Raw genomic sequence first — 288358 nt, 5'->3', positions numbered from 1 at the left:
AGGATGCTCTGCAAGAAACATGTTGGATCTGTGTTTCTGCCCAGTGCAAGGATGCAGGCTCCAATCAGGGAGCTCTCTCTCCCGCCAAAAAAAAAGTAGAAGACAAACCTTCCCAATACTGCAGGACAACAGAGAACACAGAAATAAAACACCCAAACAGTTGGCCAAAATACAGAATACTTAAACTGGAGTAAGGCCCAAAACCTAATGTGGACTTCACATGAGTGGAGAAGCATCCTATAGAGGAAAAGGCAGGTGTTCCAGTATCAAAATCAGAATTGCAACTCCGCTTTTTAGCAGTGATCTGATCTGAACATTAGCTCCATTTTCTGTCTAAAAAGCAAGAAGGAATAATAACTTGCAGCATACACAGGAATAATCCATATGAAAATATTTCATAAAATACAATGACATACCAGCTAGTGACATCTTCCAAATATTCCCTCACCTGTGCCCAAGTAGCCAGAGATACTTGTTATCATCTTGTCTGTAGGACACTTCATTCAGGCACTTCACACCTGCAGTCTGGTTCATCCTGTAACAGAGGACGAGGCTAGGCAAAATCATCCCCACTTTACAGATGGGGAAAGCGGGGCAAAGCAGAGAAGTACGTAAGAGACACATTGATATAAGTATAGTTGAAGACACTTGACAAAGAAAACCAGAGTGCCACCAGCTGCCAGCTCAGGGCTCCTCCTAGCTATTGACAAGCTTGTTTTTAAGCTGCTGTGGGCATCAGCACATTAATATAAGGCTATGTTCTATCATCCCTAGTCTGAACTAAAAGATGTAGCAAAATCAACCATCATTATCATTATCATGCACCCATTATTTGTGAATTTATTTTTCCTTTTTCCTCTGGTGGCTGAATTCCCCTGGAAGCACCGTTTTCATGCCACTACCATTTGCTGTGGGCGCAGGGTCCATAGACGGTGGAGTCACAGTCGAGCAGCCTGATTGACAATGGTCCTATGTTCTTGCCTCTCCTGGCCAGGGTAGCTCATGGCTTGCTGGGAACCACGCCCTGAAGCAGGGGGCTCCACATCAGAACAAATGAAGCCCCATCTCCACAATGCAGGGCATGACCAAAGGATGTCATGTGTTAATATGCTGGATCCCTCTCTGGAGAGGATGAAGACCAGGGTCAGGAGGTGAAAGGATTAATAATGCTGGATGTTTCCCAGGCACTTAGGAAGATGATGCATCAGCCTCATAAAGCACTTTGCAGGCCCCTTGCAGTGTGACTACACACATTTTCAATGCAACAGCAAGAGCACAGACTCAGATTTCCAAGAGCAGCTTTCTAGTCTAAGTCCTGCAACCTTATAGCTGTGAGACCTCAGGCAAGTCTCTTCACCTCTCTGGGCCACAGTTTGCTTATCTGCAAAATGGGGGGAAAGATGTCTGACTTGCCTCGAAGGCTGTTGAGAGAATGAAACAAGATCACTCACCTGACAGTGTTTTGTGGACTCTGAGGTGGGCCATCCAGGTGGTTTCAGGGAGACGATGATAGTGACAATTGGTTGATTGATGGTGTCTTTCCCAGACAGAGCATAATTCTCATGATCATATTCATTGTCAGTGAACAGGTTAACCATGATGAGAACTTTGTGAAACAGATTTACTCTTCACCGGACTTTCTTTTCTGAAGATGAGACTGTGGTCATAAGCCTACAGTACATTTTCGTAGTGGGAAGAGACAGAAGTCCAGAATTCCCCACTTTTTCAAGGCCCTGTCAAGAAGCAATGAGGAGTCTGATGCCACATCCACTTGGCTAAAAGTTTATGTCCATGAACAACTAGTAAGTTTAGGCACTTGTCTGCATACTTTTCCCAAGCCAAATTTTCAGACCAGATCAGGCACATTAAGGGTGACATGGCCTTAGACTCAAGCCAAATTTTCAATTAAAAGAACTTGTCATTAGAACTGTTAGCTTTGAGGGACGCCTGGGTGGCTCAGTCAGTTAAGTGTCTGCCTTTAGCTCAGGTCATGATCCCAGGGTCCTGGGATGGAGTCCGACAGCGGGCTCCCTGCTCAGCGGAGAGCCTGCTTCTCCCTCTGCCGGCCACTCCCCTGCTTGTGCTCTCTCTCTGTCAAATAAATAAATAAAGTCTTTCAAAAAAGTACATTTCAAAATATGTCTCTGAAAAATAAACTGGCCAAAATTTACAAGGCAATCAGATAAAGAAAGAAATAAAATCTTGGGAAAAAAAAAAAAAAGAACTGTTAGCTTTGAGGGGTACCTGGGTGGCTCAGTCAGTTAAGCATCTGCCTTCAGCTCAGGTCATGATCTCAGGGTCCTGGGATGGAGCCCTGCACCAGGCTCCCTGCTCAGTGGGGAGCCTGCTTTTCCCTCTCCCTCTCCCTGCCCCTCTCCCTCTGCTGCTCCCCCTGCTTGTGCTCTCACTCTCTCTCTGTCAAATAAATAAATAAAATCTTAAAAAAAAAAAAAAAGTTAGCTTTGAAAGGAGGTTTGTGCAGTCTAACTCCCTGGCTTGATATGCAAAATTTTGCAAATTTTAATTAAACTTGCAAAATTGCAAGTACACTTTTATTTCCTGAAGTCTATAAAGAAGATGAATACCCTTGGTTTGGGAAACAGCTATAGGCACTATGAATTTTCTGATTGTTCTTCCCTTAACAGAGATAGTAACCCCAAGGCATTAATGCAACTTTCTCTCCTCTGTCAGAGTAGAGCTTTGGGGGACAAGGAACCAGCTGGTCCTAATTGTTCAGTTCCTTGGGCCCAGGGTGGAGCCCACGGAGAGCAGGAGAGAGTCACGGTGGTGAGGTGAGTGAGTAAATTCATATGCCGCATCCTGTGGGGGAGCCCAGGGCCGGGTTGGAAAGGGATGTCAAACCAGGCTGTCAATCCTGATGCTTCGGCCAGGAAAGGAATAAGGGCAATGGGCCAGAAAGGGAGGTCAGTCACTGAGGATAAATCCCAGTGTCCATACCTGTGGGAGTGTCTTAACAGTTGCCAGCATACATTTGCCAAAATGATCCAGGCTCGCTTAAGTGAATTCAGACAATGGAATACTTTGCTAGTTGCATAGCTCCAGAAATATGCTCATCTAAATATTTTTAGGGGTGCCTGGGTGGCTCAGATGGTTTAGCGTCTTGCCTTCAGCTCAGGTCATGATCCCGGAGTCCTGGGATCGAGCCCCACATCAGGCTCCCTGCTCAGTGGGGAGCCTGTTTCTTCCTCTGACTGCAGCTGCCCCTGCTTGTGAGCTCCCTCTTTCTCTCTCAAATAAATAAATAAAATCTATAAATAAATAAATAAATAAATAAATTTATTTTTAAATGCTTTGTTTAAAATGTGCAGCTCTACTCTTGAATATAGAATCAAAATGTACAGATGTGGGTCTAGCAATTATCTAATCAATCTCTCTGCCTATAGCCCAACTTCCTTCCCCCTTTCCAAGCAGATGAAGGTGAAGCCTCAGGTATTCCGAGGAAGGAAAACCCACAGCTTTACCAGGTAACTTTCCTAGAAATTTAACTGTGTTTACTGAAAGAAACTCCCCCTCCTGGTGTCACGATTCTCTATTCTAAAATCACCAAGCCAATGTTCGCTTTACCTCCTACATTTTGCCTTGATCCCTGCTGTATTTTCCTAATGACCATTTTTCATGTAGCTTTTCTTTTTTTTTTTTAATTTTATTATGTTAGGTCAATCACCATACATTACATCATTAGTTATTGATGTAGAGTTCCATGATTCATTGTTTGTGCATAACACCCAGTGCTCCATTCAGTACCTGCCCTCCTTAATACCCATCACCAGGCTAACCCATCCCCCTACCCCCCTCCCCTCTAGAACCCTCGGTTTGTTTCTCAGAGTTATGTAGCTTTTCTAATACACCAAGTTTGCTCTCTTATTCCCAGGGGTGTCAAAAAAGAGTTTATACACTTAGAAAATGTATTTGCCAGGAGCTTTGTAAATGGTCAAGTCTAAACTTGACTTAATTTATTTATCAGGCAGGAAGACAGCAGCTCCCTGGCACCTTGCTCAGGACAGGTGCACCATTAAAACAGAAAGGTGCACTGTCCTTGGTCCAGCTGGACATGAGCCATGGCATAAGCCAGGAAGGTGAACAATGGAGCCTTCAAGACCTGTAACACATGCATCTTACAAAGAGGCTCAGCACTGAATCTCCCCTTCCACCGGGTCATACTTCTTATGCCAACCACTTAGATGATGCTCCTTCTAGGTGTCCTGCTCAAAGAAGGAGCTGGGGATGTTGCCAAGAGAGTCACAATCTTCCCTCTGAAAAGTGGATCACAGCAGCATTCGTACACTGCTACGAGGATTGGGTTCTTTCTCTAAGTCAGCTCAAGAAAACCCCTACGGGGGCGCCTGGGTGGCTCAGCTGGTTCAGTGTCTGCCTTCGTCTCAGGGTCTCAGGTCGTGATCCCAGGATCCTGGGATCGAGCCCCGCGTCGCGCTCCCTGCTCAGCGGGAAGCCTGCTTCTCCTTCTCCCACTCCCCCTGCTTGTGTTCCCTCTCTCGCTGTGTCTCTGTCAAATAAATAAATAAAATCTTTAAAAAAAAAAATTCCTCCGGTGCTAGAATACTTCTAGACTGTGTATTTAGAGGAAGGAAGCTGCTTCCAGCCTCCCAACTGCTTTCACATCTCCCTGACATCCCTTCCCCACAAACGCATACACAAATAGAAGGTTTCTGACAAATGTCTATTGGCCTCTGGAGGAACTATGACCCTGTCTGCAGCAGGGCAGAGGTACCATTTGCATTTTGAATTATTTCATCAGGGCAAGATTTTTTGAGTGTGGTGGGTGGCATACCCATATAAAATATCCCTTGCAAGCATTACCTCTATTGTACAGACCGTGCAGACTCATTTATGGAGGAGAGCACTAACAGAAGTAGTAATATCAGGAGTACTTCTAGCTAAAAGCTACCACTTATTGGCTGCCTCCTACGTCTTAGATACTGTTCTGAGCACTTCACCTACATAACTCCCAATCCTCACATCCATCCTTCGGCCTAAGTTTTTGCTGCTTCTTCCACTGATGCAGAAATGACAGCTCAGAGAAGCTTGGGCACACCCACCAGCGGGGCGACAGAGCCAGGACGCAGGCCCAGCTCCATTTTGGTCCAAAGCCTGGGCTCTTCACACTGTGCCACATCCAACCCCTTCTCACAGTCAGAACAAGGTGGAAAAAGGAACGTGGATTCCAAGTCCAACGTGTCAGTTAGCTAAATCTCCTTGGATATAATTTATGACCCAACGTACTTGGTTGAAATAGAGTTGGCTTCTTTTCTGACTTTTTTTTCCTTGCAGACCTTTTGGCTCTCTTCTCTGAGTGCTTTTACCTGTTCTTAATCCACATTTAGCATGTGAGCATTTGCACAGAGTAATAATGCCCCTCATATGCATATTACCAAGGCACAAGTCAAAACGCTCTTGGGTATATTATCTGTCTTCCGTTGCTTGCTCTCTGCTTTGCCACTTCCATGTCTTTCTTTCCCTTCTTCTTTTCCCAATTCAGTCATGTAGAATAAATCGTGCACTTGTTCTGTAATTGAATATTAATCCACAGACAGAGGGTTAAGTCATACCGAATGTCAGGAGAACGGGTCCTCAGGAACCCTTCATCTCCTTCTATTCACAGTATGTTATGCACGTGAAGGTGTGAAATGTAGCCCCCAGAAGTCTGAGTTTAAAACTTTTTTTAATTAAAAATAACAACATAAGGGCTACTGGAAGTGGAGATTACCAAGCTATACACTATGCTATTTAATAATAGGCTCTGCATCTCCAGATTATCTTTCATTTTACGAAGCGACACACTTTATAAAATATTGATCTATTTATCATCCTACTTCCCTCTACCTGGAGCAATCCTACCCTTTTCCCTGCCTTAATTTCCCCTCCTTTGGCTAACCTCACTCATTCTGGGGGGCTCATGTTAGCTATCACTTCTCCCAGAAGTCTGTCAGCTTCCCAGGGCTGGGTTAGGAGACCCTCCTATGAGTCCCCAAAGCACTGTGTGCTCCTCCCATCATGGCTCTTTGAGGCCTCATTCATGGTCCTTCCCATCTCTACTCCCACCCAAATCCCAGGGGATATGCATGTCCGTGAAGATAAACCACCCATCTGATAATCCCAACAATGTGATCTTGAAATTCATGGATCTCCCTAACTCTACTCAGTTACTGCCCTGCATTTGGACCACCCATCCTCGTAACACTCTCGGTTCTGTCACCACCCAGAAAGCCTAAACTCCAATATTCTAGTCTCTGGCCATATTCGCCTACCCTCTGAGTTTTCCCACTTACCTGTTCCTCCCATTTCACTTGCTTTCTGGCCTCACAGAGTGTTCCAGTTTCTTGGCTTCCCCATTTTTCGCCCAGCAATGCTTTCCCTTCCCTGCTGATCCTACATGCCCAAGTGGGTTGTCTGAACTCTCCTCTGTCTGCAACCTTGATTACCTTGCATCTCTCTGTCTCTACCACATTGCTCAGGAAAATCCCAACCCTGAATCAACTCTCCAACCCCCCTTCTCCATCCCTATAGCCACCCAACAGCTGCATACTGCTGACAAAAGCCAGGATGTTCTCAGAGTTGGCTCCGCTACATATCCACAGCTTCAAATTTCATCTGAGCCTCTAGCACGACCCACTAACGCTTTGACTTGTTCTTGGCTCCCTCTTCCCTTCCCCACAACAGTCATTCCAAATGGTTACTCTTCTACTTGTAGCCTCAAATTTCTCTCTTTCAGTGAATGATCTTTCCTCATCTTTCGTCAGTGAAACTGAAATTATAAAATGGAATCTCCCTCATCTTTTTGCATGCCTATCTATTAATTCATTTACAACCGTATCAGTTTCGATACATTCCTCCAACCTCAGAAGATGTGGTATCGTTCCTCTCATTAATGGTCAATCTTCGACCCTGGACCTTGCTCCTATCTCCCTGGACACTGTCTCCTCCAGAACCCTTCCCCATAAGATATCCCCATGTTCTATCTCTCTTCCATTGGGGAAAATGAAAGAAACACAAGGCATCATCCAAGCCTCCAAATAATTTAAAATCTGCTTAGAGAGACGAGATTAAGAGACTTTGGGCCAAATAATAAAGCAGATGGATAAAATCCTGAACCTAATATAGTCTCATGAATCTACCCAATCATAAAAAGCCAATACTGGAAGGGATCACAGGTCATCTGATACACCTGTCCGAGGCAGGCATCCAGCTAAATGAACCAAGAAAGATAACTGTCTCACTCCCATTAAAAACCTCCAGGGACAGAAACTCCAAGTTTCCATCCCAAATTGGCAGTTGCAGTGCCCTTAAGAGCATTCAGAAGGGATATATTTTGATGGTGAGCCAACCCTTTCAACTTTCTCCTTTTTCATAAAATGCCTCATTCAAAAAGACCACAAGGCAATCAACTAAAATTACTTTCTGGAAATGAATAATGTGAAACTCTGGGAAAGTACAGTCAGCCTCAAAACTATCAGAGTTATAATAGATCAATTTCTTCTTGGAGGATTTAACGGCCTTTGCGAGATAACCTAAAAGAGTAGGGTGACCTTTGCCTGGTAGCTGAGGGTAACCTGAGCATTTCTAGAAACACACACACACACGCACACACATACACACAAGATTATTGCCCCAACCAGAATCTCTGATGTCCCTCCCTCCCTCTGCTTTTTCATTTCTCCTGTGGAAGCTCAGCCTGAAGCCTTGAAATTTGCCTGCTTGGTGGAAGTCATCCAAACCTATCCAGTGACTGACAGAGGCTTTGCATCAAGGTCTTTAACCCTGGACGGTCAGCCAAACCCAGTGTAGGAATCACTAGGCTGATGCTTTCCATTGGCTATGAAGCAACTCCCTTTTCTTCTAGCCTCCAGCATCACAAATATCCACAGATACACCCTGGAGCTGCAGAGTGAGGACCACTGCACAGAGGCAGCCAGAATCCCCCAAAGGAGAATCCTTCCAACGAATGTGAGGCCTTCTGTAATAGTCATTAGCAGAATAGAGCCATGTTCTAGAGTTCCTACTTATAAATATTCTCCTATAATACAGCCAAACTTTATGTCCAAGATATATATCACCCAAATTTTCCCCTCCAAGATATACAACCTCCAGATTTTTCTTCTTGGAAGGATTTTAGTCACTGAATGTATGAAGGGTTTAAGCTATTGGAAAACAGTGCAGTGCTGTATTTTAAAGAGCAGGGAACCAAATTAAGAACAGGACTGAGAATCTAGACCTATCTCTACCACTAATGGTATGACAATAAGTAAGTCCGAGTCATCTGTACCCATGACTACAAAATAGAGAAAAATTAAAGAAGAACTAGGGACATGGTGTGGGAAATTAGAAATAAAGATTACATACATATATATGACATTATTACTGATGCATATTTATAAAATGGACTTTATTTTTAATGACAATTTATTCATTCCAAATCATTAGCTCCCCTCATCAACCTGAGAAACATCATGGCCTGGAAGAAAAGGTACACTATCATCTCATTTCAGCAAGAAATGCAAGGCCCAGAAAAGCTAAGTGTCTTATCTAAAATCTCATAGCTTTTAAGTGGCTGGGTCCAAATCCCAAACCAGGTCTTCTGATTCAAATAAGGTTCATTCTCTATAAAAGGAAAATGTTACAGGTTCTGCATACTTATCAGTCAGTCTCTCCAACTATTGTCCTCCTAGAATATTCTTCCAAATTACAATACCACATGCATCTCATTAGCAAACTCTACCTCAAATTTAAAGCCTCCCTAAAACCTTCCAAGCTCTACCTGCTCTATCGGGTCCAGTGCTGAATATATGTAATTCTATAAAATTATCTGCATATATCATAGCTACTCAAGGAGAATGGAACAGGCACACTTGCTGGTATAACAGGTGTAGTTTGGTGATTTTGCTGGTAGCTCAGTATCCTATTAGAAATCCATACTTTGCATTAGGTATGACAGCTTCAGCGTGGTCTTCAAGAAAAATGGCCACTTTTCTAGACTATAATGGTTAGTTCTCCATGGAAAGAGTTTCAGACAAAATACTTTCACACAGAGGGACACCTGGGTGGCTCAGTCGGTTGTGTCCAACTCTTGATTTGGGCTCAGGTCTTGATCTTGGGGTCATGGGATCAAGCCCTGGGTCACTGGGCTCCCACTCAGTGAGGAGTCGGCTTCTCTCTCCCCTCTCCCATGGCCCCTCCCCCCCACTCACACACTCTCTCTCTCTAAAATAAATAAATAAATCTTTTTAAAAAATACTTTCATACAGACAGAGATTACCAACTTACTAAAGCTTACGTGAAGTTCTTTGGAATATAATTACCTATTGAAAAAATGGGTTAGAGCAGTGTTGTCCAGTACAAACATAACACAAGTAATTTTAAATTTTCTGGTAGCCACAATTTTTTTTAATTTTTTATTGTTATGTTAATCACCATACATTACATCATTAGTTTTTGATGTAGTGTTCCATGATTCATTGTTTGTGCATAACACCCAGTGCTCCATGCAGAACGTGCCCTCTTTAATACCCATCACCAGGCAACCCGTTTCCGTAGTGTAGCGGTTATCACGTTCGCCTCACACCCATCACCAGGCTAATCCATCCTTCCACCCCCCTCCCCTCTAGAACTCTCAGTTTGTTTTTCAGAGTCCATCGTCTCTCATGGTTCATCACCCCTCTGATTTCCCCCCCCTCTTCATTCTTCCCCTTCTGCTATCTTCTTTTTTTTTTCTCTTGACATATATTGCATTATTTGTTTCAGAGGTACAGATCTGTGATTCAACAGTCTTGCACAATTTACAGCGCTCACCATAGTACATACCCTCCCCAATGTCTATCACCCAGCCACCCCATCCCTCCCATTCCCCTCCCCACTCCAGCAGCCCTCAGTTTGTTTCCTGAGATTAAGAATTCCTCATATCAGTGAGGTCGTATGATACATGTCTTTCTCTGATTGACTTATTTCGCTCAGCATAACACCCTCCAGTTCCATCCATGTCGTTGCAAATGGCAAGATCTCATTCCTTTTGATGGCTGCATAATATTCCATTGTGTATGTGTATATATATATATATATATATATATATATATATATATATATATATATACCACCTCTTCTTTATCCATTCATCTGTCGATGGACATCTTGGCTCTTTCCACAGTTTGGCTATTGTGGACATTGCTGCTATAAACATTGGGGTGCACGTACCCCTTCGGATCCCTGCATTTGTATCTTTGGGGTAAATACCCAGTAGTGCAATTGCTGGATCGTATGGTAGCTCTATTTTCAACTTTTTGAGGAATCTCCATACTGTTTTCCAGAGTGGCTGCACCAGCTTGCATTCCCACCAACAGTGTAGGAGGGTTCCCCTTTCTCCGCATCCCTGCCAACAACTGTCGTTTCCTGACTTGTTAATTTTAGCCATTCTGACTGGTGTGAGGTGGTATCTCGTTGAGGTTTTGATTTGGATTTCCCTATGCCGAGCGATGTTGAGCACTTTTTCCTGTGTCTTTTGGACATCTGGATGTCTTCTTTGGAAAAATGTCTGTTCATGTCTTCTGCCCATTTCTTGATTGGATTATTTGTTCTCTGGGTGTTGAGTTTGATAAGTTCTTTATAGATTTTGGATACTAGCCCTTTATCTGATATGTCATTTGCAAATATCTTCTCCCACTCTGTCAGTTGTCTTTTGGTTTTGTTGACTGTTTCTTTTGCTGTGCAAAAGCTTTTTATCTTGAAGTGCCAATAGTTCATTTTTGTCCTTGCTTCCCTTGCCTTTGGTGATGTTTCTAGGAAGAAGTTGCTGTGGCTGAGGTCGAAGAGGTTCCTGCCTGTGTTCTCCTTTAGGATTTTGATGGACTCTTGTCTCACATTTAGGTCTTTCAACCATTTTGAGTCTATTTTTGTGTGTGGTGTAAGGAAATGGTCCAGTTTCATTCTTCTGCATGTGGCTATCCAATTTTCCCAACACCATTTGTTGAAGAGACTGTCTTTTTTCCATTGGACATTCTTTCCTGCTTTGTCAAAGAGTAGTTGCTCATAGAGTTGAGGGTCCATTTCTGGGCTCTCTATTCTCTTCCATTGATCGATGTGTCTGTTTTTGTGCCAGTACCACACTGTCTTGATGATGACAGCTTTGTAATAGAGCTTGAAGTCTAGAATTGTGATGCCGCCAGCTTTGCTTTTCTTTTTCAACATTCCTCTGGCTATTCAAGGTCTTTTCTGGTTCCATACAAATTTTAGGATTATTTGTTCCATTTCTTTGAAAAAAGTGGATGGTATTTTGATAGGGATTGCATTGAATGTGTAGATTGCTCTAGGTAGCATTGACATCTTCACAATATTTGTTCTTCCAATCCATGAGCATGGAACGTTTTTCCATTTCTTTGTGTCTTCCTCAATTTCTTTCATGAGTATTTTATAGTTTTCTGAGTATAGATCCTTTGCCTCTTTTGTTATATTTATTCCTAGGTATTTTATGGTTTTGGGTGCAATTGTAAATGGGATCAACTCCTTAATTTCTCTTTCTTCTGTCTTGTTGTTGGTGTATAGGAATGCCACTGATTTCTGTGCATTGATTTCATATCCTGCCACTTGACTGAATTCCTGTATGAGTTCTAGCAGTTTTGGGGTGGAGTTTTTGGGTTTTCTACATAAAGTATCATATCATCTGCAAACAGTGAGAGTTTGACTTCTTCTTTGCTGATTTGGAGGCCTTTTATTTCTTTTTGTTGTCTGATTGCTGTGGCTAGGACTTCCAATACTATATTGAATAGCAGTGGTGATAGTGGACATCCCTGCCACGTTCCTGATCTTAGGGGGAAAGCTCTCAGTTTTTCCCCATTGAGAATGATATTCACTGTGGGTTTTTCATAGATGGCTTTTATGATATTGAGGTATGTAGCCTCTATCCCTGTACTCTGAAGAGTTTTGATCAAGAAAGGATGCTGTACTTTGTCAAATGCTTTTTCTGCATCTATTGAGAGGATCATATGATTCTTGTTCTTTCTTTTGTCAATGTATTGTATCACATTGATTGATTTGCAGATGTTGAACCAACCTTGCAGCCCAGGGATAAATCCCACTTGGTCATGGTGAATAATCCTTTTAATGTACTGTTGGATCCTGTTGGCTAGTATTTTGGTGAGAATTTTTGCATCCATGTTCATCAGGGATATTGGTCTGTAATTCTCCTTTTTGATGGGGTCTTTGTCTGGTTTGGGGATCAAGGTAATGGTGGCCTCATAAAACGAGTTTGGAAGTTTTCCTTCCATTTCTATTTTTTGGAACAGTTGCAGAAGAATAAGTATTAATTCTTCTTTAAATGTTTGGTAGAATTCCCCTGGGAAGCCATCTGGCCCTGGGCTTTTGTTTATTGGGAGATTTTTGATGACTGGTTCAATTTCCTTAGTGGTTATAGGTCTGTTCAAGGTTTTCTATTTCTTCCTGGTTCAGTTTTGGTAGTTGATACATCTCTAGGAATGCATCCATTTCTTCCAGATTATCTAATTTGTTGGCATATAGTTGCTTATAATATGTTCCTATAATTTTTTGTATTTCTTTGTTGTTGGTTGTGATCTCTCCTCTTTCATTCATGATTTTGCTGATTTGGGTCATTTCTCTTTTCTTTTTGGTAAGTGTGGCCAGGGGTTTATCAATCTTGTTAATTCAAAGAACCAGCTCCTAGTTTCGTTGATCTGTTCTACTGTTCTTTTGGTTTCTATTTCATTGATTTCTGCTCTGATCTTTATTATTTCTCTTCTCCTGCTGGGTTTAGGCTTTATTTGCTGTTTTTTCTCCAGCTCCTTTAGGTGTAGTATTTGAGACCTTTCTTGTTTCTTGAGAATGGCTTGTATTGCTATATACTTTCTTCTTAGGACTGCCTTTGCTGCATCCCTAAGATTTTGAACAGTTGGGTTTTCATTTTCATTGGTTTCCATGAATTTTTTGAATTCTTCTTTAATTTCCTGGTTGACTCATTCATTCTTTAGTAGGATGCTCTTTAGCTTTCATGTATTTGAGTTCTTTCAGACTTTCCTCTTGTGATTGAGTTCTAGTTTCAAAGCACTGTGGTCTGAAAATATGCAGGGAATGATCCCAGTCTTTTGGTACTGGTTGAGACCTGAATTGTGACCTAGGATGTGATCTATTCTGGAGAATGTTCTGTGGGCACTAGAGAAGAATGTGTATTCTGTTGCTTTGGGATGGAATGTTCTGAACATGTAGTGAAGTCCGTTTGGTCCAGTGTGTCATTTAAAGTCTTTATTTCCTTGTTGATCTTTTGCTTAGATGATCTGTCCATTTCAGTGAGGGGGGTGTTAAAGTCCCCCACTATTATTGTATTGTTGTCAATGTGTTTCTTTGCTTTTGTTATTATTTGGCTTATATAATTGGCTGCTCCCATGTTAGGGGCATAGATATTTACAATTGTTAGATCTTCTTGTTGGATAGACCCTTTAAGGGATATAGTGTCCTTTCTCATCTCTTATTACAGTCTTTCGATTAAAATCTAATTTGTCTGATCGAAGGATTGCCACCCCAGCTTTCTTTTGGTATCCATTAGCATGGTAAATGGTTTTCCACCCCCTCACTTTCAATCTGGGGCGTGTTTGAGTCTAAAATGAGTCTCTTGCAGACAGCATATCAATGGGTCTTGTTTTTTAATCCTATCTGATAGCCTGTGTCTTTTGATTGGGGCATTTAGCCCATTTACATTCAGGGTAACTATTGAAAGATAGGAATTTAGTGCCATTGTATTGCCTGTCAGATGACTGTTATTGTATATTGTCTGTGTTCCTTTCTGATCTATGTTGCTTTTAGGGTCTCTCTTTGCTTAGAGGACCCCTTTCAATATTTCTTGTAGGGCTGGTTTCGTGTTTGCAAATTCCTTTAGTTTTTGTTTGTCCTGGAAGCTTTTTATCTCTCCTTCTATTTTCAATGACAGCCTAGCTGGATATAGTATTCTTGGCTGCATATTTTTCTCATTTAGTGCTCTGAATATATCATGCCAGTCCTTTCTGGCCTGCCAGATCTCTGTGGATAGGTCTGTTGCCAATCTAATGTTTCTCCCATTGTAGGTTACAGATCTCTTCTGCTGAGCTGCTTTCAGGATTTTCTCTTTGTCTCTGAGACTCGTAAGTTTTACTATTAGATGTTGGGGTGTTGACCTATTTTTATTGATTTTGAGAGGGGTTCTCTGTGCCTCCTGGATTTTGATGCCTGTTTCCTTCCCCAAATTAGGGAAGTTCTCTGCTATAATTTGCTCCAATATACCTTCTGCCCCTCTCTCTCTTTCTTCTTCTTCTTCTGGGATCCCAATTATTCTAATGTTGTTTCATCTTATGGTATTGCTTATCTCTCTAATTCTGCCCTCATGATCCAGTAGTTGTTTATCTCTCTTTTTCTCAGCTTCTTTATTTTCCATCATTTGGTCTTCTATATCACTGATTCTCTTTTCTGCCTCATTTATCCTAGCAGTTAGAGCCACCATTTTTTTTTTTTTTTTAAAGATTTTATTTATTTATTTGACAGAGAGAGACACAGCGAGAGAGGGAACACAAGTAGGGGGAGTGGGAGAGGGAGAAGCAGGCTTCCCGCGGAGCAGGGAGCCCGATGCGGGGCTCGATCCCAGGACCCTGGGATCATGACCTGAGCCGAAGGCAGACGCTTAACCGACTGAGCCACCCAGGCGCCCCAGAGCCACCATTTTTTATTGCACCTCATTAATAGCCTTTTTGATTTTGGCTTGGTTAGATTTTAGTTATTTCTCCAGAAAGGGTTTCTCTAATAACCTCCATGCTTTTTTCAAGCCCAGCTAGTATCTTTAAAATCATGATTCTGAACTCTAGGTCCAACATCGTACTAATGTCCGTATTGAGTATGTCCCTGGCCGTTGGTACTACCTCTTGTTCTTTTTGTTGAGGTGATTTTTTCCACCTTGTCATTTTGTCCAGAGGAGAATAGGTGAATGAGAGGACAAAATGCTAACAGGGTAACAACATCCCCAGAAAATATACTCTAAACAAATCAGAAAAGACCTGAAACTGGGGGAAAAGAAAGGGAAAGAAAGAAAAAAGAAAAAGATAAAAACAAACAAAAACAGAACAAAACAAAAACAGAATATGATCAAATATGATCAGGCTGGTGCATAGATCAGTGCTACACACTAGATTTTGGGTGTATTTTGGTCTGTTAGAAGAAAGTGTCTCCCAAAATTTTAAAGAAAGAAAAACTTATATATGTACAAAAATAAGGGTTGATACAATGAAGGGATGGAATATGACTGTAAAGATGAAAATTATAAAAAAATTTATAAAAGGGGGCACCTGGGTGGCTCAGATGGTTAAGCATCTGCCTTCGGCTCAGGTCATGATCCCAGGGTCCTGGGATCGAGTCCCGCATCAGGCTCCCTGCTAGGCGGGGAGCCTGCTTCTCACTCTGCCTCTGCCTCTCTCTCTCTCTCTCTCTCTCTCTGACTCTCATGAATAAATAAATAAAACATTTAAAAAAATTTATAAAAGGAATTGATAAGAAGTTTGAAAAAAGAAAGAAGAGGATTTTTTTTAAAAAGGGGAGAGAATGTGATCAGGCAGGAGACTAGAACAAAGCCATACACTAGAGATTTAGGGTATATTTTGATCTGTTAGAAGAAACTGTATCTCAAAATTTTAAAGAGAGAACAACTTATATATATATGCCAAAAATAAAGGTAACTACTATGAAGGGATAGAATATGACTCTAAAAATGAAAAATAAAAATGTTTTTTAAAAAAGGGATTGATAAGATACTGGTTGAAAAAGGGAAAAAGAAAAATTCAAAGAAAAAAAAAAGACCGTTAAAAAAAATTAATTTTGAAAGACTAAAGAATCATGGTAAAAGAGCCATGGATTCTATGTGCAGTATTCCCCTAGCGCTGGCGTTCTGCCGTTCTCATTGATCAGTAAACTCGGTCTTGGCCGGCTGTTCTCGCTGATCTTCTGGGGAGGGGCCTGTTGCCGTGGTTTCCAGATGTCTCTGCCGGAGGCGGAAGTGCCCCGCCCTTGCCCGGTTCGGGCTAAGTCATCTGCTCGGGTTTGCTCTCCGGGGCTTTTGTTCCCTGCGAGCTTTCCGTACAGTTTTGGAGGCGGAGAGTGAAAATGGCGGCCTCCCAATCTCCGGCCCGGAGGAGCCGAGAACTCGGGGCCCCGCTCCTCAGTGAGCCCCCAGAGAAAAGCCGTCCGTCACTCCCGTCTCCCCGGTCTCCGGCCGCACCCCGTGCTCACCCGGCCTGTGACCGCGCGTTTGTATCTCTGGCCCCCGACCCCGGGTGGAGTCTCCAAACCCAGCAGATCCCTGCGGTGCGCTCCCGCGCGGCTCCTCCCGGGGGAGGAAGGTGAGTCTCCCCGGATCGGCCGCTTGTTGGGTCCCTGCTGGAGGAGCAGGGGCCCGACTGGGCCGCGGATCACGGTTTATGGCGACCCCGAGCTGAGGGCCCGCGCCTGGGCTCCGCCTCTGCAGCTGGCTTCCCGGCTCCGATACCTGGGAGCTCTGCCGCACTCAGGCACCCCCGATCTTTCTGTGACCCCGAGGGTCCTGAGACCACACTGTCCCGGAGGGTTCCACCCCCCGCTTAGCCCCCAGAGTGACGTCCCTCGGCGGAGCAGACTTTTAAAAGTTCCGATTTTGTGCTCCGCGGCTCTATCACTTGCCAGAAGCGGCCGACGGAGGCCCCTCCCCCGCCATCTATCCTCCCAAATATCGCCTTGATTTCACTTCTCCGCACGTCCTACCTTCCAGAAAGTGGTCGCTTTTCTGATGAGAGAGTTGTTGCTCTTCTTTTCTTCGATCTCTTGTTGAGTTCGTAGGTGTTCAGAATGGTTTGATCCCTATCCAGCTGAATTCCTGGGACCAGGCGAAATCCAGGTCTCCTGCTCCTCCGCCATCTTGCTCCGCCGGCCACAATTTTTTTTAAAGTATAAGGAAATAGACATGTCTGGCTGGCTCAGTCAGTAGAGCATAAGACTCGTGATCTCAGGGCTGTGAGTTTAAGCCCCATATTGGAGGGAGAGTTTACTTTAAAAGAAAATAAAAGGAAATAGGTGAAGTTAATTTTAGTAATATATGTTATTTAATTCAACATATCCAAAATATTGTCATTTCAAAATGTAATCAACATAAAAACTATTAACAAGATAGTTCACATTCTTTTTATTTTCATACTAAGCCCTAGAAATCTGGACTAGCCACATTTAAAGTGCTCAATAGGGGCACCTGGGTGGCTCGGTCATTAAGCATCTGCCTTCAGCTCAGCTCTGGATCCCAGGGTCCTGGGATCGAGCCCTGCATCAGACTCCCTGCTCCGTGGGAAGCCTGCTTCTTCCTCTCCCACTCCCCCTGCTGTGTTCCCTCCCTTGCTGTGTCTCTCTCTGTCAAATAAATAAATAAAATCTTTTAAAAAAATAAATAAAGTGCTCAAAAGTCACACATTGCCAGTGGCTACTATACTAAACAGAGCAAGGTTAAAGATATCTACTCATCCAGAGGGATACTCATGGTGTGTTTTTAGGGGGGAAATGCAAGGAAGAGGATATTAGATAGTAAGAGCTCATGTTTGGGGGAAAAAAACCTATGCATGTCAGGTATGTTTGTGGTGGCTTGTAGGAGCATGAGTTCATACAACAGGTTTTTAACACTGGTTATTTCAAAAGGATAGGATTTAAGGCAGCTGTGTTATAGACCAGCTGTTACTAGCCATTTTATATACATCTTTGTATTGTTTCACTATTACAATGATCCTATATTAATTTTGTGGTTTTTCCTTAATCTACTAAATAAATTAACAAAAGTTGGGGGGAGTATTTAAGAAGAGGAGAATCTTAGTTGATACAGCAATCAGATGGGAGACAAGCTTTCAGGTAAAAAGAAAATTAAAGAAAATTTATATTTGGGCGCCTGGGTGGCTCAGTTGGTTAAGTGACTGCCTTCGGCTCAGGTCATGATCCTGGAGTCCCGGGATCGAGTCCCGCATCGGGCTCCCTGCTCAGCAAGGATCCTGCTTCTCCCTCTGACCTTCCCCCCTCTCATGTACTCTCTCTCATTCTCGCTCTCTCAAATAAATAAATAAATCTTTAAAAAAAAAAAAAGAAAGAAAATTTATATTTTACTCAACACACATAATGACAAAAACAAATCTGTTTGGAGATTGTGTAGAAAAATAGTAAGTTGTCATTTAAATCTTAGAATCAAAGAATATTAGGGAAGCAGAAGCCACCTCCTCCTCCTGCTGCATCAGAGGAACTCTCTTACCACACCCTGATAGGCGGACACTTGGTGTCTTTTGCCAGGAATCCCATTCCATCCCAACTGCCTACGCTCCTGACCAAGGTTCCACTCCACATTCAAATGAAAGCTCCAGAACTTAAAGAGTGAATTAATAACAGGGCAGAAGTAATAAGACAAAGTTCCAGTTAGACCAAGGCCACGGGATACTTTGAGGAATGGGAGGCAGACAGTAGGGTATCAGTATAGTTCTGAAGGTAGATGAGGATCACCAAGCCCAAGCCCATCCCAGTGGAGAGGGGCCAGGAACAGGCTAGAGAAAGGAGTTCAAGGAAGCCTCAGGATAGATCCTCAAGAATACCTTCACCACCACTCCTTGATAATTCTGCTGCCTTTTCCTGTAATTCACCAAATTATGGCATAATCTTTGCACAGTGTGAAGTGATGTGGAAAACTGTGTCAGGAATCCTGAAAATGCTGAGAAAAATGTACCCTAAACACACAAATGATGACTCAGATGGTTCATGGAAACTAACTGGAAACAAGAATTGTCTAAATAACTGGTTCTTGATTCTACTTGTTTAGGAAAGCAGGCCCTTTAAAAACAGGATAGGATGTGAACCCTAAACTGCTCTAAAACAAATCTTAATTTAAAAAAAAAAAAAAAAGATAGCATGACAGCCCTTTTCTCACTCTGCTGAAATTCTTTTCCAAAGTCCTTTCTAGAGGATTATTCTCCATGTCCTGCTGTAATCAACCAAAGAGACTTCCACTTACAAATCAATTCATCCAGGGGCCATATCAAATGATGAGTTAATGTCTTTCACTTTGGCTGACTCTCGTACTAACATATGTAAAAGAAACTCCCCCCATGGTGAACTTGAGACTCAGTTTCAGAGTTCTGAAGGAAATAAATCAGCAGACACTGGTGATTTGTTTAAAATGTCAGCTGTATGGAATCAAGGTCTAAGGAAAAGAAGCATGGAGAGAGAAGCCCAACAGAAGATATGGATGAAGTATGACAGGTGGAAATGGGTAATGAGACATGTGACAGACATGTAGTTTGTTGTTTGAAATTAGTCAGAGCTCTCAGTGGCTATGTCTGTCTTCCAGAAAAAAAGAAAGAGAAATTGTACAAATAAAAACATTACTCAATATATATTATTTAAGACACCCACTTAGGGAAGAGCATTACTGTCATTGAGGTTTCATGACCCATGTCTTCCAGTATCCCCTTCTGGTAGTGTTATTGAGGCAATTTAAATCTTCCATGATGTCAAAACTTGATGGTAGCGTGATTAATTCCAAATAGCTCTTGATTCCCTTAGCAGCCCATTATGAATCCATCATATGTTAATCCATCCAAGGTCTTGAACATTTCTATAATCTCAGTCTGTGCTACATTTTAGAGAATAAAAACTCTAGAAAACAAACTCTATAAAGGCTTTGCTTGCATTTATCCTTAAACTGTCTATCTCAGGTTTTAAGGGTTGCCTCTAAATTCTGTTATTGTGAGACTTGTTATCAACTCCATGTTTGTTCCCTTTATAATTACTTTAACTTCTAGTGTACCGCCCTCAATCTGGATGTACAGGACAGCCAGAAAACCAGCCATACTGGACTGTTCTTCTGCCTAGAAGGTTTGCACAGTGGATGATTTTCTGTTAGAAAAGACTTCAAGAGTCTTAGCCTCAAGTTTCCATTTCATGTCAAGGTATGATGTCCATATGGAACTTCCAAGCAAGAATCAAAATAGAAGAGTGGTTACAAGAAACATAGCACCTATTCAACAAATTGCTTGCCAGACTAAGAGTATTAATCACCTGTCTCTAGCTCTTTATCTTCTTACCTCTCGGGTGGGGGGAGGGATTTTTTTCTCTATCCTTCTAGGTTCTGTTGGCTGGTCTATTAATTAAATTGGCATAAGACAGATTAATAGGAGAAAAACAAGTTTGATTATATATGTACAGGAGCCCCAAAAATATGAGACCCAAGGACAAGTCAGTCAGTTGAGAGTTATATGCCATCCTGAGCTAAGGAATGGGATAAGCACCTGGGTCTACAAAAGGAAGGAGAGTAATTCACAGGACAATAAGAAGATCAGATGTTTGCAGGGAAATCCAAATCAAAACCTCAATGAGATACCACCTCACACCAGTCAGAATGGCTAAAATTAACAAGTCAGGAAACGACAGATATTGGCGGGGATGCGGAGAAAGGGGAACCCTCCTACACTGTTGGTGGGAATGCAAGCTGGTGCAGCCACTCTGGAAAATAGTATGGAGATTCCTCAAAAAGTTGAAAATAGAGCTACCATACGATCCAGCAATTGCACTACTGGGTATTTACCCCAAAGATACAAAAGTAGGGATCCGAAAGGGTACGTGCCCCCCAATGTTTATAGCAGCAATGTCCACAATAGCCAAACTGTGGAAAGAGCCAAGATGTCCATCGACAGATGAATGGATAAAGAAGAGGTGGTATATATATACAATGGAATATTATGCAGCCATCAAAAGGAATGAGATCTTGCCATTTGCAATGACGTGGATGGAACTGCAGGGTATTATGCTGAGCAAAATAAGTCAATCAGAGAAAGACGTGTATCATATGACCTCACTGATACGAGGAATTCTTAATCTCAGGAAACAAACAGAGGGTTGCTGGAGTGGTGGGGGGTGGGAGGGATGGGATGGCTGGGTGATGGACACTGGGGAGGGTATGTGCTATGGTGAGCGCTGTGAATTGTGTAAGACTGTTGAATCACAGACCTGTACCTCTGAAACAAATAATACATTATATGTTAAAAAAAAAAAAAAGAAGAAGAAGAAGATAGCAGGAGAGGGGGTGGCGCCTGGGTGGCTCAGTTGGTTAAGGAACTGCCTTCAGCTCAGGTCATGATCCTGGAGTCCAAAAATCGAGTCCCGCATTGGGCTCCCTGCTCAGCAGGGAGTCTGCTTCTCCCTCTGACCCTCCCCCCTCTCATGTGCTCTCTCTCTCTCATTCTCTCTCTCAAATAAATAAATAAAATCTTTAAAAAAAAAAAAAAAGCATGAGGGGAAGAGTGAAGGGGGGGAAATCGGAGGGGGAGACAAACCATGAGAGACTATGGACTCTGAGAAACAAACAGGGTTCTAGAGGGGAGAGGGGTGGGGGGATGGGTTAGCCTGGTGATGGGTATTAAAGAGGGCATGTTCTGCATGGAGCACTGGGTGTTATACGCAAACAATGAATCATGGAACACATCAAAAACTAATGATGTAATGTATGGTGATCAACATAACATAATAATTAAAAAAAAAAAAAAAAAAGATCAGACGTTTGGCAATTAGCTGTTTGCCCTGCCATACAGAGAGGTCTTTCAGATAAAAAGTTATCTTTGGTAATACTTCTCTTTCTGAGCCAAGCCTCTATATAATTTTTTTTTAGGTAGTTAAGGCAGTTAAAAGTTTTTCTTGAGTCTACCAGGTCTTGATTGCCTTCAGCTCAAAATAATCCATATGCCAAAGTGGCATATTTTGGGGTCATATTTTGCTCCCCCCACCTCCTACCCACCGTCTGGTTTAAGATGAGGTGTCACTTCCCCTAGAAAGCCCCATGAGCTCCCAGGTTTAGGTTTTATGCTCACATGGACCCCCCTAGCAACTTCTCACTTGCTTTTTCATCACACCACATTATATTATAATTGCCTTTTGTTTATCTGTAGCATGTCCCCCAACCCAGATCAAAGTCCATGGCAGTCTTGTTCTTAGACATATGCCTGGTACCTAGCACAGTACCCCAGACAGACAGTGCAATAAATATATGAAGAATGCATGGATGAGCCACTTTATCATAAATAACAAACTTTTTACTTGCTGTAACAAAACTAGAAAATGTGCATCCTTTGTGGTTCTCTAAGCCATACGTGGCCACATCCCACGTGAACCTCCATTACAACTTCCACCCTTGCAGCACTTTAATACATCCCAGAAATTGATCAAATTTCAAAATGCATTAATGCAAATGAATACTTCACTGAAGATTTCATGGGAAGGCAGGGAAGAAAGTCTACATTTTCACAGCATAAGCAAAACTTTCTTTAAAATCCCCTGGATAGGGGCGCCGGACTGGCTCAGTTGAAAAAGCATGCGACTCTTAATCTTTGGGTGGTGAGTTCAAGCCCAATGCCGGGTGTAGAGATTACTTAAAAAAAAAAAAAAAAAAAAAAAAAAAAAAAAAAACTTTAAAAAGTAAAATAACATCCCCTGGATACTTTTCTATTCTTTCCTATGAAATTCTCCTAGCACAGCCACTCTGCCCCCTTCTCTCCTCTCAGGCCACCTCTGCAGCTTCGGCAGCTCCACAGACAAGCCCGTCTCCTCGCCCAGCCCTTCCTCAGTGTCCCTCCATCTCCATTTTTTAGGTGGAAAAGATTCGCTGTAATTTGCTTCTACTCCATCATCACCCAGCCCAACACAAAAACACTTCACCTTGGGATCCACCCTCATTAGAAAGCTGAACTAACTATACATAAAAATAAGTTATTTTTCCCTAAATCCTATTTTTTTTAAGATTATTTATTTGAGAGAGAGAGGGCAGGGGGAGGGGCAGAAGGAGAGGGAGAGAAGCAAACTCCCCACTGAGCACAGAGCCCAACACAGAACTTGATCTCAGGACCCTGAGATCATGACCTGAGCTGAAATCAAGAGTGGGACGCTCAACCAACTAAGCCACCCAGATGCCCCCCTAAATCCTATTTTTAGATTACAAGCTTATACAGGGTTAGAGATCGTGTCCACTTAACCAGCCAGACCAATTCCATATCCAATCTACCTGATGCTGTCATCCAAGGGAAGGGTTCCTGCCTTCCCCTGGGGAAGCCTCAGCCCTCCTTTTAATGCCTTTCACCTGATTCAGTCAGACTCACCCAAGTGATCCAGCATAATCTTCCTTACTTAAAGTCACCTGACTAGGGTCATTAACTATGTCTGCAAAATACCTAGATCAGTGTTTGTTTTTTAAGTAATATCTACACCCAACATGGGACTCGAACTCACAACCCTAAAATCAAGCGTCACTCGTTCTACTGACTAAGCCAGCCAGGCCCCCCCCAGAAACACCTAGATCAGTGTCTGTTTGATTGCATGACTGGGGCCTAGAGCCTAGCCAAGCTGACACATCAGAGAAGCCGTCAGGCCATAATAAAAATGAGATGGCAGCAGCTCTGTTGGCGTATTCCATGCTAAACACATATATTATCTCCTCTAACTTGTCCCCACCACCCAAAGGGATATTATCATCTTCATTTTACACACACTCTTCAAGGGATTATTGTTAAAATGCCATTGTAAGGCCGTGGCATGTAGTTTGATTCATTTTACAGTTATTAGCTAACTGTTTTTATATCAGTACAGAGAGGAACGCGAATGACAGAGAGGAATCCCTCCGCCCGCATCTAGCGGGGGTGGACCTGGGAAAAGGCTCTCAGCGGGTACCTCAATATCCCTCCACCAGCAGCCAGGGGGCGCACCTCCCACCTCCCTATAAAAGCGCTCTTGCAGGGAGCTCAGAGGCAGAGAATTAGTGCAGAGACTTAGACTACCATTTCTTAGGAGCGGCAGTATTGACATTTGGGACCTGAGACCCTTGGTTGGGAGACTGTCCTGTGCACGAATAGGTTGTTTAGCAGTATCTCTGGCCTGTACCCTCTAAATGCCAGTAGCACCCCACCCCTCCAGTTGTGACAACCCAAAAATGTTTCCAGATGTTGCCAAATGTCTGGAATTGGGGGGGGGGGACAGCAAAATCCAGTTGAGAACCACTGGTGTAGACCAGCAGTTCACACAGATGATGACTCCTATAAAGAAAGAGGCCAACTCAAAATAGAAGGCAGTAGTCTCTCTCTGGGAGAGCAGTCACCCTTTTGGAATACAGTGCTCTCTCTAGCATCCTTGGGCACCCTTCCCCTTTGCTGAGATAATATCCATTTATCCCTCAGACTCCCTGAGCCCGTGAAGTGTGGGAAGCCCTTCCACATGTCCCCTTTCTGAGGCATTCACTGCTTGGTTTCCTGGCCTGTGTCCCCACCTGACATATGTTCCACTCCAGCACTAGCTGTGTCTTACCCAGGACTCTAGATCTTCTCTGCCCATCATGGTGCCTAAGACTTGTGCTCAACTAATGCTCTTTTTCACATAAAACTAACTTCTAAATTTTATTGATTGTTTTTGCCCCGAGCCAGGCACAGGGTAAGTCTTTCTTAAGAAAGAATGAAAGGGGAATGACTGGGTGACTCATTCGGTTAAGTGTCTGCCTTGGCTCAGGTCATGATCCCAGGATCCTGGGATCGAGTCCTGCATCAGTCTCCTTGCTCAGCAGGGAGCCTGCTTCTCCCTCTACCTGAGACTCCCTCTGCTTGTGCTCTCTCTTTCTCGCTCTCTCTCTCTCTGACAAATAAATAAATAAAATCTTTAAAAAAAAAAAAGAATGAATGAAAGAGTTAATTATAAATGAGGAATGAATGAGTGAATGTTGAATGGGAAATATAGAAGCTACACATTGTCAATCATGGTCAGAATTGTACTAATTATCTTAATACTGAGAGTATTCCTAAATACAATGTAAAGCCTAATAATTTTCAAAGAATTTGTACCCTAGTGTGATATTGTGACTTATAATAAATATATATTTTGGTCTTTGTCTATATAATAAGTATAAATTTGGTTCCTTGTTCATAGATCCCAAAACACTTGGAATTTCCTGAGAAGAGCAATGGGAACATCTTTTTTTTAGAGAGAGAGAGAGCATGAGAGCATGGGGAGAGAGGGATGGGGTAAGGGCACAGCTAGAGAAAGAGAGAGAGAGAGAATCCCAAGCAGGCTCCACATCCAGCAGGAGCCTGTCGCAGGGCTTAATCTCACAACCCTGAGATTGTGACCTGAGCTGAAACCAAGAGTCGTATGCTTAACTGACTGAGACACTCAAGCACCAGAAGAGCATCTTTTGTTATATTCGGTCTTTTATCCTCAGTTCTTGAAATCCCTTCAGAGCCATAAAGGTAAAATGGGTGTCTTATTATTCACAACGAACCCCTTTCCACCATGACTGGGTTTATGTTAGTGAGGTGATTTTTGTTTTGGGTTTTTTTTTCTTTCAAATATTTATTTAAATTCTAGTTAGTTAACATACAGTGTAATAGGAATGTTGAAAAAGAAAACCAAAGCTGGTGGCATCACAATTCCAGACTTCACAAAAACAGACACAAAGATCAATGGAACAGAACAGAGAAGCAGAAATGGAGCCTCAACTCTATGGTCTTTATCTTCGACAAAGCAGGAAAGAATATCCAAGGGAAAAAAGTCTCTTCAACAAATGGTGTTGGGAAAATTGAACAGCCACATGCAGAAGAATGAACCTGGGCCATTTTCTTATATCATACACAAAAATAGACTCAAAATGGATGAAAGAACTAAAGGTGAGACAGGAATCCATCAAAATCCTAGAGGAGAACACAGGCAGCAACCACTGTGACCTCAGCCACAGCAACTTCTCGCTAGACACGTCTCCAAAAGCAAGGGAAGCAAAGGCAAAAATGAATTACTGGGACTTCATCAAGATAAAAAGCTTTTGCACAGCAAAGGAAACAGTCGACAAAACCAAAAGAAAACCCACAGAATGGGAGAAGATATTTGCAAATGACAAATCAGATAAAGGGCTAGTATCCAAAATCTATAAAGAATTTATCAAACTCAACACCCAAAGAACAAATAATCCAATCAAGAAATGGGCAGAAGACATGAACAGACATTTCTTCAAAGAAGACACACAAATGGCCAACAGACCCATGAAAAAATGCTCAACATCACTTGGCATAGGGAAATACAAATCAAAACCACAAAGACATACCACCTCACACCAGTCAGAATGGCTAAAATTAACAAGTCAGGAAACAACAGATGTTGGCAGGGATGCGGAGAAAGGGGAACCCTCCTACACTGTTGGTGGGAATGCAAGCTGGTGCAGCCGCTCTGGAAAACAGTATGGGGGTTCCTCAAAAAGTTGAAAATAGAGCTACCTTACAATGTAGAGATTGCACTACTAGGTATTTATTCAAAGGATACAAACGTAGTGATCCGAAGGGGCACCTGCACCCCAGTGTTTATAGCAGCAATGTCCACAATAGCCAAACTGTGGAAAGAGTCCAGATGTCCACTGACAGGTGAATGGATAAAGAAGATGTGATAGGGTGCCTGGGTGGCTCAGTCGTTAAGTGTCTGCCTTCGGCTCAGGTCATGATCCCAGGGTCCTGGGATCAAGTCCCACATCGAGCTTCCTGCTCAGTGGGAAGCCTGCTTTTCCCTCTCCCACTCCCCCTGCTTGTGTTCCCGCTCTCGCTGTCTCTCTCTGTGTCAAATAAATAAATAAAATCTTTAAAAAAAAAAAAAAAAGAAGATGTGATATATATATATATATATATATATATATATATCACTACCTCTGAAACTAATAATACATTATATGTTAATTAATTGAATTTAAATAAATTTTTAAAATCATACAGTGTAATATTGGTCTGAGGGGTAGAATTCAGTTATATACAACACCCAGTGCTCATGATAACAAGTGCCCTACTGAATACCCATCACTCATCTAGCCCATCCCCCACCCGCCTCCCTCCATCAACCCTCAATTTGTTCTCTATCCTTAAGAGTCTCTTATGGTCTCTCTCTCTCTCCCTCTCTCTCTCTTAATGAAGTGACTTTTGGAACTAAGGATGGAGGCTGGTTGCCTGGGGAGCCAACCTGAGTAGAAGTTAGAACTTCCATTCTCACCTGCTGATTTCTGGGGAGGAGAGAGGGGCTGGAGGTTGAATCAATCATCAAAGACCAGTGACTTGCCTGTGTAACAAAGCCTCCATAAAACCCCCCAAAAAAGGCCAGGATCCGAAGAGCTTCCAGGTTGGTGAATCAGAATGCTTCCATGTGCCATCATGCTGGGCCCAAATTCCGAAGGACAGAGGGTCATCCTGTCCTATGGATCTCTTCACCTGGCTGTTCATTCATATTTATGTCCTTTGTAATAAACTGCTAATCTAACGAGTACACTAGTGTCCTACGTCCCACGAGCTACTCTAGCAAAATAATCGGACCCATAGAGGGGGTCAGATGTACAGGTGACACCCCGGACCTGAGATGGTACCTGGAGTGGACGACTGAGCCTTTAACCTGTGGGATCTGACAGTATCTCCGGACAGATAGTTCCAGAATTGAGCTGAGCTGTAGGACACCCAGCTGGTGTCCCAGAGTTGCTTGGTGGTGTGGGGAAAGAACTCACACATTGCAATTGTCCCCAGAATTGGAACAACGAAATGCATCTCACATTAAAACTTCAGTGAACAAGATCTGTCCATCTGTAATGATACAAGGGGCCACTTCACGTATTTCATCTTGAGAAGTCATTATTAGGAATATCAATTACCACATTTCATTGATGGGGGAAGAGTCACTCAATATTCAGTCCTTGTTGATGGGATATCAGGTAAACAGCCTCTTCTTAGGCAAAGACATGGGTTCGACGCAAATTCAGTCACTTTTGAACACTTGAACCATAGCAAGAGGGTCACTGAATTTTCCCTCCCCCAAGAGTCAGTTCCTGTGGGCCCAAAGAGACCTTTTTATTTGGTACTTAGCCTGGCTTTTACACAAGGGACTAAAATGTTATATTATTTGGGCCAGATCCATCAAAACTAATGAGGCCTCTGAACTTTATGGCTCTTCTTCTCCATCATAGACTAGTATCGGTGACCTGTGAGTTCTCCCCTTCTGAGAGCTGCCCGGGGGCTCAGCCACGTAACTCGGGCATAACTGCCTCCCGGTCCCAAAACCAGCCCTGCCTTTCTGTGCAGATGGCCATGCTGAGAATCGATTCATCAGAAGGCTCCAAAGAGCTCAATACAATTAAGAATATGCAATCTGGAAAAGCCCCAAGCCCAGACAATGCACCCAGCGCTCTCTGTTCTGGCCTTCCAAAAGTAACTGGCTCAGCCCTGTCCCTCCAGTGGTACGAGGAGTGACCTAGAAGGAGAGGGACAAGCAGGCTCCTGTTCAGTACTCAGTGGCCATTTTGAAATTGCAGAAGGAGAGCAGATGGAGAAGTAACCTCAAATGAATATTCATAAGAAGAAAATCAATTATCCACCTTATGTGCCACCTGCCCTCTCAACCCAACTTAGCGCACAGCTGTGAGAGGCAGGGGGGCATATATGCAAATCACAGGCTCCACCTCGAAGGCATTCACAGAGTCCAAGGGTCCAATGCCAAACCTGGAATTTTGGCACATCTGACCTGAAAAGATGGAATATGCTGAGTTTGTGACCTTTAAAACAGGAACCAAAGCCATAGAAAGATGGCAGGGTATAATGGAAAGAACAAAGCTTTCCAAGTCAGACTAGCCTGGGCTCAAATCCCAGCGTTGACCCTTCTTAACTCCTGCCCTTCCGTTCTGACTCTACTGGACAGATTACCCAGACTCAGCCTCCCTGTCCTCACCTGCACAACAGGGAGAGACACCAACTCGTGTCGAGGGTGGCGAGACAGGGCAGAGGGACCTTGTGAGATGACAGATGCAAAGCACCCATGCGTGGCAGGACTGAGTAACTCATAGGTCCTCCTGCCCCAAGGACACCATGACATAGGAGATAGACTGGCTCCACAAACATCAAAACCATGAAAACAGATTGTCTAGTGATGGATGAAGATGTGTGATCCCTAGAAGTTCACGACTCCAACATAGGACTTTTTAGGGACCCAATACCTATTTAAAGGATTTGATATGAATATAAAATTCTTGACTATTTTCAGTTGTTATTTTAAATAACATAGCTCCCTTGCATAGATCCTTTATTCCTGCATCCAGAGCTATTATAAGGACAAGGCCACCGGGGTTTACCCAGCATTAAAAAATGTAAAGGACCTCAAAATCATAAACCATGCTTTCAAAAGCATTTTACAAAGTAGCAGAAATGAAGGGAACCAGAGAGCCGAGGTCAAGGGCAGGGACCCCCATTTGCCCCAGGGCCCCTTTCTGAGGTCAGGGTCTACAGCCCCACACTCGCACCCCTGCCTCTGCCCACTCTCCGAGTGGGAGGCAAAGAATGGCCTCCATCAGCCCCAAGCAGCTGTTCCCTGGCAATACCCTATTCCTAACTCTCTCATGAAGCCATCACAAAGCCGACTCAGGCTTCCTACAATGAAAACTCCAGCTTTCAATATAATTCCCTTATTGTGGAAAGTGGGAGGTGGGGGGTGGCAGTTAAAAGAGGGTCTTATGAAGACAATTTCTATTCTTGAGTGCTTATGACTTGCCTCTAGGCTGGTTTTTTTTTTCCTTGTTTTTTGTTTTCCCAGTTTGCTGATCTGAGTGTGTGTTTGAAAAAAGCAGAAGATGGAAGGAAGAAGAGAAAGGATTTGTGTGATTGATCACCCCACCAGATAAACACCCTGACCTCGTGATTCAGTAATGCCAAGAGAGAACTGAATCACTCTAATTCAGGACTACGGAGCAGCTTCCCTTCCCAAACCATAATAGGAAGCGAGTCATTGGAGGCACCTGGGTCCCTTCCTGCCTCTTAGACAGCCAGGTGGCCACTGCCTTGCTCCCTCTCCAGGTGGGAACAGATCGCCGACAACCCAGAGCCTTCCATCACCTAGAATTCTGCCAGGACCTCAGAATGTCTCACCCTCTTCGCAGGAAGTGGGACAAAGCCTAACTCAGTGTCCCACATAGGCATCACCCTCTCCCAGCTTGTGCGTGATAGTCACATACCCCCCTCCGACGGCTGTGGCAGCCCCTCAGCTCCCCCCAGACAGAGGTGGACAGCTTGGAGGTGAAAAGGCAGCAAACAGGAGACCCCTCATCCATTCTCACCGCCTCGCCCACCTAACCAGAGGCGAGGAAGCGCACACACAGTCCAGCCCACACGTCAGAAGCTTTGCCCTGTACCTCGGCCCCAAACTCACGCAACCCCATGCTTGAGGCCGAGACAAAACGCAGAGTGCCCCTCCAATGGGAGTAGTGTGGGACTGCCAGAAAGGGCGGGGGACGCCTGGAAGGAGGGGGAAGGAAACAGGAGGAAAAGAAAAGGGTGGTTCATAAAACCCTGCTGTTTCAGGTCAAGCCCCCAGGCAGGCCTTTCCACAAGTTCATCCTCCTCCTCCATAGCCTGACTTCTAAGGGCTTTGAGAAGGGCCTAGAAGGAAAAGTGTAACTCCTTTCCTGCACTTGGCTCTCTAGAAGCCCTCTCTTCATCTCGCCGCCCTGAGACCACACAGCCTGGCCTCTGGGCCTCGCCCATGATGTACATGTCCCCCTCCTCCCTGCTCCTCTCCCTGAGCTTCTTGGCACCCAGGACCCTGCCTCTCTCCTGGCTTTTGTTTCTAGGTCCATATGTTTGTTGCGTCTGCTCACCCGGTCTGTCTCTCAACCTGTCTCACTCCCCAGTCCCGTGCACCAGAAACACCTGCAGAGTCTTGGTGAAGGGCCTCTATCCAGAGCATGAGAAGGAACCCAATAGGCCACTGAGCCAGCATGGGTCACCATCATTCCCCTGGTTCTCTTCCATGACATTCCCCGATGCTATTATTCCCTAGAAATCCTAAAGAAGGTCATTGGGGGTGATTAAGACAAAGAGGAAAAAAAGCAAGCAAAGTCCTCGTGCATCCTGTTCCAGGGAGGGCCTCGTGTGGCAGGCCGAGCTTCTCAGTGACCTGCAGGCTCAGCCCGGTGTTCATCAGCAGAGCCTGGCTCAGCTGCAGTGTCAATGGGAGACTGGAGAATTACATCAGGGAAGACGAATGTGTCCCCTGTGAGCAGGATGGAGGTCAGCAAGTCACTTCGTCCAGCTTTAAATCTCTGAGGTGTGACATCTTGGTGGACATGGAGATCTCCTTTATTTTCTTTTTGATGGCAACTCTGGACATATTGCAGCCCGGGTCGCTGTATATATTCAGGCCCTGACAGCCCTGCAGAAGGCCTTTCCCCGCACAATGGGGGCATTCTCCGTGGCAGCCTGCACCCGAGGCTGGGACAGATCTGCCATTCAGGCCCCAACAAGAAGGCCCTCCCACCACAGCCGGGAAAAGGGCCCGCTTGTCTGCCCCAAAGGTTTGGGAAGAAGGAAGGGTCCCGCCCTCACCTCCGTGCTGCGCGGGCGGGAGGTTGTTGAGGTGAAGGATCGGCTTCAGAAGCTGGCACTGGCTTTGTGAAAGGCTGGACAAGGACCTCATCATCTCTTCCCCGACGGTCTCTCCTGAAGACGAGATAGAGGAGATGTTAAGTCCTGTGCCCCACACACGAAACCAAGCCAGCGATTCTCTTGCAAACATAATGTGATTGTCCATACAATGACTCGGCAGAGCATCTACTGCACTGAAAGTACTGGAACACGATCTTCTACCCCGCACCCTTGAACTGTGGTCTTTCTTTCTCCTCTTTCCCTCCCCTCCACACCTGGATCCAGAGCTAGTGCTTTCTACCCAGGGGAAGTTCATCCCCCACCTTCACTGCTTGTGGAAACCTCTTTTTTTTTTTTTTTTTAATTTATTTGACAGAGAGAGAGCGCACACATGTGCGTGCACGCAAGCAGGGGGAGCAGCAGAGGGAGAAGCAGACTTCCCACCGAGCAAGGAGCCCAATGCAGGACTCGATCCCAGGACCCTGGGATCATGACCAGAGCCAAAGGCAGACACTAACCTACTGAGCCACCCAGGCACCCTTTGTGGAAACCTCTTATTCTCTTGCCCACGCTGTAACCTCTGCCTGGAATGCCCTCCCTTCCCTCCCTGCCCTTTTGTCCAAGAAGAAATTCTCACTTCCAAGCTGAGCTTCTCAGACCTCCAGTCCCGGGCTCGCTGACCACTCCCTGCCCCCACGGTGTAAGTCCCTCTCCTAACGGGCTATTTTTTTTTTGCCATTCCTTGTTTACCTGTGTCCTCCCAGGGGTGGTTTATTTTCGTTCATCTTTACTGTCTTCATCTCTATGCCCCAGTCAGCACAATAAGCGTTTTATTTTTTTTTTTGAAGATTTTTTTTATTTATTTGAGAGAGAGCACAAGCAGTGTGGAGGGCTTCATCCAACATCTTTTCCCTCCTTCCCTTCTGTTGGCACACTGTCACAGAACTGGGGGCACATTTCGCAGCCCACAGAGTTTCAGCAGGTGGGAAAGGAAAGCAGCTTGGCGAAAGAATGACTTGAAATGGGAGGATCCTTATAAAGGCTTCGGTTGGTCCGTCTGCACTCCCAGCCCAAGGGTAGCTGTCTCTTCTTCCCAGTGATCCCTCGGTCTGTGGGACCTGGCCACCCCTCAACCATTGCTCGTGGCGGAAAGAGATTCCTACAAGGTGGAAGATCCTAAATGTATCCACAAGGAAGACAAAACAAGCCAAACCTGGACCTGACTGACCCCTAAGTCCTTTACTGTTTCCATCTACCTCTTTCTGCCTCCTTGGTTAGAAAGGCGAGAGGCGTTATAAAGAGTTACCAGGTTAAAAAAAAAAAAAAAATGTCATCTGGAGTGACATGGCTCAGGGTTCAAATCTCAGCTCCACTGTTCCCTAGCTGTGTCACTGTGAGCAAGCTCCTTGCCTTGCTAAACCTCGGTTTCTTCATCTGTAAAATGGAAATGAAAATATGCAGCTCAGAAGGCTAATAGGCGACATAAGACAATGTCTATGAAACATCTGACATGTTTCCTGAGAAAGAAAAACTCAGGAAATGCTACTCCCTTCACTTTAATCCCAGTTCCCAAAGTGTAGGTGTTACACATGTAAAATAGATTTCGTACTCAAATAAGTTTGTGAAGTGCTTGGTGAAACAAATTAACACTCTTTTCTTCTCTGCGGGACTTCTCAGATCCTTTAACCTGCCAACATGAGCTGTGAATTTCCAAGAGGCACTGTAGTCTGCAGGCTTCCCTGGGCCCCTGTGACCACAAAGCCCTCTTCCTGGAACATCACTCCTAGGCTTGCTATTTAGGAAACAATACTTTAAAGAAAATACAGCAATTAAAGGTCACACGGTACAGATTACACCTTCTTCTGGAATCTGTAAATGGCCTCCATTTCCCTTCAGGGAAGCCATCACCAAAGAAGAGAACCCAAACTAGGCTTTCTTCCCCCACACTGCTGCATAAAATGACTGTTCCTAACTTTTTCCTAGACGCGGTACCCACTGTCTCAGCCTTCACTACTCATGTCTCTGCTGATGTTCCTAGCACTTACGTCTCAGGAAGGAATTGGGGCCAAAAGGGAAAGGAGAGGGGTGAACGGTTAAGCATATTTTTCAGGTTTTTGTCTCATTTTATGCCTTACATACCAATTTACTCTTCATAGAGATTTTTGAGCCCATTTGTAGCTGCAGAGAAATTTCCAGGCCATTTCTCCACTTCACACACCTCTGTAGAGGCAGCAGGGGAAGGACTCCCATGGCCACCTGGCAGAGTTAGAAACAGCCACCGAGAGCAGTTCAGCCAGAGAGCAAACCACCCTGCGAAGAGGGCACGGCCTCCCCAAGGCCATAGGGGAGCCCGAAAAGCGTATTCTGTGATCACAATCGCTTCCACGCACCAGCGATAGACGCTGGCATGTTGCGAAACCAGCCGGTACTGCTCAAAAGTGGATTTCATTTTGCAGAGACAGGGAATTAATATGCACGCTCAGTCTTTCCACGCTGTCTTTCAGGTATGGAGCCACTCTAGACACTTCGGTCCAATAAAGCTCTGCCTAGAGACCTGCCTGATAGCTTTACACTTTAGTTTATGGATTAGATTCAAGGACAGTTTATCCCGTCATGCAGATGAGAATGTCACACGGCTCACCTTCACCGCTGTCCCCTGAATCTGGTGGCACACTTAATCCCGCCAAGTCAAACGCAAAGTACAGTCGTATCAGCTGGGGGGACATAGATGAATTGGAGAAAAGAGCTTTGAAAATAAGGATTAATGCTACCAAGTTTCAGTCTCAAAATCCTCATCCCCCCACACTCCACCCCCAGCTGCGTTCCTCCAAGCTTAGTAATATCCCCACGTGTAGGGCAATGCCTGGCTCCAGGGAAGCACACACTCATCTCTGCAGAATGAAGACCCATCTGTTGAGCACTTAGGCTGAGAAGCCCCGTGTGGGGATCTCATCCTCATGCTAGCTTGGCAAAATAGACAACTCTTCCCATTTAACAGATGGTAACACCAAGACTCACAAAGGTTCAGGACGCCTGGATGGCTCAGTTGGTTAAGCGTCTGCCTTCCGCTCAGGTCATGATCCCAGGGTTCTGGGATCGAGCCCCGCATTGGGCTCCCTGCTCAGCAGGGAGCCTGCTTCTCCCTCTCCCTCTGCCGCTGCCCCCTGCCTGTGTTCTCCTGCTCTCTCTCTGTCAAATAAATAAATAAAATCTTAAAAAAAAAAAAAAAAAGACTCACAAAGGTTCAAAACATACCCAGGGAGGCTCTCACAGCATCTAAATCACAGACAAGGCTAGCGATGATGAAGGGAATGGACCGCCAAACTCCCTACATCTGAAATGCAGGGAGTCCGCCTCCCTCATTGTTGGGCTGCCATTTCAGAGTCTTTGAATATCATTGAAAATGGGAAATGTCGTACTGGTTCCTGTTGTTCTCTCCCAACAATAATTACTCTCCTGCATCTAGGGCTTTCTCTTTTCCAGGAATTATTCTACATAATTTATTTATGTTACCTACCTCATCCTCACGACAACCCAGTCGACCAGGTCTGAGTCTTGTCCCCCATTTTACAGAGAAGGAAACCAAGGTCCCTCAAGGTCAAATGCCTTTTCAAAAGTTTAAGAGCCAGAATTCAAATCCAGACAAGACGGGCTGGCTGCAGAGCCCACACAAACTCTAAGCCGTCAGTTTTTACCACCTGCCCTGCTGTGCTTTCCCAAAAGGTGGACTTTTTCCCCATTAGACTGATAGTTCCTCCAGTGTGGTAACCAAATTCCATTCATCTTGTATATATATGTGTGGGTATAAACACACACACACACACACACACACATACCCTAAGCACTATGCATGGCACATAAAAAGTACTTAATAAATTTTTAATTTCTTCCATCAATTAACCCCACTCATTTTGCTCTTGTAATGTCTCATCTTATAGGTGAGAAGTTATGTATTATTTTGGTCCCATTGTATAGGAAAGAGGTTACCTCATCTCTGCAAAGAGCTTCCAGAACTCATTAAAAAATAAAAAGCATGTTCACTTGGAAAAAGATGTCAGAAGTTGTATCTGAGAAGAAGATCTTCTGAACCCAACACTTCAAACCCTCAGGAGGAAGTCTGGGGAAAAAATTGGGGAAATCTATTTAAGACCATCTCCCCAATGATCACCCACAAACTGCCTGCTGAAAGCCCAAGTCTAGGGAGATTCTCTCTTGCGAGGTTTTGACAAGAACTTCTTTCAATCCTAATGCCACTAGAACCACCTGGGAAACATTAAAAATACACGATGCCCAGGCCCCATTCCTGACACTGATCCTGTCGGTCCAGGGAGGGCTCCAGCTCATCAGCATCTTTTCAAAGCTCCCAGGTGGTTCTAACACATAACCAGACCTGAGCCCCAATAAACTGCCCTCAAATCAGGAAGGATTTGTCAGTAGAGAGACTAAAAGAACATTCCCAATCCACAGCCCAAAAGACTGAGCCTCACCTGGGAATGGGGTGTCGTGTTCTTATTAAGGCTCTCAGAGCGCCTTCACAAACAGAAGGTGTATTGGTGGGTGGCTGATGTCTGAGCCCTGAGAAGGCAGAGAGGTAAGTCCATGGCAGAGAGAAGCAGCCGCAGGTGAAGACCCCCCAGAAAATCACAGTTCACCAGCTGAGAGGTCATCCTGGCAGTCACCGGCCGCCCCATGGAAAGGGCTTCTGCTCCCAGTCCCTCTCTAGAGCACCTGGGAACAGCCCACAGCGGGAAGCGCAGGGCACACTCACAAGACAGCAACAATGTCTGCATCATCCATCACTGGACACCCAGTGCCTCCCTGGCACGTTATAGGCTCTCGACGAACATTTGTCATTCGAGTAAAGACACTGGAAAGCCTACAGGCAAAGATGGTCATTGTAAAGCCAATAGGAGGAGAATAACTCAGATGCTGAGGCCGTGGATACTCTGAAAGCACTTGTACTTGTTTCAAACAGCAAGCATTTCATGAGAGCAACCAAGAGCTAACCGAGCTATGCATTTTACTCATGCGGACCAGGACTGTATAAAATGGTTTTAGGCGCAACCCAACCTAAGCTTCAGAGTAACCCTAAAAAGCAGAAACTGGTATTAATTTGAATTTTACAGATAAGGAGACTGCAGTTTATAGAGCAATTCGGCCAAGGTCAAACAGCAAGTAAATGATACGGCTGCTTGATACAGAGTCTGTGCACCCCCACTCCACTGCCCCCTGGGTTCGCTGTAAGAGACACAAGCCACAGGGAGAATTGGGAGAAAGAGAGCACAGACGTCCACAGACTAGACCCTCTGCCCCCAGGTACGGGGAGTTGCAGGCAACAACATGACCTTTCCGTGGTTTGAGGGAGAGACTTGTAAATCCTACCAGTCCTCCTAGATGGGGTCATCGAGGTCATCCAGTTGATTCTCCTTCTCTAGGGAACCCCCAGCCATTCTGGGGATGTGGGAACCAAGCTCTAAACAAGGCTCTAGGGAGAAGGGTCTCAGCCACCTCTCCATCAGAGGAATCCACACCGCTGAGACCACTGAACACTGGGTCCGTGGAACACACCCTGTGAACTCCACTTGGAATCGGCCCAATCTGGCTCCACCCAAATCTTATGCAAATTTCAAGAAGGAACACATTTCCCACTTTCTTCATGAACTTTCACTGACCACCCACGTGTCTCTCCCTTGAGTGAACATTTCATCTCTTCTTACTGGGTATTTGTGATACTTGATATTACTCATTAACCTCTGTCCGTGTAAGTCTTCCTCCCACGCTGTGCTGTAATTCTCCGAGGGCAGGAACTGGCCCACATGTCTTTGCATTGCTCAAGGTTACCTAGAACAGTATTTCCTGCAGAAAAGATACTTAAATAAATATGTGTTGGTTAAGGCATAAACTTCAATACACTGCACTGGAAGGAACTCAGATCTGAGCTTTAAATCCAAGTACATTTGCAAGCTGCCTACTTAGAAACAAGGTCATCTTTAAAGACATTTCTAAATCATGGCTAATTGCAGTGATACTATTTATATACATAAATCAATGTATATAAAACACCCAATAAGTACCTGAAACATAGAGTTCCCTCAATAAATGTTAGTTCCCTTTCCGAAAGCACCCTACCTGAAACTGATGATACCGAATGTACCAGCATATAAGGCAAAGTTGGCCAATGTACTTCACACTGCAAAGCCCAGAGATCCTGGTCCCAGCGGCTCAACTCTTAGACAAAGTATGAAAGACCAGGTGATCTTTGGCTCTAAAGGGACCTGAAATGAAGTTTGGGAGACGGTGAGATGCTAACCACCTGGAAATCAGACTTATCTCAAGAATCACTTCCAACCCAAAGGTTTGACCTCAGAAGGGTGCTGGAGACAGCTATCACTTCGTCACTGCTGGAAGGTGAGTGTTCAACGCTGAGGCATCACTGGCCCACACGGCCCTGGTTTAACATCCCAGGGCTAGGGGTCTGGCCTGTTCTAAACCAAATGGGAGCGGAAAGGGGCCACTCTGTCGGGCCTGGACCAGCCGGCTCACGTGCCCTTTACATGTTGGCGAATTTCTTAACTGGCCATGAGGACAGCTACCCTGCAGGACACCCAGTTGAGTCCATGGCTGTTTATAACACAATGAATGCGTGCGACTTGGAATAAAAATGAAGCTCTGCATCTATGGGAAAGAGGGTATGTGCGTGTGTATGTCCTTTGAAGTATCATTAATGACTGAACAAGAACTCACAGCATATTCTTTCCAGAGCAGCTTCGAGACACTTTATAATCTGAGGGAAAAGGCAGAACCTCTGCTTCTCATATGCGGCAGCTGAGTTTTGTGCCCACCTGCTTTCTCCGACGGACCGGAATTAGCCTCCAGACTCTCCTGCCCACCAGTCAGGGGACTGTCCACAGGACTCACTGGCATCTCCTCGGGTGTTGACACTTGCTTTGCAGGTACGTGCGCACCTTGAACTGAGGGGGTAACTGTTCCTAAAGTCCTCACATGCTATGCCCGCCGCTCCGACCGTGACAGCTACGGTTCCCTTATTAGAGGTCAAGAAACCCAAGAACGGGAGAATAAACTAACAATTTATTAAGCATGGGTAGGGACCAAGGCTAGGCAGCCACAAGCAAAAATGAAGAGCTAAAAGTGTCGAAAAGGGCATTTGCCCATGTCCGTTCGAGGTCCCTCCTCTGGGAGTAACACTTCTTCCAGTGACACATGGGGCTCTCTGGCCCCTTTATTTGCAAGTCTTCCCAGTTTCCGACTGCTGTGAGCTCATCTGGAGCAGTTCTTGCAAGCTTCCTGCCCATTTATCCACCTTTTACAGATTACCTTTTCACCAAGGCTTGAGTGAAATGACATTTCCTAGGTCAAAGAGCTAGTTGGTGGCGGAGTTGGAATGCAGGACTATTGGGCCCCAAACCACCCTCTCGGGCCTGTTGCTCCGACCCTCCCTAAAGCACAGCCAACCTGAGACTCCACGGAGAGGGCTACAAGAGTGTGGGCAGGTCAAGATGATTGTGAACTTGCCTCGGATCCAGGGAGTCCGAATCCCCCCACAGTGGAGTTAGACTGCCCGAGGAGACCACTCTGGCCCCCCTGAGCAGGTGGATGGCCCGTCACCATGACAACACTCAGACTGCGCCTCCCCCTTCTCACGGCCACCCACCGCCTCCTGTGATCTTCACTTGGCTTACCTTCTAACATAGGTAACGAACGTGATCCCCGTCCCAACCGGTGAACACGAAGGCCGGCAAAGGTGGCACCTAAGCGAGGGGCCAGCCCTCTCCTCGTTGGGGAAGAGCCAACCAGACAATGAAAAGAGTCTCCACGTGACAATGCGCATTTACACAACGGTCATTAGGGAGGAACGTCGGTGCCAGATCCCAGACCTATCGGTCCTCATTCCCTTCTGAGGCCGGGCCTGCTGCGTGGTTTCATTTAATTGTGTATTTTTATCGTTTGATATCTGTAGCCAGATGCCTGTAGGCAGTTAATGCCCTTTTCCACCAGTTCAAGCAAGAAAATGTACCTGCCATGCAGTATTTGCTTCACTGGGCTGCTGACTTATTTTAAGAACTAGATCTTTCCCGTTACTGTATTTTTCACTCTGGGGTGTACGCGCTCCATCACCGACATTCATACCGTGCGTCCAGGGGAGAGCTCGCCTCTGCCGTGAGAGCGTAGCGCCACCTAGTGCCCGCGCTCTCCACTGCAGCCGAAGTCAATCACCGCGATAACCTTGACCGTTTCGTGCTCTTCGGGAGAATTTTTACACGCGTTCTTCCCTCCTCACGTAACAGAGCTGGCCTGGCAGTGTTCTGCTTATCTTCTCTTTAAGATAAATAAGTTAAGGCACAAGGCTCCGGCGAGAAAGCTGAGTAAATTTTCCACTTGCCAACTCGGTGTCATACTTTCCAAGTTTGGTGGCTGTCATTTATAAATGATGAGCTCATGAGAGAGGGGAGACCTCATCCAAGTCCCAGGTGCCCAGAACACAACCGTGGAGAAAGACAGCCCTCCCGTGGGACCTGATGCAATCGTCTTGGCGTTATTTAAGCCTTTCGTACCAGCATCCCCAAGCTCTAGGTGCAGGATTATCCTCACAGCACCTCTCAGGGGTCTAAACACCAGTGTCATTACCGCCAGCAGGTTACTACAGGGACTCATATGCCAAGAAGTAGAAAGTCCATCCTCCGTGGGGACTGAAAGTAGAGATGGAGCTGCTCACTGTCCCCTAAACTCGCCGTCCCCCCGCCTCCTCATCAGCGCAAGAACCAAGAACTGTCAAATAAATAAATAATCTTTAAAAAAAAGAAAGTAAATAAATAAATAAATAAATAAATAAATAAATAAATAAAGTAAAGTAAATTAAAAAAAAAAAAAAAGAACCAAGAACTGTCATCCTAATACCACCCAATAGCTCTGGCCTTCAAAATCCCAACTCTTTTCAGATACCTACAGCAGGGTTTTTTGGGGTTTTTTTAAGATTTTTTTTATTTATTTATTTGACAGAGAGAGAGATAGCGAGAGCAGGAACACAAGCAGGGGGGGTGGGAGAGGGAGAAGCAGGCTTCCCGCCGAGCAGGGAGCCCGATGTGGGGCTCGATCCCAGGACCCTGGGATCATGACCTGAGCCAAAGGCAGATGCTTAACGACTGAGCCACCCAGGTGACCTACAGCAGGGTTTTTTATCCTTGGTACCACTAGGTTAGACAACTCTGGGGGGAGGGGAGGGGAGGACCTGTCCTACACACTGGAAATGTTTATAGCATCTCTGACCAGTACCCACTAAATGTCAGTAGCATCCCTCTCCCCACCCATTATGACAATCAACCTATCTCTAGATGTTGCCCAGTGCTCCCTGGGGATGCAAAATCACCCTGCTTGAGAGTCACTGTTCTAGAAGGCAAGTACACCGGAATAACAATAATACTAATAACAACAACTGCTATGACTGCTACCACTTAAAAGGCACAAATTGTATGCTAACGGCCTTATGACAATATTCTATCTAATCTTTGCGGTCAAGAAACCAATCGGTGTTGACTCTCTAAGGAAATATTTACATTGCAGATAAGGAAACTGAAGCTCAGAGAGGTTAAGTAAAGTGGCCAAGGTCACACAGATGGTAGTGGAAGAGTTACCGTTTAAAACCAGGCTTTTGTGACTCCGAAACCTGAGCCTGTCACCATCTCCAGATCCTGGGACCACAGATCACAGATGTTTCCGGAACAGTCTCCATTCTCAACAGTCCTCCTAGAGTATGCTAACACTGTTCGAATACTAGGTCCGGATTCATATTTGCAGCCATAAATATTGTAGCTATTCTCTCTAGGAACACCAATCCTGAGTGTTGGTGCTGAGGAGATGTTGCTATAGGCTAATGGAGAGAGCCCTGGGTCTGAGTTCAGACCCTGGGGCCAATAACTGACTGTAAGGTCTTTATTTGGGGTCAATTATTTAAGCTCTCAAAGTCCCCATTTGTTCATCTACAAGACAAAAAGGATTGGTTCGATCAGGTTCTCAGCTGTGGCTACACACTGAAATCACGTGGAGAGCATTGAACAAGGAATGCCTAGGCCTCACCCCAAGCCAATTAAACCAGAATTTCTGGGGCTTGGGTAATGACATTTTTTTAAGCCCCAAGATAACTAATGTGCAGCCAGAATTGAGACCCATGGGGCTGGATGAACTCTAAGACTCTCAAGTTCTGTCTTTCTGCCTTTGGGCCCAACTCCCCTTAGGCTGGATGCTTTCTTTTCTCCCTTCCCACCAGGATCATAGGACATATAAGAGCTCTTTGGGGGAGTTTCCTGGTCTCATAAGACTGCCCCAAAAGCCTTGAACAATTTCCTGAGAGGCTCTCAGTGTCTCAACTGCCATCCAGTCCCTGAATTAACCATCTCCAGTATCATTCTGCCCACCAAAACTATGGACCCCCACCCCACTGTCCTGTGGTAGCTGGGGGTTGGAAACTCCTCCAAAGGACTGCAGGGGGCAGGGAAAATGACAGAAGACGCTGCGTCATCTGAAAGACTATCCTCTTCCTGGCCTCGTTGAGTGCTTGCCCTGTCTGACTTGAATAAGGTTAATTCTAATCCGCGGTCTTTCAAGAGGTGAGAGAATCTCCCCTTTCTGGGCATGACTCACCAACTCCTATGTCAGCTCCCAAAGGAGAGTGACAACGTCTCACTCAGCAGGTGCCCGAGAAGAGCTCTGGCTACAGAACAGGGGCTTTGGGCCCTCTGAGCCCCATGCTCTTCATCCCCTCCTCCACCTCCTGCCACCCAGCCTTCTGTGAGTGACCCTCTCACAACAGGGGGGTTTCACACACTACTTCTAGGTACAACTGGTAATAAAAGCAATGTGTATCCATGAAGTACTCCCCAGATGCCAAGTTCATCTATTTTCATCTACTTTCATCTATTTTTCCCAAGTACCCACATGAGAGGCTATTAATGTTCACATTATTTTTGTAATCATCATCATCATCATCACCATCATCATCATCCCGTTTTACATGTGAGGAAACCGAGCTGTCTGTATTCACTGTTCACTGTTCCCGTTCCCCCGCGGTGGTCTCTGTGATTGCACCAGTTATCCGAATGACGGTGGCTTCCCCGGTTGGCGCATGAGCTCTGCAAGGGCAGAGACCACCTCTGGGTTGGCTCACCACTGCCTCCCAAACGGGCGGAGACGCACCACAACTCCCATGCAGGAGGCTGGCCCCTGCGCACCCTTCCCCTTGCCCCAGGGAAGGGAGGGCTGCAAAGACGGCTGACAAGCAGCTTCCTGGGAAGTGGGCGGACTCAGGAGTGTGGGCCCTAAGGGACACAGAAAAGAGTCTTTAGGGAGGAGAAAGTGGACAGTGGGAACAAACGCCGCCAAAACACCAAGGTTCATCCACGCAGACCTGGGGGTGGGGGTGGGCGAGGTATAGAAGACAGAGGACAAGTGGAGTGGGTGGGAGGTGAGGAACGAGGGAACCCGTGCAGACAACTCATTGGAGTGGAGGGTTTTATGTCCTTTTCTTTCATCTGATACTTTCTGATGCTTTTCTTTCATCTGATGCTTTCCCAGGGCTCTCTCCATAAAGCTGATGGGAAGGGTCCTGTGCAGAGTGAGAGGCCGGATGTTTCAGGGATCAAGGGCAGAGCGGGGATGGCGGGGTTGCCGAAGAGCACAGAAGGGAGGGGAGGACGGCTTTCTCCGGGGCCAGGGAGAGCTCGTCCGTCGCAACCGGAGGGAAGGCAAGAAAGCGGACGGGGCCGCGCACGTCCAGGTGGGCAGTACCTGGAGGGGAGGCGGGGCCGCCCCGCTGACCGCCTTACAGCCGCGTCCACCCTGGGCAGCACCACCCTTCAGCCCCTCGGCACCCGCGAAGAACCCGAGCCTTGAGAGTACGGTGACTCCGGTGCCGCCAGCAGGGGGCAGAACTGGGCCAGGAACCAGGTCCCTCTGCCGCTCCTGCCCGAGCTCACCCCAGGGGCAGCCTGTCACCCTCTGCAATTCAGCGGAAGGTGGCCGGGACCCGGTGTCTCCGCGAGTCCCCGGATTCGAACTGACCCCAAAGCCCAAGATCTTTCCCCTGCCCGCCGGCCCCCTGCGTTTGATCTGGAAGGGAAGAGACGCAAGGCTGGCGGGGAGCCCACTAAACGGGACTTTGTCTGAGCTAGTAAATTCGTCCTGCAAACCAGGTATCTTGGTGGTGGGGTTAGGATGCATTTTCTTCATCCTTCTCTTCAGTCCTCACCCCACCAGACTCCTCCATCCCAGAACAACCTAAACACCACCGGTAGCCCCCGTCGTATTGCCAGGTGGCCGAGCACCTGACCCAATGCCATCTCTGCACGGCTGGTGCACATTATCTCCAGACTCAAAATTGCAGTCCTTCCATGGAGTCCACCCAAAAGCCCAGCAATCTAATTAAAAACCTACCCAAGAGAAGGCTACTTGGTGTGGGATAGGATCAATATCCAGGAGATGAATTTGTTACAATGATTTTAATAAGTGAGTGCATTCCATTGGGCCCGCAGAAGTCTGGCAGGCATTCACTACTGAGCTGCCCACCCACTTTCTGAGCTGTCTACCCTAAGACTTTTCCATCTAGGATGGTGAGAAGGGTTGTGTGTCCTCAGTTATTGTGGAGGATGGTACAGCCCCTCCCACCAAGGATCCAGGCAAATGGGAGGAGAGGGTCAGCTGGGACCAGAGCCCCTGACCCCAGCATCCCAGGTTTACTAAAGCCCTCCTGTCTGTGCCCTGGGTTCCTGCTGGCCTCCCCATTCAACTGGGGGAAAGGGGCTTGGCGGGGAGTGGGGTAGAAGAGCTCAGACGCCTGGGCCAGGTGGCCAGCTTCATGTAAATCTGTGTTGGGTTTATAAAGCAACAAGAACAGCATCCTGCTTCCTTCCCCCTCTCCTTCTTTAGCTTTGTTCTTCCCTCCCTCTGGGTTTCTGCTGGCCCTGGGGATCCTATCCCCCACCTTCCACCTCTAGCTGGGTTGTGGGTGGGTATAAGGAAGGACCAGATCAGAGGGAGGACCCTCCACCTTCTTCCCTCCTTCCCTGTCCTGACCCACCACCACCACCACCACCCCTGGGGTCTGCACTAAAGAGCCTACTTTATCTTGGACAAATTCAGAAAGCCGCTTTGCCCTCTGTTTTGGGTGGTGGGTTGGTTGGCTAGGTTACATACGTGTTTGCGCTTAGTTTGCTTTGTCTTTTGTTTTGTTTTTTAACTTTCTTTGACCAGCCTTCACAGTAGGAAACAAAAACCATGGGGAGTCTCAAACCCCACAACTGCAGTGTGCCTTCTGCCAACCATTGTACTACACGATGTGGCAAGCCCCTCCCCCTCCTGGGCCAATGCTTCCCTGTCTTCAAAATGAACCGGGGCTAGATGAGCTTGGAAGTCCCTCCTAGCCCTGGCACCCTCATACCCTCTGACCTTGAGTTTGACTTTGGGGACATAGATGGCCTCCTCCCAGGAGGAGAGGATGTGGGACAGTGATCCCAAGGAGAGGGAGAGAGAGGGTGGGAGCCCCTGCCCCAAGCCAATGGGAGGAGCTATCCCTCCTGCTTACTCCAGCCCTAGACTCATCTGGAGAGAATGAGGGCAGGGGTGAGCAAAGGAAACTGTCACCTTAAAACAAAAAGAACATAGAACAGCCAAGGGATGCTGCTGAGACTTCTATTTTCCATCTCATCCTCTCCCTCCACCCAAACTGGACCCTAGGATGCCTTCCCTCCCTATCATGTTTGTTTCTGGCACTTCACAATTTCCTAGCACTTTCAAGTTCATTGTTGGGTTGAATCCCCCAAACTGCTCTGAGATAGAGCCAAAATGATCACCTCCATTTCACAGGTGGTGAATGCGTACGTGGGCTATAAAGCCCCATCAGGAGGGATGGGGAGGAGGAGGGGGCATAAGATTTGGTGGAAAGGCCTCCCAGACTTTTTCTTCTAAGACCATGCTACACAAAAGCAGACTGAAGTCTTTATAGGATGTCCACCCTCCTTAGCTTTCCTTCACCTTGTCCTTTATCTTTATAGCCTTTATCCTACAGATCACAAGTTAGAACTGAGATAAGGAGAGGCTCTATTTTTCTATCACATCTCTCCTCCTGCTGAGACGTGCTGGGGATTCATCATTTGGTCTGGGGAAGAGGTGGGGGGAAAGCAAGTGAAAATCGCTGGTGCGGTCTGCTAACCAGAGGCAGACAGGGTCAAGGGAATGAAGGAGGCCTTGCTTCTGCCTTAACTGAAAGCCTGACTGCATTTGTTACTGAGAAATTGTGTCCCCTCAAAATTCTTGGGTGCAAGCCCTAGCCCCCAGTACCTCGGAGTGTGACCGATGTGAAGACAGAGTCTTCCCAGAGGTGATCAAGTTAAAGCGAGGTGGGCCCTAATCCAATAGGACTGGTGTCCTTATAAAGAGGGGGAATTTGAAATGACACGCACAGAGGGAAGAGGATGTTGAGAAACACAGGGAGAAGCCGGCCATCTACAAGTGCCAAGGAGAGAGGCTGGGGTGGGTCCTTCCCTCAGAGCCCTCCAAAAGGAAACAACCCTGCCCATGTCTTGAACTGGACTTGTAGCCTCCAGAACCATGAGACAATGCAAAGGGTGTAAACAAAATTCCAGCTTGGATGGAGAGGCAGTGGAAGTGGAATTGAGATGAGAAACCTTCTCCCCAAGCACCTCCCCGATTTCTCCTGGCTTACAGAATGAACACAGATGTCAGTCATTCCGCATTACTGAGCACCTACTGTGTGTTACACACAAAACCCTTAGGGCTCAAAGAGCTGACACTCTTAACAGGGAGAGACCAAAAAAAGACCAATAAAGCACATTAATAGGAAAGAAGGTTCACATAGTACGGGGTAAAAGGGACGGGGTAAGGACTACAGTGCATTCAAATAGAGGGTCAGGAAAGGTTCTGTTGAGCAAGTGAACGTGAGCAGACAGTGGTAGGAGGTAAGGGAGAGAGGCCCGCAGACCACTGGGCAGCATGACCTTCATTCTGTCCTTTCTGCGGGAATGGGTCATGCTGTGACCATAACTTCATTCCCTCAATAAACAGTTCTTTAAGCAAAAAAGAATGAGGCATAGTTCGTGATCCCAGACAGAGCGTTACTTATCCACCCTATCTCCAAAGTCTAGAGCAATGCAAGTACTCAATAAATACTGTTAAATCAATTAACTCATCCATAATCAATAACTTATTTAATGTATGAGAAGCAGAGACACCCCCTCATAACTTCCCAGTAAGTACTAAACTTGATACAATGTGTCCTATAAACAATGGCTCGGAGGCTTTTTTCACATGTAAAAGAACCACTCAGAATACGATCAGAACACGATTTCAGTTTTGCGTTTTCCCTTCCAGCCCCATCTGTACACATAACTTACGCAGGTAAGATTTAGTGTTTTGTAATCATAAACATAGGAGTTTGACATAAGGGGGCCTTTTTTAATGCTTGTCATATTGTAGGCATTTTTCTCTAACATTTCATAGTCTTTCCGATTATAACTGATAATGGATGCATGAGGTCAGCTTTCAGACTGCCAGCCAAAGCAATATTGCTTCCAATGTCCCTGAATTAAGACAAGCCAGGTAACGGGTAGGCTCCATAGCTCAGTGGTTAGAGCACTGGTCTTGTAAACCAGGGGTCGCGAGTTCGATCCTCGCTGGGGCCTCTTGCTCGCTCGCCTCTGCCTTTTTTTTCTTCTTTAATTCCTCCCTTCACGGAACAGAAATTCCAAAATAGAAAAGCGATTTCTGAAAACGCTAGTTCTGGCAGGAGTAAAAATTACTCCTCCTGAAATGCAAATGATGGGCGTCCTTCTAGTGAGTTAGAGGTGACCCGGAAGAGAAAATCCTGGACCGACACAAAGAGCAGGAAAAAGAAGGAAAGCCGTCCTCGGCGACCCCAGCGCTACCGGGACGTGGGACGCGGTCCTCGACAAAGGAGACGCAGGGCTCGTTTTCAACGCCCTGCAAGTCGAGCCCCAAGCCCGCAGTAGGAGAAGCTCGGGGGCGTCGGCGGCGGGTTCCCGGGGCGGCGGGCGGGGCGGGCCTAGGGCGCTGCCGGGGGGCGGGGCCGGCGCTGCGCCTGCAGTGACGCCGCGCGGCCGGCGGGCGGCGCTGTCGCGCCGGCTCCCACTCGCCTCCCGGGAGGCCGGCGAGCGCGCGTCCCGCCGCCCGCCCTGCCCGGGCCCGAGCGCGGCCAGCGTGGCGGGGGCGGAAGCCGCGCGGTGGCCGCCACGTGGCAGCCGCGCCCCCGCGCCCAGCCCCGCTCGGAGCGCCTGCCCCTGCAGAGGGAGGAGGAGCGGCTCCCGAAAGTAAACAGCCCCCGGCTGCTGGGAAGCCAGTGTGTGCAGCCGCTCCCCTTCCTCCGTGGTTCCCTGGATTCCAGAACGCCCGGGACTGCCGCCACCAGTCTTTTTCAGACTAGGCGGATTTTCCCCACCCTGGATTTCTTTTCCCGTATTTCAGGGCCAGGGGCTGATAGCGGGCTATCTGCAAAGTAGCCGCTAGCCTCCGCGCCACTGAGGGTCTGAAATGGGGCTAATCTGGGTTGGGCTGTGTGCAAGAGTTACAACACATCGGATCTAGAAAATACAGTACCAAAAAGAGAACGTAAACTCTCCCCCATTAGTAATTTTTAATTGACCACGTGCTGAAATAGTGTTGTAGATACAGTGGATTAAATAAAATATGTAGTTACATTAATCTTACCTATTTTTTTAATGTGGCTACTGGAAAACTTAACATCACATCCATGGCTCCCCTTTGCAACACTCCTATTTCCGTGGGATAGTGTAGCTTTAGAGAGCCTGAGTCCTGTGACCTTGAGTTCAAGTTAATTCTTAACCTGTGCTCACATCAAGTAAACCGGTGGGCAGTCTCCTTCATGCGTGGGTTTCCCAGAGTCAGTACTGTATTTGCAGATAAGTATGGCATTGGTTGAAGTGAAATTAAGTATCTTCCCAACATAATCTTAAATTCCACAGGAGAAGGCAAGGTCTTCCTTCCTTACCTTTTTCTTTCTCTTTTGCTTTCTTTCTTCCTTTCTCTCTCTTTTCTTTTTTCTTTCTTTCTTTTAATTCTGCTCTGAGTATAGCTGACAGTTGCATTCACGTGTACAACATAGTGATTCACCTTCTCTATGCTGTGCTCAGCACAAGTGTATCTACCACCTGTCACCATACAACCCTATTACAACATCATTGACTATATTCCCTAAGCTGTGTCTTTTAGTCCCGTCATTTATTCAATAACTGGAAACCCGTACCTCCCACCCATCTTCACCCATTTTGCCCCTGCCCCCTCCCCCCCTTCTGGCCACCACCACTTTGTTCTCTGTATTTATAGGTCTGATTCTGCTTTTTGTTTATTCATTTGTTTTTTAGATCCCACATCTGAGTGAAATCATATGGTATTTGTCTTAAGAGAATGTATTTCTTAAGCTGAGTTAGCTTTGGGAAGGATGGAACTGTCAGACGTTCTATCTTGGCTTGTAAGATGCTGGCTCTGGAAACACACACTCCTACTTTTGTTGGTTACTAGCCCTTCTGTGGTCAGGATAGCTGCTGCTAGGGATGCTGTGGAGGTGAAATGCTCAGAGTGCCCCGACGAAATAGGCCCCACTGGTGCAAAAACAAGATCCATAGTGATCACAGAAGGGTCAGCACTTCACGGACCCTGAATGCCTTTTTGCAAAACCATTTCGGATCCTCAAATAACGTAATACCGAGACTGCTTGCTTTGAGTTACTTGGTCATCAAGTAACAGAGTTAGTAGGAAAAAGATGCCTTTGAAGCATCCCAGTTCTCTCCCTCTGGCAGGACCTGTTCCTTGCAGCCCCTCCCCTAGCCCTCTCCCCCAGCAGGCCTCTAAAAAGAGCAAGCACAAGCGTGTGCGCCTTTTTCTGGACTTCTCAACACCTTCGCCTCTGAGGAAGCCAAAAACATCTAGGCTATGACCTAAATGATTGTTCTTTCAGTACTGGCCCCTTCGTGACAGCTCACGGGCCTTGCCAGCCAATTTCCAGAAAAGAAAGCCACTTTGCCAGAGGGGAATACGCCGCCTCTCCCCCCCCCCCCCCCCCCCGCCCCAGCTTCCTGGCATTTCAGGGAGACCTGTTCATTTCCCTTCCCTAGACCCGCCACCCTCCTATTCAAAACCTGTGTGCGGAAGCCTAGAACCTGAAGGACACGGTCCTTTGATGCACGAATTCTGAGCACCTTCCCCCCAGGGCTCAAAACACTTCCAGGCCAGACCCTATTTGTGCCACATGTCTTAGAAGAAAGATTGTACAGGGGGCGCCTGGGTGGCTCAGTCGGTTAAGCGGCTGCCTTTGGCTCAGGTCATGATCCCAGGGTTCTGGGATCAAGCCCCACATTGGGGTCTTTCCTCAGCTAGGAGCCTGCTTCTCCCTCTCCCACTGTTTGCCACTCCACCTGCTTGTGCTCTCCCTCTCTCTATCTCTATCAAATAAATAAAATCTTAAAAAAAAAAACAAAGGAAGATTGTACAGAAAAAAATGAGACAAGTGAGTTCAAATACTTGTTCAAGAGGTCAGTCCAATCTCTCCAAACTGACCTGGATGTCCAGCCATCTTTTGACAATGGATCCAGGGTAGAATTCCTCCCGCCTTTATGTTGGTGTCTTCATCTGAGAAGACGCTACAAGTGTAAAAGATCAGGGCTGGTTCGATCCTGAAGTTCATGCCTATCCTAGAGAGTGTTCATACGCCTTACAAAGGTAGGCAAAAAGTAAAGAAAAACAAAAGCCATGAGATAGGGCAAAGGAAGCAGCTAAAAAATTTATCTAAAAATGATCTGCAGACAATGATGACTAGTGTTTTTTGCAGCACTCTTAAAGGCAGAACAAGAGAAAAGAATCAAAAAGAGGCCTGATGTATTTAGGTTAAGTTAGGTTAGCCTGCAAATGAAGATTGCTAAAGAAAAAAACAGAATCTGCTTCTTCGGAAAACTAAAAAAAAAATCTGTGCAGGGTTTGGCCACCGTATGGAAAGCAGGGATCACATGACCTCTGAAGGTCCTCAACAACCCTGGCATTTCATGTTTTTGTTCTTAAACCAAATTGCCTACACCATTCTGGATGATTTGCAGGATTTGGAGAACTTCCTAAAGACGGGGATCACTTCCTCTCTTAGCTCTTTTATTCCTCAAATACCTGGTTAAAAGCCACCGACCCTCACCGAGGGCCCTGCAGGGGGGCAGGTGCACGGGACATCGACGGGGGCGTTGGTTCAAGTCCAGCTGTCCCCTCCCTGCTGCAGTCTAGGGCGTGAAGACTCATTTGCCTTCTCTTCAACAGAGGTTACTTGGCAACACATATAAGCAGCAAGGTTGTGAGGTTGCAGGTAATTTATACAATCTTGGCACATAAGAAGTACTCAAAATGTAGTTACGTCCATTATGCTACTGGCCAAGGCAAGGTAGTGGGCACTGGAGTTACAGACCAGGACCTGCCCCTAGTCAGTGAGCTACAGCCTGGGGCAAAGGAGAGAACCATTTTTAGAGGGGCTTGCCTGGAAACATGTCCCTATGGGCCTCCTCCTGGACCTGGGATGAGGCAGGAGAGGGAAGTAGGGTTCTTAGGCAAATGGATGAAGCACACCAGATTTCTGAATGCCAGACAAACATCCCAGAGATCAAAGGGTACAGGCCTGATTGAGCAAGTACTGATTTATTACCTTAGGTTGGAGGCACTTATGAAACAAGAGAGATGCGCAGTGGGATTCCAAGGCTTACCACCGCACAAGGTTAGCCGGGGCCCTGGCCACGTGGGCTCTGGTGTCTCCACGGAAGCAGAGAACGAGCATCCGTCCATTCAGAGGGCAAAATTCCTGCGGAGAGGACAACCGCGCTGGCCCTAAGTCAGGTTCCCTCTGCCCACCCCCACCTCCAGCCCCGGCTCCCATACAGCTAAAGCCCACATTCGGCAGCGGCATGAGCAGCTTCCCGGCGGCAAGGTGGTTCTCCCCTGGCACGTCCCCTGGTCAGCCACCTTGACAGAAGAGGCCGAGGGAGACTTTGGCCAGCTCACCTCGGCTGTGCTGACTGCCGGTCCCTGCCCCTGGGGGGTTTCGGGCTCAGCTTCCTCTTGCCCTGGAGGCCTGGGGACAACACTCTGGCTCTCTTCTTCACACCAGGCCTTTGAAATGCCTTCCTGCTGCTTGTGGGAAAAGCTGGCTTCTTGGAGGGGCCTTTCTGAGATGAGGTCCGGTCGGGGCTGGAGGCTAAAGTTGCACTGGGTAATTTTCTAGCAGCTTTCTCCGACTGCTTCTTCAGCAGGTCCAAAACTGTCTCTGGGAAACAAATATTTATTTAGTGAGAAACAGAAATCCTGGAAAAGTAACCCTAAGGGAAACACCACCCAGGATACCTATGACTACAGGAGGGTTAATATAAATTCTTTTCAGGGGCGCCTGGCTGGCTCAGTGGTAGAGTATGGGACTCTTGATCTTGGGGTTATAAGCTCAAGCCTCGTGACTGGCCTTGATCTAAATATATTACTTTTTTGGGGCGCCGGGGTGGCTCAGTTGTTAAGCGTCTGCCTTCGGCTCAGGTCATGATCCCAGGGTCCTGGGATCGAGCCCCGCATCGGGCTCCCTGCTCGGCGGGAAGCCTGCTTCTCCTTCTCCCACTCCCCCTGCTTGTGTTCCCTCTCTCGCTGTGTCTCTCTGTCAAATAAATAAATAAAATCTTTAAAATAAATAAATAAATAAATTACTTTTTTAAGAGGGTCACTCCAGTGATCCATGGCTCTGGAACAGTTAGTTTCCCTCCTCAATCAGCCCTTCCTGAATCCCCACCCTGCCTCTGCTCACTCTAGAGGCCCCTCGGTCCCCTGGGCATCCTTCTCTCCCAGAGCCTTGGTGCTGTATTTATTTCTTCATTTGCCTGCACTACATGTGACTCTGAGCTCCTACAGGTCAGGTTCACTGCTATAGCCCCAGGGATTAGCACAGTGGCCACTGCAATCTCAGGGCTAAATGAACAGTGCCCAGTGAAGAACTGATGGACGGACAGAGGACAACGGGTCTCTGCAGAAGCACATGTGCATACTCCAGTATACGGAGATGTACAGACCGAGCCACAGTTACTACAGTCCTCATCCAGAGCATAGGCCTTCGGCGAGAAACAGAGCTCCCACCATGGGAGGACTGGAGCACGTCTGCAGTGGGCGCCGTGCCAGTGCCTCGATGCCAGGGCCTGAGCCTGAGCCTGAGACAGAGACGGACTCACGGGCGAGCGGCCTGAACTGGACCCGCTTGCTCTTGGTTTTCACCGGCACTGGCTTGTACTTGCACTTGCCGGGGGGTGCTCGCCTAAAAATAGAGAGAAAAAGTGAGGACGCAAGATTCTGAGGATGGGACCAGGAAGTCAAGGTCACCCATTTGCAAGAATTGGATTCAGCTCTCCTTTATCCATGGGGATGAGAGAGATGGGAGTAGGAAATAGGAGAAAGAACAGGGAAACTACAAGCTCTTGGGACAGACTGTAGTGAGGGGGTGAGGGGCACGGGCGTGGTGACAGAATTGGGTTCAAACTCTGGGGACCAGGGGCAACTAAACCTTGCTAAGCATCAATTTCCACATCGATAAAATAGAAAAAGTAATTGTACCCATCCTCGCAGGAATAAATAAGAGCTGTGAGGGGCGCCTGGCTGGCTCATTCGGTTGAGTGGCCAACTCTTGATTTCAGCTCAGGTCATGATCTCAGGGTCTTAGGATCAAGCCCCGAGTCAGGCTCACTGCTCAGCAGGGAGTCTGCTCCAGGATTTTCTCGCTCCCTCTCCCTCTGCCCCTCCCCCCACACGCATGCATGAGCACCCTCTCTCTCTCTCAAATAAATGAATCTTTTAAAAAAATTAAAATAAAAATAAGAGCTGTGTACTTCACATACCATAAGTGACTGATAAGTCACTTCTAAAATTATTTTTTAAGGAGATTTAAAAAACAACACTTGGAACAGCACCCAACACATAACAACTGCCCCACAGATGAAGATGATGATGATGATGATGACAATGATGGAGGTGATTCCCTTTAAAGAGAATCCCGTCAAGAACTCATGGCACAGCCCCTGAAGGATTGCCAGTCTCTCTGCCTATCAGAATAAGAATTCCATAACTGCTGTCTCCTGGGTGCATCTTCTGAAATAAAAGGGACCCTGGAGACAAGGAGCACTCGTTACTCAGAGCAGACGTGGAATTTTCCAGCGAGTCCCTGCTGCCTCCTCCTCTGCCTTCCTCGCTCCAGCTCTGTCTCTCCTTCCTATCGCCCTCATTCCAGGTGGGAAAAAAAGTAATTTTCTTTATTTAACAGACACCTCGTGCTTAGGCGCTGCACAAATCCTTCATAAATATAACTCAATGAAACCTCCTAATAACCCTACGATCCCCATTTTACAGAGGGGAAACTGAGGCACCCAAAGATTAAGACACAGATGCAAGATCACACAGCTAGTCGGTAGCAAAGTCAAGTTTCAAACCCAGGCTCCAGGGTCTATAACTCTCAAGGAAGGGCAAGAAGAAAAGATGGAAGGAAAGAAAAAAAGAAAAAAATCACACGGAAATAAATCTTTTGCTCCTCAGAAAGCTGTCATAGGTGCATTCAGTGCAAGACAGGCTGACTAGGTAAGCAGAGCAGAATCTGGATCCACTGCTGGAGAAGCTTTGAAAGTCTGTCCAACTCCACATGATGATGGCCGAAGTGAATGAGAGATGCTAAAATGACTCTGACCCTCGGTGTCCCTATCCTGGGCCCCCTCTTGCTAGCTGTCCCTCGGGCAAGTAAGTTCACTTGGCCAAGCTCAGCTAGCTTCCTTGTAGAGTGACGGGTGTGAGCCTGTCTCCCTGGGATTCCGTCCGCACTAAATGACAGCCCACCTGCTCAGCACCCAGCACAGTGCCTGGCAGACAGCGACAACCAGTGAGTGTCAACCTGAGAGACAGGTGAGCCCGGAGGGATGTCTTCCGTGTGGACAGGCTTTACGGTTGTTTTATGGCTGCTCTTAGGAGAGTGGGGAGCTTGATTACCCCTAGCCAAACGAGGACACTGTCAAAGGAAAGACCAAGTGATTCACACAGGAAACCTCTGAGTGGAAAGAGCAGAACTCCGACCCAGCTATTATCTGCCACCTGAGGCACTCGAACTGGGTGCTGGGTTTGCTCCCCACAAGCACAGGAAATACGAAGCCAGCCCTGTACCTAATTCGGCCCTTAGCAACCCCACAGGTGCCATTCGGAGAGCACCCCAGGCACAGCCTCAGGGACTGAGCTTCTTCCAGGAACTCCCGAGAACACAGAGACTGAGACCCTGCTGCCAAATGGAGCTGCGCGGGGCCTGGCTCCTGATCCTGAGCCCCAATCTACACGCAGCTGCCGAATGTCGTCTGAGCACCACCCCACAGAGGAGCAATGTAGCCTCACAGAGAAGTTTTCCTCTGCGGGTCTGTCTTCAAGCTGATTTGTGGGGGAGACTAGCTTGCTTTGGGGCAGAATCCTGTGATAAATCCATGCACTGCCCCAGGCCCTCAGGCTGGATACGTTGCATCACCTCCCAGGAGGGTACAAACCACACGCTTGACACCCTCAGATGGGACGCTGTCCTGTGGCCTTTGGGCAGTTGCTTAGCCTCTGAGAGAGGTCGGCAAAAGAGCAGAAGTAAACAGTACGGAATCCACCAAGTGAATAAATATTGCCACTGAATTCCAGAAAGGGTCAGGTGGAGACACTAAGAAATCAGTTTAAGGGGCGCCTGGGTGTAAGACTGATGAATCACTGAACTCCACCTCTGAAACTAATAATATACTATGTGTTAATTAATTGAATTTAAATTAAAAATATTTTAAAAATTAAAAAATAAATAAACTGTCCCAGATTTGGCCAGTAGGAGCCCTTCAAAAGTAGCTCCTGCAGAAAATAATAATAATAATATAGATAAATAAATATTTGCCTAGGATCTTGAGACCTCAACCAAACCCAGGGGAGAGGGCAACAGTACTTACTCAGGTGGTCAGAACTATACACCCATTGTCAGATGATCCCAGACAGAAGTTTCCAGAAGCATAATTAAAAAAAAATAAAACAGGAGCCACAAGTCTAGACTAATCATCCAAGAAAGGCTCAAGATCCTCATTTCCCACCACAAAGAGACCAGTTCCTGAATATTTCATAATTCCTAGACACATTGCCCTACATTTATTTGCCCCATCTGCTTTTTATCTAAAGCAAAGATTTGCTTCATTGATAATTTCTGGTAACTTCTGGGGAGTCAGGACTGTTTTTATGATCTGCCATGAAGATAAGGGCTGATAGGGATGCACCTAAGAAGAAAATGAGACCAAAACTCACCTTGATGGGTCAACAAATTTGTAAATTGATCCGTGTGGTGCATAGGCGCTGGGGTAGGCGGTGGCCAGGAAATAGAGCTCCCCTGAGGAAACAGGGACAGGTGATCGATAGCATGGCTGAGACAGAGCTGGATGCACAGAAAACCCTTGACCTGGGGTTAGAACCCTGAAATGCAGTGAGCCCCAGGAAGGGAACCCCGGAGCCCTGGCCGACAGCTTGGCATTCACTGGACTGTGAGCTCATCAAGAAGAAAGCCCTTCTCTGACCCCCAAAGAATAGCTCAGAGTGCACCCCAACAGACGTGCGTTTCTATTTACGTTCAATGAACAAACCAGCTTCATCTCTCTGCTCTCAGAAACTTCGCCTTAACGATTCACCATGTCCTTTCCCACCTCTTTACTACTACTAAGAATTCTCTGAGAAACCCTGAAATAGCCATTTACCGGTTAAGGACCATTTATCCATCACTTTTTTTTTTTTTTAAAGATTTTATTTAATTATTTGAGAGAGAGAGAGAGAGAGCTCTCGCACTCAAGAGGAGGGAGAAGCGGAGGGAGAGGGAGAAGCACACTCCCCTGCTGAGCATGGAGCCCGGCGTGAGGCTCGATCCCAGGACCCTGGGATCATGACTTGAGCTGAAGGCAGACGCTTAACTGACTGAGCCTCCCAGGCGCCCTATCCGTCACCTTCTGTTGCCCCTTCTTGAGTCCACTGGCACCAATCCCCACTGCCCCCGCCTCACTTCTCCCTCCATTTGTACCTTCCTTCCTTGGTCCTTGGGTCCCTTGTTTTCCCTGGCCCTCCCACTCTTCAGGCTCTCCTGGCCTTCTCCACATCTCCCAGAAATCACCTCTACCCACAGTCTCCTTCACCTCCTTGAGGAGCCCCTGCTCCTACCACTTCCCTCTGTTTGAATACTCTCTGCTCATGGTCACTACCTCATTCCACCTCTTCTCACGGTTACCTGTGAGGGACAGGATAGGATGGGTTGACGAGTCCGACTTCGGAGCTGGATCAGCTGACTTGGAATCCTGACAACACCAGTTGCTGTGTTATCTCGGGCAACCTCTCACCCTGTGTAACCCTAACGTTATTTGTTAATCATTTGTCAAATGGGACTGATAATACTTCACACGATTATTAGGGATTAAATTAGAAAGTGATGGGGCACCTGGGTGGCTCAGTCAGTTAGTTAAGTGTCCAACTTGGTTTCGGTTCAGGTCATGATCTCAGGGTCCTGAGATCGAGCCCCACGTCAGGCTCCGCACTCAGCGGCGAGTCTAATTAAGGATTCTCTCCCTCTGCTCCTCCCCCACATCTCTCAAATAAATAAATGTTTTGTTTTAAGATTTTATTTATTTATTTGACAGAGAGAGAGCAGGAGAGCACAAGCAGGGGGAGCGGCCAACAGAGAGGGAGAAGCAGGCTCCCTGCCGAGCAGGGAGCCCAACGCGGGGCTCAATCCCAGGACCCTGGGATCATGACCAACTGAGCCACCCAGGTGCACCTAAATAGATGTTTTAAAAAATTAGAAAGTGATGATCAGCCGTTACTCTTACCTTCTTATCTCTTTACACCTTCTAACATTTGTGCCACTGCACTGACCTGAGCTCGCTTGTTGTATGCTCTCTCTCAACCTCATGGAAGTAAATGTCTACTAAACTGCTAATCGGAAAAGCCTAGAACTTCAGACAGCTCTGAGTTATTTCCACAACCTTCTTCCTTGAATTTGTGGAGGACATGGACCAACGTTTGTCCCGTGCCGAATGTGAGGCCTCCGGTCTTCATGGAGCCCCCACGCACAGCTGCCTAATAAACTCTGGACTTTGTGTACTCACAAACTATATTGTCATCTTGCCCTGTAAGGGGTCTGAGACATTAGGACGCACCCCACCCTAGAGCCAGTTTGCCTCCTCTGACTGGAAAGCCCAGGCACTGTCCGTTAGATAAAACAAGGGGTCTACGAAGTGTCTGCACGTACCCGGGGTGCCATCACGCAGGAGCCCCCCTAGACCATGAAAATAATTCCCGCTCTAATTGAAAACCCCACATTGTGGCACAGTCCCTACACAACACCAGTTTATGTATATTATATGTCTTAAACATGCCATAGACTTCCCACTGTATTTTTAGGGGAAAACGATGCTAGAAGCAAATTTCCTCTGTCATGCCCAACTGACAATTTTAAAAATACATTTTAGGACCAAAAAAGACTACCTAAAAAACTGTAACATGCCATGTAAAACAAAACACATGAGATGTAAATTTAGTGCAAACATTAGTACTTTGACCAGCCCTCTAGAGAATGTGCCTGATTCAGAAATCCAACCCATCGGGACCCACCCAGCAATGGCCAGCCCCACGCCCACCCCTCCCTCCAAAGTCACTTATTTATGGCAGCTCTCAGCTAGAAAAACCTGGAAATACACCGCAGCAGTACTGGAGGTTCAACCAAAAATGAGATGTCTACGGCTGATGATGGATAATAAAATAATGAAATACTCAGATCTAAAAATATGTCCATATTTTTGGCTAGGATGTGAGCAGAAAATCCGAATCACTCCATGCCAACACACAAGAGCAAGCACCTCGGGAAGAAAATAACTTGCCCTGGGACGCCTGGGTGGCTCAGTCAGTTGAGCTTCTGCTTCAGCTCAGGTCATGATCCCGGGGTCCTGGGATGGAGCTTCTCCCTCTCCCACTCTCTCCCACTCCCCCTGCTTGTGCTCTCTGTCGCTATCTGTCTCTCTCAAATAAATAAACAAAATCTTTAAAAAAGCAAGGAAGGAAGAAAATAACTTGCCTCGAAACAGCTTTCCTGGCTTTAGGGCCATTTTGGGCAAAGTCTGGCTTGGGAACACCCTGGCAAGTCCACTCGATAAAATTCAGCCAAGGACACTTAGTTTTGTTGGCCAGATGTACTGACTGGTATTTAAAAGCTGCCTGTTTTCTCCTCCAAGTGGCCTCACAGGCACGGCAAACCAAACCACCCAAGCCAGGGTTTCGGAGGCCTTCTGAGGAGCAAGCTGCAGAAGACAGAGCAGCCCAGGATCCCAGGGCAGACCCGCCTCCGGGGCCCCAGCCTCCGGGGAAAGCGAGCTCCAGCCTTGAGGACTCCAGCCTCCCTGGGGCACCAGCCTAGAGGGGCTCCGCCAGGGCAGAGACCCCACCAGGCCTGTGGCTTCCACATCATCCTCCTTCCATGGAGCATCATCCTGCCAGCCTGTGGTTTCTCTCCTTTTTTTATATGTTTGGACTTCCAGTTTGGAACGCACTTAGACTTTCTCTATTAAGAATGCTTGAATTCTCAAAAAAAAAAAAAAAAAAAAAAGAATGCTTGAATTCTCTAAAATAGCCTCTGCTCCTCTAAAATATTCATCTCAAACTATAAGCTAGGAAAAGGTCCAGGAGCTGACTCGATTTCCGTACGCCTTGTTCAAGTGAAGGTCTGGCACGGCCACCCCATGACTCAGAGCGGAAAGAAACCCAGTTTGAGGAAACCTTCAAGGCTCTGGTTCACACTCACAGAGAAGCCCAGGTCTGGAAGGGGCCCTGAGAGGCCATTTTATTCCCTTCTGAGACTCCAAGCATGGCTAGATGCAGTGCCACATACCAAAGAGATCACAGGCCCTGTCCTCCTCACAAAATAAAATTTTATCTTTCAAATGTAACATAACTTACGTAAAGCTGAAATTAAAACTCCATTTTCTGATTACAGAATTTGAGGCAATTTAGTAGAGTGGAGTCTCTGTCTCTCTACGTGCACACATGCTTTGCTTTGCTGATGCCCTTAATAACTACCTCATCTGTCTAGCGAATAGCCTCCTAACGAGCTGTCTACCCTTTTACCAAGATCTCTCAGGAAGGAAATTCTCCCTGGATCACTCACAGCCTCACAGACTCCTGGTAGGGTCAGGAAGGAGAACAGCCCAGTCAGGGGCTGATCAGGGGCTCTCCCTCCCAGGCAGCACCAGGAGGATAAACACCAGTGTCCACCCACCACGTCTGCCCCCCTACTGGCCCTGTCCACCTTCCTGTGATTGCAGATTAGAATCAAATCAGGTAGGAGAACATGAATCTCCTCCATGGTCAAAAGACCAAAAGACCAAAGTGTAAACCCTGACTTGCCCCACACAGTGAGGTGTGGGCCTCACCCAAGAAGACGTAGGTTGGCATATTCGATCTGTTGCCTCACTGGCAAAATAAGCATAATCATTACATCATGGGGGTGTTGTAATTATTAAATAACATAAAAAAATGTAAAGCGCTTAGAATAGTATCCAGTACATTATAAAAGTTGACTATGGGGCGCCTGGGTGGCTTAGTCACTTAGGCATCCGACTCTTGATTTTGGCTCAGGTCATGATCTCAGGGTCATGGGACTGGACCCCGACTTGGACTCCATGCTGAGCACGGAGCCTGCTTAAGATTGTCTCTCTCTCTCTCCCCTCTCCCTCTACCCCTCCCGCCACCGCACATTTTCCCTCTCTCTCTAAAAAAAAACAGTTGACGGGCGCCTGGGTGGCTCAGTTGGTTAAGCGACTGCCTTCGGCTCAGGTCATGATCCTAGAGTCCCGGGATCGAGTCCCGCATCGGGCTCTCTGCTCGGCAGGGAGTCTGCTTCTCCCTCTGACCCTCCCCCCTCTCACGCTCTCTCTCTCATTCTCTCTCTCAAATAAATAAATAAAATCTTTAAAAAAAAAAAAAGTTGACTAAATGGTAGTGAAAACAGAAGTGTAGTTGCTCTTTAAATAATAATAATAATAACAGTAATAACAATGATTATAACAAATGTTTAGTTCACGATGCCTGTGATGATTTAAGTTCCAATAAACAGAAACAGAATAACCCTATATATCTGTCACCTGCTTCATCTTCAGCAAAAGAGATGATAAATTTGCTGTAGGTGCTGATCAGCCCTGGGAAGGCACAGAACGCAGCGTTGCCCAGGCAAATGTCCCGTTTCTTCCATTTCTTGGTTTTTCTATCTTCCTGCAAAGCCATAAGTCGACTAGAGGAAAAAGAAAACCTTTATTATAGGAATCCATATTTTCACCCTGCAGGATATTCTTCCTCCTCCCTTAGGAAATCAACACCTAGCCTCTCCCAGGAATCAAAAAGCTGCTTCAGAGATACCTCAGTCGGGGCGCCTGGGTGGCTCAGTTGGTTAAGCGACTGCCTTCGGCTCAGGTCATGATCCTGGAGTCCCAGGATCGAGTCCCGCATCGGGCTCCCTGCTCAGCAGGGAGTCTGCTTCTCCCTCTGACCCTCCCCCCTCTCATGCTCTCTCTATCTCATTCTCTCTCTCAAATAAATAAATAAAATCTTTAAAAAAAAAAAGAGATACCTCAGTCAGCTGCTGGCCCTAGACGGAGAAGCTCATCTTCCATTATAGGAGGAGTCTGGTGCCCTCTGAAGGTTGCACCACTACAGAAGACTAATCTAGTTTCTGTTGGTTTGTGCCCTTTGGCTCGGTGCTCAACTGGCTACACCTCAGTTCTCTCATCTGTAAAATGAATTTCCCACGGACAAAAGTCGCAAAGGTTAAGTAAGGTAATATACATGAATAGCTCCCCGGCGTGCCTGGCACAAATAGTAAGGGCTCAAAAACTGGTAGCTATTTGTGTCATTATTATGTCTATGTAGTAGCAGGTCGATGCTTCACATCCCTTCGTCTTCTATCTGACCTCAAAGCAGGTTTTTAGAATAAAAAGAAAAGGAAGGGGCGCCTGGGTGGCTCAGTCGGTTAAGCGACTGCCTTCGGCTCAGGTCATGATCCTGGAGTCCCGGGATCGAGTCCCGCATCGGGCTCCCTGCTTGGCAGGGAGTCTGCTTCTCCCTCTGACCCTCCTCCCTCTCGTGCTCTCTCTATCTCATTCTCTCTGTCTCAAATAAATAAATAAAATCTTTAAAAAAAAAAAAAAAAGAAAAGGAAGATGGGTCAACTCATGTGTCATATGAAATCTTTTTTTCACATGAAACATTTCATAGAAATAGAGATGCTCAATCCCAGTGATTTTGGTGCATGTGCTTTGACTAAGAATCACTGAATATCAACCAAGTGATATGTAAGGAGATGGAATTGTGGGAAAAACAAAGAACAACTAAATCCCAAAGATCTAACGAGTGATGATAAAGGAACTGACCAATTACTAGCTCTACCCTGTCTCTGAAACCAAGAATTGCAGTATGAAAATATTACTAACTTTTTTAACAAAAATGGGGTAACGGGAGCCAGATTTACCCTCATACCTTAAACAGTCAAAAACCTAGACAAAATAGAATGATAATTTTTAAAAGACAACTGGAAATCAGACAATGAAGGACTACATTCCCTAAGAGATGGGAAACAAACAAGGTAAGCCCTAAAATTGTCCCAGCTTACTACCTTGATAAAGTTTCTAGCACGAGGAAGGAAAACACAGGCAGAGCCAGCAGACTCCTTAAGTTGAAAAGACAGAGATGAGAGTCAGAAAGACCTATGCAGAACAATCTACAGGACAGATATTGGAGAGAAGAGGGGGGTACAGAGAATAGGCCCCAGAGATCTGCGAAGTGTCTCCTTTGAATATCCATCACTATACTTAACAGCACATACATGTGAGGAAAACTTCTAAATCAGAGGAAAGAATTAGAAAGAAAAGTTCTTGGCACTTACTCAGGGTCAGGCATAGTGTAAGTATAATTCACAGAGCATTAGGAAGAGTTTCTAGCAAAGTCCCTCCTCAATATTGAGGAATCGATAGTTCTAGAATAAGCACCACATTGGTCCTACATGACAAATATTAACAGCAAGACCTGAAAGGATCAAACTATTTCCAAGTAACTTATTTAGAGAGATACAACAATATTCAGCACCCACAGTGTTAAATTTACAATGTCTGGCATCCAGTAAAAAATTATAAGGCAGTAAAGAAGAAGGAAAATACAAACGAATATAAAGAGAAACAATAATAAAGAGAAAAATCAATCAAAACTGACAAAGAAATGACAGATGTTCACTTCAGCAGAGAAGAACATTAAAACGGTGACTTTTTACTCTGATTCCATATGTTCAAAAAGCTAAGTAGACACATGGGAAATATACAAAAGACCCCAATCAGGTTTCTAGAGATGAAATATACAGTGCTTGAGATTTAGAAACAAACACTGGATGGAACGAATGGCACATTAGACACTGCAGAAGAAAAGATTCATGAACTGAAGACATAGCAATAGGAACTACCCCAAATTAAACACAGAGAAATAAAACTTAAACACAAATAGATCATCAGCGAGCTGCAGGAAACTTTAAGTAGCCTAATATACACATAATTCAAGTATCCAAACGAGAAGGAAAGAGAGGGTGGGGCAACAAAAACTATTTGAAATAAATTACAGCCAAAATTTTTCCAGATTTGACGTAAGCTATAAACTCACAAATCCAATTAGTGCAACCAAATCCAAGCACAAGAAATATGAATAAAACTACACCAATATATATCATAATGAAATTGCACAAAACCAATGATAAAATCTCAAAAGCTGCCAGAGAAAACATGACATGTTAAATATGGAGGAACAAGTATAAGGATGACAGCAGATTTCTCATTGGAATTAAGGCCAAGCAGAAGATAATGGACAACATTTTTAAAGAATTAAAGAAAGAATATGTTGTCATAGATTTCTATATTTAGCGAAAATATTTTTCAAAAAGGAAGGGGGAAAAAAGATAGCAAAAGCAGAAAGAATTCATCACCAATGGGCCCATTTTTCAAAAAATGTTAAAGGAACTTCTTCAAGCATTAAAAAAAATGACATCCCCAGAAGGAAATACGCACAAATTAATGAGGAGTATTGAAAATGGTAACTATATTTGTTTCCTACCACCACTGTAATACATCATCACAACCTGGTGGCTTGAAACAACCCACACTTATTCTCTTACAGTTTCGGAGGAATGGTGCTGAAATGGATTCCACTGGGCCAGAATCAAGGTGTTGGCAGGGCTGTGCTCCCTTCAGAGGCTCTAGAGGAGAATCAATTTCCTTGCCTTTTCCAGCTTCCAATGGTTGTCCTCAAGTCTTGACTCATGGGCTCATCACACTGCTTCTGTTGTTACACTGACTTCTATCTCTTCTGTCTTCAAATTTCCCTTTACCTCCTTCTTCCAATGATACATTTAGGACCCACCTAGATAATCCAGGGTAATCTTCCAAATCAAATACAGTCTCTTTGTGACCACAATCAAACTAAATTATAAATCAATAGCACAAAGACCTCAGGAAAACTTCAGATATTTGGAAATTAACGCACTTCAAACTAACTTGTGAGAAGATGAGTCAAAGGGAAATCAGAAAATATATATATATATTTTTTTAAAGATTTTATTTATTTATTTGAGAGAGAGAGGATGAGAGACAGAGAGCACGAGAGGGAAGAGGATCAGAGGGAGAAGCAGACCCCCCCCCCCCCCCCGCCAAGCAGGGAGCCCGACGCGGGACTCGATCCCAGGACTCCAGGATTGACCCGAGCCGAAAATATTTTTAACTGAATGAAAATGAAAACACAATGTATCAAAATTGATGGGATACCATTAAAGCAGGACTTGAGGGGAAGTTTAGAGCACTAAACATATGTATTAGAAAAAATGATAGTCTCAAGGCACCTGGATCGCTCAGTTGGTTGGGCATCCAACTCTTGCTTTCAGCTCAGGTCATGATCTTCTAAGTTGTGGGATCAAGGTTGGGCTCCGCAGGGAGTCTGCTTAAAAGATTCTCTTCCTCTGCCCCTCCCCCAACTCCCACTTGCTCGCTCTCTCTAAAATAAATAAATAAATCTTTTTTTTAAAAAGTAAAGAAAAAATGACAGTCTCAACTCAGTGACCTCAGTTTCTATCCTGAAGTGGCATAATGTTACTTGAATGTGGACTCATTAGTTGTAAATGTATATTGCAAACTCTAGGCAACCACTGAAAAAGAAAAAAAAAGTATAATTGATGTGCTAAGAAAGGGGAGAAAATGGAACTCTATAGAATGCTCAGTTAAATCCACAAAAGGCAGAAAAAGAGTCAAAGACAAAAACAGAACAAAGAGGGCGCCTGGGTGGCTCAGTTGGTTAAGCGACTGCCTTCGGCTCAGGTCATGATCCTGGAGTCCCGGGATCGAGTCCCGCATCTGGCTCCCTGCTCGGCAGGGAGTCTGCTTCTCCCTCTGATCCTCCCCCATCTCATGCTCTCTCTCTCTGTCTCATTCTCTCTCTCAAATAAATAAATAAAATCTTTAAAAAAAAAAAAAAACAGAACAAAGAACAAGAGCAACAAATAGAAAGCAATAATAAATATGGTAGATATTAATCCAACTGTGTCCATAACCACTTTGATTGTTAATGGTCTAAATGCACCAATTAGAAGACAGAAGAAATAACGGGGGTGCCAGAGTGGCTCATTTGGTTAAGCCTCGACTGATTTTGTCTCAGGTCATGATCTCAGGGTCCTGAGATCAAGCCCCACATCGGCCTAAACACAGCATCGAGTCTGCTTGTCCCTCTCCCTCTTCTCCTTCCCCTGCTTTCTCTCTCTCACTCTCTCCCTCTCTCTCTAATAAATGAATAAATAAAATCTTTAACAAAAAAAGACAGAAAAAATCGCCAGACAAGACACAACTATACGTTGTCTACAAGAAAACTTTAAACCTGGATGGCTTCACCTGGAAGAAACATATAAAGAAATAATACCTATTTTATACAAACTCTTTCAGACAATTGAAGAAAAGGAGATACTCTCCCAACTCATTCTATTAAAGCCTGCATTATCCTAGGGGCGCCTGGGTGGCTCATCTGAGCGTTAAGGTTAAGCGTCTGCCTTCCGCTCAGGTCATGATCCCAGGGTCCTGGGATCTAGCCCCACATCAGGCTCCCTACTCAGCGGGAAGTCTGCTTTTCCCTCTCCCTCTACTGTTCCCCTACTTGTGCTCTCTTGCTCTGTCAAATAAATAAATAAAATCTTAAAAAAATAAAATAAAGCCTGCATTATCCTGATGCCAAAATCTGGCAAAGATATTCCAAGAAAGAAATCCCTTTCATGAACACAGATGCAAAATTTTCCAACATGTTAGCAAATCCAATCCAACAATGTATTAAAAGGAAAATACATCATGACCAAGTGGTGTTTATTCCAGAAATGCAAGATTGCTTCAATGATAAAAGAAAATCAATATAATTCACTATATTAAAAACTAAAAATGAGAAAACCACATGATTCTCTCACTAGATGCACAGATGCATTTGACAAAACATAACATCCATACTCAATACAAACTCTCGGTGAACTAGGAATGGAAGGAAAACTTCACCTGGTAGAGGGCATGTACAAATATCTACAACTGACATCATACTCATTGGTGAAAATGGAAGCCTTCTATCCAACATTGTACGGACGTTTAAGATGAAGCAGTAAGTCAAGAGAATAACAATAAAAGCTTTGCAATTCAGGAAAAGAAAAAGTAAATGTATCTATATTCACAGACAAAATGGTCTTCTACACAGAAAATCCAACAGAATCTACACACACATACACACACGCCAATAGAGTTAATAAGAGTTAGACAAGGTTGCTGGATATAAGCTCAATACACACACACACACACACACTGAAATATACGTAACAAATATATAATAAATATGTAGTAAAAAACTGGAAATAGGGCGCCTGGGTGGCTCAGTCGTTAAGCGTCTGCCTTCGGCTCAGGTCATGATCCCAGGCTCCTGGGATCGAGTCCCACATCGGACTCCCTGCTCCGCGGGAAGCCTGCTTCTCCCTCTCCCACTCCCCCTGCTTGTGTTCCTGCTCTCGCTATCTCTGTCTCTGTCAAATAAATAAATAAATAAAATCTTAAAAAAAAAAAAAAAAAAACTGGAAATAGCCAAAACAGGAGAATACATGAATAACTGGTGTTATATTCATGCACTTGAATATTACAAAGCAGTAAAAGAGAAAAACTGACATGTGACAACAGTGATGAATTTCACTGATGTTATTGAATGAAGAAGCCATATATGTACAAAAAAATACATATGTATGATTCCATTTATATTAAGTTCCAGAAACAAAATTAATGTGATGGGAGTGGTTACCTCTGGCTGATGTGCTGGTGTGTTGAGTGTGAGAAAGAAAGGGGTGGTACTGACAGGCTAATAGGCAAGAAGGAACCTTCCAGAGTGATGGAAATGTTCTGCATCTTAACATAGTTCCAAGTGTATATATTGTAAAACTTTATCCAACTGTGCTCTTAGAGACTGTATCTCACCACATGTAATTTATATCTCCATAAAAATGCTGAAATAAAAAAAAAGGAGACATCAATCCTTTCTTACCCACTCATGAAATCCCCAAAGATGTAGAGGCCATTGAGATTTGGGGATTCACACCCACGGTAGACATATCCTCCAGTGACTGACTTCCCCACTGCATGGCCATAAGCATAGATTGGTAGAGTGTCACCTGTCCAGGAACAAAAAGTGTCATAGCTGAAAACTGCGACCTTCAGGTGCCTGGGTGGCTCAGTTGGTTAAGCATCTGACTCTTGATTTCGGCTTAGGTTATGATCTCGGGGTTGTGAGATCGAGCCCCCTGTCAGACTACACTGAGCCCGGAGCCTATTTGGGATTCCTTCTCCCTCTCCTGCTGCCCTCCACACACACACCCCCACCCCCACCCCGCAACACTGCTCATGCATGCACACACACTTTCTCTCTCTCTTAAAAAAAAAAAATTGAGCTTCAAGGAGGAAGACGGGGACTTTCAAATGTAGTTGCCTGATTGGGTGGAGAACGGTTTCTCTCTTGATCTTTGGTAGCACAGGCAGCCAAAAGAATCAGGTTTATTTTTCTCAACAGACCAGCCACAATATTTGTGAGCTTCCCATCTGCCTGGTCTCTGCAGGCAGAAAGGGAGCCAAAAACTCCCCCACCTGTGAGGCAGTGACCTGGGAATCCACACACCTACGTTTATCCCCTAGGCTGACATGGCAGATACTCAGGCTTAAGGATTTTAAAAACTTGTGAGGGTCTCTAAGACTCCTTTGTAACTTAGAGAACCCAAAAAGATGAAGCACCTGTGATAAAATATGCCTGAAAAGCACATCTTTTTTTTTTTTAAGATTTTATTTATTTATTGACAGAGAGAGACACAGCAAGAGAGGGAGCACAAGCAGGGGGAGTGGGAGAGGGAGAAGCAGGCTTCCTGCTGAGCGGGGAGCCCGATGTGGGGCTCCATCCCAGGACCCTGGGACCATGACCCGAGCCGAAGGCAGACGCTTAACGACTGAGCCACCTAGGTACCCCAGAAAAGCACATCTTGATTACTGACATTTAGGGTTTGTATATGGAATATGTCACCTGACTGCATACGGGATGTCGTTTCAGTGGGCTGTGCCAAATAGGAATAAATTAAAAACACAGAGCCACCAATTCTCCTCTACTAGTGGTTCTCGAAATAGCATGCCTAAAAATCATGTGGGTAATTTATCTAAAATATAGATTCCTCGGCCAATCCCAGTTCCTGAATCCACCCAAGATTCAAATGCATCAGGTCAACAAGCACTACCCAGCGTGTTTCTGGTCCAGCGGCTGGAGCGCCAACCTGAGAACACAATCCCACAGGACATAAAGGAAGACCCCCGAGCCATCTGCAGGGCACAACACTCTCAGGTCGTATCCCCCCACCTCCACGTCCGCCCCCTCAATTCACTCAAGAAATCACCCGGAGAACTTCTGACTTACCCAAAGAGGCATTGTGACAAAGCTTTCTGTCGTAACATTCAAACCCTTCCTTGGCCCTCCAGCCATAGTTCCCGCCTTTCACAATGATGTCGACTTCTTCAAACCTATTTTGTCCCACGTCCCCACAGAATATCCGGCCTCGGCCCCGGCGCGTGACAGGGTCCCCTCGGTCCACGGCACAGCGCCACATGTTTCTGACCCCATAGGCATAGACCGCAGGATGGGCCCCTGGTTCAGCCACAAACGGATTGTCCGGGGGCACTCGGTACCGCTTGCCGTCTGAGCCTGCCCTGTTCACATCGATCCTTAACACTTTCCCCAGCAGGGAACTTCTGAAAGAAAGGGGGCCGGGAAACAGGCGCAGGATAAGTACCCCGAAATGGGATTGCCGGCTCATTGGCTAGTTTTATATGTTTTTAATGTTTTCGCAGCCTCTCCATACTGTTTTCCAGAGCGGCTGCACTATTTTGCATTCCCACCAACAGTGTACAAAGTTCTCCGCATCTTCAGCAACACTTGCTGTCTTTTGTGTTTGGTTCCTTTGAGGGTTGGGGGGAGGTAGAGAGCCATCCTAATAGATAGGAGGTGGTATCTCATTGCGGTTTTGATTTGCATTTCCCTGATGATGAGTGACACTGAGCATCATTTCATACACCTGTTGGACATTTGTTTACAAGATGAGTAAGTTCTAGAGATCTGCTGTACGTTTGTCCCTATCATTAACAATACTGTATTTACACTTACAATTTTTTTTACACTTAAATTTTTTTAAGAGGGTAGATTTGGTGTTAAGTATTCAAAATTTAAAACTAAATAAAATAAAAACTAACTAAAACTAAATAGAAGATAAAATAAAATGGCACCAGACCAGAGACTGCCCAGGAGGACCTACTGATGGTCAATGACAAAACAACTACTAAGAATCACATGGGAAGACATGATTTTTTACAGATATATACAAGATATATACATAAAGTCATGTCTATATGATATATATAGATAGATAGGTTAGATAGGTATATAGATCTATGCAAAATGTTAAGACTTGCCAAGTTTTGGCTCAAGGAGAACTAGTAGGCAAAAGTTTGATGGGGTCCTGGCCCATAAGACCCTGAGCAAGCCAGCTACAGCTTCAATTTTTAAAAATGTTTTTGATGAGGTGGTTTCTCTCAGGTTTGGTTTAACACTATGAATTTTTTTTTTAGTATGAAACTTTTCATGAATGTGTGCATCACTCTTGCAGAGAGACCATGCTAACCTTCTCTGTAGTGTTCTGATTTTAGTGATATTTGCTGCTGATGGCCACTAATACTATGCATTTTAAAAGGAGTTGGCTTCTTCTTCCTCATAGAGCACTGTGGTCATAGAAAAAGATCAGAGCTTTTCGCGAGGCTCTGCCAGTGACTGTGGCCTCTGGGTCTCAGTTTCCTCATTTGTAAAGCAGGAGAGAGAAACATTACCTCGAAGTGTGGTTGTGGTTGTAAGGGTTAAGTGAGTTACCTTCCGTGTAGCAGGTGAAACAATTCACAACAGTAGGCATTTGACAAATGTTAGCTCTTGATTATTTTTTTTAAAGATTTATTTATTTATGGGCCCCTGGGTGGCTCAGTTGGTTAAGCGTCTGCCTTCGGCTCAGGTCATAACCCCAGGGTCCTGGGATCGAGTCCCACATTGGGCTCCTTGCTCGGCGGGGGGAGTCTGCTTCTCCCTCTACCCTTTCCCCCCTGCTCGTGATCTCTCTCACACACTCTCTCTCTCTCAAATAAATAAATAAAATCTTTAAAAAAAAAAAAAGATTTATTTGAGAGAGAGAGAGAGTGGAGGAAGGGGCAGAGGGAGAGAGGCAAGCAGACTCCCCACCTGAGCCAAAATCAGGAGTCGGCCACTTAACCTACTGAGCCACCCAGGCACCCCTGTTAGCTCTTGATTATTATAACTTCAATATTTTAATACCAGGGATAATGGCATTCAAGTGCTTGCTGGTACAAAGGGCGGAAGGATCATGTGACTTTTATGTCAGTCCGGCCCTCACTGAGCTCTTGCACCAGCTTGCTCCAAGTTTGAATTTTGGTTCTGCCACTTACTTGCTGTATGGCCTTAAACAAGTTACTTTACTTCTCTGCCTCTATTTTCCCATCGGTGAAATAACTATCATAATACCTACACTTCATAGGAGACGTCCATTCCATAAGTATTTCTGAAGTGACTCCCATGCCAGGCACTATTCGAGGTGTTAGGGATACATCAATTAACAAATGGATAAAAATTCCTGCCCTTGTGCGATGTTAGGGTACCTGGGTGGCCCAGTCAGTTAAGTGTCCAACTCTTGGTTTAAGCTCAGATAGTGAGACTGAGCCCCACATCAGGCTCCATGCTCAGCACAGAGTCTGCTGGAGTTTCTCTCTCCCTCTGCCCCTCCCGCTTTTGCTCTCTCTCTCTCCCTCTCTCTCAAATAAATAAATAAATAGAATTGCATTCTTAAAGACACACAAGGTATTCAGAACAATACCTGATACACAGTAAGCATTCAATACATACCGCTTATTAACTAGCCTTCTCACATGTCTCCAGGGTCTAGCACAGTGCCTGAACCACAGTGTTCAATAATATCGCTGAGTTGAACTGAAATGGGTAAAATCTTGGTGTGGTAAATAAAGTCCCCCTAATATACATTGAACACTCTGAATTCGTGTCTCCGTAGCACTGAGAGTTACACTGAGCATCCATAGTATTACTTACTAAAATACACTGTGCCTAAAATTTATAGGACAGAAAACCAAATGTTCCTCCCACTTGCCTCAACAGAGGGGGCTACATCTTGAAGTAAGTGGTTTGGGTTTCACCCTCCGTAGACTCCATCTCAGCAAAAACATACCAAGGGCTCACCCTAAAGGGACAGGGGCCCAGATCCACCCTGCTTACTTGTTCTGAGCATTTCCAAACTTGCCGAAGGGATCCCCAGCCTGTCCTCCATCCCCAGTGAATATGTACATGTAGCCATCCACACCAAAAAGAAGTTGTCCGCCATTATGATTTGAGGCTGGTTCTTCTATCTCCAAGATGACTCTGGAAGGAAAAGAAACCATGCATTAGGCTTTGATATAAGCTAAAACTGCATCCTCTTCAGACACCCAGAGATGACTGGTCCAAGCCAGCCAAGACCTGCTTCGGAGTTTCCAAGAATCACAAAGCTTGGAGTGCTAAGACACCCCTTATTTCCCAGTATGACTCCTTCATGGATCATTTTTCTTTCCTACCATGATTTCATGAGCCGTAGACAGAGCCAGGGTAACAATCACTCTTTTCTGGGCCTTACTTTCTGCTCTACCAGAATTCTTAATCCCTTCCTTTGGGCAAACCAGCAGGGGTAAATCTATCAGTTAGTTCTCCATGATCTTTTCAATCCCCCAACCTGGCTATTTGGGAAAAGAGAGACAAGGCAGAAAGAACAAGAAGGAAAAAAGACAGAATGGTGGAGTGGAAAGACCATGAGCTTGGAGGGACAGAATTAAGTCCTTCATCAGACCATGCATCCACAGCTCTATGGCCTTGGGTCACAGCCTCCTGTGAGGATGATTCCCTTGTTCAAGGCCAAAGGCCTGGAATCCAATGGCCACATAATAATCAGAGGGCACTATTATATTTAATATATTGATATTATCTACAATCATTTCTCAAACCTTTGTGGCTGCTGGCCATTGCTTACATTCCATAAAAACAAGCAAGTATGGCTCTGATTAGGTAACTATAGGGTGATGGCTACACCCCATGAAGAACCCCGACTCAAAAGTCTAACTTGTCTGTCCTCATTATTCAACGATGACTCCTTGGTCAGCGTTATAAGCTAGGGGCTCTAAAACCAGAAACATTTCCCTTTATCATCTTAGAGGATGGACTGACACTATTCTGGAGCATAGTACAGAGTTGAGCATGTCTCACCTTTCTGATTTGGGGTCAGCTTTGTTGGGATCAGCCCGAGAAACCTTCATCTCACTAATCCGGATCTTTTCTACCTTCTTCTTGCCCAGACATGAATAATAAATATAGAACTTGCGGTTGCGGTGGAATCTGGGATGAAAAGCCAACCCCAAGAAGCCTCTCTCATCCCCTACCCAGGGAGTAGTCAACACGATATTCTTGAGGTCCAAAAAGGGTTGTTCCAGGCGACTCCCATCAGGTAGATAGACCCACACCACCCCCACCTGCTCGGCCACAAAGAAGCGATGGGTGCCGTCCCCAGCGTGGACCATGGAGACAGGGTTCCTCAACCCATTGGCCACCTCAGTCAGGCAGAGCTGCAGACAGCCCTGGTGGTCCTCGGCCACCACACCCAGGTTGCGGTTGAGATGGTCATTCCTCAGGACATTGGGGAAGCAATAGTCCTTGTCGGGAAGGTTGAGGAGGTGGCAGAAATGGGCGCCATCCTTTTCATGTGACCCCTGGAGGCGAAGGTCATTGGTCAGTAGGGAGATGGCAGAGTGGCATTTAGAATGGAATGCAGAGCAGTAGTCAGAGCAGAGGCCAGGAAGGTTCCGGAGGGGTGTCTGAGGGTTCTCAGCATCGTAGAGATGAGCTGCATAGGGCGAGCACTCCTAGGAAAGAAAGGGAAGCTTGATTGGTAGTCAGACTGGCCACAGTGAGGCTGGTCCCAATTTTTGAGCACGCAGAAGGAAAAATGGTCTAGGAAAGAATCAGAATCTGGAGTTTCTATGACCAACTACTGGTAAAGCTCTTTTCTGGGACCCCAATTTTCTAGCCAGTTAGTGCTCTTGGAAGGCAAAAAGGAGAAATCTTTCATGTTCACTATACCTTCTTTAGCATTTTAACTTAGTTCTTAACACTTAAAAGTTTTAATAAGCGAATTTTTTTTAAAGGGTACTAATTTCGGGGCGGCTGGGGGGCTCAGCTGGTTAAGCATCTGCCTTGGGCTCAGGTCATGATTCCAGGGTCCTGGGATCGAGCCCCACATTGGGCTCCTTGCTCAGCGGGGAGCCTGCTTCTCCCTCTCCCCCTGCCCCCACCGCCCCCCACTCAGGCACTCGCTCTCTTTCATATAAATAAATAAAATCTTTAAAAAAAAAAAAAAGGACTAATTTCTCCACCTTTCCCTTTATTATAAATGCTGTATCTATAAGATTTTATTTCTTTATCCAAATCTGAAGCAAAGTGGCAAAAGTTTCACATTTGTTAAATCTGGGTATTGGATACATGGTGTTAATTATTGAATTTTCTGTGCTTTTTGTATGTTTGAAATAGTTTATGATTAAAAAATAAAATTACCAAACTGGACATGCAATGTATCACTCCCAGAGATTAGGCATCTAGTCATTTCTTCACTTACTTATTAAAAATATTAAAGTGCTAGGCGCCTGGGTGGCTCAGTTGGTTAAGCAACTGCCTTCGGCTCAGGTCATGATCCTGGAGTCCCGGGATCGAGTCCCACATCGGGCTCCCTGCTCAGAAGGGGGTCTGCTTCTCCCTCTGACCCTCCCCCTCTCATGCTCTCTCTCTCCCATTCTCTCTCTCAGATAAATAAATAAAATCTTTAAAAAAAATATTTAAGTGCTTCATATATACAAAGCACCACGCTGGGAGTTACACAAATCTGAACTGTGGCTATGGGGCCACACTGCTCTTTACACAAACACACAAGACCTGCGTGCCAAGTACCTGCTACTCGGGGCTCCGTAAACTGTAGCATTTTTTTAGGAGGAAAACAGAATATTGTGGGCAGACAACCAGCTCCCAAAAGTAATGAAAAACGGGTAACTGGGAGTTAAGTAAGAAAGGCCAGTTTTTGGGCGCCTGGGTGGCTCAGTTGGTTAAGCGACTGCCTTCGGCTCAGGTCATGATCCTGGAGTCCCAGGATCAAGTCCCACATCAGGCTCCCTGCTCGACAGGGAGTCTGCTTCTCCCTCTGACCCTCCCCCCTCTCATGTACTCGCTCTCTCTCATTCTCTCTCTCTCAAATAAATAAATAAAATCTTAAAAAAAAAAAAAAAAGGCCAGTTTAAAGGGTGCACTTCGGGGCCTTGCACAGAGCCCACTGGCCCAAGAACACCTTCTGATCACTGACCGCTCGCTCTCCCAGCAGCCGCCGGGGCCAGACCATCCAAGTTCACCTGTGTTCCCCGCCATCTAATGAAGGGACAGCATCATTTCTCAGATGTGCTTGACTTCTCCGTTCACTCTTTTTTTTTTAATTTTATTATGTTAGTCACCATATATTACATCATTAGTTTTTGACGTAGTGTTCCATGATTCATTGTTTGCGTATAACACCCAGTGCTCCTTGCAGAACATGCCCTCTTTAATACCCATCACCAGACTGACCAATCCCCCACCCCCCTCCCCTCTAGAACCCTCAGTTTGTTTCTCAGAGTCCATCATCTCTCATGGTTCGTCTCCCCCTCCGATTTCCCCCCTTCACTTTTCCCCTCCTGCTTTTTTTTTTTTTAACATATAATGTATTGTTTCAGAGATACAGATCTGTGATTCATCAGTCTTACACAATTCACAGTGCTCACCACAGCACATACCTTCCCCAATGTCTATCACCCAGCCACCCATGCCTCCCACCCCCCACCACTCCAGCAACCCCCAGTTTGTTTCCTGAGATTAAGAATTCCTCATATCAGTGAGATCATATGATAATTATCTTTCTCTGATTGACTTATTTCGCTCAGCATAATACCCTCTAGTTCCATCCACGTCGTTGCAAATGGCAAGATCTCATTCCTTTTGGTGGCTGCATAATATTCCATTGTATATATATACCACATCTTCTTTATCCATTCATCTGTTGATGGACATCTAGGCTCTTTCCACAGTTTGGCTATTGTGGACATTGCTGCTATAAACATCGGGGTGCACGTTCCCCCTCGGATCACTACATTTGTATCTTTGGGGTAAATACCCAGTAGTGTAATTGCTGGGTCGTAGGGTAGCTCTATTTTCAGCTTTTTGAGGAACCTCCATACTGTTTTCCAGAGTGGCTGCACCAGCTTGCATTCCCACCAACAGTGTAGGAGGGTTCCCCTTTCTCCGCATCCCCGTCAACATCTGTCGTTTCCTGACTTGTTAATTTTAACCGTTCTGACTGGTGTGAGGTGGTATCTCATTGAGTTCCCCGTTCACTCTTATTTCAACCCTGATGGCAGGTTGCAGAGCAAGCTCCTGGCTATTGGAAAGAGGAGAAGAAAGAGTCCTTCTAGAAGATTCAGTGTCTCTCCTTGGGTGGTAAGTTTCAGTTCAGGAAACCTGTCAGAGCTGCCGACAAGAAGCAAAAGGAACTGCTCTGAGTCTGACCCACTGGCCTGTCCACTCTGGAGGAGTGGTAAGAAGCGGGGAGACGGAAATAAGGATGAGCTACCAGGGAACAGAGGGGGCCATGGAAATATAACCATCATGGCACAGTCTTAGGCAGAAACTTAGAGTCTGCACAGTTGCTTCGACTCAGTTATCTCAGAATATCATTTCTCTATCTAAGGAAAGTAAGGCCCAGGAAGAGTCTCCCCTGTGGTGTCAGACTCTGTTCTTTGCACCGAGGACAGGGAGCAAGATGCACCAGGGCTCTGTTCTAATGGGACGTACACTTCGCCCAGGTCAGAAAACCACGAAGTAAATGGGTTGGTGCTGCTGGGACTCAGTCTTGGCGAGGTATGATCCAAAGGGCAGAAGACTTGGAGGTAAGCCTCTAGATTTGTGCCCCGGCACCATCTGATCTTAGACAAGTTCTTTAAAGCTCCTGACTCCTAATCAGTAAAATCAGGATCCTAATAACTTCCTGCACAATCACTGCTGGGAATACACTACGTGTGTGTGGAAAGAGAGAGGAGGGACTTGAGAGTTTTAATAAATAGACTCATGTAGGTTATTCTGATTCCTCAAATCCCTAAAACAGGACAGCTGCCTAATTTGGCTTTCAGAAACTTCTCCCAACAGGGAAAGTGGGAGGGAGGGCAGAGGGAGGGTGGAGACATTTTTACCAGGGGGCATCTCGGAAATTCAGTCTTAGTGTTGCTCAGAAGAGCGCAGCTTCCGCCCTACGGGGTTATCCCATAGTTAATTCTCCTGTTAACAGCTGAGGGGTGGTGCCTGAGGTAGGCGAGTACAGCCCCGGGGAGATGGCACCCAGGTGGCTGCTGCTGTGTGGGGATCTGCGGTGTGCCCTGCAGGCGGGGAGATGGGGCGCCTAGTGAGCTCGGGAACGGCGGCAGCCCGAGAGCCCGGGAGCTGCGCTGACATGCCCAGGAGGGTCTCAGATCACAGGTCTGCCTGGACCTCCTGCCTCCTCGCCCCCAACACCTCATTAGCGCACCCCTCCCCTTGGCAGCCTCTCTCAGCGGCTCTCCTCCAATGCGACTCTCCTCTGCACCCTGAACACCTCTTCCCGGAGTCGGTGATGGGGGATGCCTGCCAGGGATGTGGATTTTGGCCCTTGGAGAGCCAGGAGAAGCAGAACCTCTGTAAGTCATTGCCACCCAGCGGCTTGAAGCCCTTTCAGCCCAGCTCCAGAATGCTGGGGAGAGCCCCCCCACCGCCGCCACCACCGTCATCACACCAGAGACTCCCCCGGCACCAAGGACCCAGACGAGGATGGGCCCCAGCAGGTGCCGCCACTCCCCCCAAGCCCTCGGTAACCACCACAGCTGTGCACTGCAGGGGGACCCCCACAGCGCTGCTCTGAGAGCTCCGTGGAGGACACCCATCTCCGCCTTCTGCCTGAGAAAGCACAAGGACCAGCAGACCCCAGGGCGAGACCTTTGGGTCTCTCAGTGGAAAGCAAACGCAGCACCCGCTCGCCTCCGTGTGCCCATCCAGGGACCAGAGCTCTAAGGTGAGGCAGCTGCCAGGGGAGCTTCTAAAGGGCCGGGTGCCCAAGGAGCCCTCCCGCCCCCCGCCCCAGGACCCACGCCACCAAGCCCAGCACCCCGCACTCTGCTAAGCTGGGTCCCTCGCTGCCCTGCAGGGTTACGCTCAAGCCTACCTGGCAGAGGATGTCCTTAATGTAGCCCCCACACAGCTCATGGCCCCCGAGGTCAAAGTAATCCATGATGTCCCTGTACCGAGCAGCGAGGCGGCGGTCCCTGTGCTGGTCACAGCAGCCGAAGGACTCATAGGCTGAGCAAAACTCGAGGTGCAGCGGGGGCTGGAAGGGGGGCCCGTAATCCAGGCACTGGGGGTGTCCCTGCAGCAAGCCCACCTGGCCCAACCAGAATGTGAGGCAGAGGTGGAAAATGCCAGAAGAGGTAGGGAGTCTGGGGGCCCAGCAGCTGAGACCACCCCCGGGAATGGATGTCCTCAGCATTTTGGGCTCGGAAAGACTCCGGCCGCTGTGTTTGCTCAGGTTGGCTCCCCTGCTGTGCATTAGGTCCCTCCCCGCCCCCACCCCACGCTCTCTACCCCCAGGGTGTTTTCTTCCTTCCCTCTGTCCCCGCCCCCACCAAGTTCCCTGAGGTGGTTTCTGAGCAGTGTCCCTTCTGCGGTCTGGGTAGTTAAGTGTCTCATATGGAAACAATGAGAGATGTCCCTGTCCCCTCCAATCCCGTCTAAACGTGAAGCTGGTGCAAGTTCTGACCCCTACTGCTGAGTTATTGGGGTGCATGGCTGCTTAGGAAAAGGTACAATGGTGTCAATGGCAGGCCTGCTGTGATTCATTAAAACTGCCAAGAATTCCTGGGGGTGAGGGGCAGGAAATTCACACTTTGTTTACCGTTTCTTCACAAGCCTGAGCTGCCCAGAGTCCCCCGCAGAGAAGTCTCCGGGAGAGAAGACCGCGTATTACGTAGTCCCAGACATTGGAGTGTGCAAGGGCAAGATGCGGGCGTTCCTGTGGTGCTGAATGGCACCAACGGGACTCCAGGGTGGGGGCGGGGAGACAGGGGGAGGCAGGGGGCGCTGTATGGTCCCTGTGATCTGGAAGGTCTATCCTTGCAGTGGTAGGAAGAGAAGACAGGCCATGAATCTTGCATCCACAGCAGGAGGAAGAAGAAAGGAGGGAGTGTGGCCTGGTGGAAACAAGGAGTCAGCAAAGGGCTATTGGAACAGGGTCATCAGGAAGCACCGAACATCTGGGGTCTTTGTTGTTGTTTTTTTTTAAGATTTTATTTATTTATTTGAGAGAGAGAGAAGGAGAGAGCACATGAGAGGGGTTAGGGTCAGAGGGAGAAGCAGACTCTCTGCCGAGCAGAGAGCCCGATGCGGGACTCGATCCAGGGACTCCAGGATCACGACCTGAGCCGAAGGCAGTCGCTTAACCAACTGAGCCACTCAGGCGCCCCTGGGGTCTTTGTTTTTGCCAAATCTGCACTTGCTCTCAGGGCACACCTCCTCACTTTGTGTATATTTCAACATTAGCATTTAAGAATGCGTTTCACTTTATACAGGTTCCTTGCACATAACAGGGCTTTGATAAATATTTCTTAAAAAAGGAGCGCCTGGGTGACTCAGTGGCTTAAGTGTCGACTCCTGATTTTGGCCCAGGTCATGATCTCAGGGTTGTGAGATTCAGCCAGGCTTGGTGCTGGGCGTGGAGTCTGTGTGAGATTCTCCCTCTGCCCCTCCCCCTCCCCCAAGTGTGCTCCCTCTCTTTCTCTCTCTCTCAAAAAATAAATTTTAAAAATGTATATATATATTTCTTGGATAAGTGGATGAAGGACATGGGGGTCCCAAACTCACGCAACCCCAAACCCAGACAGAGGCATGAACCTGGGCACAAGTCTGCAGAGGCATCAGGTACCTGAGTTCACTTTCCTTCTGGTACATTCCATGGTTCTACTCCACCCCGAAATTTCCTTACGGGCAAAAAGTGCCCTTTGAAATGCAGATGAAATCAAAGATTCTTCTCAGCCTGGAGGGGCTTCTATGGAGGGCTCCCGTTCACCACCCCAAATAGCCTTTCCAGGGTGTCATCAAGAGGGCACAAGGAGCCTCAGTCTAGTCAAGTGTGTGCTCACAATGCTGTGGATGATGAAGGCCCCAGATGGCACTTGAAATACAAACAAACAACATTTTTATAACTAAGGGAAAAGTCAGGAGGAGGGAGTAGTTAAGAATAATCGACAACGCATCCCTACTTTCCCGTTTGTACTGTTCAATATCAGCCCTAGTTGAATATTGCTTTTTTTTTCTTTTTCTTTTTTTTAAGATTTTATTTATTCATTTGAGACACAGAGATACAGAGAGCATGAGCAGGGAGAGAGGCAGAGGGAGAGGGAGAAGCAGGCTCCCCACTGAGCCAGGAGTCCGATGTGGGGCTTGATCCCAGGACCCTGGGATCATGACCTGAGCCGAAGGCAGACGCTTAACCATCTGAGCCACCCAGGCGCCCCGAATATTGCTTTTTAAAACATAGTACAGCACCATGATTCACTGGTGACTGTGCTGTTTCCATGGGGTTGTTTGCTGAAAAGTTAGATAATGTCATCGCTCTGGAAGCCTTGTGCGGGTGGAATGAGAAACACGTGGACCAACTTCAGCCCCCAGATTCACGCACCACGGCCTTCTCAGAAATGGGAGGTAACAGTCTGACCCCATGAGGCGTAAGAATGAGTGCATTCTCTCATTCCATGTGGGACCTGAAACTGCTTTTAGATCTTTGACATTTATGTCTCAGTTTTCCCTTTGCCACGAAAAATACTGAGTTCAAAAGGAATGCCTCCTTCTTGGAAAATAATTCTTAATGACTGTATTTAAAGAATTATAGCACAGGGGTGCCTGGGTGGCTCAGTCGGTTGAGCACCCGACTCACGGTTTCAGCTCATGTCATGATCTCCTGGGTCGTGGGATTGAGCCCCGAGTTCCACGAGTCCTGTTCCCAGCTCCACGGGGAATCTGCTTGTCTTCCTTTCTCCCTCTGCCCCTACCCCCACTCGTGCGCTCCCTCTCTCTCTCTCAAATAAATAAATTAAATTAAAAAAAAAAAAACGGATCCTTTAAAAAAAATTATAGCACAGTGCTAAAAAAAAAAAAAAGAAAAACAACAAAAACCTTGGACATAATAATTCCTGTCCACCCAGGACATGTAAATTCAAATCAGACCTAACTGTTTTAGGCAGAGGGATTTCAAAATTAGTGGGAACAGATCAGCTAGCAGGTCCCATCAGACATAGTTACAGCATAAATTTCTGATTATTAAAAGATGCAATATTTCAGGGGCGCCTGGGTGGCTCAGTTGTTAAGCGTCTGCCTTCAGTTCAGGTCATGATCCCAGGGTTCTGGGATGGAGCTACATAGGGTTCCTGCTCAGTGGGAAGTCTGCTTCTCCCTCTCCCACTCCCCCTGCTTATGTTCCCTCTCTCCCTGTGTCTCTCTGTCAAATAAAATCTTAAAAAAAAAAAAAATGCAATATTTCAGATGGGACTACATAATATTTTCGATGTAATTACACAATACATGTGATTATATAATAATTATGCAGTTACTATTTTATCATTATGCTATTATCATGCACAAAACATTATGCTGAAAGAGGAATGTTTAACAGAAAACGGATGCACAAAGGAGGGTTTTTTTTTCCCAAGGAGTTTATGCTCTGAGAAGAAAGGTTAAAATAAGAGTCCAAATAATACTAGGCAGATGATATTAAGGTATCAATGAGGAACAAACTTGCCACTAGGAATCCCCAGGAGGGAGAGAGGGCATCAGGCTAGGGTGGCTAAGAAAATCCTCATGAGGGTTGACCAGGGTGTTCAGACGAGGTAGAGGTGGAGAAGACCAGGAAACAAGTTTGACTGTTAGGTGAGCTTAGGAGGTAAGTTTGAATACAAGCTGGGACCAACTGGGTATCTGAAATCACCTGAGCTCCAACCTTTGAAGCAAACAGAGCATTTTTAAAAATATTCTATTAGTTTGCTAACAGAGCATTTTTAAAAATATTGTATTAGTTTGCTAGGGCTGCTGTAACAAAGTATCACAAACTACGCTGCTTAAACAGCAGGTGTCTCACACTCTGAAGGCTAGAAGACAGAGTGATGTCAAGGTGTCAGCAGGGTTGGTTCCTCTCAGGGCCAGGAAGAATCTGTTTACCGGCAAACTTGTACATTCCTCAGCCAGAGGATACATCACCCCAACTTCTGTCTTTGTGTTCACATGGACTTCTCCGTGTGCATGTCTGTGTCCAAACTTTCCCTTTTATGAGGACACTGGTCATTTTGGATTAGGCCCATCCTAATGACCTTACTTTGACTTATCTCTGTAAAGACCCTATTTCCAAACAAGGTCACTATTATGAAAGACTGGGGCTTAGGACTTCACCATATCTTTTTGGGGATACACAATTCAACCCATAGCAGACACACACACACACACACACACACACACTCTTTCTCTCTCATACAGCAAGGGCCCTTTTTTTTTTAGTAAGCTCTACACCCAACGTGGGGCTCAAACTCACGACCCTGAGATCAAGAGTTGCATGCTCTTCCAACTGAGCCAGCCAGGTGCCCGTGGCAAGTGCCTTTCAAAAATAATGTTGAAGAGGTTCAGGTCTGGTGTTTATTCTAGCATCATGTCATGGAATAGAACAGAAAAAATAGAAAAAGAAATGTTCTAGCTCAGTCCCTTCCCGTATAGTTTATGGTTTACTCTCACAGTTTATCTGCCTTCTCACCGTATAAAAATGAACAGGTGTGTTTGAGATTAGGGAATGTATTAATAACTCTTCATTTGTATTACAGTTTACAAAGTATTTTCTCATCTCATTTGATCTTCACAAAAATTCTCCAAGGTAAGCTATATTCCCAACATATAGACAAGTGAATTAAGTCTCAGAGTGGCTCCATGAAATGCTTAGGGAGATGCTTTGGGTGAATGGGAAAAATGGCAATAAAATTTAGGTGTTCTGGGACACCTAGGTGGCTCAGTCGGTTAAACATCCGACTCTTGACTTCGGCTAAGGTCGTGGGATCGAGCCCCACATCAGGCTCCACACTGAGCACAGAGTCTGCTTGTCCCTCTCCCTCTGCTCCTCCCCTTGCTTGCATGCTCTCTCACTCTCTCTCTCTCTAAAATAAATAAAATCTTTAAAAAAATAAAAATTAAAAAATTAAATTTAGTTGTTCTGGATTATGGCCCAGATCCTGTTCATTCCATCATGATGTATCAAAACATGAAAGTACAGCAATCACTTTTACTTGTTTATCTTCATTTAGAAAAGATGTGTGCCAGATGCAGCCAGCCAACTGAAGAGTATGTTGACTGAATGAAGATCCAGGCATGTTGACAAGATTATGTAAATTCTTGGTATCGGCATAATGGGAGATTTAAGCAGACAACTGGCAACTACCATTGTGGGGCTGACAGGACAGAAATTCAAGATCTGCCTCTATTCACTGAGTTAAAGACTACATCTCTATCTGCATGGAGAAGGTTCTTTGTAGGACTGAAGAGGAGTGGACTTTTATTTGGTGCCTGATTGTTTCTTTTGGCAGCATGAATCTTGGATGGAGGAAGAGTTTCAAACAAATTAATTTTTAAACTTTTTTTTTTCTTAAGTCAACTCCACACCCAACATGGGGCTCAAACTCACAATCCTGAGATAGGGAGTCACATGCTCTGCCGACTGAGCCAGCCAGGCACCCCAAATAGATTTTTTAAAAATTAACTTAGTCAGATTTTAGTCATAGGATTTGTAGCCCACATCCATCAAGGGTCTGCTATTTCCTTTTGAAATATTTCAATCCAGCAGAAAAAGCCCTTGTGCTTATAAACATGGATAAATAGCTAGATCCAAAAAGGCCACACTTACTCTTTCATTGAAGAATGGTTGTGTTCAGGGCACCTGGGTGGCTCAGTTGGTTAAGCGAAGTTAAGCGACTGCCTTCGGCTCAGATCATGAGCCGAAGGGTCCCGGGATCGAGTCCCACATCGGGCTCCCTGCTCAGTGGGGAGTCTGCTTCTCCCTCTCCCTCTCCCACTTGCCCCTCTTGTGCTCTCTCTCTCTCTCTCAAATAAAATAAATAAAATCTTTAAAAAAAAAAAGAATGGTTGTGTTCATTTTTTAGTTTCTTTTCCTTTTTTTGGTTCATAATATTACCATTTATTGAGAAAAAAATACATCAAGACTCATGCTAAACATTTCTCAGATCGCCCCATTTTACAGAATAAACCTGAGGCTCAGTTCGGTGAGGTGCTTTGTTGAATCCAGAACTTTCTGACTCCATAAAGCTTGATTTTTTGGTTTTGTTTCTTTTTGCTAAGTGTCACTGATAAGATTCACACACCATATAATAAACTCGTTTACGGTGTACAATTAACATGCTTTTTAGTATATTCAACAGAGTGAATTGTGCAACCATCACCCCAAATTGAGGATATTTTCATCACCCCAAAGAAACCCTGTGCCCTTTGACTATCACTCTCACCTCATCTTCCCATCTACTGCCCCTTCCCCTGCCCTAGGCAATCTCTAATCTACTTTCTTCCATTTCTGTAGACTCGCTTATTCTGGACATTTCATATAAATTATATTATATGGTCCTTTTCATTGTTTAAAATAACCTGTGCACCAAATGGGATAAATCGCAATCCTTGGCTCATAATACACTGTCAACATTAGTCCATGTAGAGCCTGCCACTTAATTAAAAAACTAGACCATTAATAGTAATTCAAATCCTTTACTGTGCTTTTCCTCCATCCTATCACTCTGCCTCTCCCATCCAGAGGTAACCACTTGCGTTTACCCTTCTCTTGTGTTTTTATATGTAGTTTCATCACAATCTATATGCATTTACAAACATTTTAGTCATTAGTTTGCACTTTATAATAAAGTTTGAACTCCATGTAGTCATAGAGTAGTAAGTGGGACTCATTTCTTTTACCCGGTATGTTACTGAGACCCACCTATGTTGGTGTATAAAGCTACGGCTTATTCATTTTTCTTTACATGACTCTACCACAATTTATCCAGTCTCATGCCAATGGCATTTGTGGGGTTTTTCTAGTTTTTCTGCTATTATGAACTGTGCTATTGTCTCTTGGCTTACGTGTACAAGCATTTCTCAAGTAAACACTCGAGGATAGTCTTAGTAAATGGTAAAGCAACTGTTTCCTAAAATGACTGCAATATTTTACACCCCATCAGCTATGTGCAAGAGACCCTGTGGATCCACATCCTCTTCAACCTCAGTATCGTAATTTTTGCTAATTGAACGGGTCTGAACTGGTATTCCACTACACTCTTGTTTTGCATTTCCCTGACTTATGTGTTTATGGTCCATGTTTACCCTCTTCTGTGAAATACTTGTTCATGTGCTTGGCCCATTTTTTTCTATTGGGTTCTTTGTCCTGCTTATTGATTTGAATTTATTTTAATCTTTTGTCAGTTCATGTGTTGCAAATACATATACATATAAACATTTTAGTCATTCTAATGACTAATGTATATGTTGAATGTATATGTTTATGTTTTTCTCAGTAAGACTTTTTTTTTTTTTAAAGACAACCCAGAGATCAAAAGTCGCATGCTCTACCAACTGAACCAGCCAGGTGCCCCACAAATACTTCTTTTAATAGACTGTATTTAATTTTCTTAAAGGTATCATTTGGTAGGCAAAAGGCCCTAATTTAATTTAGTTAGTTTACACATTATTTAATCTAGATAAAATATATGAGACAACTGTTTTCAAAGTAGTGGGCAACAGACAACACAAGACTGGGATTACTGAAGTGAAACTCATAAAGCAAATTCTACAATAGTCTAACCTCTCTATCTCAGGACAACTTCTCGTGAGCAGTGCATTGGGCCACAGTCCAAGCAAAGCATGGGAGTCCCACTAAGCTGATGAGCCAGAGATCAGAGATTGCGGCAGCTGAGCAAGGAGGAACTGTGTGGACTGAATGATCTCAAGTGTGTGTGAAGCCCTCAAGTCCATGGTTGATGGCTGGATGGTACATAGCTTGAAAGATAGGTGTATTTTAGTGGGAAGCATAACTCAACTATTACACAATTTCTGTATTTCAGAGGTTTCTAAGAGAAAACAAGACTTTTTTAAAAAAAAGATTTTATTTATTTGAGAGAGAGAGAGATTAGGAGAGGGGGAAGGGTCAGAGGGAGAAGCAGACTCCCTGCTGAGCAGGAAGCCCGATGCCATACTCAATCCTGGGACTGCAGGATCATGACCGGAGCCGAAGGCAGTTGCTCAACCAAACTGAGCTACCCAGGCGCCCCAAGAAAACAAGACTTTAAATTATCCTTATTTAGTGCCTGTTATTTAGTGTCTAAAACCATCATGATGGATGGTCACTTACTTAAGATATGCTAAGTATTAATTATTATCCTAGGCATTCACTGTATTTTTCATTTTTCATAGCAATCCGATGAGATAAATCCTCCTGTCTCTCATCTACAGGTAAAGGAACTATGAAAGCTCAGTAACCTGCCCAAGAAGTCACAGAACTACCTAACGATAAACGCAGAATTCAAGCCGAACAGTCTCCGGAGGCTTCACACTTGGGAGAGGCACCCCAAGATGGGACTCCCTACGGTACAGGCACACCAGCTCCATAACTCTCACTAATTTCCATTCAGTTCTACTCAGTATTTAATGAGCTAGAAATTGTTAGGGGCTGACAATAGGAGATTATTAAGCCCAAATAATATACCATCAAGAAAGACAGATGTGCAAAGACAATGTAACAATGCAGTGATTTGATAAGAGGCTGTATAGGAAGGGACCAGGAAGGACACAGAGAGGGAACCTACCAAGTAGCCTGGCAGAGAGGACAGGTTTTGCTGGAGCTGATAGGCTCTGGGTTATGAATCCCCTCTGTTCTTCACCTTGCTACCTAGCTCAGTGCTCTGCAGGTTATAAACACTGACTCAACTGGGAGGCAGTACAGACAGGACAGACAGAGTGTGATCTTTAGAACCACACTAGTCAGGTCAAGGTCCTGGTGCCAACACCTACCAGCTCTGACCTTGTGCAGGTCAATCTGTGAGACCTCACTTTTTTTCTAGGTAAAACAGGGATAAGTCTTAGGATTCTGGTGACAGTAAGATAAAATGTAAAGCCCGAAGTGCTTGATAAATTTTAGCCATAATTCATGAAACTGACTTTAGTGGACCTAAAATAATTTCACAGTTGATTCGCACTGCTCTTACTGCCTAATGTGATACGAACATTTGATATAAAAGTTCTAGAAAACTAAGCTTTGTGTGGAAACCAAGAACCATTATCTACTCATTTCTCTTTCATTCCCACCTCCATTTGCCAGAGATCATGAGAACTCATCAATCCTGTTGAACAGCTTTTGACTAAAGGTTTCAAGGAGCAGATGCCGTGACAATCCCAGCCTATGCCTTGAGATTTTGTCTGTGTCATCTGGGGATTTCATTCCTATAGTGTTGTTCTTCTGCAGAATTCCTACACAACCCACTCACCAACTCCCAGAAGTAAAACTGGCCCTACTCATGTGGTAGCTTGAACTTGGTTCACGTTGGTCTGTGGGGCACCTACTTGTTTCATATGTATATTATAAGGATGAGTAGTTATTTGATAGTCATCTCACTAAGTATAAAATATTGAATCAAATTATTGACAAAGCATAATTTGTCCCCCAATTTTCTTGCAGATTTTTTTTTTTTAAAGATTTTATTTATTTGAGAAAGAGAGAGCAGAGAGAGAGAGAGAGAGCAGGAACAGGGGGAGGGGCAGAGGGAGAAGGAGAAGCAGAGACTCTCCCTGAGCAGGGAGCCTGATGCAGGGGTTGGATCCCTGGACCCCGAGATCATGACCCGAGCTGAGCCGAAGGCAGACGCTTAACCAACTGAGCCACCAGGCGCCCCTCTTGCAGATGGTTTTAAATTAGTAGGAGCATAAGCCATGGGGAAAATGTGTGGTTTGCCATCTAAATACTGGAGGTGCTCTAAAGTTAGTGGGTCTTCCTGGAACTCAAAAACAAGTTACCTGAACCATAAGGGTGTAAGAGCCGAGCCAGTCTGGAAGAAGCACTTGCTCTACTAGTTACCACAACATATTATGAAGTTCCAACTCCTGCTCCAGGAAAGCTGTTCCTGGCTTCTGCACCACGCTTTCCCACTGGGCTGACTGGGTGACGCTGGGACACTATTTCACTGGCAGATTCTCTTCCACTGTCCAGCTGCCAACTGCCACATCCCAGGTTCCAAGAGAAAGGTGAGGGACACAGGAATTCCGAAGCATGTCTTAGATGATTGCTGTGTCCGGCAAACAGCAACAAACTAGAGCCCTCTGAGTTAGGCCACCCCTCTACCTTCTCTGACCCAAACTAGTCTTCTAGAGTCAAAGGTAGCTCTATGTCAGGTCAGTTAGCCCCAGACTGACATGTCTTAATATCAAAAAAGAAAGAGGATTCCTTTCCTAAATCCTTCTCTGTTTCCAAAATTCTTCAACAGACCTCATGACCAATATATTCTTTTTTTTTTTAAGGATTTATTTATTTGAGAGAGAGAGAGAGAGAGAACATGCACGCACATGCTTCCAAGCACATGGGAGCAGGAGAAGGGGCAGAGGGAGAGAAGCAGACACCCCCACTGAGTGTGGAGCCCAATGAGGGGCTTGATCTCATGACCCTGAGATCATGACCTGAGCCAAAATCAAGAGCTGGACACTCAAGCGACAGAACCGCCCAGGCGCCCCTCTAATATATTCTTTATGATGGTAAACCTACCATGGATCATTGAGAATCTTAAAGAAGAATATAAATTCACTTCACAATACTACAAGTTATGCTTTATTATACAACAGAAGCAAATTATTTGCAAATGGCAATAACTGCTATACAATTGTATTCTCTGATTAAACAAATGTATTTCTTATGTGGAGATTATTCTGTAATAAATATTGTATTTCACAGTACAAAAAAGGAAAAATATGTATTTACAAAGAACAAAGGCAGTGAGACTGTTTCTTTAGCTATAATTATAATAAAAGAAAATATAAAAAAATATAAGAATGACTTTTTTGGGGCGCCTGGGTGGCTCAGTTGGTTAAGCGACTGCCTTCGGCTCAGGTCATGATCCTGGAGTCCCGGGATCGAGTCCCGCACCAGGCTCCCTGCTCGGCAGGGAGTCTGCTTCTCCCTCTGACCCTCCCCCCTCTCATGGGCTCTCTCTCATTCTCTCTCTCTCAAATAAATAAATAAAATCTTAAAAAAAAAAAAAAAGAATGACTTTTTTGCAGCCATATAAACTACCTCCTAGAAACACCAAATAAATAATACATTCAATGATTACCCACCGAACTACTATTCTGCAGCTACTCATCTGAAATAACTGATATTCAATATCAGAGTCCTGGATTTACAATACTGTGTTTTTTCACTGACTTCTTTATCCGCTTAATTTTTTTCCTTAAGACTTGATCATCTTGTTTGGAGATAAACCGAAAATATCTGCAACCTAAAAAAACAAAACAGAGAGTTTTAATACTTATCAATTCTTCAAGTATATTTCTACATTTTTAAAGTTTTGCCTCAGCTCTGACGTACTAGTGATTATGAAATGGGGGGGGTCTGTATGATGTGTACCAGTGTGAACACATTCTAAGGGCCGTTACCAATGAAATGTACGTTTCCTACACACGAAAACATCTCTGATCCATCATAATCAGACCACGTACTTCAACTGGTTTCTCACCCTGCCTTCCAAGCTCTAGTTAAGGTGATATGTGTATTATACACATATTTATATCTTAAATGTGCCTTCTCCAAAAGTAAATTACAGCTTCCCTTTCAATGTTAGCTTGTAAAACAGCCCAAGAGGCACCTGTAACAATAGGAAAGTTCTCTGTAAGAAAACTCTGAGGTGAGGATTAGAATAAACAACTCACAGGTCAGAAGAGATGAGAACTTAGCTAGTCATTCCAGCACCTAGCGAGCAGCCAGATGGTGACTGTGCAGCTCTGAGAAAGGAGCCTCGTGCTCATGAGAAGTTCCTTCTACCTGCTTTTCATAGTCTTACAATGCTAAGCAGATCACTGGTTAAGTATTTCAGACATGAATCAAACTTCTGTAAAAAAAAAAAATGTAAACTGGGGTGTCTGGGTGGCTCAGTTGGTTAGGCGACTGCCTTCGGCTCAGGTCATGATCCTGGAGTCCCAGGATCGAGTCCCGCATCGGGTTCCCTGCTCGGCAGGGAGTCTGCTTCTCTCTCTGAACCTCCCTCCTCTCATGCTCTCTATCTCATTCTCTCTCTCAAAAAAAAAATATAAACTGGATATTACAAGAGATTTTTTTTATATATATTTGATAAATGAGCGAGACCATCAATCACCTAAGAAAAACTAACTTCATTATACTCTCAGCACGTACCTATCCATCCATCTTCTCTAGGAAACTGCTAGGATATATATTGTACCTACAGTAACCATTTTATTATCCCTGAAAACAGTATGGCAGAATTACTAATATTTTATTAGCTGGGAAGCAGTGGTGTCTGTGGTGTTAATGTAATAACCTGTATTTCTAAACACACCTACCACTTTAGCAAAACCAAAATACTTTGTACACAGACCTCTGCTTCTATCTAGAATACAGAAAGATGGAGAGTTTTGCTTCCACCCTAACACAGAGAAAAAGCCAAATAAACTACAAGCTCCCACCTCCTCATGAGCCACCGGATGTGGAGTCACGAGGGGCAAGGGCCGGGCTTGCCTTAGCAGAACAGGGGAAGAAGGGCAGCTACCATACCCTACTCTAAGCATGAAGCAAAGGCAGACCAGAATTGAATCCTGTGATATAATGAGGGTCACCCGAGCACGGACCAAACCCAGTTCGACTCCTGAACAGATTGACTGAACCCCAACACTAAGGCCCGAAAGAAGAGATGGAAAGCTTTTCAGGCATGATTATGCCTAATATTCATAGAGTACTTCTGAATGTATAAAGCACTTCAATGTGATGCTCACTTGACGCTTACAACCATCCTGTAAGCAACACAGACAGGTGTTAACAAAGCCCACTCACACGGAAGTCTCCCAAAGGTTAACTGCTGGACCTAAGTGACAGGGAAAGGTGACAAAACTGGAAAATCAGCCCAGGTTTTCAGACTTTGCTCAAACAGACACCTTTAGGTAACTGTACCAGATGCCTCTATGCTCATAAGCAGTAGAAAATCACAGTCTGAAGCACATTTCTGTTCCTTGACGTGTGTTGAGAAATCTTACAATTGCTTTCATATTTACTTGTCCCCTTCCTCTGAGAAACTGGCATTTTATTAACCTTAGTAACCATCTGAAACACTCACTGAGAATACTAATCCCAAACAGTATCAACCATATCTAAAACCAAGCTGAAGAAGCTCTTTAGGATACTCTGAATTCTCTAGCAACAGACTGCTTATGTTCGCTTCATCTCTGAACAGACCCAGCGGCGGTGGCACAAAGCAGAGAGTCTTCACAGCCAAGAGAGTCCACAGAGAAAAGGTCAATTTCCCTTTCTTTTAAGAGGATTTTTAAATAAGTTATAGGAGGTATAGGGGAGAAATGTTTCATCCTTATAGGAACAGATAGGTAAATATAATAGCAATTATACAAAAATGAGGTCAGCGAAGAATATTTTTCTCTCTTTTAATTATTTTTATTTACTTTTTCTTTCTAATACTGCAAGGTAGACAGGATCAGTAAACTTTCTATACAGTTGCTGTGAAAACAGTCTGCATCCTCTATCTTAACTGGCCCCTAAAGATACTCAAGTTACAGCCTAAAAACCCACCACCACAATCAACAAGATGGAATCGCTGCTTCTAGTCCATGGACAGCCCCAACAAGCAGATCACCTGGCCCCAACTCAACATTCACTTTCCCATCTGCCAGTTATTTCTCCAGCCTCTGATGTCCTTGGGCAATTACCCAGTAAGCTGTGGCATGAATGAATGGTCACCCTTTGTAATTTCAAAATCATCCAAAAGCTATGTCTAGATAAGAAGAAAATAAAACCTTGTACCTTTTCCTAACAATATTCCAGCTACCAAAGCTTTCTCACAAGCCAATGCTTTATCCTCTTTCCAATTGCTTTTTGCCCAAAAGGAGCTGAAGTGAAAGCTTGGCCACCAGTTTTTCCTGGAGTTCCACTCTTCTTGAACCCAGGCAAGGTGATTCCTAGAAAAGAAAAATGTCAAAAGGGAAGGTCAGTGATGGAGGTGGACCTATACTGCCAGAATTTGAACTTAAGAAGAGTCTGTGGGTAGGGCGCCTGGGTGGCTCAGTTGGTTAAGCGACTGCCTTCGGCTCAGGTCATGATCCTGGAGTCCCCGGATCGAGTCCCGCATCGGGCTCCCTGCTCGGCGGGGGGTCTGCTTCTCCCTCTGACCCTCCCCCCTCTCATGTGCTCTCTCTCTCATTCTGTCTGTCTCAAATGAATAAATAAAATCTTAAAAAAAAAGAAGAGTCTGTGGCGTCCCTTTTCAGGCAGCCGGGAAGATGGCGGACATTCAGACTGAGGCTGTCTACCAAAGCAGCCAACCATCTCTCGAAATGAGAAGAGGGTCCTGCTTGGAGGAACAGACAAGGAGAAGCTCCTGCAATATTATAAAAACATCGGTCTGGGCTTCAAGATGCCCAAGGAGGCCACTGAGGGCACCTACACTGATAATAAATGCCCCTTTACTGGTAACATCTCCATCCGCGGGCAGATTCTGTCTAGTGTGGTGACCAACCAAGATGAAGTTGCAGAGGACCACTGTCATCTGCTGAGACTACCTCCACTACATCCAAAAGTACAACTGCTTCAAGAATCGCCACAAGAACATGTCCGTGCACCTGTCCCCCTGCTTCAGGGATGTCCAGATCGGTGACATGGTCACAGTGGGCAAGTACCAGCCCTCGAGCAAGACGGCTTCAACATGCTCCAAGTCACGAAGGCCACCGGCACCAAGAAACAATCCCAGGAATTCTGAGACATCTGTCCACACCCCCCCGCCAAATAGTTATTTTCCCAGTCGGGAAAAAAAAAAGTCTGTGGCAAGATGACAAGGAAGATGTTCTAATTTCTGAGTGTGACCATCCATGGTATAGCACACGCATGAAAGCAAATCCTTTTAGGTTCTTTGATTTCTGCTTTCCATTTCATTAAAAAGCCAGTTCGGTACACACGGCAGTTAAGAGCACACACCCTGAACTCAAAATTCTGGATCTGAATCTCAGATCTTCCATTTATTATCTATGTGATCCTGGGCAAGTTCCTTAACCTCTCTGAGCCTCAATCTCTGTGAAGCTATTAACGGTCCCCATCTCACACATCATTATTAGATTAAACAGGCCCAGGAATATAGCGGTCTCATATAAAGCTCTTTGCATGTTGTCTGGTACTTAGTAAAAGTTCAATAAATGTCAGCTATGATGATTATCACTTAAAAATTACTTTAAAAACCTTACTTCATATGCTACAAAGAATTACTACTCAAATTAAGATGCCATTATTATACAAATACGTGAACACACAGGTCTGACAGTTGAACCCAGACAATGCTAAGTGTTTGTCAATAATTTAATTGAGCAAATACTTATTTATTAGCACCCATGTGTCCCTGTGGCAGAACTTCTAGAGGTTTAAAAAACTGAATAGTACATTTCTCTGCCTTCATGAATCTTGCAGTTAGTTGGGGTTTATATGCTGCTGTAGATGTGGAAAGTGGTTTATAGTTATCACACCAAAACCATTTTATAATCGGCCCTCTTCCATCTCCAAGGTCAAGTCAGATCTGAAGCCTGACACAAGTTCCCATCGATGATGAAGCTTCTAACCAATTAAGATGGATAGGATAAATAAATGAAACTTAACTTTGTCACAAAGTTAATCCATTCCTCTCACAAAGTAAAAATGACCAGGACCACTCCTGCTGTCACTCGAAATGTGGCACTAATGATATCATGATCACAGGGGTATAGTTTCAGATATCCAGCTCACAACGGACTTAACAAATATGTGCTATGATGATCTTATGAGGCCCTCAAAGCCCCACTGAAAATTACTGAAAAACAGCTGGAAGAAAAGCTGCTTCCTATGTGATCTTACAAGATGATGACACACAGATTATCAAGAGCTCTACAAAGAGTCTAGTGAAGAGTGGGAATGCCATTATTTCCAACTTGAAAATGTATAACTTTCCGAATACTGCAGTGGTAAGGCACAGTACTTATTCTGACAGCATAAAAAATCTTTTTTTTTTTTTTTAATTTTTTTATTTTATTCATGAAAGTCAGAGAGAGAGAGAGAGAGGCAGAGGCAGAGGGAGAGAAGCAGGCTCCCCGCCGAGCCGGGAGCCCGGTGTGGGACTCGATCCCAGGACCCTGGGATCATGACCCAAGCCGAAGGCAGACGCTTAACCATCTGAGCCACCCAGGCTCCCCTACAGCATAAAAAATCTTAACACAGGCGCCTGGGTGGCTCAGATGGTTAAGCGTCTGCCTTCGGCTTGGGTCATGATCCCAGGGTCCTGGGATCGAGTCCCACACCGGGCTCCCGGCTCGGCGGGGAGCCTGCTTCTCCCTCTGACCCTCTCCCCTCTCATGCTGTTTCTCTCTCGCTCGCTCTCTAAAAAAATAAATAAAATCTTTAAAAAAAAAAAAATCTAAACAGAATTTTTGCATGTTTTACTTGGGACTGTATTTTCGTGCTTCTGATGTACTCAGAAGAGCTGAGGACACAGTTCAAGAAATCAAAAAAAAAAAAAAAACATAAGAACTTTGTTTAAACACTGAGAGATATCAGCTAAAATACTGGGAAATTTTACTGATGCTGATCCAGTAATAAACACTGTGTCCTTTACTTACCCCACTAATGTCTGTCTCAGATATTTTCCCAAATATTTCCAAGCAGTTATATTTTTAGTGCATCCAGCAAAATCTAAGACTCCAAATAATACCTCCAACCCCAGTTTATGGTGGTCTTCTTTTTCTGCAATGGGCACAACAATCAGAACTTACACAAAGTACTGAAGTACACAAGGCTAAAAATATATATATTCTATTGATAAAATACTACTGAGTTGTAAGTCTTCTAGTTTGGTTAACAGTTTAAAATAACTCATTATGCTTATACTCTCCTGTGATAAATCTGTCCTGGCTAATGAAGTCAGAGTGGTGGGTCTGATTTCTTTCTTTCTTTTTTTTTTTTTTAAGATTTTATTTATTTATTTGACAGAGAGAGACACAGCGAGAAAGGGAACACAAGAAGAGGGAGTGGCAGAGGGAGAAGCAGGCTTCTCGCTGAGCAGGGAGCCTGATGTGGGGCTCAATCCCAGGACCCTGGGATCACGACCTGAGCCGAAGTGGCTCAGTCATTACCCGTCTGCCTTCGGTGGGTCTGATTTCTAAATGGGCTACATTCTACTGAGAGAGGACATTATTTAAAGAACCTGCTCTCTCTTCTAACATAAGAGGACTGACGCAGCCCTAGTACCTAATGGACTTAAGCTGACTTCCTTCTATGAAGAACTATGTTCTTTTCTATACCGAGTTGAAATGCAGTAGAGATTAAAACGAGGTGAATTATACAAATTGAAGCCATTTCACTTGTGCTACTACTACCTAATATTCTACAGCAGAGGTCAGCAAACTTTTCCTATGAAGGGACACATAGTAAATAGTTAAGCTTTGTGAGCCATATAGTCTTTGTCACAACTACGCAACTCTGCTGTTGTAGCGCAAAAGCCACAAACAACACAAAAATGCTCCAAGAGAACTTGATTTATAAAAACAGGGGAGGAGTGGATTTGGCCATGGGCCACAGTTTGCCAGTCTATAGCTTGTCTGCACAAAGAGATACAAAACAAAAACTATTTACCTGATTTCCTCAGTAACCTATGGAATTCTAACATCAGTTTATGAGATGGTACAATCTGATACAAAATCTGAAAGAAAAAATAATCTTGTAATTTTTATACATTTCAAAGGCATTTCTCAAATTTAATTTTCCTTTTTTTTTTAAAGATTTTATTTATTTATTTGACAGAGAGACAGCGAGAGAGGGAACACAAGCAGGGGGAGTGGGAAAGGGAGAAGCAGGCTTCCTGCTGAGCGGGGAGCCCTATGCGGGGCTCGATCCCAGGACCCTGGGATCATGACCTGAGCCGAAGGCAGATGCTTAACGACTGAGCCACCCAGGCGCCCCTAATTTTACTTTCAAAAATAAAGTTCTTACTGTCTAATAATCCCTCAGTAAATGAATCAAGGATTTAAAAGATACTTTACTTTCATCCAGTTACAATTTGGGTATAGAAAGGTGTTCTATGTAAAGCTTACTTTAAAAAATCCCTGTTAGGGGTGCCTATGGCTCAGTTGGTTAAGTGTCTGCCTTCGGCTGGGGTCATGATCTCAGGGACCTGGGATGGAGCCGCAAGTCAGGCTCCATGCTCAGTGGGGAGTCTGCTTCTCCCTCTCCCTCTCTGATCTCTCTTGCTCTCTCTCTCAAATAAATAAATAAAATCTTAAAAAAAAAAAAATCCCTGTTAATAACAAGATAGTCAGGGGGGAGGGGAGGAGAAATACATAAGAACTTTTTATTTACTCCTTATATATTTTTATATTGTTTACCACACTTAAAAACTTAATTTCTTTTCAGAAGCCAGGAAAAAAAAAAAAGCATCAAAATCACACACAAAAAAAGACAATAAATATTTACTGATCACAAATATTTATATAAATCAAAAAGCCCAAAAGGGCAGGGGTGGCTATTTTGGAAGATTGTGTTCAGGGACACAGTACAGTAAGAGTACTCAAGAAAATATTTTTACCATTTTACCATTTTACACACTAGGGAGAAATTAAAGGTTTTTAATTCCTTCTTACTCATTTAAGAATAAGAAAGACTATTTTTATGAATATGTAAAACATAGGATTTAAAGTAAAATTATATTTTTCATTTCAATATACTTCACATTAGAAATCAATTTATTCTGTCTGCTCATTGGGGTCCTTTTGACCTTACACTGAAATTATTTCCTACAAAATGAAAAGTAAATATTATTAATTACTCTTAGTAGTTTTAATAGTTTTTTTAAGTGGAGATCAATCACAATCAATATACCAATATCAGAGTATTTTTAAAACTTGGTTCCTATGAAATCACATTTGTCTTATGATTTAGGGAATTCTGCAAATGGCTCAATTCACCTAGGTTTTTAAAAACTTTTTATTGAAATACATGTAACAGAAATGTATACAAATCATGAGTGTGCCATTCAACACATTCTTACAAAGTTATATGCACTCATATATTCAGCACCCAGATCAAAAGTTAGAACGTTATCAGAACCGTAGTAGTCTTTAGTTCGTCTTGGAGAATTCTTAGCCATTAACCCTTCAAATACTAGTTTTGTTTGTTTACCTGCTTTTGCCCTGTTCTCTCCCTGGAATTCCAATCACAAGTATGTCGGACCTTAACTGAGTCCTCTGTATATCCTTTCATCCTTTCTGCTTTCTGTGCTTTAGCCTGTTTTCTGTACAGTTCATTAACCTTCTTCTGCTATGTTCAATCAGCTATCAAACCCATCTATTGAGTTCTTAATTTCAAACATTGCATTTTTCAACAGGAAAACAGAATTTCCCTAAATCCATTTTGTCTTGAACATAATTAAGTGTTCAACATAGTTATTTTCTGTTACTTTTTTTAAAGATTTTATTTTTAATTAATCTCTACACCAACATGGGGCTTGAACCCACAACCCTGAAGTCAACAGTTGCATGCTCTACCGACCGAGTCAGCCAAGGGCCCCTGTTACATTTTTTAAAGTATTTTCAAAAAGACCATTAGTGATTGACAATCTAAGTGAAGTCACCAACTTGCTTTTGATATAACTATCCTTAATATTTTGTTGTACAAATGGATAAAAAGAAATCTTGAATAAAATACCAACTTTAAAAATACTTTGCATTGAAATAAAGCCTGCTGAAAACTTTAAAATGTACAGTTTCCACATATCAAGTTTTGATAGTGTCAATTTTGATAAACACCTAAGTATAGATTAGAGTTAATGGGCTTTTTTTTTTAAGATTTTACTTTTAAGAAATCTCTACACCCAATGTGGGGCTTGAACTCACAACTCCAAGATCAAGAGTCGCACACACCACCAACTGAGCCAGCCAGGTGCCCCAGCGAATGTACTTTTTAAAAGAAGATTAATAGGTAAGAATTTTTCTTGGGGCCCTGTCAGCTAAGCGTCTGACTCCTGATTTCGGCTCAGTCATGATCTCAGGGTCGTGAGATCGAGCCCCGCATCAGGCTCCACACAGGGAGAGATCCTCTCTCTCCCCACCCCCACCCCTCTAAATAAATAAATATCTAAAAAAAAAATTTTAATGCATTCAAGTGTATACTTAAAATAAGTGTTTTACTATATGTAAATTAAATTTCAATAAAGCTGATTTTCAAAAAGTATCAAAGCAGAACTTTCCCACAAGGGTGGGATTTCCAAAATACTGATCCTCTGCCTTCAGCCTAACTTGGGCAGGGTGGTGGGGGAATGGCAGTGGAGGGGTCACCCAGAGCCTGCAACCTTGTATGTCCACCTCAGGGCACACACAGTCATTTGCTATGACTGCTAGAATTTGAAGTTGGAATGGATGACCTAAAGATGTTTCAAAATTTACTTTTTTTTTTTAGTAATCTCTACACCCAACACAGGGCTTGAACTCATGACCCTGAGATCAAGAGTTGCATGCTCCACCAACTGAGCTGGCCAGACACCCCTAAGAATGTTTTAAAGTAGATCCCCAACCTGGTTCAAGCATTGAAGTAAACATTTTATACCTTAAGCACACTTATCAGTTTCTCTCTCGGTGCCTTCTCTCTCTTTAGAAAGTTGTATAAGTAGATATGAGCATTTGGATTTGATGGGAACTTTTCATCATAGGCATAATTGGTGAGTACCTCTCGGGCTCCATCTTGATCCCCATAGAATTCCAACATCTATATAAAATAAGTCATAATGTCTTAGCTAAATTCTGTAGGATAGCTGTATGAAAGATAATGCACAACTTAACTCTGTTGATGGGTACAAAAATTCATTAAAATGACAAATAGCACTTACTGTAATGCCAGTTTTCGCTTTCACCAGCATATGTCACAACTCTATGGAACACAGATCACTTACAACAAAGGCTTACATGGGTTTCCATTCTTCCTTATCACATATTTGTTATGAAAAATGCAGCAACTTCAACCTAGGAGCTATTCCTATAAGAAACAAAGTCCTCAAGAAGAGCATACTAACAAAGGAAAGAGACCATATGAAGCAACTAACCTCAGTGCCCAACACAACTTCATCCACAAAAGGGGTACATGGGAACCAGAATTCCTTTCCTTTCATTCCCACCCATACATGGGAATTCCCAGATTCACTGGCATGTGGTTTCAGAGATTATCTTTTGACAACATAATGATCATGTTAGCATCCAGGAAACTTTCAAAAAGCTAGTTATTTTGAAGATTTATTCCTAGTGCCCATGCCAAGGCTCCCTGTCCTTTCACACTGATCTGAGATGAGCTGGCACGGCACCCTAATAAACTTCCTAAATGCCATTAGTCTTCATCCCACGTACTGTGACCCACTTTCAGATTTTTGTCCCCTGGTCTTCTCTATCACCACCAAATTGTAAGATATCGCTCTTCTTTTCTTCTAAGATCAGTAAGAATAATATAGAATTAACATTTATGAACTATATTGATACTTATTTTATAAATATTTGACCATGACACGTTATCCAGTAGCAAAGAAAAAAAAAAACAGTAACATTTACAGTGTATTAGTAAAATAAAAATTATCCAGACCAAAAAGACATATTCTCTCTTTTCAATTTTTAAAAAAATTGTGTTTATTTATTTTAAGATTTTATCTTAAGTAATCTCTATACCCAACGCGGGGCTCAAACTCACAACCCGGAGATCAAGAGTTGCATGCTCCACTGACTGAGCCAGCCAGGCACCCCTCTTTTTTTAAAACAATTTTCTCCATTTAGTTGCCTTCTGATCAATAAAGACTTTTAAGGCTTATAACAAAATGAAACTAATAAAACTTTATGAGAAGGCTACTTGCCTCTACATAACTCTTCACAAAAGGGTCCCAAACTCCAGGAGTTTGAATCAATGCACAAAGGTTTACAGATGTCTTCCAGCTGTGGTTGAGCATATTCTGGGATGCTGTGTTGTAAGCATAATCATCTTCATCTGTCCAAAGATAAAAGATTCTTAAAAGTCATTCAGTATTGAGGACTTTGCTGATAGTAATAGCAATCAACAAACTATCCACAAGCTTTGACAGTGAATTCTAACAAAGAATTTTAAAGAATAATTTATATTTAAATTATTTATTATTAAATATTAAAAATTTAAAGAATAATACTAATTCTTCACAAACTCTCCGTGCCCCCCACCCCCACACAAGACAGAATGGGAGGAAGTGCACACATGGGGAACCTTAAGAATGAATCTAGGTGGTAGCTACATGGATATTTGTTTTAAATTATTGATTTTATCACACATTTGTTTTACACACATTTTCTGCATGTTGTATTTCACAATCTTAAAGGTCTAAAAAGAAAGTCAGTCCTTCAAAAAAGACAGCTAATAGAAACAAAATACTTTTTATTTTTGGCCACTTTTGGGGCAAAAAAACCAAGCTCTCCCCTCACCCCAAAAGGCACTGGTATTCTCTTTCCAGAGGACCAGCTAAATAAATATCAATATGGATAAAGGGAAAGTAGGTAAGAAACTATATAGAAAGAAATTTTAAAAGAAAAAAAAGCAGACCTGAGTCAGAATAAATTGAGTGTGAATCTGCCATGGAAGGGGGTTTCCAGTCAGCAAGTACATCAAACCCAACCAGGACAGGTCACAGCAAATGAGACAAATCCCAAGCCAACACTGAGCATACAATGCATGTGTTATGTTCTCATGAGTTTGGTTATCAGAACTAGTCCTAACCTTTTTTTTTCTTATTAAACAGACATTCAAGGTTAAAGATCATCTAAAGAGCTCCACATATTACCCCATCTTTATCTCTTCTTGCTACAGAACAGAATGTCAGCTGCAGAAAGGTACTGAATCATCTACCCAGTGTAAATGCCAGGTTCCAACTGCTTTAATCATCAATGTTTGCTTGAGTTCTACCCAATCAGGTGTAAGAAAAAGGTAAATATTGACTTTAAAACTCATTTAATCGGGCGCCTGGGTGGCTCAGATGGTTAAGCGTCTGCCTTCAGCTCAGGTCATGATCCCAGGGTCCTGGGATCGAGTCCCACATCGGGCTCCCTGCTCCTTGGGAGCCTGCTTCTCCCTCTGCCTCTCTCTCTCTCTCTCTCTGTCTCTTATGAATAAATAAATAAAATCTTTAAAAAAATAAAAAATAAAAAAAATAAAACTCATTTAATCAATATCAACAAGCCTTTTTAATTTATTTTTATTTATTTTTTTAAAGATTTTATTTATTTGTCAGAGAGAGAGAGCACAAGTAGGGGGAGTGGCAGGCAGAGGGAGAAGCAGACTCCCTGCTGAGCAAGGAGCCCAATGCAGGACTCAATCCCAGCACTCTGGGATCATGACCTGAGCTGAAGGCAGATGCTTAACTGACTGAGCCACCCAGGCGTCCCTCAAGAAGCCTTTTTTAAAAGAAATATTATACCAGGCACTATGGCAAGACTAACAAAAGACATAAGAGAGGTATGTGACCTCAGAAGACCAATTAGTCTAGAAGAAGAGATACAACATAAAATGGAAATGAAAAAACTTAGGACAATTGAAAAGCAAGTGATAAAGAGCTGAACGATATAGGCTGAACATGCAGCTAACATATAAGGGTTGTGGCATGGGAATGACCCGTCTAATGAGTCTTGCAGGGCAGATGGCATTCTAGATGGGGGGGGGGGGGGCAAACATCATGATGAAGACAGTATTTCTGAAGTGTCCTGGGAGAGATCCTACTCAGAAAGAGGGAAAGGAATTTTAGGATTAGTGAACCTCCATGCCCATGAGACAAAGGAAATACTACTTCCCACATCAGGATAATAAGGAATCACTGCTTATACTTATGAGCCAATATATGCAGGGACTGAGATTTGGATGGGGGATGAGAAAATTAAAAGGGTTAATCCTAGAGAAGCTATGAAGAAAAACTATACGAGGTAAGGAAGATGCAGAGAATCAAACAAAAATCTGGGGAGGAGAGGATACCACCACCACTGGAAGTAAGAGAGGGAATTGGGAAGTAAGGACACACAGACAATTTCTGGTGTGGTCAATCAAGAAGACTTATCTGTTCTGATCTTTGTACAGAAATAAAACAATTTTACCTTGCCCTATTCTCTAAACATATTCTGATGAATAATATTATAAAACAGGGGTGCCTGGCTGGCTCAGTCAGAAAAGCATGCAACTCTTGATCTCAGGGTCGTGGGTTCAAACCCCACATTGAGTGTAGAGATTACTTAAAAATAAATAAATAAACGTCTTAAAAAAATTAGAAAACAAACTAAACTCCATTCTAAACACACAGGAAGAAATACTTATTATAGGCAATAATGTCCACTGAAAAAAATTTGTAACCCTTCTTAGAAGTATTTTAAAAAGCAATAAATCTAAGATGGTCATGGACTTAATTTACAAATCATCTAATTTATGTCTGAAAAGTTTGATAAAAACAGAAATATTACAAAGGATGATCAAAAAGTTTACATCAATAGAAATGTCTGCTCTTTGAAGTATCTAGGAAGAACTGGGCTTGGAAGTAAGGGAATGAGGTTACTCCTTAAGATTCAGAGTGTCTCTTGCCCACTATTACCACTGTTGTTCAACATAGTACTAGAAGTCCTAGCCTCAGCAATCAGACAACAAAAGGAAATAAAAGGCATCTGAATCAGCAAAGAAGTCAAACTCTTACTCTTGGCAAATGACATGACAGTCTATGTGGAAAACCCAAAAGACTCCACCCCAAATTGCTAGAACTCATACAGGAATTCAGGAAAGTGGCAGGATATAAAATCAATGCATAGAAATCAGCTGCATTTCTATACACGAACAATGAGACAGACGAAAGCAAAATTAAGGAGTTGATCCCATTTACAATTGCACCAAAAACTGTAAGATACCTAGGAATAAACCTAACCAAAGAGGCAAAGGATCTATACTCTGAAAACTATAGAACATTCATGAAAGAAGTTGAGGAAGACACAAAGAAATGGAAAAACAGGGGCGCCTGGGTGGCTCAGTCAGTTAAGCGTCTGCCTTCGGCTCAGGTCATGATCCCAGGGTCCTGGGATCGAGCCCCACATCGGGCTCTCCGCTCCACGGGAAGCCTGCTTCTCCCTCTCCCGCTCCCCCTGCTTGTGTTCCTTCTCTCGCTGTCTCTCTCTGTCAAATAAATAAATAAAATCTTTAAAAAAAAAAGAAATGGAAAAACGTTCCATGCTCATGGACTGGAAGAACAAATATTGTGAAGATGTCAATGCTACCTAGAGCAATCTACACATTCAATTCAATGCCTATCAAAATACCATCAACTTTTTTCAAAGAAAGGGAACAAATAATCCTAAAATTTGTGTGGAACCAGAAAAGACCCCACATAGCCAGAGGAATGTTGAAAAAGAAAGGCAAAGCTGGTGGCATCACAATTTCGGACTTCAAGTTCTATTACAAAGCTGTCATCATCAAGACAGTATGGTACTGGCACAAAAACAGACATATAGATCAATGGAACAGAATAGAGAGCCCAGAAATGGACCCTCAACTCTACGGTCAACTAATCTTTGACAAAGCAGGAAAGAATGTCCAATGGAAAAAAGACAGTCTGTTCAACAAATGGTGTTGGGAAAATTGGACAGTCACATGCAGAAGAATGAAACTAGACCATTTCCTTATGCCATACACAAAAATAGACTCAAAATGGATGAAAGACCTAAATGTGACACAGGAATCCATCCAAATCTTAGAGGAGAACACAGGCAGCAACCTCTGTGACCTCGGCCACAGCAACTTCTTGCCAGACATGTCTCCAAAGACAAGGGAAGCAAGGGCAAAATGAACTATTGGGACTTCATCAAGATAAAAAGCTTTTGCAGAGCAAAGGAAACAGTCGATAAAACCAAAAGACAACCGACAAAATGGGAGAAGATATTTGCAAATGACATATCAGATAAAGGGCTAAGTACCCAAAATCTATAAAGAACTTATCAAACTCAACACCCAAAGAACAAATGATCCAATCAAGAAATGGGCAGAAGACATGAACAGACATTTCTCCAAAGAAGACATACAAATGGCCAACAGATACATGAAAAAAAATGCTCGACATCACTAGGCATCAGGGAAATACAAATCAAAACCGCAATGAGATACCACCTCACACCAGTCAGAATGGCTAAAATTAACAAGTCAGAAAACGACAGATGTTAGCGGGGATGTGGAGAAAGGGGAACCCTCCTACACTGGTGGGAATGCAAGCTGGTGCAGCCACTCTGGAAAACAGTATGGAGGTTCCTCAAGAAGTTGAAAATAGGGCGCCTGGGTGGCTCAGAGGGTTAAGCGTCTGCCTTCAGCTCAGGTCATGATCCCAGGGTCCTGGGATCGAGTCCCACAACGGGCTCCTGGCTCAGCAGGGAGTCTGCTTCTCCCTCTCTCTCTGCCTCTCCCACTGCTCATGCTCTCTCTCTGTATCTCTGTGCCTCAAATGAATAAATAAAATCTTTAAAAAAAAAAGTTGAAAATAGAGCTACCCTATGACCCAGCAATTGCTCTACTGGGTATTTACCCCAAAGATACAAATGTAGGGATCCGAAGGGGCACCTGCTCCCCAATGTTTATAGCAGCAATGTCCACAATAACCAAACTATGGAAAGAGCCCAGATGTCCATCAACAGATGAATGGATAAAAAAGATGTGGTCTATATATACAATGGAATATTACTCAGCCATCAAAAAAAAATGAAATCTTACCATTTGCAATGACGTGCACAGAACTAGAGGATATTATGCTAAGCGAAATAAGTCAATCAGAGAAAGACAATTATCATATGATCTCACTCATATGGAATTTAAGAAACAAAACAGAGGATAATAGGGGAAGGAAGGGAAAAATAAAACAAGATGAAATCAGAGAGGGAGACAAACCAAAAGAGACTCTTAATCATAGGAAACAAACTGAGGGTTGCTGGAGGGGATGGCGGTGAGGGAATGGGGTAACTGGATGATATACTATATGTTAATTAATTGAATTTAAGTTAAAAAAAAGATCTTGACTGTCCCTGTGATTCAGTCTCATCGACACAAGTACAGTCCTCCTCACTCACCAAGCGTAGACAATTTCATCTTCTTTTTAGACCAAGTATAATACTGCAAAAGCCCTTTATAGGCCTGAATAAGGTTGATTAACACTTCCTGGGAAGACGATTTTTCACCATATCTCCATGTCTCTGCATGACTGAGATTTCTGTTTGCATCTTCAAGCATTCCATGATGCAGAAGGTATAATGCATGTTGTAAGGAGATCTGCAACAATAAGAAAAAGCCAAGACAAATAGGTCATTAGATATCCATTAATCCAAAAACTCAGTGAATATATACACTGGGCTAAGACCTTAGTAGGACACAGATGATGTAACAACATTGTCTCTGTCATCAAAAATGTCAATTTAGCAGAGGAAAGATACATGAAATAATTAACATTATGTAAATGAGCTAAATTATATAAACTCAATGCAACAAATGGGCTTTCAAGACAGATAGTCCTGGTTCAGATGCTACCTAAAGCTACAGAAAGCTGAGTATGTTACTTGCCCTTTGTGAGTCTTATGGGCTATATGGAACAATTATTAACCCTTCAGAAGGCTGTTATGAGGATTAAATGAGATAATATTTGCATACCACCTAGTGCCTACTTTGGCCCATAGCAGGTGATCAGTGTATTATTTTACACATGTCATATAAGCCCAGAGAAAACATCTTAAGAAGGAGTACTAAAGAATGGTATTGGTTCAGATGGAAAAGTGAATGCCTGATACAGAAGCTGTAAAAAAATACACAAAGAATGAGCATCCCAAGTAGGGAGGACTAAGGAGGGGAATAATGGGAAGTACAGTTAATCATGTGAGTAGAGTCAGAGTTCAAGACCTTCATCACAAACAATCACAACAATTTTTCAACTGGTCTCTCCAGTCCTGCCCCCACTACAATCCACCTTCCATGTGGCTGCCAAAGATATCTCATTTGTGTAAAACCCCTCAATGGGTCCCAGTGCCTACAGAATAAAATCTAAGTTCCTTGGGGATGGCACAGAGGGCCCGGCCGACTTCCCCTGGCTTCTACCCAAGTAACTTTTAGATGAAAAGCACTGGATACAGGGCTATCAAACTCTCATCAACCCTGCCATTCCTGTCCACCCTCTCCCCTAATACGCCCAGTGAACACCCACTCGCTTTTGCAGACTCATCTGAAGCATCACTTCTTTCCCTGACTCCCCTACTCATTTACTCCCAACACTCTCCGATTCCAGAGAGCTGACCATTCCCCTCCTTTGCCTTCTCACTGTATCTGGCGTTTCTACTCTGGTACCCATAATAATGTATGTTCCTGTCTCCCTCTATGGCAAGGTCTAGGTCTAGCACATTATTTGGAAAATAGCAGTAAGTGGTTTTTAATTATCAACAAGAAATGTTTTACTGCCTATCTTAATTATTACCCTCAGACTCTGGAGTGTGAAATAAGATTTCTTTCAGGTTTCTTCACTTCAACTGAATAGATTCAACGGGCTTAAAAAAACCCAAACAATAATTTAGTTAAAATTCGACCTTCCCTCCCCAATCAAATGGCTACCCAGTTTCTTCTTGAAAGAAGAGAAAGGAGCACACACTGAGACAGGACACTCTTTTTTCCAACTGTTCAGTTGGAAAGTTCTTCCTTATGCAGAACCATAAGCTGCTTCCATTTAAATTTCACTCATAGTAGACCTGGGCTACCAGAGAATAAGATCCTAAGAGAGCACCTGGCACATAAATAGAAACTCAGAAAATTTTTTCTAATAAGAATCCTAAACTGGGGAAAATCTTTTTTTTTTTTTCAAAATAAGAAAGCAGTGAGAATGTAAAAGAATGCAAATTTAAATGTAGAGTTATCTTTGTACATTTTATATTTACTTATATATACATTTTTATCATTTTATACGTATAAAACATTACCCAACAATTCTACTCCTAGGTATATACTGAAAGGAATTCAAAACAGGGACTCAAACAGATACTTGTAGACCAACGTTCACTGTGGCATTATTCAAAAGAGCCAAAAGGTGGAAACAACCTAACAACAGATGCGTAAACAAAATGTGATAGGTACATACAACAGAATACTAATGAGTCATAAAAAGCCATAAAAAGTTCTAATACATGCCACGATATAAATATATCTTGAAAACATTTTGATAAGTGAAATAAGCTAGACACAATGGATCTTAATACCATGTGACTCCACTTACATAAAATACCTAGAATAGGTAAATTCATAGAACAGAGAATAGATTAGGTTACCAGGGGCTGGGAAGATGGAATGGGGAGTAATTGCTTAATGGGTAAAGAGCTTACATTTGGGATGATGAAAAAGTTTTGGAAATGCTGGTGATGGTTGCACAACACTGTGAATGTTATTAACGCCATTGAATTGTACACTTACATTGGTTAAAATAACGTATTTTGTGTTATATATATTTTACCACGATAAAAAAATTAGAAAAAAGGAAAAAACAAAACAGGGGCGCCTGGGTGGCTCAGTCATTAAGTGTCTGCCTTCAGCTCAGGTCATGATCCCAGGGTCCTGGGATCAAGCCCTACATTGGGCTCCCGGCTCTGCGGGAAGCCTGCTTCTCCCTCTCCCACTCCCCCTGCTTGTGTTCCCTCTCTCGCTGTCTCTCTCGCTGTCAAATAAATAAATAAAATCTTTAAAAACAAAACAAAAAAACAACCACAGAGTTAATATTTTAGTTTTGCAGGCCATATGGTCTCTGTCACAACTACTCAACTCTGTCATCTGTCACAATGAAAGCAGCAGCTGTGACAATGAAATGAATGGGTGTGGCTGTGTTTCAATAACTTTATTTAGAGATATTGAAAAAAAATTAAAAAGCAAAGCATTTTAAAACTTATTGAAAAACTCCTCTTTCAGTCAAATATATACCACAGAGAGGGAGATACCTAACATTCTGGAAACATCTCAATGTTTATGGATGAGACTTTAATAAAAAAACACCTGGAGAGGGGCGCCTGGGTGGCTCAGTCGTTAAGCATCTGCCTTCGGCTCAGGTCATGATCCCAGGGTCCTGGGATCAAGACCTGCATCGGGCTCCCTGCTCAGTGGGAAGCCTGCTTCTCCCTCTCCCACTCCCCCTGCTTGTGTTCCCTCTCTCGCTGTCTCTCTCTCTCTCTAACAAACAAACAAACAAACAAATAAATAAATAAAACACCTGGAGAGGAAGTTCCACCTACACATTAGGAATATTAACACATTTTTACGAATGGATTAGAGAGTTAATATTGCTAAAATGTCCATACTACCCAAAGCCATCTATAAAGTCAATGTAATCCTGTCAACATTCCAGTGGCTTTTTTCACAAAAACAGAAAAAAACAATCCTAAAATTTGTATGGAACCACAAAAGACCCCAAATAGCCAAAGCCATCCTGAGAAAGAACAAAGCTGGAGGCATCACACTTCCTGATTCAAACTATATTATAAAGCTATAGTAATTAAAGCAGTATGGTGCTGGCATAAAAACAGATACAGAGATCAATGGAACAGAATCAAAAGCCCAGAAATAAAACCACACATCTATGGTCAACTTAACATTTGACTAGGAAGCCAAGAATATTCAAGAGAGAAAAAACAGTCTCTTCAATAAAAGGTGCTGGGAAAATTGGATATTCTCAAAATAATGAAATTGGTCCTCTATCTTATATTACTCACAAAAACTAACTCAAAATGAATTAAAGACTTAAATGTTAAGACATGAAACCATAAAACTCCAAGAAGAAAACATAGGAAAAAAGGTCCCTGACATTGGTCTTGGCAATGATTTTTTTAATGACACCAAAAGCACAAGCAACAAAAGCAAAAATCAACAACTGGGACCATATTAACCTAAAAGGCTTCTGTATAGCAAGAGAAACAATCAACAAAATGAAAAGGTAGTCTATGGAATGGGAGGAAATATTTGCAAGTCAGATATCTGATATGGGATTAATATCCAAAATAAATAAAGAACTCATACAATTCCATAGCAAAAAAACCCAGTAGTCAGTGGAGCATGCGACTCTTGATCTCTCAGGGTTGTGAGTTTGAGGCCCATGCTGGGTGTAGAGATTACTTAAATAAATAAAACTAAAAAATATATATTTTTTAAAACATCCAATTACAAAAATGGTCAGACATGAATAGACATTTCTCCAAAGACACACAATTGGCCAACAAGTACATAAAAAGGTGTTCCACATCACCAGCCATTAGAGAAATGCAAATCAAAAACAGAATGAGCGACCATCTCGCATTTATCAGAATGGCTATTATCAAAACAAGAGATAACAAATGCTGGCTAAGATGTGGAGAAAATGGAACCGTGTACCCTGTTGATGAGAATATAAATACAGCCACTATGGCAAAAAACTAAAAGGAGAACTACATATGACCCAGCAATTCCACTCCTGGGTCTATATCCAAAGGAAATGAAGTCACTATCTTAGAGATTTCTATACTCCCACATTCACTGCAGCATTATTCACAATATCCAAGACTTGGAAACAGCTATGTGTCCATCTAATGGATGAATACATAAAATGTCATATATGTCTACATATACACATATGTACAATGGAAAGATTATTCAATAATAAAAAAATAAGGAAATCCTGCCATTTTGGTTAACACGGATGGACTCTGAGGGCATTATGTTAAGTGAAATAAGTCAGAGAAAGACAAATATTGTATGATCTCACCACTTACCTGTGGAATCTAAAACCATCAAACTCAGAGAGAGTAGAATGGTGGCTGAGGGGTGGAGGAAATGGGGATGTAGGTCAAAGGGCACAAACTTTCAGTGAGAAGATGAGTAAGTTCCAGGGATCCAATGTATAGGATGGTAACCATAATCAGTAACACTGGATTGGATACTTGAAAGTTGCTATGAGAGTAGAGCTTTAATGTTCTCACCATAGCAACAACAATAAAGCGGTACTACTATGTGAGGTGAAGGATGTGTTAACTAACCTTATGTGGTAAACATTTCACAATATATACATGGATCAAATCATCACACTGTATGCCTTAAACTCACACAATGTTATATGTTGATTATTATCTTAATAAGGCTGGGGAAAAAACCCATTTTCACATATTCAAATTCCCAATTTGTTTTCGCTCTTTCCTTTTTCCCCAAAAGCACCAATTCCTAGAGAATGACTTCAGCAAATGACTGAAATGACTTAAGCAAAAATGTTAGAATTTGGCCCATCATCATCAAGAAGCACAAGGGCCATCACTCGAGGACTGGTTTTGGCAGCCAGAAATATACAAAGAGAGGGTATTTTGTCTCAGAGAACTAGGGAGGTAGCAGGAAATGGAGAAGCAAATGGTTTTCACAACACAACTTCCTTTCAGCCTCTTTTATCTATCCAGGTGTCCCACCCTTTTCCATACCTTTTACGTTATTACCTACCTTATTACTGAGACAAACAATTTCTTTAAAAAATGAGCACTGCTTTCATCTAAAACTAATGATGTAATGTATGGGGATTAACATAAGAATAAAAAAAAAAAGAAAAAAAAGAAAAAATGAACACTGCAAATGTAAATTCACAAAACCTGCATTCTCACCTTTAAGTAATTCATGACACCAATATTTTTCATCCTGTCAGCAAAGGTATTGAAAGTCTCCACATTGCTTTTGGGATGATAAAACAGAATTTCACTTCCGAGCTTCCAAATAATCTGTCAAAACAGAAATTACTAATAAAAATGTAAAACCCTGGGGTGCCTGGGTGGCTCAGTTGTTAAGCATCTGCCTTCAGCTCAGGTCATGATCCCAGGGTCCTGGGATCGAGCCCCGCATTGGGCTCCCTGCTCAGCAGGAAGCCTGCTTCTCCCTCTCCCGCTCCCCCTGCTTGTGTTCCCTCTCTCGCTGTGTCTCTATCTGTCAAATAAATAAAATCTTTAAAAAAAAAAAAATGTAAAACCCTTGCCTTAAGAAATTTCTAAGAATGCTATTTTTTTTCTTACAACCTGTAATTCATTTTCCTAGATACCACTACTGTCAACATTTTGTGTTTCTCATTTCACCCAGTAAAACTAAATATTACATCATATGCGATAAAGTTTTTTCCATCCATTAAATGAAAATACCAGATGGCTGTACTAATGCCATGTTAAAGTTTGTAGTACAAAGAAGGTAGGAAGTTAAGATCCGTATTGAAAATAGAATTTTTAATTAGTATATGGGCAAATATATTAAAGTCAGAAAACTGGGTTTCTATTAACACTGGCTTCTTCACTGTTCTTGTCTAATCTTTATTATCCACAAAATGACAGCAATGGACTAGATGCTTCCTGAGATCCATCAAGCTCGATAACTCTTGACTATATTTAATCTGTATTTAGAACTCCAACTTAAAATTTGTTTTCAACTACAGTCAAATTTTAATATATTTTCTCCCCAGAGCACCGAAACTTTGGTGACAGAACTTGGAGCCTTTCTTTTTCATGGGACTGAACCTATTTCTCTCACCCCAATTTAAAGTATTTCATTTTTTTAAAGATTTTATTTATTTATTTGACAGAGAGAGAGAAAATGAGAGAGCACAAGCAGGGGGAGGGGCAGAGGCAGAGGGAGAAGCGGGCTCCCTGCCGTGGAGCTCATCTCAAGACCCTGGGATCATGACCTGAGCTGAAGGCAGATGCTTAACCAACTGAGCCACCAAGGTGTCCCAAGAATCTATATTTTCAAAAAGCCCTAGCTAATTCAAAAAGAGGCAGACAGGGGCGCCTGGGTGGCTCAGTTGGTTAAGTGGCTGACTTCGGCTCAGGTCGTGGTCTCGGGGTCCTGGGATGGAGCCCCCCGTCGGACTCCGCACTCAGTGGGGAGTCAGCTTCTCCCTCTCCCTCTGCCTCGACCCCCATTTGTGCTCTCTCCCTCTTTCTCTTTCTCAAATAAATAAATAAAATCTTTAAATAAAAGGCAGACAAGTGTCTGAAAACCAAGGATTCAAATCCTTCATTTTACAAATTTTGAACAGAAAGAACATATAACTTGTCCAGTGTTTTATAGATGCACATAGCTTTGTCCATAAACTAAATTTTCAACCAATAGTTAAATATTCTTCACTCAGATTTTTTTTTCTGGGCTCTACTAAATATCAAATAGTACAATGCTTACTCATGTGAAGTTATTTATGGATAAACTGTATTTTACTGAACAAATATAAAAGTATATGCCAGGCCCTGTTCTAGATCCCTCCCCTCATGAAATTTACATTGTATTATAGAGAGACAGACAATAACCAAGAAACAAAATAATTAAATTGCAAGTATCATGGGAAAAGAATGGACCAGGCGAAGGGGATCAGGAGTGACAGCTGGAAAGCGAAGGGGGGTGGTATGGAGTTGCAATTTTAAACAGTCACCGTAGGCCTCAATGAAAATGAGACTTAGTGTTTAACCACAGTGATATCTGAAGAAAGATCTTTCCAAGTAAGGCAAAGGCTATCAAGCAAAAGTACATATGGCCCATTCAAGCAAGAACAAAGAGCTAGTGAGGTTGGAGGAAAAAACCAAAACAAGTATCTGAGTAATAGAAAATGAGGTTAGAGAGGTCAAAGGGGAAAAGGGAGTGAGCAGACCATACAGAACTTGCAGGCAATCATAAGGACGTTGGCTGTTACTCTGAGTGAAATGGGAAGTCATTACAGCTTTCAGCACAGAAGTGACATGATCTGACCTCTGTTTTAAAAGGATCATGCTGCATCCTTAGTCACTGGGGAAATACAAATCAAAACCACAATGAGATACCACTCCATAACCACTAGGACAGCTACAATCAGAAAGACAGACAATAACAAAAGTTGACAAGGATGTGGAAAAATCAGAACCCTCACAGATTGCTGGTGGGAATGTAATAGGGTGCAGCCACTTTGGAAAACAATCTGGTAGTTCCTTAAGAGGTTAAATACAGTTACCATATGACCCAGCCCTCCACTCCTAGGTACATACCCAAGAGAAATTTCAACAAATATCCCTAACAAAAACACGTACATGAATGTTCATAGCAGCATTATTCATAATAACCAAAAAGGGCAAACAACCCAATGTGCAACAACTGAGGTAGTGATACATAAAATGTGATGAAATATTACTTTGCAATAAAAAGGAATGAAGTACTCGGGCACCTGGGTGGCTCAGTCAGTTGAGCCTCCTACCCCTGGTTTCTGCTCAGGTCATGACCTCAGGGTCATGAAGTTGAGCCATGCATTGGGCTCTGTGCTCAGTACGGAGTCTGCTTGTCTCTCTTCTTTCCCCCTTTGCCCCTCCCCCTTGCGCACACATGTGCTCTCTCGCTCTCTCAGAAATAAATTTAAAAAAAAAAAAAAAAGGAATGAAGTACTAATACATACTGCAATAAGGCTAAACTTGAAAACATTCTGTGTGGAGGAAAGAAGTCATGCACAAAGGCCATATATGGAAAAATTCACTTATATGGAATATCCATAATAGAAAGTAGATTAGTGGTTGCCAGGGGCTGGGGAGTGGGGTGAGAAGGGGTGGAACAGCAAGTGACTTTAAGTGGGCACAAGGCTGTTTTGGGGGCGGAGGAGCAAAAATGTTTGAAATTTAGACTGTGGTAATGGCTGCACATCTCTGTGCATATGTACAAAAATACTGAATTGTACAATTTAAATATGTGAACTGTATGGTGTGTTAATTATAAAACTATTTTTTTAAAGGATCACCCTGGTCACTATGTTGAAAAGAGACTAGGGGTGCAGGAGGGAAAACAGACATCTAAGTGAGGGGACAGTGGCTTGGATCAACATGCAGCAATGCAGGTGGTAAGAGATATTCAGACTGAAATTTTTTTTTTTTAAGATTTATTTGAGAAAGAGAGCGAGAGAGAGAGTGTGTGCATGAGTTGGGGGGGGCAGAGGGAAAGGGACAAGCCAAGCAGGGAGCCCAACGTGTGGCTCAATCCCAGATCCCCAGGATCATGACGTGAGCTGAAGTGAGATGCTTAACTGACCAAACCAGCCAGGCGCCCCTCAGACTGATTTTCAAATCAGTCAGACACGGGTTATGAAAGAAAGAGAACTTCAGAGTCTGGCCCGAGATTTAGACAATAAAATAACCGTCACCTCGGGGCGCCTGGGTGGCTCAGATGGTTAAGCGTCTGCCTTCGGCTCAGGTCATGATCCCAGGGTCCTGGGATCGAGTCCCACATCGGGCTCTCTGCTCCTTGGGAGCCTGCTTCTCCCTCTGCCTCTCTCTCTCTCTGTCTCTCATGAATAAATAAATAAAAATCTTTAAAAAAAAAAAAAAGAAAGAAAGAAAAGAACCATCACCTCGATTATAAAGATACTAGCTGGGCTTGAAAAAAGATATTAGAGAAAGATATTAGAGAAACCCTTTCTGAAGAAATAAAAGATATTAGAGAAACCCTTTCTGGAGAAATAAAAGAACTAAAATCTAAACAAGTCGAAATCAAAAAGTCTATTAATGAGGTGCAATCAAAAATGGAGGCTCTAACTGCTAGGATAAATGAGGCAGAAGAGATAATCAGTGACATAGAAGACCAAATGATGGAAAATAAAGAAGCTGAGAAAAAGAGAGATAAACAACTACTGGATCACGAGGGCAGAATTCGAGAGATAAGTGATACCATAAGATGAAACAATATTAGAATAATTGGGATCCCAGAAGAAGAAGGAAGAGAGAGAGGGGCAGAAGGTATATTGGAGCAAACTATAGCAGAGAACTTCCCTAATTTGGGGAAGGAAACAGGCATCAAAATCCAGGAGGCACAGAGAACCCCTCTCAAAATCAATAAAAATAGGTCAACACCCCAACATCTAATAGTAAAACTTATGAGTCTCAGAGACAAAAGAGAAAATCCTGAAAGCAGCTCAGCAGAGGAGATCTGTAACCTACAATGGGAGAAACATTAGATTGGCAACAGACCTATCCACAGAGACCTGGCAGGCCAGAAAGAACTGGCATGATATATTCAGGGCACTAAATGAGAAAAATATGCAGCCAAGAATACGATATCCAGGGCGCCTGGGTGGCTCAGTTGGTTAAGCGACTGCCTTTGGCTCAGGTCATGATCCTGGAGTCCCGGGATCAAGTCCCGCGTCGGGCTCCCTGCTCGGCAGGGAGTCTGCTTCTCTCTCTGACCCTCCCCCCTCTCATGCTGTCTATCTCATTCTCTCTCTCAAATAAATAAATAAAATCTTTAAAAAAAAAAAAAATTAAAAAAATTAAAAAAAAAAGAATACTATATCCAGCTAAGCTGTCATTGAAAATAGAAGGAGAGATAAAAACCTTCCAGAACAAACAAAAACTAAAGGAATTTGCAAACACGAAACCAGCCCTACAAGAAATATTGAAAGGGGTCCTCTAAGCAAAGAGAGAGCCTAAAAGTAACATAGACCAGAAAGGAACACAGACAATATACAGCAACAGTCACCTTACAGGCAATACAGTGGCACTAAATTCCTATATTTCAATAGTTACCCTGAATGTAAATGGGCTAAATGCCCCAGTCAAAAGACACAGGCTATCAGATTGGATTAAAAAATAAGACCGATCGATATGCTGTCTGCAAGAGACTCATTTTAGACCCAAAGACACCCCCAGACTGAAAGTGAGGGGGTGGAAAACCATTTACCATGCTAATGGACACCAAAAGAAAGCTGGGGTGGCAATCCTTGTATCAGACAAATTAGATTTTAAACCAAAGACTGTAATAAGAGATGAGAAAGGACACTATATCCTACTTAAAGGGTCTATCCAACAAGAAGATCTAACAATTCTAAGTATTTCTGCCCCTAACATGGGAGCAGCCAATTATAAAAGCCAATTAATAACAAAATCAAAGAAACATAGACAACAATACAGTAACAGTGGGGGACTTTAACACCCCCCTCACTGAAATGGACAGGTCATCTAAGCAAAAGATCAATAAGGAAATAAAGACTTTAAATGACACACTGGACCAAACGGACTTCACAGATATATTCAGAACATTCCATCCCAAAGCAACAGAATACACATTCTTCTCTAGTGCCCATGGAACATTCTCCAGAATAGATCACATCCTAGCTCACAAATCAGGTCTCAACCGGTACCAAAAGACTGGGATCATTCCCTGCATATTTTTGGACCACAGTGCTTTGAAACTAGAACTCAATCACAAGAGAAAAGTCGGAAAGAACTCAAATACATGGAGGCTAAAGAGCATCCTACTAAAGAATGAATGGGTCAACCACGAAATTAAAGAAGAATTCAAAAAATTCATGGAAACCAATGAAAATGAAAACCTAACTGTTCAAAATCTTTGGGATGCAGCAAAGGCAGTCCTAAGAGGAAAGTATACAGCAATACAAGCCTTTCTCAAGAAACAAAGAAAGGTCTCAAATACACAACATAACCCTACACCCAAAGGAGTTGGAGAAAGAACAGCAAATAAAGCCTAAATCCAGCAGGAGAAGAGAAATAATAAAGATCAGAGCAGAAATCAATGAAATAGAAACCAAAAGAACAGTAGAACAGATCAACGGAACTAGGAGCTGGTTCTTTGAAAGAATTAATAAGATTGATAAACCCCTGGCCAGACTTACTAAAAAGAAAAGAGAAATGATCCAAAAAATAAAATCATGAATGAAAGAGGAGAGATCAACCAAAGAAATACAAATCATTATAAGAACATATTATGAGCAACTATATGCCAGCAAAGTAGATAATCTGGAAAAAATGGATGCATTCCTAGAGATGTATCAACTACCAAAACTGAACCAGGAAGAAAGAGAAAACCTGAACAGACATATAACCACTAAGGAAATTGAAGCAGTCATCAAAAATCTCCCAACAAACAAGACCGCAGGGCCAGATGGCTTCCCAGGGGAATTCTACCAAACATTTAAAGAAGAATTAATACCTCTTCTTCTGAAACTGTTCCAAGAAACAGAAATGGGAAGAAAACTTCCCAACTCATTTTATGAGGCCACCATTCCCTTGATCCCAAAACCAAAGACCCCATCAAAAAGGAGAATTACATACCAATATCCCTGATCAACATGGATGCAAAAATTCTCACCAAAATACTAGCCAACAGGATCCAACAGTACATTAAAAGGATTATTCACCACGACCAAGTGGGATTTATCCCTGGGCTGCAAGGTTGGTCCAACATCCGCAAATTAATCAATGTGATACATTAATAAAATAAAGAACAAGAACCATATGATCCTCTCAATAGATGCAGAAAAAGCATTTGAAAAAGTACAGCATCCTTCCTTGATTAAAACCCTTCAGAGTACAGTGATAGAGGGTACGTACCTCAATATCATAAAAGCCATCTATGAAAAACCCACAGCGAATATCATTCTCAATAGGGAAAAACTGAGAGCTGTCCCCCTAAGGTCAGGAACACAGCAGGGATGTCCACTATCACCACTGCTATTCAACAAAGTATTAGAAGTCCTAGCCTCAGCAATCAGACAACAAAAAGAAATAAAAGGCATCCAAATCAGCAAAGAAGAAGTCAAACTGTTTGCAGATGATATGATACTTCACGTGGAAAACCCAAAAGACTTCACCCCAAAACTGCTAGAACTCAAACAGGAATTCAGTCAAGTGGCAGGATATAAAATCAATGCACAGAAATAAGTGGCATTCCTATACACCAACAAGACAGAAAAAAGAGAAATTAAGGAGTCGATCCCATTTACAACTGTACCCAAAACCATAAGATACCTAGGAATAAATCTAACCAAAGAGGCAATGTGTACTCAGGAAACTATAAAATACTCGCGAAAGAAATTGAGGAAGACACAAAGAAATGGAAAAACGTTCCATGCTCATGGACTGGAAGAACAAATATTGTGAAGATGTCAATGCTACCTAGAGCAATCTACACATTCAATGCAATCCCTATCAAAATACCATCCACTTTTTTCAAAGAAATGGAACAAATAATCCTAAAATTTGTGTGGAACCAGAAAAGACCTCGAATAGCCAGAGGAATGTTGAAAAAGAAAAGCAAAGCTGGCGGCATCACAGTTCCAGATTTTAAGCTCTATTACAAACCTGTAATCATCAAGACAGTATGGTACTGGCACAAAAACAGACACATAGATCAATGGAACAGAATAGAGAGCCCAGAAACGGACCCTCAACTCTATGATCAACTAACCTTTGACAAAGCAGGAAAGAATGTCCAATGGAAAAAAGACAGTCTGTTCAACAAATGGTGTTGGGAAAATTGGACAGCCACATGCAAAAGAATGAAACTGGACCATTTCCTTACACCACACACAAAAATAGACTCAAAATGATTGAAAGACCTAAATGTGAGACAGGAGTCCATCAAAATCCTAAAGGAGAACACAGGCAGCAACCTCTTCGACCTCAGCCGCAGCAACTTCTTCCTAGAAACATCGCCAAAGGCAAGGGAAGCAAGGACAAAAATGAACTACTGGGATTTCATTGAGATAAGAAGCTTTTGCACAGCAAAAGAAACAGTCAACAAAACCAAAAGAAAACCGACAGAATGGGAGAAGATATTTGCAAATGACATATCAGATAAAGGGCTAGTATCCAAAATCTATAAAGAACTTATCAAACTCAACACCCAAAGAACAAATGATCCAATCAAGAAATGGGCAGAAGACATGAACAGACATTTTTCCAAAGAAGACATCCAGATGTCCAAAAGACACATGAAAAAGTGCTCAACATCGCTCGGCATCAGGGAAATACAAATCAAAACCGCAATGAGATACCACCTCACACCAGTCAGAATGGCTAAAATTAACAAGTCAGGAAATGACAGATGTTGGTGGGGATGTGAAGAAAGGGGAACCCTCCTACACTGTTGGTGGGAATGCAAGCTGGTGCAGCCACTCTGGAAAACAGTATGGAGGTTCCTCAAAAAGTTGAAAATAAAGCTACCATACGACCCCACGATTGCACTACTGGGTATTTACCCCAAAGATACAAAGGTAGGGATCCGAAGGGGTACATGCACCCCAATGTTTATAGCAGCAATGTCCACAAAAGCCAAACTATGGAAAGAGCCAAGATGTCCATCGACAGATGAATGGATAAAGAAGATGTGGTATATATACAAAATGGAATATTGTGCAGCCATCAAAAAGAATGAAATCTTGCCATTTGCAATGACATGGACGGAACTGGAGGGTATTATGTTGAGCAAAATAAGTCAATCAGACAAAGACATGTATCATATGATCTCACTGATATGAGGAATTCTTAATCGCAGGAAACAAACTGAGGGTTGCTGGAGTGGTGGGGGGTGGGAGGGATGGGGTGGCTGGGTGACAGACATTGGGGAGGGTATGTGCTATGGTGAGTGCTGTGAATTGTGTAAGACTGTTGAATCACAGACCTGTACCTCTGAAATAAATAACACATTATATGTTAAAAAAAAAAAAGAAGATAGTAAAAAGGGTAAAATGAAGGGGGGGAAATCATAGGGGGAGATGAACCATGAGAGACTATGGACTCTGAGAAACAAACTGAGGGTTCTAGAGGGGAGGGGGTGGGGGATGGGTTAGCCTGGTGACGGGTATTAAAGAGGGCACATATTGAATAGAGCACTGGGTGTTATTTTTTTTTTTTTAAAGAGTTTATTTACTTATTTGACAGAGAGAGACACAGCGAGAGAGGGAACACAAACAGGGGGAGTGGAAGAGGGAGAAGCAGGCTTCCCGCTGAGCAGGGAGCCCGATGCAGGGCTCGATCCCAGCACCCTGGGATCATGACCTGAGCTGAAGGCAGATGCTTAATGACTGAGCCACCCAGGCACCCCTATTTTTTTTTTTTTTAAGATTTTATTTATTCATTTGATAGAGCGAGAGAGCACAAGTAGGCAGAGTGGCAGGCAGAGGGTGAGAGAGAAGCAGGCTCTCCGCTGAGCAGGGAGCCGGATGCAGGGCTCGATCCCAGGACCCCAGGATCATGACCTGAGCCAAAGGCAGCTTCCCAACCGACTGAGCCACCCAGGTGCTCAGCACTGGGTGTTATAAGCAAACAATGAATCATGGAACACTACATCAAAAACTAATGATGTAATGTATGGTGATTAACATAACATAATAAAATTTTTAAAAATTTAAAAAAATAAGAAATAAAGTAAAATAAAAATAAAAATAAAAAAATAAAAAAAATAACCGTCACCTGAGATGAGGACAATTAGGTTTGATGGTAAAGATCAGAAGATCCATTTTATTTATTTATTTATTTTTTAAGATTTTATTTACTTATTTGACAGAGAGAGAAAGATCACAAGAAAGATCACAAGCAGGCAGAGAGAGAGGGAGAAGCAGGCTCCCCGCTGAGCAGGGAGCCCGATGCAGGACTCAATCCCAGGACCCTGGGATCATGACCTGAGCCGAAGGCAGACCCTTAACCAACTGAGCCACCCAGGCGCCCTAGAAGATCCATTTTAGATATGTTAGTGTGAGAGGGCTGTTAGATACCCGAGCGGTGATGTGGAACAGACAGCTGGATACAGGAACGCAGATGAGAAGCGATGTCAGGGCCACAGATATACAAATGGGAATCATCCATTATAGAGAATAAATTTAAGGCCATGAAACTGAATGGGCTCATCAGGAGTGAGTTCAGATAAAGACGAGGACTAAGAACTGAGTTCTGGGGAACTGCCAAGTCAAAAGGCCAGGGAGAAGAGGAGCTTTCACAAAAGGAGGCTGCGGAAGGCCAGTGAGGCGAGAGAAAACCCAGAGAGTGTAGTGTCCCGGAAGCCAGATGAAGACAGTTTATCACACAGGAGGCAGTGATCTACTGTCTCAAATCCTGCTGACAGAGCAAGTTATACGAGCACTGAGAACTGAGCACCGTTGACCTTGACAAAGTAATTTGGAAGAAATGGTGATGCTGGCGGTCAGGGGAGCCTAACTGGAGAGGGTTTAGAGAGAACGAGTATACACACTCTTTCAAGTACTTTTGCTGAAAGCGGAAGTGGAAAACTGGGACACACCTGTGGAGGAAGTGGGGGTCAAGAGACGATTTTAAGATGGAAGAAATAACATGTTTGTAGGATAGGAAACATCCTATAGAGAGGGGAAAATAATGACATGGAAGAAAAAGGAAGAATTATTGGAAGGAAGGAAGGAAGGAAGGAATAGTGGGGACTCCAAGAGTTCAAACTATTTTGAGTTTCCTCTAAAATCCTAATAAGTAAAAAGAAGTGCGAGAAACAACGTCCCAATACAAACTCTCCACCCAAAACTACTTTTAGTAGCTTTTAGAAAATCACTTTGAGATTCTGCAAAAGCTCTTTAGGGTGGAGCTCCACAGGCAGAAACGCTCCTCTATCTGTGATGGCCTCCAGCAGACTTGCCTGCCACTTACCTCAGGCGCGGCCTGCCTCTTGTGGCTATCCGAATCTTCCAAGATCTGGAAGTAACTGTGCATGAATTCGGCAGCCTTCTGCCATCGGTGCTTCAGCAGCGCTTCTTGGATAAAACTCAAACAAGCATTTGTTGTCTGAGCAAAATCCTTCTCCTTCTTCCCTCCAGTTGCTATAGATTAAAGAGAAGAATCTTTACCCATAGTGATCGCAATTCAAGTTTAAAAAACTGATTTCTGATAAGCACTTTTTTTTTAGAGTTCTTTCCCTTGTTATTTCCAGTAGTCTTTTTTCTCCCCCAAAGATTTAATTTATTTATTTCACAGAGAGAAAGAGAGAGAGAGAGAGAACATGCAGGAGGAGAGAGCGTGCATAGGAGCAGGGCGCGAGGGGCAGGGGGAGAGGAAGAAGCAGGCTCCCCACTGAGCAGGGAGCCCAAGGATGCAGGGCTCCGATGCAGGGATCAATCCCTGGACCCCAAGATCATGACCTGGGCCAAAGGCATTTGCTTAACCCACTGAGCCACTTAACCCACTGAGCCACCCAGGCACCCTGATAAGCAGAAGTTTTAAGGAGTGGAACAGGAGTTATTACTTAACCCAGCCCATCCCAATATCAAAGCTAGCTTCACTTGAAACAAATGCTTCCATGTCCAGCTCTGCGCTCAGCGGGGAGTCGGCTTGGGATTCTATCTCCCTCCTTCCCCCTACCGCAGCTTACACATGCTCTCTCTCTCTCAATAAATAAATCTTTAAAAAAAAAAGTGTGGAAGGCCCTAATAATTCTTTATAATAGATCACTATGCAGTTTCTTCATGAGTGACTCAAGAATTCAAAAACCTGATACATTGCTATAATTAAACTCTATCCGGTGTCATCTACTTACTTATATAACTAAGGTTTCTCAAAATTACATCACAATGAAAACAAAACAGAACTGAAGCTAAATCTTTTCTCATTCTGGAAATATATAACATTCCTTCACAGATGTATCAAATAAGTTGAAAAAGTGATAACCTTATTTATTTTATTAAAGAATAAAAATTTACAGGCGCCTGGGTAGCTCAGTTGGTTAAGCGACTGCCTCCGGCTCAGGTCATGATCCTGGAGTCCCTGGATCGAGTCCCGCATCAGGCTCCCTGCTCGGCAGGGAGTCTGCTTCTCCCTCTGACCCTCCCCCCTCTCATGTGCTCTCTCTCATTCTCTCTCTCTCAAATAAATAAAATCTTTAAAAAAAAAAAAAGAATAAAAATTTACTTTTAATTAAATTTTAACACAACTTTTAATACTTGTTATTTTCATCAGCTGTGTAAAACTGTTAATTATGATGTCTCACTCCAGAGAGAATTTTAATAAAGCCTTTCAGAATATTAACAAAAAAAAACAATGTAGATACAGTTTTATTGCAAAGATAAAAGTATGAAAGGAAAATAACAGTATAAAGTCTCCATCAATTAAGATCTTTTTCATAAATATTTTTAAATGGATGATGAAAGGCATATCACATTCCTATGCTATTTAGATTCCACTGGATATATCTGTAAAAGTAATAAACTAATTTCATTTAAAAATGCCAACCTCTGTTGGAATTATATCTTTTGCAACTATTAAACTTCCAATACAATTTTTAGGAAGGCATCTTAAAACCATGTAAGGCAATACATAATTAAAAAAACAACAACAAAAAAGGGAAAGTGAGCAAAACAAGTTTGAAGACTACTGCTCTACACTAGTCTTCTCAAAGTAAAACTAAAAAATACATACAGATCACCTGGGGATCCTGATCCTTGCTATTCAGTATGGTCCTGGAAACAAAAGCCTTTAGGATCACTGCAGATCTTATCAGGAATGCAGAATACTATGCCTACCCCCACCCCCCACCTTCCCAGCTCTCTGAATAAGAAGCTGCATTTAGCAAGATTTACAACAAGCTGCCCAGGACCAGCAGCAACACCAGGGAGGTAGTCTGGAAAACGGACGAAACACCTCTTCTCTAACACCTCATTTATTCACATAAAGGAGGACTGAACTCAGGCCAAGCTCCCACCTATCTCAAGTTTTCACTGCTCAGACTGGAAATTGGACTTTAGACTACTGTCCTTAAATCCTTGTAAAATTCCCCTTCTGTCTTCCAACTTAGCCTAGTTACCTCAGGAATATCTCTCACTTCATTCTTTAATGAGCAAAAGATCATCTTATTTGTTGCTGATACACTTTCAAAAATAATTGCCTAGGAAAAGGAATTTTGACATGGAATGAGGTAAAATAAAGAACCAGTGCCATCAACCCATCTCTAATGCCCTTGAAAGAATTTGGAAACTTGTCAGTCAACAAATATATATATTTTTTAAGATTTTACTTATTTATTTGACAGAGAGAGTGAGCGAGCACAAGCAGGGGGAGCAGCAGAGAGAGAAGCAGGCTCCCCACTGAGCAGGGAGCCCAATGTGGGGCTCGATCCCAGGACCCTGGAATCATGACCTGAGCCGAAGGCAGACACTTAACTGACTGAGCCACCCAGGCACCCTCAACAAATATTTTTTGAGCACTATTTTGAGCCAAGTACTATTTTAGGTACTCAACATACAGTTTTAATCCAGATTGGCCCCTGACTTCAAAGTTTTTATTCTAGGGGGTATACCCTTCAGAACCCTGAAAGATATCTACTAGGAAAAAAAAAATTGCTAGGCAATTTTGTTTTCCTATTATGGTTATTTATTACTACAATGTCAATATTACCTGAAATTATTTTCTCATTGCAGACATGAAGTATTGTGGGTTTAACAGGCTACCCATAACTTACGAAACATTTGTAAGCATGTAAATTCTGGTCTTATACCTATCTGCTTTCAGACTGAACAAGCTCTCTATAGAACACTGATGACAGAAACTTGCCCAAGCATGTCTTAGCTAGCAGGAACCTTAGTTACTAGTTCCCTACAATGGGGGGAAATAGCACACCCTCTGAAGTGCCATCCATTCAAACCATGTTTAAACCATGTGCATTCGTTAGCAAAAATAAAATGAGAGGAAAGAAACTTATTTTTGCAACACTTGCTATGCATGACGCTCTGTGCTAGGCACTTCACATAGATTATCTCATTTTTAAAAATATATTTCAGTTATTGGAAGTATAAGCTTTGAGATCCGACAGACCTGGGTTTAACTCCTAATACCAACCCTTAGAGTTTAATTTCTTTGAAATTCATTTCCCTCATCTCTAAAACGCCCAGCACATGGATTTGAGGATTAATTTCTGAGATGATTAAATAAGATAATATTTAGACTAAAAGATAAAGAAATAGGAGCAAGTTCTAGGAGCCAAAGAATCTCAGTCAAGGGGAAAGATGGCTAGGTTAAGAGAGATGTATTTGAAGGCAATAAGTGTCAGTTCTAATATATTCCCAGAACTACACCATCCAACATGCCCATTTACAGATAACCACTTCTTTTATATATTCTTACAGGAAATATATCCCACAGAAATTCTTGCTTATATTTATTTGCTTATATTTATATGTATATGGGGAAAATACTCTTTTTTTTGAAATCTATTACGGATCAATTCTATTAGGAATAATTTCAATGCGGGGCACCTGGGTGGCTCAGTCGGTTAAGCGTCTGCTTTCGGCTCGGGTCATGATCCCAACATCCTGGGATTGAGCCCCGCATCGGGCTCTGTGCTCAGCAGAGAGCCTGCTTCTCCCTCTCCCTCTGCCTGCCTATCTGCCTACTTGTGCTCTCTCTCTCCCTCTGTCAGATAAATAAATAAAATCTTAAAAAAAAAAAAAGAATAATTTCAATGCAATTCAATATAAATAACTTTTGTTTTTTAAGATTTTATTTATTTATTTGTCAGAGAGAGAGCAAGAGAGAGCACAAACAGGGGGAGCGGCAAGCAGAGGGAGAAGCAGGCTTCCTGCTGAGCAAGGAGCCCTGTGAGGGACTCAATCCCAGGACCCTGGGATCATGACCTGAGCCGAAGGCAGACGCTTAACTGACTGCACCACCCAGGCACCCTCAACAGAAACTTCTTAAAAACACTTCCTACATATGTACTCCTCAATGGCCACATTTTCTTCACCTATGTATCCCCAATATTTAGCCAATGCTAGGCATATAAGTGCCTAGTAAGTATTGCTAGAGGAAAAAAGAAGTGTATCTACCACAATACAGACTGTTATTAGTTCAAACGAAAAGTAGCAAAAAAGATGTATTCTTTTTATGATTTTTTTGCTTACAGCCTCAAAAACCCTCATATAGTCCCATTTTGAAAACTGAATAAATCAGCTTGGTTATTCACTCTGTATCCATACTGAATCCTATCATCTCCTTGCATCAGAGTTAAAATGGCTGGGTCATTATTTTACTTACCCACAGTCCCTATATACTTTTGGAGCCAAGGAAAAGACATTCCTGTACCAGAGAATACAGATGATTCCTCCTGGTCATCCTCTGTCTTGGACCTTATCAATTCTTCACTGAAATCACTCATACCTGCTTCAAACTGAGAATATCAGTTACTTTCTGTACATCTTATCTCACAGTCTTCTTAGTTATACAGAAAAACTGCCATCTTTTTATCTAGTAAATAACATCCGATCATTAAAATCAATTCTATTAGGTAGCTCCTTTAAAGTAAGAAATAAAATTATGTCAGCAGCAGCCAAAATAAATGATGCATTCAAAAAAATTTTTTAATCTTTACTCCTATGTTACAATAACATACAAAGATAGATAAGATAATGCTCCTTAAAAAAAAAAAACACAACTCAAGTCTAGAGGAAGAAACAGCAAAATGACACATAATAATAAAGCAATACAAGCACAATAATAGGAGCAATACTAAATATATATTGGTCCCTTTCTATACACCAAGCATATAAATTATCTCATTTAATCCTTATAAAAATCCTGAGGAAAGTACTATTATTTTCTTCCATTTTCATGTTGAAAAAACTGAGGGACTTAATTAAATTATATAACCTGACGCAACGTCATAAGAAAGGTGAAGACAATATTCTAGGAACTAGAACCTCAAACTACTCGGCATGAATAGAGTCTTGGGTCTGCGTGGAGTAGGGGGTCGGAAGACAGAACTGACGACGGGAGAAGAATCTAGAAAGAGAGCCATATACCCAGGTAAGTGTGGACTTAATCCTCAAGATGCTCAGGGCCCTTTCCCTCTTTCCCCATATCCAGTCAATCATTAGGTCCTGCTGATACTACCTGCTGGAATTTCTCCAATTTTCCCTGTTCTCCGCAGTCCTACACCACTACCCTAGCTCAGGACACCTTCAAACTGTCTCCATCACTGAATTAGCTTTCCAACTAGTTAACCCGCCTCAAATTCTGCTATTCCACGTTATAGCCAGAGTACACCTTTTAAAATCAAATGCTGTGGTTTAGGAGCATGGGTTTGAAGTTAACACCTAAATCTGCATCCGACGCACCATTTAAAGAGCCCTTATAGAAGAAGCTCTCCCTTCCCAAATTCTCAAAAACTAAGTCGGTGCTATGCAGTTGCCACGGTAACCACCATAGCTTCCCACCCCTTCCGCCTCTTTCCCAGAAATAAAGGTTTCAGAACATCAGGAGAAAATATCAGCAGAACATGGGTGAATCCTAGCACAGCCCTTCAAGTTCTACTTCGAACGCTGGCAATGACTGATGAACAGGAGAAGCGGCACTTACCTGCCCAACGCCCAATCTTTCTGCGACCCTAAACGCAGCCTCCCGACTGGGGAACAACGCGAGCGAAGCGCCACCGGAAGCGGAGTTAGAGACGCCTTCGTACGAGCATGCGCAAAGTCCGCCTGCGCTTTCAGGCGGCACGCAGACGCGGCTCCGCCCCTAACTCCTCCTTCCGCGGCGGAGGCGTCGCCATCCACCGCTCGACCCCGGAAGTGGCGGCGGGCCGCTGCCCTCCTTTTGGGTTAGTCCTAGTTTTACGCCTTAGTCTGTCGTAGTGGAAAATGCGAGACTTTAAATGCAACTGGTGGCTGGGACGAGGGGATGGTGGCTGGATGAGGTGAGCAGTCAAAAAAGCAGAATGTCACTTTACCCTAGTAATTCACTGTACCAAAACCTTAAAATTTTTGCTTGGCTCAAGGGCGCACTGGGCGAGCCTCAGAGGCGTGGCTGGTGGTCCTGACCAAGATAAATCTGCTTAACCTCTTAATTGCTTCCTCGAAATCTTTTTTCTCTCTCTTTTTTTTTTTAAGATTTTATTTATTTATTCATGAGAGACAGAGAGAGAGAGGCAGAGGGAGAAGCAGGCTCCCAAGGAGCAGGGAGCCCGATGCGGGACTCGATCCCAGGACCCTGGGATCATGACCTGAGCTGATGGTAGTCGCTTAACCAACTGAGCCACCCAGGCGCCCTCTTTTTCCTCTTTGATTAAAGTTTTAGCTTTGAATTTAAGGAGACATCCCCACCCCACCAAAAAAAATTGGGCAAGAATGTCTTTTTCCCTCACAGCAGAGATGGCTCTGGGGACACATCTGGGGTCACTTTTCATGAGGAACATTGATGGACTTACATGAAAGAGGGGTCAAAAGTAAGATGATTGAATGTGAAATGAGGGGGGTGCCTGGGTGGCTCAATCGTTAAGCACCTGCCTTCGGCACCCCCTGCTTGTGTTGCCTCTCTCGCTGTGTCTCTCTCTGTCAAGTAAATAAATAAATAAAATCTAAAAAAAAAAAAAAATGAAATGAGGGAAAGTTGAGTTCTGGAGAAGATGACTCTGAATAAGCAAAGACTCACGGGAACACAACATGTATCTCCGCAATTTGGAGGTTTGATCTGTTAAAGAAGGGTCAGACCATTTTTCCATTGCATCAGAGAACAAAACTAGGACTAAGGAGTAAAAGTTAAAATGAGGTAGCTTTAAAGTCATTACAGAGATTTTGTTCATACCTAAGGCTGCACAAATAATGGCATAGTCTCCCACAGGAATCTTTGGGTTTTCCCCACACTGAAAGTGAACCATTTGAACAGAATCAGAGTATTGTAGAATTGATTAAAGGATGTAGTAAGAATTTCTACAGGAATTCCTTAAAATGCCAGAAACACTTGATTCTGCGTTTTCCTCATGAACACCATGCAGGAACTATGGGCTTGCAAGAAAGCTCCGGGAGTGCTTGGCTGGCTCAGCTGGTAGAGCATTCAACTCTTGATCTTAGGGTGGTGAGTTTGAGCCCCACCTTGGGCATACAGATTACTTAAAAAAAAAAAAAAAAGGAAAGAAAGAAAAGTTCCTATGGCTGTTCCTTGTGTTGTAACCCGTTTGCCTCACTCAAGCCTGTGCGCTACAGCAAGGCTGATCTGAATGATGATGTGGTCCAGCAAGGCGCACAAACGAAATAACAGGGCCATATTCTATTCTAGAGACTTGATCTGGCTACATTTCTCCTTTGCTATGAGGTTGTTGATCTTGAAAGTAAAAGAGCTTATTATTTTACCAGCAATTGTGTTTATTCAGGAATTGCAATTTGGGACAAAAGAGCTATAGCAAAAGCCATAGACAAGTCCAGAGAACAAAGGAGAGTACCACTCTTCTATATAGGAAAGGGGAGAGTTGGGAGGAGCTGTTATAAACAAGAAGTCCATTGGAGTAAACGGGCTTTGAAATGTAGTAGCTTTTCATTGGCTGAGTTGTGACAGTTTTTCATTGGCTGGGCCTTTACTGGGCAAGGAGAAAATCCTTTTTCCTACTGGGATAGTGAAGTAGGTTTCTTCCTATTGGGAATGCAAGATCATCTCTTCCTTTTGGGTCTGCAAAGGGTTGCAGCGGGGCCTGAGAGCTCCCCTTTCTGGCCTCCCAGCTCCGTCTAAAAGAGGTTTCCTTTCTTGAATTTCACAAGGTATAATTTAACTCAAACCAACCCAGAACTGATTTTGTAAAACTACAAATCTATTCTCCCACAAAAGTGGGGAAGAAATCTTTTATTTACTTTAACATTCTCAGACAACCTGAGGTAACTGTAGATAAAAGAAAGTAAGAATGAATCTTTTTTAAAAAGATATATTTCTTTATTTTAGAGAGAGAGAGCAGGAGTGCGTGTGTGAGAGAGGGGAGGGGCAGATAACTTTTAAAAGTTTCACTTATACACTGACATTCCTTTTTTTTTTAAAGGACACATATAGGGGCGCCTGGGTGGCTCAGTCGGTTAAGCGACTGCCTTCGGCTCAGGTCATGACCCTGGAGTCCTGGGATCGAGTCCCGGGATCGAGTCCCGCATCGGGCTCCCTGCTCAGCGGGGGGTCTGCTTCTCCCTCTGACCCTCCTCCCTCTCGTGCTCTCTGTCTCTCATTCTCTCTCGCAAATAAATAAATAAAATCTTTAAAAAAAATAAAAAATAAAGGACACATATATTTATTTATCAAAGTTTAACAGTTATACACACAGGTATAGTTAGAACACCTTAAATTTTTTTTTCTTTTCCTCTTTTTTTGGGGGAGGGGCCTTCCCCATAACAAATAAGAGCCCTTTACCAGAATTGGAGGTTTGTTTATCAGCATTGTATGCATGGCCATAATATTGGGTCCAGTGAAGCACTCCACATATTTCAGAATCTCAGGGAGAGTGCAGTATCTGAAGAGTTCCTTGTCTTCTTGGAAATCTTGGACCTTTGAAACTGTCTTTTCACTTGGCATATATTCTGATTTTGCAATGGACACATCTCTCATTATCATCATTTGCTGTGGTTTCACCTCCCCTTGGCAGATCCTTTCAAACTCACTCCTAAAGCATTTAATATCAGCATCAGATACCAAATTTTTAATGGCAAGAAACCCATTTTCTTCATAAAATTGTCTCTGTTCTAGGCTTAGAACATTATTATCCCGAGTATACTGGAATTGTGGAGGATGGAAACTGTTAGGAGAAACAGCCCCTGAAGTGGGGTGAGTTACGCCGGCCCCAGCCAAATGCTGGCCGAGGTGTCCCAGCACGATGCTCAGGCGGGAGCCAGCACGGGACTGGTTCATGGCTCCGGCGAGGAGACAGTCGACCAGGCCTCAGTCCTGTCTCTGGGCAGCAGGCGGGGCAATGAGCATAGGCCGAGGAGCCCTGGCTGAGCGTGCAGAACTCCTGGGATTCCGTGTTGGGCGGAGATGCACTGAGCCTCCCGGGTCCCTGCACTGGGCCACCGTACAGTGAGGACTTCCTGCCCACACACCCAGCTCCTCAGTGATCACAGAGATCCTCCCCTAAACTGACATTCCTTATCTGTTCATTCATTATGACTATGTCTTCCTTTAAGTCCTTGAAAATATTTATGAATGTTATTTAATTTTTTTTCCTAATCCCCAAATCTGGGTCATCTCACAGAAATTTTTTTATAGACTACTTCTCTCTTCTGGTTCACATTTTCCTATCTCTTTGTATGTTTGATAATAAATAATTGTATGTTAGGTAATTGTAGGTAATACATTATAGGGAGTCTGGATTATGTTGTCTTCCTTTAAAGGGTATGACATCTGTGCATCATGCAAATTAATTACTGGTGGGTCCTTTTGTTAGGTTAGCCTTGGGACTATTATTAGCAGCATGTGTCCATTTTGGTTTTATACTCAGCCCTAGCATGTGCCTCTCACTTTTTTGCATGGTTCTTTCTCTTAGGGCTTGATTCTGGATTCTCAATTAAGTGCCCAAAGTATTAGCGAAGTTGCTGTTCTTGGGCTGGCTGGAAATCCAATGTCTCTTAGCACGGCATGATTTTTAGTATCACTCTTCAGCCTTCCTCCTGCAGCAGGCAAACTTGCCTGGCATACTTGTGTCCCTCCACCCGAACACATGCACATGCATGCACGCATGCGCGCGCACACACACACACACACACACTATAGCTCAGGTATTCTAACCCGCAAAATTCCAGCCACTTCAGTAACTTTGACCTCTGATAACACTATCCTCATCTCAGAAAGGCCACTACTTTACTTGAGTTTCACCTCCCTAATTATGGAGTTTACCTTGTGTGTTTTGTTCTCAAGTATGACAATCATGTGCTGCTTATTTATTGATGCCTGAAAATAGTTGCTCTAAGTAGTTTGTCTAGTTTTATACTCTTCTGTGGCAGAAAGGCAAGTCTAATGCAGTTACTTTATCCTGATTCAAAGTAAAAATACTGCATTCCTTATATCCTTGTCCATCATAGTGATAGACACCCACTTAGGCCAAATTACATAGAAACCTTGTAAAGTCTCTCAAATTGGACAATTTCATTGTTGATGGTGTCCAAAATCAACTTAAAAAGTACATTTCAAAATAGTCTCTGAAAAACTGGCCAAAACTTGCAAGGCAATCATACTGAACTGACCATATATTTTACTCAGAGCTTTATGAGTACGAGAAAAGGGCGCCTGGCTGGCTCAGTCGTTGAGCGTCTGCCTTCGGCTCAGGTCATGATCCCAGGGTCCTGGGATCGAGCCCCATATCCGGCTCCCTGCTCCGCGGGAAGCCTGCTTCTCCCTCTCCCACTCCCCCCTGCTTGTGTTCCCTCTCTCGCTGTGTCTCTGTCAAATAAATAAAAATCTTTAAAAAAAAAAAAAAGAAAAATTATTTGCGCATATTTTCTGCTGACTTTTAACTTTTAATCTATGGCAGGGGTCAGCAACTTTTTCTGTAAAAAGATAATACATATTTTAGACTTTTCAGGTGATATGGATTCCATCACCACTATTCAGCTGAGCTATTGCAGCACAAAAGCAGCCATAGATGAATGTAAACAAATTAGCATATCTGTGTTCTAGTAAAATCTTATTCACAAAAACGGGTGGCAGACTGGGTTTGGCCTGTGGGTCACAGTTTGCCGACCGTTGCTCTAGAGTACTAATTAAAGTTTAGTCTCACAACAGAGCTTTGCTTGTGATATATATACACGTGCATACACTTATAAAAATACATAAGCGTACTGTGATAATTTTTGCATCCAAAAAGAGATCTAGTAAAAAATAATTACTGAGGGGCACCTGGGTGACTCAGATGGTTAAGCGTCTGCCTTCGGCTCAGGTCATGATCCCAGGGTCCTGGGATCGAGTCCCACATCGGGCTCCTGGCTCAGCAGGGAGCCTGCTTCTCCCTCTGCCTCTCTCCCTGCTCATGCTCTCTCTCTCTCTGTATCTCTGTGTCTCAAATGAATAAATAAAATCTTTAAAAAAAATAAAAAATAATTACTGATATCATCATACAGCTCAGTCCTTATGACTGTCACTGACTACATAGTTAGTGCTTCACCTGAGTACTCAAACATACAGTCAGTAGATGTTAATGCTGAGAAGTAATTTTACTGTTCTATTGTAGAGAAACCTGATTATAATTGGGTAAATGACATCAGCCATCACAAAGATGATATCCATTTATTACAATTATTATCCTAATACACCTATGTATGGCATCTGAACCTATATTCCCCTACATTTTAATTAAAAAGCATGTTCTTGGGGTGCCTGGGTGACTCAGTTGGTTAAGTATCTGACTCTTGGTTTTCGCTCAGGTTGTGATCTCAAGTCCTGGGATTGAGGCCTGCATCAGGCTTCACACTCAGTGGGGAGTCTGCTTCCACCCTTTCTCTCTCTCCCTCTGCCCCTCCCCCAGCTAATGCACTCTCTCTCTCTCAAATAAATAAATACAATCTTAAAAAAAAAAAGAAAAGAAACATGTTCTTTCATTAAGAAAAAAACCTTCTACATCCATTCCAAATAATTCAAAATGTGCCCATGATTTGATTAACACAAATAAAAACAATAAAATGTATTCAGATCTAAATTTAAATGTGAGAAGGTGGAAATAGAGCAATACACAACCCTTCTTGGAAGAAGAAAAATACAAATTCAGAAATGTGAGATGTCCATTAAGGTGGTATTAGCTTTAATGACAAACAAACAAACTATAAAGTCATTTGGATCTATAGGGACTCTTTTTTTTTAGGTTGATGTTATAATCTTTCTTTTAGCTGATGAGAGAAACTACAAAATACAGAATATAGAATATTTATAAACATGGATGCATTTTTTTTAAATTTTATTTTTAAGTCATCTCTACACCCAGTGTGGAGCTCAAACTCACAACCTCAAGATCAAGAGTCACATACTCCACCAATTGAGCCAGCCAAGTGCCTCAAACATAGGTGCTTTTTAACTGATCAGATTTTAGCAAAAGTCTCAAGCAGTGCATCTCAGCTAGGAGAGTGGTACCATTCTTACCAAGGGGAGTTTGGGAGTGCATGGGGGCAATTTTTATTCTGTTGCTATGACTAAAAATGCTACTGAAATTTCATGGCTAGGACCAAGGTTGTTGTATATCCTGCAATTGGTTGGACTGTCCCACCTAAAATGCCAATAGAGTCTAGCAAGAAACACTGCCTAAACTAGTAACATGCTCTGGTCCCTTATTTACCCATAATTGTGTTTTTCTACAATTTAACATGAAGGGATAAGGGCTCTTGTGTAGTCGCATTGTTGTATTACCCATATAAATGTCATTCTTGGTTTCTTTGTGTTTATCAAGAATGGTTAACATGTTTAAGATAATTATAAGAAATAAATAATAAAGAGGCACTGGGGTGACTCAAGTTGGACTCACGATTTTGGCTCAGATCATGATCTCATGGAACGTGAGATCCAGCTCCATACTCAGTGGGGGGTCTGCTTAAGATTCTCCCTCGGGGCACCAGGTGGCTTAGTTGGTTAATTGTCTGCCTTTGGCTCAGCTCATGATCCCAGGGTCCTAGGATCGATCCCCGCATCGGGCTCCCTGTCTGCTTCCCCCTCTGCCCCTCACCCCGATCGTGTTCTCTCTCTCTCTGTCTCTCAAATAAATAAATAAAATCTTTAAAGGAAAAAGATTCTTTCTCTCTCTCTCCCTTTCCCCCCACTCATGCTCTCTCTCTCTCTAAAATAAATAAATCTTTTAAAAAAAAAACAAATGATAAAAGCATGACTAGTATAGGAGCTTAATGATGACCATAGTTTATGCTTTTCATTAAAGATTTTAGATTCATCTGAAGAAGCAATGAAATTCTTAGATATTCCAACAAAAATCTCAACCTCTAATCACAAACAAACAAAATATTGGGGGTTTTGAGATAATCACCATCATTCTTTCTCTTTCTGCAGAAGCTCCAAAAGAGCTTGGCCAAAAATATTTTATATCCTGTAACAGAATTTTAAGCTTTGTTTTTCTTTAAGTGTATGCAAAATAGGGTTGCCTGGGTGGCTCAGTTGGGTAAGCATCTGCCTTTGGCTCAGGTCATGATCCCGGGGTCCTGGGATCAAGCCCCGCATCAGGCTCCCTGCTCAGCAGGAAGCCTGCTTCTCCCTCTCCCTCTGCCTACTGCTCTGCTTACTTGTGCTCTCTCTCTGTGTCAAATAAATTAATAAATAATAGACAAATAAATAAAATTAAAAAATAAATATGCAAAATAATGTACAATTACATGGTATGGATTTAATGTTAATTTTTAATCCCTGCTTTCTCGACCCTGTGCTGTCTTTAAATGTACCTCGTCTGAATTGAGATGTGCTATAAGTATAAAATATACGCCAGATCTCAAAGATTTAATATGAAATTTTAAAAATGTAAAATGTCTCAATAATTTTTACATTGATTACAAATTAAAATGATAATAATTTGGATATACTGGTTTAAATAAAATGTATTATTAAAATTGATTTCATCTGTTTTGCTTTACCTTTCTAACGTGACTTGTAGAAATTTTAAATTATACTTGTAGCTGGCATCATATTGCTCCTGGACAGCATATTCTAGAGAATTCATGAGAAATAAGGGAAATATCAGATTATGTTTAGATTCTCTATTTAGTCACTCTGGTTTAATGTCATTCATTCATCCTCTTATGTATCCCATACCATTTCATATCCCATGTAGATTTAAATGGAATGAGCTTTCGTACTTGCAGGGAACTCTTACCCCTCCTATATGTAATTGCTCGGTATTCACACTTGAATAGTCTTCATAATGGTATTTATGTTCCTGTTCCTAATTTTATACTGCATGTATTATTTAAAATGCTGACAATTCAGGAGGTTTGCTTTGTCTTGGTGTGTGATCTGTATGTAACAGGTCGGCTGTAATTGTATGTTATCCCAAAGAATGTATTTTCTCCCGCTCAGTTTTTAAGGTCTCCTCCAGGAGGCGCTTTTGACCTGCCAAGCACAGCTTGGGAGGCTGTTACGTGCCTTGCTGATTTTTACTAAGAAGGGAAGTTTCTAGGAAAGGTAGTATCAAAAAAGGTCTCCTTTGTGACAGTCATTGATTTACGGAGACTCTTGTACCATTAATCATCTCTGTTGGCTGAGAGCCAGATATGTTGCTGTTTAATTATTTAAGCAACATGAAGGGGCCACCTTTTAATATATTATCTCATTTGCTTCTTAAAAAAACACTATGGTTTTAACATCAGCCCCAATTTTATAGGTGAAGAATCTAAGACTCAGAAAAATTGATGATTTGCCTAGGGTCACACAATTGGACCTCACTTACCTAGGTTAGTGCTTTTGATTGCTTCCCTTGCATCTGCTGTTGTCCTGGCAAGGAAGTAATTCATATCCGAAAACTGTGAATGGATAAAGCCCAACAGTCTACATGGTAGATATTGGGTTGTACAGGCCCCACCCTGGAATCTGTTCTACATTTGTTTCAAGACATCAAATATTTGACTTCTGGGAAAATGGTGCCAGGGTAAATTAGGCAGAACCGGAAACAGGAACTTCTATATAAGTCTGTATACTAGCGGCCATTTCAAATGTTTGAGTTTCTCTCTTCGTACAATAGAAATTGGGATAATATTTGTCAGGACTGGACAAATAGTACATGCTGATAGATATAGTTGCCTTGTATATGACTCATTCCCAGCACAGTATACCCTTTGACATGGCTTTTTGATTGTGGGGAAGAATTAAACCCTACTGGCCATGCCCAACACAGAACTCCATCCTCCTTGGCTTTCAGAACAGGATATTTGCTTAAATTCCACTTCAGTTATGTGATCACTTTACTTAAAGTCTGGCAGCTTTCTGTCTCTTAATTCCATTAAGTCTAAATTCTTGCACTTGATTTTCAAGGGCATGTTTAATCTGACCTACTCTAGCTGCCTGAATTTATCTCCCACTACTCTTTACTAGGATTAGATCCCCTTACTGTCCTTTAAACATTCTGCTCTCTTTTCTCTTATGTCACTTTCTTCACCTGCCCTTTCCTTTCTTTTTAGAATATAAATCCTACCTACTCACCAAGACCTAACTCAAATTCCACCACTATCATTTATGATCCTCCTTCTTTTAATTCTTTGGTGCTTCGAATTTGTACCTGTCTTGAATGTGAAAATGTGTTTTCATTTTAGCACTTATTGTGTGGCTGGGTTCTGTGTCTGCCTCCCTTCCCCCACCCCATACTTACAAAGAAAAGTGACTGGCTTTAACAAGAGAAATTTGTTTATCTTTTAGGAGTTTCCACTCTGAAGAATATAATAGGATCCAGGGTCCTCCTGCACGCTTGAATCCTCCTACACCCTTGAGGGTAGAAGCCAAGATTGGACCTCCATGGGCACAGGTATAACAAGTGGACCTATCTCCTAGATGCTGGCCACAACAGATGACACTGGACACAAAAGAAGTCAGAAATCTGGAAAGAGAGACGATCTCAGGGTGCCCAGCAGGAAATGATACTATGCAAGCTGACCTGACAGAGTAAAACAAAAAGGTGTTTGTTGCTCTTCTGACTCACTATATTGTAACCAATCATAGTGTTTTCATGTTTAACTAAGACCTTTACTAGGATTTACCTGGTTTATGACTCTTCAGTTACCTTTAAGGATAACCATATTTTATCTCTTTCTTTCAATTATTATAAATTACTTTTCCCCATATAATTTTTTTTACTTTATTGAGATATAAATGCTATCTCCAAATAAATAAATAAATTCTATTTAAGTATTTAAATTATATAGTTTTCTGAGTTCTGACATATGCATATACACCTGAGACCATCACCGCAAGGGAGGGAACATAACCATCATCCTCAAGTTTCTTTGTGTTCCTTGCCTCCCTGTCCTGTTACCAAGCAACAATTGTCATTATAGATTAGTTTGAATTTTCTAAATTTTATATAAATAGAATTATAAGTGTGTATTTTTTTGGTCTGATTTAGTTCATTCAGAATCTCCTTGCCAGTATCAATAGCTCCTAATATTTTTTAGATGATTTTATTTATTTATTTAGAGAGAGCATGTGTGCAAGTAGTGGAGGAGGGTTAAAGGGAGAGGGAGAATCCCAAGCAGACTCCTCACTGAGCCTGGAGCCTGACACCAGGCTAGATTCCGGGGCCCTGAGATCATGACCTGAGCCGAAATCAAGAGTAGGCTGCTTAACCGACTGAGCTACCCAGGCACCACAATAGCTCCTTATTGATGAACAATATTTCAAAATTTAATACCTATGTATCTGTCAATGGACACCTGGGTTTTTTGTTCGTTTATTTGTTTGTTTTTACTATTACAAATGAAGCTAATATGAACATTTGTGAACAAGTCTTAGTGAGGAAATAACTTTTATTCCTCTTGAGTAAATACCCAAGAGTGGAAAAATTGAGTTCATATGGTAGATGTGGTTTAATTTTTAAAGAAACTGCCTAATTGCTGGGCGCCTGGGTGGCTCAGTTGGTTAAGCGACTGCATTTGGCTCGGGTCATGATCCTGGAGTCCCGGGATTGAGTCCCGCATCGGGCTCCCTGCTCGGCAGGGGGTCTGCTTCTCCCTCTGAACCTCCCCCCTCTCATGCTCTATCTCATTCTCTCTCTCAAATAAATAAATAAAAAATCTTTAAAAAAAAGAAAAGAAAAGAAAAGAAACTGCCTAATTGCCAGTTATAACCAGCAGTGTCATGAAAAACCCAATTGTCCTCATCTTTGTCAACACTTGTATGATTAGTCTTTTTTATTTTAGTAATTCTACTGGATATGCAATGATATTCATTGGGGTTTTTATTTTATTTTATTTTATTTTTTAAAGATTTTATTTATTTATTTGAGACAGAGAGAATGAGAGAGAGAGCACATGAGAGGGGGGAGGGTCAGAGGCAGAAGCAGGCTCCCTGCCGAGCAAGGAGCCCGATGCAGGACTTGATCCAGGGACTCCAGGATCATGACCTGAGCCGAAGGCAGTTGCTTAACCAACTGAGCCACCCAGGCGCCCTATTCATTGGGGTTTTAATTTGCATTTTCCTAATGATTAATGGTGTTGATATCTTTTCATATACATGTTTGCCATGTGTGTATCTTCTAAGGTGAAGTGTCTATTTAAATCTTTTGCTCACTTTTTTGAAATTGGGTTATCTTCTTATTTGTAAGTTGTAAGAGTTATTTATATATCCTAGGCTTAATTCTTTTGGATATATGTTTTGCAAAATTTTTTCCTAGTCTGCAGCTTACCTTCCCATTTTCATAACACTGAATATAGAATTGAGAGCAAAAGCTTTTGTTTTGATGAAGTCCAATTTATTGATTTATTTTCTTTTGGAGTTTATGTTTTTCATGTGTATTTAGAAATTTGCCAAACCCGGGGCGCCTGGGTGGCTCAGTTGGTTAAGCGACTGCCTTCGGCTCAGGTCATGATCCTGGAGTCCCGGGATCAAGTCCCGCATCGGGCTTCCTGCTCGGCAGGGAGTCTGCATCTCCCTCTGACCCTCCCCTCTCTCATGTGCTCTCTCTCATTCTCTCTCTCTCAAATAAATAAATAAAATCTTAAAAAAAAAAAAAAGAAATTTGCCAAACCCAAGGTCAAGAACATAGGAAACATGGAAACATAGGAGAACTATGTTTTCTTCTAGAAGTTTTATAGCTTTAGTTCTTACATTTAGGTCTATGATATATTACCAGCCAATTTTTGTATGTTATCTGGTAAGGGTTGAAGTTAATGGGCTTTGTCCATTTCATCCTAGTTGTATCATTTATCGGCATAAAGTTGTTCAAAATAGTCCCTTGATATTTATTTATTTATTTATTTATTTATTTATTTATTTATTTATTTATTTTAAAGAGAGACAGAGAGGGCGCCTGGATGGCTCAGTTGTTGAGCATCTGCCTTTGGTCAAGTCATGATCCCAGAGTCCTGGGATCAAGCCCCCACATCGGGCTCCCTGCTCCGCCGGAAGCCTGCTTCTCCCTCTCCCACTCCCCCTGCTCGTGTTCCTGCTCTCTGCTGTCTCTCTCTCTGTCGAATTAAAAAAAAAAAATCTTTAAAAAAAGAGAGACAGGGTGCCTGGGTGGCTCAGTCATTAAGCGTCTGCCTTCGGCTCAGGTCATGATCCCAGGGTCCTGGGATCGAGTCCCACATTGGGCTCTCTGCTCGGCAGAAAGCCTGCTTCTCCCTCTCCCACTCCCCCTGCTTGTGTTCCTGCTCTCGCTATCTCTCTCTCTGTCAAATAAATAAATAAAATCTTTAAAAAAAAAATAAAAAAAAAATAAAAAAAGAGAGACAGAGAGAGAGGGAGGGAGGCAGAGGCAGAGGGAGAAGCAGGCTCCCCACAGAGCAGGGAGCCTGATGGGGCTCTATCCCAGGACCCTAGGATCATGACCTGAGCCCAAGGCAGATGCTTAGCCAACTGAGCCACCCAGGTTCACCCCTCCTTTGATATTTTAATGTCTGTATTATCTACAGTGATGTCTTCTCTCTCGTTTCTGGTATTGATAATTAGTGTCATCTCTCTTTTTATTTTTCTTCCTACTCAGTCTAACTAGAGGTTTATAAGTTTTCTTGAAATTCAGAGAATAAACTTTTGGGTTTCATTGATTTTCTCTACTTTATTTTTGTTTTCTATTTTTTTGATTCCTGACCTTATCTTTATTATTTCCTTTCTTTTGCTTGGGTTTTAGTTTGCTTTTCTTTGTCTAGTTTCTTAATGTAGAAGCTGAAGTTGTTGATTAGAAACTTTTCTGGTTTCCTAATATAGACATTAAAGCTATAAGTTTCCGTCTAAAGAACTTTCATGGTGGAGCACCTGAGTGGCTCACTTGGTTGAGTGTCTGTCTTTGACTTGGGCCGTGATCCCGGGGTCCTGGGGTCAAGTCTCATGTTGGGCTTCGTGCTCAGTGGGGAGCGTGTTTCGCCCTCTCCTCCCTGCTCATGCTCTCTCTCACTATCTCTGTCTCTCTCAAATAAATAAATAAAAATCTAAAAAAAAATAATAACTTTCATGGTATCCCACAAATTTTGACATGCTGTGTTTTCACTTTCATTTACTATGAAATACTTCCTAATTTCCCATTTGATTTCTTCTTTGACTCATGGGTTATTTAAAAGTTTGTTACTTAGGGGTACCTAGGTGGCTCAGTTAGTTAAGTGTCTGAGTCTTGATTTTGGCTCATGTCATGATCTCAGGGTCGTGGGATCAAGCCTCACATTGGGCTTTGCACTCAGCAGAGTCTGCTTTCCCTCTCCCTCCCCCTGCTTGCACACACTCTCTCTCTCAAATAAATAAGTAAAATCTTTAAAAAAATAAATGAAAGTTTGTTACTTAATTCCCCAAATTTGGAGATGTTCCATATTTTTTTTATTACTGATTTCTAATTTAATTCCATGTGGTCAGAAAACATACTTCACCTGTTTTGAAAATTTTTAAATGTATTGTTTTATGGTTCATGATCATGGTAAATAGTCAAAAAGAGTGTATATTCTGCTGTTGTTGGGTGGAGTGTTCTATAGACATCAATTAAGTCAAGTCGACTGATGGTGTTTAAGTCTTCTATAACCTTATTGACTTTCTGTCTACTTGTTTTATCAATCATTGAGAAAGGGATATTGAAGTCTCCAACTATAATTGTGAATTTGTGCAGTTTTTGCTTCCTGTATTTTGAAGCTTTCCTAATAGGTATATAAACATTTAAAATTGTTATATTCTCTTGATGAATTGATTTCTTTAATATGAAATGTTTTTCTTTACCCTTGGTAAATATTCTTTGCTGTGAAATCTACTTTCTCTGGAAACAAAACAAATGAGCAAAGGGGAAGTAGAGAAGTGCCTATTAAAAGAGAGGGGGGGAGATAGAGAAATCAAGAAACAGAGTCTTAATTATAGAGAACAAACTGATGGTTTTGGAGGGGATGGGTTAAAAGGTGATGGAGATTTAGAAGTGCATTTGTGATGAGCACCCAGTGATGTATGGAATTGTTGAATCACTATATTGTACACTTGAAATCAATATAACAATGTATGTTAACCAACTGGAATTAAAATAAAAACTTTTAAAAAAAGAAATCTACATTGTCTGATATTAATGACTATTCCAGCTTCCTTTTGATTAGTGTTAGCTTGGTTTACCTTTTTTATTTAAAGTGTGTTTTCATGTAGGAAGCATATAGTTGAGTTTTGCTTTTTTATTTTTTGTTTTTTTTTAAAGATTTATTTATTTTTGAGAGAGAGCGGGGAGGGGCAGAGGGCAAGGCAGAGAGAGAATTTCAAGCAGACTCCCCTCTGAGCACAGAGCCCAATGGGGGGCTCAATCTCATGCCCCTGAGATTATGACCTGAGTCAAAACCAAGAGTTGGATGCTTGACCAACTGAGCCACCAAAATGCCCCGAGGTTTGCTTTTTAAAAATTGAATCTGATAATCTATGCCTTTTAAAGAAATTTTTAGACCATTTAGATTTAATGTGATTAATGATATGATTATGTTTAAATTTGTGATCTTACCACTTTTCTTCCTGTTTGTATCTTCTGTTCTATGTTCCCCCTTTCCTCTTTTTCTGTCTCCCTTTGGATTAATTAAGCATGTGTTACCTCCTCTGTTGACTTACTAGCTCTAACTCTGTGATTTTGTTGTTTGTATTGCTATAGTGCCTTTAGTTTATACACACCTTTAGCTTATTACAGTATACCTTCATGCGATATTTTTATCACTTCCGTTACAGCTTTAGGTCTTTACAACAGTATACTTCCATTCTCCTCTTCTGCTTTTATGCAATTGTGGTCAGACATTTTACTTGTACATATGTTATGAACGTCACAATATGTTATTAATTTTGCTTTAAATAGATAATTATCTTTTAAAGAGATTTTTTAAATAAGAAAAAAAGTATTTTACATTATTTTATTTTCTTTTTTTTTTAAGATTTTATTTATTTATTCATGAGAGACAGAGAGAGAGAGGCAGAGGGAGAAGCAGGCTCCCAAGGAGCAGAGAGCCCGATGCGGGACTCGATCCCAGGACCCCGGGATCACGACCTGAGCCAAAGGCAGATGCCCAACCATCTGAGCCACCCAGGCGCCCTGTTTTATTTTCTGTACTTTAGATAGATATATGTTTCATATTTGCCCACATGTATACATTTCTTATATTCTTCTTTTGTTAGATTCAGATTTCCATCCAGTAATTTCTCTTTGCCTAAAGAGCTTCAACATTTCTTGCAGTATAGATATGGTAGTAATAAATTCCTTTAGCTTTTGTGTGTCTGAAAATATATTCTAACATCTTTTTGCTTTGTTTTGCATGTTTAGAAATTTGCTTTTTGTGATGGGAATCTTTTTTTTTTTTTTTTGTAATAGTGTTACTGACATATAATTCACATAAGTAAACAATTCATCCATTTGAAGTATATAATTCCATCTTTTTCATATGTTTACAGAGTTCTGCATTGCCACATTCAATTTTAGAACATTTTTATCACCCCAAGAGAAATCCTGTACTCTTTATCTGTTTCCTTTTAATACTCCTATTTTTTTAGGCCCTAGACAACCGATAATCTACTTTCTGTCTCTATAGATTTAAATATTCTGGTCATTTCATATAAATGGAGCCATATAATATATGATCTTTTGTAGCTGACTTTTTCACTCAGCACAATGTTTTCAAGGGACATTTCTGTTTTAGCATATGTCAATATTTCATTCCTTTTTTATTGCTGTTGTATTGATATATCACATTTTATTTATTAACTTGATGGACATTTGGGTTGTTTATGGTTTGGGCTATTATGAGTAATGATGCTATGAATGTTTGTACATAATGTTTTGTGTGGAAAATTTTTTTAAGATTTTATTTATTTGAGAGAGAGAGAATGCATGCATGAGCCAGGAGAGGGGCAGTGAAACAGACTCCCTGCTGAGCAGGGAGCCCAATGTGGGACTTATCCCAGGACTCTGGGATCATGACTTGAGCCAAAGGGAGATGCTTAACTGACTGAGCCACCCAGATATCCAGATATATGTTTTTATTTCTATTGGTTATTCACCTAGGAGTGGAATTAATTGGTTATATGTTAACTCCATGTTTAACCTCTTGAGGAATTGCCAGGTTGTTTTCCAAGGTGGCTGTATGTTTTTACACTCCTGGCCATTGTATATTTTCTCTGGAGTTATGTCCATTCAAATACTTTGCCTTGGATTTAAAAAAAATTAGGTTAACTTGTCTTTTTATTATTGAATTTTAAGAGTTCTTTATATATTCTAGGTGCAAATCCCTTATGAGACATATGGATGACAGATATTTTCTTCCCTTCTGTGTGGTTATCTTTTCACTCTTTTGATCATATCCTTTGAAGCACAGAAGTTCTGAGTTTGATAGGGCCCAATTTATCTATTTTTCCTTTGGTTGCTGTATTTTTGATGTCATATCTAAGAAATCATTGCTTACTCCAAGATTTCTCCCTATGTTTTCTTCTAAGATTTTATAGTTTTAGCTCTTACATTTAGGTCTATGATCCATTTTGAGTTAATTTCTGTTTGTGGTATAACGTAGGGTTCAATTTCATTCTTTTGCATATGGATATCCAGGTGTCCCAGCATCATGTGTTGAAAAGACTTCACCTCATCTTTGAAAAATATTTTAACTTGGTATACAACTCCAGAGCATCCTTTTTCCACCAGCACTTTAAATATGTCAAACACCTGTTTTGTTTTGTTTTGTTTGCTTCCATTTTCCAATGAGAAGCCTTCTGTCATTTTATCTTTGCTCCTCTGTACATAGTGTGTCTGTTTTCTCTAAATGAATTTCATTTTTTTATCATTATCATTGGTTTTAAGCAATTTAATATGCCTTGGTGTTGTTTCTTCATGTTTCTTGTGCTTGAGGTTTGTGGAGCTTCATGATCTGTGAGTTTTCAGCAAATTTGGAATGCTTTTATTATTTCCTCAAACATATTTTCTGTTCCCCACCTCCTTCAGAGACCCCATGCAGATTGATACCCTATTCATTTCTTTCAATCTCTTTCCTCTCCATTTCTTTTTGGAGAGTTTATATTGCCATGTCTTCAAGTTCAGTAATGTTTTCTTCTGCAGTGTCTAACCTGTTATTAATCCCATCCGTTGTATTTTTCATCTCAACCATTTTTTTTGCTCACCTAAGTTTAATTTGGATCATTTTTATATCCTCTATTTTGCATGCTTATGCTTTTCTATAGCATCTCTAATATATGGAGTAGAACTGTGTTAATGTTCTTGTGTAATAATTTTTTCATCTGTGTCATTTGTGAAAGTTTCTGTTGACTGATTTTTCTTTACATTATGGGTTGTATTTTCCTGCTTCTTTGCATGCCTCATAATTTTTTACTGGACTCCAGACATTGTGAATTTACCTTGTTGGGTGCTGGCTTTAAATATTCTTCAGCTTTATTCTTGAATGCAGTTAATTTACTTGGAAACATTTTGAGATTTTCTTTTTAAAGCTTTATTTATTTGAGAGAGAGAGAGAGAGAGAGAGAAAGCAAATGAGCAGAGGTAGTGGGAAAGGGAGAGAAGCAGATTCCCTGCTGAGTGCAGAGCCTGATGAGGGGCTGGATTTCACGACCCTGAGAAAATGACCCTAGGTGAAACCAAGATTCAGACGCTTAACCAACTGAGCCACCCAGGTTCCCCAAACATTTTAATATTTTCAAGGCTTATTTTAAAGCTTTGGTAGAGTAGCTTTCGATCTTAAGCTTACATTTTTCCCTTTTGCTGAGCACTCTACCCGATGCCCTGTTTATTATAGAGTTTCCACTCTGGCTGGTGGGAGCACAAACTATTCTTTACTCCAACAATTGTTTTTCCTACCCTCTCTGGTGGTTCTTTCACCAGCCTCAGGTAGTTCTTTACACACAGGTGCTTACCATTTTTCAGTTGAAGACTTGACAGAACCCTCTGCAGATCTCTGAAGCTCTGTCCATGCAGTTGTCTTTCCCATGCAGGTCTCTTCTGTCCTGTACTCCTCTCTACAAATTCTAGCTGCCTTGACCTCCCCAAACCTTCAAATCTGTCTCCTCAATTCAAGGAGATTACCTGTTTGAGTGTCCCTTCTCTGGTTGTGGCCTGGAAACTTCATCCAGAGAGTAAGCTGAGGCAACCATAGCACTCCCCTCATTTGTTCCACTTTTCTTAGGGATCACTGTTTTTTACTGCTTGTTGTCCAATGTCTAAAAAATTATTGTTTCATATATTTTGCCCAATTTTTTCATATGTTTAACATGGGAGGGTAGATCTGGCCCCTGTTACGCCATCTCGCCCGGAAGCCATAGTCCTCAATAAATCCTTTACACCATTCTCTGAACTCTGAGTGGTTTCATCATTAGCAGTGGACTGCATTCTTTCTGGTAACTTTAGTATTAGACCTTCTAGAACTTCCTGGGCAGACACCATGGGAGGTTTACAATTGTATATGTTATTATTCTGTCTCCTCTTTGTTTCAAATGTATATGTCTTGTCTTCTCAGGCAGACTGCAAATTCTTTAAGGTCAGAAACCCTCCAAGTCTTACTTTTTATGTCCCCCCCCACCCCAACTAGACACATTTATTTTTTAACTCTTACTTAACCTTTACCCAGTGAAAATTCCATTTGAGGTGTTAACAAATAATATACTTGGGATTCGAATTTATGTTAAGCATCAGGGCCACATACTCAAATGCTATTAAAAATGAATGCTGATTCATCCACTATAATTATATATATATATATATATATATATATATATATATATATATATATACATATATATACTGTCAGAAAGAACCACCTTCATTGTGGTCAGCTGAGAATTTTTTTCTGTCCACTGAACTTGTTAATATCTCAAGGCAATAATAATAATAATGAATGCAGATAAATGAAAACCCTGGAAAACCAACAAACAGTTTTTCACCAACTGAGAGCTCTCATCCTTCATATAAAAGCGTATCTGAATATTAGTCAAAGTAAATATTAGTAAAGAATTATTGAATTAGATTAGATCATTTTGGAATTTTGCCTTTTCCACCAATGAATTGTCATTAATTCTACTCTAAATAGAAATAAGAAAAATTAGAATTACCTTTATCTGCCTTCTCTATTCTGGTAATACATAGGAAAAAAAACACTGCAATTTCATTCACTCCCTCCATAACAAATATGCCCTCAATCAACAATAAATGTATTCCAGATTCTGTTCCAGGTGTTGAGGGTGCTGCTGAGGGGAAGACACAAAATGCTTTGTTCTTATGGCATATTTCCTCTGTACTATTTACATATGGAGGCTCCATGTAGGTTAATGGCATAAAATATTTATCATCCCACAAATCATTTGTGGAGTACCTCATACATTCCAGACACTTTCCTAGGTATTTATATTATTGCGATGAACAAAATAAATTCCTTGCTCCCTTGGAACTTATATTCATGGTATTCATGGAAGGAGCTCTATTTTATGTAGAGTGATAAAGGCCTCTCTAACAAGAAATGGTGTTGCTACAGACACTTGATGAAGTGAGGGAACTAGTTAGTCAGGTGGACTGTTTGGGGGAACTGTTCCAGGTTGATGAATTGCAAGTGCAAATGCTCTAATGCAAGAGTGGGGCTTGGTGAGTTTGAGTAGAACTAACAGAGTAAGAGGAGGGTCTTAGGAAGTGGGGGTAAAAGGGATGAGCGAGGTCAGTCAGATCAAATAAGACAGTGTAGTCCTTCATAAAGACAGTGTAGTCCATGCATTTTAATTGGAAATGGAAAGCTGTAGGAAGGTGTTTTTTTTGTTTTTGTTTTTGTTTTTTTGACAGACAGAGACAGGGAGAAAGGGAACACAAGCAGGGGGAGTGGGAGAGGGAGAAGCAGGCTTCCCCCTGATGCGGGGCTCAATCCTAGGCAGAGGCTTAAGACTAAGCCACCCAGGCGCCCCTGTAGGAAGGTTTTGAGTAGAGGAGAGACATGACCAAATTTATGTCATGAAATGATCACTGTAGTCGCTGTTGACACAGTAGACCTCAGGGAGGCAAAGGCAGAACAGTAAGAGGCTATTGTAACCTTCTAGGTGAGAGATGATGATGGCTTGGATAGAAGATGGTGAGAGTGGTCAGATTCTGGATGTATTTCCAATGCTTGCGCTGAGTGAACAAAGACAAAAAAAGAAGACATACTGTATGATTCCACTTATATCAAATTCTAGAAATTATAAATTAATCTATAGCAACAGAAGTTTGGAGACAGGCAGGAAAGGGGAGGGAAGGATTACAAAGGAGCACGAGGGCTCTTTTATTGGTGGTGGATATAGTTAAATATCTTGATTATAGTGATGGTTTCATGGGTCAAAACTTATCAAACTGTACACTTTAAATGTGTGCAGTTTATTATATGTAATATGCCAATTACCTTCCAATAAAGCTATTAAAATAAAGAGAGCCCAGGATTGTCTGATGGATTGGATTTGGGTGTGAGAGAAAGAGTTGCCAGGAATTAAGTTTTTTTTTTTTTTTAAGATTTTTTATTTATTTATTTGAGAGAGAGAGAATGAGAGACAGAGAGCATGAGAGGGAGGAAGGTCAGAGGGAGAAGCAGATTCCCCGCTGAGCAGGGAGCCCGATGCGGGACTCGATCCCGGGACTCCAGGATCATGACCTGAGCCGAAGGCAGTCGCTTAACCAACTGAGCCACCCAGGCGCCCCAGGAATTAAGTTTTTGACTTGAGCATCTGGAAGATGGGAATTAAAATGGCATTTATTGAGATATGGAAAGATCGACAAATGCACAGTGCTCCAATCAGCGCCAGAACATTGCAGCCACTCTTCTCTGGGCTGATTCGTGGGCTGTGGCCAGCCTGCCTGCCTTCCTTCCTTCCTCTCTCCCTTCCTTTCTTTCTTTCACACATATAGATAATTCAGTTATACTGTGATTTAAACAAGATTTTGCTTCCCCTAGTCAGAAAGTACAAAAATTGCATGTTGCTTGATGGAGGCTTTACAGAATTTTGATTAAGAGGGAGGATATTCCCTGGGTTTGAATCTGAGCTCCATCTCTCACTAGATGTGTGAATGCCCCAATTTGCTCATCTCAAAAATGGAAGATAGCATCCTCTACTGTTGTGAAGATTCAACCAATCGATGCATATAAAGACCTCAGAATAACACCTGGGCCTAAAGAAAGAACTTAGTAAAAGTTAGCTGCCATTTATTAGCTTTTCCTTACCTGATATTTATTCTTTAGCTGTTTTTATATCAGTTGGTTTCCACTAAATTGTGGATTTCTTTAGACAAGGGCCAGATATCTTGTCTCATGACCTACATCTTTCCCCATGCCACCCTGGTGTCTGGCATGCATAAATGATAGCATAAAATGGAAGCTCAACACATTTGTGTTGAATTAAATTACCTCTTCCCTTAGCGATAAAGGCCCAAGAATCTGAAGATCTCAGCACTGGTACACATTGCCAACCCCTACTCCCCAAGGCTCAAAAAAAGACCAAGCTGGCCACCGGCTCTAATTTCCATCACAAACCCACCGTTCCACTCGTGCCCCTTCCCAATCAAAGGGGATCATGGATGGGGCCCCCAAGGAACCCCTGGGAACCTGAAGGAGAGAGAGTCTCAAGCCAGAGACTAACAGTGGCAACTCGTGGACGAGATTTGGTAGTTTGGAAAAGGAGGCACCAAGCCAAGAATGGGGGTGAGGGTGGCGGTGGGCTGGTTCGGGCTGGGCCAGAAATGAGAAGGTGCCAGGAAAGGACCCCGTACTGGGCTGGCGGGTGGGGGCCCCACGGTCGCAGAGAATGAGGCGGCGCGCAGGGCCGCCTGCGAAGGGACCTGGCGAGGGAGGAGACACGGGAGAGGCGGCCGCGGGGGGAGGCGAGCGGAGGGCCGCTCGGGGAGCGGGTCGGAGCGCGCGCCCTCGGGCGCCCGCAGCCCCTCGCCGAGGCCGCGCTGACGTGTCGGCCGGGAACGCCGCGGCCTCCGGCCCCGCCCCTCCCCGCCGCGCGCCCCGCCCGCCGCGCTCCGCCCTCGGCCCCGCCCGCCGGCGCCCGCCCGGCCTCGCCTCCGCCTCCGCGCCGCCGGCTCCCCTGCGGTGACCACAACATGGCTGCGGCGCCGGGGCTGCTCTTCTGGCTGCTCCTGCTCGGGCCGCCCTGGCCGGTGCCGGGCCAACCGCAAGCGGACACGAGCCGGCGCTTCGCGGAGCACAAACTGTGCGCGGACGAGGAGTGCAGCAGTGAGTGGCGGGAGGGCGGCGGCGGCGGGGCCGCGCGGGGGCGGGAGCTGGGCAGCCCCGCTAGCCGGCCGGGGGCGCAGGCCGGGCGGGCGCGGCGCCGGGGTGGGCGAGCGCCGGCGCCCCGCGCTGTCGCCTCGGCTTTCGGCGCCCGCCGGCCCTGGCCCGGGGGCTGCGCCTCCCACTTGTTGCCAGCGTTTCCTTTCCCTCCGCTGATCTGGCGGGGTTTGAGGGTGGCGGTGGCCCCCCGCTTCCCCAGGGGCGGTTCGCAGCGTCCGCTCCCCGCCTGGCCCTGAGGGGGGACTGAGCAGTTGGGGTGCGCGCGGCGCGTCCTGGGCTCCCCGCGCTGCAGCGAGCGCTCTCCTGCCCCCGCCGCGGGGACCTGGGTGGGTGCAGTCGGGGGCGCAGATGCGCCGAGGGCTCGGCGGGTGCGTTCCCGGCCGCAGGTTCGTGGTGGGGCTTGGGAAGGGCGCTGGCGCTGCCCCTTCGCCCTACTGCCTCTCTCGGATTTGGGGCTCGTACCGCCTTTTGACAGGGATTGGAGTTTGGGTTTGGGACGAGCCCGGAGTCCAAACATGCAGGGTATTCCAAGGTCTCGCCTCTGTTCTGCCTCAGTCCTGTCATGTCTGTGCTTGGAAGTCTCCTTGCAGACAGCCAGGCAGGGAGGGCACCTTAAGGAAGGCCAGAATCTTTTGCTCTCGAAAGAGGCCGAGCGAGAATCTGCATCTGCCACCTGGGACCGGCAGCCTCCTCTTCTTTGCGCAGGAAGCGGAATTGTGCCCCAGTCCTAGATTGGGGGTGGGGGATGGACTGTGGGCGGTGAGGAGGACAGAGATCCCCAGAGTCAGATCAAGAGGATTCTTAATCATAATAAATATTTATTTTCATGAACCTGGCCAGCCTTAGCCTTAGTCACTTGTGTTGTTGGAATCTCTTCCCATGTGTTTGTGGGACCGGGATCATTCTTAGGGCCTCCCGGAGGGTCTTGAATAACCTTCTAACTTAGTGATAACCGCGTTCAGAAACGGTTGTTCATAAATTGTAAACAGTACGTATAAAAAAATGTTCATGCTGAAAAGGCCGTATGCCTACAGTTTAGCTATTTATATTCAAATCGGTGCTATTCAAAAACAAACTTCATAGTTGGAAGAGTTTGTATTACCGCAACACCCTGAACAGGAAGCGAGGAGGCATCTTTGTGTTAAGCCATTCCTAGAGGTAACCTAGGGCTGAAGCAGATCGATACTACGAAAGTGGAGCAACTTCCACACTTTTCCCCTTCAATTTTCTGTGCGCAAACCCAGATGATTAGCAAGCAGGGTTGGCTAAGACAAAGTATTTGCCCTTCTTTGCTTTCAAGCACTCCCCTACTTGGGTTCCTCAAAACCAGTTAGCTGGAGAATCACATCGCTGATGCTTCCCCAGCACGGAGACATGGTGTTGAAAGGGCCCTTACTTGTCACATAAGTTGAGAATGGCATGTGTCCAAACAGATACAACCAAAACACAACAGGCGGCAGCCCAGAAGGGTAGGAGACTGTGTGTTGCATAAAGTATCTAGTAAGGTGTGTGAGTGAGAGAGCTGTCCTGTACTTTTCAGAAAGTTGTTTCACAGTGTGCAGTAATGTCATCTAATTTGTTGTTACAGTTTTTCAGTGATCTCTTCTAAGGGGGAAACAAAAGAAACATTGCCATTTCCAGTTGCGATAGAATCCTCAATCTTAAATTGTCCCATCACCTTCAACCTGGCCTTTTCCCCCAGTTATATCTGAATTAGGATGCTGACATGTATTAAAGTAATCGGATTTTAGCTTCAAAATCCAAATAACCGCCCTCAAATCTATCTGTTCGTCCCTCAAATATATATTTAAAGATACATTTTAATGTATTTATTGGTCACTGGCTTTAAGAAAAAGTGTTCTTTCCATGTCACCCTTCTTTTCTCTACTATTTAATTGTACCTCTTGTCCATTTCATCTTATATCAGAAACTGTGTAGTTGGCCAACAAAAAGAAAAATGCTGCTTCTACTAGTTTCTAGATCAAGTGTGATTTAAGTCCTGCATTTTAAGATTGAAGGTAACTATTGAACAATTCTCATAGTTTTGCTTGTCCCTGCAACATTGTGATGCCCACTTGTGATTTTGTGTATAGACATTAATAAATAAGGGTATCTTCCCTTCGGAATGTTGGGTACAGTGAACATTACTTTCATGATAATTTCACATTACCTGGTCATGTGATTGGACTGGTAATAGGATGTGATGTCCTTTCCCGTTAATTTATCCAGATACCGTACAGGGAGATCAGCGTGGCTTCAGATGAAGTCGGCAGTGTTTACTCCTGCATGGTAGCAGTTTACAGCCACTTAACGATAGTGCCTTTTAGTGTTAGTTCAAGTTAATTGACCCGTTGGGGGTTCCTGGGTGCTCTCCCCAGCTCCCTGTTACCTCTTCATGCGGCCACGCTTAAGCCAGCCAGCATCTGTACTTGAATTTATTCAGTTGTGCTATGAAGCTTTTTATGATTACGAAACAGCAGAGACTGAGGACAAGAAGGTTAAAGAGGAGACCAAGAATTTCTCTTGACACCAACTCTGTGTGGTGGTGGACTCATTGCTTTTTGTTTATCCATAGAGAAAAACAGGGAAAGTGGCCGTCTCTCCTGTCTGCTTGTAGGGTGCGATATATAATGATAAAGCTCTAGAATTTAGATACTTGGAGCCTGTGAATTGAAAGTGATTGATTCCAGAGAGTACTGGAGAAACTTGATTGTTGTTTACAGAATGGAGGATACCCTCCTGTTGCCTGATAAAGCAGTTTGGACTGTGAAAGTTGAATCCTGATACCTCTTTCTCCCCCCCCCCCCCCCCCCCCCCCCCCGTCTTTTACCTACAGTGTTAATGTACCGGGGTGAGGCTCTCGAAGATTTTACAGGCCCAGATTGTCGTTTTGTGAGTTTTAAAAAAGGTGACCCTGTGTATGTCTACTATAAACTGGCAGGGAGACCTCCTGAAGTTTGGGCTGGAAGTGTAAGTACAAATTTGACATACTTTATCTTCTTACTTTTTTTTTTTTTTTAAAGATTTTATTTATTTATTCATGAGAGACAGAGACAGAGAGAGAGAGAAGCAGGCTCCCAAGGAGCAGGGAGCCCGATGCGGGACTCGATCCCAGGACCCTAGGATCATGACCTGAGCCGAAGGCAAACGCTTAACCATCTGAGCCACCCAGGCGCCCTATCTTCTTACTTTTTATTGGCTTGTTTCTCACTGTGGATGGAGATAACTGTTTCCTGGGGTCTTTGATGGAGTTAACTTGTCTTCCCTGCTAGACTGGGAAAACAGAAGGTGTCTGTGTGTCCCCGGCAGGCATCAGGTCTGGCCCCGGGTAGGGGCTCTGCTCTGTTCCTTAAACAAAACAACTGCTTCTGGTTGTTGCTTCTCAGCAGTAAGTTCGAGGCCTTATCAGCGGTGGATGCTCCATCCAGAGGAAAGGTTGTAGTGGCGAAACCTGAAAATTCTGAACTTCATTGCTTCACAACAGAAGGGTTCGCGAGCATTAGACTTAATCCTGTAAACTTTGTGCGGGACAGTGTTTCACGTGTTCATGTTTAAAGTTGATTGTATGTGTATTTTTTTCTAAGGTATTAATATTTGTGAAAGATGGGCAGCTCTGGGAACAGTTACCTAATCATATGTACTGTTACTCGTCCGTTAAAAAAGCAAAATGTCCTTTTCATTGTGTGTTTTTTGTTTCCTTGTTTTGTTTGCAACTTCTGCGTCATCCTTTTCCTGCTCTTCAGACACTTGCTCCTGGAGCTTCCCCCAGCTGCTCTCTTCCCAGCCGGTTTTAGGGTGCCCTGATGACAGACGTGGAAACCAGTGACTCCATCATGCTCTGATTTTTTAAAAAAAATTTTTGTTCAAGTATAATTAACTTTGTTCTATTAGTTTCAGGTATACAATATAGGAACTCCACAGTTCTATGTGCTACTCAGTGCTCATCACCATAAGAGTACTCTTAATTCCCTGCAGCTATTTCACCCATTCCTCCACCCACCTCCCCTGTGGCACCCACCAGTTTGTTCTCTGTATTCAAGTGTCTGTTTTTTTGTCTCCTTTTTTCTTTGTTTTGTTTCTTAAATTTCACAGGTGAGTGAAATCATATGGCGTTTATCGTTCTCTGACCAACTTATTTTTCTTAGCATTATACCTTTTAGGTCCATCCATGTCGTTGCAAATGGCAAGATTTCATTCTTTTTTATGACCAAGTAATATTCCAATGTGTGTGTGTCTGTGTGTCTGTGTGTCTGTGTGCATGTCTGTGTGTACCACATCTTTGTCTACTCCTCAATTGGTGGACAGTTGGGTTGCTTCCACATTTTGGCTATTGTAAGATTTTATTTATTTAGATAGATATCAAGAGAGTGCACTCGCAGGGGGAGGAAAAGAGGGGGAGGGAGAGGGACAAGCACACTTTATGCTGAGTACAGAGCCCTATGTGGAGCTTGATCCCATGACCCCGAGATCATGACCTCAGCCAAAATCAAGATCGATGCTCAACTGATGGAGCCACCCAGGCGCCCCATTGGCTGTTGTAAATAATGCTCATCCTTTTGATGTTTTTTTTTTTTTTTTAAAGATTTATTTATTTATTTATTTGACAGAGAGAGACACAGCGAGAGAGGGAACACAGCAGGGGGAGTGGGAGAGGGAGAAGCAGGCTTCCCGCGGAGCAGGGAGCCCGATGCGGGGCTCGATCCCAGGACACCGGGATCATGACCTGAGCCGAAGGCAGACGCTTAACGACTGAGCCACCCAGGCGCCCCTGCTTTTGATGTTTTTAATGAGGAGATTCCCTAGGAGTGACCAGACTTGAGAGGCTTATGAGTTCTTGTCCTTTCCTTTCTAAAAAGTGTGATGTGTGGACTGTTTACTTACTGAAAGTTGTAAGAGTTCTTGATGTCCTTAGGGTTGTTCAGACTTCCAGAAATACCCAGTCTCCACTGTGAAAACTTTTACGATCAATAAGATACCAAACAACAGAAAATAAGGCTTGAGAAACCTACACAGGGAAAAACAGATTCATTTTGTTGGTGTTCCAGATTCCTAGGGAGGAATCTTGAAAGACCAACTAACCGGTCAGGTTCAGCCCTTGTAATTTGGGCAGAATCCTGATTGAATCACTAGATACAAAGAAGGATCTGTTCTGTTTCCTTCAAGTCGACCACATTAGATTTCTTGATAATCTTTACTCTTGGAAGGTTTTTTCTCAATACCTAGGCTGCATGTTTTATGTACAGTGAGGTGGTTAAGTTGGAGCATTTGGTACGTGAGCTCGACTTGCATTTTCTTATGGCCACGGTCACCTCTCCTGTTGCCATCTTAGGGAGGCATCGCTCTAGCACCCTAGCCAGAGGGCTCTGTGCTGTTTGATGATTGTTCAGGTGGCACTTTGTTTGCACTGCTCACGTGGCATCCCTTTTACTGCCTTGTCTTGCAGTTGGTGTGTGTACTGTCTTTGCTCCTGTAAAGTCATAAGCTCCGTAATGGAAGGGCCCATGTCTTACCCATCTTCCTTTTGAATATTTTCTTTCAGGGTAGTGGCACTTATTTACATGTGTCCTGATGGTAGCTTATACAGAATTTATTCTCTTGAACAAATGTTCTACTTCTTCCCCACCCCTGCAATCAAATTAATAGTTCCTTGGCAGGGATGGTGTATGGAAGCAAAATTAGACCTAAAGCTTACTTCCAGTCCTGAGGGTCCATGATTCTGAACCCCTTTTTGTCAGATCCTGAAGCACAGAATACCACCCCCCAGTGTAAAAATACGGAGGTTTTTTTTTTCTTAAGATTTTATCATTTTTAGTAATCTCTGTACCCAACATGGGGCTTGAACACACAATCCTCAGATCAAGAGTCACATGCTCTACCGACTAAGCCAGCCAGGTACCCCCAAAGTATGGAGTTTTATATGACCTATGGTGTCAATGGACCGAGACTACACAAAGACAAATTTATTTCCATTTTCCATATATTTCTGATTTCTCTCCCTTTTCCAGATTTTCTCTTAAGAAAATTTTCCTGAAAAGGAAAAAAAGTGTATTTTCCCTCAGTTTCTTCTCTTATTTCATGAAACTTATATTTTAGGAAATTAAAAACTCTCTCCTCTTAGTTTTCAAAATGATTCTTGTTTCTGTTTTTTAGTTTTTGTTCTGCAGCCTTTTTGGGTTTCTTAGAGTTCTAGATTTTAACTGCCAGTGTAGCAGTTTTTAATTGCTCTGTCTTATCTAATCTTCAAGACCGTATTCAAGTACTCAAGACTGGCTTTCACATATTTGCCAGGCATAACAACAGCACTCCTAATGAGGATATTTTAGGAGTTGGTGATAAGATAGCCTTTTTCTCCTTTGGTGCATTGGATCTGCCTATCAGCCTCCTTCGGAGAGATCTGCTTTCCATTTCAGATGTAGCCAATAGAAGACAGTGTTTGCGTCTCAAGAAGACACACTTTATGTATTTTAGCTGTTAGTGCTGTAGGTAAATGGGGTTATTTTCTCTAGAGGTTTACTTTGCATGAAACTAAAGCTTGATGTATACATTAGTATGAATTTTTTTTTCTCCCTCCAATACTGGAAAATCTAGTTTTTGAGAAAGCTACTACAGCCCATTCTATCAATAAATATTTGCTTTTTGTCATAGTGATCACACATTTTAGCAATTTTATATTCTTTTTACTTAATTTTCATGGCTGTTTATTGGTTTAAGAAAGACTTCTAAGTGTACCAGTTGATGAGCAAAGCTGTGAAATGTGCAGGTAAATTATTGCTAGAGGTTATTTGCAATTGTGTTTCTAACCAGCTTTGATTTGCAGGTTTGGTTTTTTTTAAAGATTTTATTTTTAAGTAATCTCTCTACCCAGCATGGGGCTCAAACTCACGATCCCGAGATCAAGAGTCGCACGCTCTTCTGACTGAGCCAACCAGGTGCCCCTGATTTGCATAGTTTTAATCACAAAATATACAATAACTTTCTCTTATGTAGGTCTTTTATCTACTTCAGAAATATAACTTTATGTGCTCTGTGTTTAGAATTAAGTTGCATGTTGAAAGGAAACCTCAGTGGTTTTAGAAAAGTTGGCTTTAAGATATTCTATACTTAATTTTCATTGGAATAATCTGTGTAATCATAATAGCAACTATCTGTCTCTTGTGGTTATGCCTACCTACCTATCTGTTTCCTGTCACTACTAAGAAGTCTGTCATTTGTATTTCTTAATACAGAATTTTGATTGGTGTTTGTTTCTTTTGCCTATTCTTTCATATAGGTTGGGCGTATTTTTGGATATTTTCCGAAGGATTTAATCCAAGTAGTCCATGAATATACTAAAGAGGAGCTACAAGTTCCAACAGATGTAAGTTATGGACTTTTTTTTGGTTCTTAATTATAAATTGCCTTTCAAATTCATCAGTGATAGTCAGTTAATGATTTTTGAAAGTCTTTGTGTTTTGGTCAGAAAAAACCAAGTTCACATGTGTGTATCAAGTTTTAATTTAGAATCAGATTACCTTTAAAAATAGAAAAAAGAAGAAAGAAAAGTTTGAAAAGAATTTTTTTTTTTTTTAAGATTTTATTTATTTATTTGAGAGAGAGAGAATGAGAGACAGAGAGCATGAGAGGGAGGAGGGTCAGAGGGAGAAGCAGACTCCCTGCTGAGCAGGGAGCCCGATGCGGGACTCGATCCCGGGACTTCAGGATCATGACCTGAGCCGAAGTCAGTCGCTTAACCAACTGAGCCACCCAGGCGCCCTGAAAAGAATTTATAGGAGATTATATATCATTATTTGGTAGTTGTCTAATATGTGTACTCTTATATAGGGTTTTTCTTTGCTGCTTTATATGAAGAAAAAATTAAGAATTCAATATCTTCTTAGTGATTAAGTTTCAGAGGTAAATCTTTTTATTTTTTTAAGATCTTTAAAAAAATATATTTATTTATTTTAGAGAGCGAGCAAGCGCGAGCAGGGGGAGGGGCAGAGGGAGAAGGAGAGAAACTCAAGCAGACTCCGCGCTGAGCGCGGAGCCCGACACAGGGCTCGATTTCATGACCCTGAGATCATGACCTGAGCCGAAATCAAGAGTCAGAGGCTTAACCGACTGAGCCACCCAGGCACCCCAAGAGGTAAATCTTTTTAGAAGCAAAAGGAGAAGGTATCTCAATCAGAAAACCACTCATTGAATAGCTCTTAGACATTTTAAGTATAGAGAAATCAGGTGAAATTAAACCCTACATTATGTACTAGGCCACAAATGCCAGTTTACCATGGTTTCCTTATCACTGAGTCTTCAGTGATTTCAGGGGTTATAGTTATGCTGTAGGGAATTTGAGAGATTTGGAGGAGTCTAGTCTCAGATCTGCACAGTACTGACTGCACACCCTATAAAGCATTCATCTGAATGCACTGACAGTTCTGTGATGATGAGAATTTTGTGTTCTGGGATCCTCAGTCCTGCTGATTATTTTCTGGAGTTTTAAAGTTTATAGTCATTGACGCTCACTTTCATTCAAGCATCCTTGAGCAGTTCTTTGCAGTGCTGCGGAACATGCAAGTTGCTGTCCTAGAGGCATTCTTAGATGAGATTGGCAGAATATATGGAGTCTTTAAGCCAGTGCTGTTCTTAACATTTCTCGATAATTGCAAGGGTCATAAAATCAGCCCATTACCTGTCTGGCCTCATTCCTAGTGAAGAGACTCTCCAGGATATAGGTGTGAGACGGCAGTTCATTGGTCACAGTGACCTCACTAGTTGGGGAGTCTGCCTTCTTTCTGTACCTCCCACTGCATGCTTCCCTCAGTATTAAGAAAATAGCGTGGAAACACATGTGGTGAAAAGAAGAAATCATCCATCCCTACTGCACTGGTCAGGGCTCCTCAGCCTTTTGTGAAAGTTTAGTTAGGAGAAGAGAATTATCTTTGTTGGCTTTTAACTTTCCCTCTGTGTATGGCCCCTTTTATGTCAATTTGCTTATTATTGGAGGAAAGGAAGAATATAGATTTATGGATAGTTCTGAAAGCAGATCTTAATGACATCTAGAACCCTGATTTAGAGTAGAGTATATTCCTTACTGAATCTTGTTTTCAGGTTGTATTTGAGGTAAGAATTAAGTGGGGAACCCCCTTGACACCCTTCTTCGTGCCTGTAAATGTTTAGTTCCCATGCCTCTGTGTTTTAATAAGATACTTCCTAAGCTGATTTGTCTTTTCCAATCTAAAGAAAATATGAGCCAAAAAATCTGTGTAGACTTAGATCCTGACAGCAAGGTGATTTTGCCTGTCTCTAGTGGGGTAAACAGAAGTACAGCCTGGAGGGCACAGTGATAGGGAGGCTGGTGGTCTTCCAGCTTCTTCTGCACATATTATCATGGGATGAATTCCCAGAACATCAGGCATAGATATTGGGAGTTGGGGGACCCAATAAATGACACCCTGTGTTTTCTCTACTTGTGCTCAGAACAAATTGAGAGACCCAGGAGTCAGGCACATGGAGACCAAATTGTCACTATTATTTATTGATAAAGCTTTTCAGTGAACATGGCTTAGGTTGCAGAAATAGTGGGCTTTGTAGTCTAGAATAAGACCAACTGCCCAGCCACAGACAGAGCTAGCTAATGGGGGCCACCCCTGGAGGACTGTCCCTGTAAAACTGTCAGCATGGTGGGGGAGAGGATGTGTGTTCCCTCCAGCAGGTCCCCCAAACAGAAAACAGGGATGGTACAGAGCAAAGGCACCAGCCACATGAATCATGTTTCCCCTGGGGAAGAGACAGCGAAGGGCAGCCAGGAGTAGTACTCAGGTAGGAGTCCTTCTCCATGGAAGCAGGGAACCAGGGAAAAGTGGATTCTAGCCTCTATATCTCTTCACTACCCAAGAAGAGTTGTTGCCCAAGGTAGACACGGAACCCCCTCCAGAGCCAATTTGGGATTATCTCTGTCACTAGCATGGGTAAGAGTTTGCTCTTATACTTAGTGACATGCTAACTTTTTTTTTTTCTCTCTTGCAGGAGACAGATTTTGTTTGTTTTGATGGGGGAAGAGATGATTTTGATAATTATAATGTAGAAGAACTTTTAGGATTTTTGGAATTGTATAATTCTGCAACTGGAGATTCTGAGAAAGCTATAGAAAAACCTCAGCGTGAGGACACCCCTTCTGAAGTATTTGAGGAAAGCGACCTTGAACCCGAACCAGTAGAAGTTAACTCAGAGGAGAGTGAAAGTATCTTCTCAGAAAATACTAAGGAACTCAAGGAAAGATCTGGGGCTCAGAAGAACCACCCCCATGTAAACAGTCAAGCAGGTCATGCTCAGGGAGACCCATCTTCATTTGAACCTTTTGAGGAAATGCTACAGGATAAACTAAAAGTGCCAGAAAGTGAAAACAACAAAACCAGCAATGGTTCTCAGGTCTCGAGTGAACAGGAGAAGATTGATGCTTACAAACTTTTGAAAAAAGAAATGACTCTGGACTTAAAAACCAAATTTGGCTCAACTGCTGATGCACTTGTATCTGATGACGAGACAACCAGACTTGTTACTTCATTAGAAGATGATTTTGATGAGGAATTGGATACTGAGTATTACACAGTTGGCAAGGAAGAGGAGGAGAACGAAGAAAACTTTGATGAGCTGCCGTTACTGACCTTCACTCATGGTGGAGAAGATGTGAAAACTCCAGTGAAGTCTGGAGTTGAGAAATACTCATCAGATAGAGAGCAGAGTTCAAACGAAGAGGATAAAGTGGAGGCAACGCAGCCCCCTGGCATCAAAAACTATGATAAAAACATACTAACAACCTGGGAGGATACTATCTTCTCTTTCTCAGAAGGTGACAGACAAACAGGTGTGGATTTAGGGAGTTCTGATTCAGAGGAAGGAAAGGAAGGTGATGATGCGTTTGTCCCAGATAGCAAGTGGGGGAAACCACAATCAGCCACGGATTACATTGACCCTAAAAAGGCAGAAGATCATCTTTTGAGTGTAGATGTCCCTAAAACAAATAATGAAAAAGACCCGGAAATTCATATTACAGGAAAAGGGACGAAAGTTGCAGAATCCAATAGGGGCCTGGCACAGGCTGAGATGGGGTTGGAGGAGGAGAAGCAGGAAGGCATGACTGCACACAGTTCTCCTCAAAGCAGTGACCCTGGCTCTTTGCCATCTGCTGGAAAGGGTAAAGAAATGTTGGAGTCAGCCTTCGATAACAAAGAAAATGACCTAAAAGGAGCAGTTGTTCATATTTCAAAAGGAATGCTCCCTGAAGAAAAGCCTGGAGAGCAGATTTTGGGAGGCGGCTTAGAACGTGAACCAGTACCTAAAGCTTCAGGGAGTCAAGTGAACGAGGAAAAGATTGGACAGGAATCTGTGGATATTGCACCCCCGCTGGGAGGTAATCAGCGTAATGCATCCAAAGACAATGTGGAAGAAGTACACGTTTTAGTAAGTGGATCAAAACCACACACGCTCTCAGTGGAGCATCCAAGTGAGGAATTTAAAGAGGAAGAGCTTCTTAAGACTCACAATCAACCTAGACCCTCCCCTCTGGATGAAATTGGTTTGCCAAGAGAACCGGAAGAAGAGGGCCCCATTTGGGGAAGAAATCTTTCTTGGCCACAAGGAAGAGAAGAGGCTGCTAGCCACAGTAAGCAGATGGATGAGAAGATAAGGCTTTCCAAGGAGGAGGTCAAAGAGGACTCCTCAGGTGAAGAGTTTGCTCCTCACAAGCCCCTGGTGGGCTTACGGGAAGTGGAGGCAACAGGCCAGACAGATGGCCCGGAAGGCCCAGGTTTCCAAACTGAGAAACCAGAGGCAGATGACGATTACAGCCCGGAAGAACTCCTGGAGGATGAAAATGCTCTAAGTGCAAAACAGTCTAAAGAACAAAGCCCTGAGATCCAGCGCGGGCAGCTAGATGTTAATCCGCAGTCCCCCACAAGAGCTGGTTTAGGCCCCATTAATCCTGATGCAGAAACAGAAGGAAGCAAAGAAGAAACCAGTAATATTTTGGAAATTGAGAGAAAAAGAGAAACTTTGGGCGAAGGGGTAGACATAGGGGCCAGGGAAGCGGATAGCAGGGTGGTGGAAACAGAAAACCCTCTTGTAGCTCAGAAAGCACAGAGAGCACCTGAAGTAAGGGACTCTCCTGACAAAAAAAATCAGACTCTAGGGTTGGGTGAAATGTTTCAGAATCAAGATACTGGTAATTTTCAAGAAGACAGCCCTGAGGAATCCGTACAGAAGCCTGGGGTAGATGAACTCTCGGAAGAGGACCAGGGGGACTTTGAGAGGCTCGCGGACACAGAGAGCCGGGGGTCTGCCACTGAGGAGCACAAAGATGCCCAGCCACACTGGGCGCCACATACAGCGGGGACGCGGGCGCACAGCCATGATGTGAAGGACCTGCCTATAATCGGCAGCTTCTTTAAAGAACAGCAGTCTCTGCAGAGGTTCCAGAAGTACTTTAATGTCCATGAGCTGGAAGCCATGTTCCACGAGATGTCGTTAAAGCTGAAGTCCGCACAGCAGGAGAGCCTGCCCTATAATGTGGAAAAAGTCCTGGATAAGGTCTTCCGTGCCTCCGAGGCACACATTCTGAGCGTAGCAGAGAAAATGCTTGATTCCCGTGTAACCGAAAACAGAGATCTGGGAGTGAAGGAAGGTAACATATTCGAAGAGGCAGCAGTACTAGACGATGTTCAAGACCTGATCTATTTCGTCAGGTACAAACACTCCTCCGTGGAGGACACGGCACCGCTAACCACAGCACAGCTCCCCCGGGAAGGCTGGGGCGGCTCCACGGAAGGTAAAGTGCCCGCCTGTGGCCTCGTGGGGGCGCGCCGGAGAAGTGGGGGGGCGGGGGGGCGCTGCTGAAGTGCCTCCTGCCTTATTTGTAAAGCTCTGTCCAGTTTACAGTGTGCCTGAAGGTAAGGGACAACAGCACTGTGACATCCACGTGTCCCTTCCTGCCTTCTTTCAGGTGGGAGCGTCCATAAGGATTTCTCCCTCTCTTTTCCCCTTTGGACAGTTGAGACTGGTAGCATTTTCAAAAGGAAACTTTTTTCTTTTCAAGTAGCTCTACGCCCAGCGTGGAGGCTTGAGCTCATGACGCTAAGGTCAGGAGTTGCATGTTCTTCTGTCTCAGCCAGCCAGGCACCCTGAGTGACGTATTGTTGACACACAGTGTTACATTAGTTTCAGGTCTGTGACATAGTGATTCGGCAAGTCTGTACAGTCTGCTCTGCTCACTGCAAGCGGAGCTCCCATCTGTCACCATACAAGACTTTCACAACACCACTGACGATATTCCCTGTGCTCTGCCTTTCATCCCTGTAAGTTATTCCGTAACTGGAAGCCTCTGAAAGGGCTCTTTGGAACACAGTTTCTTTCTTTCTTTCTTTTTTTTTTAAAGATTTTTATTCATTTTATTTGACAGAAAGAGAGACCGGGAGAGAGGGAACACAAGCAGGGGGAGTGGATGAGGGAGAAGCAGGCTCCCCGCTGAGCAGGGAGCCCGATGCGGGGCTCGATCCCATGACCCTGGGACCATGACCTGAGCCGAAGGCAGTCGCTTAACGACTGAGCCACCCAGGCGCCCCTGGAACACAGTTTCTTAAGCACAAAGTAACTGCTCTCTGACCAAGGATTAGTTGGCATAATGTTTATTTATTTATTTATTTTAAAAAAGATTTATTTTAGAGAGAGAGAGAGCAGGGGGAGGGGCAGAGGGAGAGAATCTCAAGCAGACTCCAGGTTGAGCTTGGAGCCTGACAAGCTCGTGGGATTGAGCCCCACGACCCTGAGATCACGACCTGAGCTGAAACCAAGAGTTGGACGCTTAACGACTGAGTCACCCGGGCACCCCTGGCATAATGTTTAAATTGATGCCTTGCCTGAGTTTCTTCACCGCCCCCCCACCTGTCCCTGTTTTCATCTTTTGTGGGTGTCATGGTCTTTCTTGCCTCTTTGGAGCACTTAGGTCAGTTAAATTCTACTGGGCCCTAGGATTCTTGCATTCGGATTAATCAGTGACTGAACCAGGATGCAGAGCTTTCTAAACACCGCACTTGACACATAGAAGCCTTCCCGTAAATAGTGATTGAATTGACCCTGAGCCAGGATTCTAATATAACCTGATTCCTAGTTCCGTGCCCTATTCTGTGTCCCCATGCTTTTCAGACTAAGGTATTTGAGCTGAGGCTTGTGGTAAAGTACCACGGGGACATAAAGTCACAGAATAAATACATCTTCCCAGAGGGCCAATTTTTCCTGAGAATTTGGGGAGGGGAACATTTTTGTGTGTAATCAAAGCAGATCTGTTTTGCATTAGAATGCAAAACTCTTATGAATTTTCAGGGTAAACCATGAGGCTTTAAAGACATTCATCTTTGCTGCCCTGAGCCTCTTGGGGAAAGAAATGGGTTCCCTCTTTTTGACAATTAGACATACCCTGAAAATATTTGAGTGGTACTTCAGCAGACTGCCTTTGTACATAATGCCCTCCTCTGTGCTAGTTCTGTGAAATAAGCATGCGTATGTATGAAAGAGTTCATGTTCTTTCTGTGTGGAGTAGATGCTTGGTATTTCTGCACTTGACTGGAATTCTCTTCTGTACCTTTATCTGTGTGAGCATGTGTTGGTTTGTCCAGGAAAGTTAGGTTATTGAAGACCCTACCATAAATGTGTTTGTTTATAAAATACTTGGAATGAGGGTTTCTTTATAAATTTTAGCCATCGGTGAAGTGAGATAAGAGCAGCTGAAACTCTTCCTTTCCTGCTCACTTGTGCTCCCTGGGATACTCGCATGTGGAGGGCAGTACTGAAGCCCCCGGGGGTGGACGGTGTTGGAGAGCTGCCTGGGGGGAAGGGTGGAGTGGGGAGTGTCAGCCGGCTTTGCCCGCCCAGTGCACGCTTCTTCCCTGCAGGGCTGCAGCCGCACCTTGAGGACAGTTTCCCACAAGATAACGCAGAGGACAATTTCCCACAAGATAGCGCAGAGGACCTTAAGGTAGAGATCCTCACAGAGCCCAGCCAGCTGGGTCAACCTGTGAGTGGTGACCGGGGTGGCTCAGAAGTGCCACGGCAGCCAAATACTGCGAAGGACAAAGACCCAGGTAAAGCTTGCAGATTTTTCTCTACAAAGTGTAGGTATGTCTCATAAAGAAGAGCTTCTAGGACATCCCCCCCCCTTTAAATTATTTATTTATTTAAGTGATTTCTACACCTGTGGTGCTCAGACTCATGACCCCAAGATCAAGAGTCAAAAGCTCTACCAACTGAGCCAGCCAGGCGCCTCTGGACATTTGTTCTTAAAGGTGGGAAATCAGAAGGGAGAATAATACAGGCATGAGTGAGTTTAGAAAACAAGAAACCCCAGAAGGGAAAGAAACGCAGGAGTTGAGGCGGATGGAGATCAGCAGTAGGAAAAAGGCCAGAGACTGTAACCAAAAACCAGTGTTTGGCTGTCATTACTTATGTGAATAATTTTAATCTAAAATATTATTCTTAAAAAACCTTATGTTCTAAAACAGTAGTTTTCAACCAGACCAGAGGCATCAGAAACTCTGGGGGAGGAGACCAGCAAGCTGTGTTTAACAAGCCCTCCAGGAAATTCGGATCCGTTGAAAGTTTGAGAACCACTGCCTTAAAGCTCACAAATTCCGTGTGTTCTCCCCACTCCTAAGTCCCCTCCACCCCGCCCTGCCCCCAGTAGAATACAGTGTGGCTTAGCTCTTTTACCTTCTTAAAAACAGTGAGGGGGAAATTTACGCCTAGGTATCTTTATACTGTAGGGAAGAGTACAGAACTTTGTAATGGGTGGTGGTCCCGTGTGGCCGGTGAATAGGACTTCCATCACAGAGCACAGCAAACACTCATGGAGAGCAACTCCCTTCACTTGAATTGAGGAAAATGTTTAAAACAAAAATACAACCCCGATAACGGTATCAATAGGTTTCTAATGAAGAAGAACTAATTGTGTTATTTCACGAATCCACTGTGGTGGCGTGATTTCATTGCCGTGTTTGTGTTCTTAGAGGTTGTGGTCTCTAACCATGGCTACAGCATTACCCTGTGATACCGTGAGAACTGGTAGAACTGGGTGGACACTCCATCTCTCTTCAGAGTATGGGAGAAGCCACAGCATGGGGAGGAATTCTGCAAATTTGAGAAGAAATGACATATCAGAGGTCTCCTGTGTTCCAGAGGATATTGCATTCATGTGTCCTCTCTCATTCTAAACTCCTTTAAATCAAAAAGATTCTGCTTGTTGAAAATGAATCATACACCACGAAGTCTTGTTACTCTCTGGCTCAAAAACTTTCAGGGCTAGGAAAAGTTCTGCTTGCAGAATTAAAAACAGTTTTTTTTGCCCTGTCCTTTAAGGTCTGTCACAAAAGGACTTCAGCTGCCTTTGCAGGCTCATCTTCCCAAATATCCCTTCATACATCTCAGACACAGAGATGCTTACCTGACCGGGAACACTTTCCCAAGGTCAGATTCATAGATCAATAGTGAATGGAATCTTCTGGTTGGAAGAGACACAAGAGGCCCCTACTCCACCCATCACTAATTGCTTGTTGAACTCATAGAGGTTTATAAGATGTGTCCCAGACTCAAGTAATTCAAACTGAAAACCCCTCTCCACCACCTCCTCAGGTGAAACCCTTTCAGGCAGTGCTGGAATCCTACCTCTTATGCAGAGCTCCAGGCCAGCCCCCTCCCTGTAAACAGTACCCGTTAGTGTCTCTGGGCAATTCCCATATTCTCTTTTGTGTAGCTGTCATTCCTCTGTCGGTAAGCAATCACTGAGTGCCTGCCAAGTGCCAGACGCCGGGCTAAACACTGGTGTATCCCACCTGCAGGTCTGCAAACTGACACTTTTCTATTCATCGTTTGCCTGAAGTTTCTAACACAGTGCTTCACCAGCACTGTGTTTGTTAAATGAATGTTTTTTTTGTTTTTAAACTTTTTTTTAGATTTTATTTATTTGAGAAAGAGACAGAGATAGTGAGATAGAGAGCACAAGTGGGGAGGAGAGGGAGAAGCAGGCTCCCCACAGAGCAGAGAGCCCGATGTGGGACTCGATCCCAGGACCCCGGGATCATGACCTGAGCCGAAGGCAGACGCTTAACCGACTGAGCCACCCAGGCGCCCTAAATGAATGTTTTGTTAAATGCAACTGTGTCTGTGTGGAAAAAACATAAAATTTTGCTTTTCTCAATTCCCATGACTGAATATTGTCCAGGTAGCAGTTGCTTTGCCAGGGACATGATGGAGGGGTTTGGTGAGGGGTAGATGGTGTTGGAGATACGTTCATTTCATAATGGAAGGGTATGATGGCTCTAATGGGCCTTCTGAATTTTGTTCTCTTTATAATTCTCTTTTTTAAAGATTTTATTTGAGAGAGAGAGAGAGTACGAGCAGGGGGGAGGAGCACAGGGAGAGGGAGAAGCAGACTCTCTACTGAGCAGGGACCTGGATGCAGGGCTCAATCTCAGGACCCTGGGATCATGACCTGAGCCGAAGGCAGACGCTTAACCGACTGAGTCACCCAGGTGCCCCTTCTTTTTATAAGTCTTTATAAGTTATATAAGTCTTTATATAAAGATATATAAAAACTATGTCTTTTTTTTTTTAGTAAATATTTTTTAAATGATTTCTACCCCCAATGTGGGGCTCGAACTCACGACCCCGAGATTAAGAGTCACATGCTCTACCAACTGAACCAGCAATGTGCCCTTAAACCATATAAGTCTTTAAGAGAAGCCACTAATATTCAGTGGGCACTCAATAAGTATTTTGAATGGAGAGAAACAAGTCTTACTCTAAAGCATAAAATAAAATATTAATTTTCACCCTCAATTTTAGGGATAATTACAACAGAAAGCAGTCCTGCTGATGCTGTTGATGCAAAAAAGCAACTAGAAACAAATGCTGAAGAGCCAGCAAGTGTCACACCTTTGAAAAATGCAATTCTTTTAATATCTTCATTCATATTTTATTTAACTAAGACGGTAAGTTTGACATACATAGTTTCTTCAGATAGAGTATTGATTAATTACAGTTTTTGAGTTGATCTTGAGCATGACGTAAAGAGCTTAAAATGTCTTTATGGAAATTTCTGCTGCTCCTTTGATGTTAGTCTCTGAAACAAACCACAGGTGTATAATTTGATGAGTTCTTAGCACAGTTCAGTCCTTGGAGAGGATCTGCGATGTGTCCGTGCTGGGTATACACCTGTAAAACATGGCTCTTCCCCTCAAGGACCTTTTAGTCCAGCAGGTAGATAAAGACTTTCACTGGAGACATGATATGGGCAGAAAGTATTTACCTGATGGCAGAATGATGTGTTGGATAAATTGATTCATCGTGGTGGGAGGATGGGCAGAGAAGGTCAGAAGTTAGCTGAGACGTGTTTTGGCAGGAGTTGAAGGACAAATGGGAGTTTGATGTGCAGGGTGTTGCTGAATAGAAGGATTGGGAGGAGGGAGACGGGGGTGGCATGCAGTTAGGCCAAAGAAACAACATGGTCAGAGAGATGGAAGTTATTACAAAAGAAAAGGCCTTTTGGGGAAGCCGAGGAAGCCTTGTTGATGTTGAGCAGTCAGAGGGGGTGGTCTTTGGAGGAAGACAGGCCAACCTAAAAGAAGTTGTGTATCATGACAAGTAGTGTTACATTGTTTGGGATGGGGATCCTTGGAAGGTTTTAAGCAGGAAAGAGATGTGGTTAGATTTGTTTCTCAGAAAGAGCTACTTGTGACAGAGTATCTATTCAGATTTATCTTTCTTAAGGGAGTCATGATCCAAATGAGACATTTAATCTTTCTGGAAGCATAGCTAAGCTTTTTAGGACTTAGCTCCCCCTTGTGGTATTTATTGAAATTGGACATTTTTCTTGGTAAATTGTGGGAATGAGCAAGCTTTCAGAAGTTGGAGGCCAGGTTGTCCTTGGACCTACAGAGAAAGTATCCTCCCCCCCACAAAAATATTTTTCCACTAGGTTCTGTTATTTCAAGACTTGTGTAGGAAAGAGTTGTTTTTTAATTTTTTATTGTTATGTTAATCACCATACATTACATCATTAAGAGCTTTTTTTTGTTTTTTTTCTTTTCTGTTCTGTAAAAATGCATGAGTTTTGAGCCAGGATGATCTGATTTCAAATCCCAGATTCATCATTTAGAATCTTGGGCAAATAACTAAACTTTGTGTAGCTGTCAAACATCTTCCAAATGCAGATAATACCTACTCCAATTGTTGGAAGAATTAAATGAATTGATAATAAAATGTCTAATGCAGTACCTGGCATTTTGTAGGATCTCACCCTCTGTGTACTTCTCATTTGGATGGTCATAGGGCAGTATAAAGACACTGAATACCTGGGAAATTCAGGAGAAAGGCCACCAGGATGGGAAAGATTTTTTAGTTTTCCCTATGGTTGTGGTGGTTTACAGCCACCCAGGTAAAGGTGTGTATGACCTGTGCAGTTAGAATAATGAGATTTTCAGTGATGAACGCAGTCTCAGAATTCAAATTTGATCATCAGAATGAATCCTTGTCACTTCAGATATTTAACAGGCTCTAAATGTGGGAAGAATTCTTTATTCATTTCCTTTGTGGATATGCACAGAGCCCTGACCTAGGCCTGGGTTGGGGGGACACAGATGTGGTACAGGACAGGGTCTCTGCATGGAGGATGGTGGGAGAAGACACAGGAGTGGTGAGGGACAAGGGCACAGTGTTACAAAGTAACATTGACTTGAAAGGTGTCAAGAAAGCTTTTTTTCTTTTTTTTTTTAAAGATTTTATTTATTTGACAGAGAGAGACATAGTGAGAGCAGGAACACAAGCAGGGGGAGTAGGAGAGAGAGAAGCAGGCTTCCCGCGGAGCAGGGAGCCCGATATGGGACTTGATCCCAGGACCCCGGGATCATGACCTGAGCCGAAGGCAGATGCTTCATGACTGAGCAACCCAGGCGCCCGTCAAGAAAGCATTTTGATGGCCCAGTATATACAGAGTATTGTGTTAGTACAAGATTCTAAGAGGTACAAAGCATGATTCTGATTTTGAAAAGGTTTAAGAAAATGGCATATCAAATATATATGAAAATTGGGGAGTATGGAAAATATTTGAAATAGTTTTTGTGAAGTATCAGATAGAATAGATAATTATTTGGTAGGGCTGGGGAGGAATGGGGTGCTGGACTTGTTCAGGAAAACTGAACCAGAAGTCAGATTCATGGATCCATAGGTAATGGAACCTTGGAGAGGGAAGGGACCTTCGAGGGCAGCTTGTCCAGCTTCACAAATTGCAGTAATTTCCTCTCCTGAAACCTGGCAGGTAGTTACGGGATCTGGGTGTCATCAGTTCCTAGCGTGAGCATCCTAACCTTACAAGGCCACTCATTGATTGCTCTCTTGGCGCGTTCATTCTCTTATTGACTCCAGATTTTCTTCCACATGATTCCTTCTCTTAGAATTGAATTATTTTTCTACATAGTAACCCTTAACATATTTGAAGTTATGCTTTAATTTTTTTAAGTGTTTTTTATCATGGAAAATTTCAAACATACAGAAGCAGAGACAATTGTAAAATGAACCCATGGGCCTATTACCCGGCTTAACAGTAATTCCTTAATATCACCCAATGTTGGGCACATTCGAAATCCCCTCCCCTGCTTTTTAAAAATTGTTCTTGTTTTTTTTTTTTTTAAAGATTTTATTTATTTGACAGAGAGAGACACAGCGAGAGAGGGAACACAAGCAGGGGGAGTGGCAGAGGGAGAAGCAGGCTTCCCGCGGAGCAGGGAGCCTGATGTGGGGCTCGATCCCAAGACTCTGGGATCATGACCTGAGCCGAAGGCAGCCGCTTAACTGACTGAGCCACCCAGGCGCCCCTAAAAATTGTTCTTGTTAAAATCAGGATCTTGTTGAGGTCCAGATGTTGTAGTAGGTTGTTTAAATCAACTTTAATCAGATATAAATTATATACAATAAAGGGTACCCATTTTAAGAATACAGCTCAGTGAGGTTTTTTTTTTTTTTAAGGTGTCATTTATGTGTCTGAGAGAGAGAGAGGGAGAGAGAGCACAAGCAGGGGGAGTGGCAGGCAGAGGGAGAAGCAGGCTACCTGCTGAGCAAGGAGCCCGATGCAGGACCTGATCGCAGGACCCTGGGATCATGACCTGAGCCGAAGGCAGACGCATAACTGACTGAACCATCCAGGCGCCCCTCACTGGGTTTTAACAAATGTATTCACTCATGTAAAAACAATCATAACCAAGACACAGAACATTTCCTTCATTCAAACAAGTTCCTCATATACCTTCCCAGTGTAGCTCCCTCACCACCTGCTTTTGGCAACACTTTTTCTTCACTATAGAGTAGGTTTTCCTGTTGTAGGATTATAATTATAAAATGGACTCATCCCTAGGAGTGAAACTGCCTAGCCATATGGTCAGTTTATCTTAAAAGAAGCTGCCAAACAGTTCTCAAAGTAACTGTCCCAGTTTATTTGGTCACATATTTGCTAACGCTTGGTATTATCAGTTGTAAATTATAGCCATTCCAGTAGGGCATATCTTTTGGTTTTAATTATATTTCTTGATGATTTATGATGTTGAGCAATTTTGCATGTGGCCATATGTTTTGTGTGTTCATCTGTGAAATAGCTTTTCAAATCTTTTGCCCTTTTTAAATTTATGTATTTATTTTTTTGCCCTTTTTTTAAAGTTTATTTTATTTAAGTAATCTACACCCAACATGGGCCTCGAACTCATTACCCCAAGATCAAGAGTTTTGTGCTCATCTGACTGAGCCAGTTGGGTGCCCCTTTTTTGCCCCTTTTTAAATTTTTAAGATTATATTTATTTGAGAGACAGTGAGCATGAGTGGCGGGGAGCAGAGGGTGAGGGAGAAGCAGACTCTCTGCTGAGTAGGGAGCCTGACTCGGCTCAGTCCTAGGACCAAGATTGTAACTGAGCCAAAGGCAGATGCTTAACCGACTGAGCCACCCAGGCGCCCCTTGCCCTTTCTTAAATTGGGTTCTTTTCCTTCTAAATATTAAGGTCTAAGAGTTCTTCGTATATTTTGGATACAACTCCTTTGTCAGATATATATTAAGAATAATATCTTCCAGTTTATGTCCTGGCCTTTCAATTTCTTGACATTGCTTTTGAAGAGCAAATTTGTAATTTTGATAGAATAACATTTTATTAATTTTTACTTTTATGGTTGGTGCATTTTGTTTCCTGCCTAAGGAATCATAGGCCATTCCAAAGATGCAAATATTTTCTCATGTTTTCTTCCAGAAGTTTTATAGTCATGCTTAGGTCTCTGTTCCATGTTAAGTTTTGTGAATGATGTTACATTTCATTTTTTTTCTTCTGTGGCTATCCATTTGCTTCTATAGCATTTCTTTTCCCTTGAGATTACCTTGGCACCTTTAGTTGAAATCATCTAACCATATTTGTGGGTCTCTCTGGACTCTGTTCTGTTTCATTGATTTATATTTCTATTCTCAGATAATAACCCACTTTTCTGATTAGTGTAGCTTTATAGTAGGTCTTGGAATTGGGTAGTTCTTTGGCAAAATTGTTTTGGCTATTTCAGTTTCTTTGCATTTCCATATAAATTTTAGAACCAACAGCAATTTCTATAAAAAACTTGGTGAGATGTTGTTACTATGTTGAATCTATAGATGAGTTTAAGAAGAACTGGTATCAACAAATACTGAGGCTTCTAATCCAAGAACTAAGTTCATCTCCACGTTAGATCTAAAGAAGATCTGTAAGAGACCTACAAGACACTGCTGAGAAATGTCCTTAGTCTCTCTGTGCAGGTTTCATGCATATTGTTTACCATGCCTGTGTATTTCATGACTTTTGATGTTGTAAATGGTGTCTTTCTTACATCTCATTTACAGTTGTTTTGTGTTTATAGAAATACAGTTGGTGTTTGTATATTGACCTTGTATCTTAATACCTTATTAAGTTTTATTAGTTCTAGGATTTTTTTTTTTTTTGCAGATTTCATAGGCTTCTCTGTGTAGATAGATGATCATGTCATCTGTGAATAAACACACCTTTTAGAAAAGTCAGGTTAATTAAAACATGATTACTTTTAGTAAAAAAGTAATCTTAAAATCTTACTGTGTACAGTTTGATCTGTTTTCACATTATTTCTTTAGATTTTTTTGTATCCCTCTTCTCTTGCCTTTCCTTCTTGGAATCTAATTACACGTATGTTAAGACCACTGTAGAGTTCCACAGGTCAGTGACGCCCTGTTCTTTTTTCGTTGTTTTTCGGTCTCTTATGTCTTTGCTTCTGTTTAGGTATTCCCGTTACGGTCTTCACACCCATTAATCTTTTGTAGTATCTAATCTGTGGTTAAGCCCATCAAGTGAAATTTTCATTTCTGATATTTTATTTTTCAGCTCTAAAGGTTGCACTTAATTCTATTTTTTATCTTCCACCTTTTGTCAGTATGGTCATGGTTTTGTTTTAATTCTTAATATACTTCAAAATAATTCTTTAAAGTTCTTTTAAGCAAATTAATTCTGTCATCTTTGTTGCAACTTCTTGGTCTATTTTTAGAGATTGATTTATCTCCTCCTCATGGGACATATTTTCCTGCTTTTTTAGGTGTCTGGTGATTTGTTGTTGCTGGATGCTAGGCGCTGTGAATGTTACATTGTTGAGTGCCTGGTTTTTAGTGGCTTCCTTGAAAAGTGCTGGGAGTTTGCTTTGCCTAGACTGTTGTTACTTGTGGAGCAGCTTGATTCCTTCTAGTCTTATTTTTAAGATTTGTTAGGGATGTGTACATAGTAGTCTTTACTCTAGAGCTAGTGTAGCCCTGCTTCTAGGGTGTGATTCTTCAGGAATCTGCTGAATGCCTTGAGCGTTCAGCAAGGTCAGGTCGCTCTAACTGGCTGGAACACTCTTTGCCTCCAGGCCCAGGTTAACTCTGGGAATTGTTCAACTTCCAGCTTCCTGGCAGATGTTCTTTTTGCCCATCCTCAAATCTTACCTTATAAATCTTACCTTATACAGATGCTGCTTCAGATTCAGCAAAGATTGAAGGAAACCCCCTTGCAGATTTCTGGAACTCTTTTTTTGTAGCTCCCATCTTTCCGGTGCTTTACCCTGCCTGGTTCAGGTGCCTCAGTCTCCCTGGACTCTGGTCTCCACTGCCTCAGCGAGATTGGTAGACTCATGTGGTTTCTCCCTCCCTGTACCGGGGTCGAGAATGTGCCTCCGGGTAGAAAGCTGGGTGAACTCAGGCTCACCTCATTTGTTTTCCTTCTCTCAGGGGTCATAGTCGTGTGCTGCCAGTTGTTCTCTACCTGATTCTCTAGTTATTTCAGTGGGAGGGCAAGTATCATTTACTCTGTAGATTTCTCCTCTTGTTTGTTTGTTGTTGTTGGAATGTATTCATTGCAGAAACAGGTTTGTTTGGCTTCTAGGGGTTATCATGGTCTGCATTTTGCTAACCACATCCCCCAGTATAACTGAACATGTTTCCCTGGCTCCTTATGTTGTTTACTGGGAATTTGTAGTCAGATTCAGGTTCAGTATTGATTGGCAAGGATACTTAACAGGAGATGGGTACTTTTAGCAGGAGGCATCTAATGACTAGATGTCCCTCTATTTTTTTTAAAGATTTTATTTATTTATTTAGAGAGGGAGAAAGAGAGAGAGCATGCACACAAGCAGGGGGAGGGGCCGAGGGAGAAGGAGAGAGAGAATCTCAGGCAGATTCCACACTGAATATAGAAAACAACTCAGAGTTCGATCTCATGACCCTGAGATCAGGACCTGAGCTGAAATCAAGAGTTGGAATCTTAACCGACTGAGCCACCCCCAGGCACCCCTTTTCCTCTGTTTTTGATGTCACTAGTCATTGGTGATATTGACTAAATCCGTTAATACATTATAGGCTGCAAAATGCTGATATGCTGATTATATTGTTCCTGCTTGATTTAAAGGCTGGGATATTTCTACAAAAAGAAGTTTATAATCAAGTATTCTTTACACTGAGATTTGGTTTGTATAGTTCAGGCAGTATAAATATTTGATTCTATTTAAATAGTTTTCAAAATAATGAGTTGTCTTCCTGGCTTTATCAAACGATGCCAGAGGGATTTTTTGGTGTGTTCCTTCTAACTCTTTCTAATCATTATGACGTCATGAATTTAAAAATATTTGGGGTGTTTTAATCAGCTGTAGTTCTTATTTTTTTTTTTTTAAGGATTTTATTTATTTATTTGACAGAGCACAAGCAGGGGGTGTGGCAGGCAGAGGGAGGGGGAGTGGCAGGCAGAGGGAGAGGGAGAAGCAGACTCCCTGCTGAGCAGGGAGCGCAATGTGGGACTGGATCCCAGGACCCTGAGATCATGACCTGAGCCGAGGGCAAACGCTCAACTGACTGAGCCACCCGGCACCCCTGTAGTTCTTTTTCTTATCAGTGCTCAATTTCTCTCAGTTTTGGCTAGTGGGAGCCTGTTCAGTTTGGCTTCTGGGCCTTTTTGACACCATCCAGTGGTCACTGATACCCTCTGCTTTCTAATGTGGCAAGATGTTCTAAGTTTATCTTCTACATTTCTTGCCCAGATCATGAAAGAGTCATTTCTCTAGGGAGCCCTTGATCCCTTTTAATGGGAAATGGTATTTAAAGACTACAATCTGGGTACTGAGATTGCTTATTGCTTTTGAGTTGGCCATCATTTCTAGGCCTTTTCAGAGGACAAAGCTAGGATATACATAGAGTTTTTTTGTGTGTGAACATTCATCTTGGTGCCATATGGATACTCCCAAAAGAAATTCAGGATGCTAGAGGGATTTTACTTAACCTCACGTATCTTACACATGTATTTTATTTCTCTGGTGTTGGAAATTCCAGTTTTCAATGATGTCAACATATTTTATTTTACAATATTCAAACAATTTTAAAAATACCAATATCAACACTGCCACCCACATTTGTTACTGAAAATGTTTTCAGGATGTTTTGCAGTTATTTTTGTTTTTAAGTTCTATCCCTCAATCAAGTACATGCTTAAAATAATTCCTTTCTGTTGTCCTGCCGTCAGTTTTTTTTTTTTAAGATTTTATTTATTTATTTGAGAGAGAGAATGAGAGAGAGAGCACACGAGAGGGGGGAGGGTCAGAGGGAGAAGCAGACTCCCCGCCGAGCAGGGAGCCCGATGCGGGACTCGATCCCGGGACTCCAGGACCATGACCTGAGCCGAAGGCAGTCGCTTAACCAACTGAGCCACCCAGGCGCCCCTGCCGTCAGTTTGATTCACAATTAGGTCAACTGTTTCACTTTTGCTTGTACTTTTTAGGGATTGCTTTTCAGTGTTTTGTTTTGTTTTGTTTTATAAGTATCTAACATATTTACAAGATTTAATGCCAATTAATGAAACAAGGTCTCTTCCGAGAAGTCTAGGTTTCGTCTCAGTTCCATCAAACCTGTTGTTACCCTCCTCTATGGGTAATTTAAAAAAATTTATTTAATATCTTATTAAAAATAAGCAAATTATTTCTGCATTCAGCCAAGATTCTGGCTTTATTTACCTTCCTTACTGAAACAACTGAAAAGAAAAAAAAACCCAGACAAAATAAATGAAACCGTTTTCAAGATACTGGATATCAGGTAACAAAGGACAGCAATGCCTGAAAGATAGGGAACCAGTGCCGTGAGCGCTGCAATTATGCCTACTTACTGCATTGAAAGAGTTCCCCATTTGTAGCGTAGAAGTGAGGAACCCTGAACTGAGGAGATGGAGCTGAGAGTCGGGAAAGCAAGGCAGCTAGAGTTCATAGGGCTGAGTACCAAGAGGAGAGTGCTACACAGAGAGACCTCTGGGATCTGTGAAAGGTCCCCTTTGAGTATTCATCAGCATATGAGTTTGACGAAATTAATCAATGCCAGAGAAACTGTCCGAGTGATTAAAGGGAGTAGTTCCTGACACAAGGCCAAGGATATACCTTATAATTCTAGGAGAATTGGATAAAGTACTCAGAAGGGTCTCACCTCAGACTAAATCTGCTCATGTCTTGCCTAACAAGCCATAAAAAAGCAAGAGCCAAAAGAATCAAACTATTTCTTAGTAATTTACCTGAACAAACAGAATAGTGCTCAAGAATGTTTGTTCTATTAGTCAAGTTCTCTAGAGAAACAAAACAATATGGGACCCACATACACAGATAGATAGATAGGTAGAGGAGGTTTATTATAAGGAATTGACATATATACAGTTGGAAGCTGAGAAATTCCACAGTCTGCTGTCTGTAAGCTGGAGACCCAGGAAAGCCATTGGTGTAATTCAGGCTGAGTCCAAAGGGGAGCTGATGGTCTGAAGGCCTGAGAACCAGGAGTACCAAGGGTGGAAGAAAAATGATGTCCCAGCTCAAGGAATCAGGCAGGAAGGGGTGAATTCCTTTCGCACTTTGCTCTGTTCAGGCCCTCAATGGATTGGAGGATGCCTACTGGTAAGGGCAATCTACTTTACTGAGTGCACTGATTCTCAAATGCTAATCTCACCTGGAAACACGCTCACAGACACACCCAAAAAGGTTTAATTTGGGTACTCTATAACTAGTCAAGTTGACACATAAAATTAACCATCAAAGGTTACCAGGAATGCAAAGAGGCAAGAAAATATAAACATGATGAGGCGAAAAATCAACCTATCAAAACCAACCAAGAACTACCAGAGATGTTAGAATTAGGCAAGGGTATTAAAATAGTTATTATTACTATATTTTGGATGTTAAAAAAGCTAAGTGGAGACATGAGAGATATTAAAAAAAAAAAAAAAAAAAGACCCAAATCAAACTTCTCGATTTGAAAACTACAGTGCCAGAGATAATAAATATACTGGGTGGGATTAACGCTAGACTAGATATTGTAGATGAAAAGATTAGTGCACTTGAAGGCATAGCAATAGAAGCTATCCAAAATGAAATACATAGGGGAAAAAGACTCAAGAAAAATGATCAGATCACCTGTGAGCTGTGGGACACTTTCAAGCAGCCTAATAAATGTAACTGGAATCACTGGCGGACAGGATAGAAGAGGTGTTCAGAAAAATATTTAAAGACATAATGGCTGAAAATTTCTAAAATTTATGAAAACTGTAGATCCACATACTCAAGAAGTTCAATGAAACCCAAACATATGAAGCATGAAGAAAAGTACACCGAGGTATATCATAATCAAATTGCTCAAAATACATGATAAAGAGCAATCTTAAAAGCAGAGGGAAAAAAAGACATTTTACATAGAGAGGGATTAAGATAAGGTTGACATCAAGATTTCTTGTCAGCAGGCATGGGAGAATATAGTAGAATAATACCTTTTAATGTACTTGAAGAATAATATTGTTGACCTACAATATACCCAGCAAAATAATTTTATAAAACAAAGATTAAATGAAGATTTTTTCCAACGTATAAGAGCTGAATGAATTCAACACATCTGCACTGTAAGAAATGTTAAAGGAAGACCTTTAGGCAGAAGGAAAATGACAGATGGAAATAGTTGAGTTATAGAAAGGGGGTAAAGAATGCCAGAAATGGTAACCATATAAGTAAATATATAAAACCATTATCTAGTTATTATTTAAGTATCTTTAAAATTTAACTTTCTGTAGCATGCGGTTTCAAAAATTTGTAAAGGTAAAATATATGACAACAATAATATGGAGGTCAGGAGAGGGAGAAGTGGTAATAACTCTTGTAAAGTTCTTACGCACATGAAGTAGTAGAGTATCACTTGAAGGTAGACTGTGATAAGTTAAAGACGTATAAACGCTAAACCAACCACTAAAATAACAAAATAATGAGCTAATAAGCCAACAGAGGAGATAAATTAGAATCATTAAGAAGACTCAATTGAGGGACGCCTGGGTGGTTCATTTGGTTAAGCATCTGCCTTAGGCTCAGGTCATGATCCCAGGGTCCTGGGATCGATCCCGCATCGGGCTCCCTGCTCAACGGGGAGCCTGCTTCTCCCTCTCCCTCTGCCTGCCACTTCCCCTGCTTGTGCTCTCTCTCTCTATCCCTCTGACAAATAAATAAAATCTTAACAACAAAAAGACTCGATCCAAAAAAAGGCAGATAAAAGTAAAAAGGGAACAGAGAACAGATGGGAAAAATAGAAAAAAAGAAGATGCCTAGGCTTAAACTTACCCATATCAGTAATCACATTAAATAGAACTTGTCTAAACACCCCAATTTAAAAGGCAGAGATTGTTGGACTGGGTAAAGAAGCAAGACCCAAATAGATGCCTTCAAGAACCACACTTTAAATAAAAAAACATACGAAGGTTAAAACTAAAAAAAGAGATTGAAAAAGATATCTCACATTAAAAAAGAAAAAAAAAAACTGGGGTGGCTATATTAATACCAAAGTAGATTCCAGAGGAAAGTATATTACCAGGGATAAAGAAAGTTATTTTCTAGAATAAAGTAGTCAACCAAGCAAACATAATCCTAAATGTTTGTGCTTCTAATAATAGACCTTCAAAATACATGAAACAAAAATTGATAGAACTAAATGGAAAAACAGATATAAGTATATAATTGGAGATTTCAGTATCCTCTCAGTGATTGATAGACTAAACAACATGAATAAGGTTCTAGAAGACAAGAGCAACACTGTCAACTAGCTTGACCTGATTGACATTTATAGAACACCCCAGAAGAGCAGAATATATATGCTTTTTGAGTGCACATGGAGCATCTTATCCAAGATAAGTCATATTCTGGACCATAAAGCAAATGTCAAAAATACAAGAAGATTCAAATCATACAAAGTATGTTCTCTGGCCACAGTAAAATTAAATTAGAAATCAATAACAAAGATCTCTTGAAAGTCCCCAAATATTTAGAAACCAACTGACATACTTCTGAATAACTTAAGGGTCAAAGAAATCAAAAGGGAAATCAGTATTTTGAGCAGAATGAAAATGAAGACAGCATATTAAGTTTGTGCAGTAACAGTAAAGCACTACTTGGAAATTTAGAGCACTATCTAAATCAGAAAAGAAGAAAGATCTCAGATTAGTGACCTCAGTTTCTACTATTAGAGACTAGGATAAAGAGCAGATAATTCCCAAGAAGCAGAAAAAAAGAAATAAAGAACATAAATTAATGAAATAGGAAACAAAAGGAAAACCAATGAAAACAAAAGCTGGTTCTTTGAGATTAATAAAATTGATTAACCTCTAGCCAGAGTGATCAGGGAAATAAAGGAGGAGACGCAAATAACCAATGTTTGTGATCAGACAGGAACATCACTACAGGTTCTACAGAAATTAAAACAATAAAAAGGGAATATTATGAATAATTTATGTCACTTAATTTGACAGTTTGGATGAGATGAAGAAATTCCATCTGAGACAAATTGCAAAAGCCTACTTAACAGATGACCTAAATAGCCTATGACTCTTTAAAGAAATTGAGTTTATTGTTAAGAACCTTTCTACAAAGAAAACTCCAGGCCCAGATGACTTCACTGGTGAATTCAATTAAACTTGTCAGGAAGAAGTAATAATAATTCTGTACAGACTCTTCTAGAGAATTGAAGATGGGAAAATACTTCCCAATTCAAACCAGACAGAGATATAACAAGAAAAGAAAACCACAGACCAGTACCTGTCATGAACATAGGCACAAAAACTCTAAATAAAATTTTAGCAAATCAAGCCCAACAAGATACAAAAAGGATAATACATAATGACCAAGTATGGCTTATGCCAAGAATGCATGGTTCATTTAACATTAGAAAATCAATGTAAGTCACATATTAACAAATTTCAAAAATAAAATCCAAATATGCCGCTTGATAGACAAAGGTTTTGGAAAAAATCAAATGTTGATTACTGATATTAAAAAAAGAAGTGGTAGCAAACTAGGTATAGAAGGGGGCTTAAAATAGCCTCTATGAAAAACTTACTAACATCGTACTTAGTGGTGAATAATTGAATGTTTCCCCCTAAGATCAGAAACAAAATAAGGATGTCCACTCTCACCACGTGTGTTCAACATTATAGTGGGGCACAGTGCACTAAGGCGAGAAAAAGAAAAAGCATACAGATTGGGAAGGAAGGAGTAAAACTGTCTTTATCTGCAGATATTGAACATCTATGAATAAAATCTGGTGGAATCTACAGTTTAGCAAGGTTTCCAGATAAAGATTAACATCTAAAAGCAACTATTTCTGTATGCTAGCAACGAACAATTGGAAATTGAAATTAAAATCTTCCGTGTACATTAGCATCAAAAAATACAAAGTACTTAAGGGTAAATCTGGCAATACTGTGAGACTTATAATTGAAAACTATAAAATATTGCTGATAGAAGTTGAAGACCTAAATATGGAGAGATATACCTTGTTCGAGAGTCAGAAGACTAAATATTGTTACCATATTGTCACTATGACAAACAGTATGTCAAATACTAAGCTCCCCACTTTGATCCCCAGAGTCAGCATAATCCTGATCAAAATCTCAGCCTGGGTGGCTCAGTCATTAAGCGTCTGCCTTCGGCTCAGGTCATGATCCCAGGGTCCTGGGATTGAGCCCCGCATTGGGCTCCCTGCTCAGGGAGGAGAGTCTCCTCCCTCTGCCTGCTGCTCCCACTGCTTATGTGCTCTATCAAATAATAAAATCTTTAAAAAAAGAAACTCAGGATTTTTTTGGTAGAAAACAAGCTGATTGTACAATTCATATAGAAAATTCCAAGGACCTTGAACAACACAAACATGAGCTGATTTCAAGACTTACAATAAAGTTATGGTAATTAGAAGAGCATGGTATCAGTATAAGATAGACAAAAAAAAAATCACTGGAATAGAATAGACAGTCCAGAAATAGATTCCTACATACCTGGCAATGGACTTCTGACAAAGGTGGAAACACAAGTGGAGAATGAGACGTCTGTTCAACAAACAGGACTGGAACTATTGGATATATCCCTGTGCAAAAAATTGATTCATGCCTCAGTCATAAATATAAATGAACTCAAAATGCTTCATTGAACTGAATGTAAAGCCTAAAACCATAAAACTTACAGAAAAAGTTAAGCAAAGATTTCTTAGATTTAACACCAAAAGCAAAATTCATAAAAGAAAAATTTGATAATTTAGATTTCATCAAAATAAACTTCCACTTTTCAGAATACACTGTTAAGTGAACAAAAGGCCAAGCCACAGATTAGGAGAGAATCATTGCAAAGCATATATGTGAACAAGGACTTACATCCAGAATATATAAAGAACTCTCAAAACTCATTCATAAGAAATAACCCAGTAAAGTTAACACTTCACCAGATAAGATGTGTGCATAGGAAATAAGCACATGAAAAAATGTTCAACATCATTACTTCTCAGGGAAATGCAAATTAAAGCCACCATGAATTATCATACATACTTATTAGAATGACTAAAATTAAAAAAGAATGATTTAAATTAAAATACCAAGTGGTGGAGAAGCTGGAAATAATACACTGCTGGTGGGGATGTACGATGGTACATCACCTTGGAGAACCGGTTGTTAGTTTCTTAGAAAGGTGTATGTCAAATGCTCCAACCATCCCTTTGCTAAGCATATACCCTTGAGAAAAATTCTGCATTTACATCCATCTACTTGTATATCAATATTCACAGCGCCTCTATTCGTAAAAGCCAAAAACTGGAAAAAAACTCAAATGCCCATCAACAGCTGAATACATAAGCAAATTGTGCTAGATCCATACAATGAAATGCTACTCAGCAATAAAAAGGAATAATAACCTTTGATGTATGCAGCAACATATGAATCTCTATGCTGAGTGAGATAAGCCAGAGAAGTAGAATACATGATGATTATATATTCCATATATAAAACTGTAGGAAATGCAAACTATTATGATAGAAATTCTGCTTGGGGAGGCCCAGTCAGCAAGTGGCAGGAGGTGGGATGAGACTTGGATGAGGAGACTTGTGGAGGTGAAGGATATGTTCAGTTTGAATGTAATGAAGTTCTCACATATGTATTCGTATGTCAAAACTTACAGATTGTGTACTTTGAATATGTGTAGTTTATTGCATGTGAGTTTTACATCAGAGCCATAAAAAATACATATTTGTCTCTCATTACCTTCTTATGTAAAAGTAGTATTCTACACTTTTCTCCACCCCTCCTTTTAAAGAAAAAACATTGTGGAAACCATACCCTAGCAGTATATAAAATTTATTTATTTTTTTCCATTTTCACAGTATACTTTAGTGTATTGAGCAACTCTTCTATTGATGGACATTTTGGTTGTTTCAGTCTTTTGTTATAAATAATGCTGGAATAACATAGTTTTGTTCATATATCTTTTCAACATTTGTTGTGTCCACAGTATCTTTGAGATCTTTAGAGGTGGGATTGTTGCATCAAAAAGTAAATACACAAGTAATTTGGGGAGATGTTGCTAAATTCCCATTCATAGAGGTTGTGTCCTTTTGTATAACAATGAGCAATGTGTGAGAGTACTTGTTTCCCCTACATTCTCTCACCAATTGAGTATGTTGTCAGAGGTTTAGATCTTGCCAGTGTAAGTGAAAAATGGTATCTCCGTGTAGGTTTAATTTGTATCTCTTTTATTATGAGCTGAGGCAGAGCATGTTTACATATGTTTGTGAGCTCTTCCTGTTTCTTTTCCTGAGAACTGTTGATTCTTTTATTTCAGCTCTTTTTTTCTATAGACTGTTTTCTTCTCTGTTTACTTGTACAGTTCTTTATAGTTTAGGAATATTAACCCTTTGTCCCTAATGTTACATGTATTTTTTTCTCTGGTTGTCATTGTCAAACTTTTTTGACATTTTGCATTTTTTTTTTTTAAAGATTTTATTTATTTATTTGACAGAGAGAGACACAGCGAGAGAGGGAACACAAACGGGGAGTGGGAGAGGGAGAAACAGGCTTCTGCGGAGCAGGGAGCCCGATGCGGGGCTCGATCCCAGGACGCTGGGATCATGACCTGAGCCGGAAGCAGACGCTTAACGACTGAGCCACCCAGGAGCCCCGACATTTTGCATTTTTTTGCGAGCAGGGGCTAGACAAGTTTTTTATTTTTAAGTAGTTGTTTGCAAATCTTTTCTCTGGGATTTTGAGGCATAATTGGGAAGGTTTTGCTCACTCATAATACATCGAGAAATTCACCCGTGTCTCTCCTAGTACTTGTTTGTTTTCATATTTTTACATTCAGGTTTCTGATCATTTGGAATTTATCCTTATGAAAAAAATCCAATTTTAACATTTTCCATATGGCTTAGTTATACTAACATCACTTATTAAAAAGTGTCTTTTTCCCCACCTGACTTCTATTGTATCCCAAATTTTCAATGCAGTTGGGTCTATTTTTGGGGTTTCTGTTCTGTTCCATAATCTATCTGTATTCTTGGGTCAGTTTTTTACTGTTTTAATTGCACAGCCTGCTTTCACCTCCCCTCTCAGCCCCCCTCCATTGCTCTTCTCTTTGAGTCCTGATTGTTCTCGCTTGATTGTTCCGAATTGCTTCTATATTAAACTGGAAGACATACCTTTAAAGATTTAGAGACATTATTTTTCCTCCGGGTTAAATGTCCCCGGTTTTTTCAACTTTTAGAACGTGCCTATGCATAACCCTCGTCCTTTTCCACAAGTCACGTAACTATAAAATTCAGGACCCTTGGGGTATGGTGGGGTCCTGACATGGCTCCTTAGAAGCAGCCTCATTCCAGGGCATCAGCGGGAATGTGAGACAGTGAGTGTGAGCCTGTGGAGCAGGAAGAGAAAAAGCTGAGCGGGGCACTGGAGATAGCAGGGAAGGAAGGCCTCGCCCTGGAGACTGGGGTGGGCGGGTGTCTTTACTCGGGGGCGGGAGAGGCTGCTCTCCCGTCTGGGCAGTGGGACCGGTGCCTGCACGCAGTGACACAAGGCCGGCCCTGAGGGGCGTGAGCGGGGCGTTTCTCTCCCGGGGCCCTTTACGTGGCGCGGTCTCCCCCAGCTTCTGCAGCAGGTGCAACTTCCGTCAGTGCGCGTCCCTTAGTTCCCTCTGCGCAGGTCGCCTCGCTCCATCGTTGCTTTGGTCCGCCGTGGCCCCGCCCACTGCGCGCCCGGGTTCCGTAGGCACGTTTACGTCCTCCGAGGGGCATTGTCTGATGACGTCTTTTCCAGGAGGCGCAGGGCGAAAAGTACCAGCGGCGGCGGAAGGCGAAGTTCACTCCCAGGGTCCGCCTCCTCAGCCGGCCCCTTGCCGAAGGAGGAAACGGTGGAAGAGGGGGCTCCAGTGCTGTTCCGCGGGGGAACGTCGCCTCCGCTCAGCTGTCCCCACACAATGGACTCAGTTCCTGCCACTGTGCCTTCTGTCACCGCTTCCCCCGGGGACTCGGAACTTCTGGGACCCCTGTCGGTCCTCTACGCAGCCCTTATAGCCAAGTTACTGGAGGTGACGGTCCCCATTCCCAGGGAGGGACCCCAGGTCTGGCAGGCGGGTAGACGAGTTGTGAGCGGAGTTGGCGCGCCGACGGGTCGAGGGAGAACTGGAGGGGTCAGGCCCGAGGCAGGCAAGACGTTGCAGTGCTGTTTAGGGAGGCCCGGGGGAGTGATTTTAAGACGCTTTCGTCACTTGCTCATTTGTTACTGATTTCTTAGATTGTACCAGGCGCTATGTTGTTTTCTGGTAGACAGTCACGGTCTCTTCGGGTCCTTTTCCAGTGACCCCCGGCACTGTTGTGGGGTGGGGCCGGTATGATAGTTATTTGTGTGCTTGTGGAGGGCAGTGAAAGCGTAGAAGCAAGCAGGTGTTCAATGCAACTGTATTCGAGGAAGCACGTAAAATAAAGGCACTGCGTTAGGTAGAAGACAGTTAAATTCAGAGCAGTCTGGACCAGTTATCAGGAGCCGTCTGAGCTTACTCAGCATTTGTTTTTACATGAGGGTAGAATAAAGATTTAAAATCTTAGAGGAAAAGCACATTATTTGGGCTCTTCGCTATCATCATTTTGGTTTTATTTGTAGCCATACAAGTTGATTATCTCTCTAGAGTGTTCAATTTTGTGTTTTATGTGGCTTTTTAAGTTATAGAAATCAACTAAGAGGAAAGTCTGATCCAAAGAGATTCTAGACATGTCCTAGACAACATGATGTTGTAAGTCCTATTGCAAACTGGAAATATGTGTTCAGCTTAAAGACGTTTAGATTCATAATATTCAGAAGCACTTCAAGCCAAACAAGAGATATGAGGCTGCCAGTATCCCATCTTTACTGAAGCAGTGGAAGGGGCGTAGTTATGGAGGTTGGTTTAGAATTTCTGTGGATGATTCTTTGTGACTGTTCTGTTCTAAATTCTTCATGGCTTGTTATTTCCAATATTTCTGTTTCAGTTAGTTGCTACATTGCCTGATGATGTTCAACCTGGGCCTGATTTTTACGGCTTGCCGTGGAAGCCTGTACTTATCACTGCCTTCTTGGGAATTGGTTCATTTGCCGTCTTCTTCTGGAGAACTGTCCTTGCTGTGAGTAAATTAAACTTATACTTTGACTCATCAAGACAACAGATATTTTATAATCACTAGCGCTTTTGTTTCTTTTTCAGTTACTAACATGAACACAAATGCTTATAATCTCAGCTAACCTTGTGAAATAATTCAGTGTAATCTTTGTTGGTAAAGACTTAAGTGAACAAGACAACATGTATAATCTTAATGGAAAACTTCGATTTATAAATCTTAAATCAAAATCTAAAGATTAAATGTATACGTACCTACTTGGGCACATGTATATGTTCCTAGTAGAACTGGGAACTCTTACAGCCATCTTGAAAAGCAGTTAAATAATATGTATCAGAAGACTTAACATTTTCATATCCTTTTATTATAATATAAAACCATGTCTAATTAATCTATCCTAAAGAAATAACCAGTCATGCATAAAAATCTTGTATAAGGGTGTTCAATGAAACACTATTTGTTAGAGTGAAAACTAAATGATCCATGGTAGGGGAATTGTTAAATTATTGTACATCCATATAATGGGATACTAGGTCACTCTAAATTTGTTATTTCAAAGATACTGGGGCCCAGAAAATTCTCACAATTTAATAGTAAGTGGAAAAAACCAGAAATCAGGACTGTAAAATATACACTGTGTATTATATATGTAAATATATAGAAATACACACATGCATAGAAAAAATGCTACAAGACAACAAAATAGTAAATTTCATGCAAATTTATCTAGGATGATAGGTAATTTTGTAGTACTTTTCTACATGTATCTGTTTCACAGATTTTCTAATTTGATCACGTGCTATTGGGCTCATAAAATATCTTTTTATTTGGAAATACAGATTATGTAGTATCCAAAGACACACTATGAAATTTTTATTCCTTAAGAGTCTCTTTCCGTGCAGAACTTGTCTTTCGTGCTTATCTATATATACATGCTCATACATACTCATTCTTGTGGCTGTATTATACGTCATTTTGTTTCATAGTTATCTAACGTAACAAGAAAGAAATCATTCTGTGTGAATGAGCTTTGCAGATTAAAAGCTTTCAGGTTCAGTTGAAGCTTAACAGTTAAAGTAGCCAAAGCATTGGATGCATGTCTTTCTAAGAGTATTTCTTAATTTTATCAGACATATCATTGTTCATAAGCTTTCTCTCCTTGCACAAGTGATGATAAAATCACTTAAAAAGAAGGGTCATTTGCTTGGATTCCCGGGAACAGTCCTCTAACCTCATGGGATTTTTCCTCAGATGAAAGGAGAAAGGGCGCATAGAAAGGATGAGTGGAATGGGAAAAGGTGAAAACGTGTTTTATTTCCCACTCTTGTTTCTCCCCTCTTAAAAATCCTAACATCTGTTTACATTTCACAGGGTGATGCAGGCTTTATGTCCTAACTGCTGCTTCTCAGCCTCAGCATTTGACTTTGGAACCTTTGGTCCCTGCTCTCATTTGCCTGCTTCTTGCTTCTTCCTCCCTCCTCCTGCCTATTGATTTGGGTGAGAGGAGAGGAGAAGAAGCTTTACTGTTTCATTAGCAAGGCTATTACGTGGGAAAGACAGTCATTTCTTTCTAGTTGGAACTCTGAATGCATTTTCCTATAGCAACATTATTATACCTGGTATTAGATACTGTAATAATGAGATATCGTGGATGATTTATGGACTGAGCTGAGTATCTCATTACCATTTATAGCTTTGAAAAGTGGAAATAAATTCTGGGTTACAAAGACATTCGGTGACACAATTTTTTAAAAAAATGGAGTACTGCTTAGATTTTTTTTTGAGATTTTATTTATTTGTGAGAGAGAGCGCGCACAAACTGGGGAGGAGGGGAGAGAGAGAAGCAGGCTCTCTGCTGAGCAGGGAGCCCGACTTGGGGCTCGATCCCAGGACCCTGAGATCATGACCTGAGCCAAAGGCAGAACTCAACCGACTGAGCCACTCAGGTGCCCCCTGCTTAGATTTTGTAACCCTATAATTCAGTGCTGTCTTTAGAGAGGATTTAGAGGTTAGTTGTCATTTTTCTTCTTGCTTGTGCATTTTCCTCTAGCGGTCTTCTTTCCCTTTCAGGTTGATGACCACTTTTTTTAGGGGTTTGGGAAAATCAGATAATTATTAGATCTCTAAATTCAGGTGGTTGCCAACTTGTAATAGGATTTCAAAGATGTTTTCTGGTGAGGGAGAGAGACATATCTTAGTACAAAGATTATGCCTTTAATTTTGTTTCCTGAGAGTTTCGTTGAATGATCATTGTTTCTAGACCTCATTCTGGCTATTTGGGGTTGTCAAATAAATGATTTGGGGTAAAAGAAGCATTAGCATATTTAATATGAAAATACCCATTTCCATTATTAATTATTTTTTTTAAAGATTTTATTTATTTGAGAGAGAGGGAGAGCATGAGACAGAGATCATGAGCAGGGGGTAGGGGTAGAGGGAGAAGCATACTCCCCTCTGAGCAAGGAGCCCAATGTGGTACTCGATCCCAGAACCCTGGGATCATGACCTGAGCTGAAGGCAGATGCTTAACTGACTGAGCCACCCAGGTGCCCCACATTTGAAATGCTTTTTAACCTTTTCTTATTTTTTTTTAAAGATTTTATTTATTCATTAGAGAGCATGAGCAGGGGGAGAGGCAGAGGTAGAGGGAGAAGCAGGCTCCCCGCTGAGCCAGGAGCCCGATGTGGGGCTCGATCCCGGGACCCTGGGATCATGACCTGAGCTGAAGGCAGACGCTTAACCATCTGAGCCACCCAGGCGCCCCAGCCTTTTCTTATTTTTTAATCCTATGGATTATTACAGTGAACCAAACTGTTACTAAATTTTCATTTTGTTATGATTTGACTATTGTATTCAGTATTTCTATAATATTATATAGTACTATAGTATTTCTGTTAATAAAATGTTTTGACATCAAATTTAATTTTATTTTTCTTCTAGGTAAAGAATAGAGTATATCAAGGTAAATATTTAGGCTTATTCTGTTGTTTATACTCTTCCCTCAGTATTGGTGTTAGATATGAGTTTATGTAAGCTAGAAACTAGATACAGTGACTTCTGATGTCTGATTGACTTACTCATTCCTGAACATTTGACTAATCCTAGGTTACTAGCTTGGATGACAGAGTAGATGGTGATACTACCAACCGAGATAGGATATGAGGTGGAACAAATTGTGGGAGTAGGAAGAAGATGATTAGTTTGATTTGGGGCAGATTGGCTTTGTTGATTTCATGCAAATTTATTGCATGTGAACAGTGTTCTTGTGCTAATGGTTTAATCGATACAGTATATATTTAAGTAGGTAATTTGAGGAATAGAGATGTAAATCAATGTGCTTGTATTTTTTGTCTTTTTCTTTTTGCAAGTGACATATATTTGAAATGATCACATTTTCTAAGAAGAAAGGTACTCCATGAAGGGAAGGATATCAAGCTAAAATATTATATTTCCTATTTTTGAAATAAATTTAAATTGGAATCTCACTGAAAGAAGGGTCCTTATTATATTTTTCTTATTTTAGTAGTATTTTTACACCCTTATTTGCCATTAACTGCAGGTTGCTTTTTTAAAAGCATTAGTGTTAAAAAGTTCTTTTCCCTCATAGTGCTAGGTAACATACTGCTAATACATTGGGTAATTTAGTTTTATTTAGTCATCATAATAATCTTATGGATTTCCCCTCCCCTTTAGTCACTGAACAGCAGATTTCTGAGAAGTTGAAGAATATCATGAAAGAAAATGCAGAACTTGTACAAAAATTGTCAAGTTATGAGCAGAAGGTATAATTATTCTTTCATTATTTCAGTATTTTCCCCTCATGATTCCAGCTTGAATTATTTCCTCCTGTGTTACTCAGTTAAACTATTACGGTATTTTAAAATTTCATTATTTCCTACAAACCATCCAAATCTGAAGTAATCATCATGTGTAAAGTACAGCTTTCTTCTCTAAGGGGTTACCTACTCAGAGATAAGTTTTGATACCCCTGTGATTTATATTTCTGAATTCTGCATGCTTTATTTTATATAGATTAAGGAGTCAAAGAAACATGTTCAAGAAACCAAGAAACAAAATATGATTCTGTCTGATGAAGCAATTAAATTTAAGGTAAAAATCCCTTCTCTTTTTGAGATTACATTCTAAAAACAAAAGAAAATGTATTTACTAATTTTGATGTTTTTTTTTTAATAGGATAAAATCAAGAAACTTGAAGAAACTAATGACATTCTGGATGATACAGCTAAAAATCTGCGTGTTATGTTGGAATCTGAGAAAGAACAGAATATCAAGAATCAGGACTTGGTAACAGTTTTGCTGCAAAGCATTAACTGTAATTTAGCTTTCAGACTGTTCTGTAGGTAGGATGGATTGAACTCTGCATTTTCCCATGCTGTAACCAAAGGAAGATTGGGGCACAGGGAAGTTGAACCTACATCCATCTGTCTTCATGGAATCTTAAGTGCTAATACCACACGCTGTTCTTTTCATGGTCCTAGGAAGTATTTTTGTCCTCAGCCCTGGATAATTTCCATATTGCTTGGCTCTGCCTTCTGAAACATATAGAGCAACTAAGAAACCGTAGCCCCATTCAACAGTTCTAGTACTTTGTTTTGTTTTGCATGATTCCTTTTAAAAACAAGCCTTTTAGAACTGTTTTAGAACTACAGGAAAGTTGCAGGGGGTTCCCATATATCGCACACCCAGTTGAGCTTGTGACCTGGCTGACCAGGTATTTGCCAGGTTTCTTCACTCCATATTTACCCATTCCCACTCTTGGTGTACTGTTCACTTTGGAAGGAAGTACCTACGCCCAACCTGTGGTTAAAAGGGTGAAGAGTATGCTCCACCTCCTTGAGGAGGCAGTACTTTCACAGATTATTTGGAATTCTTCTGTAAGTGAGATTTGTTTATTTGTCCTCAAGTTGAACCATTTTTAGTTCAGGCAAGAGAATTTTTAAAGTGACCTTGGGGATTTTTTTTTTTTCTCTACCAGTAGGAAAAACCGTTGGTTTTAGCTGGACTACTTGAAAAATTTTTTCTTTCTTTTTTTTTCCTGTTTTTTTTTCACCTTTTTGTCTGGTCATCTACCACATTATCTCATAGCCAGGAAGGTTGTGCATGACACATAATAGAGCTCCAGTTATTTTCTTCTTTCTTTTTTTTTTTTTTTTAAACTTTATTTATTTGTGAGAGAGAGAGAGCGCTCAGGCAGAGCAGAGGGAGAAGCAGGTTCCCGGCTGAGCAGGGAGCCCGATGCGGGATTCGATCCCAGGACCTCGGGATCATGACCTGAGCTGAAGGCAGACGCTTAACTGACTGAGCCACCCAGGCGCCCCTATTTTCTTCTTTCTTCATCTCTCTACATTCTTGACTTTTCTCCTCAGCTAAAACTGAATCACCTGCTTTTACCTGATATGTAGCAGATGGCTCTGGGATAGCATTTCATCTTTTTAGCACATATCCTACTGTTTCTACTAAAATCCTAATACATTTTTTGTGTTCTTCTTCCACATGGCAGATACTGGAAAACAAGAAATCTATAGAGAAGTTAAAGGATGTTATTTCAGTGAATGCCTCAGAATTTTCAGAGGTAAAGCTGCCTGTAATTTCTACAAGATGTTAATAGGGTGTCTTAGTTTTGTAGAGGAGCAGACATTTGATAACGTGCTAGAATATGCAATAAATGAAAACTGTATGACGTCTGATTGGGAAAGTAACACCCCTCCTTTGGAATTAATTCACTAATAGGAGTATTTTGCATTAGGTTCAAATTGCCCTTAATGAAGCTAAACTTAGTGAAGAGAAGGTGAAGTCTGAATGCCATCGGGTTCAAGAAGAAAATGCTAGGCTTAAGAAGAAGAAAGAACAGGTAAAAGTTGATGTCCTAGATTATGTGAACTAGGGAACTGAGTATCATTACCTCTTGAGTATCTTTTCTCAGATCTGTTTTTAAGGAAATGAAATATGTATGCGGAATTCTATTCTTAGATATGCAAAGTTTAAGCTCCCAAAATTGAGTGCATGTATATATTCTCCATCTGTTCTGGATTTTCTGTTCTCTGCAATGTCTTACAGCTATCAGAGTGTTTTTAGTCTTTGTCTTGTCAAATACCAACCAATTACTAACTTGAATAGCCTCAGTGGGATGATGGATTTGCTTCTTAACCAAAGAATTAGGTATTTATAAACCTTTTTTGAGCAATTACTGCTTCACTAACCAAAGGAAGGTTACATGATCTGGAGTGTGGACATGGGAGACAGTGAGATGTGCTCTTCCGTTCCTATGGAAGTGAATTATTTGAATGGGCTGCAATTTTCTGAAGGATTCAATAACTGGATTGACTTCTTGACGGCTCTCATGTTCTTAATGCAGTTCTGAGGGTAGGAGCCACTCTCCCCTCTCCCTTCACCAAGGCCTCAGTCCATAGTGACAGGCCAGAAAGTAGCATGGCCCTGTTTCATTCACATGGTCCTGATGTGTCCAGTGCAAAGAGCCCTAGCCTTTGGAAATTCATGTGTTTTACCTTTTCAGTTGCAGCAAGAAATCAAAGATTGGAGTAAATCACATGCTGAGCTCAGTGAGCAAATCAAAGCATTTGAGAAATCTCAGAAAAATTTGGAAGTAGCTCTTACTCACAAAGATGATAATATTAATGTAAGTTCATTCTCTTGAATACATGCTTAATTGTCATGAAATCTGTTTGAGAAGCTTTTTCTAATGCCCCTTTACTTCTCTTCTAGGCTTTGACTAATTGCATTACCCAGTTGAATCGGTTAGATTGTGAATCTGAATCTGAGGGTCAGAATAAAGGAGGAAGTGAGTTAGATGAATTAGCAAATGGAGAAGTGGGAGGTAAGTTTGGTTTCAAGGAGGTTGGACCTCATTTTTTGTTCCTGTCTTTAAGTACACGATGCTCCTTTTTGGCTAACTAACTTCCTCCTTTTTTTTTTTTTTTTTTTAAAGATTTATTTATTTTAGAGAGAGAGAATGAGCAGGGGGAGGGGTAAAGGGAGAGGGAGAGAATCTTAAGCAGACTCCCCACTGAGCAAGGAGCCCAACATAGGGCTTGATCTTAAGACCCCAAGATCATGACCTGAACTGAAACCAAGAGTTGGACACTTAACTGACTGAGCCACCCAGGTGCCCCTGACTAACTTCCTCTTAAGTGTTAGTTGTAGATGCCTTATCACTGGACTTAGAGACACCTCTGTGTGCATTGGGCCGAGGTGGGTTGCAGGGCTGTGATACAGCAGTGGGTGTGCAGTGAACAGGGACTCTGCTTTTCCGTCCCAGGGAGGACTGTTCGTGCACACTGGAGCGAGGGCAGCATAGCTGTGACTTAAACCTCTCAGTGTGAGCACCATTCAGTAGGAGAAATTTATTTCTCAGTGCCGTGGGGATGACCTTTGAGTTTAGTGCTCATCGTCTCTGTAGCTCTGCAGTTTTAAGGCCCATAGCCGATTTCAAGAGTACTAAAGTCGGGGAGCCATAGACTAAGGCCGCGAGAGTGGAGCTAAAGGGTAGCAGTGTTTACTGATGAAGGATATGTGTCTGGACACCGTTTTTCAAAATCAGATATTGCTTGCACAGTGGGCATTTTCAACCACACCTGGTAGCAGATTCAAGGGGAGAACGGAAGAGGAAGTCTTTTTAAATAAGATACGTGACCAGGTGGACATAGATCTGAGCGAGAAAGAAGAGCCTTTGTTCACACATCCCTTCTTGTTTGAGAATGGCATGGATAACACTTTTCTTGTACAAACTGGGAATTCGCTTTTTGAATCTAAGTTTGCAATTCTCTTAAAAGTCATGGAGCCTAATTAGTTCTCTGGGTTGATTAGTTTTTCCTTTGAATGTTTGAACATGGTAACTGTTTAGTTTTGGGGAAATCAAGAAAATACAGTTAAAAAGCAAAGGAGGAAAAGGCAATTAAAACTTTTTGTATTTTAGGTGACCGGAGTGAGAAAATGAAAAATCAAATTAAGCAGATGATGGACATTTCCCGGGTATGCGCTTTTTTGTGGAGTACTGTGAGTGCCTGTGAATTCTCACTGTGCCTCCCTTGTAAGGATAGTTCTCTCTCTTGGAATTTTTAGACACAAACTGCAATATCAGTAGTTGAAGAGGATCTAAAACTTCTACAATTTAAGCTTAGAGCCTCGATGTCTACTAAATGTAACCTGGAAGGTAGGCTGCTTCCTGAGAAGAAAGTGCTGAGTCTCTCACCCCTTCCAGCGCCACCCTCTCTGCCAGTTTGCCAGCCCAGTTCACATACCCAGCTCAACCATTTTATTCCTTCCAGACCAAATAAAGAAATTAGAAGATGACCGCCATTCACTGCAGTCGGCCAAAGCCGTCCTGGAGGACGAATGCCAAACCCTGAGGCAGAAAGTGGAGATTCTGAATGAGCTCTATCAGCAGAAGGAGATGGCTCTGCAAAAGTAAGATGTTCGTGCCTAGTCATTAGCCGTCTTGTCCTGTAAGTGAATGTATGGACTACTGGACAGAATGTTGTCTTTTTTATTTGTAGGTTTTTTCTATCTGTAGTGAGTAGAAATTTGTCTTTCTTCCTTTCTCGTTTCACATAATTTGCGTTTTCCTTTCCACTGGAGTCGGTTGGCAGAGATTGTTGCCTGCAGTTTGCTTGGCAGGGAGTGGTTTACTGGTGCGGGCGGTTCCTCTGTGGCACACTTGGTGAAGACCCAGTCCCTTTCGTGGCTCCACCACGTCCTTTACTTTCTTTCTTTGTGGCATTTTAAGTACGTGTGATCTGTCCTGTGTCTGTTCTACTACTTCTTAATACAGCCTTTCAGAATCCTGAGTGATTTGTAGGGCGTGATGTTTAGTAGAATAAATACTCCAAAAGGAGTATTTAGTTATTTGAAGGTATCCTAAGTTTTGGACTTTAGTCAAATGCTCAGGTTAAATGTTACATACTGTAATTGTGGCGAGGATGTTTGGAGTTTTAAATATAGACATACCTGTTCAGTGTGCATATTTAGGTATTAATCTCCTGAAACCTCCATCTCAAATCTGAAGTTAGGTGTGTGTTTTGAAAGAAACACTTTTGTAGTTCATTTTAAGTTTTTTTCTCCACAAAAATACCTGAATTCTCTAAAAGTAGGTTGTCCATGGCGGTGGCTATTCGGGTTTGCTTCCGTGCTTTACTCTGGTAGATACGGCGGCCTCTGAGAAGGCTTATCCTGCCAAGCAAAGTTCTTTTTTAAATGCTCAGGCTGCTATTGCCTGATGCCACGAAACATCGAAAGCATACCCCTAATGCTTTCTCGGATTCTTTGCTCACCGTGCAGTCAGTTCAGATTTTCCAGATTTTGCTCAGGCCCACTCTAACTACCTGGCCTGTTTTAGAGAAATATTTCTAATTTCATTACTTTTTTTTTTCTTTCTTAAGAGCACTTTTTTGCCACCAGCAGTTACCTTAATTTTCTGACTGACAGTTGTTTTTCTTCATGCTGGTCATCGTGGCACTGTTTTACTCTGTCTAGCATGTCTGGTTTGTACCCTGCTCTCCATGCCCACAGCCTGGGTTGGTTCAGCCCACATCCTCTTTCCTGCCAGTTCGTGACTAGTCCTCTCACCACCTGCCGTTTCTCATACCTTCTGGGCTCTCATTCATTCTCTCTCAGCCTCAAGTGGACTTCCTTAAAATGCAAGTCTCTGCATGGCCTCGTGTGCTTAAAATCTATCCAGAGTGCTCCATTCTCTTGTGGATCAATTCCAGACTCTTGCATAGGCACGCAGGACACTTCCCCTCAGGTGTCCGGAGCTGCTTCTCCAAGGTGCATTTCCTGCAGCAGCTTCTGATGCTTTCTGACCTGAGCCACACTGAACACAGTTCCTCAACCACTCTGAGCCTCATTGTTACTATGTATGCTGCTTTCTGTGCAGTAAAATGTCCTTTTACAGTTTTCCCTCCTGGCAGTCTCTGCCCATTGAAAGGTTTATTTCCTTAAAATCTTTTCTGGAGCGTGTTGTAGCATAAATAGGTATGTAGCTATAGAGACTGGGTGAATGCACATTTTTTCTATAATGTAACTCCCCTTTCTCTCTCTCTCTCTATATGTATAGGTTTAAATCTACCTGTGACTGGGGCACCAAGCTGGCTCACTTGGTAAAGCATGTGACTCTTGATCTCAGGGTTGTGAGTTTGGGCCCCACGTTGGGTGTACAGATTACTTAAAAATAAAAAAATTTAAAAAGTAAAATAAAATAAATCTACTTGTTACTATTTGCTTTCTGTTTGATCGTCTGTTCTGTGTTCCTATGTTTCTTCCTTCTTTCTGTCTTTTGGATTGAGTGTTTTTAATAATTCTGCTTTTCTGCTCTTTAAGCTTGGTAATTAAAGGTTGCTCTTTCTCTCTTCCTGTAATTACCCTAAAGACCACAGCATGTGTCCCGAACTTGTTACAGTGTGACATACGTGAATAGATGTACCTCTTTCTGGGCTTTAGCTCCTGCTTGACTTAGATGCTATTTGAATGACATCTGAATTCTCTCTACACCTAAACTCCAGAGACATTTCGCTGTCAGACTACAGCGCTTTCCGACCAGTGTTCATTCTGCTGACACACACATAGTTCCTGTAGCTTTTCGTTCTCTTCCACACCTGTAGTCTTTCATTGGGGGTCCCTTTCATTCTCAAAGGACATCCTTTAGTCACAGATATGATCAGTTTATCTTTGCATGAAAACGTCTTTCTAAGGATCGTTCTGCTGGCTGTAATATGCTCGCAGTTACTTAATTTCATGACTTTGAAAATCACCAGTTACTTTCTGGTTTTATAGTTCTTTGAGGAGTCCAGCATCCGTCATCTTTTCCCTCAGTATCTCACTGCTGCGCTTGCAGCCTTCAGTCATTCTTTCTGGTTCTTCAGCAGTGTTATTGGGAGGTGTTCAGGTGTGTGTGGGGGGGTGTTTGCCTTTTTTGTTTCTCTACCCTCTCCCCATCTCGTTTGCATTTCTGCGTGGGGTCATTGGCACCTTTTGATTTTGGGGGCCTTTCTTTGTATATTGATTCTGCTTTATTCTCTCTTCTTGTAAGGTTCTATTTAAATTTTTTTATATTTCCCCTGTGTCTCCTACATTCTTATCTGAGTTGCTGCATTCTGGATGGCGTTATTTCTGACTGGTTTCCCCATGTCTGAGATCTCACTCCACTTTGTCAAATCAGCTGCTAAAACCATTCAGTGAGGGTATTTTTATTTATTTGAGAGAGAGAGCACACGAAAGTGTGCACGTGCACAGGGGGTAGGGAGTGTAGAAAATCTCAGGCAGAGTCCTCTCTGCGTGAGGAGCCTGACGCGGGGCTCAGTCCCACGACCCTAAGATCATGACCTGAGCCTGAATCAAGAGTCAGACGCTTAACTGACTGAGCCACCCAGGAGCCCCTATTTTTTGAGTTCTTAATTTCAGTTACTATGTTTCAATTTTATAGGTTCTGCTAAAATTTATAATTTTGACTTCCACTTCTTTGAAATATAAGCATAATTATTTTAAAGTCTGTGTAATGATTTAGCTATGGGTCTGTCCCACTTGTTTTTTAGATTTTGATCACAATGTCTTGTGGAGTGCCTGTCAGTTTTGACTGAGTGGCAAAAATTGTCTATAATAATCGTAGAGGAAACTAGAGGTCTAGGATGACGTTATTTTCCTACAGAAAAGATTTGAGTTTATTTCTAGCATGAGGTCATTACTTTAATCCAGTCGGCAATTCAGGTCATTTAAAAATGGCCTTGTCCCTTCAAAGGACACTGTGTTGCCTGTTTGCACAGCTCTTTCTAGTCCAAACCCAAAGCCTCGGATTTTTACTGGAGGGTCCCCCCTCATTGGTGACCTTGAACTCCATTTTTCTTTGAACCCAGATCTGTTGAAAGCTCTGTTCAGTCTCCTTATGTCTCCATTGTCTTCAGTGCGTGGAATGAACCTGGGGGAGAGGTGGCTTCAGATGCCAGGCTTTCTTGTAATTCTGAGGTTCCTTTTTCTTCTGGAGCTTGGCCTTGTACATTAACTTGTCAGCTAATATATTAGCTCTCTGATGCCTTCAAGCACATTTTTTTTTTAAAGATTTTATTTATTCATTTTGACAGAGATAGAGACAGCGAGAGAGGGAACACAAGCAGGGGGAGTGGGAGAGGGAGAAGCAGGCTTCCCGCAGAGCAAGGAGCCCAATGCGGGGCTCGATCCCAGGACCCTGGGACCATGACCTGAGCCGAAGGCAGACGCTTAACGACTGAGCCACCCAGGTGCCCCCAAGCATATTCTTTATATTTTTGTCCGATGTTCTAATTGTTCTCAGTATTCTCGGACCAACTCATCCATTACTGGAAAAAAGATTGATTGATCTTTCCTTCAAGACTCCCATTTTCTTACCGCCCTTCCTAAGCCAGAGTCGGATTTTTCTGTTGTTATGTGCATCTTTTACATATTAAACTGTGAGCTCTGTTAGTGCAGGGATAGTACTTTGCCCGTAGTTTTATCATAGCATCTTAGGAGGTAACCAGTATAGTATAGCCATTAATAAAATACTTTGCTGAGTAGTGAATGGGCAGTTATAAAAGAATACATAAAGCTTTTTCTCTTTCCCATTATTAAACTTTTTAACCATATAGTTCTCATTTTGCTTCTGATTCATAGAAATCAAAATTTCAAGTTAAGTATCTTCTGAATTAGACTTCTAGGCAAAGATGTGCAAGGGTAACAAAAGAGCATTTTTATTTATTTATTTATTTATTTAAAGATTTTATTTATTTATTTGAGAGAGAGAGAATGAGAGAGAGCACATGAGAGGGGGGAGGGTCAGAGGCAGAAGCAGACTCCCTGCCGAGCAGGGAGCCCGATGCGGGACTCGATCCCGGGACTCCAGGATCATGACCTGAGCCGAAGGCAGTCGCTTAACCAACTGAGCCACCCAGGCGCCCTAAAAATAGCATTTTTAAACCCTTAAATGTTGCTACCATTGCAATCTATTATATATATATATATATTTTAAGATTTTATTTATTTGATAGAAAGAGAGAGAAAGAGAGCACAAGCAGGGGGAGCAGCAGAGGGAGAAGCAGACTCCTTGCTGAGCAAGGAGCCCGACAGTCTATTTTATAGTAGATGGGCATCTTGAGCTTGAAGGTTAATTGGGGTAAAACCAGTTAACAGTAGGTAAGACCCTGATTTTAGAACAGTTGGGATTCTTTTTCTGTTTTATTCACTAGATATTGCTAATTCTGAGGTTTTTCTCTTTCTCGAATCATCATTCCATTGAAATAGGTAGTAGGAGTTCCATATCTGAAGTGTGGGAATGTTCTGTGGTTAATTGCATGGGTTAGAAGCTAGAAGACCCGTTTTAAAAGGCTTGCTTTCTTTTTCTGGCTATCTTATCGCGGTACCCATCTGGGATTGAGAGGCGGTCCTTCCATGGTAAAAACAGGGGAAGTAATTACAGATTTTTCTGTGGTAGGAATAAGGGAAGTGTAATTATTCCTTGCTTTGGCCTAAGAAGCTTAATTGTGTGAGGTTGATCAACCATGGCCTTCCACAGTCAAGTAACCTTTCAACGTGTTAAGCACAAGGAACTTGCCTGTGGGCATAGAGTGTGTTTGACGTTTGCTAAACTATTTACGAGTAAAAAATTACAAGTCAGAAAATGCAGGTGATTTGCCAACAGGCCAGAGATTGATTTTTATCCTGGAATGGCAGGTTTGAATTCTTTCCTGACTTTGTATAGTCTGTTTTAGAGGGGAGGGGAGGTGATTGTTTGAGGCATTCGGACAGACTGCTGGAAGACAGAAACACGTCCGACTGACAACCGATTTTGTCTTAGGAAACTGAGTCAGGAAGAGTATGAGCGGCAGGAGCGAGAGCAGCGACTGTCGGCTGCAGACGAGAAGGCGCTTCTGGCTGCGGAGGAGGTGAAAACGTACAAGTGAGTTCAGCTTCGAGAGCGGGGTCCGTGCCGGGGGACTGCTGTTGGCGTCTTTAAAAACTGTGACATTGTGTAGAACAAAACAGCACAGAACATAAGTAAATGGTCAGAGGATGTGAATAGTTAATTCCTATGAGAAAAAAAAATGCATTTTAAGTTAACAAAGGGAACAGTGTCGCAGTAACAACCACTGCCGTATCCTGTAGTGGCAGGGCCGTCAGGGAACGCGGTTCGTGCCGGGCGCTTCTGTGAGTTGGAGGAATTCTTGCAGGGCCCACTTGCTCTAGTGATGATTCCGGAACCCTTCCAGCAGTTGTGCCACTTGATAGACCCGGTATTCACAGCTCTGGGCAATTTTCTGTGGCTGTCCTTAAAGGAAGAAAAAGCTTTGTGGAGGAAGATAGTCGTAGCAGGATTGCTCGAGAACGTTGAAGAACAGTCAAGAAAATTACAGTGTGTCAACTCAGACTCTCCAGCCATTAAATAATAAGGAGATTAGGTAGTCTTAGTTTTGATCGTATTATACTCTTACTGTAACCATGTGAGGATGTTTCTCCATGTGAGTGCGGGTGTTGCAGGAAGGGGGGCACGGTGAAACGGTTTCAGATCTTCATTAGTTGCACTTCAATTGATAAAAGCAAGTGTGATTCTTAGGCGCAGAATTGAAGAGATGGAGGATGAATTGCAGAAGACAGAGCGCTCATTTAAAAACCAGGTAATTCTGCCCTGCGGCTGTGGGCTTCTTGGGTGTCTGACAGAGAGGCTGGTGGGGGCTGCGACGGCGAGTTCCCACACGGGGTCGTCTGTGCATTGTCTTTTTCAGATTGCCACTCATGAGAAGAAAGCTCATGATAATTGGGTAAGATGTTTTTTTCTTTCCTTTATTACGTGTGTAGTCGGCCACCACTGATTGGGATGTTTGTCTCCCACAGCTCAAAGCCCGGGCCGCGGAAAGAGCTATTGCCGAGGAGAAGAGGGAGGCCGCCAACTTGAGACACAAGTATGTGGTTTGGAATTCCAGCTTCCCAGGGCGCTCGGGTTTCCAGAGGCAGTGCTGCTTGGTATCTCCTAAGGCACGGAGGTTGTAGTTCATATTTAAGTCCATTCTTTCTCCGTATTCAAGGTTACTGGAATTAACCCAGAAGATGGCCATGCTGCAAGAAGAGCCTGTGATTGTGAAGCCGAGGCCAGGCAGGCCCCCCACCCAGAACCCTCCGTGGCGAGGTGGGCCGCACTTCCGGGGCAGCCCCCCAAGGCTGTGGTGTGGACTGTGTGTGTGTTACCTTCTGGTGCTGTGTATCTTCATTCTGATGCCCTTAGAAGTCATCCCAGAACTTACTAAAGAAAAGAAAGGTTGCCTCAGAGTGGTAACAGTTCCCTGTCGTCTTCAGGTCCTCTGAGCCAGAATGGCTCTTTCGGCCCGTCTCCTGTGAGTGGGGGGGAGTGCTCCCCTCCTCCGACGGCTGACCCGCCTGCAAGGCCTCTCTCCGCTACGCTTAATCGAAGAGATATGCCTAGAGGTGAATTTGGTGAGCATTCACATTTTACTTTGTAGTAAACCGTTTCTAGAAGTTCCCCTCCCCTTTTATTTGAGAATTCTTTGTTGTTGTTGTTGTTTTAAATTTAAATTCAATTAATTAACATATAATGTGTTATTGGTTTCAGAGGTAGAGTTCAGTGATTTATCAGTCTTATATAACACCCAGTGCTCATTCCATCATGTGCCTTCCTTAATGCCCATCACCCACTTACCCCATTCCCCAACCCCCTCCCCTCCAGCCACCCTCAGTTTGTTTCCTGTCATTAAGAGTCTCTTAACGGTTTGTCTTGAGAATTCTAATGCAAGCAGCGTTTTAGAATTTGGGTCTGTCCAAGATAGGGAAGAAAAAGTCTTAATTTGTCTTGGTGTGTAGTCTGCCACAAGATCTGCATTAGAATAGAAAGCATTTATTATTAACACTAAAATAACATATATAAGTATTACAAAATAAATACATAAAATGTATTTATAAGTAAGAATGAATAATTGTTACTGTTTGCTTTTTACTTTTTTACTGTGAAGTGTAAGTGTTTATCTTTCCATTTCTATGGAGTTCCTCTCTTGGATGTTACAAACGTAGCTTCAGGACTGTAATTAATGCAGCATACATCCATTTCTCGTTAACACACAGTGCTGTGAGTCTGTTCCTAATCAAAGACACGTCTGTAATACTCACTAAGATACGGAAGTCAGATCACACAGACTGAAAGCATCAGCCTGTACGGCGCTGTACCAGGCCTGACTCGAAGCAGCAGCTGGTGCTATTAACGTGCAGGTTTTATTGCTGTTCTTTGAATCCAGCAGTTCTTGTTTTAATTTTTTTTTTTTTTAAGGATTTTATTTCTTTGACAGAGAAACAGTGAGGGAGGGAACACAAGCAGGGGGAGTGGGAGAGGGAGAAGCAGGCTTCCCGCCGAGCAGGGAGCCCGATGCGGGGCTCGATCCCAGGACCCTGGGACCATGACCTGAGCCGAAGGCGGACTCTTAACTGACTGAGCCACCCCGGCACCCCTCTTGTTTTAATTCTTTAACTCTGCGCCTAAGTTGGGATTTGCCTTCATGTATTATAGGAGACCCGTTTTTTTGGTTTTTTTTTTAAGATTTTATTTATTTGAGAGAGAATGAGAGACAGAGAGCATGAGAGGGAGGACGGTCAGAGGGAGAAGCAGACTCCCTGCCGAGCAGGGAGCCCGATGCGGGACTCGATCCCGGGACTCCAGGATCATGACCTGAGCCGAAGGCAGTCGCTTAACCGACTGAGCCACCCAGGCGCCCAGGAGACCCGTTTTTAATGTTGCTTTCTAGGTAGAGTTGAACCCTGACCTGTCCACAGTTGGTTTGTTTCTTCTGAAAAATCCATACCAGGGCTCTGTTCTTTCTTTCTCAAGGGTCAATGGATGGACCTCTGCCTCGTCCTCGATGGTCATCTGAGGCATCTGGGAAACCCTCTGCCTCTGGTAAGGGATCTGAGTGTGTTCAGAGTCTAAAATCATGGAAGAAGTGGGCAGAGGATCTCTTATTCTTCCTCAAAGAGTATATAAGTCAGGATAAGTCTAAATCCGTTCTCTGGCCTTCAGCAGATCCGGGATCTGGTGCAGCTCCCGTGATGAACAGCAGCTCGAGAAGCTCTTCCCCTGCTAAGGTGATGGATGAAGGCAAGGTACAGTCTGCCTTAGCTCTGAACTGTAATTAGGTATTTCAGGAAACCTTCAACTTTTGCTGCAACACCCTCTCTTTGCGTCACCCATCTCCTGTTTGTGTGTCTGTTATAGCTGTACTGTCTCATTTTTTTAAAAAGCAAACTGTTCCCCAAGACCCTGAAGGCCCTTCAGTTCCCAGCAGTACATCTGTGGCTGAGCACTCAGTAGTAGTAAGTACTTGGAGGTTGAGGACTGAGCGGAGCTGTTACTTGGTGTATTTCTGGAAAGGATATGAAGAGAAGAGCATGACACTCACCTGCTTTGCTTTGAATTGCACGGCAGTATTGATCTTACTGTTGTCTTTGACTTGGAAGTGTTGCTGGGTTGCTGAAATCTGACTGGTTGGGTCTTCTTCTTTTTCCTGTTTGGGTCAGGCTGTTAACCTGGTGGGAACATCTGTTGTGACTAGAGAGTGCGGAAGCTCATCCCTGCAACTTGATACTGTGCGTGCTTCAGCGTTGAGTGTTCTGAGGCAGAGTGCATTGATTATACGTAGCATCGCTCCCCGTTTATGTCTGCAAGTGTTGCTGTTGAAGAATTACCTCCAGTTGTACACTAGGCAGACCCTGGTTGGAATAACCGGAACTTGCAGATTGGTAATGGGAGAACGCTTGCTGGAGGTGAAGTCAGGCATTCCCGTTGTGCCCGTTGCAGCAGTAGCTTTCGGGGCCGTGCACATAAGCGTATTCTCTCTGAGAGCTGCACCGGGCCTCTGAGCATGGCTCCCAGCTGCTCTGTGCTGAAATCAAAGTATGTGTGTTCTGATTATTTCGAATTTCCAACCCCATTTCCCATGGGAAAGGTCAGTGTCTCGTAATATAAAGCACAGCATTACTGGTGCCCGAAGGTAAATATTAGAGCCGTGCCTGCCTCCCTGTATATAGAACATTGCTTCTTTTGGAAAATGCTTCCAAGTTTCAGCGCAGGACTCTAGGAACACGCATCTCTTGAGGTCTTTTTATCCAAGGGTAGCTTGGACCTGAGACCCCTCTGGAGTGGACTTCCGAGAGCAGAGGCCTCCTGTGTTGGAGACGGGGGCAGGGGCGCAAGGACAGGCTTGGAGGCAGACCTGATCTGAGCTGCAGCGTGGCTTCTTACCAGCAGATTATCTGATACTCTGTGCCCTTAGGTAAAACAGGATGTTCCTGCTTGGAGATTGAAAGATCTGATGAGAGAGAATACGTGAAAGGAAATCGAAGGCACTCTGAATAGTGGCTCTTGCGACATGTGTGGAGAGTGGATTTTTCTTTGCCCTTTTGTTCTGTCCATGCCCAGTGGGAAGGACGTGGCGGAGTGAAGGGGTCGCCCTAGGAACAGATCATGGTGTTTGTGGGAGGCCCCCTCTGTTAGCGTCCTTCAGCCATCCTCTTGCTTTCTCTCCCCCTTGCACATTCCAGCAGTAACGCAACTCCGGGGACCCTTTTCGCTTCGGTGCCATCCCTTTAACCTGCCTAAGCTGCTGGCGGGACCAGGTGGGAGGGGGCAAGTTTGGTTGCGCTGCTTCTGTTCTTTGGACAGGTGCCTGACATCTGCTTCGTTGGGTTTCAGCTTTTACTGGTGTTGGTGCTTTGGTGTGTCATACCAGAGTCTCTCAAAACTGTAATTGCTTCTGTTCTGCAGGTGACTATGGCTGCAAAAGGGCCCCCTCCTTTTCCAGGGGTGCCCCTCATGAGCTCCCCCGCAGGGGGCCCTCTGCCACCGCCCATTCGATACGGACCACCTCCTCAACTCTGCGGGCCTTTTGGGCCTCGGCCATTTCCTCCACCGTTCGGTATGATGATTGAGTAGTCGTAATTGACTTGTAGAGTGTAATTCCTCTTTTCTCTCTGTGCCTTGTTGAAATTTTAATAGTGGCTTTTACAGGCCTATGTAATGAAAGTGCAAGACAAGCAAGTGCATCTCAACTTTTCCTCAAGTTTTTAGGACACACGGGGTGCTGCATAATCCCCCTATACTGAGATGGGCAGTAGATCTCTTGTAGACGAGAGATACTAATAGAAAGCCAGAAATACTACTTCTGCAGATGGCTAGAACTAATTCTCCCACCTCAAGAGGTTACCAAGTCCTCTAGAACATAGATACATAGATTTTGAGACATAAAGCTTGTAATCACGATGAAAGTATAAGCAATGGATCAGAGAGTATAAAAGAGGGAACAATTCAACTTTGACTTCCTGCCTTGGCAATAAATGAGAAGTGTTAGCCCTAGAGAAGGTTGTGTTTAATGCCTAATAAATGTTGCAGAATTTAATTAGGGGGAGCTAGAAGGCCTTCCCCAATAGGGCAAGCGCCTGGACTTGGATGGCAAGTTTAGGTCCATGCGGAGCTACTGCACGAATCATCGACACAGCAGTAAACACTGGAATTTCCCTTTATCAAAATGTCTTTGTTGCATAAAGCCCTTATTTCGTAATCTGTCGTCTTGCTACGACCTAGGGCACTTTCAAGTACTAAACCAAGCCCTTGTGAGAGAAAGATGGCAGAACTGTGTCATAGAAAAAACACAAGCCAGCTAGAGCCATGTTTAAATCCTGCCTGTGTGGCTTCCTGGCTGGCCATCGGCATACAACTTACCTCAGTTTGCCTCGTCTCTGAAGTCGGGGATGCCACCATCTGACCTCTGAAGTTGTGAGAAATTATAAAGACTGACATACCCAGAGTCCTCCACGTTTACATGTGTTCGTATGTATTTACAGGACTTTTTATTTTTCCAGGTCCTGCTTTACGTCCACCACTAGGCTTAAGAGAATATGCACCAGGCATTCCACCTGGAAAACGGGACCTGCCTCTTGATCCTCGAGAATTTTTACCGGGACACACACCTTTTAGACCTTTAGGCTCTCTTGGCCCAAGAGAGTACATTATTCCTGGTACTCGACTACCACCTCCCACCCATGGCCCCCAGGATTATCCACCTCCACCTGCTGCAAGAGACTTACTGCCTTCTGGCTCTAGAGACGAGCCCCCACCTGCCTCTCAGAGCAATAGCCAGGACTGTTCACAGGCTTTAAAACAGAGCCCGTAACTCTGACCTCTGACATTTAGTCTGAGAAAATGGACTGTGTACTATTCGTTAGAGTTAAAGGATTTCATTGGCTTCAGAATCCAAAAGTTTATTTTAAAAGGTTTGTTTTTAGAACTAAGCTGCCCTGGCAGTGTGCATTTTTGAGCCAAACAATTGAAAAATATCTTTTCCCCCACTAAATAAAACCTCATAAGCTAGAGCCTCTTTACAACTTTGAAACGTGCAATAAAGAATACCTGTGTTTTAGTTAATGTAGCGTATGTAACTGCTAAATGATTTAGAATGTCATGAGAAATATGAACCATTTCCTGTGGAAATGCTTAGAAGAACACGTATTTCCATTTATTATCCTATTTTTAGTGTACACCAGTTGAACACAGCGATGGTGTTTATTAGCTTGGTTTTTTAAAATACTGGTCGCAAAGACTGTTATGCTAAAAATGTTTACTAAAAGATCACTAAACTTTCTCTCCCTTCTTGCCAAAATTCTTTGTAGTGATAGTTCATAAAAATTTGGTTATTAGTATTCCCAAGTGTCTGTTGCTTCATTGGATTGTTTTCTCATGAGACTTGTACCATTCTGGAACCGTGTAAAGCCAGGCTCACAGAACTGCCCGCATTGACTTGGCAGCACGCTCCCTGTGGCTCAGTGCTCGGGAGGTTCAACCTCAAGTCCCCTGGAAACACCACAAGCACCGTATGTCTTCCTTGTCCTTCAGAGAAGTCAGGGGCCCATCTGCGGCGTTCATGTGCTTTCCAGTGACTTCAGCTGCTTACTTGATGATGGTCTCCTGAGTGTGAGCTTACAGTAGCAGCAAGAGTTGTTGGACCTGATGTTCTGTTGCTTTTACCATCTTTGCATTAAGGGTGCATAACAGAAAACTGAAAATGATATGTTGTGACCATAAAAAGTAAGGAAATTTCTTTTGTAAAAAGTACAGTCTATTTCTCCCATATGTTGCCTCTGGTTTTCAAAGAAAATGGCAAAAAAGCTCAGAAGAGCAATACTATGAGAAAGAATGATTTAGGACTCTGTATGGCTTTAGGCTGCCCGCAGTTCTTTTTGTTGATTACTACTCCAAAATTAGTATTTGAATGTTGGCACTTTTATTTAAAAATCAGTAAATCTGAGAATTTGGGATTACATCATATTTAAAGTATTCCTATACCTATTATTACATCATGTTTTTTAAATTATTAAATCCAAAGTATAAAAGGCTGGTAGTAATCACTGCATAGACTATCCCCTTCTCCAAAGTTCTATGTCCTGATACTACTGAAACCTAGACCATGATCTGTCACCGTTATAATACTTAATGTACTAATACCCTGTAAAATAAAAAGAAGCAAAAGCTTCACTGTGAAACAGATTTTTTTTTTTTTTTTTTACACTAAACTACCAGAAGATATCACTTTGGAAAGATAAGGACCACTGAAAGATGACAACTCTTTAAAATTCATAAGGAACATATACATTGTTCTTCAGGAAGAGAATTCATATATGTCTTCCCATTTAATATCAAGAATAGAGGAGACTGAAGAGGAACACCTCCACAGTTACTAGCAGAGGTTATTTTTAACCATGTAAAATAAGACTGAATCCACAAATACAACTCTTGAGAAAGGTCAGTCTCTTCAGGACACAAAATGATAAGGTTAAGATAATTGCTAATTTTATGTAGTAATGAAATACATGATAACCTGCTAGCAGAGATAATCAAGTTGGAAAGGTAAATTAGATCTATTATAAAACCAGAGCTAGTCTTTTTTACCTCTCAAGTATTTTTGCTGTTTGTCCTGTGTCTCCTGTTCCCGGGAGTCCCAGGGAGTCTCCCGCTCACCTGAGCCGCGCCGCTGCCTGGCCGCCTCCCGTGGCCCCGGGGCCGCCGCAGAGCCGGGTGGCTCCCTGTCCCAGCGGCTTCACGGGGCGTCTGCAGCTCATCGCGGGTCTGGGCTTCGACGCTAAAATTCTCACTTACGAAGCAGCAGCGTTTCAGCCTGGAGACATTTCTACTACGGTTCTGCTTTTTTTTCATTGGAGGGTAAAAAATAATTTGTGGGAAGTACAGTATTGTGTGTCTACTGCTTCCAGATGATCGCCTGTCACCCCATTCAGGTCTGAATTAAAGCTCCGCTAATCACACAGCACTCCACTCACGCTGCTTTAATACTGCTGAAAGCACTAGTTCATACAAACCATACTTATGTGAACGACAGCAGGTGCTTCTTCATATAGATTATCACTGACATACATGTCTTATGGTCTATGAGAAAAGAGACCAACGGATCAGTTTCGCTACATTTTAATAGTAGGTACTTTAAGGGATTATTTTTTAGGTCTCGTCAGCAACATCAAACAGAAGGTACTGAGTACTCCACAGGGTACAGAGCGCTGCCAAGCACCTTAGAACATTTACAGGACTTGGAGAAAATGTGGTTCTTGCCCCTTGAGGAGCTGACAGTCGGGGGCTGACAACTCAGTCTAAGGGTTGAGTGAACAACAAGGTAATTTATTAAGGCAAATTCTTCATCCCCTTGAGCTATTGTGGACTGAATCATTTTTGGAATTAATCTAATTAAGACAGGAGACAAGACTTAAATTTGGTTGAGAATTCTTTCAGGCTCCCAAGTTTTTAACATCCATCTTAAACAGAACCAACAACCGGAAGTAAAGACCAGCTTTCCCGAAGTGCAAGGGCTAGAACACTTCACTGTGGCTACTTATTTTAAATAGCACACATTGAACGGTAGGACTAGGGTTATTACCCCAGTTTAAAAACAGGCCAAGTACTGGCGCTGCGTCCCCCTCGTGCTAGCATTGGTCATTCAACATAGTGAACGTTAAACGTGTGGGTCTGCATCTAACTCACAGAGAGCCCGCCCCCAATGTTAATGTCCTGTGTATCGAATACCCACCTCGTGTGTCCGCTGCAAGTTTTATTTATGCCCCATTAAGTCAAAAGTAATGTAAATAGTCAAATTATAATAAGCTAATGACCTGCATATTTCCATATAGATGAAAGTCAACATATCTACATAGGAAATAAATGGCAATCCTATCTACCTATATAGAAACAACTAGAGTAGCTCCAGATTTTGCATACTCACCACTCTAAGAAGAGGTATGCAGGCTTTAAGGTTTCACAATCAGTTGTCAGAAAAACAGCAGTTACTCCTGCAGTATCTCATTAGCATCTGACTCAAATTAGGTTACATGATTTAGAAGACGTTACAAAGCCATCTAGAAATCTGTAATTATTCTGACATGGTTCCATCATTAACCCTAGAATCACTCTCAGAAAGAATAACAATGTGATGTAGAAGAGCAGCTAATCAACGGTCTACAAATGTGCTCTTTCAGAAAAACAATCTGGTCATCTGGAAAAGCCACAGCTACAACCTGGGAACCCTCCCATCTGGGATACTGATCTGGCCAAGGCACACGATTTCTAAACAGGAAAACTATGAGATCAGGGTGAATTTAGGCCACCTCGGAAGAGCAGCCTATAATTTTCCAAACTGACCTCCCTGGGCAGCATGAACGGTCCAATTCCTCCTCTCAGAACAGTTTCATACTCTCCTACCCCCATCAACCCAGAGTTTGGCATTAACTCAAAAAACCAAAAAAGCATATTGGAGCAAAAGTGAACGGATGTGTAAACTCTAGCACATTCTTATTGCTGTATTAATTTTGAAGACGAGCACATCCTACCCACAGCAGTGTTGTTCCAGGAAGCAGGGCAGGAATAGTGGTAAGTTAGAAAAGAGACTATGAATTGCACAAATACTATAAAAGTAAAAACATGTTTCAAAACTACAATAAGCCCGTATCCAAAGGAGTCGTCTAGGTCAGTGGCGTGCTGGGCTGTGAATCCCGCGGGCTCGCTCTGGCCTGCCGGCGCCCGCGAGGCCGGCCTCCTGCCTGGCGGCGGGGGGATGTGCTACACGGAGCCGGGAGGGCTGCCACTGGGTGGGAGAATTCACAGACGTTCCAGGTGACTCGTGTCAGGATCATTCCTTGTGCAAAGTCTGATGTAGATGAAGATAAAGTGGTTTCTTGGTCAATAACTGCAATTTCTTTCTTTTAAAGTCAGTGGGTTTCTTGTATCTGTAAGCACAGTAGAAAAGTCATGGTTTAACATACTTGGATAACGGAGCTGTTCTGCAGTCACACGCTACGGAGCACCAGTCAGCGTTACACGGTTCGAAGCGTGTGCGCGCATCACTTACAGTTCTATTACAATCGGCCCGGCTTTAATTTCATCCATCTCCATGAAAGCAAAGCACTTGGTGCTGGTGAACCTTTTTTTAGGCTTGTAGTGTTTGAATTCGAAGAAGATAGCTGCACCTAGGGAATGAAAACAAACCACATCAGCCACAGACGGCGGCGGACTTCATCGTGCCCATCGGTTCCTCCATCACCGGAAGCACAGAGCACGTGGCAGCCGGCGTGACCTGACAAGGTAACCTTTGTCAAACGGTCTCTCTGAGGACGGCACTGTAGCTGCCACCTAAACTCTCCATCTGAGCGCAGTGACATTTCTCCATACCCTCCACTCCTACACGGCCCAGCAGAACTTCCTGAGCTGGGCTGACTTGAGAACGTACGTAGTTCACACACGGGGAGAACGCCTTAAATGCCACATAGTGAACACAGAGGATGCTCGTGAAGCATGAACGTGGTCCACAGACACTCAGCAAGTGGCCGAGGCCTGTAAGAGTTCGTCAGAACATCCAGGCTCACAGCTCTGCTCCTCCCCCTGAAACAAAAGCTCAAAAATTCAACTGTTTTGGGTGTTTTGTTGGAGTTTAAACAATATAAATCATGTGCTGGTTCAGTTTTTAACTATTACCTGTTTTCTGAGACCTTTCATAGTATTCAAAGCAGTTTTGTTTCTCCTGGAATTACACATGTTTTGGAAGACCAAGGTCTAAAGAAGAGCAAGCCTATTCCTAGTCCACCCCTCCCCCAAAGAGCAAGCAGCAATGAAAAATTCAGATGTTTTTATCTCCCCAAAGCCCAAAAGATAAGCTCTCCCCACAGAAAGCAGCTTACAACAGAATTATTTGAGAGAGGGAGCGCACACATGTGTGCGAGTAGTGGGAGGGGCAGAGGGAGAGAGAGAATCTCAAGCAGATTTCCAGCTGAGCACGGAGCCCAACGCGGGGCTCGATCTCACGACCCTGAGATCATGACCTGAGCTGAAATCAAGAGTCAGACACAATCGACTGAGCCACCCAGGTGCCCCAAGAACCATTAATTTCTAAAGGCGGCACGGAAACTAGTTGGAAGGAAGTTGGGGTCTCACTCTTAACTGGCTACTTATTAGTTCTGCCTGAACCCAAGTGGGGCTGGATCTTGCTTGGCTTTTAAGGACAACACACATCCAATACTTTTTAAACCGAGGACAAGACTCACAAGTGACAAGAGCTTTAACAATGTTCAGAACTGGGCGCCTGGCTGGCTCAGTCGTTGAGCGTCTGCCTTCGGCTCAGGTCACGATCCCAGGGTCCAGGATCGAGCCCCGCATCGGGCTCCCTGCTCGGCAGGAAGCCTGCTTCTCCCTCTCCCACTCCCCCTGCTTATGGTCCCTCTCTCGCTGTGTCTCTCTCTGTCAAATAAATAAAATCTTAAAAACAAAACAAAACAAAACAATGTTCAGAAGTGTGTGTGCCATCCTGGTGCCTGGATCCAAATGGAGCACCTCCTGTCACAGGAGCAAAGAAACAGCAATTGCTTGAGAGAGTGGGACGTGGGGGAGGGACAGACGGGCACAACTGACCGTCTACTCCCTGCCCCCACACGAGGGTTACAATTATTAGTCCCCAAGATATGACCCTCCGTATCTGCCAAAGGGTAGCTTCTCTTCTCCCTCCCACAGAAATAACAGAAGCAATTTGTTATTAAAAACCCTCACAGATTTCTAAGGTAGCCGAACACATTTCTTCATCTCTGCAGCTGTGAAGCCCATCTCCTTGTCATCATGACTGTGTCTCAGGTCTGAATAAATGTGAAATAAAGTCATGTTTGCAAACAATACTAAAGTTCAAGTATAATACCATCATTTTAAGGAACTTAAAAAATGTTTCATTATTCATCTGCATCATCAGTAGATAATCTATTTCCTGCATCCTGGGTACGGTATGCACAGCTTTGTCCTTCGTGGTGTTTATAAGAAAGAATGGAACGTACGAGGAGGCTGGTGTACGGAGATGAACGGAAATTCTTGTAAATACGAAGACAGCGTCTTCGTCAGCGTGTATCCATTCAGACTATAGTAATACTGCACATAGTAAAGTCAAAGCTCGAGAAAATGAACAGATGCTGAATCTAGTTCTATTTCCAGCATCTCGCGAATCCTCCAGAACACCTACAGTGCACTACAACAGAGAAGTCAGCCCCTATCAGAAACCTTTCCCAAAGCAGTGGACTTAAAAAAAAAAAAAAGTTTTGTTCATATTTTTATGCAGACAGCCTAACACTTCATATTGAAATTTCTTTAACATTATTTCTTAAGCCCGTTGTCTCTGTATTCTAATAGCGATTCTCAAGCTTTGGGGTGTATGAGAACCATGTGCAAGCCCCCTGAGAGACTGCTGAGCCCGGCCAGCGTGTTTCTGAGTCAGGAGGTCTGCCAGGAGGCGGGGGCCCCGAGCACCAGCATCTAACGTGCTTCCAGGCGCTACTGCGGCTCACACGCGCGGCCACCGCCGCAACGGAAGCCCCGCGAGACGAGTCTTCCAGTGGTGGGGCCGAGGCGACAGCAGCACCAGATCGAAGTAAGAGGTCAAATATTTTAGAGAATATGGCAATTGTTCGAGAGGTACAAGCTTCTTGCAAAGAGTGAAAATGCCAAAAACTGCAACTGAACCTCCGGTGATAGAGGGATCCCCAAGTCTTGTTCTGGAGCGCCGACACTCCCTCGGAACACATGGAAAAGCATTTAGTACCAGGAACCGGCTAACTTGGAAATGTAACTTCACCTTTTTAAGAATGTGTTTTTGTCCTTTCCCAACCTCCTGCCAACTAAGTATGAGGTATGGTCTCTTTCTGCCCAATAAAATCAGCTGGAAAAACAACTTGCTCTTTCAACTATTAGAGACTCAACCATCAGGGAGCCTTGGGAGCCTCTGCCCCCTCCACTCTTCAGTAAGAGGAAAACTTCATTCTGTTTTGTTGTCCAAGATGACGAAATTTTATAACCAAAGAACATTTTATTACAGAACTGTTATTACACAACTGTATCATACAAGTCCTAATTCCCACATTTAAAAAATCGCCATCTCGTTCAAGTCACTGAACACTGTGTGGTGCGTGCTTCTGCCCACTGCGCTAGGTTGCAGGCACACAACACAGGACGCGAACTCCAGCCACAAGAGGCCAATGTTCACCATCACAGACCAACCTTTGGTTAGTTTTTCCACATGCTTCTGGAGCTCAATGTCCACATTAAAATGAACATACGTGTCTTCTTTTCCTGAAGCCACGGGAGTATCTTGCACAGGAGTTAAATCTATGCCATTCAGATCTAGAGAGGAAAAAAAGCGTTTCAAACACACAGACTCAGAACCAAAAACGAACCACAGAGGGTTAGGTTTCCTAAAGAGGCCTAGCAGAAGCTGAGAGGAGAGTCTCAGACACAGACCCTCCCCCCCGCCCCCCGTGGCAGCAGGTATGCAGGGAGCTGCTCGTTTCCGGAGGGGTGGGGGGGGAGCTGAGGACAGAGACGGCAGGAGGCCATCTGGATGCTAAAGCAAGTTTGAAGACAACAAAGCTTGATCCTTCTTGTTAAGAGGGGAAAAGAACTTTTGTCTTCCTTATGCCACTATACTGCTGTATGCAATAAAAATTTGGAACATGAATGGTATTACACAGGGGGGCCCCTACCCCTATGTCCTACCTCAGTCACGTGCCTGGGCGTGGAAAGGCCTTTCGTCAAACATTAGCAGAATTCTCCTGTTGTACTTCACTCAGAGCCAATACAGTGGACATGAACGCTGCCAGTGAAACCTTTCTCTAAATGAGTCATTCTTTAGACATATTACCTAAATTCTGACTGTATCTGCTATAAAGTAACCTGATTTACAACAACCAGATGGTACACTATGTATGATGTGTGGTTTTAATTTCCTGGAGCCAGCCTGGAATCTTCCAGTTTAATCAAATTCAACATGGACTCATTTAATGTGTAGTGTTTATGTATTACTCAACAGACTCCTATCTTAGAGAACTTAAAACAATTTGGTACATTTGATTATTCAGTTCAGTGTGTGCAAAGGTAACAGAGCGCCTAGCACATCATCCTTCACTTTTTACAGTGTACTGTCCCACGTGAGATATGCAGTTTTAAATGGCCTATCACATAATGTAGGGTATCAAGACTTTCCAGTAGACCGTGGACTTGGGAACCAATAACATCAGAGGTCAAGTATTTCAGCATTAGCGCTGTGGATCACGTGGTCTCCACGTGAAAATTCTTCTCTGTGTCTGAATTTATTTCTATGATTGGTAAAAGTTCAATTTCAGTCACTGTTTCTTTGGTTTGCCTCAAAGTGCAGATTAACTGTAGGTGAAAATTGATGGGGCAGGGATTTCTGAATAATAGTATGACAACCTCATCCTCAATCACCCAATAATTATTTTTAAAAGACTGCTGAGTGCTTTACAAATCAAGTGCCATATAAAGGCTTGACACCAACAAAAGAATTCCATGAGCGCGGATTCCATCCTAAACCAAAGACTCAAAAAGCTGTTTTCAAGGAATAAATGGTATGCCACACTGGACAGGAGAAAACAAATAAATCCTGAAGACGACCATGCTTAATAAGAAACACAACGCTTCTTTCATGCAGCCTTGGGCTCAGGGTGTGGATGTTTATGGATGTGTCCTACTTTCTGTCTCAGGATGGTTCACTGGAGGCCCGATGCTCACGCACTCCCGCAGGGCTCCCCTGTGTCTAAGACATCGCGGCAGAAAGCAGAGCACCCGAAGGGGAAGCGTGGGGGAACAGGAGAGCGTGGGGCTTGGCAAAAAAAACCACACACCTGAGAAGGTGGCGGGAAGTATATGCTGTTGAAGACAGTGTGTATGTCTAGTCAGCACCCTGGATGGGATATTAAGAATACAGAAATTTACCAAAAAACCCTCAAAAGCAAATGCGCATGTCAGTTATAAATAATTAAGTATTTTTAGAAACTTTCTCAGAAATACTCAGTGAAGGAACGATGACGGCTGCCCAGGGGTTTTCCCTCACTGTAGGACGAATGCAAATGAACTGTCACAGGTGCAAGCACCCACCCCCACACCTGCCTGTGTTCCAAGTGCGAATCAACATTACACAGTTCGCCAGAGGGGAAAACGCAGACAGAGTTATTTACCCTTTACGCTAACTGTGATATAGGGATCGATGCACTGCCCCGCATCCTTCAGGCCAATTTTCTCAATTCTGATGGTGAGTGACGTCATTCCTGGCTCTGACGGCAGCCTGGGTAGTAAAGTGCCTGACGAGAGAAGGGCAAACAGTGAGCTCTGGAGCAACTGCAGGGCAAATACTGGAACAGCACAGAGAAGATACAGCCTTGCACTTAACAGACTTTGCAACTTGCCAGGCATTGCTGTAGTTTCCAAAACTTCCAAACACTCAATGTGATTCTTTTGGACAAATATTTAGTAAGACACAAGATACATCTGTACTTCCTTAATTCATATTCAACACTAAAGCATAAATCTGTCAAATCTGTTAAAGATTCAATTCACTCCGGGAAGCCCAATTACAAATTACCGCATACTTAATATACTCATGTCATATATATGTATTTCACATTTACTCATACTACATAAGATATATTTCATATCTCTGTATGAAGTGGTAGAAAAAGACAAAGAGCTTTTTAAACTTTTTTTTTAAAGATTTTATTTATTTATTTGACAGAGAGAGAGCGAGTGAGAGCAGGAACACAAGCAGGGGGAGTGGGAGAGGGAGAAGCAGGCCTCCCTGAGGAGCAGGGAGCCTGATGCGGGGCTCGATCCCAGGACCCTGGGATCATGACCCGAGCCTAAGGCAGACACTTAACGACTGAGTCACCCAGGCACCCTTAAACTTTTCTTATATTATCCCAAAGTTTGAGAAGCTTAATACCAGAATCAATCAACAAATCTTTTTTTTTTTCTTTTTAAGATTTTATTTATTTGTCAGAGAGAGAGCATGCGCACAAGCAGGGGGGAGTGGCAGGCAGGAGGAGAAGCAGGCTCCCTGCTGAGCAAGAAGCCTGACATGGGCCTCAATTCCAGGACCCTGGGATCATGACCTGAGCTGAAGGCAGACGCCCAACCGACTGAGCCATCCAGGTGTCCTAATCAACAAATCTTTTAGTTATTAATGGAAGAAATAACTTACAATTTAATATTTATGTATTTAATTAAATAATTTTATAATCTAATTTCCCACCCCTTTCTGCATTCTATTCTGTCTGATCTTTTCTCTCGGAAATTAATCCTGTTGAGAATGGCATATGCCAAGAGTGCCTGCGTATTTGAAACCTCTCATACATATCAGCTAAATTTTTTTAAAACTGAAAAACCACCCAGAGCCACACCAAAACAATGACGTCAAGAAATCAACCGTACAGTTTATTTCATATCATCTACCGAGAACAGATGTGAACCAAAGTTGATTTTAATCTAATATGCATATAGTATCTCAAACTAAGGTATCTAACATTCATGAAGAACTCTGATTGACATTTTTCATGTTTCTGTCCAACAGTGTGTTATCTTACTTTTAATGATGAAGTATCTGAAATATGTGAATCAACTTACTACCTTCAAAATAGAACATTTGATTAGCTGCAAACAGGCTTGAGGGGATTTTGGGGGGTGATGGAAAGGTCCTCAAATTAGATCTATCAAACTGGTAAGATGTGCAACAGTACAGATCAAAATTCGCTGAACTGTACACTTACAATGAATGAATTTTATGGTAGGAAAATTACTAGAGAAATTCAAGAGTCTTGGGGCGCCTGGGTGGCTCAGTCGGTTAAGCATCTGCCTTCAGCTCAGGTCACAATCTCAGGGTCCTGAGACTGAGTCTGACGTTGGGCTCCCTGCTCAGTGGGGAGCCTGCTTCTCCCTCTCCTCCCCATTTGTGTTCTCTTTCACTATCTCTGTCTCTCTCAAATAAATACATAAAATCTTTAAAGAGAAAAAAGATTCAAGAGTCTTAACTGGTGATACTTGTTAAAGAAAACTTTTGGCTTATGAAAAGTTAGAAGTTAGAAAACCAAAATGGAACACTCAAAGCAGTATTCAATACCATTTCGAAAGTAAAATTATAACATTACTTTTTCACATGAAATAGGTTTTTGATATTTTGCCATATTTCAACACATTCTTACTGCAGCCACTGTCTCTTTTAAAAGATTTTATTGTGAAATCTAACAAATATTTAGAAAGGCAAATAAAACAAGTGCACAGCCTAATGAAAACTGGAAAACAAGCATCCATGTAACCATCACTTAGGTCAAAAGATAAACATTACCCCAGGGGTTCCCTCCTATCACCACCCAAAGTTCTTCCTAATCCCTCTCCACTATGCTGGCTTCCAAAATAATTGCTAAAAAGCACTGTATTAATAATGTTTTGCCTGCTTTTGAACTTGAGATTTATCTGACTTGTTGCCAGTAGCTGTAATTGGTTCATTTGTAGGACTAGATAGCACTGGTGTATAGTACATGGGTTTTATCAACATAGAGCACAGTTTATGCATCCATTCTTCTGTTGACAGGCATTATGAGCTGTTCCAAGTTTTTGGAAACTGTTTGAACAATGCTGCTGTAACATTCTTGTACACATATTCTAGTGCATGTGAGCACACATTTGCAAGAGAGAGGGATCACCAAGTCACATGGGGCATCGCCCTCCTGTGTACCACATGAAGATAATCTGTGTTCAAAGTGTTCATGCAGATGCCCCCTTCCAGCACTGCTCCCACTGCACCCCCCTGCCCCCCCATGATGCTTGGGGCAGTCAGACTTTTTTAAGCTAATTTAGGTGTAAAGAAATGTTGATCCAGGGGCGCCTGGGTGGCTCAGTTGGTTGGGCGACTGCCTTCGGCTCAGGTCATGATCCTGGAGTCCCAGGATCGAGTCCCACATCGGGCTCCCTGCTCAGCGGGGAGTCCGCTTCACCCTCTGACTGTCTCCCCTCTCATGCTCTCTCAAATAAATAAATAAAATCTTTAAAAAAAAAAAAAAAGTTGATCCAGTTTTCATGTGTGTTTCTCCATGACTAAGGTTGAGCCCCTTTTCATTTTAGAATGAGCATTTGGATTTCCTCTTTTCTGAAGTATCTGTTCAATTATTTTGCACATCTTTTATCAGAATGTTCATCTTTTTCTTATTTGTAGGAATTCTCTAATAGTTTGATATGAGCTTTTGTTGGATATGTGTTTGTAACTAGCTTCTCAGTGGCTTACCTTTAAAAAGAAACTTTACATTGAAGGATAACATATTAAAAAGTATATAAATCATGTACAAATTCTAAGTACAGCTTGATGAATTTTCACAAAGTGAACATGCCTGTGTAACCACCACCAGATTCAGGAAAGACATTGCCGGCATACTAGGAGCCCTCCTGTGTCCCCAGCAGACCCAAGTCATTTTCTCCCCCGAGAGATAACAACCGTTCGGGACTTCTAACACCACAGATTAGTTTTACGTGTTAAGCCCTTCTCTGTTAATGGTGTCTTCTGATGATGATAAACTCTCAATGTTAATATATTCGTATTTCTTAATCTCTAAATTCCTTTACAGTCACCACTTTCTGTGTCCTATTCAAGCATCTTTCCCCACTCCAAGATCATGAAGGTGTTTTCTTATAAGAGCCTTATCGTTTTTCCGTTTGCACACCAAAGACAAAAATTAATTCAAAGTGATTGTACAATTAAATGCAAATGAAAAAACGATGAGAGAGAGAGAGAAAGAAAGCACAAGCAGGAGGGGCAGAGGGAGAGGACAGAGAGAATCCCAATGGGTGGGGAGCCCGACACGGGGCTCGATCTCATGTCCCTGAGACTGGGGCCTGAGCCGAAACCAAGTCAGATGCTTAACGGACTGTGCCACCCAGACCTCCCAGCACTCTTATTTAAAAGACCATCATTTCTCCCATTGCTCTGCAGTGCACCCTGATCACAAATCAAGCATGGGCTGTTCTGGGCTTTCCATTCTGTCTCATAGGACTGTTTCCCATCCTTGTACCACTACTATAGTGTCTTAATCACTATAATTTTCTAAAAAGCCTTGACATTTGGTAAAACAAATTCTCCCCTCTTAACATTATTTTCCAAGAGTCAACTACTTTTGGCTGCTTGCACTTCCATGTAAATTATAAAAACAGCTGTCAAGTTCTTTAAAACAAATCTACTGGAATTGCAGTGAAGTTCAGGTCAACTTTAGAAATAGTCACATCTTTACAAACTGCTTCGTCCAACCCATGAACTGAAATATACCTTTCCATTTATTAAAGATTTCTTAATTTCTCTTGATAGTTTTATTATTTTCTTCACAAAGGTCTTACACTTCTTTTGTTGGATTTATTACTAGGTATTTGATATTCTATATTATAATAAATGTTATAATATTTATTTTCTAAGCAACTATTGCTTGTTTATAGATTAAAAAAAATCTGTACTTAAGAATTGATTCTTTCAAGGAACCATGCATACTAAACTCTCTTATTAATCCTAATTACTCATCTGTTGATTCTTTTATATGTACTATATATATATTCATAACACCTGCAGATAAAGGGAGGGGATTTTCTTCTCCTAATGTTTATCTTTTATTTTTCTTGTCCTAGTGTACTGGCTAGCACTTCCAGACAATGTTAATAAAAAGGTAATAGTAGGCACTCTTACTCTTGCCTTGTTCTTGATCTGAAAAGGAAAGCTTCAATTTTTACAAGTATGATTTTGGCTCTAAGTGTCCCTTAGAGAACACCTGCAGACGTGTTCTGTTCTCAGTCTGCTAGAAATTTTTTTTAAAGATTTATTTATTTATTATTTTAGGAGGGAGGGAGGTGCAGAGGGAGAGAATCTCCAGCAAATTCCCCACTGAGCATGGAGCTGGACTTGGGGCTCCATCTCACAACCCTGAGATCAGGACCAGAGCTGAAATCAAGAGTCAGACGCTTAGCTGCCTGAGCCACCCAGTCTGCTAGAATTTTTTTAAACTCAAAAACAGATTTAGAATTTAATTATTTAAAATTTAATTTTATTTATTTATATGAGAGCGAGCAAGCAAGCATGAGTGGTGGGGAAGGGCAGAGGGAGACTTCACGCTGAGCAGGGAGCCTGATGTGGGGCTTGATCCCAGGACCCTGAGATCATGACCTGGGCCGAAGGCAGATGCTTAACCGAATGATGTTTCTAGGTGCCCCTAGAATTTAAAACATTTTCTGCATCTATTGAGAAGACTGAGATTTTTCTCAATTTCTTAAGGTGAATCACCTTGATGTACTTGTAACAATATATTCCAAAAATCACTCATTAGTTCATGGGGATTTTCCTAATTGTAATCTGTAGTATTCTGTGTATCACAGTTTACTCAGCCAATCTATGTATGGCATTCAGGCTATTTCTAATATTTTACTATTACAAATAATACCACGATAAATAACCGGCTATATGCCAGTTTTTGATTTTTTTAAAAAAATTTTATTGGAGATGTATCTTCAGAAAAAATTCCTAGGAGTGAGATGGATTGCTGGGCCTAAGAAAAAATGTCTAATTTTGTTATTGTTAGATATTGATGAATTCCCCTCCAGAGGGACTGTACCGTTTGTTCTCTTGCCAGCAATGAATGAGCATGTTCCCTGCAGCCTCAGCAACAGTTTTAATTTGTATGTCTATTATGTTACATCTTTCCACATGTTTAAGGGCCACTTGTACATATTTGTGTGAGTAAACTGTCCATGTCCTTTGCCCAATTTTCTAACGTGCTTGCGGCCTTTGTTGTCACAGCTTAAAGATTTCTTATATATTAAGGATGTCAGCTCCTTATGTGTCTTTTTCACTTTGATTATGGCTTTTTTTTTGACAGTCAAAGGGGACCTCTGGGGTGTCTGGGTGGCTCAGTTAGTTAAACATCTGACTCCTGATTTCGGCATGCGTGGAGCCTGCTTAAGATCTACTCCCCCCAACCCGCAAGTGCTCTTTCTCTTAAAAAAAAAAAGGGGGGGGGGGGAGGGTTGCTTATCTAACTTTCAAAGCCAATGGCAGATTCTCCTTTTATGAAAGATGTTTTTCCCAAGTGAATATTAAAACTGTTTCCACTTTAAAAGATAAATTACATTCTTTTAGTTTCAAAAATAAACGTGTACACATATTTAAGCCTATATAGAGATAAATCAACATACTCGTATAATAATTTTGAAATGGCTAAGCCTATATTTGAGCTTGATCATGTCATTCGATAAGAAAATGTTTTTTAAAATCTTGAAAAATTGTGTCTTGGGCTATTTTTAAATTCATATTGCTTTGCTTATGATTTTAGTAGCTTTACTATTCAACGCTGTCTAAATTTTCTGGACATAAATAACAGGTTGTAAATTTATATCCTTTATTTAAGTGAAATCTACCAAGCCTACCTTTATTATTTTTAAAGATTTTATTTATTTGAGAGACAGGGAGACAGAGGCAGAGAAGACGAGTGGGGGGGGAAGGGCAGAATGGGAGAGGGGAAGAAGACTCCCCACCAAGTGAGGCTCGGTCCCAGGACCCTGACCATGACCTGAGCTGAAGTCAAACACTTAACTTACTAAGGCACCCAGGCGCCCCCCTAAGCCTACCTTTAGACAAATTAAATCTCAATTTGACTTAAGCAAATTATTTAACAATTATGTTTGCCTTATGAGTTTTTAAAGTTTTGAAAAGAAAAAAGTAGTTTAAGAAAGCTTTTTTGTCTTTTTTTTCCTTCAAGAAAGGTTGGATGAAAATCATTTTTAATTTTAAATGGGAAAAAACTACTCTGAGTCATACCATATCACATACGATACCATTCTTCATCAGCCTTATAGTGGTAGTGTTTACACAACTGTATGCATTTGTCAAAACTTACAAACTACACACTTTTTAAAAAACATTAATTTTATACATGTAAATGATACTTCAGTAAATGTGACTTTAAAAAAGCCACAACAAACCTACAACTCAATAAATTATATAAGAACAAAGGTGACAAATAAAAAGTCACAATTCTTAGAACCCTTTAGCCACCAAAATGCAGACACTGCCTAGGCATCACTGAAATCTTGAATTCAGTGATTCAGGATTCTTCAGGAAAAAGAAAAGATATAAGAAAAAGAAATGTTTTCCTGCTTTACAATTAAATGTCAAATGTCATCTTCCTATTTCAATGATTTCAGTAAGTATAACTACAAATTTTTTTAAAAAGATTTTATTTACTTGAGAAAGAGAATGAGCTGGGGGGGGGGGGAGGAGGAGAGGGAGAGGCAGACTCCCCACTGAGCAGGGAGCCAGAGGAGGAGCTCAATCCCAGGACCCTGGGATCACAACCTGAGCTGAAGTCAGACACTTAACCGACTGAGCCACCCAGGCGCCTCTACAAATTAGTTAATAACGCTCATATCACAAACTAAATACAGTTAATTAAACTATATGTGCTCTTTCTTACTTTCAGGAAAAAGAAATTCAGCGAACATAAGGGTTCAGTAACCTTTCTGTATCTCTGAAATGAGATATCACGATGCTATGTCAGAATACAAAAAATCTATTTAGTTTGGGCTTAATCCTACATAGCAAGTGGATTTAGTTTAAGGTACAAGTTTTTCTTCAACTCAGCAACCTGAACCCCATAAAGACCTTAATCTGTATTATGGTTTACATCATCTACTTTAAGGATCTTATCTGCTATCAAAGTACAGATTGAAATTTATAGCACTGGAAGCTACATCAATTACAATATGTGGTTTGAAAAGGGAATGACAATTATTCAGTCATAAGACAACAAAGTAATTTCTCTCACCAGCTCGGCCAATTTGAAATTTCCTAAGTATATGACAAAATAAGAAAAATATACAACTCTTCATAAAGTGAAGCCGATTGGAAATAACGCCCTTGTACCAAAGAAACATTTGCACTAAGAGCTACCATCTCTAGTGCCTGTAATTTCGCCAGTGACCCCAAAGTGTAGATCCTGCTACCCCCACTGAAGGGAGGGGACGATGAGAACCACAGGCGTCACAACACGTTCAGCATGTGACCCCGACAGTGCTCACACCTTTAGCTGTAGTACTGTGTTTCGTCTTCACGGTAAACTGACGAGTTCGGCAGTTATTATCCCATTTTATAAAGAAAGAAACTGAGCTTCAGATTGGTTTAGGAAAGAAGAGCAAAGTCCTTCAACTAGTCACTGTCAGAGCCTAGACTCCAGCCCAAATGTCTGTTGGTTCAAGTCCATGCTGTTCCTGCTCCAGAATGCCTCCTCCCCAGGGAGTATTAATACTACTATACTTTTTTTTTTTTTTAAGATTTTATTTATTTATTTGACAGAGAGAGAGCACAAGTAGGCAGAGAGGCAGGCAGAGGAAGAGGGAGAAGCAGGCTCCCCGACGAGTAGGGAGCCCAATGTGGGGCTTGATCCCAGGACCCCGGGACCATGACCTGAGCCGAAGGCAGCCGCTTAACCGACTGAGCCACCCAGGTGCCCCAATATTACCATGGTTTTATTACCAAGAAAGCTATCTGGATGACACACAAATTGTATTTAGCTCTACTGTAAAGCTTCTAGGGTCTATTTCAAAATGCATGATAATCTTACAGCACACCGCTATCATACCTAAAGTGAACTAGTTTACCAGAAATGAAAACTATGCACTGTATAAGAACAGAACAGAGCAAACCAGTGGTTGGGAGAGGCAAGAGACTTATCCAGGGCGCCTGCCTAGGTCATTTACAGAAAGGGAAGATCCTTTCTGCAAATCTTCTGCAAATAAAAACGGTTTGCCATACATTATTTCCTTTCCTAAAACAAGATGGGGAAAAAAGAGCATTTGTTCAGTACCCATTCCCCTTGGACTCAGTCTTAATGACTACATTTGATTAATTAAAGAAGTGCTTACAATAGTCTACAGAAAAGAGTTACCATAGCAGGCCTGAGACTGTTATTGTCAGGAAGGCCTGCTGGCAAGGCCACCCCTGGGCTAGAGCCTGGGAACTTGGATTTCGGGCATGTTCCCACCATCCCCCAATAAGGATGGTCACTATCTGTAAACTGTGCAAACAATATGGTTTATGCTGAATATGTGCTTTCCTTCCGGGAGTCTGGAACTCTGGCCAGTGCTAAGCAGAGGGTGCCGATGTGATCAGCCCCTAAGAACAGCGCTGGGCACGGAGTCTCTAACAGCTTCCCACGGACACATTTTACATGTAGTACAACCTATGTGACTCCACTGGGAGGGGACTCTCAGAAGCTTGCACCTCATGTGGTAACTGGGTGATGGGCATTAAGTGGGGGCGCTTGTAATGAGCACTGGGTATTATATGCAACTGATGAACCACTAAATTCTACCCCTGAAACTAACAATACACTCTATGTTAATGAACTTGAATTTAAATAAAATCTAAAAAAAAAAAAAAAAAAAGCCTGCATCTGGTTTCCTCCAGACTTCGTTCACTTGTGCACCTTTTCCCTCTGCTGACTTTGTTCTTGTCTTTGCTCATTGCAATAAATCATAGCTGTGAATACAATTATATGCTGAGTCTGTTGAGTCTTCCTAGCAAATCACTGAACTTCAGGGTGGCCTTGTACACCTAACACAGATAGTAAGATACCTTCAGACCATGGCTATGAAAATTTGCTTAAGATTGGCAAGTACCAAAATAAGTTCTAAACACCCTAACCTTGGATTAAGCTATGCCTGTTTTGAAATCAGCGATACTCACCGGGAACTCTAGCAGGAAAGGAATCAGGAGACCCTGCACCAGCACCACCCTCTTCTTCATCTTCTTCAAATTCCAAATTCTCTTCTTCACCAGGTGCTAAAATTCTTCTACATGCAAAATGGCAAACAAAATAGTGAGCTACAAAACTAACCACCCTAGAGAGGCATTAGAGCCACCCATTTCCCAGGTAAGATGTGGATACAAAAAATGTTGACACAAAAAAGTTGACCTACTGATATTAAAGATATCAATACTGATATAAAAAATGCAGATATATCCGAAAACTAGGTAAAAAATAAGACAATAAAATAAGAAGACAAATATTGGTGCTTAATTATTTTACCTTAAGGGGACAGGCTGAACGTCAAATGGGAATTCCTTATTATATGTAAGAATATTCTTTAGGACTAGAATAAAAACAGAAAGAAAGACACAAATTTTTCCATGAATCAAAAAAAAATTTTATTAGAAATGACTGATTTTTAATCAATTTTACTATGCATATTAATACTTAAAAAACTCCCAATCTTATCATCATTCAGAGCCACGACGCATTCGTCCATTGAAGGTCTTAGCAAAATGAAAATATCCATAGTATACTCCAGGTACCAGTACTTTGTAAGATCTCCAAGGAAACTAAGTTCCAGAATCTCAGAGCCCTCATAGAAAATAAACTCCAAAAGAGTTGTATGTACAAGGTCCTAGGTGAGACACAGGGCAACAGAGAAAGAAAAGATCTCCTTCCTGGAGTACTTCAATTATAAGACTGGTTCAAGGATAACCAATTAGAGGTACATGAGATTATTTTGGTCTATGTCCTTATTAGGTTTCTCCTCAACCCCATAAAACTGGCAAAATTAGATAAAACTGGTTACAATCTCCATATGCCTCTTGCCTCTCCCAACCACTGGTTTGCTCTGTTCTGTTCTTATACAGTGCATAGTTTTCATTTCTGGTAAACTAGTTCACTTTAGGTATGATAGCGGTGTGCTGTAAGATTATCATGCATTTTGAAATAGACCCTAGAAGCTTTACAGTAGAGCTAAATACAATTTGTGTGTCATCCAGATAGCTTTCTTGGTAATAAAACCATGGTAATATTGGGGCACCTGGGTGGCTCAGTCGGTTAAGCGGCTGCCTTCGGCTCAGGTCATGGTCCCGGGGTCCTGGGATCAAGCCCCACATTGGGCTCCCTACTCGTCGGGGAGCCTGCTTCTCCCTCTTCCTCTGCCTGCCTCTCTGCCTACTTGCAGTTACATGAAGGTGAAGTAATGACATTAACCGAGCAATCCAAAAAGTTCCTAGGATTTTGTACTCAACTTACGCAGCCTCATTCCAGAGTGCTGTAGTTTGGAGATAAGAGCTACGGCATGTGTATGCTGTCATCCCAAAGCGGGAAATCCCAGAGCGCAGGCTGCGCTTTTATGACTTACTCCAACAGGAGTCACAGGGGTTTTTCAGACTTCCATTATATGCACTCGATTTATTGAGTCATTCAGTGAGAGGTCTGAGACTTGTGTCTAGCTTCTTGTTCATTCTTATTCTCTTTGCCCTCCAGCTCTTACCCTCATCTTTCCTTTCTCTTTCTTCCTCTCAACAAATGGGCACCAAGTGCTCACTGTGTTCCAGTCCCTGTTTTAGGTGCTAAAGATATGGCAGTGATCAAGACAGGGTTCTTGCTCTCATCTATGGATCTTAGGCTCTGGTCAGGAAAAGCAGACAGTAAATAAAGCAACAAATTAACAAGGTACTGTTAGACTGTGGTTAGCATCACAAAGGACAGGGTCAGGATGAGCGTGTAAGTGGAGCTGGGGGACAACTTCGGCTAAGGTGGACAGAAAAGTAACTTGCTGGAAGACAAGTGAGCCATAACCTGGAATGAGAGGATGCGTCCAGAAGCAGCATGGGCGCAACGGCTTTCCAGGTGTTAAACAACAGGCTAGAGGGGCGCCCGGCTGGCTCAGTTGGTGGAGCGTGCGACTCTTTATCTCGGGGGTTGTGAGTTCGAGCCCCACGTTGAGTGGAGAGATTACTTAAAAATAACATCTTTATAACAACAACAAAGGCCCTGAGGCAGGTACTGATTTGGCTTGTAATTTCCTGGAAGGTATTATCATGAGCACGGAGCCCATCATGGTTTGGGGACCACGTGGCTCACCCCACAGCTGACATCTGATGGAGCACCTCTGCCAGGAGAAACTCAGCACTCCCAGCCCACTCTCACAGAGCATGGCCTGCCACCCTCCTGAAGGCCACACTCTGAAAATGACAGACACACTGTCAACAAAGTGTGTTCTGCTTCTGTGGCTGATTTGTTTCATTTTTCCGGTGGGTAAAATGAGTAAGTTCTTCCCATCTGAAAGGTGGATTAACATCAGAAAATGAAATAAATAGTACTTTCAAAATCTTACTTGTACTAGTTTCACACAGGATTATCCAGAGACTTTTTTTTTAACCTTAAAACCTACATTAGCAGAATAAACCAAGTCCCACATATTAATTTTCCTTTCCTTACAGTATAAAAAGAGGCAGAAACTAGCTTGACTTAATCTGAAATCTATTCAAATACCGATTTGTAGAAAATGTTTAATTCTGATAAAGTAACTCCTAACAAGTGCCTAGCTTGGAGAGATGCAAAACTATAGAGCATAGCCTCAGATAATAATATATACATTTACATTCCTTTAAAAGGCAATAGCAAATTAAAATCACCTAAAAAGATAACTAAGTACGATGAAGGGAAAGGTCCAAATGAAAAGCACTATATAAATTCAGAATATAACAAAATAGATTCCAATACTACCTTTCCTTTCCATTCCCACCCCTAATCTTAAAAAAACAAAAACAAGCAAACAAAAAAGCAAGAAATGGAAGACTAATGCGGATTTTAGTCCAATCTGCCACTAATACGTGGGTCAGTAACCCCTCAAGAGCTCGAACTGGAAACCCATGATCTTTAGGATTGATGTCAACACTGCATTACAGGCATCACAAGAGAATATAGTGGCAGGAGCATAGGCTTTGGGGTCACTTAGAATCCTGGCTAAAACCCAGTTCTGGCATTTACAAGCTGTAAGGTCATGCAGTCAGCAAACTGCAGCTGAATGGACTTATGGGAGTGTTTGGGTTAATGGTAACGGTAACCATTAATATCAATGAAGATCCTACAAGGCAATAGGAGAAATCTGTAACACTCTAAAATTTTATTTGGAAACACACCGAAAAACAAACAAAAACTAATGGAAAACTGTGACTAAATAGAAAGCCCAAATCCTAATTATCATCATCATTAAAAAAAAAAAAAAAATCAAACATAATCTTTAAAACCACTACACAACAGACATCCACACTGCAGCTAATCTTTTTTAAAAGCCATCAATGTGCTTTTCTTAAAATAATCTTACATATATAATCAGTCACAAAGGACCATATGTGATATGATTCCATTTATACAAAATGTCCAGAACAGGCACATTCACAAGACAGAAAGTGAATTAATGACTGCCTAGGGCCGGGAACTGAGGAGTAGGGGAAGCAGGTGTGGGCTAAACAAGACAGGGTTTCTTTCTGGGGTGATAAAAATGTGGTGGACCGTTGGCGGTATTCAGTACTCGTGCCTTTGCCTACTTTGCAAAAAGAACATTCATATGAACAATAAGAAAACATTCCTCTAAGAGAACATTCATGCGAACCAATAAGAAAATCTTATTTGGCACATCCTAACCACCAAAACATTTGAAGCAAATGTTTACTTCAAAAAAGCTTTCAAGGGACAGGAAAATGGGGACAACAAGGAAACCTTTTGTAGAGCATCGCAAACAGCTAGACTGTAGTTTCCAAGGACATGTAGTATAAACGGGCATCAATAACTGTAACTTTATACTCTCCAGTAAACTCTACTCTAAGTGCTTACCAAAGTAATTATAGTCTTATTAAAGTGATTAAAACAAAGGCTGAAACATATGAATGAGACAGAACCTGGAATCAAACCACTTTTCATATTCTATAATGGTGAACAGAATAATAATTACTATAAATATTACAGAAATTATAAAAGCACAAAAAAAAATCACATAAGACTAGGTAGGAACAGAAATGAATAAGTACCTATGCTAAATAATCTTAATATCTATAATGAATTAAGTAGTTTCCTAAAGGAATACCACTAAAAATATAAAATAAAACTTACTTGGTTCTAGCTTCTTCAGGTCCTCCAGTTTAAATTCTTCTTGAGACTGTGTGGACTGAATTTAAAATATGCATATTACATCTTTTTATTACAAAGATTTCACTATACCCTATGTCTTTTAAGTGGCAAGAACTAAATATTGAAAAAGTGGACAAAATAAATGAATCCATTTCATGCTTTCAAAGTAGAAAATGAAGTCCCGGGATGCCTGGGTAGATCAGTTGGTTAAGGTCTGCCTTCGGCTCAGGTCATAATCCCAGGGTCCTGGGATCGAGTCCCGCATCGGGCTCATTGCTCAGTGGGGCAGCCTGCTTCTCCCTTTGCCTGCCACTCCCCCTCTTGTGCTCTCTCTCTGACAAATAAAATCTTAAAAAAAAAAAAAAGAAAAAGTCCCAAACTGGATTTTGTTTGTTTTTATATTTTGGAACATTTGGGCTAAAAATAACAAAAAACTGACGTTATATCTTCTCTCTCTACAGTTTATTAAATATGAACTAAATCTTTTAATAGGAGTTTAACCCATGAATTCCTATTGCTAGAAATCTCTTCTGAGACAATACTGCTTTTAGCATTAATGCTTAAAGTTTATTAGAATAGTTCATAATGATTTTTTCTTATATCACAAAGCAGGAAAAAAACCTGTGTTTACCTGTAAAGCTGCACTTCGTAATTCCAAACATGTTGCAATTTTGCCTATGGTTTTCTGTAGGAAAAAGAAAAAGCTATAAATACCAAATATATTGCAACTGTTAGTTGTCAAAACCATGGAGTTAATTTTTATTAGTAAGGGATCTATACTTTTTTTAAAGTTAAATTTTATTTCTTTGTAGCATCTTGCAGATTTTAGAAAAGAGAAACAGGAGGCAAAGGGCTAGGATAAGGGAGAGAATGTGAGTCCATATTCTCTCCTGACCTAACTGTACCACGACCAATTTTAAATCAAGTTTGCTCTGATGACAGCTTTAGATTTATTTAAAGGTCAATGAAAAGGACTTCCAACATCTTCCCTCCCAAGCTTTGCCTTCTCTTAATCTCCATTAAGCCTGAAATTCGCTAAAAGATTTAAAATAAAAAATATCTGAAAGCTAGCAAAATGGTATCATTTAATTTTGAAACAGGTCCAATCTTGACTTGTCTAATTAAATGTGTAGGTAATACTCAGCAAAATCAATACTTGTGATGAATGGTGGCAAGTTTTATAGTCAGATCTGTCTTAGATGGGCTATAAGATGGATAAAAATAATAGGGTATAGCTCTTGCTTTTAACAAGCTCAAGTTATATTATGTGAGATGAGACGCTACAAAATCACTGTAATATAAAGAAGAGACACTTGATTCTTATCAGCTTTAGCAAAGTAAGCCATTACACATGAAGAAACTGTGCAAGAATCTGTGTTAGAAATCAAGCCCCAGTAACTGGGAGGATTTGTCAAACTGAAGAGTTTAGAAAACTCACAGTTCAGTTGTCTAAAGTCTCAAACTGAAAGCAGAGGGATATTAGGTTTGAAACATGAAAAGTGAGTGTGTGCGCGCGCGTGTGCTGGGGGAAGCCATGGTCTTTCTGAAGGGGACCTTCCAGGACGAGCGGAGGAATCTGTTATTACTGTAGCAATAAATTACACAAAGGTTTTTGAATAGAAGAATGACCTTTAGGAAGACTGTTAAGACAACGGTCTCCACAGGCTGGGGGAGAAAAGGGCAAAGACTACAGGTAAGAGCAATCAGGTTATTCCGGGTAAATGTGAATCAGAACAAGAACATGGACAGCTAGAGTGGAAATAAAGAGGAGGAGACCCACAGAAGAAATACCTGTAAGAACAGGCAGCTGAATCAGGCCCATCGACATTTTTAAGTCCTTCCAAAAAAAGGGCATTTCTTATGTTTTTATTAGGAATAAATCCAGACCATAAAAGTGAAGTATTTATGTACAACACTTGCAATGCCTTCACCACAAAACATTCTTGGGAAAAAAATGACATGTTTTTTCTACACGTAACTGATCACTTGCAGAAGTTTAGTAAATTGGATTTTCACTTTCTTTATAAGATAAACGAGGAGCAAAGAGGTGTAACAGGTACTGGCCTGGCCCCTGGTACGCAGGCTAGTGGGCACTATGCAATTATCTTATCGACAGTCAACAGCTGGTAAAGCCAACTCCAGCCACTCCTGAGTAAGACAGGACCCTTGGCCAAGGAATAAGAAACACTCTCTATCTCCACAATCTGTAAAAATTCCTTTTAATCCCAATATCACAGTTTAGAAAATACCCTATTTTATTCTGAAATTTTACATTTAAAGATTACATCTAAATTTAGTAACTTCAAAAGGACTCATCTATTTACTCTCTCAAATAGCTACTGCATAAGAACCAGCAATAGTCTTTTCTACATAAAATCTAATATCCCCATTGTTGTTTAAATATACCACTCAACTATGACAAAACTAGGTGACTTAAATATATATAAATAAAATTTATATATGTTTTATTTGTATGTATAAAAACATAAATATATAATAATAAAGTAATGGCTAACAGCTATTGAGTACTCACATCTCCTAAGTGAGTTACAAGCATTAATTCATGTAATCCTCATTATAACCCTGAGTTAGAGACAATCATTTTACTGAAGAGACGTTAAGCAACTTGCCCTAGACATCCATGTCTTCTATACATATAATAGTGATATGTACAATAAAGTGATATACTTATTTTAATACCATTTGGCCATACTTTTTAGGTTCTTTTAAAAATGCTTTCTAAAAAGGATTCTGTATTAAGTGAGATGTATCAATGAGTAAGTCTTTAGAAATATTAACTCTCTTTCATTTACTATAAAATCCATTTGATTTGAGACTGTTAACATTTAAGGTAAAATGCAGTTTAACAATTACGATTCCACTAACAACCTATTTTAAATTTAAACATTTCTGCAAGTTAAGCAGAAGCAACAGCTTTTTACACAGAATCTACTGAACTATGGCAAAATACCAATAGGCATTATTCATAACTACTTTAAGGGACCACACCCAACATCAGTATTAAAAGGGAGCGAAACACTATCATTTTCAGCTGCAGCAATGACTTTTAAAACATGCAGCATTTATTGATGTCAAAATCAAGTGCCTGCTACTGTAACCGTGTCACCTTTCTTAGAAACAAATGGTTAGGAAAAATGATTAAGCAGTACCAGGTCACTTGTGTCCACATATTAAATACTGACTATTAACTAAGGTACATTAAGACTAAGCACTGAAGGTAAATGAAGTTTAGTTTTAAAAAATTTAAATTATTAGCACCTCATTCAAATTAACTGCTCATGCTTAATACGGTACAGAAATGGAAAATGTTCTCGTTTTTAGAATACTGGCTATTTTGTCATTGGTAGGGAAATTAATAAAAAGAGCAGCTAAGGAAAAGATGGGAAAAAAACAGACAAAGAGCCAAGTTAATTTTGCTAAAACACATTCAATTTACATAAGGAAAAAATTGAAAAAATACATATAAAGTAGTACCATCTCAATCCAGACTTAATTTTTTGATTTAAATAGCCAGTCATCTACCCTCTAGCCAGGGGGAGGCTGGGATAGGAGAAAGAGGGGAAGGTGGAGGAGACAGTGGAAAGGGGGAACCTATAAAATATAAAACAAGCGCATAGTGCTGGAACTCTCATTACTACCAAACTCGATTCAAAACAGGGAAAAACTTTCTAAGCATCATGAGACAGGATGTTCTCTTCTGTCCAGAAACTTACATGAGAAAATCTACGACACCAAAGTAGGGAATTTAATGGAATGAAAGCTTTTGGCAGCTATTCTTTGGCTACTAAACTCAGTTGTTATAATGACAAAACTATTGAGGATTGAAATGAGAGCTAAGTCAACTAATCATAAGGGAGGATCAAATAAGAACCCTCAACTTTCTCATTTTCCAACAGAAATCTTTGAGAATATTATGAATAGCAAATCCACGTGAAGATTTTTTTAAATCACTGATTAGGTTTAGAGAGATCAGTAATTCTGCCCTAGAGTTTAGATTTAAGATAAATACTGCGAAGATGTGTATGTTTTCTCAAAAATTAGTATTTTTCTGATCTTAAATAGTTAAATATGGATAAATATCAATAACCTAAGACCCAACAAAGCATTTATTCATCAACTATTTTTCAAAGCTTATTGTGAACAAGACAGTAAAAAGCTTCATAAAGAAATATTGGTTGGTTTTTAAGAAAATTTTTAGAAGTCCCACAAACTATGAATGGTTAGCATAATTCTAAGATTTGTCACCATTACAAAAACACTGAGAATAGCAAAAGCGTAAAAACTATAATTCAAAATAGAAAACATAAAGAACAGTTTTGCTTAGAATAATAGAAGGCATATTCTGCGTTTTTCCTCCTTTGAGGAAAACGCAACTGAGTTTCTTCTCCTTTGGCTTATGTGCCAGATCTGGCATTCAATTAATTTTGCAGACCTAACAGTTGGTTTCGAAATCTCCCATAACATGTTCTTTGGAACACTAGACCCAATGAAGTGTTCTATAAAGGGGGGGGGGGGGGGCTCCAAAAGCAAACAAATTTAAGAAACACTCCATTACCCAAAGTCTTTTAAAAAATTCAACACACACATTAGCATGTTAAAAGCCCTGACAAGTCACAAACTCCCTGTTCAAATAACATCTATTAATTTTTCAGAGCCAGTGTTCCCCCAGATCACATCTGGGAAGTCTTTGTTTCCTAATCATTAACTTGGAGACTCTTGTGTGACATTCAAAAATAAGGTCTGTATGTCAGTATGGGTTTTTTTGGCCCATTGTGAATGTTTCACTTGTATTTTTAAAGAAAATTAAATTTGTAAATGCATACAACTTGCCTTAGGTTCCTAATGTAGTACAGAATGATTTGGGGGTCCTTCTCTGAGCCCAAGGAATAGGCAGGCAGGTAGGTACACAAGTGGCAGCCACAGGTGCCCCTTAGGCAGGTATTATAAATAACAAATCCCTCCGAAATCAGGCCTCCAGGGAAGGAGGAGGTACAGAAAACTTCAAAGGTATGAGTCATTAGAAGATGTAGGGATATCTTCTAAAATCATTTAGGGTTATCTAATCCCTCATCTCATACATAAGGAAATAAGGGCCGGGGACAGAGCCCAGATTCAAGACCAAGTCCAGATCTCAGGCTTTTCCTCTAGGTCATGCTGCCTCCCAGGCCTTATGGGAGTGTTAAGACCTGTGGGTCTGTGTCAACTGAAAAAAAGGCAGCTAAGGAACAGCTATAAATTAAAAGATAAAGAGCATTATCGAACACCAGCTTCAGCCTTAGAAAGTTAAAGAAAATTAAGAAAAAGTTTATTTTTTCTTGATGGTTTAATCATTGTATGAAAAAGCTCATTTCTTGATGGCATTTTAAAAAACTGTGCTTTGTTTTAGGTCAACTCACCTACTATTTGAGGTCATGTTGCTCATAGGCCCTATACCTAAGCAAGAGGTGCTGGTGACAAAGCATATAAGTAAGACAAGGCAAATAGGTGATTAAAGTATTGGGGGTGGGGGGAGGTGGTCATGAAACTTTTTAAAAATTCCCTAAGCTTTCATCTGTTTCCATATTCATAACACACTCTGTTAGCTATTATTAATTTGCATACTCAAATATTTGAGATTGTTTCAAAATTAATTTTGTGATGTCAGCTGATCACTTCCTAATCAATTCCTAGAGTTTACAAATCTTATAGAGGTGATAAAGCATATAGTCTTTGTTCCTTTCCTCAAGCAAACCAATCATTTCTTCTGTGGTAATTATTTTCCGGGGCTCAAATCCTAAATTTCCTAAATCTACTGCATACATTAACAATTGTAAAGGAAAAAAGAAAAATGCACCTCTAAATTGTAGTGATGTTTTTCTTTTCTCAATACAAAAAAAGTACAGTAGAGGATGTAGATACTAAGTATTTTTAAAATGCAAATATCCTAACTTGTGTAAGAAATATAGCTAATCCTAATCTTTAGAGTTTTTATCTGTTCAAACATCTATAAGTAGAGTCAAATGAATATAGGCAAAAGGACTAAAATAAATCTTAGGCTTACTTAAAACACGTGCAGAAAACCATTCCCACCCCTTGTACAGAAAAATGATTAATAAAAACAAATTAAGTCACTACAGTTTTCACAGTGTCTTTTCTTAAGAGATGAGGGAAAAACTGACACAGTAATTTTTTTTCATTATCTACAAGATTAAAATTTGACTTAACACTAGATACTTTGAGCCAGGAAAAAATGGGACTTGTTTCTTCCTGTTTCTTCTCACTCTTTGAAAGCAAAGCTTCTTAAAGTATCCATCCCACTTTTTATAATCTCTAAAAGTCCAGGGCATTGACTCAACACATTAAAATCTTAATTCAAGAGCACCACTGAGACATTTTGCAACCTTATGCATTTATTTTGCTGATGGATTCTTATGCCAAATTCTTGACTTGAACAATTTTTTAAAAATTATTATTTTAGGGGCGCCTGGGTGGCTCAGTTGCTTGCTCATCTGCCTTTGGCTCGGGTCATGATTCCAGGGTCCTGGGATAGAGCCCCGTATCAGGCTCCTTGCTCAGCGGAAAGCCTGCTTCTCCCTCTCCCTCTGCCTGATGCTCCCCTTACTTGTGCTCTGTCAAATAAATAAAATCTTAAAAATAAATAAAATCATTATTTTATTATTAATTTTTTTCAGTGATGGCTTTTGTTTTTTTTTTTTTCTTTTGGCTTTGTGTTTTTTTTTTTTTTTTTTTTTTAAAGATTTTATTTATTTATTTGACAGAGAGAGACACAGCGAGAGAGGGAACACAAGCAGGGGGAGTGAGAGAGGGAGAAGCAGGCTTCCCGCTGAGCAGGGAGCCCGATGCGGGGCTCAATCCCAGGACCCCAGGATCCCGACCTGAGCCAAAGGCAGACGCTTAATGACTGAGCCACCCAGGTGCCCCTTTGTGTTTGTTTTGAGAGGAGGAAGAAGGGGTTAAGAAAATTCAGAGTTAAATAAGTACTGAAGTTGGACATAATTACTCACAGTCAAACTTCAGCCTCTGGAATCTACCCCTCTCCCAACCAAAGTGTAGACAGTCTCCACTAAAGTTAAAGTCTAAATGGCTGAGTCGAGAAATTCATCAAGTGAGAAAGTCACTAAGTAGTAAATCATCTCTCAGCGATCACTTTATGTTCCCCAATGCATAATCAGTGTCATTCTTTGTACTCAAGTATAACAGTTTCTGTTGTTTTTGCTTAATGGCTTGAAAGACAGAATCCTTTTCATTTGGAATCTGATAATATGTAGACATTATTTTATAGTACCTTTTGTTCTTCTGTGAATTCAGAATTATTGTGTTGAGCTTGGGCCTCTTTTTGTAGATGTCTTGCTAATCTGTAAGAAAAAAAAAACATATTCTTTAGAATTGAAGGAAAGCAAACTATCCCAAGTGCAACAAGGTGAAATAATTTAAATCTTTATTTTTTTTAAAGATTTTATTTATTTATTTGACAGAGACAGAGACAGTGAGAGAGGGAACACAAGCAGGGGGAGTGGGAGAGGGAGAAGCAAGTTTCCCGCCGCGCGCAGAGAGCCCGATGTAGGGCTCAATCCCAGGACTCTGGGACCAGGACCCGAGCCAAAGGCAGACACTTAATGACTGAGCCACCCAGGCACCCCTAATCTAAATCTTTTAAAAAACAGGGGCGCCTGGGTGGCTCAGTTGGTTAAGCGACTGCCTTCGGCTCAGGTCATGATCCTGGAGTCCTGTGATTGAGTCCCACATTGGGCTCCCTGCTCAGCGGGGGGTCTGCTTCTCCCTCTGACCCTCTTCCCTCTCGTGCTCTCTGTCTCTCATTCTCTCTCTCAAATGAATAAATAAAATCTTAAAATAAATAAATAAATCTTTAAAAAAACAGACAATGAGGTACAATAATATTTTGCTATGTTTTCAAAGTATAAATCTACATTATCTTTAGAATCAGACTCTATATAATAACAATGAAAATAAGATACAATGCTTTTTTTTTACCATTGCACTGGGACAAATTTCAGCTCTATGCAGTAAAAACAGAATCTTAGAGCTGGAAAGAATCTCAAATGGCAACTAATCCAACTTTCTTTAGTATGCATGAATTTCTTCTTTAACAAGCCAATAAGCAGAAGTCCAGATTTTGCTTAAACACTTCCAGGGAGCACCAGTAATAGTACCAGCCAGAGACACTTTATCAGTCTATCATTAATTTGCTGATAAGATTAGTCCAAATAACAGCCATGACAAAATGATAAGTCTATTAAATTTCAAAACATTTTTTCATGAAAAATAAAATCCTCCACCGATCAGACATGAAAATCATCGTTTGCCCAATTATCATTCTTAAAAATAGCAGCTAGGCCTTGGATGAGTTTTCAAGGATGGATCTGTGTTACTAGCCCAAACTCAACAGTAAGGATCCAAAGCTCTTTTTTTTTTTTTAAGATTTTATTTATTTTGACAGAGAAAGAGAGTGCGCACATGCGCAGGGGGAGAGGCAGAGGCAGAAGCAGACTCCCCACTGAGCAAGGAGCTGGATGCGGGACTTGATCCCAGGACCCTGGGATCATGACCTGAGCTGAATGCAGGCACTTAACCGACTGAGCCAAGCAGGCCTCCCCAAAGCTCTTTCTGAGACAACAAAACTAAAAGATTGACTCTTACAATGAAACATTAAAAGGACAAATAACTCAATTTTAAAATGGGAAAAGAATATGAACATCTGTTTTAAAGACTTATTTATTTATTTTAGAGAGCGTGAGCAAGCGTGAACAGGGGGAGGGGCATAGGGAGAGAGAAGCGGGGGAAGCAGACTCCCCGCTAAGCATGGAGCCTGACTCAAGGCTCAGTCTCACAACCCTGAGATCATGACCTGAGCCGAAACCAAGAGTAGGACGCTTAACTGACTGAGGCACACAGAGGTCCCTTGAACATTTTTTCCAAAGAAGATATAAAAATGGTCAATAAGCGCATTAATATCATATCATTAGTCATTAGGGAAATACAAATCAAAACCACAATGAGATACCACCTCATACCCACTAGGATGGGTACAATTTCTAAAAAGAGAGAGAGAAAAAAATAATGGTGTTGGCAAGGATATGAAAATTTGGAACCTTCATACAGGGCTGGTAGGAATGTAAAATGATGCAGTTGCTGTGGAAAACAGTTTGGCAGTTCCTCAAAAGTTAAACATAGAGTTACCATACATATAACCCAGCAATTTCAAAATTCTAGGTATAGTCCAAGAACTGAAAACATGCTCACACATAAAAACCTGTACACGGATGTTCACAGCAGCAGCATTATGCATAATAGCCCCAAACGGAAAACACCCATAATGTCTATCAACTGCAGAATGGATAAACAAAATGTGGTGCATCCATTCAACGAAAGAGGATTTGGCCGCAAAGAAGAATGAAGATTGATACATGCTACAACATGGATGAACCTCAAAAACATTACGCTAAATGAAAGAAGCCAGATGAAAAAAAAAAAATCACATGATTCTATTTATACAAAATGTCCAGAATGGATAAATCCATAGAGACAGCAGATTTGTGGTTGCCAGGGGCTGGGGTAAGGAAGGAATTGAGAGTGACTGGTATCAGGTATGGGGCTTGAGGGCGATGCAAATGTTCTGAAATGAGATGGTGGTGATGGTTGCATAACACTGTGAATATACTAGAACGACCAAACTGTACAACTTCATAGTGCAAAATCTTATGTTATGTGATATTTATCCCAGTTTTTAGGAATTTGTGGGGAGCGGGGGAAAAGACCCCAAAGAATCAAGAGATTCTTTGGTGAAACATTTTGTAACTGGGAAAAGAATTTAAAACCGTAATTCTCAAGCATACTATACTATTCTGGGAGGGGAATGGAAGCAAGAATGCAAAGGGTAGCAAGTGTTAGATTTCCTACCACGCTCACTGCAACAGACAGTTCACAAGAGTTTCCAAAACAAGTCTTCTTTTCTATGCAATCATGTCTTTAAAGATCAGGTGTAAAGTTCATTATATTTGATGGCCTCCATCCAATCTATGAAAGGTATGCATCCTCCTTATCATAAAATAAGAAAACTCCTACATAAAATCATTGACATTTGCAAGGAATCACTCCACTATGTTATTTAAACTGTTTCCATCCATTTATTTATTTTACCTCAAAGGTAGAAACCCCCTAATATTATCCTATGATGTCATTTAGAGACCCACTCTTTGTGGATTCTATACAGGAGATAGCACAAATAGAAACAGACATAGGGGCGCCTGGGTGGCTCAGTTGTTAAGCGTCTGCCTTCAGCTCAGGTCATGATCCCGGAGTCCTGGGATCCAGCCCCACATCAGGCTCCCTGCTCAGCGGGAAGCCTGCTTCTCCCTCTCTCACTCCCCCTGCCTGTGTTCCCTCTCTCGTGGTCTCTCTCTGTCAAATAAATAAATAAAATCTTAAAAAAAAAAAAAAAGAAAGAAACAGACATAGCCATTATCCTTGTCCTTGCTCTGCAGTTGGTTTCTAACTCTTGCTGGCCTACCACTTATATGAATTTCTCTTTTAGGAATTAGTCTATATTTAATGATGTCAACTACATATCCACAATCTCAGGGAAGTTATAATGTGGCACAGTGTCTCTATTTGAAGAGTTGTACACATAATATGCTAATAGTGACTGTTAACTTAAGCAGGGTCACTGTCAGAAGAAAAGGGGTAGCTTTAAACTGCTCAAATGCTAATAATCAGCAGACAAGGATGTTAAATTCAAACAGAATCCTGCTTTTAAAAATTAGGCCACAGACTGGGAGGAAATATTTGCAAATCATATATGTGATAAAGGGCCTGTATCCAGAATATATAAAGAACCCTTATAAACTCAATAGGTAAAAGACAAACAACTCAATTAAAAAATGGGCAAAAGATTTGAATAGACATCTCCCAAACCAGATTTACAGAAGGAAAATAAGCATCATAAGAAGATGCTCAGCATCATTAGTCATAAGAGAAAGGCAAATTAAAACTACAGTGAACTACACTATATACCTACTAGAATGGCTATAACAGAAAAGACAATGACAAGTGCCATCAAGATGGAGAACAGTAATTCTGAAACACTGCTGATAGAAATGTAAAACTGTATAGCCCCTCTGGACAATATGTCAGTTTCCTTCAAAAAGTACACATAAATTTACCACATTAACCAGAAATTCCACTCTTTGATATCTACCCCCCAAAAATATATATATATATATGTGTACACAAAGACTTACATGTGAATGTTCACAACAGCATTACTGATAACAGTAAAAAAGTAGGAACAACTCAAATGCCCCTTAACTAGTGAAAGGATACACAAATGTGGTATATCCATACAACGTAATGCTATTCAGCAGTAAAAAAGGAACAAAGTACCGATATACGTTCAACATGGATGAACCTCAAACACATTATGCTAAATCCAAGAAGTCACATACAAAAGATCACATTTTATATGATTCCATTTACATGAAATGTCCAGAAAAGACAAAATCTTTAGACAGAATGTAGATTAGCGGTTGCCTGGGGCTGGAGCAGGAATATGGAGTGATTGCAAATGGGCACAAAGGAGCTTTGTGGGGTGATGGAAAGGTTATAAAATTTGATTGTAGTGATGGCTGTACAACTTGGTAAATTTACTAAAAAAATCACTGGACTGTACATGTAAAATGGGTGAATTCCATGGTATGTAAGTTATACGATTTTAAAAACTTTTTTAAAGACCTGGGTAAAAAAAAAAATTAAATTTCTAAATCCATAAATGACTGCACCATTTTAAGACAAAGTGAGACATGATTTTGTCCATCGAGGGAAAATCCACATGCTTTGGGTATCAGATGAGCAGCTAAAAGAGTTGACATTTATTAGGAAAGGTGAGAAACCTCTCAAATATTCTCTAGAGAATAATCTCATCTTACAAGGATGCTTACAGGTCAAACAGCACTATTCTCAAGAGGGAGTTTATACTTTAAACACATAAACAAGTGACTGAAAGAAACCCCACAATCCACAACAGAAATTAGTGCTTCTCAAACTATCTGTAGTGAAGGACTAGCTTCTTCCCCCAATCTGTTCCAAGCTAACACTTCTTTAAAATATAATAAAAACTCTCATTAAGATGTCAAATCTTAAATCTCAATTCCTTTATCTCATTGCAGATCAGTACCCATCTGTGGACCTACTCTGAGTAACAATGATCAAGGCATAATAAAGATGATTAAGAGCAAGTATTACTCAGTCTTCAAACTCACTCATTCATTTAACAAGTATTTATTGAGCACCCATGTGCTAGATTAATCCCTTAGCAATGATCCTGTGAAATATCTGATTCTGAGCAACAGAGTCCATACCATTCTACCAGAAGTTTGGGGTCGTGTATCCCCAGGTTGCTGAAAGAGGTGGCCTGCTTCATGGAATTGTTTTTAATTAACCATGTATATTTTGGCTAGCAATCCTAGTTTTGACATATTTGTTTAAACCTTCCAACAGCACTTTAATATCAACTCAATGCTCCCACAGCATACTTCTGAATCCATATTCATTCAAAAGAATACAACATATAATTACTAAACAATTATTTAATAACAGCCTAGCATCACTAGGACACTAAGTATATAGTAATGAATAAGACAACACCTCCAACTCTGCCCTCTCAGAGTTTACATTCAAGTGGGGAGAGAGACAATAAACCAAATGAATATGTAAAATATATTTTATTTTATTATTATTTTTTAAAGATTTTATTTATCTGACAGAGAGAGACACAGTGAGAGAGGGAACACAAGCAGGGGGAGTGGGAGAGGAAGAAGCAGGCTTCCCGCCAAGCAGGGAGCTGGATGTGGGGCTCGATCCCAGGACCTTGGGACCATGAACTGAGCCGAAGGCAGGCACTTAACGACTAAGCCACCCAGGTGCCCCAATATATTGTATTGTATTGTATTGTATTTTTTTAAGATTTATTTATTTATTTGAGAGAGCGAGAATGAGAGAGAGTAGATGAGAAGGGGGAGGGTCAGAGGGAGAAGCAGGCTCCTCGCTGAGCAGGGAGCCCGATGCGGGACTCGATCCCGGGACTCCAGGATCATGACCTGAGCTGAAGGCAGTTGCTTAACCAACTGAGCCACCCAGGCGCCCCAATATATTGTATTTTAGATGATGATAAATACTATGGGAAAAAATTAAGCAGGATTTGGGAGGGGGGCATTTAGGATGTGCAAGACTGAGGTAGAGGGAGTTGGGGTGGATAACAGGTTTCACAATTTTAAATAAGGTAGCCAGAAAGGACCTCACTGAGAAGATAATATCTGAACAAAGACCTGAAGGAGGTGACCAAGCTATCCAAGCAGATGAGAGAAGAATGTTCCAGAAAAAGTACAAAAGCCCTAAGGCAGAAGCACGCTCCTGGAAACAGCAAGCAGTGTGGTAGCACATACTCTTTTCATACTTCTGTAATAGCAAAACCCAATTACTTTAAAATCCTCCATTAGGGTGCCTGGGTGGCTCAGTCGTTAAGCGTCTGCCTTCGGCTCAGGTCATGATCCCAGGGTCCTGGGATCGAGTCCCACATCAGGATCCTTGCTCCGCGGGAAGCCTGCTTCTCTCTCTCCCACTCCCCCTGCTTGTGTTCCCTCTCTTGCTGTGTCTCTCTCTGTCAAATAAATAAATAAAATCTTAAAAAAAATAAAATCCTCCATTAGAAAGACTCTCAGGGCTTTGAGGGCGGGAATCAAATCTTATACATCTTTACATCCCCTGTTCTTGTCGTCGTTGAAAAACAAGATTGTTGGGCGCCTGGGTGGCTCAGTTGGTTAAGCGACTGCCTTCGGCTCAGGTCATGATCCTGGAGTCCCGGGATCGAGTCCCACATCGGGCTCCCTGCTCAGCAGGGGGTCTGCTTCTCCCTCTGACCCTCCCCCCTCTCATGTGCTTGCTCTCTCTCATTCTCTCTCTCTCAAATAAATAAATAAAATCTTTAAAAAAAAAAAAAAAAAAGAAAAACAAGATTGTTTAAGCTATTAGCATTCTTACATTGTGATGGTACAAACCTGTTTCTTTCCTCCCCAATATCCCCTCTCCCATAAATTCGCTGTGTTGCAAGACCATAAAGTCCCTGCTGCCTACCCAATTAGAAATGCCAATTATCCTAGACTCTTCCTCCTTCACTCTCAACATCCAGTCACTAAATGCTGTCCATTCTTTTTTACACTATTAGTGGCCCCCAAATGGTCTCCTTTTCCGCAGCCTTTCCTTCCAAAGAGATAACTGCAAGAAAAAAAGGAAATCTGTCTTCATTTTTGAATATATTAATTTTAAATTCAACCTCATTTTATATGTAGCCTATGTGTTTACAAAATTTAAGCCAATCATTACTCCTCCGATTTAACACTGGCAGTTTTTATAATTTGAGAACTTCTCTGAATTATGAAGTTCAAAGGTTAGTATTGTGGTCCAACAACAGATTTATATGTGGCTACTACTCTCATTGAGATGTTTCTCGAAATTCCAGCGAAACAGCTTCCATACTCAATTTTCCTTTGTAATTTCGATTGGACATGGTATTCTTCACTTTCCATTGTGAAGTCTGCTACTGAGTGTCAACAGCTGCTAAGTCCCACTGCATCACAAGTGAAGGCAGCTTTACATTTCAGGGTATGCGATTCTAGTTAACCCGAAGAATGAGTACACACAGGTGCTAACTGGCTACAGTCTGGTTAAGATATGTTCCCTGGTAACGAAGGAAACCTTCTCATTTGTCCAATTCACTTACACAAGGCACATTAAATAAAGTGTCTTAAGCACTGTGTAGTAGAGCAGTCAGGATTTGGAGTTAAAAAAAAAAAAATCCCAGATTTCATTGGTAGTTTTAGGACCCCTGTTAATCTGTTTAACCTGAGCTTCCGTTTCCTCATTTTGTAAAATGAGAGTAATGTTCTCACTAAGTAGTTGCAGGAGCGAGGGAAAGCAAGTGAAGATGCAAGACAGAGGCTAGTACTTGTTACACTTGGCAACATGGCCCAGAGCACGGTTGTTTCCAGGGCTCTTTGAAACTACAAGTCAGTACCATGGGGGTAGAAAACATCTGCACATTTAAATTATCTTAATGGTCAGATAAAAACAAGAAACTATTGTAGGGAAAGGAAAAAGAATTTAAAGCTTCCAAGTCTCAACTGTATATTCTTTCCAGGAGACACTGAGGGGGTAAAAAAAAAAAAAAAAAGATTTTACTCGCATGGTTTCATACTCAGTAACACCTCAAACAATAATTTGCTTTTAACCAAGAATTAATGGCAACAGTTTGCAAACAACAGCATTTTAGCAGGCAGTTCTTATTTTTTCAGTAAAAGGTGCAAGAAACTAAGCAAGGTTTTATATACACGTGAATCTTGTCTTTTAATTTAAAAAACACCCCTGAAGTGTTTTGGGGGAAGCCAGAAAGGCTGTAAGAAATCGGACTTCGGGTCAAAGATCAAAGAAACTGGTACTCACAAAGTACCCTGCGGCTCTACATTAGACACAGGACGAGGAGGAGGGACCCAAAGAGGGAGTGGTGGCTCCCGTGCGTGGTCTATTAATTTAGTTTGCTCTCTTCTGTTCACATCCTGAGCGGACTCCACCCAAAGCAACCGAACGAGGGGGTGGGTGGGACTCACAGCCAAGCAAATAACAGTCCCAGAAACCGAAACGGAATCGAGGTGAACTGTGAAAACACGGCTCACCAGAAAGAGGGGTGGAGAAGGGGCGCCGGGGGGGACCCTTCCCTCGGCTGGTGAGACGCCCCTGTCCTCGCTGCTTCCTGGGGGCGCCCCCTCCCCTCAAGCGCCACCCGTTCCCTCCTGTCCTACACATGGGAGGAGGAAGGCACCATACAGAGCAAGGCCACTCGTCCCTGGAACGTGGGCGGGGAACACACAAGTATCCCCCAGAGATTCTAGAAGAGAAACTGAGCGGCAGCAACCTGAAAGAGGCGGGGGAGAGAAGGCAAGGAACTGCAGAGGTCGCCTGCTAGGGCGGGCGCCCCAGGAAAGAGGAGCTACCTGTTGAATGGACCCGGCCCTGGGGCGGCGGAGAGGGAGGGGGCGCGGAAGCCCAGCGAGCGGACCGCCGTCTCCAGGGCAGCCTGTCCGGGGCCAGTGCGATCCCAGCCCCAGTGCCTGCGGGGGCCCCACCCTGGGAAGCCTCGGCTGCAGACAGAGATAAGAGACACCGACAGAAGAAAGGGGGAGGCGGCCCACGGGAGCCCGGCTGGCCCGCTCCCGCGGTTAGTCACTCACATCTGATACTCGTCTATCGCCTCCACCAGCTGGCCCCAAGAGTCGAAGTCGGCGCCTCTCCTAAAACTGGCGCCCCAGCGCTGCAGCAGACTCCGGGTCACCTCCGACATGGCCGGTGCCCACCCCGTCCCCTCCCGCCCCTACCCCAGCGAGGCCGGGCTCTAGGGCGCCATCCTCCCCGGGCCTGGCCCCGACATTAACAGGGCCAGGAGGAACCGCTACGGCCACCACCGCCACCCGCCGAGGAGCCGCCCAAGCCCATTTGCCGCCACAGCCAAACTTTGCGGCTCTGAAGCGGCCGCCCCGGCGAGGCTCCGCCCCGAGGCCCCGCCCCGCGTTAGGTTGAAGCCGCCCCGCTCGCGCGAGGGCCGCCATCGCTATTGCGGCTTTCTTCCTCGGCTTGGGAGGCCCGGCCGCGTCCTCTCTTCCTCTCAGGAGAAGAGACCGCAGTTCACGATAAAGACTGGGGAAGAGTAGCTAGGACAGGGCTGAGGAACGGAGCGTTTCGAGGGGGCCCCTAAGCGGCGCGTACTGCCGCCTCGGTAGCTGTCATGGCGGCCCGGGCCACGTGACCCCGGCTCAGCGCAGGCCTGGTTGCCCTTGCTCTGGTTCGGCAGCCCTGGCTCTCCGCCTCCCTCCCTTTCTCGTTTGTGGACTCGGACGTTCCCTTTCTTCCCTTAGGAGGACTGCTACACAGATTTCCGAGAAATCCGGTAAGTTTGTCATGAGAATGGGCGTTTCCCAGTAACACCCCTACCCCTGGCGTTATCCCGGAGTCCCAGCGATAGGGTCACCCCCCCACACCCTTTTACACGCGTTTTACAGTCTCCATAGACTCCCGGATAGTGTCCAAAAAAGTCTCCTTCTAATGCCTTGAAACAAACGAAAGAAAATGCGTGTTGGCCCTGCGAATCGATCGTATTAACAGCTAGACTCGCCGAATCCCCTTGCCCGCGTCTCCACTGGCAACCGGGGATCTTACAAGCTAAACGGGGGTTTGTTCTGCCGTCGTCGGCCCGTCTCTCCCGGGTGGAAAGTATCGGCTTTCCACGAAAATGCCTGTTCGGATGAGGGGGTTCCTAGGCTTGGCGCCTGCGCAAGGCCGCCGCGCGCCGCCTCCAGGGCCGGGGCTCGGGAGGAAGAGGCTGGGTGCTAAACCGGAAGTGGGCGCTCCAAACTCGGGGGTGGCTCCCAGGTAGGTTCGTGGGGGGCCCGGGGCCTGGCGAGTGGGGGAACTCTTTCACTAATCGGAGGCAGGGGAGGTGGCAGCTTCGACCAGACCGTGGTGCTGGTGGCTCTCAGGGCACCCCTGCACCTGCGGGTGGGTGTGTCGCTGTTCTCGCCACCCTCCGAATTCCTGAAAACAGGAATGGCAGGTCTTAGAAAGGGGCAAGATGGGGCCGGGGCGGAGAGTACAGTCCTTACCCTCTTCGTTCCTGAAGCCAGGATACACGGAACTGTGGACATTTTCATCCAGGAAGTGGAAATCCACCTGAAAAGGGTATTGGTAGAAAATCTGCTGTCCCCAAATCGAGTGTATGGTGTGCCATTATCTCCAGAAGGCTTGATTTATATGCACGTAGAAGCTGTATTAATTTACTTGTTATAAAGTTGGTTTACATGGATGTTTAGAAGATTGTGTATATTCTTAGAAGAACTTGTTAAATGTTTTGAGCCGTAAGTGAACTTGCTCAATTTTCCATTGCGTATACAGTGCATGGAATATCTGGTGCTTTCCCAAATCGGTTTTGTCGGAAATAGGTGAATATTTTAAGGGAGGTGCTGCAGGAGGTGTTTCTTACACGGTGCAGCCCACGGTTGTTGTTTCTTTCCCCAGTCAGAAAATTCGATCAACAACATTGTATAATGCCTTTAAGTTAATTAAACCTTATCAGGCTTTCTTGACTGTGATTTCCCGGAATCTAGTTGCCACATTTAAGTGTTCTGCTGGGCCTTCCTGTATTCGCATTTTCTACCTAAGGACTATTAGGCAAGTGACATGCTTTTTTTTTTTTTTTGTAAGATTGATTTATTTATTTGAGAGAGACTGTATGCAGGGGGAGAGAGAGAATCCTAAACAGGTTCCATGTTCAGTGCAGAGCCCAACTCAGGGCTGGATCTTAGGATCCTGAGATCATGACCTGAGTGGAAACCAAGAGTAGTACACTTTATTATTTTTTTTTTTTAAAGATTTTATTTATTTATTTGACAGAGACAGAGATAGCGAGAGCAGGAACACAAGCAGGGGGAGTGGGAGAGAGAGAAGCAGGCTTCCCGCTGAGCAGGGAGCCCGATGCGGGGCTCGATCCCAGGACCCTGGGATCATGGCCTGAGCCGAAGGCAGACGCTTAAGGACTGAGCCACCCAGGCGCCCCCAGGAGTAGTACACTTTAACCAACTGAGCCACCCAGGCACCCTTGGGACTATTTTTTAAGTTGGCATTTCACTTAGTTAGGTTTTCAGATATTTTGGGTTTATAGGATAGAAACTTTAATCGAGTATCATGTTTTTTTATTCATGAAAATTCTGATTTTTATTACTGTTCTGTGGAAAGTATATTTATTATAGAAACACATGCTGTGACCAGTTAATTGGCATCAGCAATACTGTGTTGGAAATACAGTTAATTTAAAACCTATTTATTTCAAGTAACCTTAGTTTAAATAAGGGTCATTATTTGTACGTGTGTATGTCTCATATATATACAAACACACACACACATATATATTTTAAAAATGTATACATATATCCTTAGTAAACTTAATTTTTATACTATTTACATTATTAAATGTTTCATTTTTATTTTTTATACAGTTTCCTTTTTTGTTTATACGAAACAGCTGGAGAAAATGACGCACTGGTTTCATAGGAACCCGTTAAAAGCCACAGCTCCTGTCGCTTTTAACTACTATGGTGTAGCCGCTGGCCCTGCTGCTGCAAAAATTTGCAGGTTAGTTTTAGTTAAACTCAGCAAGTACTGATGGAGCCACTTTGGATACAAGGTACTACTTTAGGTTTCATGGAAATACAGAAGCATGTAACACCTTGCCCTACCCTTAGGCTCTTTGTAAACTTGCAAATGACCTGTGAAGAGTGAAATAATAGATTATAAAGTTTGGCAGTCATCTAGGCTGCAGTCCTTAATTTTAGATCAGTGAGTCCCAGAGAGGCTAAAACAATCACAATAAGAGTTAAGCTATATATTACAACAGTACAAGAGACTTCACAAAGCTGTATATGGATATTGTTAATTAGCCAGATAGTAAATTCATGGAGTTGTGAGCAGGGAGAGATCTCAGTAATCTGGAATAGGCTTTAGAGTGTTCATATAGGAGAAAGGACTTGAGTTGGAGTTCAAATAAATTGTATGGCTCAGTTCAGGAGTTGGCAAACTGTCCTGCAGATTTGGCCCACTGCCTATTTTTATAAAGTTTTATTAGAACACAGCCATGTCACCTCACCCCATTTATTTATATATTGTCTCTGGCTGCCTTTGGCTGCTCTCCTGTACAACAGCAGAGTGGGGTAGTATCAGCGGAGACTTTCTGAACCACAAAACCTAAAATATTTTTCAGGCTCTTTATGGAAAAGGTTTGCTAATACTTGATTTAGATTGTAAGAAGTGATAGAAGAAAATCATTTCTGTCAGGAAAACCTTTATTCTAGGGGTAGTGAGTAGAGCAGTTTGCAACAAAAGAGATATATGCAAGAGATATTTCAAAAGAGGAGTCAACTCTGGGAAGTTGAAAAGGATTCAGTCTATATGAATAGGTGATTTAGATGATCAAGACCTTGATGGTACCAGTAATGGAAAATTGAGAGTGTTGCTGCTTTTTGTGGAAAGAAGTAACAAACAAAAGATAGGAAAGCTGGCTTATTTATCTAGATCAGAGGTCATCAGACTTTCTCTGTGAAGAGCTGAGTAGTAAACATTTTAGGCTTTGTGGGGCTATATACAGCTGCTGTTGCATATTCTTCTTTGTTCATTTTACAAAAACAAGCTGAGAGCTGTACAAAAACAAATTATAGGTTTGTTTGCTAACCCCTGATCTTACACTCGTAGAGATTGGTCCCGGCTTAATTGTTATATCCATAGCATTGGGCAAGTCTCTTAACTTCTTTGGGTCTTATTATTCATTTTTAAAATGAACAGTCTAAAATAGATATTTCTAAGGTACATTTTTCCTGAAATTCTGTAATTTTAAGGTGAATATAACTTTATACAGTTGGGTTGCAGGTGATTGAGTGCCTACCCAGAAATAGCTAGCAACTTATTTGAGCCTAGAATAGGCCTTAAGAATTCAGCCTTGTTTCTGGTCCGGGAATTACTCTTGCCTAGCTTCTAGTTAAATAACTCAACAATGACAAATTCATAAGGTAGCCCATCCCATTCTGGTCATCTGTATGTAATTGTTGGTATGTACTTTCTTGGAAATAAGCCTTCACGGAACTTGTACCAGTGAGTAAACATTCCATTCAGACCATTTAAAATTAGGTCTGAGCTTTCTTCTAAACATCACTGCTGCATTATAGGCCTTGTACATCTTAAAACATTTGAAATGTTAGTATTCTTTTATTCAGCAAAGTATGTGCTTTGTCCTCGGCATCTACTAAGTTCTGGATATACAGTCCCTAGTCTCTCGGTGCTAACAACTGAAGTGTAGTCTTTCATTAGTCATTTATATGCAAGTGTCTTCAGTCATTGTCCCTGCGGTATGATTTCTGAACCCTCATTAAGCAAGTTACCTTCTGAAATTAGATGTGGAACTGGAACCCGGCCAAGGTAGAGCTGATGATGTAGATCTCAGATTGTATGTAAAATTGTTAAGACCTCAAAAGAGAGAAAGGCGGAAAGCCAAAGACTATAAACATTTTTAGGAACTTTAGAGATAAGAGGATATCCAGGAAGATTTAGTGTTAGTGGAATACAGGGAGAAGAGACTTTCAAGAAGGAAATGGTGGATCTGCAACATTTATTGCTGCAGAGAAGTAAAGGAGAATGGGGACCAGGGAGCAGTTTTAAAATGAGTAGTGGCCACATGTTCTCACACACTCTTGATGTGTATGTTGAATTATAGGATGCAATTTAAAAATAGGGTTTCCTACTTAATAAGATATATTGATATAATGTCACGTTTTGAAATTTTAAGGAGATACTAAAACTGCATAAGCATGTTAAATTTCCATTTTTCAGAAAACTTTTATTGTGAACTGGTCTGTTTAATTTACTCATTCTTAATTTCTTTCTCCCATTTTGCATGCTTGTGTTTATTTGATTTTTTTAAATTGAAACTTGCTGTATATTTTTATTACACAATTGTATCCATGATTTGCCTCTTAGGTTGGGCTGAGCTTATTTTAGTACAACTTGTAAAACAGTTGTTACTAGAAATTTCACTTACCTCAGTGTTAGTCCTAATTAAGTTTATTCCTGTATACTCTTAGTAATACCTTAGAGGAAGTGTATGGGTGTGCATTATTTTAAAGCTTTTTACAGTTGAAACTTTAAGCCACTTTTACATAGATTCATCATAATGTAGCTTATTTAATTTTACTGTTTCTGTCTCATATAAGTGACTTGAGATCATCCAGAGCACGGCTGCTTGAACTCTTCACTGATTTGAGCTGTAATCCAGAAATGATGAAGAATGCATCAGATTCCTATTTTTCACTTTTACAAGGTTAGTTATTTATGGGAACTTCAGAGTTTTTAAAAAACAACTTTGCAGAAATTCACATTTAATTCTTAGACTTTACAAATTTGAATAGGTTAGTCTTCTAGTCTGTATTCTTTGATATACTTGAGTTTCAGAAACGTTGAGAATGTCAGGATGGTATTGGTCCCTCTAACATTTTGAAAATTAAATGTGTACATATTTCATATTATGTTACCTTAGAAGAAGGTGTGAGGTATGGGGCGGGGAGAGGGGCTAGGAGTTTTCTTCAGATATCTGGATAAGTCATTATCTGAAAAAATTTCTAAACATAATACTTGATATTTCTTCTAAAACTGAAATGCTGTACCTTTTTACAGGTTTCATAAATTCATTGGATGAATCTACCCAAGAAAGCAAGTTACGATATATTCAAAATTTCAAATGGACTGATACATTACAAGGACAGGTTCCAAGGTAGGCAAGCTAACAGTACAAAACGGAAGCCATTTTTGTAACTATTTAGCCAGTGGTTAACCCATAGCCTCTGTTTTTAAAGAAATAGAATATAGATCTGATCAGCATTTTCTCTTATCAGGTAATTAGTTAAAAACATTTGACCTAAACTCTTAATGCATTCTGTTAAGTAAAAATACAGTTTATTTCTCCTGGACCAAATCTGTTTCTGAGATAATCAATACAAATGTTAACCAGACTTGAACACTCTTGGCTTTATTAATTATATGCAAAGAACAGTTTGGAAATTTGGAATCCAAATCTATCTTTTAGTCTTTGCCTGCCTTCAAGGAGAGCCAAAGTTTGCTTTTCACCTAGTTTTCTTTTATGATGGATAGTTCAGATGTCTTTGGTCAGTCTCTTTCTTTCTCTTTGTCCCCAGTTCCACCCCAGCTCCATACTCTTTTGAGCATAGTTTTATTTTCTTCCTAATTTCTCGTCACTGTTTCTGCTCTTTTAAAAAATTTCGCCTCAGAACTTTCTTATCACTCACTTGAAACTAATCAGAAGAGGTCTAGTTACAACAGGAAACATCATAATGGTGCTAAACTTTTATTGAACTTTTTTTTTTTTTAACACCATTGTATTATTTAAGTGACCATGTATCCGGATCTCCCATTTGCTGTAGAAAGTTGTATAAAGTCAGAAGGGAAGGAAGTGGAGCTTGCTGAGAGACCCAGGGCAGGCATTGCAGTGGAAGGAGTGTGGACTTTGGGTTCCTATATATTCAGGTGCAATCTCAGGTCTCTCTGTGAACACCTGCTTCAACTCTGGGTTGGGGTTACAGATATAGGGCTTTTGTGAGGAACAAAATAGGCAGATTTATGGTAGGTGACTCAAATAATGCCAGGTGTATAATATTTAGTAAATTGTTAGTTTCCTTCCTTCCTTGGCAATATTGTATGTAGAATTCATAAATTTGGTAGGAAGTTGAGGACTATGGATTCTTTCCAAATTTTAATATTCTGGGATACTAAGGTTTTCCAAGTTCTCGTTTTATGTTTTTTTTTCTATTCTTTTTTTTTTATGTGACCCTTTGTACTTTATCTAAAATTAAGGAATGTTTTTCTTCAAAAAGATGTTTTTTAGAGTCAAACCTCTATCGTTATGACATCACGAAACTTTGGCAGATTCTAAAGTGTTTTGTATTACATACATTTGGCACTTTTCCCCACCATGCCAAATTTTGATTACTTGTGACAGCTATTTTCAGCGAGTTTTATGAGACAGTGAAAAATTAGATGATGAAGGCCTTAAGGAATGATACCCGATATTCTCTACATCTGAGATTTCTATTTATTTATTTATTTATTTATTTATTTATTTATTTATTTATTTTAAAGATTTATTTATTTATTTGAGAGAGCGAGAATGAGAGAGAGTACATGAGAGGGGGGAGGGTCAGAGGGAGAAGCAGGCTCCTCGCTGAGCAGGGAGCCCGATGCGGGACTCGATCCCGGGACTCCAGGATCATGACCTGAGCCGAAGGCAGTTGCTTAACCAACTGAGCCACCCAGGCGCCCTACATCTGAGATTTTTAAGTTGCTTTATCTTTGATTGCTGTTTATTCAGTAGAAAGTGTGCTGTGAATATATCTGTTCTGAAAAATGCTTTTTCAACTATATACATTCTGACTACTAAGATGTGGTACAATAGAAATGGAGTGTTTGGGAACAAGGCAGACTGAAATAAATGAAGGCTAAAAAGGGAGACATTTATTCATGAGACTTTATATAAATTAGCAAAACTATCTTATTTAAAGGTAAACTTATAAATTAGATTGCCTACCAGATTACCAGATACAATTCATTTGAAAGTTCTCAATGCTGAAAAGAATAAACTTTTTTTTTTTAAGATTTTATTTATTTTTCGGAGAGAGCGCCAGAGTGTAGCAGAAGCAGGGGGAGAAGGAGGCTGAGCAGGGAGCCCGATGTGGGACTTGATCCCAGGACCCCGGGATCATGACCTGAGCCGAAGGCAGACGCTTAACTGACTGAGCCACCTGGGCGCCCCGAGAATAAACTTTTAAACTGTGCATTACAGCTTTTACCGGTGGGGTATTGATGAGCTAAGACTGTTCTTAAGAGGTTTGTTTAGTGCTCTGGCAGCACATACACTAAAATCAGAAAGTGTAGAGATTAGCGTGGCCCCTTTGGCAGGATGACACATGGATTTGTGAAGCATTCCACTAAAAAAATACATAACTCACATGTTTGTGTATTATAACATATTAAACAGGGTAGTATGTAAGTTATTTTTGAATTGTGAATGTTTTATAACACCCCACCTTTTTTTTTAATCCAAAAAGTTTCCCTGTTTCCATTCCTTTTATGAGGCAGCAGTTAAATAAAAAATACAGAGTGGAGGGGCACCTGGGTAGCTCAGTCAGTTAAGCGTCCAGCTCTTGATTTTGGCTCAGGTTGTGATCTCAGCGTCATGAGATTAAGCCCTGCATTGGCCTCCGTGCTCAGAGGGGAGTCTGCTTGAGATTCTGTGTCCCTCTCCCCTGCCCCTCCCCCGACAAGTGCTTGTGCGCATGCATGTACCGTCTCAAATAAATAAATCTTTAAAAAACACAAAGTGGGACCATGATTCTAGTTTCTTCCCTTTGGGTAATTTTTCTGTATCTTAGTATTATGTGTATAAAATAAGGATATTCTGTTTTCTTCATCACTTAAGATAAATGAGTAATATATAAATTCAAGTTCTTATCAAAGCAGGAATGATTAAAAATTAGTATTACCGTATTTGCTAAATAAGCTCTTGCCATCCTCTTGGTGTCATGTTTAGTAATAGAATCTGAAGGAAACAAATCAGATGTCTGTAAGACCTTTTTTCTTTGTGGTACACATAATGATTGGCTTGGCATTCAAAGTCTACCCGTTTCACCTCAGCTTGGCTTTTTGACCTCGATTTCTTTTTACAAACCGTGTACTCCACACTAGTTGGGTCACTACTCTCAGAAAAAATGTTTATGCTTTTCTTGTGCTTTAACAGCATCATTCCCTTACCTGGGGTAACCTTCTGCCTCCCCTCTAGCCATCTTTCAAGGCACAATTAGAGACTGTCTCTACCATTAAACCTCCTTTAATCATTCTTGCCTGAAACAATCTCTCTCTGAATTCCATTGTTTTTAAATTGAAATAAGAACCACCCACTCCAGAATCAACTGGGTACTTACTAAAAATATAGGTTCTGGGCCCCTCCCAGACTTTGTGATTCTCTGGAGTTGAGTCCCGTAATTTGTATTTTTAAAGCTAGTCTATGTACAGTAACCTTTGAGAATCTACTGTTCTCATGTTTACTATTATAGTCCATTATTTTTAGTCATTAAACACAAGGACTGTTTTCTTCATTTTTCCAGTTAGCATATAGTTGTTTTATAATTTTGAGTTGGATGTACAGTGGGCTTCATATAGCAATGTCTCAGTAATTGACAGAACTTAATGACACCCATGTTTATAATTCTAGTGCCCAGCAGGATGCTGTTTTTGAATTAATTTCCATGGGATTTAATGTAGCTTTATGGTATACCAAATATGCTTCAAGACTGGCTGGAAAAGAAAAGTAAGTCTAAAGGGGAAGGTTGTATACGTATGTGTTATTTTTCAAATATATGGAGATTCATTATTAAAAAGTCTGGGCTATTGATAAAAAATACTGCTTCTGTAAAAGGAAAGGTTGCCTCATAGTATTAGTATTTTAAGTATCGATTATGGAGCCCAATGTTAAAAGGGGAAAAAAATTAATCTTGTCATGAGGAAGGTCTTTCTAAATGAAACCCCAAACCAAGAGAAGGAAAAAATAGAGTATTTGACTGCATAAAAGTACCATAAACAAAGTTAAAAAACAAATGACAGATGGTCAAAAAAATTGCGATGCATGTGACAAATTGTTTTTATAATGGAAAGGAAAGGAAAAGATCAACAAATCATTTGAAAATAAGTGAAGGACATAAACTGGCAGCTCACAGAAAAAGAAATACAAACGTGAAAGATGTTTTGAAGGATTTGGGAACTGTTAAATGAAATAAGATGCAATTTTTTTTTTTTAATTTTTTTTTTAAGATTTTATTTATTTGCGAGAGAGAGAATGAGAGAGAGCATGAGAGGGAGGAGGGTCAGAGGGAGAAGCAGACTCCCTGCTGAGCAGGGAGCCTGACGTGGGACTCGATCCCGGGACTCTGGGATCATGACCTGAGCCGAAGGCAGTCGCTTAACCAGCTGAGCCACCCAGGCGCCCCAAGATGCAATTTTTATAATAGTAAAAATGGGTGTTAGCAATATGAAACTGGCAACTACCAACTGTGGTGCATCTGACCATGCATATAATACGCAGCCATTTAAACATAAAGTTGAGGGGCGCCCGGCTGGCTCAGTCGGTGGAGCATGTGACTCTTGATCTCAAGTTGTGAGTTCGAGCCCCATGTCGGGGGTAGAGATTACTCAAAAATAAAATATTAAAAAAATAAGTAAAATAAAGTTGAATTATATGTGCTGATGTAAAATTATCTCTAAAGTAATTAGGTGATTAAAACAAGAGTGTATATATGTGTTAAGTGTGTGCATGCATTAAGTGTAGAATATTTTGTGCTTGTTTAATGCACAGAAGATTATCTGGAAGGAACAGCAAGAAGCCTCTGTCCCAACCTATAGACAGGGTCTCCCTTTTTTTCATTTGTAGTGTGTTCTGTGGATAATTTTCATGTGCATTTGCTACTTTTTTAAGAGTCAGATTTTTTTTTTTGAAGGGAGAAAACTACTGGTGAGAAATACAAATGACTAATTTGGTTTTATGATAATGCATTAGTTGTTGGTTTTAGTACAAGAAACAGGATTCATCCTCTAACTAATGTAACCACTATCTTTAAGCATAACAGAAGATGAAGCAAAAGAAGTCCATCGAAGCCTAAAAATTGCAGCAGGGATTTTTAAACATTTAAAGGTAAAATAATAATAACGATAAAATATATTCCTAATGCTTTAATTCTTGAATAATTTTTCTTTCTTTGGGGAATGGGGAAGGAATTATTTCACTTTGTAAAAAGAACCTGGTATAGGTTGTTTTTCTTATGTTGAATACTTTATTGATGATTGCAGCCAATTACAGAAGTTCAGATGTCTTCATTTTAGAAAATCATCAGTGAATTTTACAGTTAGAAAATTCAAATTGTAATTCACTGGTTATTTTTGTATCCCTTTGGTAAAGATAAAAAACAAAGCACAGAGATTGACGGTTCTTACCATTTCTCATTGCGGTCTGTGGCAGTTGCCAGGATAAATCATGATTCTGCAAAACTGAACTTCTGAGGGTATTCTCTGTATCTCCATGAAAAGGCTAGAGGGGCAGTCAGTATGCAGTAATTATATTAAATCTCCAGTGATGGAAATTAGGAGAAAGACTGATGTATTTAGCAATCAGGATTACCCCCACCTCATCCTTATTAAACCGCTATTTACTAAACACCTTCCAGAGGCTAATAGTAGGTTTTCTCACGATAAAATAAGATGCTTTTACAGTGATTAAAAACCTATGATCCTGAGTTACCTATAGAATTGTAGACCTCTTGGGGCGCCTGGGTGGCTCAGTCGTTAGGCGTCTGCCTTCGGCTCAGGTCATGATCCCAGGGTCCTGGGATTGAGCCTCGCATCGGGCTCCCTGCTCCGCAGGAAGCCTGCTTCTCCCTCTCCCATTCCCCCTGCTTGTGTTCCCTTTCTCACTGTGTCTCTCTCTCTGTCAAATAAAGAAATAAAATCTTAAAAAAAAAAAAAAAAGAATTGTAGACCTCTTTCTACTCTACAGTTATTAATATAAATGAGTAATTCTAGCTGTCATGCAAAAGAACTTTGGTTACTGTTTCAGTTAAACATTTTCTTTTCGTTTTTTAAAGATTTTATTTATTAGAGACACAGAGAGAGAGGGAACACAAGCAGGGGGAGTGGGAGAGGGAGAAGCAGGCTTCCTGCCCAGCAGGGAGCCCGATGCGGGGCTCGATCCCAGGACCCTGGGATCATGACCTGAGCCGAAGGCAGACGCTTAACGACTGAGCCACCCAGGCGCCCCCAGTTAAACATTTTCTAAGATGAAAATGTAACTTGCATATCTAAGCTATCTGTTTTGACCCAAGTTTTGCAGACATGTATGAGAAACTTTAAAAATTTTTAGTATGTAGGAGCTTTTGTTCTCTAGAAGCTTAATATCGCTCCTTTTTACACAATTTTGGTGCCCTGAATTATTTTTGTTTAGGATTTTTTTTCTTTAAGACATTTTTTAAAAGATTTTATTATCTTTAATTTTAATTTAATTTATTTATTTATTTTGGGTGGGGGAGGAGAGGGGAAGGGCAGAGGGAGAGAGAAACCCAAGCAGACTCCATGCTGGGCCATGGAGCCTGACGGGGCTCGATCTCAGGACTCTGAGATCAGAACCAGAGCTGAAATCAAGAGTCATACACTTAACTGACTGCACCACCCAGGAACCCCAGGATTTTATTTTTAAGTCATCTCTATACCCAAGGTGGGGCTTGAACTCATAACCCTGAGATCAAGAGGAACATGCTCTACTGGCTGAGCCAGCCAGGCACCCCCTGAATTTCTGATAAATCCCCAAACTGAATGTCTCTTCCATTTTGTTCATCTCTAACAACTGGGTTAAAATAAAATGTGGCTTCTTTGTTGTTTTTCTTTCTCTCTCAGGAAAGTCATATCCCAAAGCTTATTACACCTGCAGAAAAGGGGAGGGATTTAGAGGCACGGCTACTAGAAGCTTATGTTGTCCAGTGTCAGGCCGAAGCTCAAGAAGGTATCCTAAATATTGTAAGATTTTTTTTTTTTTTTAAGAAATTTCTCTTGGCATCTAATTTTTTTTTTTTTTTTTTTAAATCAGAATTAGCTGGATTTGAGTCTCACATTTGAGAGATTTATAGTGAGGAACAACTTCACCTTCAGCATTTGCCTTCATGGATAGTTTAGCAGGAAAAGGCCTTGTAGTTTAAAAAGGATTTTGATGTCATGCCATTTCTGACAACATCAGATTAATTCTGTAACTCCTCTTTTCCCTCTCTGCCTTGCTCTTTCCTTTTCTTCTTCCACTGTTTGGCTTGCCTTTAAATCTTCACCTTTCAGTGTCAGGAAATAAATGAAGACTCCAGTAAAACCAATAAAGAAACTTTGTAGGCTTTTTGTTTTTCTTTATTTTAAATTCCAGTGCCCTGGAAGTGTTTGTTCTCCTCTGACATGCTGTTTTGTAGTAGTAATTTTTTGTGATTAGCTAGTAATTGGTTAGTGATTTAAAGAAACAATATCAGAATCAGCAAGCTCAGTGTTTTTGGTTTATGTTTGCATTTTCTGTAAGTTAACTTTTCATGTTAAAATTCTTAACAAACTATTAAAATTCCAAATAGATTGTTGGGCTGTCTTTTGCTGTTATAATTAATTTAATGCAAGTAAACTTAATTACACATTCACTTTATTGTGCTTTGGTTACAGTAACAATTGCTCGAGCAATTGAACTGAAACATGCTCCTGGACTAATTGCTGCACTGGCCTATGAAACTGCCAACTTCTATCAAAAAGCTGGTAAGTTTATAATTCTTTTGTTATATTTTTAGTCTTTAGATTTTCGGATTAAACTCTTGGCTTAACAGGGAATAAGCAGAACAAATAGATTCTCAGATCATTTCATCATTTGCAAAACTGGAATAATACCTGTGTTATTATCTTGTTTCAAAGAATGAGAACTGGGGGCACCTGGGTGGCTCAGTCGTTAAGCGTCTGCCTTCGGCTCAGATCATGATCCCGGGATCCTGGGATCCAGCCCCACATCAGGCTCCCTGCTCGGCGGGAAGCCTGCTTCTCCCTCTCTCACTCCCCCCTGCATATGTTCCCTCTCTTGCTGTGTCTCTCTCTGTCAAATAAATAAAATAAAATCTTAAAAAAAAAGAATGAGAACTGTTAATGCGCTACGTAACTTTTAATGGAAAGGACAGAGCAATCCTTAACCAGTTATATGTAATAATTATACAGGTGTTTTAGTTTTGAAGTTTTTTTGATCTTAATAATAACCTTACAGTTGCTGTCATTAAAGAAACAACTCCAGAGAGTTAGTTAACCTGTAATTTAACTGTTAGCAGGCGTGAAGTTGGGACTCGAACTCGGGTCTTCTCATTAGCCTGTTATTCTTTTCATTCACTTATTTAGGAAACAAGCATTTGTTTCTATGGGATGATTACTATTTTAGTTGCTTAGCTATACAAAGATTAATAGAACAGATTCACAGTCTGGTGAAAGAAACAAACACGTAGCCACATTATTATAGCATAAAATAAGATGTTATTACAGCAGTGTAATAAAAACCAAAGGATCTGGGGATGCTAGAGGAGACTGTCTAGGGAAAGGTGGAGTTTAAGCCTGACTTTGAAACATAAACAGAAGTTCTAAGTTTGCTAGGAAACTTTACCATATGAGAAGAGTAGAACATTCTGTAGTACATACAGAGAGAAGAAATAATTTAGCGTATTCTGGGACCTTTAAACAGATGCCTTAGCTGAAACACAGGGTGAGTGATAGGAGAAAAGCTTAGGAAAGTATGCATGTGTGAGATCCTGAATTGGTTTGAAAGCCTATCTAAGAAGTTTGGTTTTTATTCTGTAGATAATTGAAGCAAATCTGACTGATTGGATTTAAATTTAAGAAAGGTCCCTTAATTGTAAGATGAGAAATGGGCTTGCTAGGTGAAGGACTATTAGGCTGACTCCACAAGTGATTATGGTCTATGGAAGAAGTGATGGAAGCATTGACAAAGACACTGAAGTGGGGAGTGGAAGAGAAATGGATTAGAGAGAAGTTGGCAGGATGTGAATAAGTGTGTTAGGCAAGATTCAGTGCTGCAGTGATGGACCAGTAAGGAAAGTGTCCGTGTTTCTGACTTGGGTGACCACACTACACATTGCTATGTTACATAATTTTAAGAAAACAGTATAACGGTATGTAATTTGTATTTATCTTGAAGTTCTGTGTTTATCATTATCTTAAACTTGTTATGTTAACCATCAAAAGACGGGCCATGGCATTTAAACAGTCTTATTATGTAGTTAAAATATTATGGGAAAATCACTTTAAAGCAAAGTTTTTTTGGAAAATGTGTAAATGCTTGAGTTTTAGACTTGAATGGCATTCTGCTTTTAGCATCTGAACACATGATCTAAAGTCTTCTAGTGAATCAGGGTGAAATTATATTTTGCTTTTTAAAATGTAACTTTAGATCATACTTTATCCAGTTTGGAACCTGCGTATTCTGCTAAATGGAGAAAATACCTTCACTTGAAAATGTGTTTCTACACAGCTTATGTAAGTATTTATAACCTGAACAACAATGTAAATTACTGTCTTTCCAGCCCCTTGAGTGCTAGGTCTGTCATCTTGTCAGACTTTAATTAGCGTTTTACAAATAACGGACAGGTCTCAACTGTTCACGGACAGTGCAGCCATTGTGAGCTGAAGTGGGTGGAAAGACGTTATGTAGAATTGTAGAACTGCGTTATAGCAGTGGAATGACTATTTGAGCGAAACCCGCTTTTAATCTGGAACCTTCTGCCTACTTAATGAGAATTCTCTCCTTTCATCTTGTACATTGAAGAAGGTATTTACCGATTCTGATCTTAAGGCATTACACCCAGTATGTCCGCTGGATCTGTGCAGAACCCTTAGTAAGCACTGTTTGAGAAGTTACTTACCAGTCTCTTACACCCACCAACAAACTTACTTGTTTGTTGGTTAGAATGTCATGTGAGAAATAATCAAACACCGTTTTTGGATCCAGGTTGATACTTTATTCCTTATACCTTAAAAATCTGTTTTCAAGAATTTGCAGTCCTGCATTTGATACAGACATTGAAAGAATGAGCATGTCCTACTACAGGCTGATAAAATGTCTCTTGACAACTGTTTAGTCATTAACCTTAGAATCCTCCCTCCCTATCCCTCTGCATTAGCACCGCAATTTCCTTCCTTTATCTGCTGTGCCCGAATTGTAAAAACAGATTTCATTATTCAGAAATACTTTTTGCTGTCAGCCCATAGTTAGAAGGTTAGTGTGGCTCAAAACCTTGACATAATCCCACTTTTTATACTAACAGATTGGGGGGAAGCTTATTGAGGAAAGAAGTGTAAGGGGTTGCATTGATACTTCTAACAGTGGACAAAGGCGCTCATTCATCTGATGTATATGTAAAATGATAGCAGAAAGCATCATTTGCGGAGAGAATGAATAAAAATTTGTTTCTTTATCAGGCTTACTGTTATCATGGTCAGACTTTGTTGGCTAGTGATAAATGTGGTGAAGCAATCAGGTCTCTCCAAGAAGCAGAAAAATGTAAGTATTCCTGCCAGAATATTAACTCCTTTTTAAAAAACAAATGTTTTATCATAAAAGGAAATAAGCAGTTAAAAGAGATTTTTGGCTGAGTTCATGAAAGAATGGGACCAAGTGAGGGAATTGGAGAGAGAGGAACAAAGTTTTAAAAGCCAAAAAACCTGTAGAAAATACCCCCTTTCCTCTTACACTATTACTGATATTACTGTTCTACTAGGTAAGGAGCAGAAAAGTTCCTATCATCTCTGATTCAAAGCCTTTTTAGTATAGTCAGTAATTATAATCAAATGATTTTTATACCCCTTTCACATGCAGTTTATGCAAAGGCAGAAGCATTGTGCAAAGAATATGGAGAAACCAAAGGACCCGGACCAACGGTCAAACCTTCAGGACACTTATTCTTTAGGAAACTTGGAAATCTTGTGAAGAATACCCTAGAGAAATGTCAGAGAGAAAATGGATTTATGTGGGTACAGCTCGGTATTATTTTAGTAATATTAGTATAGTATATGTATTTGTAATTATAATGTTTAAATATGTTGTATCAGTAATCTCACAGTTTCTGTTAGTCTCTACCCCCAAAGATTTTATGTCAGATTGCATTTAAGTTTAACTAATTTTGTCTTTAAATTGGTAATAAAGTTCCCTTGTGTTGGACCTGACTTTATTCTGCTTCTAATGATGATATATAAAAGCAGATTTTAAAATTAAACATAAGTTATTAACATATAGCTCCCTTATAGTGTCTTAATTTTCTCTTAACTTCGCCTCCCTGCTACTTCTTCCCCATGTGTTATATATAGCTTCTCTGCTCCCTTTGCATATTCATCTCACTCTGGTTGCAGCTGTCTGTAAAGCAGGGAAATGGATTTTCTGTCAGTCCTGCCTAGTCCTATCGAGCAGTTTTCCATTAAGTCAGCATTGTTCAAACTGTAGATCACCACCTGTGTGGGTTGGGAGAATCAATTTTGTCCCCACTTTGTCTCTCTACGTCCTTCCCCTTATATTCTGCATCTGGTCACACTGAGCCCTTTTACTTGCTTAAACATGCCTAGTATAACTTTTATCACTTCCTTTGGAAAGCATTTCTGAACCACCCCCGCCCCCCAACATTGGGGTTAATTGCCCCTCTTTCGTGTTCTCATGGTATACAACATCTGTTACAGCTTCAGTTACGATGCATTGTTGTTGACAAGTTTTCCTGACTGTTTCGTCTACTCATACAAGCTGCATGAGGCAGGAGAATCTTGTCTGTCTTATTCATCATTAAATTGTCTTTCTCTCTCACAGGGCCTTGAACATAGTAGACGCTCAAGTAGTTGATGAATGAAATGAATTGCTTTCTATATTGCTTTTTGCAGTTACTTTCAAAAAATTCCAACAGAAGCTCCACAACTGGAACTCAAAGCAAATTATGGTCTCGTAGAGCCTGTACCTTTTGAATTTCCTCCTACAAGTGTGCACTGGACACCAGACACGCTGGCCGCATTTGATCTCACCAAAAGACCCAAGGATGACAGTGTACGAGATTGGCTTTCTTCCATTTGTTCACAAAAGTTCAAAAAGAGAATTCAGAATTAGCATTTTGGTATTTTTCTCTACTTAAAGTAGATCTATACATTTGTCTAAATGTTAAATTAGCTAACTGCAGTGTTTGGTGTAATGTGTGTTGTTGAACTCTCTCAGAGATAAGATCTCTAGGCCTTAATTATCTTCTGATTTCCTACATAATTGAGTCGTTTTTGAACACATTATCTTGCCTTTCTGTAGTTTATCAGAGATGCTTTTAAGAAGAGTGTGGGAGAAGAGGTCTAAAACAGATGGCTTGTCCATGTTTATATTGCTATAGCAATACTTTGTTTTTGATTTAGCATATCGCAGGGTATTTGAAGATTTGATCTAATTTCAACATTCCATGAAATCATCCAGGGGTAAAATAAGACTGCTTTTATTCATTTATATCTAAGTACGTCTAGGTGTACTAAATCAAGTAGTAGATTAAGTGCAAAATTTGAGGCTTGACTGCCAAAAGAGGAGGGGTCTGAAAAAAAGGGAATGGGAATTAATTTCCAGCCATAGCTCCTTCCTTGAAATGTTTTTATGTAATTTCATTTCTTAAAAGTCTAAGGTGGAAAAGATATAGTGTTTGTTTTCCAAATAATTAGTTTACAGTTAACAGTTAACACTGTGTTTCTCTTTCTCCCTAGCCCAAACCCAAACCAGAAGAAGTGGTGAAACCTGTGAAAGAACCAGATATCAAACCTCAGAAGGACACGGGGTGCTACATCTCCTAAAGTACATTGATAAAATGTGCACTTTGAATTTCTCTACTAGTAGATAAGATAAACCATGGAACTTCAGTTTGTATTTCTTGAAATGTTTCCTCTGAAGCCTGTAGAATGACTTAGTTCATTCAGAGGGAATCTGCCTTCAGTTTATTTGTTCTTGATTTTTAATATAGTAGAGATGTTTCATGCTTTGTTTCCAGACTCCCATTTTAATCAGGACAACACGTAAAAGATTTTATTGTGCCTCTGAAGGGCATGTTTGGCTGTTGATTTTTGTTCTGAACTCTGAGTAGTAATAAGTTTCCGGTTACTATATTATAGTGGTTTCGGGTATGTTTTTCTATCTTCACAAACAAAAAAGTTTATTTTCCTTTCTCTTACTTGATGCCAGAAGAATGACAGGAGTTGGATTTTAACCGAGAGGCTTTTCCCCCTCACCATTATGTTGTCACACAGACTTGTTATGTTCTGGGTCTATTATCTTTTCTGGTAGAAGAGTCATTTATAGTTGGAGATCAGAAAATCTGCATACCAAATCCCTTACATATGTAAGAAGCTATAATTTGTTCAGAAATCAGTGTTTATAGTATTTTGAGACCATTTAAGAACTTACCCCAGGGGTGCCTGGCTGGCTCAGTGGGGGGAGCATGCGACTCTTGATCTTGGGGTTCTGAGTTCAAGCCCCATGTTGGACATAGAGATAACTTAAGTAAATAAATAAATCTTTAAAAAAAAAAAAATACATACTCCTGTTCTGGTAGCCTCGCACTTTATTTCAATCTCAATAAACCTACAATGATTTTTACAAGTACCTTTCCTGATGGGTTTTTTTACTTAGAGGACAGAACTTTGTGACAGCTCTTTATGAACACAGAATGAAAATGTTTTTGCAGAAGTGAGATACTGCGTGATATAAAGAAGAAACTTTTTTTTTTTTAAAGATTTTATTTATTTATTTGACAGAGACACAATGAGAGAGGAAACACAAGCAGGGGGAGTGGGAGAGGGAGAAGCAGGCTTCCCGCGGAGCAGTGAGCCCAGTGCGGGGCTCGATCCCAGGACTCTGGGATCATGACGTGAGCCGAAGGCAGATGCTTAATGACTGAGCCACCCAGGCGCCCCAAGAAGAAACTTTTAAACCTAAACGAGATAGGTTGTCCTGAATTACACTAGTAACTCTACATTTTGGCGACAGAAGTTATGGTAAAATGCCTTTGTTACCTGACTTCAGTGTGCATTGTTTCTATATGGTTTTCTAATATACACGTCCTATCCAAATTGTATTGCTTTAGGCCAAAGGCCAGAACAAAAACTTAAAGAGCAAACATACAGTATGATCTTAAAAATAGCATATAATATTTGAAACAATTAGTTTAGCGTATACACAAACCTGGGAAATAGTGGATGCATAATACTTTAACAAAAGTCACACATCTGTAGGCTTATCTTTTGATTCTTCTTCTGGGAAAAATTAGCTAATTTTTCTATCATAAATGACAGATTGGTTCACTGAATAGAAATAATAGTAGTGTATATTGGGAGCGTACTATGTGCCAGGCCCTCTGCTGAACACTTACATAGATAAACCATTGAATCCACACAGCAACCCTGTGACGAATAAGTAAAGTCTGCATAAGGTGTTGAAATAGTAATAAACATTTCATTATGAAGAATAAATAGGGGCACTGGAACATATGACTCTTGATCTCGGGGTTGTGAGTTCGAGCCCCACGTTGGGTGTAGAGATTATTAAAAAAATTAAAAAGAAATAGATTATGCCTATCTGAATCAATATTGTGTTCAAAGAAATGATTACTTAAATCATAGTTTTCACTCTTGAAAATACATAGAATCAGGATTTTTTAAAAATATGTGAAAATGCTAATTACCCCTTTTGCTATATAACATTTAATATTTGAAGCTGCAGATTCTAATAAGTGGAATAATAGCCAGACAGACATTTAATTTTATTTTGCCGTGTATAGAAAAATATCTCAGTTAAATTTCACTGTATTTTGTGTGCTACTACAAAATCATTGGTTTGCTCTATGCCATTTACTGACAAAACTTTAAACAGTACTGATGCCAGCTTTTTGCTCTTGGCCTACAGGACCTGTTTGTCTTAGGTACCAGTGCTTATTAACCAAGTTAACTCAATTTTCACGTGAACATTTTTGTGAATCATACTACCATATATGGAATGAAAACGCGTCATACGGTCAGTGCTTCTGTAAAATGCAGGAAATACTGGTATTACTTTAAATCAGTAATTGGCAACTTTGACATGAGCAAGTAATAAATAGCGTGTTGACTCAGCGTAAGTGATGCATTGTGACTAGAATCCCCCAATCTTTATTATATTCTTTAAAATGGTGTTGGAAATTTTTGGAAGTTAACAGATGTAAAGCAGTTGCATGAAGGCTGTAGAGGGATGTAACGGTGTTAACTGTGCATTGCATACATTTCATACTTAGTTTAAACTGGATAATGACAGCTAACATACTCTGCTAAAAGTAGTTTGTATAATGAATTATCTTTTTATTTATGAAATAAAGTAATTTTACTTAACAGTTTCATCGGGATTTTGTTTTTTGACAAGTGTTTTTACATTTATTAAACCAGTAACCGTTAATACGGCACAAAAACCCTAACTCTTCACAGTAACGTTTTCAGATGACAGACACGTGCATCAGTGGCTTCACGCCACCGGAGTTCATTAAATATTCAACACTCCTCCACCTCCTTGGTTCCTATTTATGTTTATTGGTACTTAACACCTCTGAATCTCAAAGTAGGAGTTCACTTGGCCTGTATCTACCGTACTCATCACACTGGATGTGGTGTGTTCTGTGGGAAACTGGGCTAGAGAGCCAGTCCTTGTGGCTGAGCAGTGCTCTGGACAAAACTCTGTGCTTTGGGAACTTGAGGTGGTATTTTCAGTGCCATATAAATGTTACTGAGACATAAAACCCCATTCAGAAATCTTATTTTCCAGAGTGTGCTTTAGAAAATACCACATCATTTGTCTCTTAATATGTGTATAAAAATAAATTTGTGGGGTGCCTGGGTGGCTCAGTTAAGCTAGTCTGCCATCTGGTCAGGTTGTGATCCCAGGGTCCTGGGATCAGGATCGAGACTCGTGTCAGGCTCCCTGTTCAGTGGGGAGTCTGGTTCTCCCTACCCCCCCAACCATTGTGCTCTCTAAAATCTTAAAAAAAAAAACTTGTCATTTGGGTTACCATAATTTTGTGTCTGAAGATACGATATTTGAGCAGTTTGCTTGGAATTTATTTATTTATTTTATTTATTTATTTATTAGAGCACAAGTAGGGGAGGGGGCAGAGGGAGAAGGAGAAGCAGACTCCCCATTGAGCACAGAACCCCATGGGGAGCTCAATCCCAGGACCTTGAGATCATGACCTGAGCCAAAGGCAGACGCTTAACCGACTGAGCCACCCAGGTGCCCCTCCATCTTTATTTTTAAACATGTTTTAGTAGTAAACTAAAGGGACTAAATTAAGGGGAGCCTACTTTGAATTATAAAACAAAAACCCACTTATCCAAAAGGCCAGAGCTATCACTTAAATGCAATTCAATATATCTAAAGCCTTTGATATGCTTGAGGTAGGTGTGAGTTCATATTGTCATTCATTTGCTCCCTAGAGAAAATGTTTGTTCACCAGTGGCTTGAGTTTTATTCTCCAAAAAAAATTTTAAGTTTTGCTTATTTATGTAATCCCTACACCCACTCAACATGGGGCTCAAATTCCCCTGGCCAGGCACCCCTTGGGTTTTATTCTCTAAAGCTTCTCAAGTAGTTTCCCTCAACCTACTGATCTCAGCCAACTCAGCCTCTCAGTTGGGCAGAGCGTAAGGTGGCTGGAGCTCCCAGGCTGGTCACCTCCAGAATTTCAGAGAATTTCCTTACATCATCCGTCATGACATAGAAAAAGTTGAGAAATGCCCTCAGTAATGTCACCCTATCCACAGTGGTTGGGTGCACGTACAAGGTTCAATCCTGAAAATAGAGATACAAAAATGCTGCCAGGGAATGCTCTGTCAGCAGTTCTCATGGGGAGCCGTGGTTGGCTGGTCCACGTGTTCATCTTTGCTGGGTCCCCACAACTCCTGGCTCAGCCCCACCCGCTCGCCCTCCAGGGTGAGTGGCCGAGTGGAGCCGGCCGTTTTCCTCACGGGAAATGGCGTAGACACTGGTAGCCAGTCCTGCTCGGCCCAGTGGGGCTTGGGCTGTCCCAGGCCTGCGTTCGGCAGAGGCTCGACCTTTAGACGCCCACCCTGGGGAAGAGGGGAAGGTGGAAGCTGCGAGTACCTGCCCTGACCCCGTTAGCTCCTGCGGAACCAACTACGTGTGCCACTGCTTTGCTGCATTTGAACCTGGTTCATTTGAAAACATGCCTTGATTAATGAAAACTGAAAGAACTCTGGGAAATTTTCGGTATGATATCTTCCTGAAGTTAAATGCCGACATGTGGAACTAGTGTCTTATTTTGTTGGGACGGGTTACAGTGCTGTGTTGCAGTGAAGGACATAGTGAAATGATTAATGTGTAAACGTAATGAGAAAAATACTAAAGGGCAGCCATCTTAGCGTCAGAAATAAAGCCAATTACAAGTCTGTTCTTTCCTTTTTCCCCCCAATCTATTACATAATCCCTGCCCCCGCCACCCGTTCAAATGATCTAAACATATGGTTCATTTCTTAAACAAATACTGAGTTCCAGCCACGTCTCTGGAGGGGCGGGAGATGCAGCAGGAAGCACACAGGTAAAGCCCCTCCCACTCTGGCCAGAGGACCGGCTGGGGGCAAGGGGAGAGGGAGACAAGTGAAATACAGGGTATGTTCAATGATGGTAAGGGCTAAGGAGACGCAATAGTGAGCAAGACTGTTGAGTGGTAGTGGCTGTGGTGAGGGTGAAGGGAACGGGGAGGGGCCTCCAGAGACAGAGGAGCTCAGAGCAGACCATTTGCATTAAAACCCTGAAAGAGGCGAAGTCCAAGGGAGGAAAGACTAGTCCGAGAACTGCAGGTTCGAGGTCCCAGCCAGGAGTCTGTGTTCAGGGAAGGACAGTGCAAAGGCCAGCGTGTGGAAGTGGGATGAGTGAAGGGGAGAGCAGCACAAAATGAGATCAGACAAGTATTGGGGGGGGGGGGGGGAGGGCAGATCTACAGCCCTGCAGGCTATTGTAAGGACTTGGGCTTTTCCCCTAGGTGCTCTGCCAACCCCCTGGAGGGTTTTAAGCAGAGCAGTGATTGGAGCTGATTTAGGATTCAACAACCTTGGCTGCCTTCTGAGTATAGAGTGTAGGGGGCCAGTTAGGAGCCACTGTAAGAATCCAGGTGACAGATGATGGCTCAGACCAGCGCGGAGTGGTGGTATGAGGATTCCAGAAATATCCAAGAGGATTTCCTGATGGACTTACCAGGAAGTGTGATTAAATGAGAAGAATCAAGAATGACTCCAAAGTTTCTGGTCTGAACAACTAGAATAGAATTGCCATTTATTGAAATGGAAAGACTCCCAGAAGAGGAGATAGGAGTATCTAGGGGAGGGGTGTGTAGGAAGGAGAGTGCACTGGAAGTGTGAGCAAAGATTTAGGTATGTCAGGGCTGAGAGGTCTATTAGACATCCAAGAAGCGGTGTTAAGTAGAAAGGAGGATCTATGAATCTGAGATCCAAGGGAAAGTCTGACCTGGAGATAACACTGTTGGTTATAAATTTGTGTGTAGATAGTACTTATAGCCATAGGGTCATGGGGCGCCTGGGTGGCTCAGTCGGTTAAGCATCTGCCTTCGTCTCAGGTCATGATCCCAGGGTCCTGGGATGGAGCCCTGCATCGGGCTCCCTGCTCAGCGGGGAGCCTGCTTCTCCCTCTCCCTCTGCCTGCCTCTCTGCCTACTTGTTCTCTCTATCTCTCTGTCAAATAAATAAATAAAAAATCTTAAAAAAAACCAAACAACCATAGGGCCAAATAAGATCAATGAATAGATAAAAAGAGAAGAGATCCAATCACTGAGCCCCGAGGTACTGCAATACTGAAAGGTTAGGGAGATTATATGGTCTGTTAATTATATACTTAGGCACAATCCTTGATAAACTGGATTTGGGGTTTTTAAGAAACAAAAAGTAGAGGTGCTCATAAGAATTAAATGGAGATAAAAAGCATGTTGTAGGGAGTATTTGGTCTTCCGAAAGATCACTTGCAAAACATCCATGTCTACATACATGGTGTGAAGTTGGTGGTGCTCCCAAGGGTTCTGTAAATAAAAATAAGTAGATTCCGGGGGCACCTGGGTGGCTCAGTCAGTTAAGCATCTGCCTTTGGCTCAGGTCATGATCTCAGGGTCCTGGGATCAAGCCCTGCCCCCCCCCCCCCCCCTGCTCACTGGGAAGGCTGCTTCTCCCTCTCCCCCGCCCCTCCCCCGCTCTCTCTGGATCTCTCTCAATAAAGTCTTTAAGAAAAGTAAGCATATTCCACATTCTTCAGTAATTTTGCATGGCACATCCCAAAAAGTCCATTAGGTGGCAGAAAAACATTCACTAAATCGACTATAAGCTAGGTCTCTCACTTTCTTTTTTTTTCTCTCCTCCCTCCCTTTGAGCCCCCCTGAATTAAAAGATATAAATGCCCATTTAACTCCTAACACTATTATCATGAAGAACCCAAACCAGTATTTTCTTCAGAGAGCCAACAGGTATCATTAATCTGTAATACAGGTAACAGTTAAGCCAGGTATATGGGGGATGGTTTACTTCACTTGGTTTGGAAAGGTACGGACTGGGAGATGGTCTTCAGAGGAGTAATGTACAGTAAATGATAGTGGGACTGTTAGGCCTTATTAAACTTTTTATATTTAAGCTTTTTAGCTTGGAGCAAGGTTGGGGGGAAGGCTCAGAAAGCAAAATGCAAAAAGCCCTCTTGAAAAAAAATACACAAGGTGTCTGGGCACTAGCTCAATGTATACCAGATCATTAGATCTTTTCCTACTTCCTTGGGCACTGGTCCCCAAACTTGCCTGCACAGTGGGATCACCTGGGCAGCTTCCAACATAACTGATGCCCATGTCCAACCCATAGAGATTGTGATTTAAGTGGCCTGGGGTGTGTGGTCTGCCCTTAGGATTTCTTAAAAGACCCCTGGATGCTTCTAACCTGGACAAGTTTAACTGCCACTGGGTTTATGTAATGCCACTGTGTAATGTAACTGACCTTCCCACAACTCAAACATGTTCCACCCTGTAAGACACACACTAGAGCATGTCCACGTCAGCGTGTTTGAGGGCTCTGTATGGCCTCAGCCAAGTTTCATTGATTTATCATCTCCCGAACAACTTCCAGGACCAAATTTTGTACTACTTTCAAAGCCAAACATAACGAATAAAAGCAATGAAAGGAAAAGCAGAGGGATAAAGGTAGGTGAGATGTCTTCAAAAATGTTTTCCTTTCCTTTTGATTATTGTTGTAGGCTGTGTTTTATTTCTCATGGCCCTGACAATTTGGTCTTAAACACCAAATTAAAATGGTTACTTTTTGCTGCTCTTTGGCATCAGAAACTAAATGGTAGCAACTTTTCTTATTTCTTGCTGAGGCCCTGTTGTGATAGGGTCACTAAGTCAGGCAGGGAAAACCCTGTGTATTGCTCAGGTCTCCTTAGAAGCCCCTGTGTTGGGCGGGTATCCCATCACCTTACTGCAGGAAGACAAATTTAACCCTTGCTGGGCCTTGTGCAACTCTCACCTTTGCCAATGACATAAACTCAGCACTGTACCAGTAAGATCTGGTGATTTATTCACATATACTGAAGGCATGAAAAATTCTTTTCTATGCTCAAGGTCTTCCAGTTGGACTAAGAATTAAATTTACAGGAGACAGATTAACAGGAGAAAAAAAAAAAAAGTTCTAGTACGTGCACACAGAGACCCAATAATGAAATTGAGACCCAAAGAAATGACCAAGGCTGGCAGATTTTGTACTTTTTAGACAGAGAGACAATAAATCTGTGAAGAATTGACAGGACAAACAAAACTTTCAGAGCTTCAATTAGTATGGACTTCTAAACAGACTTTGGGCTGGGATAGTAAATTAGTAAAAAGTAACAAGGGTTGTTTGTACAGTCTTCTTGGCTCTAAATTTCCTACCTCTGGTACCCAGGGAGGGTACTTTTCACATAGATTTCCTGCTTTCAGGGGGACAGAGGAGGGTCTGAGTGTCCTTCTCCCACAGGCTGGCTCTTTTTTTTTTTTTTTTTAAAGATTTATTTATTTGACAGAGAGAGACACAGAGAGAGGGGGAACACAAGCAGGGGGAGTGGGAGAGGGAGAAGCAGGCTTCCCGCGGAGCGGAGAGCCCGATGTGGGGCTCGATCCCAGGACCCTGGGATCATGACCTGAGCCGAAGGCAGACGCTTAACCGACTGAGCCACCCAGGCGCCCCTCACAGGCTGGCTCTTAAGTAACTTTTATTTAATAATCAATATGCCAAAGTGGCCTATCTTGGGGCAGCCTGCCCTTGGCCCTTACAACACATAAATATATGAATGTTCATATATACATAAACATATGTATTTCTGGTCTCAATTGTTGCTGATCTAAAGCCAGCCACTAGTCTAACTGTTATTCCTTTGTGAGTAATCTGCCTTCTCTATTGTAAACTTTAAGATTTTCTGTAATTTCCATGGTCTAGGTTTGATTTCATTATTATTTACCCCTTAGGATTCTTCATGTTTCCTATATTTGAGAGTTTATGTTGTTCTTCAAATATTGAAAATTCATAGCCATTACCTCTTCAAACATTATGTTCCCCATTTTTTCTATTCACTTCTTCTGAACTCCCAATCAACAGGTATTGAACTTTTTCACCCATTCTTCATCTCAAAACTTTTCTTTCATGTTAATGGAATATGTAATACTGTGTTTATGCTGTGTTATGAGAGATTTCTTCATTGTTCAATCTACATCCAACCTATCTATATTGACTATATATTTCATTTCTAGAATTTCTGTTCAGTTCTTTTTCAAATCAACCTGTTCCTCTTGGATATCATGTTTTGTTTCCTTTATCCCTTTGAATATATGAAACATACTCACTTTCAAGTTTTGTGTTGTTCTATTACTCCTAATTCTTGGGTGAAGACTCTCCCAATTTTTTCATCTGCTTACCCTTCCTCAAGACGATTGGTTTCTTCCTGTGATTTGTAAGTTTTTGCAAGTGCCTCCTCAGTAAGGGTTGTTTTTAGTGGAGATCCAGCATACCCTGTCTTGCTGACAGTTCGCTCCAGGGCGGCTTTGTGCTTGCTTCCGACAGAGTTCTGTGAATTATGCTGCCTTTAGGTCCTGCAGCTTCACTTTGGGTCCTCATACCACAGGAGGACTATGAATTTGGCCACACACCCCGGCATTTGGTACTGGCCTGGGGTTCCAATATTTTTCAGGTGATTATTTCTACCCATGTTGCTAGGAGATGACAAATTACTTTGCCACTTTTGTAAAGCAGTAGGGAGTTCTCCTAGTCCAGATTTTATAGATAAGATTGTACTTTATTATGTTGGCTTTATGCGGGTGTTTCACTTTGCCTCCTCATACTCACAGGATCTGTGATTTGGGCTCTCCTCTCTGCACCTGTGTTAAAACTTCAGGCCCCCCGCCCCCAACACCTATATCTAGTTCTGAAACCCTCAGGAACCACGTCAGCTTTGGCTCACTCCTGGGATTTTAAGGTTTCCTTCTTTTGCTGATATCTAGCCTTCCTTCTTTACGGTCTCTGTGTCTCTCTTACTGCCTTAGTACAGCTTGATTTAATATTTTTATTTGTTTAATTTTGTGTATTTGGAACAGGAAAGACGTCTTTCATATCAACTCAGTCTGCCATATTTGCTGATATAATCTTAAAATGTATTAAGTACTAATTAAGACAATAGTGTGCTTACCACATTAGAATAGTATCTAACATATACGCTATTACATGATAGGTACTTAATAATAACTAGCTTTTACTAGGACACTTGCTATTTCCTAAGAATTGTTCTAATTCCGCAGTGTGTCTAATTAAATTTTTTCATTTTGATACAGAACTGAACAGTCCTTGTTGAATTTGAAGAATTGATGAGATCACAGCTATGATTACATCTGAAGTCTCTAGCTTTACCATCAGTTGAAAATAACTAGACACCTCTCAGCTATATAAACACTGCCCAGGGCAACTTGCCCTAAGGTGCCCTGTTTTTAATTCACTAGTTGTTTTATTTTCTTATGGAAAAAGACAATTTCCAGGAGTCAGAATTAGAGAAGAGTAGATCTCCCAAAAGAATTATCCATTTCGTTGATGGAGACATCATGGAAGAATACAGCACAGAGGAGGAGGAAGAGGAAGAAAAAAAGGAACAGAAAACGAATTCAATACATGATCCCGTAAGCTTAGAGTATCAATATAAGTGAACATGGGGGCTGAGTAAATGAGAGATTAAGCCAGACAAGGTTTGTAGAAAATACAGTTTTAAGCTGACTCCTTATTCCCCTTGGTTTGCTTTCTAGATCCATTTATAGTCAACTCATAATTTTGATAACTTTGTATTTCTTCTCTATGAGAAAGAAAATGGAATATACTATAAAACATTTGAAACTTCTACATGAAACACTTTGTATCACCATTCTTGTTAATAATTACTCTAACTTGATTTCTCTCTCTCTGTTTTTTTCAGTCTACACTTTCATGGGGGCCCTACCTATGGTTTTGGGCAGGGCAAATAGCAAGCACCTCATTTTCTAGTAAGTATTGCCAAGGTTATTTATTCATTTATTTTGTCCTAAATACTCAAGGATAGACTTAACAGACCCTCAGAGTTAGGGCTTCCAATAGTTTAATCTACACCATGGCATCCTGGAGAAGGGACGACTTGGTCAGTTCTCAATCTATGCTTCAACATTTCCAAAGGCATAGAACCTCACATCTTTAGGCAGACCCTCCCATCTCTTTCCAACTCTTTTTAGTAAATTCTACCTTATATTTTGTCTTCTTTTAAAGTTATTCCCATTGATCTTAGGGATCTTAGGGATTCATTTCTTTTTTTTTTTTTAATTTTTTTTTTTAAGATTTTATTTATTTATTTGACAGAGAGAGAATGAGAGAGAGAGCACATGAGAGGGGGGAGGGTCAGAGGGAGAAGCAGGCTCCCTGCCGAGCAGGGAGCCCGATGCGGGACTCGATCCCGGGACTCCAGGATCATGACCTGAGCCGAAGGCAGTCGCTTAACCAACTGAGCCACCCAGGCGCCCCTTAGGTGTCTTTCTTAAGACCATATAAAACAAGTTTAGATTCCTCTTTCAGGGGGCAGAGTTGCAAATATTTGAAGCCTCTCCCCATCCCCAGTTGACTCTTTATCTGAATAAACTTCCAAGCTTTTTTTTTTTAAACTATTGTAATATGACACAGTTCCAAGTTCCCTCAATGATCACTCTGTTACGAATAAGAACTTTATTGACCCTTCCCAGGGACACAGTGAATGGCCTAAGTGGCTATTTATAACAGATGAAATACTAAATTTTATTTTGCTCAACATTCACCAATTTTCTTTAAAACACAATTGTGATACCTAATTACTTGTTTCCTCCTAACTTTCATATGCTTGTATGGACAATAGGGAGGAAACAACTTTAAAAATGTGAGAAAATATGAAGTATAGCTATAGCTCTGAGGAACTGATCTTCATTCATTCATTAAATGAACATTTATTGAGTGCCAATATGTGTTTGGCACTGTGCGGGTCCCTGGGACACAAAGAAAAACGACAGTCTTTCCTTTCAAGGGACTCAATATTCAATGGATATTATAGGCCAGTAAACATGCCCATAATTATAATTTGTTGCCACAATCACCAGCATAGAAGGAGCATAGGGACTACTGATGGGGAGACTCAGTAATGCTGACATATGGAGGCAATACCATCAGAGTGCTATGAAAGTATGGCTAAGGTCAGTATGGGGATCATGAAAGTCACTGGGGGCAGGGGAGGGGAGAAAAGTCTTTAAATTATAGTAAAAAGTAATGATGAGGTGATTTAGTCAGATGGTATGAGCCTTAAAGGACTTTCACATCAGGGTAAAGGGTTAGGGATTTGGAAGTTACTTTGGGAATCTAGGTGAGATACTAATCTTGCCTCAACCATGATACATTGGCAGAAAAAATGCTGTCTTCCAGAAAGCTCTGTGCTTTAGTTGGGGAAAGGCTGAAGAGGTGAAATGTTTTGGAGAGAGAAAGCCTTAGGAGACTAGGTCTGGTGAAAAAAGCAAAACCCAATACAGCGATATGAAAATGTGGAGGAGAACAGGGACTGCAGTGATTTCCATGTTGGGTTTTGACTTAAGATGGCAAGGACAGGACACAGGGGAATCAAGCTGGCTTCCAAGTTCCAAGCAGAACTGTAGTGTTCAAGCACATCTGCGTGGGGCTTCCAGGTGGTAGTGGAAGCATAAATACGCTGGCATGCAGCACCCTGGGCTCCACACAGAAACTTTGGATAGAACTGAAACCCAGATGAAACTGTAACGAGTGTTTTCAATTTACAATTCTAGTAGGTCATAAACAGGAAAACTTCCCAAGATTTATTCTAATATTTTAGAAACTTCTCTTACACACATGTACCAGGCACGGTGGCAAATAGATTAAAGAGCTACAGTATTTTTGAAAAGATAAAACACATTAAAAAATGGAGAGCCCCATTTTGATGTGCGATATGAGCAACATCCCAAGAAGAGGAATCAGTCATGGGGATCAGAAAATTGTGTCATAGGGGGTGGGTGTCAGAAATTTATAATTTCATTTTATTTTATTTTATTTTATTTTTATTTAAAGATTTTTATTTATTTATTATTTGTCAGAGAGAGAGAGAGAGAGAGCACAAGCAGGGGGAGCAGCAGAGGGAGAGGGAGAAGCAGGCTCCTCACTGAGCAAGGAGCCCGATGTGGAACTCGATCTCAGGACCCTGGGATCATGACCTGAGCGGAAGGCAGACGCTTAACGACTGAGCCACCCAGGCGTCCCAGAAATTTATAATTTTAAAGGAAAACATTTCTAGGAGACACCTTCGGGCAACCACTATTAATGCTAAACCTTTATCCCTAACTTTCACACCCAAAGCATCTATTCTGATTGATCAGGACCAATGCTGACCCTGGGTAGTATTTTGGAAAATCTCTCCTGGCATACCCATCTGGAAAGGATAGTTTATAGATGTAATCCCATGTGAAGATAGAAGATTTAACAATTCTTTTTGAGTCCTAGAACTTTTTGAGAGTCTAGAGCAATTGAAATCTTTTGTCAGCCTTAAAGTTAAGTGTAGTAATGGATCACCTGCAGGCAAGTTTAAACTCTTACCCCTTCAGTTGACTCTAAGTTTGTTATTAATTCAGCTTACCAAAGAGCTTATTCTTTCTTTTAGCATGTGAATTCCTTGGTGGAAGATTTGCTACCTTCTTTGGTCTCAATCAACCCAAATATCAGTATGTGTTAAATGAGTACTACAGAACACAAGATAAGGTATGTGACATCCTGATGGGGGAAGATTGGCTGCTTCCACTTCATATAAATTATTCTCCCTCCTGGTAATCATTAACAGTTTCACTCCATGATACTTTGTAGTTGCCTTTCTTGTGTGAAGTTCGAATGTCATGAGATGGGTTGCAGAAGTTGGCTGACCATGAAGCCTGAGATTACTTAAATAAAGAAGCTTCTTACAGGGGTGTCTCTGCAAGAGGGGGAGTTCAGAGGTATCTGGTTTGCAGTTAAACTTTTCTGTATTTCTCTCCATACCAGGAAAGTGACAAGGAAAGTGAAGGGAATGGATCAAAGGCCCAGCCAGCCAAGGTTCCTAATGAAAAGTGTCACCTGGAGGCTGGGGGCCAAGAGTATGGAACCAGACAACAGCACATTGCCCAGGGTGTTCTTCAGTGGAGCACCTCATCTGGGGAGGGCCTGGCAGCAGATTTCAACTCATAATGGGCCCCAGGACTGTAGTTCCTCTGAATGTCTGTTTCTCCACCACTCATGAACCATGGCAACGGCACAGAGGTTATGCTTCTGAGCGAGACCCGATCTTAATCTCCTTGTGATTTATTCTCCAGCATCCAGTGATTGAAAGCAGTAATGAGAATTATGGATGCTTTCTCAATTTTATGAGCCCCCCATACCAAGTCAACTCCTCCCCCACCCACCCCACCGTAATGCAAGTCTTGCTAGTCAGTTGTGATCTCTTATAATTGATGTTTGCAAATAAATGCAAATGCCTGGAAGAATTTGGATCTGGCAATTTTGGACTGAAACTCTTCATCGTGCGGCTAGGGTGCAGAAAAGAAGCTGTTCCTCAGAAGAAACTTTGGGCATTATGAAGTCTAAATAAGTCCCCTTTCAGGGTTTGACGTAAGGTGTTTGCTTTCCAGTAGCCACCCTGGCTTAGCTGGGGCTTGCTTTACAATAAGCAAACATTGCTAGTAACTTTGTTACAATATATCAAAGTCTTTGAGAATTGGGTGCATTTCCCCCCCACACAATTAAAAACAATAATCCAAGCTCTATAAAAAGTATTTGAAAAATGGATGATTTTGTTTATTTGTCAGCAAAATTTCAAAACCTGGAAAGATCAAACATGGAGATCATAGCTAGATATCACAGGTTGTGCGGGTGAGAGGTCGCTGTGATAGAACAGAAAAACACAGGACTGGCAGTAATAAGACCTGAGGTCAAGCCTCATTTTTACCATTTACTAGTTGAGTGTCCAGATTTCTGAGCCCTTGTCCCCTTCTCTGTAAAACAGGCGTGGCATATATTTGTTCCTCAAGGTTTACTGTTAAACAAAACGGGATAATGGGAAAACACTTTTAAAACTGTGAATATTCAATGTTAACGCTTAATTAGTGGCTGTTATAGACTGTTACCTTGCAAATCCCCAAAGAACCATGCCTTCTGGAATTCACGCCCCGGTACTGTCCCATCTACATTGACGCTGGGCTTGGCCACAACACTTGTTTCGGCAATTGAGACAGCAGCACGTGCGATGCAAGTGGAGGCTGGACGGGCACCTGCAAATGGGAGCCTGTCCTCTTAGAAACTCCACATAGCAAAGAAGCTTGGGGCTAGACTTCTCGATAATGAAAGGCCTCGTGGAAAGAGATTCCCAAGGATAAAGACGGTCTCACATATTCCAGTCCCAGCCAAGCTCCTCACCAAATGGAGCCACATAAATGACCTTCTGTTATCCTGTGTGGAGCAGATGAACCAGGCGGCTGAGTCCAGTCAATCTGCAGAATCATGAGAAATAATAAATCATTATTAAGTGTTGGAGTGGTTTATTTTGCAGTCATGTGTAACTGAAATAATAGCTCTAAGAGAACGGGAAGTTGGAATTGATTTGATATGAAATCAAGAAGAAGGCCTTGGGAATAAGGTGTCATTGGATGGATACATGAGAATAAGACAGGTTTTACTGCATAATCGGACAATTCTAAAAGCTCAGTGGCTTGAAACGACAAAAGTTTCTTTCTTTCTCATGAGAAGTCCACTGTCAGTTCAGGTGGCTTCCCAGAGCGTTGGCTCAGCGGTGCACGCATCTTTGATCTTATGGCTCCTCCATACTGTGATGTGCTCAGGGTTGCTGAAGCAGAGATGGAGTGGACAGTTAAGCACCAGCAATCAACATCTCCACTAAGAATGAATCATGTCACTTCTGATTATGTTTCTTCTACCAAAGCAAGTCACATGGCCACAATTAACTTTAAGGGGTGTGAGCTTCCTAAGACAGCTGAGAAAGGGAAACACTTTCTCCTAGTGGCAGTATGGGGTAAATGATGGGCTCAAGCGTCAATATGCTATTGATTTAATCTCAGCTCTGATGCCCCTTTGTACCCTGATGGCCCTGTGCCATCGACTTCACAATGTTCCTATGTGTAAAACAGATTTGATACAGGCAACAAATTCTATTTGAATTGGCTTATGCAACAAAAAAAGAATTTTTTGGAGGGACACTGAAGTATCTCATGGACCCCAAGGGCACATAAATATTAGTAGGTCTAGAACAAATTCGGTAAACATATACATAAGCAATACTCTCTCCATTTCTCATCTTTCTTACATGAGGAAGAAAGATCACTCCATAGCTCTTTTATTTTGTAATCTTTATTTTTACTGAGATATAATTAACCTATAATATTGTATTAGTTTCAGGTGTACAACCTAATGATTAATATTGGTATATATTATGAAATGATCACCAGATTTAGTCTAGTTAATATCCACCACAAAGTTACACATTTTTTTTCTTGTGATGAGTTTTTAAGATCTACTCTCTTAGCAACTTGCAAATATACGTTTTACTAACTATATTCATCATGCTGTATCATTACCTCATCATGATACTTATACTTATTTTATAACTGCAAGTTTGTACCTTTTGACCACCTTCGCTCATTTCACCCACCCATCATCCCCCACCTCTGGCAACCAGCAATTTGTTCAGTGTATCTATGAGTCTAGATTTTGTTATTTGTTTTTGTTGGTTGGTTGGTTCGTTTTTAGATTTCACATATAAGTGTGATTATGTATTATTTATCTTTCTTTGTCTGACTTATTTCATTTAGCATAATACTGCCCCCGAGGTCCATCCATGTTGTTGCAAATAACAAGATTTCCTTCTTTTTCAAGGCTACATAATATTCCACTGTGTGTGTGTGTGTGTGTGTGTGTACCACATTTTCTTTATCCATTCATGCATTGATGGTTCCTTAGGTTGCTTCTGTGTTTTGGCTATTGCAAATAGTACTGCAATAAACGTGGTGCATATATCTTTTTGAGTTAGTGTTTTCATTTTCTTTGGATAAATGCCCATAAATGGAATTGCTGAATCACGTGGTGCTTCTACTTTTAATTTCTTAAGAAACCTCCATACTGTTTTCCATAATAGCTGCACCAATATTTTTTGCCACCAAGAATGCACAAATGTTTCCTTTTCTCCACCTCCTCACCAACACTTGCTTTATCTTGTCTTTTTGATATGAGCCACTCTAATAGGAATGAGGTAATATCTCATTGTGGTTTCATTTTGCATTTCCCTGATGATTAGTGATGTTGAGCAGCTTTTCATATATCTGTTGGCCATTGGTATATCTTCTTTGGAAAAATATCTATTCAGATGCTCTTCCCATGTTTTTAATCAGATTCTTTTTTTTTTTTTTTTTTTGCTATTGAGTTGTATGAGTTCTTTATATATCTTGGGCATTAACCCCTTATAAGATATATGATTTGCAGATATTTTCTCCCATTTGTCTTTTCATTTTGTTGACAGTTTTCTTTGCTGAGTAGAAGATTTTTATTTTGATGCGGTCCCACTTGTTTACTTTTGCTTTTGGTGTCAAATCAATAACATTTAGTCTGCCTCTCAGTTCCAATTCCAAACATATAGGACATAGAATCTGATTAGCCCTTTTTGCTCAGGTGACCATCCATCATCTGATCAATTGTGACCAGGGAAGTGGAGTCATGTAGCAGCAAGATGAATATAGGACCTACTTCTGGGTGAGCAAGATTCTCAGAAGAGGATTAAAGTGAACTAGGCAGACACACCCCATGAGCATTCTAAGGATAAAATGTGAAAATTGAGGAAAAACATATGGCTCTAATTAGGTACTTAAGCCATAATATCAATTATAATTATTAATACTGATAAGAATTGTGAGTTGAAGGAGTCTGAATGGTTTATCCCCACTAAGGAGTCAGTCTTAGTTCTTCATCTGACAGGCCCTGTTAGTCCAATTTCAAGATAAAGTAAATCTGAGCTTCTGATATGGCAGAAAAAGTGGCTAAGCCTACCAGTTAAGCATTGGTCATTTGTACCTTGGGTGTCAGATCACACTAAAACCCTGTCCTTGCTTTATTTGCTAAGTTGCTTCAAAACAGACCCCACAAGGGACTCTTTTTTACTCTCTACTTTTCCTAAAAATTAGCTGTACCCTGGAAGATACGCATTTAGTGCTGATTCTAGAGAACTAGGCAAACCAAAGTGTAATATTTGCAGGAGTGAATTTTATCTAGTAAATAGTATACTCTCAATCTATTTTTCTTTTCCTCTGAAAGAATGGAGGTTGCCTTCCCTTACGGTCAGTGACCATATGCAAATCAATCAAATCTTGAGCTAAATATCCTAAGGAAAGCAAATAGGAACCAATGCCCAGATCTTACTGGGCTGTGGCTGCAGGATAAGTTCACATTTCCCTTGATATTAATTCAGTCTTTTAATATTAACTGGGCATCTCCCTGTACCTGTTACTGTGTTAGGTGCTATCAATCAAAGAGACAAAAATCTCTGCACTCCCCTTGGCCTTAAATTCCAGATAGCTAAATTATCAGGACATCCAGGCTTTGTGTGGCCAGCCTCTCAAATGGTTCCAGTAATCTTCACCTCCTGGTACTCACATCCCATGTAGCCTTTCCCACATTGAACCAGGGATGCCTATGTGACCAATAGAATATATCAGAAGTAATGGTGTGACACTTCTGAGATAACTGTAAGAGAGACTATGGCTTCTGTTTTGTTCTCTTTCTTAAATCACTTACTCTGGGGAGGGCCGGCTGCTGCTATACTGTGAGTACATTCATGCAGCCTGTGCATGGGTCCATTTGGTAAAGAACCGAAGTCTCGAGCAAACAGCCAGTGAGGAACAGAGGAGTTCTGACAGGCCCAGCTTCTCCCAAGAGCCAACCACAGCATCCCCACTTCTCTGAATTAGGTCCTGGTGGCTACCAGGTCACGCACTGGCCGGTATACCCCCTTGCTCAGAGAGCTGCCAGGACCCACATGCACAGCTCCCCCTCCTGAACCGGGACTCCAGCAGCACAGGCCTTTGGGCAGCCAGGGTTCTCAGGTGTTTCTGATAGAAGGTAACCCCAACCCCAGCCCTGGCAAGACATTCAAGTTCCCCCCAGATCTGCCTTCAGAGGCAATAGGCACCATGGGGTAGGTTAAGGCTTGGAGTTATTCAAATGCCTTGGGACCCCCCAAGAGCCTGAGCCACTGATTCTCCTGCTCAGGACAACCACTGACCTAGTCCAGATCTCCAGCAACCACTCTCTAGCAGGCACACACAGAGCACACACCCCTTCAGCAGACCTGGGGCAGCCAGGCCCTCCAAGCCTCGGATGCCACGGCTGGTCTAACCACCTGGATATTCTCCTGGGATGCCCCCACAACAGGATACAGTCCCGAGGCCACAAAGGTGGGAAAGTCAATTCTCTTTTAAAAGTGCTGCAAATGGGGACTCAGAGTTATCAGTAAACAGGGGCTCCCAGGTGTCTTATTCAAGGACAACTCAGTCCCTCCAAATAAGGCTTTAGAATTCTCTCCGTATCCAGCTTCAGAGGGAACAGGAGCCTTTGTGTAGTGCAAGCTTGGACATTGGCAGATGCATGCTTTTTCCCAAGAGCTCACAACTGTGACTATGTTCTCCTGAACTGGGTCCTGGTCCAGTACCAGGGCACAGGATGGCCCTTATTACCCCTTGCTCCAGAGCTGTGTGGGAACATCAAGCACAAATCTCTCTCTTGTACCAGGCCACAAGGGGCAGGGGCCTCTCCGCAGCAACCAGTGCTCCCAGCTGTCTCTTATCAGAGGATACCTCAACCAGTCAGCTTGGCCCCACCCTGGCAAGGCAGTCCAGTGTCTTCCAGTTCTGCTCTCAGTGGAAATAGGCACATTTGTGTAAGATAAGGCTTGGAATTAGGAAGATGCTATATACTCCAAATAACCTGCTCTTTGACCTGGCCTCTCTCTACATCTGCTCTGTTCCAGATCCCTGGCTACCCTGACCTGCGCATCTGCAGTCTGCACTTTATCTGCCAACCTTGGGCTGAATGGGGCTCTCCAAGCCCCAGGAACTCTGAGAGGACCCCCAACCACCTGAATGGCTTCAGGGTGGAGGGAGCCCAATTCGGGAAAATATTTTCCTTCCTCCCTCCCTCTTTTCCTTTCCCTTTTCCATCCCTCCCTTCTTACTTAAGATTTTATTTACTATGAGAGAGAGAGACTGCGCACAAGTGGGTGGGGGGAGGGGGAGAGGGAGAGAGAATCTCAAGCAGAATCCATGCTGAGTTCGGAGCCCAAGGCGGGGCTCTATCCCAGGACCCTGAGATAACCACCTGAGCTGAAATCAAGAGTCCAACGCTCAACCGACTGAACCACCCAGGGGCCCTGATGGAAAAATATTTCTGAGGTGGCAGATTTAATATGGTGACAGTCAGCCACCATTGGGATTGGCTGCCCAATGCGTTCCCAGGGTCCTCCAGCAATCAAGGCTCCCGGGTGCCTCTAATTGGAGGGTATCCCAACCATCCCTTGTGCCTCACCTGGCAGGGCAGTCCTGATTCCCCCAGCTCTTCCCTCCAGGGGGAATATGCATATTTGCGTGAGTGAGACCCCTTGGGATCAGGCTGCTGACTTGCACCCCCAGCATTCCTGTCCGGTGACCCTGCTTGCCCAGACACTTGCTCTGTTCCAGGTCGCCTGCTATCAAGACCTGCTCATTTCGCGCATGCACACCAAGCACCTCCTCAGCCCATGGTGGGAAACCAGGGCCGTCTAGGTCTGTGGAGCTTCAGTTGGTCCCAAAACCGCAGCATAGCCTCCAGGGCAGAGGGAGCCCTCCCTCTCACCCCCATAAAAAATCTTTCTGAAGCAGTTGCTTTAAACTGGTGACAGTGCCCATTTGGACTGGCTGCCTGATGGGGTCCTGGACTTCCCAGTACCTTCGTAGTGAAGGTAGGCAGCGGCTGCCGGGCCCAGACCTGGCAAGGCAGTCAGGACTCCTCCAGCTTTCCCTCCAGGGGGAATGTGCACACTTGTGTAGGTTAGAACTTGGAATCAGGAAGATGCCTTCTATCCCGACTGGCTTGCCTGATGGGGTCCAGGTCTTCTCCAGCAAGTGTCTCTCTCTCCCTTTTTAAAAAGATTTTTATTTATTTGAGAGAGAGTGAGCGAGTGAGAGAACACAAGCGGGGTAAAGGGCACGGGGAGAGGGAGAAGCAGACTCCCCACTGAGCGGGGAGCCTGACATGGGGCTCTGTCCTGGGACTCCAGGATCATCATGGTCTGAGCCGAAAGCAGATGCTTAACAGACTGAGCCACCCAGGGGGCCCCTTCCAGGTGTCTCTTACGGGAGGGTATCCTTGTGTAGTCCAGGCCCCTTCCTGGTAAGGCAGTCCAGTGTCCTCCAGCTCTGGCTGCGGGGAGAATATGGGCATTTGTGTAGGTTAGGTCCTGGATTGGGAAGAAACCTTGGACCCCAGCAGCCCAATTCCCATGACCAGGCTTCTGGCGGTTCCCGGTAACAGGTCCCTGGGTCCCCTGAGCTGCGTGCCACATGCATGCGCTAAAGACACCCGTCACCTGGGCACTGTTTGGTGATTTGGATTTCAGAGACAGATCTCCTACAAAGATTCTGGCCCTTGTTGATGAGAACAGAAGTGGTGAAACAGCCAAAAGTAAAAACCAACCCTGTAGGGGACCTTGGGTGGCTCAGTCAGTTAAGCAACTGACTCTTGATTTCCACTCGGGTCATGATTTGGGGGGGGGTGCGGGGTTGTCATTGGATCAAGCCAGCATTGGGCTCCATGCTCAGTGGGGAGTCTGCTTGAGATTATCTCTCTCCCCCGTTTTTTAAATCTTAAAAAACAAAACAAAACAAAAAAAACCCCACCAACCCTGTGAACATGCTCATTTTATCATTTTGGATGGCTATATTATCCTAGGTTCATTCATTCATTTAGTCAACAAATATTTATATCTACATATTTAAATATCTTTAAATTTTATTTAAATAGATTTTTGGGGGGAGCAGTTTTAGGTTCACAGAAAAATTGAGCAGAAGGTACAGAGATTCCTTGCATACCTCCTGCCCCTACACCTGGCAGCCTCCCCCATTATCACCACCCCTCACCAGAGTGGTACTTTTGTTACAACTGATGTACCTACATCAACACATCATTATTCAAAGTCCACAGTTTATGTTAAGATGCACTTTTGTTTTACATTCTGTGGGTTTGGATAAATTTATAAGGACTTGTACACACCATTATAGTATCATACAGAATAATTTTATTGCCCTAAAAATCCTCTGTGCTCCTCCTATTTATCCCTTTTGCCTCATTAACCCCTGACAACCACTGATTTTTTTACTGTTTCCATAGTTTTATCTTTTCCTGAAAATCATGTAGTTAGAATCATAGAGTAAGAAAACTTTCAGATTAACTTCTTTCACTTACTAATATGCACTTACGTTTCCTCCATGCATTTTCATGGCTTGATAAATCATTTCTTTTTAGTGCCAAATAATATTCCATTGTCTAGATTATTTATTATTTATTTATTCATTCACTTCCTGAGGGCATTTTGATTGCTTTCAAGTTTTGGACTTTCTATTCAGCACTCCAAAGGCCATGACTCTTGTAAAGGATCATCTTTATATAACAACACTGTCATTCCATTGGCAAATTGAGACCATAATAAATGCTCATTAAATTAAAATATAATAACTACAGATTTTGCTTCTGAGCAAGTCTGCTCATTCAATATCTGAATTCCTTTGGCTAAAACTCAAGATAGATTTTCTTTTTTTTTTAATTTATTTTTTTATTTTTTATTTTTAAAGATTTTGTTTATTTATTTGATAGAGAGAGACATAGCGAGAGCAGGAACACAAGCAGGGGGAGTGGGAGAAGGAGAAGCAGGCTTCCCGCAGAGCAGAGAGCCCGATGTGGGACTCGATCCCAGGACCCTGGGATCATGACCTGAGCATAAGGCAGACGCTTAACGACTGAGCCACCCAGGCGCCCTCAAGATAGATTTTCTTACACCAAATTCTTCTAATAAACAGGTGCTCCCGGTTACAGATATTCACATTTTATATAGTTTCTCCTAAATATTTGTTTATTTTATATTTGGATTAAAGTTTTTTTAGTATGTTCTTATCTACCCCATTAGATCAGAAGACTCCAAGGGTGTGATTTGGATAATCTCTATTTTTAAACATCTCTAAAGAGCTTTAAAGCAGTAAATTTACCCATATGCAGAGCATTTATTTAATGAATATATCATTATTGGTTGATTCTGAAATTAGTGTTTGCTAGTGTCCTCAAACCTCAGAAGAAAAGCAGCTGTGGACTTAAGAAAAATTCCTTTATATGTGCCATAGAAATAGTTAGAACCCTGTTGAGTATGGACAAACCACACCTTAGCTTCTGGTAGATTTGTGAAGTAGGAGTGTCTTCAGAGGTGTTTATCTGAGGTTATCAGGACTAAATCCTCTGACTACACACAATGCACACCATAGTTTTTTAAATTTTTTTTTTTTTATTCTGCAATCACACAAACTTTCCCCTTATTATTTGTTTCCTCAAGCACAGCCCTGCTTATCCTTGCTTGAGAGGAGATAACACAATATGGGATTTCACAGGCATTTTAACTGAAGCTACAGTTAGACTTCTAATTCTAATGTCTGGATCCTGATGGCTATGCCTTATTGTGATTTCCTCATAGCTGGATA

The 288358-nt window shown here is 42.2% G+C and overlaps 6 protein-coding genes, 1 long non-coding RNA gene, 2 other non-coding genes and 1 pseudogene across 27 annotated transcripts; 5 read left to right on the top strand and 5 right to left on the bottom strand.

The window, feature by feature from the left end:
- Positions 1-1463: 1463 nt before the first annotated feature.
- Positions 1464-31693, bottom strand: LOC135364635 (uncharacterized). Its single transcript, XR_010412076.1, has 3 exons — positions 31449-31693; positions 16786-17068; positions 1464-1733 (listed from the first exon to the last, which is right to left on the bottom strand). It is a non-coding gene; the product is annotated as an uncharacterized LOC135364635 (long non-coding RNA).
- A 15428-nt stretch (positions 31694-47121) lies between these two features.
- Positions 47122-47194, top strand: TRNAT-UGU (transfer RNA threonine (anticodon UGU)). The gene has a single exon. It is a non-coding gene; the product is annotated as a tRNA-Thr (tRNA).
- Positions 47195-51199: 4005 nt separating this feature from the next.
- On the bottom strand, positions 51200-78007 carry HHIPL2 (HHIP like 2). 2 transcript variants are annotated; one of them, XM_054507906.2, is made up of 10 exons: positions 77638-78007; positions 72588-73240; positions 71571-71714; positions 68649-68980; positions 67242-67368; positions 60755-60900; positions 55890-55971; positions 52778-52860; positions 51576-51837; positions 51200-51375 (listed from the first exon to the last, which is right to left on the bottom strand). In XM_054507906.2, exons 1-10 carry the CDS (start codon positions 77956-77958, stop codon positions 51360-51362), a joined length of 2166 nt encoding a protein of 721 aa, XP_054363881.2. In that variant the 5' UTR covers positions 77959-78007; the 3' UTR covers positions 51200-51359. The 2 variants fall into 2 exon arrangements, with proteins under 2 accessions (XP_054363881.2, XP_064449917.1); XM_064593847.1 differs by lacking the exons at positions 51200-51375; positions 52778-52860 and having other exon boundaries at positions 51659-51837.
- LOC123847238 (U6 spliceosomal RNA) lies at positions 69849-69954 on the bottom strand. Its single transcript, XR_006791481.1, has one exon. It is a non-coding gene; the product is annotated as a U6 spliceosomal RNA (small nuclear RNA).
- TAF1A (TATA-box binding protein associated factor, RNA polymerase I subunit A) lies at positions 73103-127061 on the bottom strand. Of its 6 annotated transcripts, XR_006791125.2 has the most exons (13): positions 126939-127060; positions 125619-125751; positions 121248-121417; positions 110463-110576; positions 104904-105102; positions 99662-99792; positions 98377-98535; positions 95413-95479; positions 94401-94524; positions 91573-91727; positions 88869-89029; positions 79390-79638; positions 73119-73240 (listed from the first exon to the last, which is right to left on the bottom strand). XR_006791125.2 is itself a non-coding variant. In XM_064593848.1 (12 exons), exons 2-11 carry the CDS (start codon positions 125737-125739, stop codon positions 88917-88919), a joined length of 1353 nt encoding a protein of 450 aa, XP_064449918.1. In that variant the 5' UTR covers positions 125740-125751; positions 126939-127060; the 3' UTR covers positions 73103-73240; positions 88869-88916. The 6 variants fall into 6 exon arrangements, 5 of the variants coding, with proteins under 5 accessions (XP_064449918.1, XP_045732803.1, XP_064449919.1 ...); XM_064593848.1 differs by lacking the exon at positions 79390-79638 and having other exon boundaries at positions 73103-73240; XM_045876847.3 differs by lacking the exons at positions 73119-73240; positions 79390-79638 and having other exon boundaries at positions 81176-89029.
- Positions 91756-92524, top strand: LOC123845918 (small ribosomal subunit protein uS17-like; annotated as a pseudogene).
- Positions 127062-149498: 22437 nt separating the features above from the next.
- MIA3 (MIA SH3 domain ER export factor 3) lies at positions 149499-207842 on the top strand. 8 transcript variants are annotated; one of them, XM_045876837.3, is made up of 30 exons: positions 149535-149674; positions 151659-151749; positions 152568-152701; positions 157002-157088; positions 159737-162533; positions 164653-164841; positions 167597-167742; positions 186126-186257; positions 189192-189213; positions 189945-190033; positions 190284-190361; positions 190446-190556; positions 191773-191844; positions 192019-192123; positions 192787-192909; positions 192996-193107; positions 194206-194261; positions 194352-194442; positions 194558-194696; positions 200089-200190; positions 200845-200905; positions 201014-201049; positions 201123-201190; positions 201314-201414; positions 201582-201719; positions 203119-203187; positions 203308-203390; positions 203529-203600; positions 205051-205201; positions 206145-207842. In XM_045876837.3, exons 3-30 carry the CDS (start codon positions 152573-152575, stop codon positions 206453-206455), a joined length of 5670 nt encoding a protein of 1889 aa, XP_045732793.2. In that variant the 5' UTR covers positions 149535-149674; positions 151659-151749; positions 152568-152572; the 3' UTR covers positions 206456-207842. The 8 variants fall into 8 exon arrangements, with proteins under 8 accessions (XP_045732789.2, XP_045732788.2, XP_064449911.1 ...); XM_045876833.3 differs by lacking the exon at positions 151659-151749 and having other exon boundaries at positions 149499-149674; positions 203311-203390; XM_045876832.3 differs by lacking the exon at positions 151659-151749 and having other exon boundaries at positions 149499-149674.
- Positions 207843-208742: 900 nt separating this feature from the next.
- On the bottom strand, positions 208743-246197 carry AIDA (axin interactor, dorsalization associated). The gene is made up of 10 exons (XM_064593846.1): positions 245939-246197; positions 236929-236998; positions 230254-230307; positions 229605-229659; positions 225759-225822; positions 225416-225522; positions 215835-215957; positions 213862-213984; positions 210686-210803; positions 208743-210563 (listed from the first exon to the last, which is right to left on the bottom strand). Exons 1-10 carry the CDS (start codon positions 246046-246048, stop codon positions 210467-210469), a joined length of 921 nt encoding a protein of 306 aa, XP_064449916.1. The 5' UTR covers positions 246049-246197; the 3' UTR covers positions 208743-210466.
- Positions 246198-246324: 127 nt separating this feature from the next.
- BROX (BRO1 domain and CAAX motif containing) lies at positions 246325-274871 on the top strand. 6 transcript variants are annotated; one of them, XM_064593843.1, is made up of 14 exons: positions 246326-246651; positions 248753-248888; positions 251513-251619; positions 251973-252069; positions 255580-255675; positions 256980-257052; positions 258804-258909; positions 259596-259685; positions 261370-261455; positions 262398-262479; positions 262795-262945; positions 263841-264000; positions 264687-264774; positions 274853-274871. In XM_064593843.1, the coding sequence occupies exons 2-13, from the start codon at positions 248788-248790 to the stop codon at positions 264771-264773; spliced, it is 1236 nt and encodes a 411-aa protein (XP_064449913.1). In that variant the 5' UTR covers positions 246326-246651; positions 248753-248787; the 3' UTR covers position 264774; positions 274853-274871. The 6 variants fall into 6 exon arrangements, with proteins under 6 accessions (XP_064449914.1, XP_064449913.1, XP_045732798.1 ...); XM_045876842.3 differs by lacking the exon at positions 274853-274871 and adding an exon at positions 266878-267335; XM_045876844.3 differs by lacking the exon at positions 274853-274871 and having other exon boundaries at positions 248779-248888; positions 264687-267335.
- An 8-nt stretch (positions 274872-274879) lies between these two features.
- FAM177B (family with sequence similarity 177 member B) lies at positions 274880-281597 on the top strand. Its single transcript, XM_045876090.3, has 4 exons — positions 274880-275191; positions 275482-275548; positions 278218-278315; positions 278592-281597. The coding sequence occupies exons 1-4, from the start codon at positions 275033-275035 to the stop codon at positions 278772-278774; spliced, it is 507 nt and encodes a 168-aa protein (XP_045732046.1). The 5' UTR covers positions 274880-275032; the 3' UTR covers positions 278775-281597.
- The last annotated feature ends 6761 nt before the right edge of the window (positions 281598-288358 follow it).

Source organism: Mirounga angustirostris, unplaced genomic scaffold (assembly GCF_029215605.1).
Source record: "Mirounga angustirostris isolate CCGP_5_RB_7025 unplaced genomic scaffold, mMirAng1.0.hap1 SCAF_6, whole genome shotgun sequence".
Lineage (NCBI taxonomy): Eukaryota > Metazoa > Chordata > Mammalia > Carnivora > Phocidae > Mirounga > Mirounga angustirostris.
This window is presented reverse-complemented; position numbering and strand designations above follow the sequence as displayed.

Excerpts from the sequence above, each read along its gene's own strand:
- MIA3 (XM_045876832.3), top strand. The coding sequence starts at position 149,542 with ATGGCTGCGGCGCCGGGGCTGCTCTTCTGGCTGCTCCTGCTCGGGCCG. Across the intron at positions 194,262-194,351 it reads AGATGATGGACATTTCCCGG|ACACAAACTGCAATATCAGT; the intron begins GTATGCGCTTTT and ends TGGAATTTTTAG. Across the intron at positions 203,601-205,050 it reads TGGCTGAGCACTCAGTAGTA|GTGACTATGGCTGCAAAAGG; the intron begins GTAAGTACTTGG and ends TCTGTTCTGCAG.
- TAF1A (XM_064593848.1), bottom strand. The coding sequence starts at position 125,739 with ATGAGTGATTTCAGTGAAGAATTGATAAGGTCCAAGACAGAGGATGAC. Across the intron at positions 95,480-98,376 it reads AACTGATAAGTGTGCTTAAG|ATTTTGTATCAGATTGTACC; the intron begins GTATAAAATGTT and ends TTTTTCTTTCAG. Across the intron at positions 91,728-94,400 it reads CTGAGACAGACATTAGTGGG|GAATCACCTTGCCTGGGTTC; the intron begins GTAAGTAAAGGA and ends TTTCTTTTCTAG.
- FAM177B (XM_045876090.3), top strand. The coding sequence starts at position 275,033 with ATGGAAAAAGACAATTTCCAGGAGTCAGAATTAGAGAAGAGTAGATCT. Across the intron at positions 275,192-275,481 it reads CGAATTCAATACATGATCCC|TCTACACTTTCATGGGGGCC; the intron begins GTAAGCTTAGAG and ends TGTTTTTTTCAG. Across the intron at positions 278,316-278,591 it reads ACTACAGAACACAAGATAAG|GAAAGTGACAAGGAAAGTGA; the intron begins GTATGTGACATC and ends TCTCCATACCAG.
- BROX (XM_064593843.1), top strand. The coding sequence starts at position 248,788 with ATGACGCACTGGTTTCATAGGAACCCGTTAAAAGCCACAGCTCCTGTC. Across the intron at positions 248,889-251,512 it reads GCTGCTGCAAAAATTTGCAG|TGACTTGAGATCATCCAGAG; the intron begins GTTAGTTTTAGT and ends GTCTCATATAAG. Across the intron at positions 262,480-262,794 it reads TCTCCAAGAAGCAGAAAAAT|TTTATGCAAAGGCAGAAGCA; the intron begins GTAAGTATTCCT and ends TTTCACATGCAG.
- AIDA (XM_064593846.1), bottom strand. The coding sequence starts at position 246,048 with ATGTCGGAGGTGACCCGGAGTCTGCTGCAGCGCTGGGGCGCCAGTTTT. Across the intron at positions 225,823-229,604 it reads CCTGAAGAAGCTAGAACCAA|TCCTAAAGAATATTCTTACA; the intron begins GTAAGTTTTATT and ends TTTTTATTCTAG. Across the intron at positions 215,958-225,415 it reads CTTTCCTGCTAGAGTTCCCG|GCACTTTACTACCCAGGCTG; the intron begins GTGAGTATCGCT and ends TTCTCTCGTCAG.
- HHIPL2 (XM_054507906.2), bottom strand. The coding sequence starts at position 77,958 with ATGCTGAGGACATCCATTCCCGGGGGTGGTCTCAGCTGCTGGGCCCCC. Across the intron at positions 60,901-67,241 it reads TTTGGGGATTTCATGAGTGG|TCGACTTATGGCTTTGCAGG; the intron begins GTAAGAAAGGAT and ends TTTTTCCTCTAG. Across the intron at positions 51,838-52,777 it reads CCAGTTCAGGCCGCTCGCCC|AGACAGTTTTGGACCTGCTG; the intron begins GTGAGTCCGTCT and ends TTTGTTTCCCAG.